At 32.2% G+C, this 288,358-nt stretch overlaps 8 protein-coding genes and 1 long non-coding RNA gene across 10 annotated transcripts; 4 read left to right on the top strand and 5 right to left on the bottom strand.

Moving 5' to 3' along the window:
• Nucleotides 1–18,301: 18,301 nt before the first annotated feature.
• On the top strand, nt 18,302–70,727 carry LOC134685070 (sodium/hydrogen exchanger 10-like). The gene is made up of 28 exons (XM_063544455.1): nt 18,302–18,434; nt 23,565–23,681; nt 25,318–25,332; nt 27,629–27,790; nt 29,486–29,594; nt 30,804–30,947; nt 31,516–31,687; nt 32,713–32,794; nt 33,416–33,518; nt 34,073–34,151; nt 35,828–35,968; nt 36,203–36,256; nt 39,996–40,093; nt 42,110–42,170; nt 42,500–42,754; nt 44,634–44,828; nt 47,629–47,830; nt 49,543–49,691; nt 50,492–50,617; nt 51,166–51,264; nt 52,566–52,745; nt 53,513–53,653; nt 55,298–55,412; nt 56,021–56,103; nt 56,884–57,066; nt 57,985–58,026; nt 59,947–60,050; nt 70,172–70,727. The coding sequence occupies exons 1-28, from the start codon at nt 18,368–18,370 to the stop codon at nt 70,665–70,667; spliced, it is 3,774 nt and encodes a 1,257-aa protein (XP_063400525.1). The 5' UTR covers nt 18,302–18,367; the 3' UTR covers nt 70,668–70,727.
• Nucleotides 70,728–104,052: 33,325 nt separating this feature from the next.
• On the top strand, nt 104,053–119,655 carry LOC134685068 (CD82 antigen-like). The gene is made up of 9 exons (XM_063544453.1): nt 104,053–104,185; nt 106,092–106,174; nt 107,298–107,489; nt 108,441–108,515; nt 111,367–111,477; nt 111,784–111,856; nt 112,609–112,772; nt 114,821–114,904; nt 115,855–119,655. Exons 2-9 carry the CDS (start codon nt 106,118–106,120, stop codon nt 115,933–115,935), a joined length of 837 nt encoding a protein of 278 aa, XP_063400523.1. The 5' UTR covers nt 104,053–104,185; nt 106,092–106,117; the 3' UTR covers nt 115,936–119,655.
• A 518-nt stretch (nt 119,656–120,173) lies between these two features.
• LOC134685066 (NAD-dependent protein deacylase sirtuin-5, mitochondrial-like) lies at nt 120,174–149,586 on the bottom strand. Its single transcript, XM_063544450.1, has 9 exons — nt 149,334–149,586; nt 144,926–145,081; nt 141,602–141,700; nt 134,326–134,452; nt 132,500–132,587; nt 131,899–131,952; nt 126,573–126,696; nt 123,052–123,167; nt 120,174–122,592 (listed from the first exon to the last, which is right to left on the bottom strand). Exons 1-9 carry the CDS (start codon nt 149,427–149,429, stop codon nt 122,520–122,522), a joined length of 933 nt encoding a protein of 310 aa, XP_063400520.1. The 5' UTR covers nt 149,430–149,586; the 3' UTR covers nt 120,174–122,519.
• Nucleotides 149,587–152,554: 2,968 nt separating this feature from the next.
• LOC134685067 (NAD-dependent protein deacylase sirtuin-5, mitochondrial-like) lies at nt 152,555–179,001 on the bottom strand. 2 transcript variants are annotated; one of them, XM_063544451.1, is made up of 9 exons: nt 178,864–179,001; nt 166,452–166,607; nt 165,658–165,756; nt 164,947–165,073; nt 164,519–164,606; nt 163,416–163,469; nt 161,826–161,949; nt 156,815–156,930; nt 152,555–155,324 (listed from the first exon to the last, which is right to left on the bottom strand). In XM_063544451.1, the coding sequence occupies exons 1-9, from the start codon at nt 178,939–178,941 to the stop codon at nt 155,252–155,254; spliced, it is 915 nt and encodes a 304-aa protein (XP_063400521.1). In that variant the 5' UTR covers nt 178,942–179,001; the 3' UTR covers nt 152,555–155,251. The 2 variants fall into 2 exon arrangements, with proteins under 2 accessions (XP_063400521.1, XP_063400522.1); XM_063544452.1 differs by lacking the exon at nt 178,864–179,001 and adding an exon at nt 167,429–167,568.
• Nucleotides 178,968–183,365, top strand: LOC134685069 (small ribosomal subunit protein uS15). Its single transcript, XM_063544454.1, has 6 exons — nt 178,968–179,063; nt 180,187–180,235; nt 180,539–180,617; nt 181,256–181,425; nt 182,683–182,783; nt 183,300–183,365. The coding sequence occupies exons 1-6, from the start codon at nt 179,041–179,043 to the stop codon at nt 183,331–183,333; spliced, it is 456 nt and encodes a 151-aa protein (XP_063400524.1). The 5' UTR covers nt 178,968–179,040; the 3' UTR covers nt 183,334–183,365.
• A 5,782-nt stretch (nt 183,366–189,147) lies between these two features.
• LOC134684287 (uncharacterized) lies at nt 189,148–197,661 on the top strand. The gene is made up of 2 exons (XM_063543572.1): nt 189,148–189,228; nt 195,963–197,661. Exon 2 carries the CDS (start codon nt 195,967–195,969, stop codon nt 197,659–197,661), a length of 1,695 nt encoding a protein of 564 aa, XP_063399642.1. The 5' UTR covers nt 189,148–189,228; nt 195,963–195,966.
• Nucleotides 193,246–195,017, bottom strand: LOC134683552 (uncharacterized). Its single transcript, XR_010101051.1, has 3 exons — nt 194,811–195,017; nt 194,196–194,314; nt 193,246–193,670 (listed from the first exon to the last, which is right to left on the bottom strand). It is a non-coding gene; the product is annotated as an uncharacterized LOC134683552 (long non-coding RNA).
• Nucleotides 197,662–205,533: 7,872 nt separating the features above from the next.
• Nucleotides 205,534–218,234, bottom strand: LOC134685065 (fatty acyl-CoA reductase 1-like). Its single transcript, XM_063544448.1, has 14 exons — nt 218,178–218,234; nt 217,207–217,417; nt 215,736–215,911; nt 215,235–215,307; nt 214,019–214,125; nt 213,241–213,418; nt 212,292–212,336; nt 211,070–211,188; nt 210,360–210,427; nt 210,019–210,100; nt 209,144–209,233; nt 206,893–207,022; nt 206,332–206,459; nt 205,534–205,867 (listed from the first exon to the last, which is right to left on the bottom strand). The coding sequence occupies exons 2-14, from the start codon at nt 217,405–217,407 to the stop codon at nt 205,708–205,710; spliced, it is 1,557 nt and encodes a 518-aa protein (XP_063400518.1). The 5' UTR covers nt 217,408–217,417; nt 218,178–218,234; the 3' UTR covers nt 205,534–205,707.
• Nucleotides 218,235–220,150: 1,916 nt separating this feature from the next.
• Nucleotides 220,151–227,002, bottom strand: LOC134683551 (galactoside alpha-(1,2)-fucosyltransferase 1-like). The gene is made up of 3 exons (XM_063542862.1): nt 226,910–227,002; nt 222,161–222,200; nt 220,151–221,530 (listed from the first exon to the last, which is right to left on the bottom strand). Exons 1-3 carry the CDS (start codon nt 226,913–226,915, stop codon nt 220,617–220,619), a joined length of 960 nt encoding a protein of 319 aa, XP_063398932.1. The 5' UTR covers nt 226,916–227,002; the 3' UTR covers nt 220,151–220,616.
• Nucleotides 227,003–288,358: the final 61,356 nt, after the last annotated feature.

Raw genomic sequence — 288,358 nt, 5'->3', positions numbered from 1 at the left:
TATCAAACCTTGAATTTACCTCCCAACACGTATTGTTCGTATTAAAACAAACATATGACTTTCTTCGCAGGCGTAACTAAAAAAAAAGGGTAAAAATATCTAACATTATTTTTTTGCTGTAATGCATCCTAAGAATCCTAAGTTCACGAAGTTTTTTTTTATCTTGTCGTGTACATCTAGGCTCAGTCTAACAATAATCACTCGTGATTGGTGTTTTACAGACATGTTGATTATATTAATCTATTAACAACGAATATGTCGATTTTATCTACTTTACATGTAAAACACAGTCTAATTATACTCTATCAGCTGTGGGTAATTTTCTACAACACGTTTAAAAATATCGTTGAAGTGTTTATTGTTTGATGGCAGGTTATTACGAGAAGAACGTACCAACAATAGCTGTAATACTAAGATTGAACCAGTTGTGGTTGTTGTTAATGGAATGGTCGCTAAGGCCAACGTTGTTGTGATTTCCTAATTTTGTGCCCGTATTCTTGTAAATTTTATGTGTATGTTTTTATTTTGGCTGGCTGGTAGGTGTTAAAATTTTTAATTGACTCAACATTTTACTAAAAAAAAAACAGACATGGACGTATCTTATTGCTCCGTCCATGTATAATCCAATCTCAAAATATTAATTTTCTTGATATCTATCTACATGAAGAAGTGGTATTTTTAAACGTGGAGTAGTAATTGCTAAAAATAGATATCATAACTGCTGGCTGAATGATCTCTGTGGTTAATCTTTAACGTGCATTTTCTTCTATTATTTGTAGAGTGTGTGGTTATTAGTATACATATAAGTTGAACGTACATACATATACCTGCAAGCTACAATAGATTTTTACTCCATCACAAATCATTCCTGATTTATAACATAATCATTATGACTTTGATTTGCACCAGCAACACAATTGTATAAAACAAAGGAGATGTGTGACTCAGCAACAAGACAGTCAAACCCAGTTTTATTGGTATTGAAAAAAACGTTGCAATTCATTCATAAATTTCCATAATTAACATATAAAGTATCAGACCCTCGTCCTGTGTTACTTTTTTTAAGTATTTTTCTGTCCCCCCCCCTTTTAAACATTTTGTGGCCTCTCTTGATCCCCTCTTTTTGAAAATTTTTCTGAAACCGACACTGACTATTGTTCGATTTGTTTATCGAAATTTAATTGCATATTTCGAAAGAAAAACTTAAGGTTAAATTCGATATTGCTTTTGAAATGATTGATAACACTCCTGTTTAATCATTGGATTGTATATTATCTGATTAATAATGTTAATTTTGATGGAGAAGATTTTCCATACTACTGCGTCGAAGGCACGATCCTTTTAATGTCTTGCAGGATGTAACTTTTACATATCAACGCAATTATCTAATAAAGATCAATAAGGTCAAAAAATGGGGCGGGACACTTTGGGAAGCCGCAATAAATTTTCACCTCGTTGAATTCGGTATTGTAAGTTTATGGAAAGTTGTACGACACAAAGGCGCAAATCCTTTTTAAATTATTTAAAAAATCTATGCGTAAATGTAAATAAGTTTTTAAATTTATTTACGATATTCGTTGCCGTTCAGTGTTCATTTCTTACTCTAGGTCTCCGTCTGGTTTTTTTTTCTGCTTTCTTTTTGTTCGTATATTTATACCTTCAAGACATTAAAATTATATTAAATTCACATTAAAATTATATTAAATTAAATTTTACAAGCAAGGTAGATACTTTAGTGTCCTCAGTCTTTTTGTTTATTGTCGTGCTTTTGTTGATTTGATTAGTCGAGTCTTTTTTCAACTGGTGAGTACAGTATATGCATGTGTTGTGCAGTTACACCACTTTCCTATGTGAGGTGAGAGTTTTGGGCCCTCAAAGATGTTTAATCAAAATTAAGACAAATTATGTATATATGTGGCCTGTTCCAATAGAGAAAAAGAAACGCCTATTGTTCAGTGGTTTGTCGTTTGGTTATGTATATCATATTTTGTTTTTTGTTTTATTGATTTTTAAATAAATAAGGCGTTAGTTTTATTATTTGGATTATTTTACATTTGTCATGTCGTAAACCTTTTTTAAAAAATAAAGCGTTACACGTTTTATTGTTTGAATTGTTGTACATTTGTCATGTCGGGAACCTTAGTTTATAACTTGCTATTCGGTGTCGGTTTTGTTCAGTGTTGAAGGCCTTATATTACGATGATCTACCGTGCTTTCTATTATACGGCAGTAAGACCCCCTTTAAATCAGCCTCTGCATGCCACTATTTATTTTCATATATCCTTTGTATTTATTTCTTTTTTTTTTCTCTACTGATATTGGACATGTGATATAAATATATCATAAATATATATTGAGAATGTTTTATATGTTATGCATATTGTGCTTAACTGTCAGGTGGTAAAATTACGTATTCAAATACACAACAGCCGTGTTACAAAATCTTACAACACTGAAACATCTGACAAACAATCGATTCAATGTAACAATATGATTTTGTTAGTACTGAAGAGATACAAACAAATACTTTTGTTTTTCTTGAATTTTGAGATAGACTTCATATTTAGATCAATGGTAAGTTTCTTTTTTCGTCATCATACTTAATACGGGTCTGGATTAGGGACCGTTCATCTCTTTAGACAACGTTTCTATATTTGTTATCCTTTTTCGACCTAATTTTCTTCTAGTTCATAACTTTTCCAGCCCATTATATTTTATTTTATTATTTTTGCCCTTTCTTCTCTATTTCAAAAACCTGTCCAGAAAGGGGGAGATTCAGTAATTTTTAACAGGTGATCCACCAAATTTCCGCAATCCGCAAAAGCATTAATCGTAACAGGGGGGTTCCGGGCCGCCGCCCCTTGTTTTGATCTGCCACTGCTAGAACCTGCATTAATATTGCCTGCAAATGTTAATACCACAATGAAAACAAACCTTTTGCAGATTAATGTGCACTGTTGTTGTATTGTTGATACGTAAGTTTTTTATAATGATTTGTGGACTCATCGCTCCGCAGTTCTGTTTTGTTTTGTTTCATTATTGTTTTCGCTGTTTGTCATGTGTAAATGCGAAGGTTGAAGAGTGTGTGATTTCAAAATCGTCAGGTTCAGACAAAGTTAAAGTATTGTAGTTTCGCGGTAGAACTTCGGTAACTATATATAGACTGCATGTTAAGGAAGCTGGCTTGTCATGTTTAGGATTTTTTGTCAGATTTTCAGAACACTCTGGTTTTATCCATTTGAATGCCTTGAAAAAATTTGCCCGGTGACCCCCATTTTTCTTTTTGTAAATCTTTTACATGTATAATGATAAGCCATATGTTAAATAAAATTGAGAATGGAAATGGGGAATGTGTCAAAGAGACAACAACCCGACCAAAATAAAAAAACACAACAGCAGAAGGTCACCAACAGGTCTTCAATGTAGCGAGAAATTCCCGCACCCGGAGGCGTCCTTCAGCTGGCCCCTAAACAAATATATACTAGTTCAGTGATAATGAACGTCTTATAAAATTTAGATTACTTTTTAACAGTTTTTGAGAACGTCAACCTGTTAATGATAAAGCTATGAACAATCAAGAGAGAATATTTTCCCGCCAAAATTTCAATGGCTTATATCTCGAAAACAAGCACGGTGACCTATATTTTTTTTTTGCTCTGAGGATTCTTTTATAAATTCCCTATCAATATAAACTAGTGTTTTGAAAAGTTACTTACTTTGAAACCGAGAAGCGAACTCCCTTGAATATCATATTTTATGATTTACTTATAAATTTGTTTTGTAATATTCATAAAATTGGAAATAAATATCCTGATAAAATCAAAATCTTACAGTTCTAAGTGAATCTATAGCGCCGGTCAGTGTCCACTTCTATGTGATATATAGACAATGGACCACACGTATTCTTAAATTAAAAGAAACATTTTTCTCTTTTATTATTTTTTTTACCATAATTCTCTATTTTGTAAACCCCATCCAGACCCTCGTTCATGACTCAAGCGGCTGTGTTGCCCAAATACCAACTTCCGAAGCAAGGTTGTCCGCTCTCCGTACACGACGTCCTGCGTTCAACACTACCAAATTGAAAACTATTTCTTTACTCAAATTGAGTGCTTTTAAAAAATAATGTCCATTGTTCGATTATTCTGTAACAAAGAAGAACATAGTCAACAAATAAATTTATTTCGTACATCACTGAAAACGTCAAATATCAGGGCTATCATGACGTCACACGTAATTTTTAATGGCCGAACTTCCTGCGTAAACAATGCACTGAAAGAAAACCGGCAAAGTACTTGCTGACGACATCTTGATAATGTCAAATATGTTATTCTAGCAAACAGCCCTATGAATTTAACCAATTGTACCGGAGGGCAATGTGGCCTTAATGTCATTATTCCTCACTATGATCATTCAGGAGAACATGAGTCTGCTGTCATTCTTTTCATAACCGTATCATTAGCGGTTGGTGGTAAGCAATAATAATATATGTATTTCATGCTTTAATTTCAGACTATGGAATATCAACTAATAGTTAAATGAAAAACGTTTAGCAGAATGGAACTATAACATTTATATATCTTAATGGAATAAAAGTGCACCATGGTGAATTTGACAACTGTCTCTCCAAATACAACGGAAGTCGCTAAGCATCATGTTGAGGAAAAACAATCGGCTATTTTATTTTTCATATTTTGTTGTTGTGCTGTTGGAGGTAAGATATATCCAGTGCTACCATGTCAGACCTTCTTTAACTTTAGGGGTCCCTTAGTAAATATAATTGAGGGTCCATATTAGTCCGAGATTACTCTGACGTCCGACGGCTGTTTTGCCAGACAAGCTGGGGCCATGGGACACACGCCCCCAGCTTGTCTGGCAAAACAGCCGCAAGAGTAATCTCGGACTAGGTCCATATCTACTTTAATTTTAGGGTTAAGGTTCATTGGCCAATAATGGTTAGGACTCGGGGAGGGGGCACTGCTTATATAAAAAATTATTGATGTTGTAATGTTTATGCCCTTTGGGGCCCATACTTGGAAATAAAATATCTTATCTTATCTTATCTATCTTATACAAGGTGATAGGACGTGCAGCTTGAATAGGTCACATTTTAAAGCTTGAACAAAATATGTGAATAGTTCAGGGAAAACTATTAGTATCAGAAATATATGATAAGGTCAATAAAGTCCCCATAACTTCTTCGAACCCATTTTTCTCTTTTCACTTTTGGCACTTGGGTATAATCCCACTGATATATCACAGACCATACACACACCACGTGAAACCCAAACAATATGGGAAAAGGTAACATTTTTATCTACGCAATATATGAAAAGTATATATTATTAAAATCTAAATGATATGAAAAGGGCGGGGTAACACTAACAGAACCGTAACGGCACCCCTATCAATTAAATATTGAAGTAGTCCCCCCCCCAGTTAGGACTAGAATAGGAGAGGGGATGTTCTATGTTAGGGTTAGGCCTAGTTTGAAGGTTAGGTTAAGGATTCAGAAAATGAATAGTTTACCATTGATATATTTTGGTTGGGAGAAGGTCCCATGTCATATATCATGATAACATTTATCATGTATGACCAGCGAAAATAAATTCACCTGAATCTGTATATAGTTGCAACTGACTTGCAGCTAGAACACTGTTCTATATTTGCTGTAATGATCAATGTACAGTAATCAAAGTAGCCGAAAGATTTTTTAAAGTCAGTATACCTACAACAAAATGTGTCATTTATATGAAGCAATTTTCCAGACATGTGCAGCACTGATCTGTATACTCTGCCTTGGTCCTTGATTCTTGTGTAGAAATGTTCTTTTCTTGAAAAAAAAACACCCTTAAAACATATCTAAGGGTTTTTATCATCTAGTTGCAAAATGTCTCTATAAAAGATATGGTCAAACAATAACAATTGACTTCAACGGTTTGTTCGTTGTTATTTAGATGCAGCCAAAGTTGCAATTCCATCGATCTCGAAAAAGCTAGTTGATCATTGACGGTTTTTTTTTTACATTTTGAGCTGTAACACGTTAAAGCTCTCCGCACTCACCAAGTTTATTATAGAAACAAAAGAAAATTTAAGAAATGTAGTATTTATCAATCCACATCAAGACGACGCAAGCACTAGTAACTTTTACAACGGACTGGACATGTGCAATGTTTTCTGCCGTTTGGAAATTATACCGTGACAAATTAGTTTGTAGGATATTAAGTATGACTGAGACACCATAACGAGGTCGAACAAACTGACGTGCGGTGTTGAATAACCTTTTTGGATTATTCTTCGTCGTTCATAAAGGTTATGTTCTTTCCGTTTATATTATACGGTCTTTGTAAATAGTCAAGTGTTTGTGGATAATGATGATAAATTCGTATGGTTTTAATTCTAAATATAAAACATTTGGTGACATTTGTTTGATTTTTATTTGCACAAAAATAACAATCCTAATCTTTTAGGTCAAATGAAAATGTGTAGGCTAATGTGTTTGTTTATCCGGCACTGTACCAATTATGAAATATTTTCGGTCTAAGGTTAAATCATTTGTTGAATAAGTTTCAATGAAAACTGTTTTATGTTCCTTTATTCGACCTCTGATCGACATTAGGTAGCAATACACAGTTAGGAGTTTAGTTTCGCATTATGGCCCCTGTGGATTTTTCAAATAGGAAAGTTATTGTGTAATAAAATTCATTTTTAGACAGATGAGTGCTAATTTAGCCTTCAAAGGTGGTTTATAAGAGCATCAAGATTATGTTTGACATGTTTTATGGGCTGTTTTCTGTTTTTCAGTCCGTATTTTCATAGCTGGACCGGCCATCGGTCCAGAAATTAATGTACTGTTTACAAACACTCTTTTTCTACACGAAGTTTTTGACGCAATTTTACAAAAAAATGAGACGAAAGACATATGATTTTCATTGGATTTGCTGAATGATATATGTACACAGTTTCAGAAAAGGTATTACTTCAAGCGATTGAAATTCGACTTTTAGCCAAATTTTGGGGAAATATGTGACATCTTTCCCCCCCTTTTTGCAATATTTTATAACAAATAAATGCAGATTGTTGCCATGGATACACCAAAAAGAAATTATATTTTGCAATTTTATATACTGGAAATAAAATCTATGGAGGATTCTGATTACATACATATGCCCATATATGACACAAACAGTAAGCTTGATATTGCAAGAAAGCAATGAAAAGGGAATGGTAAAATTCATAAGGGCAAATTTTAGTATTTTTTCCTAACTGTTTATTGCTACCTTAAAGAGAGCAGGGTTAAGAACGACAACGCCATACGCTCAATTACGTGCCTGGCACAAGTCAAAAAGCTCGTCAGCAGTGGCTGTTGTTTTGTAGTTGATTTCAAATCCGTTTGCGTCTCGGGCCGATTTACAGCTTTATTTTTTATACTAAGTGTAGACACCCATGTCTATTGGTCAAGACTGTTTGTTGACCTGTAGCTGTCTGTACCGACTGTTTGTTGACCTGTAGCTGTTTTGGATTGACTGTTTGTTGACCTGTAGCTGTTTGGACCGACTGTTTGTTGACCTGTAGCTGTTTGTACCGACTGTTTGTTGACCTGTAGCTGTTTGGACCGACTGTTTGTTGATCTGTAACTGTTTGGACTGACTGTTTGTTGACCTGTAGCTGTTTGGACCGACTGTTTGTTGACCTGTAGCTGTTTGGACCATCGGACCGTTTGTTGACCTGTAGCTGTTTGGACCGACCGTTTGTTGACCTGTAGCTGTTTGTACCGACTGTTTGGACCGACTGTTTGTTGACCTATAGCTGTTTGTACCGACTGTTTGTTGACCTGTAGCTGTTTGGATTGACTGTTTGTTGATCTGTAGCTGTTTGTACCGACTGTTTGTTGACATGTAGCTGTTTGTATTGACTGTTTGTTGACCTCTAGCTGTTTGGACCGACTGTTTGTTGACATGTAGCTGTTTGGATTGACTGTTTGTTGACCTGTAGCTGTCTGTACCGACTGTTTGTTGACTTGTAGCTGTTTGGACCGACTGTTGGTTGACCTGTAGTTGTTTGGACCGACTATTTGTTGACCTGTAGCTGTTTGGACCGACTGTTTGTTGTCAGACCTGTACTTAGCTGTTTGGACCGACTGTTTAACTGTTGACATGTAGCTGCTTAGACCGATTGTCCCGACCTGTAGATTTCATTTTGTTAATTGTGTCATTTATTTGCTGTTTATATGGGCGTTAATACATCTCTCGGTTATTATAGCATGTATGGAGGACTCGGAAAAGAATTATTTATTGCATTTAATCATTCGACTACTATTGCAGTGGTTTTACCCTAGTCTTTCTAATGATGTGTCGAGTGATATACACTTTGAGAACCCAATTGAGAGTGACGTTGTTTGTTGTTTTTTTAAAACTATACTTGTGTATTAGTTGAACATTTTCCTTTTAATATCTGAACGGAGGAAACAAATATGACTCTGCAACGCTGATGTCTTTAGTATATCATTAGCGATAACAACGATCATTCACCCTGAATAGAATAGAATAGAATAGAATATTTTTATTTCCCAAATTACAGGGCCCATAAAGGGCATAAAATCAGATACAATTGATTTACATATTAATTAGTAACAACAGCAATAATAGAGGCATATACATATATAATTGGAATATAGGCATTCAGGTCAGAATCAAGCTAAAAACCACATATATATTGTGAATAAAAGAATAATAAAATTACATTATACATGCATATTTCCATATTTATAAAAATATGTATTTATTTTCAAATTATTTACTTGACTAAATGTCAGTGTTCATGCCTGATCTCCTTAATTCAAAACAGTCACAAATATAACAACCCAGTTTTTCCATAAGAGTAACATTTTCTTGGGTCAAGAGCCATAAAAATTTTGAAGATTTATTTAAGTTTATAAAATTATAACAATTGTTAGAAATGTCTTGAAAAAAATCGTCCCTTTGAATATCATAAAGAGTGCATTCTAATAAAAAATGAAGCTCATCTTCAACTTTACCAAGTGAGCAATTAGTACAAAGACGCTCAGATCTTTCTATATGCTTTTTTGAATATCTGTCTGTCTCAATTTTTAAAGAGTGAGCACTTATTCTTAATTTACAAATTGACTGCCTTTTTTTGAAGTCCTGCAATTCTAAATATTTTTCTTTTTTAAAACAATTTTTTATGGAAAAATAAGTACCAAGCTTCCCTTTTTCAGAGTTAATTGTTTGATACTTAAGTTTATTCCAAAAAGTGACATAACTTTTACATAGTTTATTTTTAACATACTGACATAAAGAACCAATTGATTGGTCAAAATTTGGTAATTCAATTTCTCTCTGAATATAATCTATAATACTAGAATACCATGTATTTACATTAGAGCTATGTAACTGTTTACAACATATAAACGCATCATAAAATAGTCCTTCTGTCAAATCAGAGACATATATACACATATATATGTCTCTGGTCAAATGTTCCAGTCTATGACAATATTTTAACATTGATAAAATTATAGTAAAATACATAGGAAATCTACCAAGCTCTGATATTACAGCTATATTACTTGACTTTCTGTTTACACCAAGAATGTATTTCATAAATTTGGTGTGAGATTTTTCAGAAGAATCCTGACCAAAGACTTTCTCTAATATATAATCATTATCTTTTTTACAAGCAGCTGAATCTGTTCTAAACATTCCCCATATTGCACTGCCATATAATAGTATGGTTTAATTGTATGATCATAAAGTTGTAAAAAAGTGGCAATACTTAAGGGTTAGATGATGACAAGCATCTCTGTAGCTTAAAACAAGCTTTTAAAGATTTGTTGTATAATTCATCTTTACACTGCTTAAATAAACCACTAGATGTAAATGTGATTCCAAGATATCTATATAATTTTGCACTTTCAATCTCTTTACCTCCAAAACGTAAACAGCATTTTAAAAATTTTCCTGGCTTGATAAAAATTATACTTTTTGTCTTTTTTAAATTTACATCAAAACACCATTCTACACAATATTCATGTAACATATTAATTCTCTTTTGCAAGCCTTCCTGTGTTTCTGAAAAAATTACTACATCATCAGCATACATAAGACAGTCTATTCTACGGTTATTAATATTTACTGGATCAGGACAAGATAAAAACTTGTCAGGTAGATCATTGATAAATATTTTGAAAATATTTGGGCTTAAAACATCACCTTGTCTAACCCCTATAAATGATTTAAAACATGGAGTCATTTCATTATCAATTTTAACACAGAGGTCACTTTTACTATACATGTCTTTAATGATAGAATAAAACTTTCCAGTAATATTGTTAACACTATTCTATATGGTATCTGGATGATTCGTTCCAACTCCGATTCGTCCCAACAAATTCGTCCCAAGTTGCTTGGACAATTCGTTCCAACTTTTTCCAAAACTTGTCATTTCGTTCCAACTTATTCAAGAACAGTATTAAACAATAATAACCATTTGCATAGCCTTATTATTTCAATTTATAATGCTGTACTTATATATATAATGTAAATAAATACTTAGCTTTAAAAGAAATCTATGATTTATTAATTGGGAAGAAAGGTATGTTGGGTATGATATATTGGTAATAATTAATTATTTAGCATTTCATGACAATTTAATATTTTACAAAATGAACATCATTTCGTTCCAACTTATTCAAGAACAGTATTAAACAATAATAACCATTTGCATAGCCTTATTATTTCAATTTATAATGCTGTACTTATATATATAATGTAAATAAATACTTAGCTTTAAAAGAAATCTATGATTTATTAATTGGGAAGAAAGGTATGTTGGGTATGATATATTGGTAATAATTAATTATTTAGCATTTCATGACAATTTAATATTTTACAAAATGAACAAAGTACTAACTAGTGTTATTTTCAAAGAATTCGTTATCATTATAATTGATTATTGTATTCCAATGATGTGCGCATAATAGTTGTTTATAAATGCAGATTCAGATTATCCCGAAATATGATATAAGCTGACAAGAAAAGGGAAAAAACAAAGACAACCCAAAAAAACTATGTCTAAATAAACAAATATTGTACATATAAATCTGCGTTTTTCAACATAAATATTTGTTAAAATCGAACCATAAAAGCCTTCAAAGATATTGCTGAAAAACGATCTTTTAATATGAAAATATAAAATATGATACATAACAATTGACAAGAAATTGATGATTTTTGCCGTGAACTATAGGTTGATTTACACAAAAACAGTGATATACGGACACAATCAGTGAAAGAAAGTTGGAACAAATTGTTTAGACTGATTGAAAAACGATCTATTATATGAAATAAACATAAAAAAAATGACAAGGAATTGACAACTAATTGTGCCATGAACAGTAGGTTGCTTTACACAAATTCAGTGATTTACGGACACAAACATTATAATAAAGTTGGAACAAATTGTTAACTCTGATTAATAATGAACTAAATCAGTTGAAACAAATTGTTAAGTCTGATTAATAATAAAATAAATCAGTTGGTACGAATTGACAATTGACTTGGTACGAATTGTCCAAATCTGGAACGAACTGGTTTGGAACGAATCGGACTTGGAACGAATTGACTAGCATTCTTCTATATATGTGAATATATGTCTCTGTAGTGATACTAGACGCCAACATATTTGAAAATTCTGGCATCTGACATTATATTTTTTACGATTTTGAAAAATTGCCCTTCCCACATAAACTGACTCCTTTCATTACCCTTTTGCTTTGAGAGGAAACTTTTTGGCACTAACTACCTTCGGAAAGACTATGCCATCACTTACGACTCACTGAATGTCATTGAATAGATAAAGTGGAAAAGGATTACGGTAATATAAGTTGCAATAACTTGTTTCCCAATCAAGTCTAAATAAATATGTTTAAGATAAAAGATACAGAAATAGTGAACACCTATGCGACATTGCGAGTCAAGTGACAGTAAACCGTTTGGCAGTCTTCCCGCAACACCGCGTACATGCTCACCAGCCCAGGATGGGGCTTGTAAAATTGCTCAAGGACCTGTCTTGGAGGCCTGAATCCTCTCTACAGGCCAACAGAACTTGATACAACTAAAATTTTCCGCGTAAAATTGAGCTTCGGACCTTTCAAACGACAACTGGAAACAATTGATTGCTTGATCTCCCCTTGAGCTCTCTCCCGTTTACTACCTCTAGAGACTTGTATATGAGTCTATACTTAACAACAAAACAAACAACGCATATATCTGATTCGTATAAAAACGTATGATCGTTTGATCGTTTGGTACTTCACATATTACACAGATTTAGTAACTATTTGTTATTCTGTGATTTCAGTACGACTACATTAGTGTGAAATTTTAAAATTCCATGTGTTAGAGTTTTTTTTACGGAAATTTGTTTGTAAAAGTATATATAAATGAAACCCAAGTTGACCTCTTTCATGACAACAAAATAATATGATTGCAAATCAATTAATATTCAGTACGGTTACGCTTATAAGGGCGGGATTCTGTGAATTTTTTTTTTTTAGTATACTTTTCCAGTTATCAAAAGCAGTTACAAAATGTAGAGTTCAACTTCTTTTTTGTTTTTATTTTTGTTTTCATTTTTGTTTTTTGCCGATTTGCAATTAAGTAGACTTAAACACAATAATTAGACTAATTTTCTGTTTGCCATTTCTCAGGCCACGTCACGGTGCACTTGTCTCAGAAAAAAAATCCTATATGGGGGGTGGGGGGAGGAGGGGTCCTGATGTTAAAAACAGGAAATCCCGAGGTCCCGAATCTAAATAAAGTTAAATCCCGGATCCCTAAATTTGAAAAAAAAGAATTCCCGGTCCTATTCCCTCTCCTATATTGAACTTGATATAACACAGGTATATTTATATATAGCCTTTATATTACTTTTTTCTTAGACAAGTGCCGCTGTGTTATTTGAGTCTCCCTATTTAGAGTTCTCTACGTCTTGATCCGCATAATACTGGCTGTATCCGTTTACGTATCAAATTTAGACACATAAAAACCGCGGGAACCTAGGAAAGGGTTTTGTCGAAGTAATTTTGCCTGTTAATCACCTGTAAATTAGCATAACCAATCAGGTGTCACTCTTTTTTATATGTATATTTTTTTGGTTCAAATTTAATTTTATTTAATCTTTCAGGATCCTGTGTACCATTTGGTTTAATCGGGTTTGTTTACACTTCAAAATTTTCTCTTTAAGGTTCATCATAAATGAATTTAAAAATAGGCACCTTAAAAATACGAGTATAGACAAACAGGTACATCTAGGAAAGTTTAAGCCATGGCAGGAACTAGATATTTATAAGTTGTATGAAGTATACGTTTCAGAAAATTAAAAACCTACCTTCTTCTTTGCTGCAGAAGATAGCAAAATAAACAATAAACAAACATAAAATGCATTTAAAATTTATATATCTAGTTCCTGCCATCCCCTAAAACTTTTGCAGGTGAAAAGGTTTGTCTGTACTCAGAGTAAAATGTGTGGTGTAAATACGGTATATATGTATATAGGAAAAAAAAATTCTGAGACAATTAAGTGCCTGGGGGGGGGATGTCTATGTATATTTTTTATATATTTATTTATATTTTTGTACATGACTCTCTTGGGCAAGTAAATGAATTTTTGTCTAAGGCAGCAACCATTTGATTTTCTGGGGGGGGGGGCTATGTTTTTTTTGAAGAAAAAAGTTTGTTTCCAATTTTTGGTGAAAAAATAATTTGTTTTGGACCCTGAGCTAAAAAAATGTTTGTTTCACCCTCAGCTGCCACAATATGTAATGCTAAAATTGAAAGGAAAAAAATGTTTTCGGTTTGTTGCTAAACAAAATGGATTGTTCTTCGCCGAAGGCGAAAAAAAAAGTTTGCACAGAAAAAAAAAACATAGCCCCCCCCCCCCCCCCGAAAATCAAATGGTTGCTGCCTAACTTTTGATTTTTTTCAGAAAAAATTGCAAAGTTTTATCTGAGAGTCAGACTCACCTATTAAACTATATATGCATTTGTCAACCTGTCGAAGGACAACAACTTATAAATTGTTCTAATTCCTGCAATTATGGCTTGATAATTTGAGGATTATTATAAGAAATTAACAATTTAAAAAGACAATTATTTGTCTTGAAATCCTTTAACCAAAGTTGATAATATTCCACATTTCTTTATTCTTAAGGGAGTTATAGGACTAACAGACATGACAGAGGTCATTTAATGTAATTGAATTCCCAAAAGAATAAGAAAAATGATGCATGGGATAATAATAAAAAAAATACAGACTGAAAACATTGATATTATTGATTAGTTATGATTTTAGATTACATGCATAAACAAAAATGTAATCAGAAGTATTTTAAAGGAGAGCTACATGTAGTTATATTTATTTAAACATGCTAATGCACCTTTGATATTTTCACTGAAACTTGTAAAATCCAAAATGAAATTATTTTTTTTAACTATATAATAAAAAAATAAATCTCATTTGATGAGTGGTCCCAACCTATTGAAATCTGGGACTCTGTCACTCAATTTATTGACCATAGTAAATATTTCCCAGGAATAAATAGATTTTGTGTTTCAACAAATATTATTTTTTTGGTTAAGATAAACCTCAAGATTAGGGGACAAGTTAGCAATTTCATATTAAAAGCCTTTCATCCAATATCTTATATTAATTGCTATTTTGTGCAATTTTTCTTTGAATCTTTTTTTAGTGTTAATTTTTCGTATCATGCTACTTGCTTGAGAATGAAAATTATCACTAGAAACTAAGGAGGCATGTGGCGTTGCTAATGAAATTGATATGTCAGAAATTGACAACGGTGTCATAGGTAAAATAGCGATAAACAGATTATCATTGATCGGCTTCACTCGATTGCTTTTCTCCCTTTTGTGTACTGGCTCAAGAGAGAAAATCAATCTCGTTCAGATGATCAAAGATAATCTATAGATATCCTAATAGATAACTATGATCACTAAATATAGCTAATTTTGTTTATGCTTTTGACCTCTTGTGACAATATTTATTTAGTTTTGATTAAAATGAACATGTCCAGTGTATAATGTTCAAATGTATTCCATATTTCTTCGTCCCCCAAACAGTCAGGATTCTACTTCGTCAAAATTATCTTCCCATTATGCCAGTTCATTTTTCAATCATAGAAATGGAAGCCATTGTAGGGATGACACCCTGCCAATTTAGCTCTTGAAAACTGATAAATTTATCCACATAGCACCACTACGATCCTTATATATATGTCAGTTGTATTCTTAAAGACAAATGTATCTACTAGCTAATGAGCTTTAGTTAATGTTCTTGTCTGCATTGAGTCAACTTAAAACTATTTTCTAATCGGTTGTCAGGTGGAATTTTTCGAAAATTCATAAACATTTAATTAAATATTTCATGGAAGGGCATACTTAAAAATTTCAGTGGTTGAACACTATAAATTATAAAACCTTATTATCACACAATTTATTTATTTTTTTCAAAGATATTTTTAGCATCCAACTTGAAAGACTGTCATCAAGTACTTTTAGTAAAAATATAGCTATTTGAACACACCTACTCTTTTTTTTTGTGATTCATTAGTAAGTATTTCACTTGACCAATATATTTCATTTTTTTTTTTATGTTATAAAGTAAATAAGTAGCTTTGATATATAAAAGTGATAGAATCTGAAGAGAGATGGTTTATACCTTTTCAAGACAAAATATTCAACTCAAACATACCCTAACGTAAAAAGGTGCACTTGATTTTATCTTTTTGATACAATTCTTACCCACATTTTTTGGAATTTTTTCTCAAGTCAAGACACGAAAATTACTGAACTAATAGATTGATATGTTCTTCGTCTGTGGTAAATTTTGTTTAAAAATCGGAGGTTATGCAATATTATTCTACATCCAACTTAATAGATACCCATGTCGTTGACTTGATATTTAATTGTTCTGCTTAACTATTGAAAACTTATATAAATGGTGTTTTAAAATAAAACACTTGGTAATTGTTCAAAAAATTGTCATTTTATTTTTTCTATCGACTTTTAAATTTTTGGTACTACATGTATAACATTACAGTAAGCATTTATCGTCTTCTCTAAGAAAGAGCTTTGATTCTTTTGTTCTATTTTAACCAGGTTTCTGCCTGCAAAATTTATGAATAAAGACTTATTCCCCCCTTTCAAATATTCTGTATCTTTGCCTTGTTAAAGTATGTTCCAGTATGGAATTGCTTGTCTAACTACAAAACAACAAACTTCATTGTACGAATGTACTGCAAGTCTGTAGTGTGTTTGAAAGCATCAAAATTTAAACATTACTGAAAAATCTGAGATTTAAGAATAAAACATGTGAAGGCACCATGAAATGAGTCATGAAATCTGAAGAACTAAACCATAAATTTGGAGTGGCTTTAGAAGAACATTTATTCAAGTAAATTATTTCAGCAGCAAGACATGCAATTGCCAAGAAGAAAGCATACATAATTAAACAAACTTATATTCAATTATTACATAATCCCAATTATTTACATGTATGTACATTTACTGTGAAATTGAATGGCTGCTGTTACAGACATTATATTCATGCATTACATGTACTTTGAGTAACTGCTGGTAATTAATATGAAGTATAATTTCTTGTCTAATGAATAACTAAGAAAGTAATTACATGTACTTTTGTAGTATATGGTACAGGTTGATTGTAGTTATTAACTTTAATAAATTGTTACTACATGCACATGTAACTACAAAATTCTATATCCTGGCCAGTAACTAGTCAATATATAAATATCTGCAACATCTTGTGTCAATGAAACCTTATGTTAAATCATTAATTTATTGGGAGATGATTATAAACTTGTAAATAACTCTTTCAAAGAATTTCTTTGATCATAGGTGAGATGCCAATCAATTAGTTTAAATCTTTTACAAAAGACATGTGCAAATGAACAGCATTAAACAAATACACATGTGAACACAATAACTCCAAAGATGGCTTTTTTTTTGCCCTATATAGCTTGCTGTTTGGTGTGAGCCAAGGCTCTGTGTTGAAGGCCATACCTTGACCTATGATGGTTTACTTTTATAAATTGTTATCTTGATGCAGAGTTGTCTCATTGGCACTCATACCACATCTTCCTATATTCATGTCTCACAAGAGCTAAGCCATGTAAGCAGTACTTCTATATTATGTCTTAAGTAAAGAAATACATACAATTTAAGTGTTTCTTCCAAATTTCACTTCGCATATATACTGCCTTAATTCTGGACTGACAGATTTAGGGCCCACACTGAGGCCTGGTCCCCTTTGGAGCTACATTTATGGTTAATGCAGACTTTTTACCTGGACCACTTTAAACATTCCTAACTTTTATGCCTAAACTATAGGCATTATATTTTCTGGTCTGTTCGTCAGTTTGTCCGTCCGTCAGGCGTGTGTGTTAGATTATCTATATTAATACTGTTAAAGGATAAAAGAAATAAATTTGCATTTTCTTTTTCAGCTTTAGTGAGAAGACTCCTAAAAGGATTTAAGATCCGTTTGCCATACACAGTTGTTCTCCTTGTACTTGGGATTTTATTTGGACTACTTTCCGGACAGTATGAAGAGATCCATATTTATGCCAAAGTGGTGGACTCAGATCCCCATCTTATACTCCACATCTTTTTGCCAGTCCTTATTTTTGAATCAGCCTTTGCCATGGATTTTCATACCTTTGTTAAAACATTTGTACAAGTTGTTGTCCTGGCTATCCCTGGTCTTGGTGAGTAATTATAAAAGAGAGGAACAATAGAAAGACTACAATAATGTGTACATTTTTCAAATGCTTCAATTTGTATAATAAAAAAGTAAACTGTAAGTTGTGCATAACTTGAAGGGTCTGAAAAGGTGAACTTGTCTGTCAGACTTTAAAGATTTCACCAGCTGTGTATACTGTAAATACTTCTTTGTCTTTAATAATGTTTTAACAATGAGATTAGCAAAGTTTTTTTTGGAAAACTTCCATTTTTACTGAAACTTTTTTATCTTTTTCATTTAAGCCTTAAGTAAACATCCATTGGTGAATCTGAATTATATTAAGCTAAGAAAAAAAGTACCAAAAATTTATTTTCGACCAATTTGAAAAGGAAAAATTATGGAAATAATGTTTTTTTTTATTAAAGGTTATAACTTTGTCCTATTTTCATTATAATGGGGAAAAAGATATCTGTTTACATATGGAAGTCTTTTTTTCAGCTTTGGCATCCGTTTTCACGTGTTTGTTGGCCAGATATCTGTTTACATATGGATGGAATTGGAATGAAGGAATGATGTTTGGTTCTATACTCAGTGCCACTGATCCTGTGGCAGTTGTGGCATTACTTAGTGATCTAGGTATAGTGACGTATATATAGAAAATTTTTAAATTCCTGTGTAGGCTGTACATTTTCTAGAAGATATTTTTACCACCCATTATCACTATTATGACATTGAGTGTTATTGAAATCAGTCCCTCTTCTGTTATTGTGTGTAAGGGGAGCCACCTGACAGATATTTTTTCATAGTCATGATAGGGAACTAATAAAGCAGGAAAATGTTCTATCATTTTCATCCATTTTAATCTTGAATATATAATTAAAACCCTATGGAAATTTGGAAAAATATCTGGCTGGGTGAATTTCTTATTGAGTTCAGATATCATCATAATATCTCATTTCCTTCCATCATTCAATAGATTAGGGCATTTGTTTTCCCAAACACACATTTTTGAAATCTATGTTGAAAAATTCCCAGTATTTATTATTCATGATCAGGTTGCTTGCTGTGCAAGTTGAAAAAAAAAAAGAAAAAAGTGTACCTTTAAACTGACCCATATTAGCATTTGCTTTTGCATATTCATTGATTATATAACTATATTGATAATTACAAGATGTAGTAGAATTGTATAAATGCCATCTTTTTAATATTTCAGTAACAGTTACATACATTTTTCATTTTATGCATACCGGTACTTTTTACTCATAAATGAATTCACATCCATTTTTGGTCAAACATTAAAAAAATATGGAGTTTAAATCCTAATCCACTAGACTTAAGTCTGCCACCATATATCATTCTTATTTTAAGCATTCTCTAATAGTTCGGTTGTTTGCATAACATTCACGTATTAGGTTATATAAAGTTATCATATTTTCACAGGAAAATGAATTGAACATGATATTTTACATGTAAATTAAGGCGGAAAGGATTTATTCAAAAAAGTGCATGTGGCTTAATTTTTTTTACACATGGATAAAATCTGTTGATGGTTATTTTGATATTTATGCCAGCATGCCTATACGTTAAGAAAGATGATTAAAGTTGTTATTCTTTTTTACCAAAAGATACATTAACAGATTAAAATCATGTATTTTTTGTGAAAATGCATGTTTTTAGAGTTTTACTGACGAACATCCTGAACTGAAAATTTATTTCTCACATACTCTTAGATTAAAAGTTTTATGAAATTCAAAATAAAATGGAGATACAAGTATGTTGATGTGTCACTTTTGTGTCACTTTTGTAAAGAAAATATGATATAAGAAAGTTTAAGTAGTACAGAAGAGTTGAAAAGTTTATAATCTTTTACACAAATTAGCATAGATGAATTTACATAATTACATCTGTTACACTTAATATAAATTATTATAACTCTAAATATATATATATTATCATTATTATGTATTGTTATTATTAAATGGTTTGAAAAGAATTTTATTAAAAATAACACCTCACTCTCAGGCCAAAACAGGGTCAACTAAATAAAAGAATCTATGAGGCCACCACACAAATATAGTGGCAAAAGTGATAAAGATAGTTTCAACTCTCAAAGCTCACTTTTCACTTTAACCCTTTCCTCCATAATGACGCCTTTTGACGCCACCCCCTTTACTACATAATGACGCCTTTTGACGCCACCCCCTTTACTACATAATGACGCCTTTTGACGCCACCCCCTTTACTACATAATGACGCCTTTTGACGCCTGTTTTGTACCTCGGTTGAAATGCTTTAACTACAAAATGTCAGTATCTGACCTAATAAAATTTGTATCCAATATGAAAAGGATATTCATAAGAATATCTGACTTCAATTTATTTGATGAAATATTTGTTTTTTGAAATGCATTAAAGGGAAACTTCGCAAAAAAATCAGAAATTGATATTATGTCCATTCTGTATAAAAATGCTCAAATTTATAAATATTAAAGTTTTATTCTGCTAGATAAGAGATCACCATCGATTTTAAATTTTGAGTATCAGTTCTTTGCGTTCCGCCATTTTGTTATCTTGTCCAAATAAAAATCACGATATGTCTATAAACCACAAAGAAACAAAACTACAGTAACCGATGTAGTCGTAATTACGTGTCGATATCTTGTCAATCGTACGGTTGTTTTATCTGACTAACTAACTTGATTCGGAAAATGTTCTTATTTTTTTAATAACCATATAGTCTGTTATTTTTAAACTGTTAATATTGGAATTAGTTAAAAAGTCAAAGTTCAAATCATAAATAAGTGTTCCGTGAAAATTGTTTTCGAAAATCTAATTCGTTCATAATTCTTTAAAGTAATATACTTTATTCAAATAAATTAGGATATTCGCTCCACTGATCACCCGCATGGCTTAAGGTATTACTCCCAAAGGTATTGTGAGGGGTGTAAGGTGACACGTCCAGGTATTCAAGCGATTTCCTGTCGGGCTTGCAAGTTTATGCATCGTTTCACTTCTGTAGGTATTGATCAGTGTACATGGCCGATAACTTATAACTTTCCATTTTGAACTATCAGGTGCATGTATAATATACATCTCTGTCTTGCGTGTCCGAAAGTGATATACTATACTTGTCATTACTTAACTCATACCCTTGTTTATAAATAAAATTTCTGATGTAAAGAATATTATTTATAAAAAAAAAAAATGATACAAAAAAATTTTTAAAAATCAGAGACTATTATATGTCTCTGGGAAAATGTAATATTTACTCGTTGTCAATAGTAAAGGACATAGTTGGATCATTCCAGAAATGTTGATTAAAAAAATGTGCGCACTTGTCGACGATTCGTTTATACGCCTGGATAGAAAGTTACGGAACTACAGCGCAATTTAAAATATATACATATAAGAAAGAAACATGCATTTTGTGCAAACAGTATGTAATCATCCAATTCGATAGACTATTATATACCAAAAGAAGAAGAAGAAGAGGACTAATTTGATTTAAATACAGGTCGATCTATAACTTGCTTTGGTTCATCGAAGTTATGAACATAGTAAAATCACAGATTTATATATCTATTAGATTGTTCTCGAATAAAGAAAGAAATTCGTCATCTCCACAATTGTTCCGACATATGCAACTGGACGTACACTAATAATACCCGAGGGATGTGAATATTTTCTAGGAAAGCTATTGATCGAGTATTAAAGTTTCAAATCATTTTCGGGATTTATTTCTTTCTTGATATTCAATGACAGCAAATTTAAAGAATAAACTGCTTGTCAGATATTTGTCCGCTTTAGGGGTATTCTTGCCAGTTGAACAGACTTATAATTACATTAAAAAATAGGGAAAGATGACATTAAATTCGTTGTCTTTTGTTTTTAAACATCTTTGGTCAAATAGTTATTTAAAAGTATTATACGTTGTGAGACGAAGACTATTTTAATAAGGACGTCCCCGATTATGATTAAATTTGGTTGACGTTTTTCCCACTTGATAAAGAATATCTATTCGTAATTTTTCGATTCCATACCAAGAAGACCTTAAATTTGCTGTCATTTTTTTTTTAAACTTCTCAAGTACAAAAGTATTTTTTCTTTAATCGTTCATATTATAATCCGCTTCGGTAGAGTTATCTTCAGTGAGTTCCAGTTATTACTTTGTACGTGGCTTTTAAAAAGTCTAAATCTAAGTGTTCTCATTTATTTATTTGCCTAATAAAGACAAATAAAAATACTTTGGTAAAGCTATTTTTAATTTCTAAGTTCTCCTTTTTATTAGACATCAATCAAGGACAAAAGATGTAAATCATTTCAATCGGACATATGAATTAAGTTTCCCGTCTTTAACCGAAAATTGTGTATTTCTTAGTAAATTAACTTATTTGAATTCAAATAAATAATAGCACCAAACATAATTAAATAATTCCACGGCTATCAATTTTTATTTGTCACCAACTTGAATATATATTTTAAATATGTGTATTGAATGCTCCCTTGTCTTATAATTCACTGATCCGAATAGACAGTCACACCTGGCAATGTGTGCCCGAGAGGCGTGGTTAAATACAGATGTGCAAATAACAATTTACCTTTCAACAAGCCATCTACGAGTATTGCCACAGAACCGTGAATACACACATCGTATCAACCAAGTCATAGCAGAGATAGTAAAAGGTCAATAGGAGGACACCAACATATTGTCTTTACAGATTATTGTACTTTACTTTATTCACCTTATCAGTCCGAAAATACATTAATTAAATATAAATTTATAACTTTTTGTGTTGTCTACAAAAATAATTTGAATATATACGTTTAACATAGAAAATTTATCTCATGAATATGTACAATTGAACGTATGTGCGTTTTATCTTCTTTTTATCGAATGGTTATTAGATAAAGCATAAGTCATCGGCGCGCTTACGATTACGTTAAAATATGATTAAAAACTAAGACTTTTAATGATTGTATTTTAAATCCTGGCATGCAAAAACCAGGAGAAAACGTCACGACCTACAGGAAGTAGTTAATATTTTTTCATTAAATATTGAATTTCTCCTTTATTACTGCACATATAGCGATAAAACTTTGTGAATATATATATTATGTCATAATGAACATATTTAAACCATAAGTAAAAAATCGTGAATTTTCCCTTTAATAATTTAAACATGAGTATTTTATTTTTAAAGAAAAAATCCTATGCGAATCCAGCATGTAAAAAAAATATTCCATGGAGGAAAGGGTTAATCAAAAGTACAGATTTATTTGCTGTATACTAAGGTTTAAGTGCACAAATGCACTTTATCAGATACTTTTGAATAGGTTAGGTATATATAAACAAATTACAGTATATATTTTAAATATGAATATATATGCTAACAGATTTAGAAACAGGCATCACAATGTGTTATTCCCTGCTTTCAAAAAGTGGTGGTATACTGTTTTTCCTCTGTTAAACTTTAGTTTCAATCTGGGCTGTTCCATTAAAACATTCATGGTACCCTGGGACAGAAAAGACATTTAAAAAATGGGTTACCACCTAAAGAGGCAATCTAAAATTTCTGAATTTGGCCAGTATTTAGACGAACTCCCTTGTCCAAATTATGACTTTATGTGCATATTAAAAGAGTACTTTGTCTAGAATTGAACATAAAGAAGGTAATGGGTGGTCAGAAATTGAATTAATCATAGTTTATATGATATTTAAGCTATGATGTGAACATTAAAAGAAATAAATTATGACTTATATGATCAGGTGCCTCAAAGAAACTAGCAATGGTGATTGAGGGAGAGTCTCTTCTCAACGATGGTGCAGCAATCGTGTTCTTTAATGTGTTCCTCAAGCTGACCACAGAAGATTCTGGAATTTCAGGTAAATAATATAAAGAACATGTATAATTGTTATAGATTGTTATAGAGAGATATTATAGGAGATCATGTTATATCTTTAGAAACAATAAATATTGATTTCATCACCTCAACTAATGTTTTTCAATGCATTTTTTTCTGTTTGAACTTTTCATGCAAAATTAGATAGTAAGAAATTTAATTTTTGTTCTATGATTCAGATTGTAAGTCCATGGGAATTTTATAGGCTTATCAATGATAGAGGTTCAATGTGTTATTTTTGGCCTTCAGTCTGAAGACCTATTATTGTGTCAAAAATATGAGATAAAAAATGAGCAATGGTACCAGAAGTAATTGATTATACTGTATAAAAGAAACTAAGTCATTTAAGCATTTCTCCAATTATTACAATGAAAAGAAGTCCATTTTAGATAGCTGAATTGATATTGCTTGCATAAGAAATTATTATCACATATTTTTAACTTGCCATCAAACCAGCTTTTGCCATGTTACCATGTTACAGTTACACTTCCCTCCTTATTTAGCTTTTAACTTGCTTTTACATTTATATGATCTTTTATATAATATTTTTGAGCCTTATTTGGTCTATATCCCTATGATAAGGTTTGTAATGGATTATGCTCAATTCTCTGGACTTTTTACTGATGAGGTCTGCAATGTAAACAATACCTCAAGGCTTACCATACTTGGCAAAGCAATTTGACCAAGATAACTTGGCAAGCTAGTAACAATGCTGCTCAGCTCATTTAAATGGTTCTCAAAAGCATTTAGTTGAAAAAAAATCACCTGATTTTAATACGTTTTCAAAGTTTAGTTTTTAGTGTGGTTATAACATGCATAATGATTTTTTCGTAAAATCACACATTTTTGTTGATTTTGATTTTAATAGCAAAATGTACATTGTTAAAAGAATGCATAATTGTATGCTTGAAGGTAAAATTGATTAAAAAAAAATGAAGATAATGGTGTTATAACATTATAGAGTTAGAGTTTTCTATTACATTGCCATTAATTTTAAACAAAGAAATGCTGTCATACACAGAGCTATGGATAAGGGACTAAATTTTGTTACCAAAAAATAAGGGTTGTCACTCACTTCTTGACCATGTTGTCTTGACCTTTAAGAAATTTAAATGGTTAGTTCAGTCTGATTTAAACTTATTTCTGCATTACAATGTTACTAAAGGGCAAACAGATTTACCCTTGTCCGTCTATATCATACATCATATAAGTCCTTTGAAGTTCCTCCATAGGTAAAACTAATTCACAATATCATACAGTTTGGGCCAATACCAGCTTTATATATATTTCCAATTCAGATTAAATATGTTTAGGGAAAAAAACTGGACAGCTCAAATTCAAATTTGATAGAAATTTAACAATTGTGACTTCATATTAGGAATTTATATATTTAATACTTCTATAAATTTCTTGATAATTTCATACTTCCTTTGAACACTATTCTAAGTTCTATTATATTCTATTCTATAGTATCATATAAATAAAAAAAAGTTTAAATGACTATTAGATATAAAGAAGAAAGTCGGTTGCATGAGATTTGAAAGAGATTTATAAGATTTTCAAATCTAATATCTTTGATCTACCATATATACATATCTTTTCTTTGTCCTCTTTTACAGATATTCAATCTAAAGGTATAAACAATTTGATGTTTTGTTTAAATTTCTGTTGAAAATGAAATTTAGGTTAAAAATTTATGTTAAAAGTTTTAAGTTTTTTCATGTCTGTGTGTACATCTGTTAGTTCTGTATTGGGTAAAAGATTTTGCTTAATGTAGATGATGAACATATTAACTGTAAAACTTACTACATGATATAAACTGTTTGATATGTATGCCAAATAAGGTTTCAACCCAGACTTCACATTTTACTGGGGAAAATGTTTATGAAATGTTTAATAAATATGTCATATTATGAAAACAAGCAGTAAAGGAGATATTTGGTAAAGTCCTGAACCAATTTACATACACTAAGTAATTGGACCCAGGATTTGGTAAAGTCCTGAACCAATTTACATACACTCAGTAATTGGACCCAGGATTCAGTGTTTTCTTAGACATGTTGAAGCTTTTAATGTTTACATACTAAGGACTTGATTTGTAGATTTTCAGTAGTCCAGCTCAAAATGAAAAGGACCTTCTGTTTCCTTGTACTGTCTAGCTGTTCCTTTTTTGTTATCTTATATTTATATTTTAGCACTGATCTTTATTATTTATGTTCTTGAAACTTTTACTTATATAGAAATAGGTAAGATTTTTTTCTATGAGATTTTAGCTGAAAACATTGCTTGCTTATTTGATGGGTAGAATGGGTATTTTTTGGTAGATATCAAAGCATTAGCATTGGAAATAGCTGTGTTTTAAGACAGACTTAATTATAACCAGAAAGCTATTTGTTTGCTCGATAATATTATTTGTATAGAGTTGCTTGTAATAATGTATGAAAATGACTGAGGGTTGTAGTTCAGACTTCAGGATTGAATTTTCTAAAGTTTGTTGCAAATTATCTAATGCATGACTTTTCTTTGACTAAAAAGGTGTAGAGCATGATGCATCAATTGATATATAGACGTTATAATTATTTTTAAGCTGCACAGCATGTTTTGCCTTTCATTATTTGAATTTTAAATGTTATGGGAGGTAACATAAACATAATTTTAAAAATATTTATCTTGAAAAGGTCAGTCGTGAAAGAAACAGTTATTTCTCTAATAATCCTTTTAAAAAATCAATTCATATGCAGAACATTGTACGTATGATTTGTTTTTACATTTTTTATATAATGATCAGGGATTAATTTTTGTTATTATATTGTAATACATAAATACAAGATTTTGTGCAGTCATACACATGATGATGCATAAATCTGTTTACTTCCTAATACAACATGCAGGCATTAATACAGTTTTAAAAGATTGTATAAATTCTTCAAAAGTCCAAGCTGTGAAAATTGATTTTGTATTTACTACAGACATAGTGAAGAGCTTGCAGTATAATTACCACGATTTACTAGCATCTGTCAAAAAGTTTTCCCTGACCTAAAATGAAATTTTATAGTTATATTATTTTTGCATGAATAAGCAAATCTATAATTAGTGCAGCGACAAGGTGATCTGTGAATGTATAATTTATTAGGGTAGTTTTGTGTACTGCATGTTCGTAGAAATTTGATTAACTTTTTAATTCTATTCTTACTTATAAAATACTATTACTAGAGACTCGTGAAAGAAAAAATAAAATACTATTACTAGACACTCATGAAAGAAAAATGTGTCACATGTTGTTTATTTATGTTGTTTTTTTGGTTTTAAAACGATAAAGTTGTCTCATTTTATACAATTTCTATTATATAATGCTTTATAATTATCAGTTTATGTCCTGCAGCAAATATTTCATACAGATTCAGGACAAAAGAGTATCTAAAATACATTAGTTCATTAAATGACTAACAGCAAAGTCATGAGTCTTTCAAATCTGATGAAAAAGCATATCTTTTAAAGATCGAAAATGTAATGTAAATATGTATATTTTATTTTGATATTTGATTTGACAATAATAATAATTTTAATAATAATGAAAAAGACAGACACTCAACAAAGCAAAGTTATCCATATAAACTTAAAAGTTAATATGAATATCATGATTTGTCTAATTCAATCAACTTGAGTCAGTGCATAAAATTTAAACATTAAAAGAAGAAATTACCAAAGATTGAATTTTAAACACCAATTATTATAAATAAGATATGTTACAGAACTACAATAACTGTCTGTGAACAGATAGATTGACAATATTTGTTCAACCAGGATGAGATATATATTTCACACCTGTTCCCTTATTTTTAAGAAAGACTAAGCAAAATTTTTTTTTTACTGCTTTTCAATGAAGTTTTATAAAATGAATACATGTATCAACTTTCTTCTTTTTTGTAGGTGGAGAAATAGTGCTTTACTTCTTACAAGTAGCTCTCTTAGGACCTCTATGGGGCTACGTCATGGCAAAATGTACTTTATTTTTCCTGTCCAGAGTTTTCAACGATGCTTTAATAGAAATCACAATCACATTAGCTTCCACATACCTAACATACTATATTGGTAAGATAAATTTAGAATAGAAATAAAAGATGTGGGGTATAACTTTTTGTAATAGGTCAAAACCAGAGATTAAGTGACCTTGAAATATATTGGGAACATGTATGAATTTCTCTTTAAATCAATCTTCAATTGTTTATTTTATTTTTTTAGCATTTCATCAAAAATGTTCATCAACATCAGTTGTTGAAACAGAAGACAGAATATCCATATATTGAAAATATGAGATGCATAGATAGTTGGGTGGCTGTTAAATATACAGGGGAAATTTAAATGCATATTTGGGACAAGAACATGTGAATTTAATATGTTTATTAGTTTTGCTGTCTACTCAACCAACACTTTGAACTGTACTTTTAACATACTAGTTCTCAAATAGAAGAATTATAACTCCAAAATTACCAGCCATTATTTTTAAATCTTAAATGCTGCATGCGTAAGAAAGTAGCAGGAAATACAAAATTATAAACTAATAAGAAAATAGAGGGGTAAAATATAATCTCGGAAAAAGTGTGAGAAATAGCTATAAATTTGAATGCCCATATTTAGGTATTAGATAAAGTATGAAAATTGTCTGTCATGTTTCCTGCAGTTTTGAAACAACCTGCTTGATGATTGGGTGGCAATTGTTTCATGAGCACTGCCATTCAATTTACTTGTATCAATACCCTCATTAGTTATATAAGTCATGCATGACTGCAAGGATTATGATCCTTGAAATGGCTAAATTGCTATTTATTTGGCATAATGTATTAGGAGATATAAACTAGGGCATCTGCCATCACATTAAAATCACTTTGAAAATTTAGCAGTTTCCGGAGTATGTCATTACAAATTAAGTTGCCTTTTCCTCAATACAGTTCAATTGTCATGATGGTACTGGTATTAAGTGCCATTCTGCCTAAGAATACGGCAGTGGTAAAAACATGACAAAAAAAACCCACCCAATTTGACATTGATTTTAGTTTATAATATGTAGTTATGCACAAAAATAACATTTATTTCTGTTCTCTGTTCTGGTAATAGAAGATACAATTTGGTTAAATTGCACTAGAAATTAATGAATAAGGGGAGATAACTCTGTAATTTGCTATCATTCTAACCAATTTTCTAACTAAGTTATTTGATATTACCAGACACACACGAACAAATACTGTAAATTCAGAAATTAATGCGAGGTTTTTATTATTGCGAAAAATGCGACTGAGTTGTAAACGCAATAATTTAAAATCGCAATTTGAAATATTTTTTATGAAATTAGGATTTTTCTCAAAATCGTAAAAGTTAAAATCGCATTTAAGTCTAAAATGACAAAATCGCAATAATAAATGCACGCAATAATTTCTGAATTTACAGTAACTAATAATTTTTAACTCAGGATGATGGTTAGTATTAATTAACATGATAAGCTCAGTGGGTTTTTTCTGATCATGTTTTGATTTTTACCTAAATTACCTGATTATTACAAAGACTGGCACTTAAGTAAATGATGTATGAGCGTGATAAGAATTAATACACCCTCAAATGTTTTAATGGAATGATGTGGTTTTCCTCAGTTTAATTGATAAATCAGTGTTTATGCTTTGTGAGAAAATAACCTTGATATTTAATAATTGGAATTAATGAAGAAAAACCAAGCGACACCAAAATCTGACATTTTAAATAGCCTTGATATTTCTTGTATTTATTTTATTTTAGGAGAAGAATTTTTGAAAGTGTCTGGAGTGTTGGCAGTTGTGGTACTTGGCGTCAGAATGTCTGCAGAGAAAACAATGATCAGTCCAGAGGTGGAGAAATTCTTACACAGGTGAAATACCAGATGTATCACTCTGCATCTATTGCAAAACATGCAAAATACTTGAAACTTTAAGAAAATATCATAACTTTTTATGTCATGTAAATTAAATATCACCCATGCCATGTAAACATGCTGTCCTTGAACCCTAAATAACCTTTTCATCAAAGAGTTTTGTTCTTTTTAGAAATTGATTATTTTCGACAGGTTTGGTATTTTATGTAATTAAATTTCTTCAGTGATTAAAAGCTGACAAGGAGTCTGTTTCACATGTCAGTAATTTCAAAAATTTAATTACAATGAAAAAAAAACTTAATTAAATGAGGTGAATATTTTAGATTTGAAATTTTTGGAAAGATTGCAAATTGAACTAAGTAATTTTTGAATTCAATATCATGAAACAAATTTTGAAATGCTCTATGTTGATTCAAGACTGCAGCTAACCATGAAAAATTATTCTACACATTAAGTTTTCAAAATTTGTGCTTTTATAAGGTTTACCTTTTGGTCAATTATATCCAAATAGAAGAGGGACATTGGGATGCAAATTTTCATAATATCAGTTTAATAGTTTTAAATATTAATATGAATAAGTTTTCAAATTTGAAATAGGTTGATTAGTCAGGTGGAAAAAACTTAATGTTGAACATAAAATTTACTTTTCGGTTGAATCTACCCTGAAAGAGTGGAACATTGAGATTCCAGCATTCCTTTATTATCAATTTTCGATAATTTATGATGAATTGAAAACACTTTTAAAACTGGAAAAGATTGATTAATCAGTTGGAAAAGAAATTTGAATATCAAACAATTGATTTTATGGTCAATTTTATCAAATAAAGATCCAAGCGTTCCCAAATTACATTTTTACATTTAGGGATTTATGATTCTCCAAAAAGAGACATGCAGTTTTTAAGCTGTCTATGCTTGTAGAATTAACTTTGCTTCAGATGAGAGAAAAAGATATTTTTCTAAGTGATCATTCCCTTCCTAATAAATTGAATTTGCAAAATGTGCTGTAGAATTTTATTTAATTCTGGTTTACAAAAATTTCATAATTTCCTGGGCCCTTTATAATATATATATTGAAGGGAGAGGGGGTTTTGAGAAGCTGAAGTTGAAATTTGCCTGATTATGAAAAAATTGCACTTTCGCTCAATCTTACAAACAACTAGACCTAATTCAAATAAATTTCATAACATTTTGCTTTGTATATTTTAGATTTTGGGAAACCCTAGCCTATATAGCTAACACGTTGATCTTCATCATAGTTGGCATGGTGATATCAGAGAAGGCCATATTTGAAATTCATGGATTAGATTGGTTTTACATGTTCTCGCTGTATTTTGGAGTTTTTGTTATCAGGTAATATTAATTTGAAATATAGGAATTATTGGTAGAATTATAAGTGTTAGTCCCTTCTGTGACACAGTAATGAAAATGAACCTTATTTGTCCTCTGGTGTTGACGTTGAAGTGCTTCAAACATTTGTTAAAAAAGTTTGTAATGAGGTCAGTTAAGAAAAGAATTAATGATTACCGGTAGTTATAATGGTATTTTTATCATGTCATTTGAATCTTATTTCCATCATTTCAACTTTTGCATTATACAACAAACTATCAAAATTAAAAACAGGCAAGTCATATTTCTGTGTCAACAGTTTTAGTTGTAAGTTATTGCATTGTAGAACTACAAGCAACTCCAAATGTGCATAGTTTATCCTAAATCCAAGAAAAATTGATTCACTCTAATGACAATTGTCATATCTGTTTAAAAACTAGCAATATATTGTATAGCGCCTGAATGCCCACAATTGCTTCAGTTATTCCCTTTATAATCAACCCACCAATTTTTCCCACCAGGAGGAGTGGCAGCCCTACCCCCACCTTGATGCACCTATGTGTAGTGATAAACTATTCTTTTTACATTGCAGAGGTCTTGTGATAGCTATATTTAGTCCTATATTACGCCACACTGGATATGGTATGTCATGGAAGGAAGGTATAGTGATGACATGGGGAGGATTACGGGGTGCTGTAAGTCTGGCGCTAGCATTACAAGTGGCACACCATGATACAATTGACCAGGAGAGAGTAGGAGTCAGGGTAAATAGTTTCCAAGTTTTATGTAGGTAACCAAGAGAGGTAGTTAATTTTTTCATTTTGCAGTCTTAGTGATTAACTCAATTCCTACTTTCTTGAAAGTCATGCTCAGAATTGGCATAATTCACCACTACTGTAATTTTTACATTAATACAAGGAAGAAAACAATAATAAAAGTCAACTTTTCCTTGCTGGGTATAAGCTATGTTTCAATAAAATAACCCATCTAAATCTGCTTAAGCTTGTTAAGGGCATACGATACAGTTACAGGGAAGGTGATGACGTTGCTAACGTAATTAGTTATTTTCGCGACGTCAAACTGTGACATATCGGGAAAAGATGCATTTTTCGACTAATTTTTATCATTCAAAGTGATTTAATTTGAAAACGAGTTCATGGACCCCTATTTTTCAAAACGGCATTTTGTTTCATTTTGCAGGGAGATTATGTGACCCAAATTTTATAAAACTGTAAATAGAGGATTTTTTTTAATTTTGATAAACATGCAGTAAAAAATGACGTTTTTTCCTCAATTCATGAACATTTGATTAATATGAGTTATTTCTGAATAAAAAATTGTATATTTTTTTAGGATATTTATGAAATACAGAAATTACCGATTATTTAACAAAACACAATTTGTGTTTATCTTTTATAACAAAAAAGTTATGATTTTCTTTTGAAAAAGAAATTACGGCCACAAATCTGAATTTTGAGCAAATCTACAAAATTTCGACCTCCTTTTACTCAAAAAGTAGCACATGAAGGTATATTTTTTATTACATATTTGATTTAATCAGGTAAAGAATAGCCTATATGCAAATTTTCATGAACTTGTAAATACAGGATCAAAACTGTATCGTATGCCCTTAACTTCAGAGGTGTTCTATCATGTGATTGTTCCAATCACTAACCTCTAGTTTTGTCCCAAAATAAGCTTTTTTTGGAATAAATAAAATGGGAAAATTCTATTTTTTTTGGAAATTCATACTCCAAAAATGTTAAAATAAATACGTTTTACATTTTAGGTACTAGTACATGTATCAGGTATTGTGTTTCTAACTTTACTGATAAATTCTACAACAGTTGTTGGACTACTCAAGTTATTAGGTAAGTTTTATAGTTGGTATTCTTAATTGGTAAATAGTGTGTACATTTAAATTTTGAAAAATTTCACCTCAAAACTTTTCATACTAAAAATTTCATTCTACTGGTTACTTAAATCATTAAAGATGAAATTGGCAATGGATAGAGTTCATATTAACAAGATTTATTTTTTTATGATTTTTCATGAAACTTCAGGTTGCAAACATTTTTTTAATTTTTTTTCTAATGAATTTTAAGCATACTTTGTGCTCATGAAATAGATATATAAGAGAAGGTACATGGGGTTGAACATGCAAGTATGTCTTACTCAAACAATCCAAGTATGAATACTGATACACATGCATGTCAACCATGTGTGTCCAAGTAATGCTGATGTGCATTGTTCAAGTCTTAATAATCAGAATGTACTTATGATATCTCATTGACAAAAAAAACCCAACATTTGAAAGAAAAAAAAATTTGGAAGAAATAGATTGTAGAATTGTGAGCTCAATTCATGTTTATCTAGCTTTATGGCATAAAAAGAGTAAGAAATATTCAAAATAGAGACATCTTAATTTTTTAAAAGATGTTGATTGTATGATCTTGTATAGTAAATTAAATATTTTGTATAATAATTTTCAGGTATGAGTGACACATCACCTGCCAAAAGAATGGCCATGGCAAACTCTCTGAGATTTCTACAAGATGTTAGAGATAAAACTCTCAATATGTTAAAAACAGACAGGTAAACTATAAAAACTCTCTGAGATTTCTACAAGATGTCAGAGATAAAACTCTCAATATGTTGAAAACAGACAGTGAGGTAAATAAACTAGGCAAAATCTTTTAAAGGATATGCAAAATAAAACTATCAGTTTACTACAACAGACCCATTTTAAGTTTTACATATTTACTTCTGTAAGATGTTAGTATGTATAAACAGAAAGGTATACATGGCAAAAATAATTCAGATGTGAGCTGATGAGAGATTCAACTTTTAATACAAATGTTTCTAAGAACAAACTGAAATGTTTCAAAATTGTTAACTGATTCAGTCGTTAGATAAAATGTTTGGAAAGTGACAACATAAAACAATAAACTTAGGTATATTTTTATTGAGTGCTGCCAAAAGTACCCACTAGAGAACTAAGCAAACAAACATCAGAGTAATTTTCAGAAATGATAATGACACCTAATAAGTATTTTTTGGTAAAAAGGAGTGTATAAAAAAAATTCACATTGCAAATAGCTTATATGTTATTTCTTATAGTAATGAACTGTCACCTTTTCTGCCTTTAGATTTTTAGCTGATGCTGACTGGGATACAGTTGAAAAGTCCAGTGAGATTGTAGATCCTTATAAAACTACAGATGAAGAGGTATCTTATGAAAGTTTCTTGATCTTATCTTAATGACCCTTTAAAAGTGGCAATCAGGGGTGGTACTTTGACAATGCTAGATCTATGCTTTATGCTTGGTTTCTTCTGTGAAAATCAAATAAAACAAGTAAATGAGTCAATGCATAGCTAAATCTAAAATTGTCTAGTTTAAGTTCAATTACAAAATACTTTGATTAAACAGGATTGTAAGTTCTATGAAATATATTTAACCAAGGTTTTTAGGAAAGGGGATGTAATTGTGTGTTATATTATTGTCTCTCAAAGCAAAGCAGATTGAAATTTTAACACTTTTATCCATGCTTTTATTTAATATATTCTTTGTGGTTATCATGTAACAAGAAATATTGAAGATAACATTGCTGCAGTCTCAGTTGCATTTTATAAACATGAGTTTAATGAAATATATTTGACCTATCTGCACTAGTAGATCCAAGTTTTTTAGGAAAGGGGAAGTAATTGCAAGTAATAGAGTAATTGCCCCTCAATACGCCAAATTTTAACAATTATCAATATCTTTCATTTTGATAAGTTCTTTTTGATTATTATGTAACAAGGCATATTGAAAAATACATTATTATTTCAGTTTGAGATGCATTTTATAAACAAAAGTTTAATGACATATATTTGACTGATCTTCACTGGCATTTTCAGGGTTTAAGGAAAGTGGGTGTAATTGTGTGTAATAATATTGTCCCTCAAGACAAGGCAGGTTCAAATTTTACACTTTTAATTATGTCTTTGGTTGAAATGATTCTTTACGATTATTATGTAACAAGAAATATAGAACATAACAGTATTACCATGATTATTGCAGTTTCAGTACATTAGTTTAATGAGATATATTTGACCGTTCGGCACTGACAGATCCATGATTTAGAAAAGGGGTGTAATTGCATGAAATATTATAATAATGTTCCTCAAAGCAATGCCAGTTGAAATTTTAATACTTTTGTCAATGTCTTTAATATAACTCATATAATGGATAGTAAATGGTTATTATGTAACAAGAAATATAGATTAGCACATTATTGTTGCAGTTTGAATTTTATTAAAATAATCAAATATGGTTTACAGATAAAGTTATTGATGGTTATTGAATGTAATCTCTTTATTTTGTTAGGGAGTACAGAGGTACTGTTTGTTTGTGCTTTTCTAATGATATCAGGCTTCCATTTGCGTCTGCTGTCCCCCAGTCTGCCCATTTATCTGTAAGACAAAAAAAATCAGCATCTCCTCAGAAACTGTAAGGAAAATTAGAACCAAAGTTTTTTTGGAAAAAGATATGTGGATGTTTCCCTAATAAAGTTAATCTGTTTGTTACAAATGGATAAAAAGATAGCTGCTGCTCCAAAGATACAATTTTAATCTTATAAGGTGATATTTAGTGGTCTCTGAAAGTACAAGACAAAAATTTTGTAATCCATCTCCAAAGAAACCTCTTCAATGGTGATGGGGTGGCAAACACTGGTATTGGTGGCACATAACTCCCATCAATATCCTAAGGAAATATAACATTCCATCATCTTTTTAAAAACTAATGCAAAGTAAAATGCAATGATATAGGTAATGCCACTAAAGAAAAGTGTGTTTTTAACTTCCCAACCCCCATATTCTTTTTTTCTGGAATAGCCCTTACACTAATTATATATTTCCAGGCACAAATAGATGATTCATTAGACATTCGACCTAATGCCATATGTCCTGACTGTGATGCTAAGTTACCATGCATGTATACTAGGAAGGAAATGAAAGATATGACTGACGAGGCTGTACTTAGAATGCTGAAGGCAGAAAAAGTAAGTTATGGTCATTCTTTGACATGAAATTGATTGTACTTAAAATAGATATGAATGAACTAAATACTGTGGATTCATTATTATTCTTGGTATACCAATTTATGTTCATTTTGGGGGTAATTTTGAACCACCAACTGAAATGTCAAATGAAGAAAAAAATTCTGTAATCTTGAAATTAGACTTTGACCAAACCTTTAAGTCAAATATCAACAAAAATACAATTTTTCCTCGAAGGAATTGGAAGATATAACTAATGAAGCTATACTTAGAATGCTGACAGCAGAAAAAGTAAGTTATTCCCTTTCTTTGGAATAAAGTTTTTGAACGTTAAGAGATTTGATTTAACCAATTACTGTGGATTCGTTAATATTCGTGGAATACCAATTTATATTGATTTTGTGGGTATATGTTAACCGCTCAATTTTAAGGAGTAGGTCCGGTTAGGACCGATTTTGGCCTCAAATTTCAGGTTCATCTGACAAAAGATTTTGACCACTTTTTAAACACTTAAATGTCTATTTTATTTGGATCAATTCGTTTCTGTGAAAGATTTGAACTGATTTAGTCCTTAAAAACGACCTGATTCAAGCTCAAATATGAAAAAATCAACCAAATATACCGAAAAATGTCACTTTTCGGATGGTTTTTGTCAAAAATGAAAGTGGCCACATCTGTGTTCATCCCCAACCTTTATATATGTTATGTATTATCATAAAATACAACTTCCATTTCAATATTAAGGATGAACACAAATGCTGCCACTTTCATTTTACACGAAAACCGTCTAAAATTTAACTAAAATGCTAGAGTTTTGAAGAATTCAGTAATTTAACATGACTTTAATGTGCTAGTACCCGATATATGTTCATTGTATAGTCAAAAATATCCCATATTTATGTAGCAGAAGCACTCTACTGTTCAATAAATAACTAAAAGTTTACATTTTATCAATTTTGTAAAACTGCTATATTTTGAGGCCAAAAAGGGCTCTTACCGGACCTACTCCTTTCCAATGAAGTACAAATTTTTGATAAATGTAAACTTTGGCCAATAATGAAATCAAATACTATGGATTCATTGCTATTCCTTGAAAACCAGTTTTCATGGTTTTCTTAGGTACTGGTGAACCACAAACTCAAATGTTCAACGAATTATAAAATTTCTATCCAGACTAGTTGTATCCAGCATTTGTAAAACTACCAAATCAAATATCCATGAAAATGCAAGTTTTCCTCAATCCACTTGAATTGTTACCCACAAAAAATAATGAATCCACAGTATCCATAGAAATACAATTTTTTCCTGAATCCACACACTAAATGAATCCTTGGTATTCTCTTACGAAAGTAGGGGCATTATGTTTTCCAGTTTGTGCATGTGTCTGTCCTTCTTATCTTTATCTTTATCAAGTTAAAGTTTCGGTTCAAGGTAGTTAAATATTTAAAATTTGTGATGAGAACATTTAAAATAAATGCAAAATTAAGGTTATTCAGATTCCAGTTCACTGTAAAAGGGCAGAGAGGGCATGGTGCTTATGGTCAGGTACTCTTGTTTTATACTTTATTATACCTATGCACCAAAGAGGGAGGGGTATACTGGTTTATCCTTCTCTAAAAGGGGGAGGGATATGCTGGTTTTATCCCTGTTTTTAAAACATTTTTTGTAAAAGGTAATTAAGTTAAGCTTTTAACTGTAGCTTCTTTATTTATTGCACTAAAAAGTTCTCCGTTTTTTCTAGGCTACAGTACTGTGAGACATGTTTTCAGTGCCTTCAATTTTTTCTTCCTGTTTTTTTAGCTCACCTGACCTGAAAGGTCAAGTGAGCTTTTCTCATCACTTGGCGTCCGTCGTCCGTCGTCTGTCGTCCGTCGTCCGTAAACTTTTACAAAAATCTTCTCCTCTGAAACTGCTGGGCCAAATTTACCCAAACTTGGCCACAATCATCCTTGGGGTATCTTGTTTTAAAAATGTGTCCGGTGACCTGGCCATCCAACCAAGATGTCTGCCATGGCTAAAAATAGAACACAGGGGTAAAATGTATATTTTGGCTTATATCTTTGAAACCAAAACATTTAGAGCAAATCTGACATGGGGTAAAATTGTTGATCAGGTCAAGATCTATCTGCCCTGAAATTTTCAGACGAATGGGACAACTTGTTGTTGGGTTGCTGCCCCTGAATTGGTTATTTTAAGGAAATTTTGCATTTTTTGGCTATTATCTTGAATACTATTATAGATAGAGATAAACTGTAAACAGCAATAATGTTCAGCAAAGTAAGACCTACAAATAAGTCAACATGACCAAAATTGTCAGTCAACCCCTAAAGGAGTTATTGCCCTTTATAATCAATTTTTAACAACTTTTCGTCATTTTTTGTAACTTGTACAAAAATCTTCTTCTCTGAAACTACATGGCCAAATTTAACCAAACTTGGCCACAATTATCATTGTGGTATACAGTTTAAAAAATGTGTCCGATGACCCTGCCTACCAAACAAAATGGCCGACATGGCTAAAATTAGAACATAGCGGTAAAATGCAGTTTTTGAATTATATCTTTGAAACTAAGACATTTCTAGGGCAAATCTTTCAAAATTCAAATGTCCATCAGAATAAGATCTTTCCCCTCACAAATTTTCAGATGAATCCGACACTTGTTGTTGGGTTGCTGCCCTAAAATTGTTAATTTTAAGGAAATTTTGCAGTTTTTGGTTATTATCTTGAATACTATTATAGATAGAGATAAACTGTAAATCGCAATACTGTTCAGCAAAGTAAGATCTACAAATAAGTCAGCATGATCAAAATTGTTAGAGGACCCTTTTAGGAGTTATTTCCCTTTATAGTCAGTATTGAACAACTTTTCGTCATTTTTGTAACTTGTACAAAAATCTTCTTTTCTGAAACTATGGGCCAAATTTAAACAAACTTGGCCACAATCATTACTAGGGTATCTATTTAAAAAAAAGTGTCTAATGACCTCAGTAAATACAGTAACAGTTGAGCGACACAGGCTCTTGAGAGCCTCTAGTTATTGAAAACTTATTTATCTATAAGATATAATACACATATGTAATTTATATTACATTTTCAGCAAATAATAGATGCAGCATAAGAATTGAATTAAGGCTGTGCTATGCTATACCCTGTAACATGTTTTCAATACTTCTTTATTCTTTTTTCTGTTTGTATAAGGCTTATATTTGAAAATAAGAAGATAAGAAGTGGTATGATTTTTTGCTAATGTTTATTTTTAAAATAGAGTCAACAATACTGAACAGGATTATAACTTATGAACAATAGGTTACAGTGAATCTGGTTTCTCCTGTAGAGTTTGTCAAAGTTAACATTCAAAACTTTTGAGGATGAAAAGGGAAATTCATTCCTGAAAAGATTGTTCTTTGTAAAGTAATTGCTGGATAATGTGTGTTTCAATAAAATCTATAACATCATTTTCTTGTTTTCAACCAAAAGTTCTCATGAAATCAGTAGTTTTACTTCCCACAATTGAAGGTTCTCTCTCGGGGCACTCACTCTCATGCTTCCACCTGAAATAAAATTTGACATCCAAGGAATAGCACAATAGTGCTGAAAGAGACTGAAAAAAGGTCAATAAGTCCATTATTAAGAGTTAATTGTTTTGACCAACATAATTAATGAATTATAGTCTGTGCAAGGAGATATTTAAGGGCATCTCATATGCAGTGAATAAAAACTCCACAGAGAACAATATCTATTGGATTTTACAATAGGACAGGTGAACTTGCAGAAATATAAAAAGCCTGATAAAGAAATACTCATTCTATAGAAAGGTTTCATTTCTCCTGTAATAAAATGCATTAATGATCCAGCATTAACAAACTGTTTACATTAGCAAGACTGCACAGATTATGGATATCTTTCCAGACAGAATCATTTTGACTATAATATAAATGGCATTCCATGTGTCACAATATTAATGTATTTGTAGAACAAAACATTTTCCTGCCTATAAAACTTTAAATTAAAAATGTGTTTTGTTTAATAGATGAGTTATTGGAGACAGTTTGAACAAGGAATGATATCCAGGGAAGGAGTTAGAAAATTACAGGAATGTACCGACATAGCTGCTGATAAAAAGGGCAGGTTAGTAAAATTACAGGAATGTACTGACATAGCTGCTGATGAAAAGGGCAGGTTAGTAAAATTACAGGAATGTACCGACATACCTGCTGATAAAAAGGGCAGCTAGGTTAGTAAAATTACAGGAATGTACCAACATAGCTGCTGATAAAAAGGGCAGGTTAGTAAAATTACAGGAATGTACCGACAGCTGCTGATAAAAAGGGCAGGTTAGTAAAATTACAGGAATGTACCGACATAGCTGCTGATAAAAAGGGCAGGTTAGTAAAATTACAGGAATGTACCGAAATAGCTGCTGACAAAAAGGGCAGGTTAGTAAAATTACAAGAATGTACCGACATAGCTGCTGATAAAAAGGGCAGGTTAGTAAAATTACAGGAATGTACTGACATAGCTGCTGATAAAAAGGGCAGGTTAGTAAAATAACAGGAATGTAGGGACATAGCTGCTGATAAAAAGGGAAGGTTAGTAAAATTACAGGTATGTACGGACATAGCTGCTGATAAAAAGGGCAGGTTAGTAAAATTACAGGAATGTACCGACATAGCTGCTGATAAAAAGGGTAGGTTAGCAAAATTACAGGAATGTACTGACATAGCTGCTGATAAAAAGGGCAGGTTAGTAATATTACAGGAATGTAAGGACATAGCTAATGATAAAAAGGGAAGGTTAGTAAAATTACAGGAATGTACGGACATAGCTGCTGATATAAGGGGAAGGTTAGTAAAATTACAGGAATGTACCGACATAGGTGCTGATAAAAAGGGAAGGTTAGTAAAATTACAGGAATGAACGGACATAGCTGCTGATAAAAAGTGCAGGTTAGTAAAATTACAGGAATGTACCGACATAGCTGCTGATAAAAAGGGCAGGTTAGTAAAATTACAGGAATGTACGGACATAGCTGCTGATAAAAAGGGCAGGTTAGTAAAATTACAGGAATGTACGGACATAGCTGCTGATAAAAAGGTAAGGTTAGTAAAATTACAGGAATGTACAGACATAGCTGCTGATAAAAAGGGCAGGTTAGTAAAATTACAGGAATGTTCCAACATAGCTGCTGATAAAAAGGGCAGGTTAGTAAAATTACAGGAATGTACCGACATAGCTGCTGATAAAAAGTGCAGGTTAGTACGGACATCACATCTATCCTTCGTCCCATCAATATTTTACTCGCATTTTTCTCAGATACAATACTAGGAATTCTGAAATTTAGTAAAAGTTTAATATAAGTCAGCTATACTGTGTGATAAGTTTTCAGATTCATCACTCAACAACTTCCTGTTACCAAACACTTGTATTATTTTACGTGTGTTCTCGAAGTTGTAAATTTTTGTCCCATTTTTCTCAGGAACTACAATACAAGGATTTCTGAAATTAGGTTTCAGGGTTTATATAAGTCAGCTATACCCTGTGATACGTTTTCAGATCACTCCACAAATACCTTTTTAACCCTTTCCTCCATTGAAATTTTTTTTTTGCCTACTTGATTCGCATAGGATTTTTTGGATAAAATGCTGAACTTATGATTTGAAGTATTAAAGCATTGTGAAAAACAACTATTTCATTAAATAAATTTAAGTCAGATATTCCTATGATATTCCTTTTCATATTGGATACAAACTTTATTTAGTCAACTGCAGACACTTTGTAGTCGAAGTGTTTCAACTGAGGTAATACACAGGCGTCAAAAGGCGTCATTATGGAGTAAAGGGGGTGGAGTCAAAAGGCGTCATTATGGAGGAAAGGGTTAACAAACATTTATATATCTTTAAACTATTAACATTATCCACTTGTAGTGGGGATATCATCAGTGAGCATGAGTAACTTGCAGTTTCACTTGTTTCAATTTTATTTGTAAAGAACAATCAAGGAAACAATAAGAACATGTCAATGTTGAAGTTAATGATTAAGAAAAGAGACTGCTAGTTAGCTTTCCTTTCTTAGGAAATGATGAGGTTATTTATTTCATTATTTTATATGTTTAATGCATATATGCTAGTTTAAATTTAATTCCAGGTTTGTTGATGTCGAAGATGTGAAGAAAAGCTGGGAAATACCCAAAATCTACATCAAATTGGTGAATAATATTACTTTGTTTGATTTTAATTTAAAAGAAGATTGGCTCTTGATTGTAAATTGATTTGTCTTACTTGACAAAACTTTTGAGGAACAAAGAATGCATTAAAGCCATTATATGGGAAAAGTGCAAAAATATACATTTGTACTCTGAAACAAATTTCTATCAAAAGCCTAAATATTAAATGGAAATTAATTAATAAAAAAAAATCAAATTTATATTTCTGTGCATATCAATTTCATTAAACATGTCAAATACCTTTTATTACTTTAACACTGTGTCTGTGAAATAAGTATATTTCAAAGGATATGTGTTACTTGTCTTTTCAGAAAAAGTTCTTCAAAAGATTTATAGTAGAACTGATACCTGAACCACCAAAGTCACCATGTCTTACAGTTCTGTACAAAATCTTCAAACACCCAGCATTCAGTATATTTCTTTACTGTGTAATTGCCTTGGATATGGCTAATGTGACATTGTCTGTGATTAGCGAGTATTTAGACGCCATTCATGATCATAAGGAGATCTTCAGGTCATTAAATGTTGTATTTGTGTCGTTTTATATAGTGGAAGCAGTAGCTAAGGTAAGAAACAATAATCACTATGGAATAGTCTTATAGGACAGATTTTTCATGACTTGAGTTTGCATTTACCAAATGTTTTGAAAGTTATACACAATGCTTATTACCACAAAACACAGGTCAAGTCATGTCCCCTTTAAAACGAAAAAAAATGTGTGATTTTGGTTTGTTTTCTCTAATTCTCTAAATTTTTTGAAACTTATACACAATGCTACTCCCACAAAACACAGGTCAAGCTGGAATTTTGGTGGTGTCACATTTACTGTTCTAGATTCATGTCCCTTTTTAAACAGAAAAAAATTGTGTGTTTTTGGTTTGTGTCCTCTGATTCTCCCAATTTTTTAAAACTTATACACAATGCTTTATTTATCACTACAAAACTCAAATCTATTTCAAATTTGGGAAGTGTCTTTTTTATCGGTTTTTGAGTTGTGTCCCTATAACATTTTATGCAAGCAGGAGCATATGGGACACATTCTGCATTTTCTGTTTTTAAACTTGGGTATTATGCATCAAAGGCAACAAAATGGTTTGTGTAGAGTTGCTGCAGTGTTTTGAAAATGAAATTTATTTATCGCTATTATCTGTATTTTTCCTTTGATGTTTTTTTGTGATAATTTTCATATCGCTCGTGTAGAGTGAGAATGAAAATTAACGCTAGTTTCTAAGGTCCTTAGCAACACCGTATTAATCTAATTCATGCGCTAGAGTGTCAGCCAATCAGAAAAGATTAGCCGGAACTATACAAAAAAATGTTATCGGATGACTGCGCGCTGAAATGTCAACAACAGAAGATGATTTCTCGTTTTAATATTTTACCGTGAAATTCGCCCTTAAATAATTTATTGGAAGTTAATAAAAGTAATCAAATTATGTTTTTAACAAATAGAAAATGTCCTTTTTTACATATGTCTACTTCAATTAGACAAATCATCGTAGGTCTGTCTGCATGTACATTTCTTCATACATGTATATTTCTTCGTCTGCTTTGAAAATACATTATATATTCAACCGTTCACTTCATTTTGATACGTAGAAACACCAAATTACAGCTTATCAACAGTGAAAATGATCTTCGCCATATTTAAACACGCTGGATGGTCAGATCTTTTTTCAAATGAATGAACTACCTGAGCGACTACATATTTATATCAAATAAGCCTCCGCCAAAAAAAAATAGTACCACAAAAGAAAATGCATTATCATCGTATAAGATACTTTTTTTTTACTGAAATTTAAATTAATTGATATTCAAAAATACAAATAATAGCGATAAATAGATTATTTATGTTTTTTTAAACTCGAATGCATCTCGTTTAAAAAAACATAAATCTATAATTATCACTATTTTTTTTTTTTTTTTTTTTTTTTTTTAAATTTTCAAAATTTTGGATTGTCCTCTAAAGGATTGTTTCTACACATGTTAGATAATGTATCTATTATTGTTACTGTTCCTTGTTGGATTTGAAATTTTGAGACTTGTGGATGTTTCGCAGCTACGGTCTTATCTGAGGGTTGTTATCCCGAGATAAGATTATAGCTGAGATACACCTTTGAAGTACCATCGAAAATCTATAATTATTGGCAGAAGTAAGAAGTCATGAACGATGATTAAATACGTAACACAAGCCTTTTTGACAAAATTATGGGAAGATAAACAGTTTTAAAAAATGCAAGGAAACATGGCGACTAGACTATTGGTGTTTTTTACCTTCTTACTCATGATTGAAATCAAATCATTTAATTGATCTGATAAAAAAACTAAAATATATACTGCATAAACAATAAGATATTTGTATGAATAATAATTTATAATAATTTGTATTTGGCAATCATTTATCAATCAATATGAATAATACAAATATTTTTTTTCCTTTTCCAGATAGTCCTTGTAAAGAAGTATTACTTCACAGTTTGTTGGAACAATTTGTGTTTGGCAATCATATTTATTGGGATTGTGGACGTGTGTCTCAGTTTTTCATTACCATCTGTCTATGGAAATAATCATCACATTGTACACATAGTACTGGTGGTCTTTATCTTACTGAGAGTCATCAGATTGTTCAGGCTACTAGAGGTTTGTATAGGCACTTGCTCACTAGCTCACTAGAGTCATCAAATTTTTCAGGCTACTAGAGGTTTGTATAGGCACTTGCTCACTAGAGTGATCAAATTGTTCAGGCTACTAGAGGTTTGTATAGGCACTAGAGTCATCAGATTGTTCAGGCTACTAGAGGTTTGTATAGGCACTTGCTCACTAGAGTCATCAAATTGTTCCGTCTACTAGAGGTTTGTATAGGCACTTGCTCACTAGAGTCATCAAATTGTTCCGGCTACTAGAGGTTTGTATAGGCACTTGCTCACTAGAGTCATCAAATTGTTCAGGCTACTAGAGGTATGTATAGGCACTTGCTCACTAGAGTCATCAGATTGTTCAGGCTACTAGAGGTTTGTATAGGCACTTGCTCACTAGAGTAATCAGATTGTTCAGGCTACTAGAGGTTTGCATAGGCACTTGCTCACTAGAGTCATCAAATTGTTCAGGCTACTAGAGGTTTGTATAGGCACTTACTCACTAGAGTCATCAGATTGTTCAGGCTACTAGAGGTTTGTATAGGCACTTGCTCACTAGAGACATCAAATTGTTCAGGCTACTAGAGGTTTGTATAGGCACTTACTCACTAGAGTCATCAGATTGTTCAGGCTACTAGAGGTTTGTATAGGTACTTGCTCACTAGAGTCATCAGATTGTCCAAGCAACTAGAGGTTTGTATAGGCACTTACTCACTAGAGTCATCAGATTGTTCAGGCTACTAGAGGTTTGTATAGGCACTTGCTCACTAGAGTAATCAATTTGTTCAAGCAACTAGAGGTTTGTATAGGCACTTGCTCACTAGAGTCATCAGATTGTTCAGGCTACTAGAGGTTTGTATAGGCACTTACTCACTAGAGTCATCAGATTGTTCAGGCTACTAGAGGTTTGTATAGGCACTTGCTCACTAGAGTCATCAAATTGTTCAGGCTACTAGAGGTTTGTATAGGCACTTGCTCACTAGAGTCATCAGATTGTTCAGGCTACCAGAGGTTTGTATAGGCACTTACTCACTAGAGTAATCAGATTGTTCAGGCTACTAGAGGTTTGCATAGGCACTTGCTCACTAGAGTCATCAAATTGTTCAGGCTACTAGAGGTTTTTATAGGCACTTGCTCACTAGAGTCGTCAAATTGTTCAGGCTACTAGAGGTTTGTAAAGGCACTTACTCACTAGAGTAATCAGATTGTTCAGGCTACTAGAGGTTTGTATAGGCACTTGCTCACTAGAGTAATCAGATTGTTCAGGCTACTAAAGGTTTGTATAGGCACTTGCTCACTAGAGTAATCAGATTGTTCAGGCTACTAAAGGTTTGTATAGGCACTTGCTCACTAGTGTAATCAGATTGTTCAGGCTACTAGAGGTTTGTATAGGCACTTACTCACTAGAGTAATTAGATTGTTCAGGCTACTAGAGGTTTGTAAAGGCACTTGCTCACCAGAGTCATCAGATTGTTCAGGCTACAAGAGGTTTGTATAGGCACTTACTCACTAGAGTAATCAGATTGTTCAGGCTACTAGAGGTTTGTAAAGGCACTTGCTCACTAGAGTAATCAGATTGTTCAGGTTACTAGAGGTTTGCATAGGCACTTGCTCACTAGAGTCATCAAATTGTTCAGGCTACTAGAGGTTTGTATAGGCACTTGCTCACTAGAGTAATCAGATTGTTCAGGCTACTAGAGGTTTGTAAAGGCACTTGCTCACTAGAGTCATCAAATTGTTCAGGCTACTAGAGGTTTGTATAGGCACTTGCTCACTAGAGTAATCAGATTGTTCAGGCTACTAGAGGTTTGTATAGGCACTTACTCACTAGAGTAATCAGATTGTTCAGGCTACTAAAGGTTTGTATAGGCACTTGCTCACTAGAGTCATCAAATTGTTCAGGCAACTAGAGGTTTGTATAGGCACTTGCTCACTAGAGTCATCAAATTGTTCAGGCTACTAGAGGTTTGTAAAGGCACTTGCTCACTAGAGTAATCAGATTGTTCAAGCAACTAGAGGTTTGTATAGGCACTTGCTCACTAGAGTCATCAGATTGTTCAGGCTACTAGAGGTTTGTATAGGCACTTACTCACTAGAGTCATCAAATTGTTCAGGCTACTAGAGGTTTGTATAGGCACTTGCTCACTAGAGTCATCAAATTATTCAGGCTACTAGAGGTTTGTAAAGGCACTTGCTCACTAGAGTAATCAGATTGTTCAAGCAACTAGAGGTTTGTATAGGCACTTGCTCACTAGAGTAATCAAATTGTTCAGGCTACTAGAGGTTTGTATAGGCACTTGCTCACTAGTCATCAAATTGTTCAGGCTACTAGAGGTTTGTTTAGGCACTGGTTTGTTTATTTTAAATGAATCTGAATATGGGCTGGGGGTATGTTTGAGTTTTTAAATCTTTGTCTGTAAAATAATTTGATTAAACAACAATTATTTTAAAGAAAAATTAACTCCTATTGGAGTATTTGTACTGACCATTTCCTTCTCTGTACAATTTGAGTTGTCAAACACATTCCAATTACCTGACTTAATTACTTGATAGTAGGCATACTGACTTTACTACTTCTTCATAAAGACAAAACCTATACAAAATTTCATTAAGCAGGACAAAAAAATAAACATCTAGTAACACAAGTCATGTCTTCTATTGTAAAACTCTTTTGGAATTTAACTTTTCCATTTATTTTTATAAAACGCCATTCAAGGAAATTCAAATCATGTTATATATCCTAATTTGTTTGTTAACTTTCTATGAATTTTTTTATATTGTTAACTTTCTATGAATTCTTTCAGCCATTGGTGCCATTGTTACTGGGTCTGATGAAGTTACTGATAAGTCAACAGCTGAGTTATGGGTATGATGTTGGGCGTGGTTACGTAGCAGGGGAGGAGGAAGTTAGAAAGTTGATAGATCACATGGTCGACCAGAGGGAGATAGCTAAATCACTAAAACAAGCCAGCGACAATGGAAGACTTGATGTTATCAGATGTCTAGGTAAATGTTAACATATTGTTTAAACCCTGAGTTATCAACTTATGAAGACTGTATCTTGCCCTCTTGATATCTTTTAGTAATTTTTATGGGCTTTATGCTTTTGGTCTGTGCTGTGCATCAGTTTGTCTGTCTGTCCTGCTCAAGGCTTCCAAAACGGTCATATATTCCGGTCATTTGTATAATGTCCGGTAAAAGACCGGCTGGGCAAAGCATGAAACGGTCATCTACTTTTTAGTTTCAAAGGCTTTTTCGGTCATTTTAACATACAAATTCAGGATTTTTTTGACCCAACATTTTGCCTTTAACAGCCATACATTTCCGGTCATAAAAGTGACATGATGATTAATTACTATCAAAACAACCCCTACTTCAATACTTTCTAATTTTAATCAAGGCTAATTAGTTGTTGGACAGCTGAAAACTACCTGTTCAGGTGACAGGTAAACTATTTTCAGTACCGGACATCGTATAAATTAATCGGTCCATTCCCAATTATTTTCATACATTTCAGCAGCTTGTTTCTAATTGATTTAAAATATATAATAAATACATTTATAAACATGATTTGATAAATCATTTAAAAAGGTTTTAAAAGAAAAATCGTTAGAACTACGTTGTATGAACAAGAACACGTGTGCGCATGTGCACAGGTGGGAAATTCAATTATGCATCCTACATATCTTCAAAAATGCTAAAACTATCATTAATACATGTATCTAACGTTCATTTCAAGTATTTTGTTGAAGAAATAACGTGGAAAGAGCTTCTTCACTCAGTAGTTCTATGTTACGTACACGGATTTTACATATCCGTTTATGGTCCATGTTTTACCATTGTCAAGTCAACATCCGGTTTTGAAAAATGTGACTTTAAAAAAGAAAAAAAAGTTCTAGACAACTTCATTTTGCACAAATAAAGAGTCTAATGCAGATATGAGCATGCTGATGTGCACACTTTGAATGATGCAATGCCAATTTTATCAGTTTATGTCAGAACATCAAATTCATATCAAAGTAAAGTTTAATATCGATTTTAATTTAATGTCAATCATATGGATGGCCATCTGATTACCATAATTGCCTTTTGTGACTTTGTCTTAGGGATTAAAATTCGGATCAGATATAAAATGTCCGGCTGGCTCAGAAAAATTTTGGCCCTGGTCCTGCTTCAGGTTAAAGTTTTTGGTCAAGGTTGTTTTTGATGAAGTTGAGTTCCAATCAAAATTGAAACTTAGTACACATGTCCCCTATGGTATGAGCTTTCCAATTTTAATGCTAAATTAGAGTTTTGACCCCAATGTCACACTTTACCCAATAGAAAATGATAGTGCAGGACAGCCATCTGTGTACTTAGTATTGACACATTATTATTGTTGTTGGCTTGCTGTCTCATTAAGTGTATATTAGACTCCTTTTTAAGCATATTAACTTGTATCTCTAAAATCAGTATTTACCTTTAAAAAAAACTTCTCACTCATAAACAAGGTGTTGGTGTCATGAAAGCAAATGTCAATAAGAAGGCAACCCAAAACACAAAAAAAACACCCTACTTCTTGATATATGATTATTGGTAAAATAAGGTATCACCAATGATATTAACAAAAGAATTAATATATCCATTGTCAGAATAATTTTGATGTTTTTATCTATTAAAAAACTACCCACCAGTTCAAAAAAATTACAACAGTAAAATATTTGCATAATATCTTGTAGGTATGTTGCAGAAACAACATCCAGATATTGCTCTATCCATTAAGACAAGACAAGCCATTAGAAGTGTTCTAAACAGTTTACGAGATGGTATACATGAACTATTAATGGATGGTATTCTGGAAGAAGCTGATGGGCACAAGTTAGAAAAGGTAAGAGGGATCTGTTGAGATAAATGTTTCTTCTACATTAATTCAAAAGTAAACTGCAAAGTTTTGGTACAGTCAGGGGTTAAAGCTACAGTTAGGGCTATGCCCAATGATTTGTGGAAGGCATTTAGTAATAAGCTGGTATGTCCATCACAAATTCTTTCAGCTCTCTGATAGCAATCCCCTTTTGGAGTTCAGCAATGAAACCTGGCTTGATTATTCACCTCTACTGGTGTGTCTGGTAGAATGAAGCAAACACTATATTGAATGTCATGGTAAAAAAGTTTACTGTAAATTCAGAAATTATTGCGAGGTTTTTATTATTGCGAATAATGCGACAGAATTGTAAACGCAATTATTTAAACTCGCATTTTGAAATACATTACATGATTTAAACAGGATCTTTCTCAAAATCGTAAATATCAAAATCGCATTGAAGTTTAAAATGACAAAATCGCAATAATAAATGCACACAATAATTTCTGAATTTACAGTGTTCAAATAAATCTATTCATGTGTACAAAATCATTTCCACACTTAATTTTATAACACAGACGAATTTAGAACAACAATTGACAGGACTGCAAGCTAGAAGGTGTGTTTTGTACATGGAAGAAAACTGTTAATTGAAGGTCATGGTCAAAATTTTTGATTGAACTTATGGTAGTCAGTATTATGCATTTGTGCCAAAAGTATAAACTTTTAGTTGAATACGTTTTCGCATCAGTAAATGTTTGGTATTTGTGGGTAGAAGTTGGACCAATATTATTTGAGATTTCATGCATTATATTTTATATTTGTAGATGGTTGAAGAGATGATGAAGAGACTAATAAATGCACCACCTAGCTTACCCCTGCCACCACCAGATAAAATGTTAAACAATGTCTTCTGGTTAAGGCATGAACCTACTCTTATAGAGTACATAAAGGTAGGACTATACCTCAAGATAAAATGTTAAACAACGTCTTCTGGTTAAGGCATGAACCTACTCTCATAGAATACATTAAGGTATGAATATTCCTGCAGATTGTATTTTGTAAAATAAAGAAAAAGATCTCACAAGAAATCATGTTATATTATGATGTGGAACAAACTCTTCTGTAATAATGCACATAAATGTCTTCCAAATTAGAAACTTGAAGAAATATTTGCTTACAGAAAAAAGTTTTACACTTCATACATTTTAATCTTGCTTTGATCAAATTCTTTAAGAATTATTCACCATTTTGAAGAGTCTCTGAAATACTATTTTGGAATCCATTATAAAAAAAAGTCATAATTTGCACAAAATATGTTATAACAGCATAATGTTTTTTTCAGAATATCTAAACCAATAATGCTAAAAATTTGTTTTAATTTGATTGTAAGTATTATGAAAGAAAAATATCATAACTAAAGAGCTAGGAATTATGATATCATTGAATTATTTTTATTTTTTAGAGTGTAATGTTTAATGGATTTGAATTTTGTTTGCAGGAGAAAGCCAAATTAATATCATATAACTATGAAGATGTGATCATACATGAAGGTGACCCACCTGGTGGAATCTACATTATTGTATCTGGTATGGTTAGGGTAAGTGATAAGGCATAAGGGCTATCTAAGAGTATACATGTTTATACCCTTTTTCATCATTGTATTTCCATTTTAGGAATAGGGTTTGGTACTGCATTCTTATGGCGGTTAGTTTGTTTCTCTAACAAATAATTATACCCCCGCTTTAAAAAATTATACCCCCGCTTTAAAAAAGGGGGGTATACTGTTTTACCTCTGTCTTTCCTGTCAGTCCGTCCATCCGTCAGTCCGTCCGTCAGTCCGTCCGTCCCATGAAACTTTCGTCACATTTTTCTCAGGAACTACAATACAAGGATTTCTGAAATTTGTTTTCAGGGTTTATCTAAGTCAGTTATACCGTGTGATGCGTTTTCAGATTGATCACTTGACAACTTCCTGTTTACCGAACACTTGTATGATTTTACAGATGATAGCCAAGTTGAAAATTTTCGTCACATTTTTCTAAGGAACTACAATACAAGGATTTCTGAAATTTGGTTTCAGAGTTTATCTAAGTCAGCTATACCGTGTGATGCGTTTTCAGATTGATCACTTTACCACTTCCTGTTTGCCGAACACTTGTATGATTTTACACATGATAGCCAAGTTGAAAATTTTCGTCACATTTTTCTCAGGAACTACAATACAAGGATTTCTGAAATTTTGTTTCAGAGTTTATCTAAGTCAGCTATACCGTGTGATGCGTTTTCAGATTGATCACTTTACCACTTCCTGTTTGCCGAACACTTGTATGATTTTACAGATGATAGCCAAGTTGAAAATTTTCTTCACATTTTTCTCAGGAACTACAATACAATGATTTCTGAAATTTGGTGTCAGGGTTTATCTAAGTCACCTATACCGTGTGATGAGTTTTCAGATTCATCACTCGACAACTTCCTGTTTACCGAACCCTTGCATATTTTTACACTATTAATATTATCCACTTGCGGCGGGGGTATCATCAGTGAGCAGTAGCTCGCAGTTTCACTTGTTTGTTCACATTTTCCTGTTTGTGGATACTTTGTCAGAATTTCAATGAAAGCAAATATTTTCATCACACTTTTCTTAGGAACTAGTAAATAGAGTAACTTTAAATTACAGGCTAAAATATGCAAAGCACCTCCATGGGTGAATCTTTTTGTTGAATCAGGATAGTTAGGAAAATCAAGCTGAAGTTTATATGTTTATACCTTTCTAGTGGAATGTGCGCTATTTGTATCAAATAGATGGTAAAGGGAAGAAATTAAATTTATACATATGTTATTTCTTCTATAAATATTATGTGTAAATAATTCATAATTTGTACATTTTCTTTTTAGTTAGAGTCCACTACTCAGCCAGGTAAACCCATCATACTAGAAGACAAACCTTCAGGATCCCAGCTGACTATAAAGTCTCACTTGATAGATTTTCTTACTTCTGGTAACATTATAGGAGAGATGGGTCTGCTTACCAAAAATCCAAGATCAGCTACAGTCATTTGTGAAACTGCTGTACAGGTATATTTGATATTTGTGTAAATTCAGAATTGCATTCAGGTATTATTACAATACATGTATTTTAAGGAAGGATAAAAATGCAAAATTATTACTGAGATTTCCAGAAAATCTGCCTACAGATATATGTATCAAATATCAGAATGAGAGTTCTTTGTAAGGGGTTACTCATCCAATAGCATTAATCAAAATAATAGAAATGTCACAATTATAATTTCTGAATTCACAGTAGTGAGGTATTATTTATTTTTCCTAATTTCATTTCAACATAAACAGCCATAGAGATCAAAAGTTTCAAGTTCTAACAATAAACTAGAAGATGCCATTAATATATTATTGTTTATTTAGCAGTGGTAGCTTATGTAATTTTTTCATTATGCATGCCATGCTCTACACCTACATGAGCAAAGCAGAAATTAAATAGTTGAATCTGCATTATGGGGTGCCAGTAACAAACAAATCTAGCTCCATATGATAAGTTGTATAAAGTGAAATATCAAAAATATTGAACTCTGATGAAAATTCTAAACAGAAAGTCCCTAAGCAAATGGCAAAATCCAAAGCTCAAACACATCAAACAAATGGATAATAACCTTGGTACAGGCATTTCCATATGTAGAAAATGGTGGATTGAACCTGGTTTTACGGCTAGCTAAACCTCTCATTACAATGACATTGTGAACAAAACAAACAGACAGGATAGGTAAATATGTCAAAAATAACGATACAGCAGTCAACATTGTTATTTATAATTATATTTCCCTCTGTAGTTGCTGTTTATCAGTCTAGATGATATGGAACATGCTATCCACCACTTCAGTGACATTGATCCACCATTGGAGTACAGGTTGTGGCATGTCTGTGCCAATAGAGTGGCTACAAATGTTCTTATGAAACAACCATCATACCAGGTACGTTACAGTGAAATACAAAATTAGCATGGGACCAACAGGACATGTGCTTTAAAAATATATTTGGTCCTGTTGATTTTGTAATACCTTTTTAAGAAAAATTTAATGAACCTTCAATTTGGTCCTGTAAATACCCAAATCCCTATTTCTTTGAAATTTGGAAAATATCCCTTATTCAATGAGAGTCGTTTGAAAACTTAACATATTTGAAAACTTTGACATATTTTGACTTTTTGTTATGTTGAGCAAGGGGTTAATTGAGGGCTGGTTCATTCAACATTTTTAAATATTAGGATTATTTGTATAGAATGATGAATTGAACCTAACAGCGATAAGTTTATATATTTCTATTACAAAGCGTTTTACGTAAACAAGAGATTTTATATCATTTGAAAGTCTATTTGAGAGCTTATCTAGGAGAAAGCAAATTTAGCTTCCAATAAATATTACATCTTGGCAGTTGTGCTTGTGATTTCATTTAAAAACTTCAAATAAATATTACATCTTGGCAGTTGTGCTTGTGATTTCATTTTAAAAAATATATATTTAAGCAGCTACTTGTGAGTAAAAAGAATCATTCAATAAACATAGCATTGATTGTTACAAACAGTAGAGTAATTTAAGAACATATGTTTTATTGTCAAAAAATGAACTTTCATGAATTTCTCTGGCCAATACTTTTTTGCAACCCCAGTTTCCCTTGGGGAAAATAAGAAAGTTACAGGAGAAAAGTCATGACCTTTATTTCCATTTAGATCAACTTTGTTAAATAAAAACAGCAGTCAGTAAAAAACATCAAACATTCCATAAAGATATATAAAAATAAAACAAAATACCTTCAGTTAAGATATAAAACATAACAGTCCATAAAGATATAAACAAATACAAGTCAGAAAAGATAGGAAACATGTGTTCTTTAAAAATCTACTGGTTAGTTGATTTTGTTATAATAATAATTGTTGAAAAAAGTTATATTATTTCATTGTTATGCTATGTACTTAATTGTTATCAACTAAGTTTTATTTTACTATTTTTATTCAAGACTTTGTACTTGTATGATTTGTGTATTGGTAATATTAATAAACTTTGGTAATAAGGAAACCATATGTACAAATAAACTCATCATAGATACCAGGAATGAAATTTTGTATTTGCTTCAGATGCACGTTTCTTAAAAATCTGATATAGAAGTTATAATATTTTATCCTATTTGTTGATGGTCAAACTCTGGTCTGGCAATAATTAAATTATTATTGTAATTCAAATACATCCTCATCTATAATAGCACTTATTGCATATGATGAAGGCATTGATTCAAGTAAGAGGGGAAAAGTATCATTGTTAAACGTGATGTTTATGATAATATTTTCCATATGCATTCTGTGAATATAAATGATTAGTATCATTTCCTCTGCAGTGCAAATTTTTACTTAAAATAAAAAAAAATCTCAAACATAATTTACTAATCTAAGTATTATTAAACAGGACAATGGTTTTGTATGCCATAACTACATAAAATATACTGCAATGCTAAAAAAAACCTACACCTTGTAATATTTCTGTATCCTTATTTTTACCAGTTAAAATGTACATTATTGGACAAATAGTAATGTTAAAATGATGTTATATTATAAACTGTTACAGGGATGGACCAAAGAAAAGATAAAGATTCGATTAGAAAACTCTTATCTTCTGAGTAACCTAGACGACAACATGTTTACCGTTGACTCTTCTATGTGCGATGTTGTCTTAGTTAATGGTAAGTCTCATATTTGTGAATTTAGCAATTTTTAAAACATTATTATTTAGGTATGGCAAAAAGATGTTGCTCGTTATAGGACAACTATATTTGGTTTATGGGTTGCTTGAAAGGTCTACATGTTTGTCAGATAGGGTTCACCTGACCTTGACCTCATTTTATAGAACAATGATCATGGTTAAAGTTTTGTGGTCAAGGTGATATCTCAGACATTATAAGCAGTAGGTCAACTATTTTTGGTGTTGTTATTTTGTGGTTTGATCTGTTTTTCAGGAACATGTACTAATTAAAAAAAGGACAGCTATGATTGTAAGGTGTACATGTCTGTCTGGCATGGTTCATCTAACCTGGGAACAGTATATCTAACATATATGTTCCTGATCTAACTGTGACATCAATTTCATGGTTCATTGATAAAGTTAATTTTATGTGATACTAATGTAATAAAACCTTCATATTATAGACTTATAACATAAATTTAATCATAAGTAAAACAGGGGAGACATTTCAGCATGTGCACTCTTTTTATTATTCCATGACAGACTAACAAACTATGTTTATGCATTTGAAAAAGGCTTATTTTTATAAATAAATTTATATTATTTCAGGCTTTGCACAAAATGCTTTCACCAGAGAACAGTTTATTGGTCCTTGTTATGTACCATGGACAGTACTTAAATTACAGTTGATGGTCAGTATACAAATTTAAAAAAAATGATAACAAAGAAATAGTACATTTGGTTTACAGGTGGACTATTTTAGTAATGTCGGCACTTAGTGCATACAGTTTGTGTTTGCAAGTTTGTAGTAAGCCATGAGTACTAATAAGAAACAAAACTTTGAAAACAGGGTACCCACTGGTCATGTCTTATAATTAGAGGCATATACTTTGCACAACATCACATGTAACTCCTTGTGGATTTTATGGTTCAATTTGTAAATGAAAAAATGTAACTTCATTGTAAAATAAGGAGATAATATGATTGACAATGAGACAACTTGAATAGAGTCCACTTGACATAGATTAAAGCAACTATTATAGTCACAGTACAGCCTTCAACAATGAAAAAAAACTTGTACTACATCTTGTGCTGTAAAAATGCCCACACGACACAATGAAAAACATTTCAAATGAAAAATCTAATGGCCTTTATAATGATGAAAAAGAAACAAGAAAAATATGACAGACAGCAACCAACATCAAACACACCTACAGGGACAAGAAGATTGTGTCTTTTCAGACACTCAAGTATTATATGGTGTAAAATAGAGAATAAGGAGAAGTGGTGGGATTGCCAATGAGAAAACTATTCAACAGAGTTGAAAATGAAGAGGATGTAAGTAACTTTAAATTCCTCTAAGGTTTCAATAGTGAACAAACTCCATAGAAAACTCTCTCAAAGATAATCAGTTCTGTAATACTTATTTACATGTTTTACTTGAGTCTTGAATAATACTCTTCATTTTACAGCCAGAGAAAGGTCCAAAACCAGTACTATTAGTAGTACCATCAGAGGCAGGTCAACCTGCACACGCAGCCCACAAATCTGGCCATGACCTTAGACATGGTCACGGAGCATTCAGTAACTCCATCAGCCAACTCTGTCTCAATCATGCATCAAAACATCGCCAATCAGTTGAATCAAAATGGAAGGTATGTACAACAAAAAGCAACTGCGGGAAAATATGTGAGAATTCCTTGGTGTCAGAATTCATCTTCGTTCATGCTTTTTAGCTTAAAATTAAGTTATAACATCATGTGTTTAATATAGTTTAAAAACAATTAGGCATAACCAAAAAAATACTTGCACCTTTAAAAAAACTCTTTAATATCTGAAAAAAGTAAAGCATTTTAAATTCATCAATTATATCACTTAATTTATATTCATAGGTTGTTTCCTACGTGTGGTTTGAATCAAATTTTTCAGTCCTAATTTCCAAAATAAAATTGTTGTCCATTTTCTTTAATTTTGACTTGCATAGAAAAATATGTCAACTACCAGTTGAAATATTGAAATTTTATAGTATTCTCAAAATCTAATTCCCTCACAAGAATTCCTGGAAATTAAGGTTTATTTTGTTACTTCATTTCATTCTATATACATGTATTTGACCATAAAATAAAAGCAATGTGTATGAATTTTTTCAATCTGGATTCTGGAAAAGACTGAAAGTGAAATATCTCTGTGAATGTGAATGTTAAACATAAAGAACTTAAACTATATGTAAGTTGCCCTTAAAATGTTTCTGTGATTTTGTATGATTACAGAACATATCTTAATTAGTATCCAGTTTTAATTTGTTTTTTGCTTTTCTTTATTTTAATTATAAAAAGTCTGAGCCAGAATAGAAGATTTCATTATATTTACAGGTATGTGCCAGAAATTCCCCAACCTTTAACTTCATTAGGATATCAAGAAATGATCCATGATTATTTCTTAAAATTATAGATATATGTATCAAAGATAAATATGTAAACAAGATTAATGACTAATTTAAAGTTTAGCTATGCTAATATCTTCACATCACTGTAAATACTTGGTAATAAGATTTTGTCATCAAATTCTTACAGAAAAAACGCCAAAAGAAAACAAATTTAGGTTTTATTGGTGATGTAAGTTAAGTTGAGAGTTCAATTTTAATTGTTTCATTATTTTGTTTGTTAAAGTTTGTCAAAAGATTTTAGGTGTAATACCACCAAAAATGTTCTATTCTTTGTTAAATCAATCATTTTCAAAAAATTATTACCAGTTTAGCTAAAGTCTCTCTCTCTGTATGCATGAATTCCTACCCCTTCTTGTACCACTGTTAAAACATTTCATTGCATATATATGTATAAATAACCCAAAAGCAGAGTGAACCAAAATTTATCTTTCAAGTACGGAGACGAAATTGGTCAGTTCATTTCAAGTCTCATTATTTGATCTTAGATTTATACAATATAAAAATAAATATGTTCTTTGTCTGAAATATCTATGTGCATATAAAATTTTATTTTGCAATGAAATGTAGAATCTATTTTCACAACACTGCATGTGTAGTAATGTTTTGTTCAACATACGACCATAAGCAACATCGTTGTTTATGCGGTATTACACCTCAATTAAAAGGATACACTGTGTGCCTTTACTTTGCAGCCAACACACATGGCTTTTTAAAGTATGAAGAAGCAAAAAAACAACATTAAAATACATTTGAAGACCCCCCCCCCCCCCCCTTGGTGTTTTGTTTTAAGACTATAAGAGCCCTCTTGCACGTAAACACCATGAGCATTTTAAAAAGTTGGCAGGTATGGTAATCCTTAAAAAAAATATACAATTCCCCCTAAACATGCCAAATGTACTAGAATGTAATTTCCAAGGTGAAAAGTCTAAAATAGACAGATGATAATTCTTTAAGCCATGGCTGTTTGAAGGTTTACTTTCTATAAGACTTTGCTTTGATTTCCATTCAAATTAGGACTAATGATGGGAGTATTTTATACCCCAAATCCAGGAGATTGGAATGAATACTCTAGGATTCATTTATTTTCATGGATTTAGGAACAATTTTACTTGTGGATATTTGATTTCATAGCTTCGCCACAGTTAAGATACAAGTCTAAAGCAAAATTTGTACTTTATTAAACTTTTTAATGGTTGATTCCCATTCAGTGTTCTCCTAAGATATTTCATTCAGTATTCTAGTAAACGGGAAATTGAAATACCATCTACTTTCAAAAAAATTATAGCATCACATCCATTACATTATCTTTATCAAAACCACTTCAAATAGCATCACATTTAAGATTATAGCATCACATTACCATGATTCTAATATGTCCCTGGGAGAACGATGCCATTTACCCATGAAATCTACAAAAATTGGTATCCCATGAATAGTAATGAACCCATAACTAGTACATGAGCTTGTCTTTGTGTTCATCAGTCCAACCAATATATTTGTCATGCTTTTGTGTGGCACAACTGAGGAGAGTTGTCATTACCAAGTTGGAACAAGTCTCTTTATAAAATATTTCAAATTTTATTTTGTATATACTGTTTGTTTGTTTGAAATATTTTGTTTGTTTGTTTACATTGTATGACACTATTTTATGCATATTTGGACAAGTTATAGGTTCATAATTTAATATTGATCCAAACCATAAAAAACCACACAATTACTTAAAAGACAAGGCGGTCTATCAGTATGATCTTTCAAATAATGTCCTATATATATCTTTAAAATCATGATTCATTTTCTAGAACTTTGTCTAACATATGATTTGCTTTAGGGATTCATTTTTCTTGCATTTGAATTTATATGATGTTTTCTGTTACATCTTGTTGTCAGATCAAAATTTTATTAGTATTTCCTGTCTGATCATACAACATAAACAGGATGTTGAAGAATTTTTTTAAAAATCCAAAAAATACATATTATGTTTAAAAAATATTCTGAAAATTATACCAAATAGAACTGGCTGAACTTATATACTGGCATGTGAGAAAAACTGATATAAAACAAGTATTAATCTTTATATTTCCAATTTTAGAAAGTCCAGGCAGCAAGATCCCTTGGAATTTTGTTATCAAAAGGTGCTAAAGTAGAAAATCGATCAACACCAAAACCAGAAATGATGAACGGAAATCTTAACAGGCAAGTTATCGAGGAAGAAGTTACTGAAGACACTGTAATGTAGTGACTGTACACTCAAGATATATTATTTATGCACGTTATTTTGTTTATTTCACTCTTTTTACTTATTTTAGGATAGAAATTTATTTTATTTTATACAAAATTGGATTTTAATAGTTTAAAAGTTACATATGCCACTGATTGCCAGGTTTTGAAGTTTTTTAAGCAATTTTTTATCTGATTAAAAGGTTTTTTGAGCTATTTATATCATATAGATGAATTTCTATCCTTGTTTTTTTCTCATAAAATAATTCTGGTTTTGGCCAAAAGGCTAAAAAATTATATTACTCAGGAGGCAATTCCAGAATTATTATCTTTTTTTGTATTAAATTATATCACATATGCACAGCTTAATTCTGTAAGTTTCTGAAGTTTGAACACACAAAAATTTCTAAACTTGATTGATGTAACTTTAAGCTTATACTTTGCATGGGCAGTAGCCCACTTGCCTATTCTTTAACCTGTCCACTATTGACAATGGATAACAATAACTTACAATATTAAAAGTGTGTAATAACAGAATCAAATTGGTAATTGACTAATAAACTTTTAATACAGTTTTAATTAACGACTATAAATGAGAAATGACTTAAAGAAATGTAAAATATCGTGTAATAAAAAAAAGAAACTATTTTTGAATCTTTTTTTTTTTAAATATGAATCTAGTGATAGTTTAATTTTTTTTCCAATACAGAAGAGTTTAATAATAACAGTTTTAACTGAAATGCCTTTTTTATGTCACAATTATGGACTTTGATATTTTAGATTTAGATTCTGATTTATGAGCAAAACAATATTAGAGAAAAAAAATCTGTCTATATTGTTTTTAAAACGTTACGATTGTCTGCCTATGTTCAACTGTAACAATACATTTTATTCACTTGTGTCTTTTGTTTGTATAACATGCACTTTATTAATCAGCAACTTTTGAAAACAGCTTTACAAAATTTTAACCAAACTTGCATAGATACTTTCACAGAATATATAGCTGTGCACATGCTATTTTGATAATTGATGTGAATGATATTTGGGGTTTCCCTAACAAAACAAGGACTTTTCCATTTTTGCTTGTATTATTTGGAGAGGGCAGACAAGACACATTTTCATTGGAAGGCTCACATATTTCATTTTCATGCATTTTCTTCTATTTGGCTGTTTTATATTGCAACTTGTATGCAATTATATATTTTTAGGACATTTATAATAAGTGAGAAAAAATAACCTCAGACTGTGGCCCCTCAAGAAGGAGATATAATGTTGAGGTACCCAAGTCATACAGATAAACTTGATAGCATACTTTCTACAACCTTCAATGCGGAACACTTGTGAGAACAAATTCTTTCTTATTTTTTTATGAAATTGTCATCCATCAATACATTTTGTCTTAAGTTGTGAAACATTTGCCACTGAACATGATGCAAGCTACAATCAATCATTCTCTTATACATTGTACCTACAACTACTGACACAAAAATGTGTTGCAATATTAAAAAAATACTTAAATGGGATGAAATCTTTGAAAATTCGTGGACATTTCTCCTCAATATGATTTAAAGTATGAAATTATTTTTTTCCTGTTTAAAATTTGCTTTAAACCTAGTTCAAGTAAAATTCAAACCTTTAAATTGGAATCTTAAGTCAAAAGTGCTAAAACTGAGTTATACATTGTAATTTCATTGTGTATTAGATTATTTGTAAATGAGATTTGGGTACCTGACATTATACTGGTATATGTATTTGATTGTAATAACTGTGTTCTGTTTTTCCTGTCTAAATGATCCAAACTGTTCCTATCAAAAGAATTTAAATGAAAACAAATCCTGTGAAAATGAATGAAAATGTTTGTATTACAGTTCTGCAACTATTAAAAAGAAGTTCTTGTCATATAAAACTTATTTAAAAGGAAAGGGTAGATTAGAAAAATCATTTGAAGAAAGGCTGTCTTTTCACAATGAGCATACCTATATAAACTCTTTAAGCCAGGGTACATGTATGAAGTATTGCATGTTTTATTTGTACTTTGCATGTAATATTTATTGTTTATTTCATATATATATAAACATTCATTTTATTTTATTTTGATTGAATTTTGATATTTAAAACAGACTTTTTGTTCCTTTTTTTGTGTATTAAACATTTTTAGCATGTGTGTTTATTTTTCCTATGTTTTCAAACCAACTATTTTTCTTCTGAAAGTTTGTTCACCAACTATTGTACTTCTGAAAGTTTTTCTCACTCTCAAAATTTAAACTTTTTTGTTTCTTGAAAATTTGATTGTTCTTTTACTTTAAAGAACTTTCAATGAATATATTATGAGTAGTCATACTTGACTATGTTTCCGTTACCTCGATAAGAAAGTTTTATTGAAAAGTAAACTTCCAGTTTTGTTCCATAATTCTAGTGATATAAACCCCTGCACTGTCTATCATTATAATCTGCTATCTTGATCTATCTGAAGGTCAAACAGTAACATAGGGGGATCCAGGGGGGCCTGATGGGCCTGGGCCCAGAACCCCACTTTCCTGGGAAAAAATTGGTTTATTATACAGGGAACTAATAAAGCGTGACTGGAGCCTGGCCCCCCTTTTAGGTCAATCACTGGGCCCCCTCACAAAAAGTTCTGGATCTGCCACTGAGTAAAGGTCATCACAGATCAACTACACTTCTGTGAAGGCATTGATTGTCTTTGTAGCTGATTTTAACTGTTTCTACAAACAAAAACAAAAAAAAACAATTAACAAGAATAAGTTTTTGTGAAAGATTTTAACTGATTTACTCATTAAAAATGCTCTGATTCTAGCTTTGTTTATGAAAAATCTTTCAAATATGCCTAAAAAATGCACTTTTCAGATGGTTTTTGTCAAAAATGAAAGTGGCCGCATCCATGTTCATCCTCAACCTTTATATATGTTATGTATTATTATAAAATACAACTTACATATCAATGTTAAAAATGAAAACTGATGCGGCCAATTTCATTTAAGACGGAAACCGTCTAAAATTACACTAAAATGCTTAAATTGTGAAGATTTCATTAATTTAGCATGACTTAATGATGCTAGTACCCAATATATGTTCATTGTATTGTCAAAAACAGCCCATATTTATGTAGCAGAAGAGTTTTACTTTCCAATGAATAACTTAAAGTATACATTTTAACAATTTTGTAAAACTGCTATATTTTGGGGTGAAAATGGGGCCTTACGGAACCTACTCCTTTTATTGAACCTGCATTTAATGTTTGAAAGAGAACAGTATTGCACTTCTCTGAATTTATATCAGTTATAGTCACTTTTATATATGAAAATAGCTTTATATGATCTTATATACACTTTACACAATATTATAAAATTTATTATTTGTATTTATAATTTCATCTTTTTATAAAGCTTGCTGTATCTTATATGCATGGTTATTTCTATACTCTTACTTTTTTGGTGCACTGCAAATGCCTTGAACTATGAGTCTCTTGTACAGTGTACTACTTGTACTCAAAAGGGTTTTTTTCTTGATGAATTATTATTTTTGCGTTAAAATGATTTATTTTTTCAACCAGGACAACTCTTCCCATGTTAAATTGTTATCTGATATATAGTTCAACTTAATCGTGGAAGAAATAAAGGTCTTTTTTGCATGTGGAAAATTCATACATTTTAAAAAAAAATTATTATTATAATATATATAATTTTCTACCATAATTATGCATGAAGTTTACATAGTAAAGGATGAAGGATTTTTAAAGACCTTATTAAGGGCATTATTATTTTATTTTGTTTTGTATGAGAGTTTTATGTTATGATATTTTATAGATTTTATTAGTTATTTTGAAACACTATACTTTGTTATATTTGTAGATTCTTTTTATTTTTATCTTGCATGAAATTATATATGTTTATTTCTTTCTTTCTTACAAGATAAACCATCATTAAAGATGCAGAAGCTCCATAGATTTCTCTTTGTTTGTCACAATTTTTCTTTTAGCTAAAGTCCAGCATGCTTCTTATGTTCACCTGACCTTGACCTCATTTCAAGGTGAAGTTTTAGTTATCATAAAGCAATAGGTCAACTATATTTGGTGTGTGCAATGATTGTAAGGTGAACATGTCTGTTTTGCAGGTTCTTCTAACCTTGACCTTATTTTCATGGTTCATTGCTCAGTCTGTTTCTGAGGTTTTATATGCATTAGATTGCTGTTATTTATATGTAGTTTATGGAAAGATGTACATTTCAGTACAGCAGGGTTTTTATGGCCTTGGCCTCATTTACATGGTTCTTTAATTATTTTAAATATAAAGGCTTGTATAAACATGAATTTAGTCATGAACGGTAAAGATATTTGGTATAATGTCTGGTTACAAATTGGACATAAAGTTACAATTTTAAAAGCTGATTTCCTCTTTCAACCTTGCAAAAGATACCTGTACTTGTCTTCTAAGTCCACTTCCGTTTGATAGTAACTGGTCATCATTTGACAGATGTCTTTTAAGTCCACTGCCATTTGATAGTAACTGGTCATCATTTGACAGATGTCTTTTAAGTCCACTGCCATTTGATAGTAACTGGTCATCATTTGACAGATAGTCCACTGCCATTTGATAGTAACTGGTCATCATTTGACAGATAGTCCACTGCCATTTGATAGTAACTGGTCATCATTTGACAGATGTCTTTTAAGTCCACTGCCATTTGATAGTAACTGGTCATCATTTGACAGATGTCTTTTAAGTCCACTGCCATTTGATAGTAACTGGTCATCATTTGACAGATGTCTTTTAAGTCCACTGCCATTTGATAGTAACTGGTCATCATTTGACAGATAGTCCACTGCCATTTGATAGTAACTGGTCATCATTTGACAGATAGTCCACTGCCATTTGATAGTAACTGGTCATCATTTGACAGATGTCTTTTAAGTCCACTGCCATTTGATAGTAACTGGTCATCATTTGACAGATAGTCCACTACCATTTGATAGTAACTGGTCATCATTTGACAGATAGTCCACTGCCATTTGATAGTAACTGGTCATCATTTGACAGATAGTCCACTGCCATTTGATAGTAACTGGTCATCATTTGACAGATGTCTTTTAAGTCCACTGCCATTTGATAGTAACTGGTCATCATTTGACAGATGTCTTTTAAGTCCACTGCCATTTGATAGTAACTGGTCATCATTTGACAGATAGTCCACTGCCATTTGATAGTAACTGGTCATCATTTGACAGATAGTCCACTGCCATTTGATAGTAACTGGTCATCATTTGACAGATGTCTTTTAAGTCCACTGCCATTTGATAGCAACTGGTCATCATTTGACAGATAGTCCACTGCCATTTGATAGTAACTGGTCATCATTTGACAGATAGTCCACTGCCATTTGATAGTAACTGGTCATCATTTGACAGATGTCTTTTAAGTCCACTGCCATTTGATAGTAACTGGTCATCATTTGACAGATGTCTTTTAAGTCCACTGCCGTTTGATAGTATCTGGTCATCATTTGACAGATCATATACAATAAAGTTTTAGGCATATATTTTCATTATAATCCATGCATTTCAACTGTATGTGAAATCAACTTTTTCTTTCTCAAATGGTTTTGAAATCTAAAACTTTCTGAGTTGGTTGTATTTATGAAGTAGTCACTGACGTCACAGACATTATTGATATTTGGTTGTAAACTGCTTTATTGCTAATTGGATGCAGAATATGCATGATGCCCTAGCTACTCCCTCAGTCATACTAAGAAGCTAATCATTTAAGTTTTAAGTCCTATTTAAGGTGCCTTCTTAAATTGGCTTTGAACTTTTTAACATTCCTTAAGTGCAAAGTTTTCTAATTTGTTTTTTTTAAAGACATGCATGTGGCCAGTATGCATTTTTACATTTAAATGTTCTAATAAGATCTGCATATGAAGATAACTTTTGATATAAAGACTGTGGATTCCAATTGCAACAAACTCGGCGTCAAATCTGTTTTGTCTCATAAAATCTGATACCTCAAGACCAATTGCAACCAAACTTGGCTATTATTATTCATCGAGTATCATCTTAAAACGTTTGTCATATGAACCCAATAGCCAACCAACATGGCTACACCATTTCAACAATAAGAGTTTTAGTGTTCTACTTTTTGTCCTATTTAATATTAGCAGATTTTGTAACTAAATGTTATATTTTTGTCACCTACATAATGCATTGCGGGGAAAATGGAAGTTCCCGGCATCTGTGTGTTCGACAGTCTAGTCTTGTTAGCAATCTAAGAGTGCATGTACATTGACAGATTTTTATAAAACTTATACTATGGGTTAATATCAGCAATATATCGGACAAGTTCTATAATGGTGGATGATCAACTTTTTAAAAAGAGTTATGCTCCTTGGAAACATAAAATAAGTGCAATTCAGGTACTGTTATTTTATTCAAACAGTTTCAACAAATAGCTAATTTTAACTCTGATACAAAGCAGACATAGGTATAACTTTTCAGACCACAGTGTTAACAATTTGCACATGACAACATTATAACATATCACAAATGTAGATGTGGGTCCTACTAAAAAGTGCCCAGGTGAAGAAAAAGCGCCCCGGGAAAAGTAAAAGCGCCCTTGGAAAATATATAGAAATTGAATTGGCATGAGACAACTTTGTGCCGATGAAATAAATTATGCACATTGATATTTTTTTTAGATTTTAGACAAGTATTTTGCAAATTCAGGTAAAAGACATTTGTAATAAAGCACAAAAATATGTATGAATGTTTCAATTTCAACATGATATATGAATACTATATTTCGAAAGACAGATAATAATGGATCACAGCTTATGCTGAAGATTTATAAAATGTTAGACATCAAAAGACATATGTTTTTCAAAAACGATATCAAAATGAAAATTGCCAAAACAACTTAAATTTCACAGATAAATATTAATTTTAATATAAAATTTAAAGAGTTACACATTATTTAAGAACGATAAAAGTGACACGCATGGGTATATCTGCATTAGAAATTAAACAATTATACTATGCATGTTAAAAGCAGGTGTTTGGTATAAAACAAAAAACATTGAATCACCAATAAACAGCCGTGGTTTTGGTTTATAAAAAAAATAATATAATTATAACAATTTTTATGGCATATTCCACAAGGCCAGAAAATCATATTTGCTTTAGCAGTGGGGTTAACTTTTCTTAGTGACAGACATGTTAAAACCCTTCCACGATCTTCCAATGTCAATTAATTGTGTTCAATCTGGGAACACTATGTCAATATATATATATATATATATGTTCCTGGTTTAATAAAATACAAAACTTTCAAGAATGTTCACCATGCATAATAATGAAATATAAGTTTTGATTGAGGACAATATAGTTCATGATTCTTCTATTTCCTCATGTTTATATTTACCGTTTACTTACTTGTATACAATTTTGAAATCTGAAATTAAAGTGCAACAACACTATCTAGACAATTTTGACAAAACTTTAAGCAATGTTTTTTTTTTAATCAGGAAAACATTATTGGTATGAAATATTTTTATTTTATTTTCCCGGGTGCTTTATTTTCTTTCCCGGGCGCTTTTTGTTTAATCTGGGCACTTTTTCCTTTCACGGGCGCTCCCAGGCACTATTTAGTAGGACCGGTAGATTAACTCTACAAATTATCTAATCCTAAAATTCTTTTGGGATCACAATGATTTTAATGAAGTAATTCATGATGAGACCTTGTCAGGTAGTCATTCCACCTGATCTTGACCTCAATTGCATGCTCCAGTATCTGTTTGTTACACAGTGCAGGATCAGATCATGGATATATATGCAGTCTGGTTATGTTTTCAAAATAAGTCTCTTCCTCAATGACAATTTATTCATAGTTCAACAATATTTGGTACATGGGAGTGTTGTGAGACAGTGAGAAGTATGGGTTTGTTCAACACATATATAACTTTAACCTTTTATAATCTTGTGTTGAAAGGTGAAATCTGAAAGAGATAGGTTGCAATTTGCAAGGAGTATATGTATATCTGAAGTGTCATATGGGTTAGCTTTGCTGTAATTTCACACTCATATGACCTTGTTAAGTATTCTATATGGGTATAAAAAAGAAGATTAGGTATGATTGCCAATTAGACAACTCTCCTAAAGAGCTAGACCAAATAACACAGAAATTAACAACTATAGGTCACTGTCCAACCTTCAACAATGAGAAAAGCTCATCCCACATAGTCCGCTATAAAAGGCCCTGAAATGACAATGTAAAATAATTCAACTAACAGCCTTATTTATGTAAAAAAAAATGAATGAAAAAACTAAAAATATGTAACACATAAACAAACCACAACCACTCAATTATAGGCTCTTGACTTGGGACAGGTACATACATACAGAAATGTGATGGGGTTAAACAAGTCAGTGGGATCCCAACCCTCCCCCTGACCTGGGACAGGGAGGTCTGTTCCTCAGTTACTATAAACAATATTGGATTGGTTGCAAAGAGTTCAGATGTCAGGGCCTTGCCCTCATTTCCAGTGGATTAATTTGCTCCGTGATTATGGGTAAAATAGACAATTTTTATATTTACAAATAAGAAACTTATTATTTTTTACCAGGGATAGGGATCAGTGGGGGTGTGGGAGAGTCAAAATGTAGGAAGGATCAACTTTTCCAAGTGGAAAAAAGGGTTTCCATTTTTTGGTATAAATTCAAAGTGGAAGGGGATAATTTTAACCCTAATGAAACATACGTGAACTTTTGAATCTTGAAGACTGAAGTATATCTTGCATATAATGTGTGTCAAATGTAAGTGCTTTACATGTTAAAATTTTGGCTGATTTTAAAGGGGATAAAATAATTTTTTTGAAATATTATGGGGGGGGGGGGTGAAAAAAAATTGTGTTTGAATTTAAAATGACCAGACCCCCAATTCTCAGTCCTCCAATTCCCAGGTAAAAAAAAATATAAGTTCTTAATTTTCAGGTAAATTGACTTAATAAAAGATTCATTTTAAGATCACTATATTCCAGTGATTCATTTTAAGATCACTATCTTCCAGTGATTCATTTTAAGATCACTATATTCCAGTGATTCATTTTAAGATCACTATATATTCCAGTGATTCATTTTAAGATCACTATCTTCCAGTGATTCATTTTAAGATCACTATATTCCAGTGATTCATTTTAAGATCACTATATATTCCAGTGATTCATTTTAAGATCACTATATTCAAGTCGTAGTATAGTCAAAGATACTAATTAGAACCAAAAAAGGTTTCTATAATATGATAACTCCTTTAACCTTACATGGGATTTCAAGGAAACATAAATATATGGTCAGCATGACAGGAATGTTCTAATCAATTTTGAGATTGATGCTTCCAAAGGTCAATGTTATAAATACTAAATTAGATTGAAATGAGTGCAAAGGGGTTTCCAGACCTCACATGAAATTGGAAACAAACATGGATATATGGTAACATCTGAGGGGAAGGAAATGGTTGTTAAAGAATTATTATACCCCACTGAGGTGTCATCTGACCTTGACCTCATTTTCATGTTTCGGTTGTTATGTGTTTTTTGTTCTTTTTTTAAACTCTATAAAGCAATGGGTCAACTATTTGTTGTATGGAAGGATTGAAAGCAGTACATGTCTGCTTGTCATGGTACATCTGACCTTTATAGAAACTTGTTTGTATGGTTCATTGGTAAATGTTTAGTTTTCTTGGTTAAGTCTGTTTCTTAGAACCTATAATAATAAGCAATAGATCAACTTTATTTAGTTTATTGCATGATTGTAAGGTTTACATGTATTTCTCGTTGGGTTTATTATGACTTTGCTCGGGCCCCTTTGATTTCATTTTCTTGGATCATGTTAAGTAAATGAAGAGATTTCAGCATGTGCACTCTTGTTATTTTTCTTCATTTATATATTACAATTATTGGCATTGTATTGGAGTGTCCCCAAGACTTCTAAATGTTCTATTTTACTTATTTTATTGCCAACACCTCAAAAAAAAAAGAAATACATTCAGAAATTGAAATCTTTTGTAAATTTTGTAATATTTTCTAATTCATTTTAGGGAAATGTTCAAGAATCCAATCTGTGGGGCCCTCTCCACACCAGGAATGTTAGAAGGTCGTGAAAAGGTAAATTTTAAACCTGAAAAATCAATACAAGAAGAACCAGAAAGAGGCTCTTCTGTAGGAGGAAGTGGTAGCAGTATGTCAAATTTGTCATCTGTCGTTTCATTGGATAAACTTAATGCACAGTTACATGCACGGAAATATTCTGATGATGATGATGATGATGATGATGATGATGATGATGATGACCATGAGGTGGAAGATGGAAATAGATTAAAAGTGAAATCACCAGTAGCACAGACTGTTTCTGCTCCACATGATAAAAAAAATGCTAAACAAAACCTGAAGGTGACAGTTTCTGACCCTCTTGGAGCATCAAAGCTGAAGGATGGATCTAACAACTCAATTTCAAAAGTTAACCATCAAGATTCAAAAACAGTTGATACTTCAGAACAGAATGTTTCTGATACAACACAGGACACTAGACTGTAAATTTGTTGATTTAATGTTTTTATATTAAAAATTAGTAATAAATAATATGTTTTAGAAAAACTTGCTAGATTTATTATACATAAATCAATCAGTATAAGAAAATTACAATGGGAAATGCTATATTCTTGAGAAAATACTATGCAATGGGGCATTGCATCAAAGTTGTGGAAGCCCTTTTGCTTTCATATTGTCTGTCTGTGTCAGTAATTATTAAGACAAAGGCAAAAAAAAATCAGTATGGGTAGGAGGATAATTGAAAATTTCCAGAGGCAGGAATAGGTTAAGAAACAATTCTCTCAGTCAAAAAAAATAAAGATTTCAACCTCATGTCTTTGTCCACATTTTTTTCTTCAAATAATTCTATGTTGCTCACATTTCAAACAAATTGTAATGAAATTTTCTCAGGACCTGGTTATAAAATTGAGAAAGGATTGGGAATGTGTCAACACACAAAAGCCCTGAACATAAAAGCAGACAACAGCCGAAGGCCACCAATGGGTCTTCAATGTAGAGAGAAACTCACGTACCCGTAGGTGTCCTTCAGCTGGCCCCTTAAAAAATATGTATATTTCTCCATTTTTTAATTTAAGTCGTTTTGTTCACTGGAAGAGATAGTGTCTAGTAATTGTCATTCTTAACTCTAGCTGCGAATACATAGCTTTTAATGTCCTTTAGATGATTTTGATATTTGCGGCAATGGAGCTACATTTTTCGCAGCTATCTTAACTCCACAGTTATTCAACATTGTTTAAATGTTGCTCAGTGATTGAACAAATAGATGATTAATTGTTGGTTGCTTAATGGCCAGTGGCAAATATTTCATGCATGTTCAACAGGATTTTGAAACACATTTGAATAATTTTTTCCCAAGTTTCTCATGTGTTGAACTTAAGTCTTGTGTTGTGAGTTATAGAGAGGGCAGTCTGTTTGTGTCATATGTTCCTCCGACAGTATTGTGTTGTGAGTTATAGAGAGGGTAGTCTGTTTGTGTCATATGTTCCTCCGACAGTATTGTGTTGTGAGTTATAGAGAGGGCAGTCTGTTTGTGTCATATGTTCCTCCGACAGTATTGTGTTGTGAGTTATAGAGAGGGTAGTCTGTTTGTGTCATATGTTCCTCCGACAGTATTGTGTTGTGAGTTATAGAGAGGGTGGTCTGTTTGTGTCATATGTTCCTCCGACAGTCTTGTGTTGTGAGTTATAGAGAGGGCAGTCTGTTTGTGTCATATGTTCCTCCGACAGTATTGTGTTGTGAGTTATAGAGAGGGTGGTCTGTTTGTGTCATATGTTCCTCCGACAGTCTTGTGTTGTGAGTTATAGAGAGGGTAGTCTGTTTGTGTCATATGTTCCTCCGACAGTATTGTGTTGTGAGTTATAGAGAGGGTGGTCTGTTTGTGTCATATGTTCCTCCGACAGTCTTGTGTTGTGAGTTATAGAGAGGGTGGTCTGTTTGTGTCATATGTTCCTCCGACAGTATTGTGTTGTGAGTTATAGAGAGGGTAGTCTCTTTGTGTCATATGTTCCTCCGACAGTATTGTGTTGTGAGTTATAGAGAGGGTAGTCTGTTTGTGTCATATGTTCCTCCGACAGTATTGTGTTGTGAGTTATAGAGAGGGTTGTCTGTTTGTTTCATATGTTCCTCCGACAGTATTGTGTTGTGAGTTATAGAGAGGGCAGTCTGTTTGTGTCATATGTTCCTCCGACAGTATTGTGTTGTGAGTTATAGAGAGGGTAGTCTGTTTGTGTCATATGTTCCTCCGACAGTCTTGTGTTGTGAGTTATAGAGAGGGCAGTCTGTTTGTGTCATATGTTCCTCCGACAGTATTGTGTTGTGAGTTATAGAGAGGTCATATGTTCCTCCGACAGTATTGTGTTGTGAGTTATAGAGAGGGTAGTCTGTTTGTGTCATATGTTCCTCCGACAGTATTGTGTTGTGAGTTATAGAGAGGGTAGTCTGTTTGTGTCATATGTTCCTCCGACAGTATTGTGTTGTGAGTTATAGAGAGGGTGGTCTGTTTGTGTCATATGTTCCTCCGACAGTCTTGTGTTGTGAGTTATAGAGAGGGCAGTCTGTTTGTGTCATATGTTCCTCCGACAGTATTGTGTTGTGAGTTATAGAGAGGGTGGTCTGTTTGTGTCATATGTTCCTCCGACAGTCTTGTGTTGTGAGTTATAGAGAGGGTAGTCTGTTTGTGTCATATGTTCCTCCGACAGTATTGTGTTGTGAGTTATAGAGAGGGTGGTCTGTTTGTGTCATATGTTCCTCCGACAGTCTTGTGTTGTGAGTTATAGAGAGGGTGGTCTGTTTGTGTCATATGTTCCTCCGACAGTCTTGTGTTGTGAGTTATAGAGAGGGTGGTCTGTTTGTGTCATATGTTCCTCCGACAGTATTGTGTTGTGAGTTATAGAGAGGGTAGTCTCTTTGTGTCATATGTTCCTCCGACAGTATTGTGTTGTGAGTTATAGAGAGGGTAGTCTGTTTGTGTCATATGTTCCTCCGACAGTATTGTGTTGTGAGTTATAGAGAGGGTAGTCTGTTTGTTTCATATGTTCCTCCGACAGTATTGTGTTGTGAGTTATAGAGAGGGCAGTCTGTTTGTGTCATATGTTCCTCCGACAGTATTGTGTTGTGAGTTATAGAGAGGGTAGTCTGTTTGTGTCATATGTTCCTCCGACAGTCTTGTGTTGTGAGTTATAGAGAGGGCAGTCTGTTTGTGTCATATGTTCCTCCGACAGTATTGTGTTGTGAGTTATAGAGAGGTCATATGTTCCTCCGACAGTATTGTGTTGTGAGTTATAGAGAGGGTAGTCTGTTTGTGTCATATGTTCCTCCGACAGTATTGTGTTGTGAGTTATAGAGAGGGTAGTCTGTTTGTGTCTTATGTTCCTCCGACAGTATTGTGTTGTGAGTTATAGAGAGGGTAGTCTGTTTGTGTCTTATGTTCCTCCGACAGTATTGTGTTGTGAGTTATAGAGAGGGTAGTCTGTTTGTGTCATATGTTCCTCCGACAGTATTGTGTTGTGAGTTATAGAGAGGGTAGTCTGTTTGTGTCTTATGTTCCTCCGACAGTATTGTGTTGTGAGTTATAGAGAGGGTAGTCTGTTTGTGTCTTATGTTCCTCCGACAGTATTGTGTTGTGAGTTATAGAGAGGGTAGTCTGTTTGTGTCATATGTTCCTCCGACAGTATTGTGTTGTGAGTTATAGAGAGGGTAGTCTGTGTCATATGTTCCTCCGACAGTATTGTGTTGTGAGATATAGAGAGGGTAGTCTCTTTGTGTCATATGTTCCTCCGACAGTATTGTGTTGTGAGATATAGAGAGGGTAGTCTGTTTGTGTCATATGTTCCTCCGACAGTATTGTGTTGTGAGTTATAGAGAGGGTAGTCTGTTTGTGTCATATGTTCCTCCGACAGTATTGTGTTGTGAGTTATAGAGAGGGTGGTCTGTTTGTGTCATATGTTCCTCCGACAGTATTGTGTTGTGAGTTATAGAGAGGGTGGTCTGTTTGTGTCATATGTTCCTCCGACAGTATTGTGTTGTGAGTTATAGAGAGGGTGGTCTGTTTGTGTCATATGTTCCTCCCACAGTATTGTGTTGTGAGTTATAGAGAGGGTGGTCTGTTTGTGTCATATGTTCCTCCGACAGTATTGTGTTGTGAGTTATAGAGAGGGTAGTCTGTTTGTGTCATATGTTCCTCCGACAGTATTGTGTTGTGAGTTATAGAGAGGGTGGTCTGTTTGTGTCATATGTTCCTCCGACAGTATTGTGTTGTGAGTTATAGAGAGGGTAGTCTGTTTGTGTCATATGTTCCTCCGACAGTATTGTGTTGTGAGTTATAGAGAGGGTAGTCTGTTTGTGTCATATGTTCCTCCGACAGTATTGTGTTGTGAGTTATAGAGAGGGTGGTCTGTTTGTGTCATATGTTCCTCCGACAGTCTTGTGTTGTGAGTTATAGAGAGGGCAGTCTGTTTGTGTCATATGTTCCTCCGACAGTATTGTGTTGTGAGTTATAGAGAGGGTGGTCTGTTTGTGTCATATGTTCCTCCGACAGTCTTGTGTTGTGAGTTATAGAGAGGGTAGTCTGTTTGTGTCATATGTTCCTCCGACAGTATTGTGTTGTGAGTTATAGAGAGGGTGGTCTGTTTGTGTCATATGTTCCTCCGACAGTCTTGTGTTGTGAGTTATAGAGAGGGTGGTCTGTTTGTGTCATATGTTCCTCCGACAGTATTGTGTTGTGAGTTATAGAGAGGGTAGTCTCTTTGTGTCATATGTTCCTCCGACAGTATTGTGTTGTGAGTTATAGAGAGGGTAGTCTGTTTGTGTCATATGTTCCTCCGACAGTATTGTGTTGTGAGTTATAGAGAGGGTAGTCTGTTTGTTTCATATGTTCCTCCGACAGTATTGTGTTGTGAGTTATAGAGAGGGCAGTCTGTTTGTGTCATATGTTCCTCCGACAGTATTGTGTTGTGAGTTATAGAGAGGGTAGTCTGTTTGTGTCATATGTTCCTCCGACAGTCTTGTGTTGTGAGTTATAGAGAGGGCAGTCTGTTTGTGTCATATGTTCCTCCGACAGTATTGTGTTGTGAGTTATAGAGAGGTCATATGTTCCTCCGACAGTATTGTGTTGTGAGTTATAGAGAGGGTAGTCTGTTTGTGTCATATGTTCCTCCGACAGTATTGTGTTGTGAGTTATAGAGAGGGTAGTCTGTTTGTGTCTTATGTTCCTCCGACAGTATTGTGTTGTGAGTTATAGAGAGGGTAGTCTGTTTGTGTCTTATGTTCCTCCGACAGTATTGTGTTGTGAGTTATAGAGAGGGTAGTCTGTTTGTGTCATATGTTCCTCCGACAGTATTGTGTTGTGAGTTATAGAGAGGGTAGTCTGTTTGTGTCTTATGTTCCTCCGACAGTATTGTGTTGTGAGTTATAGAGAGGGTAGTCTGTTTGTTTCATATGTTCCTCCGACAGTATTGTGTTGTGAGTTATAGAGAGGGCAGTCTGTTTGTGTCATATGTTCCTCCGACAGTATTGTGTTGTGAGTTATAGAGAGGGTAGTCTGTTTGTGTCATATGTTCCTCCGACAGTATTGTGTTGTGAGTTATAGAGAGGGTAGTCTGTTTGTGTCATATGTTCCTCCGACAGTATTGTGTTGTGAGTTATAGAGAGGGTAGTCTGTTTGTGTCATATGTTCCTCCGACAGTATTGTGTTGTGAGTTATAGAGAGGGTAGTCTGTTTGTGTCATATGTTCCTCCGACAGTATTGTGTTGTGAGTTATAGAGAGGGTAGTCTGTTTGTGTCTTATGTTCCTCCGACAGTATTGTGTTGTGAGTTATAGAGAGGGTAGTCTGTTTGTGTCATATGTTCCTCCGACAGTATTGTGTTGTGAGTTATAGAGAGGGTAGTCTGTTTGTGTCATATGTTCCTCCGACAGTATTGTGTTGTGAGATATAGAGAGGGTAGTCTGTTTGTGTCATATGTTCCTCCGACAGTATTGTGTTGTGAGATATAGAGAGGGTAGTCTGTTTGTGTCATATGTTCCTCCGACAGTATTGTGTTGTGAGTTATAGAGAGGGTAGTCTGTTTGTGTCATATGTTCCTCCGACAGTATTGTGTTGTGAGTTATAGAGAGGGTGGTCTGTTTGTGTCATATGTTCCTCCGACAGTATTGTGTTGTGAGTTATAGAGAGGGTGGTCTGTTTGTGTCATATGTTCCTCCCACAGTATTGTGTTGTGAGTTATAGAGAGGGTGGTCTGTTTGTGTCATATGTTCCTCCGACAGTATTGTGTTGTGAGTTATAGAGAGGGTAGTCTGTTTGTGTCATATGTTCCTCCGACAGTATTGTGTTGTGAGTTATAGAGAGGGTGGTCTGTTTGTGTCATATGTTCCTCCGACAGTATTGTGTTGTGAGTTATAGAGAGGGTAGTCTGTTTGTGTCATATGTTCCTCCGACAGTATTGTGTTGTGAGTTATAGAGAGGGTAGTCTGTTTGTGTCATATGTTCCTCCGACAGTATTGTGTTGTGAGTTATAGAGAGGGTAGTCTGTTTGTGTCATATGTTCCTCCCACAGTATTGTGTTGTGAGTTATAGAGAGGGTAGTCTGTTTGTGTCATATGTTCCTCCCACAGTATTGTGTTGTGAGTTATAGAGAGGGTAGTCTGTTTGTGTCATATGTTCCTCCGACAGTCTTGTGTTGTGAGTTATAGAGAGGGTAGTCTGTTTGTGTCATATGTTCCTCCGACAGTCTTGTGTTGTGAGTTATAGAGAGGGTAGTCTGTTTGTGTCATATGTTCCTCCGACAGTCTTGTGTTGTGAGTTATAGAGAGGGTAGTCTGTTTGTGTCATATGTTCCTCCGACAGTATTGTGTTGTGAGTTATAGAGAGGGTGGTCTGTTTGTGTCATATGTTCCTCCGACAGTATTGTGTTGTGAGTTATAGAGAGGGTAGTCTGTTTGTGTCATATGTTCCTCCGACAGTCTTGTGTTGTGAGTTATAGAGAGGGCAGTCTGTTTGTGTCATATGTTCCTCCGACAGTATTGTGTTGTGAGTTATAGAGAGGGTAGTCTGTTTGTGTCATATGTTCCTCCGACAGTCTTGTGTTGTGAGTTATAGAGAGGGCAGTCTGTTTGTGTCATATGTTCCTCCGACAGTATTGTGTTGTGAGTTATAGAGAGGGTAGTCTGTTTGTGTCATATGTTCCTCCGACAGTCTTGTGTTGTGAGTTATAGAGAGGGCAGTCTGTTTGTGTCATATGTTCCTCCGACAGTATTGTGTTGTGAGTTATAGAGAGGGCAGTCTGTTTGTGTCATATGTTCCTCCGACAGTATTGTGTTGTGAGTTATAGAGAGGGTAGTCTGTTTGTGTCATATGTTCCTCCGACAGTCTTGTGTTGTGAGTTATAGAGAGGGTGGTCTGTTTGTGTCATATGTTCCTCCGACAGTATTGTGTTGTGAGTTATAGAGAGGGTAGTCTGTTTGTGTCATATGTTCCTCCGACAGTATTGTGTTGTGAGTTATAGAGAGGGTAGTCTGTTTGTGTCATATGTTCCTCCGACAGTATTGTGTTGTGAGTTATAGAGAGGGTAGTCTGTTTGTGTCATATGTTCCTCCGACAGTATTGTGTTGTGAGTTATAGAGAGGGTAGTCTGTTTGTGTCATATGTTCCTCCGACAGTATTGTGTTGTGAGTTATAGAGAGGGTAGTCTGTTTGTGTCATATGTTCCTCCGACAGTCTTGTGTTGTGAGTTATAGAGAGGGTGGTCTGTTTGTGTCATATGTTCCTCCGACAGTCTTGTGTTGTGAGTTATAGAGAGGGTAGTCTGTTTGTGTCATATGTTCCTCCGACAGTCTTGTGTTGTGAGTTATAGAGAGGGTAGTCTGTTTGTGTCATATGTTCCTCCGACAGTATTGTGTTGTGAGTTATAGAGAGGGTAGTCTGTTTGTGTCATATGTTCCTCCGACAGTCTTGTGTTGTGAGTTATAGAGAGGGTGGTCTGTTTGTGTCATATGTTCCTCCGACAGTATTGTGTTGTGAGTTATAGAGAGGGTAGTCTGTTTGTGTCATATGTTCCTCCGACAGTCTTGTGTTGTGAGTTATAGAGAGGGTAGTCTGTTTGTGTCATATGTTCCTCCGACAGTATTGTGTTGTGAGTTATAGAGAGGGTAGTCTGTTTGTGTCATATGTTCCTCCGACAGTTTTGTGTTGTGAGTTATAGAGAGGGTAGTCTGTTTGTGTCATATGTTCCTCCGACAGTATTGTGTTGTAAGTTATAGAGAGGGTAGTCTGTTTGTGTCATATGTTCCTCCGACAGTATTGTGTTGTGAGTTATAGAGAGGGTAGTCTGTTTGTGTCATATGTTCCTCCGACAGTATTGTGTTGTGAGTTATAGAGAGGGTAGTCTGTTTGTGTCATATGTTCCTCCGACAGTATTGTGTTGTGAGTTATAGAGAGGGTAGTCTGTTTGTGTCATATGTTCCTCCGACAGTATTGTGTTGTAAGTTATAGAGAGGGTAGTCTGTTTGTGTCATATGTTCCTCCGACAGTATTGTGTTGTGAGTTATAGAGAGGGTAGTCTGTTTGTGTCATATGTTCCTCCCACAGTATTGTGTTGTGAGTTATAGAGAGGGTGGTCTGTTTGTGTCATATGTTCCTCCGACAGTATTGTGTTGTAAGTTATAGAGAGGGTAGTCTGTTTGTGTCATATGTTCCTCCGACAGTATTGTGTTGTAAGTTATAGAGAGGGTAGTCTGTTTGTGTCATATGTTCCTCCGACAGTATTGTGTTGTGAGTTATAGAGAGGGTAGTCTGTTTGTGTCATATGTTCCTCCGACAGTATTGTGTTGTAAGTTATAGAGAGGGTAGTCTGTTTGTGTCATATGTTCCTCCGACAGTATTGTGTTGTAAGTTATAGAGAGGGTAGTCTGTTTGTGTCATATGTTCCTCCGACAGTATTGTGTTGTGAGTTATAGAGAGGGTAGTCTGTTTGTGTCATATGTTCCTCCGACAGTATTGTGTTGTAAGTTATAGAGAGGGTAGTCTGTTTGTGTCATATGTTCCTCCCACAGTCTTGTGTTGTGAGTTATAGAGAGGGTAGTCTGTTTGTGTCATATGTTTGTGTCATATGTTTGTGTCATATGTTTGTGTCATATGTTCCTCCGACAGTAATCACACAATATCAATCAAACTTTGCATTTGTAACAAAATGGAGATTTATTTTTCAAAATTTATGGAATAGTTTCACAGACTTGATAATTGCACTGAATTTTTTTGATGATTGAAGAATTAAAATGATCTTTTAGTTTTTCCATTGTATTGAAATAAGAAGATGTGGTATGAGTGCCAATGCTCTCCATCCAAGTCATAATATGTAAAAAAATATTATAGGTTGAAGTTCAATCTTGTTTTCTTAAGGCATAGGTAAACATCTGTGTATTGCATATAACCTTAATTAATGTAATATATTAAGCAAATTCCTACATGTCAAACAAATCATGAAATAGTTGTTAAATCTTGGCACAGTGCTATGAAGAGTATAGTACCATGTAAAAGTCTTAGGACTCATAGTGTATTAATTGTGTATAACTATGACAATTGAAGAAATTTTTAAACTAGAGAATTGTACAATCTTCAAGTTCATCATGCACTGAAAACAGAAAGCTGTGTGCAACAGTGTTCAACAAATGACTGTTGTATGTATATCTGTTAAAAAGCAGAGGATTTTTTCTAATTGACAAAATAGTTATTTCATTGTTTTTGCCAAAATCAGTATTGCACCATTATAAATAATGAACCTACAATATATAGTTTTTGTGCCTATGGTCAATGTCATTATTACTAAAAATTGGCAAATATTTGTAAAAAAATGCAGTTTTCTGATGCTAAATCAAATACTATATAGGGGATTGCAATCTTTCAATATTGTGAGGTCAAATATGATTAGAACAATAACCCTATCGATTTTGAGGTCAAGGTCAATATTACTTAAAATAGACATGTAAACCCTAAAATCATTCCATACATTAAATAATTATATGACCTTTTGCATATAGTATCAAAGAAATAACCAAAACTAAAAACTTAACATTGACCAATAAATCATAAAAAATGAGGTCAAGTTCAAATGATACATGACAGACAGACATATAAAACTTACATTCCTTCCCTGCACCATATATAGTTTTTATACGACCGCAAAATTTGAAAAAAAATTTGTCGTATATTGCTATCACGTTGGCGTCGTCGTCGTCGTCGTCGTCCGAATACTTTTAGTTTTCGAACACTAACTTTAGTAAAAGTGAATAGAAATCTATGAAATTTTAACACAAGGTTTATGACCACATAAGGAAGGTTGGGATTGATTTTGGGAGTTTTGGTCCCAACATTTTAAGAATTAGGGGCCAAAAAGGACCCAAATAAGCATTTTCTTGGTTTTCGCACTATAACTTTAGTTTAAGTTAATAGAAATCTATGAAATGTTGACACAAGGTTTATGACCACAAAAGAAAGCTAGGGATTGATTTTGGGAGTTTTGGTTCCAACAGTTTAGGAATTAGGGGCTAAAAAAGGGCCCAAATAAGCATTATTCTTGGTTTTCGCACAATAACTTTAGTTTAAGTAAATAGAAATCAATAAAATTTAAACACAATGTTTATGACCACAAAAGGAAGGTTGGTATTGATTTTGGGAGTTAAGGTCCCAACAGTTTAGGAATTAGGGGCCAAAAAGGGACCCAAATAAGCATTTTTCTTGGTTTTCGCACCATAACTTTAGTATTTATAAATAGAAATCTATGAAATTTAAACATAAGGGTTATGACCATAAAAGGAAGGTTGGTATTGATTTTGGTAGTTTTGGTCCCAACAGTTTAGGAATAAAGGGCTCAAAGGGTCCAAAATTAAACTTTGTTTGATTTCATCAAAAATTGAATAATTGGGGTTCTTTGATATGCCGAATCTAACTGTGTATGTAGGTTCTTAATTTTTGGTCCCGTTTTCAAATTGGTCTACATTAAGGTCCAAAGGGTCCAAAATTAAACTTAGTTTGATTTTAACAAAAATTGAATCCTTGGGGTTCTTTGATATGCTGAATCTAAAAATGTACTTAGATTTTTTATTATTGGCCCAGTTTTCAAGTTGGCCCAAATCGGGGTCCAAATTAAACTTTGTTTGATTTCATCAAAAATTTAATAATTGGGGTTCTTTGATATGCCAAATCTAACTGTGTATGTAGATTCTTAATTTTTGGTCCCGTTTTAAAATTGGTCTACATTAAAGTCCAAAGGGTCCAAAATTACTAAGTTATAAAATAAAATTCTTGGGCCTCTTTGATATGCTGAATCTAAACATGTACTTAGATTTTTAATTATGGGCCAAGTTTTCAAGTTGGTCCAAATCAGGATCCAAAATTATTATATTAAGTATTGTGCAATAGCAAGAAATTTTCAATTGCACAGTTATAAATTCAGCAATAGCAAGAAATCTTCAATTGCACAGTATTGTGCAATAGCAAATATTTTAATTGCACAGTATTGCACAATAGCAAGAAATATCTAATTGCACAATATTGTGCAATAGCAAGAAATTCCAATTGGATTTCAATTGGAGTTATCTTTCTTTGTCCAGAATAGTAGTTTAATCAACTTAAATCATTGTTTTATACAATATACAATGTATATTCACTTTCACTACCAACTGATAGATTAAAACAATCTTTACCATTCAGTCATTGTCAGTAATAACAAGCACTTTTTTACATTTGAATATTTTATGATGTATTTAAATGAGTATTTATTGTTGCAAACTTCATTAGAAATTTGAATTGAGATCAGTTTTGAAATAAGGGAAAGGGGGATGTGAAAAAAAATTGGGGGGGGGGGGGGGGGTCAATTGTTTTCATTTCAGATTTCATAAATAAAAAGAAAATTTCTTCAAACATTTTTTTGAGAGGATTAATATTCAACAGCATAGTGAATTCCTCAAAGGCAAATTTTTTTTTTAAGTTCATTAGACCACATTCATTCTGTGTCAGAAACCTATGCTGTTTCAACTATTTAATCACAATCCAAATTTAGAGCTGAATTCAGCTTGAATGTTGTGTCCATACTTGCCCCAACTGTTCAGGGTTCAACCTCTGCAGTCGTATAAAGCTGCGCCCTGTGGAGCATCTGGTTATATCTTATAACATCTAATTAGAGATATGCATATCCAGAAAAAAAATCTAATTTTTAACAATGAACCCCGAAAATGAGGTCAAGGTCAAATGATACATGACAGACAGATGTACTTCAACTTACAATCATTCCATTCACCACACATAGTTCATGAAACTTATTATATCTAAGAAACGGGCTTATCCAGAAAAAAAATCAAATTTTGACTAAAAAATTTAACACTGGACACTTTTAATTTGCAAAACACTCATTTGCAAATCCGCCGCCGCCTCAAACAAAAGCTACAATATCATGTATATGACCAAAATGTGCAGAATTACATGGGATTCAATAATTTCATTGGTTTTCTACTGTTTCTTTCATATTTATTTTGCAATTAGAATTATAAAAACATGGGATTTTCAATATCCCATGGGACAGGGCAAAATCCCATGGGATTGACCATTATCCCATGGGATTTTGGTTAAATCCCATGGGATTTTTTTTGGTCCCATGGGATAATTGTAGTCCCATGGGATATTTGTTGTCCCATGGGATTTTTATTATCCCATGGGATTTTTAATATCCCATGGGACAAATTAAAATCCTATGGGATTCTAATTGTAAATATATAGATATAAATATACAGTTATGTGTATGTTACAATGTAATCTCTTTTGTAGTAAATTATTAAAATATGAATCTTTTTAATTGAATATCTTTTTTTCTTGGGAAATGTTAATTTAGCATATTGTTCTATAACTGTTCAAAACTAAACTTTTAAACAACAAAGCAGATAATGTAAGTATCAATATATGTTTATTCATGAATTATAGAATACTTTCTTGAAACACAATTATTTCCCATTTGAAATCAATAAAAACTCTATTGTTAGGCTTAAAATACTACATGTACTAGTAGCTATTTAAGTAAATCTATTTTTTTTTCACAATATCCCTCAACACAAAACATTAATAGTTTCTTATCATCCAGCATTGTTTGATGGTATAGTCCACTTTTTGGTCATTCAGCACAGAACTTTGACATTATTGTGGTTTCAATATTTTTTTGTATTTAAAAGAACTTCAAATCATTGACTGAGTGATGAAAATAATAACTGATCCAACTTTTGTCTTTGAATTTATTTTGGTCTTGTTTTTATGTCTTCTCCATTTATTCTAGGTGGTGAATTTCAATCCTTCTGAAAAAGAACCAATAAAATCTAAAGTAATGTATTATACAAAACTGTTTGCATACATGTAGCAATAATATGATTTTCAATAAAAATAGCTATGCGGTATGGATTTTACTGATTGTTAAAGGTTGTCCAGTGTGATCAGTTGCTAATGGTCTACATCCTTTGGTCTTTGATGGAGAGTTGTCAAATTAGCAATATACCACATCTTCCTATTCTAATACCATAAAACAATCAATTAATTTGTTCTTCTTGTTTTTCCCAAGTTATATACATAATATATATACTGTAAATTCAGAATTAATGCGAGTTTTTTTTTATTGCGGAAAATGCAACAGAGTTGTAAACGCAATAATTTAAACTTGCATTATGAAATATTTTATATGGATTAAACAGGATTTTTCTCAAAATCGTAAAATTTTAAATCGCATTTAAGTCTAAAATGACAGAATCGCAATAATAAATGCACGCAATAATTTATGAATTTACAGTATAAAGATCAATGTTAAAACTGACAACTATAATAACATTCCATTATTCACAAGAATTTGCAATATATTATACAAAATGTAGACAACAGAAACAATATTTCTTTAAGCTTTTGAAGTTCTGACAGATTTCAATTTGTGTTTTATTTCAATGAAAAAATACCTTGAACTCTTCGAACATATTGGAAATTATAACATTGATACAAAAAAATTGTGTATGTTTCATCCTTATTTTTTGTGTTGTTGGCTTGCTGTCTCATTTTAATTTACATTTATACATACATCAATAATCTTCTTCTTTATTAAAAGTAAAAATGGGATATTTTTGATTTTGATATCTCAAAACATTATAGTTCTATCAAATAACTTATTACATTGTATTACCAAGTTCAAAAACACCAATGTGTTTGATATTAATTTTAAGACATGTATAAATGTTTCAGACCATATCAGTATTTGGATCTTACGTTTATGGTCCAAAACTTACAGTCCCACCATATGTGTACAGTCAGACCATTTAAGTATACTTGTACTGTCTGGTACCAGCTCGACCAAACCTGTGTTTTTATTTTAATTGCAATTAAACTTTTTGTATTAATCTATTAAAGTCAAAAATTTCAGTTATGTTGATCTGTACTGTACATTTGTTTCTTATAAACTTGACCAACTTCTTAAAATTGGGCAGACTGTATGCGTACAGTCCAAATACTTGTATGTTCTAGAACATAAACATGATTAACAAGCATTTGGCAGGATGTCATGCTAAAATCCCATTAATATTAGTACTAAATTTTGAGTATATACATGTAAATCCACAAGTTACTTACTGAAATTCATGGCGAACACTCACCAAAAACTTAAAGAGGATACAATTTAGAGGAAAGACTGGACAGATGAATGCACTAACACTATCAAAACAGAGCATAAAACTTACCGAAAAACAAGATGTTTTACATTTATCCAGGAGCAGGATACTTGAAAAGTTGTTTTTTTCTTTCTCTGCCGTCCATCATATAACCTTTGAATTCATTCATGCAAAATATGAAAATCTACAAAGGTAGGACCTTGAACCTCAGCTTATCCACATTTTGAATTTTGAACTGCATACTTGTCCTTTTCATCTTGCTGACAACCTAAACATAAAAAAATAATAAAAACATATTTCTAGATTGACTTTGCGTTTTCATTTTTGTTGGTACAAACAATTTTCTCAACTTTAAAACGAAAATATCATCACCAAAAAGGAGGTCATACTAACCTCCAAAATATTTAAACAAACCGAAATTATTACTTGATTAAAAATCTTGTCGTAAATTAATGGCATAGATACTCTTATTTTTGAAAACTTGATGTCTATTGCATACTTATATTCCTTTGTACGAGAGTATGCATATTTAGATGGACTCCATGGACTTTAATGTTAAATAAGCATGATTAATTTTACAGTTTTTCAGCTCTATGTGTACATTTTGAGAGAATCTTGCAATACTGTATATAATGATATTCAGAACTTATTGTGAGTTTTTTTTTAATACAACTGAAAGCTGTATCTCATTTTCATTTCTGATGCATATTTATGAGCTGAAGACCAGTGCCGAAATCTTCTCACTGCATTGAAGACCCATAGGTGACCTTCGGCCGTTGTCTGCTCTTTGATTGGGTTGTTGTCTCTTTGTCAAATTACCAGTTTCCACTTCCCATTTTATAACATGTATGCTGATTTTTCTTAAATTACAATATTCAATCATGCAATTTTGTCCATTATTGAAAATACGGGAAGCAAAAATAAATGCACAAAAAATTTAACCTTGTTATATATATGTAAAAGGCTTTTTTTTCAAATTCAAAACAGTTGCCTACACTGTTAATTTCCTTGTTTGATTTCATATTTTTAAAGCCTTTATAGCTAGCTAGATGGTATGCCAGGGCGGATCCAACCATTTTAAAAAGCAGGGGTTCCCGACCCAAGACAAAGGGGATGGTCCTATATTTATTTGATTTGTTTTATTGTCTCATACAAGAATATATATGGTTTGAGGGTGGGGATCAGGGATCCTGAAATTTTTTCACCTAACCACTGGGGATCTCAACCATTTAATAGTTTCTCAAACATGTTGGGGTGGGGGTGACCCCCATGGACTCTCCCTATATTTCATTTGATTTGTTTTATTGTTCTATACAAGAATATATATATATGGTTAAGGGGTGGGGATCTTGACCGTTTACAACTTTTCAAACTAGAGGGTGTGGGACTTCCCTTTTATTTTATTTCATTAATTTTATTGTCCCCAACAAGACTATATATGGTTTAGAGGTGGGGATCTCGTTCGTTCACAAGATAATAGCACATTCTCAAATTGAACAGGGTGGGGTAACCCCCAAAGACCTCCTTTTAATTTCATTTCATTTCTTTTATCCTCCCATTCAAGAATTTATATGATTTAGGGGTGGGGATCTGTACCGTTTACAAGATAATAGCATATTGTCAAATTGAAGGGGGTGGGGTTTGGATAACCTCCCATGGACTCACCCTCCCTTCTTTCTTCCCCCCCCCCCCCCAATTTTTTTTTTAAAGATAATACAACTGAAGACCATGCATGCACAGTCAGTCAGGGGTACTACTTGTACAAGTGTATTTTATTTACTTGAAGAAGTAAAAAAATATATACATATATAAGTAAATAAATAATGTTTAAATAATCTCCCCTTCATTTTCTCAAAATTTACTTGTATAAGTAAATTTTTCTTACAATCCAACAAAAATCCTCAAGTTTTGAGATGTAAAATCATGCCTTTAATGATTTTTCCCAGGTTTGCTCAAATTTTTTAATTAAAGTTCAATGTTTCATCTCATTAGTTCAACAAAGAAACTGATTGCGCAAAGATCTTAAGTATTTGCGCAAGGCCTTCAAAAATTGCTCCTTGGGGGCTTGTAAATGAGCAGTGTTGTGAAGATAACAGACAAATGAGATTTTCATTGTCCATGAAATTGCACTGAAATGATTAGTAAAGACATCTGCAAAGAGCAGATAATTTAAAATTCTATTAGAGCAATGAAATCCAAAGATTTCAATAAAAGAAGATAGGATGACTTTTTTACTTCTACAAGTAAAAAAATCTGAATGTCTAAGGGACATAACTCAGCCAATATTTTTTTTTACCTATACAAGTAAATAAAATTTACTTGTATAAGTAGCGTACAAATTTACTTATATGTGTATATTTATTTTTACTTCTTCAAGTAAATAAAATACACTTGTACAAGTAGTACCCCTGACTGACAGTAGTGGATCCAGAATTTTTCATAAGTGGGGGCCCACCGACTGCCTAAGAGGGGCCTGCTCCTGCCATGCCACAGTGATTCCATATATAATCAACCAATTTTTTTCCCAAACAGGTGGCCCTGAACTCCTGATCCACCCCCCCCCCCTTTTTTTTCCCTCATTTCAATCACCCTGATATAAATTTAGTTTTATCACTTACAATAGGAATGGTTTGAATTCCCCAATCATTCTTATACATGTATACCATTAATATCAATATATTTCATTTTTGATAAATGAAAGGCAAAAGTTTTGGTAGAAATGGATAGTGGGAAGCTTTCAGATTCACACCATGCCGGTGGCTGTGTTCAAAGTGCTGGGTTTTTATGACCCTCGTTGTTTGCGGACTAACTATTTAGGCCAGTGGTGGATAATAGTGTGCATGCATTAATCTTCTATACCTTCTTAATCAATATATTCAAATAATGACGGCAAGTGTTGTAATAAATGTATCAATGTCTTATTTGAAATCACCGTGCTATTTACATGTGGGATCGAAAGTGCAGGGGAAGGAAACTTGTCAATTATGATTATTTCTAAGCCAAAATCAAATGAGCCGCCGTAAAATTAACCTTGGGTAATCCTCAAATTGGTGCAAGAGGCTTTACGGGCTGACTACTAATACATGTCTTAATCTCAAAATAACTCGGCAGCGTCAAAAAACAGTGCATGTAAGGCTCGTCTCGGCGGGGGTGTCTTTTTTTCTGTCTTTTTTTTTTAGTTATATTTTTAATAACTTACACTTTTTTCCATTATTCTCTTTCTTTCACTATTCTTTATTCCTTTTTTTCTTTGTCCTTTGTTCTCTATTCTGTTAATTCACATCTATACCCTCTTATGTGGACTTACGGTAGTTTATTTTTTAGTTCTGGCAGAGATATTAGATACAATATATATGTCTCTGGTTCTGGTATTATGCGATAAGTCAATTTCTTTTTCATGCAGTGTCATGAAATATAATGGTTTTATGCATATCAGCCAAGATTGTGCGTCACATTTTAATAAACAATTCAACACTATATACACGTTATGTGAATTTCATTAAATCGATGAAGAACATGAATTTGGCAGCTAGTGCCCCTTAAACAGGTAAAGTTCAATTAATAAATTCTGATCTACTGGCATTCAACACCAAATTACTTACTTGTTGTATATTGATAAATTTGATTGTATATTGTCAATACCTCAACATCGGATATACGTCATGTGAGGTGTTGGTCGCTATGTTTGATACGGGGTCACAGGTTGCGGCTTCGAGACAGAGAAAAAAATCCAGGTAAAAAGTGTAGAATTTTGTTTTTGAAAATTTGAGTTGTAAATTTTCCTAAAAAAGTACCTAATTCATTTCTTCTAGTTGTAAATTTTCCTAAAAAAATACTTCATCTATTATGGGTATAAACAAAAACTTAAGAAGAAAAGTATAAGTAAACAGACAGAAAGTCGTTGAATTAATTATTTTACAATTGTTTAAATATATGAGAGAATGTTTTAGGCGAATTTTTCTTTAATTACAGTTAAATGTATTTTAGGTTCAGGAAATGATTTATTCTTCGGGTACGTCTTAACAACCGCTCAGGACCTCCTGAGTGCACTCAGGACATACAAAGTGCACTCAGGACCCATTACCGTCATCGTATCTGCACACATGATGAATGTTTATATTCGTTATACGCTTCTTATTTTAGCGTTAAATTTTGGTAGAATTTGAAATCGCAGGGGCGATTCCAGTCATTTTACAAAGGGGGGTCCTAACCCAGGACAAAATCGGGGGGGGGGGGGGGGTCAACTTCATGTCCCCATTCATATGCATTGATTGTCCAAAAAAAGGGGGGTTCCAACCCCCGGAACCCCCCCCTCTGGATCCCCGCCTGAATCGAACTTAGATAGATATGTTAATTCTTATAAAATAATGAGGGCACGTGTCACTGCACAACTACTGAGCCATGAATGTTTTTAGAAATTGTATTGTTAGTTCAGTTTTACCTTTAACATGAATTTGCATATATAGAAAAAATAAAATATCTCATTCGATGTACTTTTTCAGTTTATTTTTCATGATGCAGTTCACGAATAAAGAAAATTATTTTATAGTTGCGTTTTTTTCTGTAACAAGTTCGATCTTTGCTCCTCTCTCTCTCTCTCTCTCTCTCTCTCTCTCTCGCTCGCGCTCTCGTTCGCGCTCTCGCTCTCTCTCTCTCTCTCTCTCTCTCTCTCTCTCTCTCTCTCTCAACAAACAAACAAACAAACAAACAAACAAACAAACCATTATACAAGAGAAGACAATTATGTACAATATTCAGTTTAACCTTAACGGAAATCTGTGCACGAAGACTTAGTTGTGGTTTGAACGAATTTCGTGTCAATAGACTGTCTTCGAAAAAGTCTTTCTCGCTGTAACAAAAATCATTTTTTTAAATTAAGTTAAGAATCTTACTACAATCTAACTTACATATTGTTTAGAAATAATTATACCCATTATATCATAATTTTCCCAAAAAGGAGACGAAAACGGAGACAAGTTCATTTTCAGAATTTATGTTCAAATTGAAATTCGTTTCAGGCTTGTGAAACTGGACAAAACGACTTTAATTAGAAAAAAACCCTTAATAAATGCGGATTTCTTAAAACATTCGTATAACTCAAAAATAAAATTCCTGGACAAGTTCGATAAAAATGAGAAATAACATCTAACTACATGTATATTAGTTTGATTGTTTGAAAAGTACGGCTTTTACAGTTAAGAACGGATTCCATATACAAAACTTTAATTAATATAAATTCTTTCAAAGTATGAACATTTATTTCCCTTTTCAAAATCGTACAAAGAATTAATTACTGGTCCAGGACAGTATAATTAAATTAAGAATTAAACTTAAAAATTTATGGAACGAAATTTTAATAAAATACGAAAATCTTAAAACATCGTGATATTCATTTTAAACGTCACAATATTACTTCCCGCATGGTCACATTGTACTAACAACACAATCTATAAACAACAATAAAGATAATCAAATCAATTTGGTTGATTGGATAGTTCATGGCTCAGTAGTTGTGTAATCAGTGACACGTGCCCTTATTATTTTATAAGAATTAACATAACTATCTAAGTTCGATTTCAAGTTTTACCAAATTTAACTCTAAAATAAGAAGCGTATAACGAATATATACATCCATCATGTGTGCGATGGCTATAAAGGGTCCTGAGTGCACTTCGTATATATGTCATTAGTGCAATCAGGAGGTCCTTCAAGCGGTGTTTAGGCGTACCGTTATTCTTCTGGCGGCTTCGAATTTTTTTTTTATCAATAACTTATACACAAGGAGACATTTTTGGTTTTTGACAGCATGAACCCCAGTTAATGAGTAAACACAAATTAAGAAAGAAAATCGTTTACAATTAAATTTAATAAAAGGAAAAGGGGGGGGGGATAAGAAACAAATTTTATTAACGCTCACATACTTCTAAAAAGATTTGCATATGTAAGCTCTCTATAGATAATGTTAAATTATTTCAGGAGTTTTGAAAAAAGAATATATACAGTTTGATTTAATATTCTAAAATAGATTTGGTACCTCAGTTTCGACTCAACATTTCTTTTTGAATTGTTAGATGGCAAACTCTTGAGTACAATATTGTATCTGTTCTTTATGTAATTATGGTGATATTGGCGATGAGATTCATTATAGTATAACAAGGCCTTGTACAAATCCTTGATTATAGAATATTTAGCATATTCATATATTTTCATATTTTTTTTTAAGGAAACCCTTTTTTGGCAAAGTTTACTTCTATATGTTTTTAACCATCACCAGCAACATATTCTCTGCCATCACCAATTAGTCCTAATTATTAAAGATCAATTGACCAAATTCAAATGATGATTGGTATATCGTATTGAATATGACCATCGGTCATCCGTGACGTATGCCAAATAACGGCGCATGCCGATAGATAGATAGTTTATTAATTAGCGTCTCGCAATTTAAATTTCATCAAGGGGACTTAATTAAACCAGTTACTATACAAATCTGGAAAAAACGATGTACATGTACTTTTTAATATTTTTAAAACAAATAACAAAAAGGTTGAGTGTAAAAATCACCGAATATAAATGTTTCTTTCTGCCTAAAATATATTTGCAGGTTTTGGCATTTGTAAATAACATTAACGTTTTGGGAATCCTAATGCAAAAGACAGTCGATTCAAACTGAAATAACTTCTTTAAAGATGGTTTGATTTTTTAAGAGACACATGTATTATATGTACGTGTATTATATATGTCTCAATACATGTATTATATGTCTCTGATTTTACCAAAACAAAAATTACAAAATTATAAAATAAGTTATCAATCGAATGTATACCCTGAACTCTCCCTATTATATATACATGTCCTAAGTTTCTTAATGTCCTGTGTGCAACCACGAGATCCTGAACGGTTTTTAGACGTACCATTATTTTATATGCATATATTTAAAGCTGTTCTTAATCATATGCATACTAGGTATTAGTGGCGGATCCAGGGGGAGGGTTTCGGGGGTTGGAACCACTCCTTTTTTTTGAACGATCAATGCATTTGAATGGGGACATATGGTTGGAACCACCCCCTCCCCCTTTTGTCCTGGGTTGGGACCCCCCCTTTTTTTCACATGGCTGGATCCGCCACAGAGGTATATTTATATATATGTGTGTATCAGACCAAATGACTTCCCAATTAGCAGAGGCGGATTTTTTCCAGCCCCCCCCCCCCTAAATCTTGGGAAACAAATGGTAGATTATATAGGGAATCACGGAAGCATGACTGGACGTGACCATTCTAAGGCAGTCATTGAGTCCCCACTCAACCTTTAAACATTACTTAGTTCTAGTTATCTTAGGTCCTAGTGTGAAATAAAGCCAATGGGTCTTTTTAAACACATCTTAATGCATACATGTATACGTTTTCTCACGGATTTGTTCATGCAATATTGAAATTATGTTTACTCAATGCGTAATTACTGAGGTTTATATATATTTGCTACTTTTCTTCTTAATTTCATATAAATATTTTTTTTATTTTTTCTCGTCGAAAAATTAGTGGTGTTGAAATAGGGAATGGACACAGATACCTTATCTCATTTAACAAAAGAAATGTTGTATAATGTCATCAATCTGTATTACACGTAGACAGGATGTTCTCTAGAAAACTATACGTTATACACACCCGAGAATACACGCACTGTCGTAATGGAAAATTACTGTGTTATAGTTACCTGTAATCAGCTTTGCAACACCATGGCATAACAGTTCAAAAAGGTTTTCTTCAAATCAAAATGGAATATTCATTTTTTCTTTAAAATTTAAAACTTTAAAAAGTAGACTTTGACAAAATTATGAAATAGAAAGAATTGAACAATTTAAAATCGTATTTTAACAAAGATTTACTTAAAACTGCGTAGGTTCAATCATATCGTTTGATTCAACGTTTGTTTGGTTATTTTTTAAGGATCGTTGTAAAATTATATATCAAAATACTGACACACACCAGTTTGCCATCTCAGTATGCAAGGCAAGGGTGCTTGGTGAGGTGCTGGAACTTGATGTACATGTATCATTAAGTTACAGTTCTGTTAGGATTTGACTGCATGCCTTTTTACAGAGACTTTCTATTCTTACTGTTATCAGTTAGTATAGACTGTTCCTGGCTTAGAATGATTCTCTGCTCAGCAAATGGTGCGTAATTAGCATTTGAATCAAATTTCTTGTAGAAGTAAAAAAAACACAAATTAATGTATTTGACAACTTTATTCAGGAGCAGTCTATATTATCCGGCATAAATAGCTTCGAGATTTATGTGGAAGTTTACTTTTCTGCTCGATCTATGCTAATCGATGTTCCAGTATATTTCATATTTATATTTATTCGTGAGGCCCTCATTTATATTCATTAAAAGCACAGTCGCCTAAAAATTTAATAATTATAGCGAAAAAATTGCGAAAATTGGGGGAAATAATAAATTTTTGGTAGCATTATTATTTTTAAATCTTTTAAGAGGTTCCCCGGCCGTTACTTGCAAATTTAACCCTAAAATGAGAAGTGTCTAACGATCTATAATGAATATATACATCCATCATGTGTGCAGATTCGACGACTATATAGGGTCTGTCATGAGTGCACTTTGTATGCCCTGCATGCGTGCACTCAGGAGGTCCTCCTGAGGGGTACACGACAACTCGTACTTTCGTCATGGGTACACGACAACTCGTACTTTCGGCAAGTCGTACTCAACCAACTCGTACCCTATTTTTACCAACTCGTAACCATGTTTTATTTGATATTATTTATCTAGTTTATATGCATAATTAGTTATTGCAAATTTCTTTCGTATATCATTATATATAGCAAAATACAAATAAAAAAACAACTTTCATTGTTAATAAAATGCAATCAAAATTGCCGAAGTATTACTGTTATTTTATATATATATCCTTTTAGAAATGTAGTCAAATATATAACAGAAAAAAGTATTATGTTGTATTCCACATGTTCCATGCAGAATTTCGATATATAAATTGTGTATCTCAATAATATTTTCCCTAATCCTGTTATTGGGTCCATGTTTTGGGGCCAATAAGAGTATTTATCACATATTTGTTATGAATACCTTAGGTTTTGCATATACAATAACCTCAAAATTGCCCGGGGCAAAAAAGAGATATCCATATTGTGCCCTGTACCTAATGACGTGACGTCATTGCATCCTGAACGACACGGTTTGTAATAAATTATTTAAGATTTTACCTTTTATGTATCATTAAATTGTTATAATTGACCTTTTTTCTCTTTTCTGCAGAACTTAAATATGTGATAAAAAGATTATAACATGTCTTTTCCATATTGCCCCGGGTATCATCCCTCGACCCATATCGGCCCTCGGCTAAAGCCTCGATGCCGATATGGGAGTCCCGGGATGATACCAGGGCCAATATGGAAAAAGGCATGTTATAATCTATACTTATTTCAAAAAGCTGTATTTGTAGGACCCATATTACTAGCAATAAAGCCTTGTAAAATTGTTTTATGATTAAACTCTTACAATGTGTGTGTAAATATTTATAGTGATACTAGTTGGTTTTTTTAATACGTCTCTCGTAATTCTTCTAAATATTGGCTTAATTTTTATTTCAACTTTTATACTTTTACAATCCAAATGTGCTACTGTATAATTGATGTCAATACGTATATAAATGATAGTAGTATTGTGATGAAATATACATTTTAAAATATTGTGCAAACGTACATGCAGAAAGATTAGATCAGGTGTGAAGTTGTTTTGATAACAGTTAATTAATGGCACGCTTCGTGTGTGAATAAGGGCTGATTTACTGGTAATCGACATGCTTCAGGTGTGAAACAATGATCAATGAACAACTATAGGTAATCGTACAATCTTCATAAGTCTTCAACCATGAGCAAAGCCCACCCATACCACATAGTCAGCTATAAAATGACCATGTATAATAATTCAAAGGAGAAAACGAACTGACTGCCATACTTATATAAAAAAGAACAAAAAACAAAGAGTTTATCGCAATATTCAGTAAAAAATCTCTTCAAATATTCTAAGGATCGAGCACACTTTGACACTTGAGGATTTTTTTAGATATAAATCCTATCAGTAGATAAATCAGTAGGTAAATAATAAAATATGAAGCATTATAATGTTAAAAATATTTTCTACTAACTCGAAAAAACTAAGACATGTTCAACACAATATTCACTAAAAATATCCTTTTCATATTCTATGGATCTACCTCAGGTGCACTGGGATACTTCAGGGAGTCAAAATATCCATATCTACGGATATAAACGTTGAAAACTTATATCATAATGCTAAAAAAATATTGGGTACGACTTAGTAGAAGTACGAGTTGGTAGAAGTACGAGTTGCCGAAAGTACGAGTTGGCTGAGTACGAGTTGCCGAAAGTACGAGTTGACATGTATCCCTCCTGAGCGGTGTTTAGACGTACCGGGAAAATCTTATCTGATTCTGGATCAATTCATCGGTTACACTCCCCCTGTCTCCAGTGATCCCTTTTTGCTGACATTCTGAAAAAGTATTGTGTAGTCCCTGTGTAAGTGTTGACTCTTAATTTGCACATGTGATTTTTTTTAAAAAGCGTTTAACATTCCCCGGACTTCTGCAAAAAAACAATTATTCAGTTCACTGATTAAGATGGAAGGTAAACAAACAGAAAGTCACAGGACATTCCGACAAAAAGTCACAGGACAAAAAGTCAGACACATGTCAGACTCAGACATATTAAAGTAACAAAGTTGATAGGACAAAAAGTCACAAACAATTTGTTGACAATTGTTTGAATGTAAATGAAAAAAGATTTTGAAATATCTTCTTTTTATTACATATATTCATTTTTAATTTAAGGAAACTGTTCATAATATAAAAAAAGAAGATGTGGTATGATTGCCAATGAGACAACTGTCCACAAGAGACCAAAATACACAGACATTTTAAACAACTATAGGTCTTTACGGCCTTCAACAATGAGCCAATATAAAAAAGATGTGGTATGATTGCCAATGAGACAACTGTCCACAAGAGACCAAAATGACACAGACATTAACAACCACAGGTAACCATACAGCCTTCAACAATGAGCAAAGCCGAGGTAAAGCCCATACCGCATAGTCAGCTGTAAAAGGCAATCATAACATATTTTTTTTTTTATTTACATGTAAAAAAATGCGTGCAAATGTAATCAAAAGCTGCACACATTGTACGTAATGATTTTTGTGTGCAAATGTAATGGTAATGTGAGCAAACCTAAAGCACTGATTTATTTTTTTTAATCAATTTTAATAACAAAGTTGCTACATTATGTTCATGTATAAAACTTCAAGAAAAATAATCTCAAAACTAAATTGTGACTTTTTGTCCTGTGACAGTGTGTGACTTTTTAAATGTGACTTTCTGTCCTACATTCAGATAGAATAGGGGAGTTTGGTTGACCCTGTCTCCCTCTATCTGAGACTACTATCTCAGTGATGAGCTTTATGTTTCATGTACAAATGTATTGTGCTTGTCATGTATGTATGTCAGATAAAAGCTCTACAGAGCATAAATGTTGTATTGTTATATGTATAACCGACAATAAATAAAAAGCCCCTAACAAGTAAGAATTAGGTTACTTCTTTTTGATTTGACATCTTGCAAGGGTTTTTATACCCCCGTATTAAAATTATACCCCCACTTTAAAAAAGGGTGTATACTGTTTTACCCCTGCCTGTCCATCCATCCTTGCGTCAGTCAGTCGGTCCAATAAATATTTTTCGTCCCATTTTCCTCTGGAACTACAATAGAAGGATTTCTGAAATTTGGTTTCAGGGTTTAATAAATAAGTCAGCTATACCGTGTGATGCATTTTCAGATTCATCACTCCACAACTTCCTGTTTTCCGAACACTTGTATGAATTTACACATGATAGCCAAGTTGAAAGTTGAAAACTAACAACCTAATTTATGTACAAAAAAAATAAAAAACAGATATGTTTCACATAAACAAACGACAATCACTGAATTATAGGATCCTGACTTGGAACAGGCACATCCATAACAAAATGGCAGGGTATAAGGAACTTTGAAAATGTTTAGTTTTTGTGCTTTGGTCTTTTTTCCGGATACTGTAAGCAATAAGGCCCCTTGTGCATGTCTGAATGGCAGATTCATATATAAACCATGACCGCATTTTATTGTTCTTTGGTCAATGATAAGTTTTCTTGGTTTTGTCATTTTATCAGTTTTTCTAAGCATAGGTCTACTTGTTGTTGTATGGAATGACTACAAGGTATCATATAAAAAAGATGTCTGCCTGCCAAGGTTAATTTTACTGTGACCTCTGATTCATAGTTTAATGATAATATTCATGATATTGAACAGCAAGAATGATGAGTAAGTTGATGTTATATACAAATAAGGCAAAATTTTCAGTTACCTACTAATTATGATATAGTAGTTATTTTTGTCATTAAATGATGTTTACCCTTTTATGTGTAGGGCAAGAACATTAAAGATAAAGTGGAAACTATAAACAGAAGAAAAATTATCAACAAAATAAGATTTACAGAGGTCAACAAAGCCTAAATGGTAAGTCCACTGTTATAAAAGTTTTTGTACGTGAATAATGATTAAATATTTATTAAAATAAGATGTGGTATGATGAATGAGAAAACTATCCATCAGAGTTTAATTTAGTGGATGTAACCATTGTAATTACTTATTAGAGGCCATTGATGAGAACTCATACCCTATACATGTTATAGTAATCTATAAAAGACAACACTAACCAAATTTGAAACAGAGCATCAATTCAAACGTCAAATATACCAGACTAATTTATAAAAACATGACGGATATGAACCAACATCAACCACTGAACTATGTACAAGCTCCTGATATTGGTCAGGTATAATATGGCTGGGTTGAAATAAAAATAAGAAACACTTAGCAGTCTGATTTCCAATGAGACATTTCTCCAATAGAGATCAAATGACATTTAAGGAGGCTCTAGGGTATAACAATTTCAGAAAAATATTTAATATTTTTTTTTCATAACTCATTTTATTTATAACTTTATCATATGGTACACCAAATCATTCAAAACAATCAGTTCGGTTTGGCCCCAGATGACTTTTAAAATGTATATATCATTGAAAAAGCTCCAAATTATCTCCCTTTGGTGCAAAAATGCCATTTTTTGGCATTTGAAATGTAATATCTTTTTTAACTCATCAGTGGCCTTTAATTTTATGCCCCACCTACTATAGTAGAGGGGCGTTATGTTTTCTGGTCTGTGCATCCATTCGTCCGTCTGTTCGTTCGTCTGTCTGTTCGTCCATCTGTCCCGCTTCAGGTTAAAGTTTTTGGTAAAGGTAGTTTTTGATGAAGACGAAGTCCAATCAACTTGAAACTTAGTACACATGTTCCTTATGATATTATCTTTCTAATTTTTAAACCAAATTAAACTTTTTACCCCAATTTCACGGTCCACTGAATATAGAAAATGAAAGTGCATGTTTCAGGTTAAAGTTTTTGGTCAAGGTAGTTTTTGATGAAGTTGAAGTCCAATCAACTTGAAACTTAGTACACATGTTCCTTATGATATTATCTTTCTGATTTTAATGCCTTATTATATTTTTTATCCAATTTCATGGTTCATTGAACATGGAAAATGATAGTGCGAGTGGGACATTCATGTACTTTGGACGAATTCTTGTTTATTATAATTTTTAATAAAGCTGTACTTTAACTAAACTTTTATAAAAGTTAAGCTATTTCTGTAATTTAGTACTTGAATATTCAAATGAAAGTTGATCATAGTAATCATAAACATGATAAAATAGCCATTTTATTGATCTCTTCACTGATAATTTTTGAGTTTGTGTATTTGTAGGTCAGACATCTTGATTTTCATGGTCATCATTCACAGATCAATACTGAACAGAAAACTTAAAGCTGATATTTTTTTCCATGGTGCGACTTTTTTATTAATTTGAAATGGAACGTGTTTTTTCCTACATTTATTTGAAAGAGGAAATTTCAACATGATGACTATAAACAAAAAGGAGTCATATCATCACGATCATTGATGCACAAGAACTTGATCATATAAATACAACATTGTAATTATCAATTGAAAGATGGAACGAATGAACAAAATATTAGAATGTTGTTGTCCAAATAAACTTGCTTAGTTTTCTCATTTGAATCTCTCCATTCAATAAAGATGTACAGAGGAAGATCTTTGAAGAACAGATTGAAAAAATCTTTTGTCTAAGAATTGCAGGAATATTCTAGTGAATGAAATTATTTATTGACTTCACTCTTATATAGTGGACTGAATAGTTGTACATAGAAAGTTGTGAATAAAGAAAACAACAACTTTAACAAAAAGTGTTTATATTATAAATTTGCAAATATAAGCATACTAAATGTACACCACAAAGGTGTATATAATTCAAATTGTTTGCATACACAAGTATTGCAATGAAAGTATAACAAAGAAAATCTTACCTCATAAAAAGAGTAAACTATTCAGTCAGAATATAAAATATTTTTTCAGTTCTATTTTTCATAATAGAATAAACAAGACAAAGATTTCAAAACAATATTTTTTCATTTATTTAGACATTTCATCATTTTGTTTCAGTGAAAGGACTTTATTTTTTGACTGTAAATATTATTATACTTTCCAAAATAAGAATAATCTTTATTGTCATATAAACAAATAAAAAACATGTATGTGACAAAATTAGAAAAAAAATAATATATATGTATATATAAAAAATATATTAAACTTGTATACATTTAAAACATTTTACTACCAAACAGCATTCATTGTAACATACAGATAACTTTATATTTATATATATATATTTATAATTTTAATCCCATAGGATTTTATTTTGTCCCATGGGATATTGAAAATCCCATGGGATAATAAAAATCCCATGGGATTTATTTTGTCCCATGGGACAACAAATATCCCATGGGACTACAATTATCCCATGGGACCAAAAAAAATCCCATGGGATTTAACCAAAATCCCATGGGATAATGGCCAATCCCATGGGATTTTGCCCTGTCCCATGGGATATTGAAAATCCCATGTTTTTATAATTCAAATTGCAAAATAAATATGAATGAAACAGTAGAAAACCAATGAAATTATTGAATCCCATGTAATTCCGCACATTTTGGTTATATACATGATATTGTAGCATTTGTTTGAGGCGGCGGCGGATTTGCAAATGAGTGTTTTGCAAATTAAAAGTGTCCAGTGTTTTAATGAATCATAAAAATGAGGTAAGATGAAACCTATCAGACAGACATGTAAACTCTACAATCATTCCATTCACCAAATATAGTTTACCTATTACTCAAGTATTAGAGATGAAGTCAAACTTTATAAACTTTACATTGACCAATGAACTGAGCAGAGATGAATACAAACTTCAGAAACTTGACATTGACCTATGAACTGTGAGCACGATGTCAAGGACAAATGATATATGTCAGACAGACATGTACACCAAAGATAGTTAACTGATTGCTTATATTATTTGAGATGAAGACCAAACTTGAGAAGCTTTACATTGACCAATAAACTATGAGAATGATGTCAAGGACAAATAATAACTATCAAACCGACATGTACACATGTACACCAGGCACCAAATACAGTTATACTACTGCTTAAAGCATTTGGGGGAAAAACAGACCATAACACAAATCTTACCATTGCCCAGGAAAATGTGGTAAAGGTCAGATGAAACCTGCGAGACTGACATGACCTATAACAACTGTCTATACAACACTTACAGGTCACCTTCTTATAGCATCTGAAATACAGACCTAATCACGTATTTTAGCCTTGATCACTGATCTCTGAAACAGAGGTCGAGGTCAGATGAAACCTGCCTGACGGACATGTCGAAGTTACAGTGGACCTATATATCATTTATAGTTATCTTATTTCTAATGATAAGTGAGAAATTCACATTAAAACTATAATTTCTTCAAGCAGTCGCCGGAACAGGAAACTGAGGTCAAGGACCAGGGACATTTGATAAACGTAAACTTAGTTATATAAGGTATCTCCATACAAGGTTTGAGCGTAAACTTTGTTATATAAATATCTTCATACAAGGTTTGAAAGTAAACTTTGTTATATAAATATCTTCATACAAGGTTTGAACGTAAACTTTGTTATATAAATATCTTCATACAAGGTTTGAATGTAAACTTTGTTATATAAATATCTTCATACAAGGTTTGAACGTAAACTTAGTTATATAAGGTATCTCCATACAAGGTTTGAACGTAAACTTTGTTATATAAATATCTTCATACAAGGTTTGAACGTAAACTTTGTTATATAAATATCTCCATACAAGGTTTGAGCGTAAACTTTGTTATATAAATATCTCCATACAAGGTTTGAGCGTAAACTTTATTATATAAATATCTCCATACAAGGTTTGAGCGTAAACTTTGTTATATAAATATCTCCATACAAGGTTTGAGCGTAAATGTTATATAAGGTATCTTCATACAAGGTTTGAGCGTAAACTTTGTTATATAAGGTATCTCCATACAAGGGTTGAACGTAAACTTTGTTATATAAGGTATCTCCATACAAGGTTTGAGCGTAAACTTTGTTATATAAGGTATCTCCATACAAGGTTTGAACGTAAACTTTGCTATATAAGGTATCTCCATACAAGGTTTGAAAGTAAACTTTGTTATATAAATATCTTCATACAAGGTTTGAAAGTAAACTTTGTTATATATAAGGTATCTCCATACAAGGTTTTAAGCTTCCAGGTCTTCAGCTTCATACAAAAATATATCACCCTACAACTTTTCATTTTCGGTCTCATTTTATTGCTCATTATAAATTAATAAGTAACCATTTGATGAGAATAAAGGTACATGTTTATGTTTCATGACCCCAAAACAACCTTTTCATGTTGTCTTTGGGAGAATTTTTTTTACTTTCAAGTTTATCTATTGGCCCAATTTCTACAATGATAAAATGATAAATAATAAACTCTAAAGGAGAACCTTTTTTCTAATTTCTATTGTTTCAAAAATAAAATTATAATTTATATGATTTTTTCATGCAAACAGAGACTCAGTGTCATCAATTCACAACTTCGCGGCAACTTATGTCATTCACTGGTATACAAATTATCCTTTTTTAAGAACTGCTATAACGATAATTCCAATTGTCTGCAATAATATTATAATATTTAGAGAGGTACTATGCTAAACAGACTCGGACTATAGTATATAAAGGAAAATTACAACACCAAATCAAAATATGATTTGAAATTATTCAAACTATTCTACTTATCTTTTCGTCAGTGGTTTCGCTCACTTTGATTGTGCTGTGCTTCCTATCGATCTATTGGGTCAGCAATTTTAACTTAAATGCCTATCTTAAATTGGTTGGACGGATTCAAAGCTATGTACCAGTATAAATGATGTGAAATTTGATAGTAAAAATTAAACATGGAAAAATTCTCGTTTTTTGTATTGAAAGGGAGCTACCATTTGATTTTTATGGGGGGGGGGGGGGGGGGGCTAGGATGAAATTTGAAAAAAATAGACAGGACAGGAGTTTTGAGTAAAAAAAAAAGGCAGGATGAGACACTTGCAAAAAAAATTAGTCAGGACGACAATTTAGGTAAAAAAAAGTCAGGATAAACTATAAAAAAAAAAAGGCAGGACCGACCAGAGTGAAAAATAACAGGACAGAGATCATTACAGCTTAGATATACGGCATTCAATAAAAACAATATGACTGACACGAAGAATTACAAAATTAACAGCATTTTTTTATCCAAAATTTTAATGTATGGTTGAAATGTTTCTCCCAACAAGGGAAGTGAGGGGTTCCAAATCAACCAAAGGCTACGAATGCATGATGTTTTTTCGCGAACTGGTCAACTCCACGGTAGCCGGAATCGCGAGATTTTGATCTAAGCAATAAGATATTACATGTAAATACAAGCGAATAATATCTTTATGAGTACGGAATTGTTGCATAGAAATTAAATATACGGGAAATGGCAAAGTTGATGAACTCAAGTCTGATTAATAATTTTACGGTCTAAATGAAAATAAAAATCAAAGAAAATGGGGGTGATGAGAGTACGTCCTCTACATACTACGCCCCCCTCTGGATCCCCCACTGGCTTATCTATTGGAAAGCTATATCCAGTCGGATTAGTTTGTATTGCTCAACCACTGGATATACCTTCATATTTATATAGCGTGATCGAATTAATTTGACCAATTCATCATAGTGGAATTTTGTTTATTTCTACCTTTTTCACAGACATGTTTCCCGAAGGTTACATCACATTAGTGACCACGCGTCTGGCTCTCTCTCTTCTTCACATCTCAGTGGAGGATCCAGAAATTTTCACAAAATTTATACAAAGGGGGAAGGGACACTGGCTGACTAAAAGTGATTCCATATAATCAGCCAATGTGTTTAAATTCCCCACAAAAAAAGAGACGGGCAACTTGGTCTCCCTCTACATGTTCTATGTATTATCAGAAGTCCATTACTAGACTTACTAGTCTAGCTAGTAATGGACTTCTAGAAAAACTATGTATAAATTTATCAAAGTTATAAATGTGAAAGTCAGTCCTCCAAGTTAATTTCATTGTATTGTTCACACATGCTTGTAAAAATTGTACCTTATAGTTATATTTATGTATGTTCTTTATAGCTATGTAATTGTAGTTTTATGAGAAATAAAGTAGTATTTGGTATTATATATTCTTAAATATAAAGTTCAACTTGAGTCAGTATAGGTAGATAAATTGAATCCGCTTGTATTACGCTACACTCAAACTATATGATCTCTATGAACAAGTTGAAGAAATCAACAGAGAACCAGCTTAATTTTTTAAGTTCAGAGCTCAGTTTAACCCACTTGTTTTAACTGACATATGAGACATTTTTAACAATACAACATTTATAACTGCAATACATATGTATAAGTTATTTTGAAATAAGATTTTTTTAATTTTTTTCAATTCCCTCTTTTCAATATAAAACTTAATGTGAAACCTAAGTACTGACACCATTTAAGACTCATCTTAAATCGTTAATCCCATTCTAGATTTACTAATGAATAATGAAACGAGACCGGGATCTGCATACCTATAGTATCGAACTTTTTTTACCTATTCAGGTGATACTTCCGGTTTCGAAAATAAACCTAAATTCAAAATATAATTGTAAATTGCTTAATTGCAACTGAAAACCACCTGTAAATTTGAAAGAAGTAAGTACAAAAGAAGTATATGAATGACTTAAAACTGATAAACGTGTTTTAATGATTATTTAACTCTCAAAAGTAAACGGCCTTTAACAGGTAATTTTTACAGATTTTATAAAAGTGACTCAGTTATAAACTGGAAAATAGCATTTTATATAACATTTCAATCTGTTGTGTTTGAGACTCTTGAGAGAACTTTAAAAGAACAGACAAGAATATATTACAATCTTTAAAGATAAAAAAAACTTAAAATAATGTAGGTGTCAATAAAGTTGTCATAATGATAAAATTATTATTATTATAACTGTATAATGAATTTACACAACACTCCTGATGAGAGCATGTTTCAAAAATAACTAAATGACTCATTGAATAATCTTTAATGTTTTATTCCATATTAACAATCCCAAAAGATATGGTGGTATATTTAAGAGGGCTCCAGGATCTAAACCATTTTTTTTTAATTTGATATAGGATTTCTTTATATTTTTCTATAAATAAACTTTGTCTTATACTTAAATTCATAAGAAACCTCAAATACAAAAAATAATGCATATGATTTTTATAACTCAATGGATAGTTTTCATTATAAAACTTATGTACATATACTTTTTTCTGAAGAAAATTCTTTAATTTATTCATCTTTAGAAGAAGTTTACTTTATTTGAATAGCTTCCTTCCAGCAAGCAATTCCCCCGACATATTTTCCGTATGCAAGTTGACCTGAGTGTGACTCATCTTGTAAAAATCCAGTGACCACAATACACATGGATGTCCTTAAAATAAGCTATTATCTGAATTCACATGTTAAACACGTGCTCAATTTCCATGCTTTTTTGTTTATTTTTCGTCAATTGTTGACAAACAGGTGACAATCGTTAAACTTCGGCTTCAAAACATGAACTTTAATTACCTGCCATATTTTCACAACAACACTGATCGAAAGAAAAAAAAATTGACAATTATACGAAATTTACACGAAAAAAAGGATAAATTCGAGCACAGAAGACTAAGTTTATGATGTTTGTATGCATTGGTTCAAGAATTGGAAGAACATTATTTTTCACCGGTCACTCGTTTCTTATGACTTTAATAGAAAAATGAAATAAAAAAAATGGGTTCATGCGTGCACCCCCTAAAATGTAGATATAATTTATAAATAGATATCTGAGTGAGACTCATGCATTTGGATTTTCCTAGGTCAGTAGGTCTGTTTAAAATGATTAATTTCATATTACGAATGAATAAAATATATGTCAATCATCGTTTTTTAGGATTTTTTGTGTATCAAATCAGTACATCAAATGATATTGTATAAATACCTTTGTTTCACTTTCATTGTTGACATTCTTTACCTTTAAATAATTGAACACACATGCAGATCATTACTAACAGCTTGCATTATAAGATTACTTCCAGAAACGGATTACTTACTTCAATGTAAATGTAGGCTGATCACTCGTACATGTACAATCTTTTCCAGTTGCTGACTAAAAGTTGTTGTCTTTAGACCAAGGATTTATTTGGAGACAGTAGTGACACTATTCAAAGCCTTGTTCAGACTAAATAATTGCTATTTTCAAATTTAACTTCAAAATCAAATACAGATAGCTTCAAAAGGTTCTCACAAATGTAAAATAATTTAAATGAAATACTAACAGCCTGGTTTACAAAATGTATGATTAAAAGATAAACCCTTGTTTTCAAAATTCCAATAGGGAACATACTTTATATAATTGTATAAATCAACCAATTTTTCAAGACGTTTCAGCCATTGGCCTTCTTCAGTTCTATATTTTTCCTCTCAACTACATGGCTGACATTACAAACAATAAAAAACTTTGACAGACAGTAACCAATCATAACAACTTTGTTATTAGAATAAACTTTTATGTATAGAATACCTTTGTAGATTGAAGCACTACATGAACCAGCAGAATGTTTTCCAGACAAACATTGAAGATTTTTATGACAATTACCAATGTTCTATTCTTTGTAAGTAGATTTAAGTCATGTAGTACCATGAAGTTAATACCAGTTATAAGTAAATTAAATAAACATCACAATTCACAAAACCTATTTAGGATCTATCTGTATTTACTGGACACATGTACTGAAAAAATTAAACTATTTGATTCAACATGTTCAATGAACATATTTTTTTTATACTCACATAATATAGTGTAGTTAGATACATGTACACTAATATACATTATTTAGATCCTATCAATGCCATATATTGCAATTTATCAACTGTACATTTTGTATAATGCTTACATGTAGATGTCCAATTTATGTGATTTACAAAATGATGTGTGTATATAAAAAAGATAATGTGATATGAATGCCAATGAGACAACTCTCTACATGAGACCAAATGACACAGAAATTAACAACTATAGGTCACCGTATGTGGCCTTCAACAATGAACAAAGCCCATACCGCATTGTCAGCTATAAAAAGCCCTGAAATGATAAATGTAAAACACTTAACAGCCTAATTTATGTATAATAATGAATAAAAAACAAACAACAAACGATGATCACTGAATAACAGGCTTCTGATTTGGGACAGACACATACATACAATTGTGTACCTATTACCACATTAATTAGTCAAGAAAAAAATTGTTAAAAATTACGTGTATAACAGAAATTAACTTAAATAACCATAACCAAAATTATAACACGGCTTAGTATGATTCTTTCCTTGACAAATGTTTTGTAATTTCACAATTTCAATGGGAAAACAATCTTTTCATCTTTGTGATCACAAGCACTTTAATTTAATTATCTTAATTTGTGGTACATTTGTATTTAATAAAAATAACATTACAATGACAAACTGTCACTACTCCGGTTAAAGGTCTGACTTAATTTGCCAGTATTAAGTCCATCCTTCTCCAATAGAAAATCATGGAAATAATTCAGGACAAGTCTTAACACAAAGTAAACTGTTTGACTCATTGTTATTAAAACTTGCTGAATATTTTTAAAGGTCCATTAGACCTTCAATATTACAAAGTAAAATGAAGAGTTTTTAAAAAAGAAGTCATAACCAGACACAATATGAACACCAGAATATCTGCATTGTAACATTAGCACTTCTTTTTTTTCAGATTATAGGGGGAGTTATGTTAGGCATAGGAATATGGATAGCAGTAGACAAGATCTTCATATCAGATATAATTGGTACAGACCTGTTTAATGCTGGGGCATATCTAATGATAATATGTGGTGCCGTCCTCATACTGATATCTATATGGGGATGTCTTAGTACTGTACAAATGAAGAGAATGTATATAATGATTGTAAGTTATCTCCCATTGTAGAACTTTTGTATGATTGTAAGTTATTTCCCCTTATATACCTTTGTATGATTGCACATTTGTTAAACTGGACCCCTGTTGTGTTCATTTATCACTACACTGACAACAGGTATGGCCTAAATCCCGTGGTCAGAATTCTGACCACGCGATTTGATAATTCGAAGAGACTAGTGCATCATTTGCTATGTTTATTGTGTGTTATATTGATAGGAAATCAAACAAGAAATTAGCACATTTATAACCCTACTGAGTTTTTAAGGGAATAAAAGATACTGGCTCAGTTTGTCAAGAACATGTTAACACGCTCCTTGGTCATTTATCTGCGCTACCACCATGGGGTTAATTAACAGATACTTATTTATTTTGCGGTATCACAGTGTTAACCTTTGAGGTCAATTTTCTACCACTATAATTGGTCAATTTTATTAGCGAATCGTTGAATTTGTAAAACTCGTCCAATTAATGCAAATGTGACAATGGCACCAACTGTTCCTTGGGTGCAAAGCTATAGAAGGAACGGAGGACCAGTTTAAACATTTGTATGATTGTAAGTTATCTCCCCTTGTAGAACTTTGTATGATTTCCAGTTAATGTTATAGTACAGCTGGTATCAAATTTGTTTCAGGAAAAAATGTGAAATATTCGTGATATTAGAGAAGGCACATGATTGGATACATTTCTTTTTTGTTGGGACTAAATAACAAGAATGGAGAAAAATAATATTTCATTGATTTATAATTAAAAATAATAAGATGTGGTATGAGTACCAATGAGATAACTCCCCATCTAAGATACAATGTATTAAACACAAACCGTTATAGGTCAAAATACAGCCTTGATTTGCATAAAAGCCTATAGAAATTGTAGTTTGTTGAACAATGAACATTCAAACTATCTAATGTTTATAAATAAACCATTTATCTTCTGTTTTAGTATTTTGTAGCTGTTCTAGTCTCATTAATAATGTTATTTGGTGCAGGAATTATGGCAGCAGCTTTTCAAGGAGAAGTAAGTAACACGACTAGCCTGTCATTAAAGGGAAGTATTTAAAGGAATGGATACTCATCATTAAGAGTGTTCTAACTAGGATTGAAGAGCAGATGTGCATACTTTTAAGATAAAGGGCAAGTTAATGCAGTTTCTTGTTGGAAAAAGGACAACTTGATAATGTTTATAAATAAATATATGAAACAATTAGATTAATCTTTATTTTTTTGTTGGATTTATAGTATTTTTTGTTGTAAAGATTGTTTCCATATATAAATTACTTTTAATGTTGACAACAAAAATGTGTAGGACATGATTACAAAGACAAGTGCTGCACAGAAAACGGGGGATGGTCACTCTATTTAAGGTCAAGGAACAGTAAATGGGATATGTCGCAGATTTTGCTAAAAATTTGCATACAACCTTGGCTCATTGAACCACGCCTGAAAATCGAAAAAAATAATACATTTATCTCTTTTATTATCTGAAAAATTGCAGATTAATTTCTTTTCATATGGGTGAATACTTGTATAGAAAGCACATTTAATCGGCAAAAAAACATCTAAAATTTGTATTAAAATCGCCAAATCTCTAATTCCACTCCATAGATTTTTCTTAAAACACTAAATATTGTTGACACATAAATTTCTGTTTTAATGATATAAAATAATCATAGGGTCACCGACTTCGTTTTTTGTCTAATAATCAATTTGTTACCTTGTTGGTAGTGAAAAACGTCAAAAATCTACGTTTTACGGCCTGCAACGCAATAACGTTACGATTATTTCCACGTTTTGTTGGATTTTTTCACAAAGAAGGCAACTTTAAATGAAGTATACCGTAAAAACGAAGTCGGTGATCCTATCTTTATTTAACATCATTATAACGAAAATTTATGTATCACCAACATATAGTTTTTGGAAAGATTAGAACTTGTTCTAAATCTTTACTTAGGCACCACCCTTCCTAACAACAGGACAGGTTAGCTACTGTTACTAAATATATTCACACTAAAATATAGTTCCCTATGGTTCTCATGAATGTGCCCATAATACACAACTAAACTGAAAAAACTGGTTATATTATTGGAGCAGTTCATTCAAGAATGTACATGTATGTAATTAAGGTGTGTTGATGTGTAGTCTTTTTTTTAAAACATTTTGATTAGGTAAGTGAGTATTGATTCCACTAGTATGATTGACAACTGTCATTATCACTAAACAATCACAGACAAGGTGGACCTTTAATTACAATGCCCCACCTCCTAAACTGCCAATTAAATTGACAACATTACATAATTATACAGATCACTCCAAAATGCATCTAATTCTTAATACATAAGTATTTGACCTCATAATTGAATACACAAATGTGTATATTAGATGTTTGATATTTATAAGGATGATAGATTTATTTATTGCCAATTACTTTTGATCTACATTACATAAAGTGATTCTGTAAATTATATCTGAAAGATAAATGATTGATGAATTAACAAGATCTTAAAAAAATGAAATATGAATATAAATATGAATATATAAAAGGTATTCAAGTATGGCCTATAATTTACTTGATAAATTTCCAATAATCATCTGTAATTAATCAACAATTTAGAGTAGTTCACTTTTTTTTTTTATCAGGAATTGGCTTGAAACAGTTTTGAAATTTATAAACTTTTAATTATAACAAACCATTGTTTATCAGTTTATTTCCCATCAATCATTATGTCTATTTTAGTCATTTGAATTTTTATTAGAAGTAAATATATATTTTTGCAATCAAGAAAGAATCCACATTTCAATAAAATAAGTTTTTTATGTTGAAAAATAAAATTGAAAATGCCCTGTGTTGAAAATTACTTAAAAATTTGATCAAAAGGCACTCTAAAACTTTTATTTTTCAATGCCATATAACCTCCGTTTCAACTTACAAAATGCCCCAAAACAACATTTTTAGATTTAATATTTTTATTGGCACTTAAAAGCTTTTAGCTGTTGGTCTAAATTTATGTCTTACAATGATAGTTGATAACATTTACTAGAAGAATTTTTGCATTTTTTTGTTTTTTTAAAACATGTTCTGACCCGGCAACATAATTTCGATTAGTCGATATAAAGTTTAAATAAAATTGTGCAAATTTAGAGACTCATACTTTTTAATTTGAGCTCATTTTATCCTCATACTCGAAAAGCAAGTTTCCTTCTAAAGACCTGCTGTAATGCAATTTTCAGCAATAGCGCTCTATACCTTAATATGAAATAATTCAAACTACTCTTCTAATCTTTCCATGAGTGATATCCATCACTTTGATTTAAGAAAAATCTATGGAGTAGAATTAGAGATTTGGCGATTTTAAGACAAATTTTAGAAGGGTTTTGCCGATTTTATGTGCTTTCTATACAAATGTTCACCCATTTTGTTAGAAATCAATCAGTAATATCTCAAATGATAATTGAGATAAATGCATTATGTTTTCGATTTTCAGTTGAAGTTCATCGAGCCAGAGTTGTATGCAAAATTTTACTGAAATCTGTGACATAGCCCATTTACTGTAACTTGACCTTAAGAAGAAGAACATAAAAACTTGGCTTTTCTACAATGCATAAATTTTAAGATAAGCCTGGCTAATACATTTTTTAATAATTATTTGGTTACACAATGTGGAATTTCAAAACTACCTGACTAGATTGGCTTGAATGTTGGTTGAGATAAATGAATATTTGTAATTCAATTCAACTTAAAAGATGAATTGTGAAAGTAGGTACTATATCATTTTTATGACATCATTCCCTGCAGAAATATGTGCCTTGGAGATTAAAAATATGATTCTTTTTTGTTAACAGTTATTAACTTTTTGACTTGACCTTTTCAGATAAAATCCACCATGTTAACTTCTATGAGAGCAACATTACAAACATATTATGGCGCAGATGGAGCTAGGGCAAATACAATAACACGCTCTTGGGATGAAACCCAGACGTTGGTAAGTTGGGTCAGCTAGAATAATATTTGTTTTCTTATATCCTTATATCAAAACTTCTATATCATTTGATCTCTGGGGGAGAATGGTTTATTGTTGTTTTGTTATGGCGACCAGGTCAAACCTAAGACTTGCTGCCTCTGCATGAATCACAGTCAATTAGGGACTGGTCAGCTAGGAATTAGAATTATTTTTTCATGTACATTTGTATACATGTGTATTTTAACATATTATTGTCAAGTAAATGCATGTATTATTTGCAACTAGATGTTTGGACAACCATCAATCAATCTGTATTTTATATTTCAGCTACGATGTTGTGCAGTAGAAGATCGTGATTACAGATTGTATAGAGAATCATGGTATTATAAAACACAAATAGGTCAGTCAGTTGGGTTATTATTTAAATGTCCATTGTTATAAATATTTTTTTATAATTGTCTTGGCAGTGATCGTCTGTCAGACACTGTAGATATTAAATTTTTTTATTGCTTCCCGATAAATAAGAGTGTTTTACACAAATAATGGTCTAGCTTATTTCAGTACCTTCAGAAAAAAATGTGTTTGTTTAAATGTATTGTCAATGTTTTAATATTTTGGATATAATGAAGATATTTGAGTATCATTGTGGTTATTGAATTAATATGAAATTATAATGATGTATTTTTGAAAGCAGTTATAGGCAAACATATGGCCTTCAACAATGAGAGAAATCCATACTGTATGGTCAGCTATAAAAGGCCCTGACATTTAATAATATAAAACAATTCAATTGAGAAAACTAAATACTGTAGTCTAGTTGTGATTAAAGGAATTTATCACATTTAAATTGATTTAAAACAGGGAAGAACATTAAATTAAAGCATGTTTGAAAAATAAGTACTTTGGTGATATAGTTCTATTTTTGAATGTAAAAACAAATACTTCTGCACAAATGATGTTTTAGAAAGTAGTTTATGAAGAATTGTTCTGGTCAGGTATACAAAATCAGGAATAGAACTTTAAACAAATACAAAATTTATTTTTTAATTTAAAAATTAATTAAACAAATAGAAGCTTTATATATCAAGAATGCTTTATGATTTTGATTATAAGAGATTGAATGTAATTATTGTAAATTAAATTTGATGACAGAGCAAGGTGTACAGAGAGGAGAGTTAAAGTATGTACCAGCATCTTGTTGTGTGTATACAGAGAGGTATCAACAGTATGTTAACCTACATACATGCCAGACAGCTTCACATATGGCTCCAGGGTCCGATACAGATAGGGGAAATAATCCGGCTTTATATTACACAGTGAGTAATACAATTAAGACAAAGGAATTGATACTGGTCTATATTACACAGTGAGAAATACAATTAAGACAAAGGAATTGATACTGGTCTATATTACACAGTGAGTAATACATTTATAAGACAAAGGAATTGATACTGGTCTATATTACACAGTGAGTAATACATTTATAAGACAAAGGAATTGATACTGGTCTATATTACACAGTGAGTAATACATTTATAAGACAAAGGAATTGATACTGGTCTATATTACACAGTGAATAATACATTTATAAGACAAAGGAATTGATACTGGTCTATATTACACAGTGAGTAATACATTTATAAGACAAAGGAATTGATACTGGTCTATATTACACAGTGAGTAATACATTTATAAGACAAAGGAATTGATACTGGTCTATATTACACAGGAATAAAAACTTGAAGATAGTGGAAGTAATCCTTGTCTTTAAAACATAGATAACATAATCAACCCTTCCATGTGATGTTTTCAGGATAATTATTAAGAACAACTCTTTAACATGTATTTTTTTTTTTATAAAAAAGATTGTCTAGTCTCATTTAAGATTTCAAAATCATTTCTTAGAGCAAGGACATGTACTTAATTCATGGTCTTTATTTCACTGACAGTAATACTTAAAGACTGGAAACAAAATCGTATTCTTAATAAAAGTGAAAAATTCAAACAGATGCTGAAATATATGAGTAATACAATGTATAAATAAAAGATCATTTTATGGGAAAATAATTGTCTTATAAAATTTTACCTATTGATCATATCCAAGAAAGACCGTAGAGAACCCCTAAAATAAACAGAAGCATAAAAATTTAATTTGAAATGCTTGTAACATATATACAAAGACTTGAGTGATTTTTTTTCAATATCCCTAGTATTTACTAGGAAATAGTGGCTTAGAAATTACTCAATATCTCAGTGTTCCTATGTATTTTTGATTGACGAACATGAATTACATGCAAGAACCATGAAATTATATATCGGTATATTTTGTTGTTAAGATTCACCAGGAATTGTGGTAAATGTAGATAAAAGAGTGATACTGTTTACATCGAGATGACCGTGAGGTCATTCCAATGTATTACTATTGCCTAAATTTCCATTATGCAAATTAGTTTTGGGTTTTCAACCGATCTATAAAAATTATAGATCGGCCAACTTTATCTAGTGCAAAATAACATTACTTATCCTTTGTTTTATATTTATTCTTTCTATGGATACTCCTAAAATCATTTTTTTATAACACATTTTAATAATATGAAAATGTTTTGTCCTTAGATAAATATATATATAAGTAAAAAATCATTGATAATATCTATGCACACGTACAGAAAAATCGTGTAACAGCTTGTGGAATACCTCAAGCCGTTAACGATAATATTTTGCCATATTCCCAGCAAGGACCAGTTTCTCTGTATTTGTTTTGCGGGAAAATTTGAATGGCTTCATATATCCAATCTTTTTGAAAAATTAATTTTTTACAGAAGAGTGTCAACCATGCACTTGCACCGCACTATTATTAGAATAGTAGAATGTAGAATGATATACAAATGGATGAAAATTATATATACATTTGTACATGCAACTGTTATATTAATATAATATATAACAACAAACCAGTGTATACTTTGGCCTCTTGGAATTTTATTATATTAGTATAATAATCCCAGGTATACTGATTTGTATCACTACAATATAAAAGTTATTACAGTGCAGTTGAATTTCATGTCATCTATTCATCATCCACCCACAAACTTGTCTCAGAAAAAATATATCTCAGTACATTAATCTCAGTTTCAGGTATAGAAATGTGATCTTTTTTCTGTGACATGTGCTTTTGACCATCCATAAGAACTTGCGGTCATCTAGTGTTCAGTATTTCAGTACTTTGATTGTATTTCTATTCTGCATGAATTTTAAAGGATTGAAAAGATGAGAAAAGAAAAAGACTAAGTTATCTTAGATTGACATTAATTTTTGTTTATTTTTCTTCAGAAGTGTAATATTTTTAAAAATGCTTTTTTTACAGGGTTGTTACAGTAAAGCTGTAAATTTTGTATCAGGAAACGCAGAGGTATTGATTGGAATGGGCTTTGGATTTTCTTTTATATTGGTATGTACTAATATATGGTAGGGTGAAGTTGTAATTTTTTATGAAACTTATATAAAGTATAACGTGACGGTACCCAAATTGCACCTATTTTGACAGTTTTTTCACCTACGTTTTTTTATGATCAAGAAATAAATGTCATTAATGTGTCTATTTTGTAGCCCTATCCTTCTTTATTGTATAGCTACACCAATTTAATTTTTAATCCAAGTTTGAGTCATAAAAAATGGGTTTGAATTAACCTCCAAACTGTCCATGATTCTGTAATGAGGAGTACCCAAATTGCATCCATGCTTAAATTCACATCGTTCAGTCTAATAATCGTGCTTCTGTTTAATTTCTTCAAATGTTTTGAACAATTGGATATTAGTCCATGCTTACTCTTCATATTTTACGAAATAGATACTTATAATATATTGTATTTGCTAGTTTTAACAAGATGACGTTTTGATGACGTCGCATGATGACGTTTTCGTACATTTTGTTTTTTCAGTAAACAGTCCATCTGTTGATAAATACTGTGAACGTTTTGTGTATATCTAAATATGTTCACCTATGTTAAAAGACGTGCATAGTATCAATTCATAAAAATACAAATTGTTAAGTATCTAGGAAATCTTGTAAGATTTCCGTTGCTATTTTTTCTAAATAGGTGCAATTTGGGTACTCGGTGCAATTTGGGTACCCTTACGTTAGGTATTTATCGTCAATGTAAATTTTGGTGAATCAGTCCCAATCTTAATTTTTGAAAGAGTTATGCAGTGAAAATATTGATTATAAGGAAAATTGCATTGTTGCCTTCAATGTGTACAATTTCTATGAAATTTATATTATATGGTCAAATAATTACCAATATGTTTACAATTTTTTTTTATAATTTTGCCTTTATGACCTTTGACCCTTATGTGGTATTGATCTTTATAACCAATTCACAATGTTTTTATTTCTTTCAGATATGTGGAATGGTATTTTCTATCCTGTTATACAGAAGAATAACTTATGACTTTACACCAGTCAGCACAAGAGAGCGATGAACATAGCTATAAATAGAAGTCTGTATATTGAATGCATTCCATAGTTGTTACTCATAGTAATATGTTCCTGATAATACCAAATAACTAATTGGAAAAGTGTGTAATCATTTCATTCTCAGTGACCAAACATTAATCCATATTATTGAAGTTTGATCCATGTGTTTTGTGACTAGTTATTTTTGAAATTCATATGAAAACTAAATTTATTTTCATAATTAATATTTACAAATATTACTTATTCATTCCTAAAAAGTCTCTCTGTTTAAATAAGGGCTTTTAATGAATTTTATTTAGAGGGATTCCATCAGACACCTACAATTTATACATACACATTGAAGAAATAAATATCATATTGTCTATAGGCACCACAAATGCATGTTACAATGTTTAGGATTTTCAAATTTATATTTTATATCTTATTGTTTCGAATAATTTTACATCAGATGAAATTCATGTAATTATAAGTGTGTGTATGGTTGAAATTGTGCTTCAATGTCAATTTTTCAAGCCACTAAATCATTTTGTACAAACAGCATAGATTCTGATATGTGTATTAGTTATGTCATGATCAGTTTCAGTTAAAGATAAAATAACTTATTGTTTCAACATATTCAGATTGTGTATCAACTTTTTACTTGTTCAAACAATTTCATAAAATGAAATATTTCCCACAGGGAGTTGAAATATTCCCCATAGGGAGTTGAAATATTCCCCATAGGGAGTGTATCTTTGTTTATATGGGATGAATCAAATACCCAACTTCTACTGATAGAGTGTAACGTTCCTTGCATGAAAACAGATCCATTCAGCATTATTTTGAAAGAGAAGTTTCATATAGGGCCAATCCTTAGGTTAATGATTCTTTGCTAATGAAAATTATTACCAGATTTATAATTTTCAAGAAAAAACAAAATAGCCTCAGAATTTTTATTCAAGTTCTTAGATCAAATTCAAACTAAATGATTTCAAAACTTGTCTTAAAGAAATTATTGTTTAAAATATTTTATTAGATCAGCTTAACCAGTTACCAGTTCATGAATATAGAAAACCATTAATTTTTTATTCTACAATGATTTTTATATGATTTTTCATGTAAAAGAACAAGTCTGATTTTATGTATTTTCTTCTACTATCTTGTCCATGTGTTGTTCATTGCTGTTTGTCTTTGTCTGTATGGTTGTTCAGAGAAGTCAGGTGCTGGTTGTTGCTGCAGTCTGTTGTACTGTCTGTAGTATTGTAGTATTTTTGTCATTTCCTTTTCTCCCTTTATGCAGTATAGTTCAGTCTTTTGTCTATTTTATGTTTATTTTATGTGCAGCCAGTGTGTTTTGTCTATTAGGTATTTTAGTGCTATATTTATCTCTTACTTTTTTTATCATGTGCCATCATTCTGTGGACTATTCAACAGACAATTTAAAAAATATTTTTTTCTGGATCTCATTTCACATATATGATAAAACAATACATTTATAGTTTATGGTACAGGGGAGACATCTTTTGGTACTTTTTTTTTAACAATTTTCTTTTGGTTGTTGTGAAGAAAATAATGCATTGTATTATTGTTCGTAGGATATTTTGTGTACCCATATAATTTAGTAAAAACAAAACTATGGAATTAACAATTAATCATTATAACAAAAGTTTGATTACTTTGATTACAAAATATAATACATGTATGATTGACATTTATTGAAAAAAGTATTTTGAGATTTATGCTAGAATTATATGCCTGGCATGTAATATTAATAACAATTAATGTAACATTATATTGGGAAAAAAGAGGTGAAAGTTCTTTAGATAATGTAAAAAAGAAAAGAAATCATATTAAATCTTTTTTTTAACTATGTAAGGTAGAATGTTCATTCTATAATCTATTGTATCCCTAAACAACAAGAAAATATATACAGGAATAAGTATTTCACTTTGTGAGTTACTGTTATAAACAGTAATTGTTAACTTGTTTAAAACGAGCAGTCATTAAGCACAAAATTCACCCTCATGATTTTAAACACACACTATTTCTCAGATATCAGTCACTGCATGTGGAATGGTAGTTCAACCTTCATGTTGTGTCTAAATTGCAAAAATATTTTATTTAACAGTTTAACCACTACAATGAAGATATATTTAGTTTTCTTTTCACTGTATAACTTCTAAACAAGATTTTAAGCAGAAAGTGATGTACGCCAGAGCTTTAAAAAATACACTACAAGAAAATTGTCATGGTGGACATTTTTTATGTATCATTCTCAACATATCATTTAGCCAAAATCCATTTTTTTTTTTCCATTTTTGTTAACATTAATATGATCTTTGACCTTTTAATGTCTAAACTGATCCTTTTAAACTTCAGTAGAGATAGAGTTATTTTCCAAATGCATGTAGTTTAAAGGTTTTGTTGGCTTGCTTGCTTTGTTTGTATGAATATTTGCTCAAGCATCGAAAAGCATTATACAAGCTGTCGCACCATCTATCTATTGATTGCAATTGTAAAACTTAATTATGCTGCTTGAGAGTACAGTAATTCAAACGAATCAAGCAAGCCACTCAAACCTTAAAACTACATGCAATAGGAAAATTGCTCTAAGCAATTCAATCCCTTTACATTTTTTTCTTAGAATTTGCTAGATAATGCTTGTATAATAATCGTAATTCTAGTGGCAAATTGTGCATCTAATATTTTTAATTTTAAATTATTATTGTTTTGAATGATAACGATTCATGTATAAGAAATGCAAGTCAATATTCCTAGCAATTTTTGTTGTTTTTAATTCTCTAAGCTTGATGCTTATTTTCAGTGGTTGTGCCAGTATTGTAGATTATTAGGTTTGTAATCATTAAAATATTTGTATAAATGTTGAATATTTGTACTTAGATAATACTATACATTTTTATGATTGTTATTCAATTTGTAACATTCCTTATTTGATTTGTAAAATATTATATTTATACACTTTGTAATGAATTTAATTTGCATCTGAAAATTATAATAAATTTATTCATTTAAATCATTCCACAAAGGGAAAAATCTGGATTTTTATTGTTGTATCTTTTTATATCAAATATGTGTTGTGCCGGATATATTTGCAGCATTCATGACATGCTCTACGCATATCATAATACTCAAAGAAATATTATCATAAATATTATCAGGATTATGTATTATTTACAACATATCATATGTACCTGTTGTGCATAGTGTTTGTGAGACAATTTCTTACAAACTTGTATATTTTTTAATATGTACATCTTCCAATGGTTTGGTTTAATTTAAAAAAAAAAATGTTTTTGAGTACATTTTTCAGGGTCAATGTGTCGTTTTCAGGTTGTGAATGATTTTTATCGATTAAAAAAAATATATGTTGTTTCTATATGCCTGAGCAACATTGAAAGTATTTTGAATACCGTTGATTCAAATCTTTTATTTCGTCAAAATATTTGGTTTCAGACCAGTTTCTTTTGGTCATCAATGTGATTGTTAAAAAACTATAATCCAATTCATATAGATAGAGTTGAATAATGGACATAAGAATACGCAGATTTTGAAGCTGTCATAAAGGCCTGGAAAAATGTGCCTATGAAATACATAAGTGACATAGAAAAATCAGGGTATAGTTAACATAGTTTTTCTTGTAAATTTGAATTTGAAAGATTAGGCATCTTAAAAGAACAGTACTATCATAAGATTGAAATTTTAAAGATTGCGCAACTTGAAAGAATAATTGATTTTTTTTATAACAAAATGTCAAATATTCCCCCCCCCCCCTTTCCCCCTCATCATCTAAAAAATACTTGTTTTTTCAGTATTTATTGTTTTTTCGTAATTTTGTTTTTGGTCAATTGTTTTTGCAGAAACTTGTGGTATTATATAACAAACATATTGTAAAGTTTTTCCAAGAAGTTGGATGGCAACTCAATATTTTTTTCTAGTCTACTTGATTAAATAAATATGTTAATCACAAGCACATCATACAAATATATAGTTGTGATGTGTCTCTTCTTCTGTATTCTGTATTATATTCTTTGTTCTCATCTAAACTAGGTCATTGTAATCACTTATTATCACTGTAAAATATTCACATTCCAGACATTCCAATTCTATATTGATTAAGTATATGATTACCACCAAGCAATTTTTTTATAAAATGTATGTATTTACTCTTGCCTTTTTATGAACAACATTGTAAGGTTTTATATAAATATATTTTTATTGTAAATAAAACAATGCTTCAATACTTGTGCATTATTCATGAATGAACTTGAAATACAATGTAGTCTAGATGATAGATGCATATTGACATTAACAAATAAAAACTAGATGTGTCAAAGCGACACGGTTGGGCCGTCCTTAAAAACTGTAAAATCTGCAATTTCAATATAAATAGATGTGGACACAAACATGATGGTAGTCTCACATATAAAAAATCAGGCCAATATCTGAAGGAGTTTAGAAAAAAAGTTGGTATAACTGTGATTTCAATAAAGTCCAAAACCCGTAGTTTCTGCAAAAATAAGTGGAGCGGAACAAAACTTATTATTATACCTTACATATATTTTAAACAATTCAATTGGGTGAAACGTTATCATGTGACATGGAATAATTCAGTTGTTTTTCGTTTAATTGCAAGGAAGGACAAATAACCCTAAAATTTTCCTCCAGCGGTGAATAACCCTATTATGATTATTCACCGGCGAATAACCTTTTGAGATTGTTAATTTGTACTTGAGTTATCTCCCATGAAAATGACGTCACAGACGTAAATATAGAAAATGGCTACATTCACGATACACTAGAAGCCCACCGAGAGACAAGGCATTAGACATGAATAAAGTGCCAGCAGCTGATGATAGCTCGTATAACGTAAGGGTACTCAAATTGCACCGAGTACCCAAATTGCACCTATTTAGTAAAAATAGCAACGGAAATCTTACAAAAGTCTTCCTAGAGTCTAAACAATTTGTAATTTTATGATTTGATACTATGTACGTCTTTCAACATAGGTAAACATATTTAGATATACACAAAACGTTCACAGTATTTATCAACAGATGGACTGTTTACTGAAAAAGCAAAATGTCCGAAAACGTCATCATGCGACGTCATCAAAACGTCATCTTTTTAAAATTGGCAAATACAATTTATTATAAGTATCCATTTCGTAAAATATGAAGAGTAAGCATGGACTAATATCTAATTGTTCAAAAAATTTGAAGAAATTAAACAAAGGCTCGGTTATTCGACTTTTGACGATGAGATTTTAAGCATGGATGCAATTTGGGTACTCCTCATTACAGAATCATGGAGTTTGGAGGTTGATTCAAACCCATTTTTTTATGACTCCATATGGATTGAAAATGAAATTGGTGTACCTATACAATAAAGAAGGATAGGGCTACAAAATAAACACACTAAGGACATTTATTTCTAGATCATAAAAAACGCAGGTGAAAAAACTGTCAAAATAGGTGCAATTTGGGTACCGTCATGTTAGAGTAATATTTTACAAAAAGATTCTACCTTTGTTGTACATTCTAGAAATTCTAGAACACAAATGTATTTCCAAACGTCAGCTTGTCTTTGACTTAGTTATATTAAGTTTAAAAAATATAGAAAGTGTTCAAAAGACTTCTACACTGTTAGTTTGGTAAAACAATTGTGGTCCCTTAGAATCGCCCTCATTGAAATAACCTTCTCGTGTTGACAATTTTGGATGTTCAGCTTATCAACGGGTCATAATTAAAGAAGGCCTGTTACTCACATGGTTAACTCGCATATCAAAAATCAGCCCAATATCTGAAGGCGTTTAGGAAAAAAGTTGGTATAATTGTGAGTTTCAACAATTTCCATAAAGTCCAAAGCCCGTATTTCTGCAAAAATAAGTGGAGCAGAATGAAACATTTGATCTGTAACCCATCATTGTTAACTCGCATACCAAAAATCAGCCCAATATCTGAAGGCGTTTAGAAGAAACTCTGTATAATGGTTTGTTGCGGAAAGACAGAATCACAGAATTACGCAATTTTGGAATTTCTAAATTTCAGAATTACGGAATAATGGGTAAAGCTGTATGGCACTGACAACTTGTTGCAGGGCCATTAACAAAAATTAGTTATCTCCCTTACCCATCTGATCAAAAAAGTTATCTCTATTTGAAACTTTTTATTAATGATAGCAATTTGGCCAAATGACTTGAAAGTGTTAACAATGTGAAATATGAAGGTTGCCTTAAAAAAAAATATCACAACTTTTCTGTTGTAGGAAAAACAGTATATAAAATTTGTAAACTATATAAAAATATTCATATTCATTGTGCTATAATATCAAATTAAATATTGATAAAGCTTCAATATCAAAATACATATATTCATAATAATAAACAAATTTCCAAAAAAAATAGTGCTTCTCATAATACAAAATAGAACAGGTTTGTTCGATGCATCTAGTTCTCACTGATATCTCCAGTTATAGCTTTCAAATGTATACAATGTATTAATATAGTATTGTTTATCCATCTAGTTCAGAGCCAGACTCTTTTCTGGCAGGAACTTTTAGTATATCTTAGTATTATCAAAGTTGTGTTTTATCACACTGGTTCAGATTCATGTTTGGCAAGAGCTTCTGGTATAAGCATGCAAGCTGGTCCTTGAAAGTGGTATCTAAAAAAAATCAAAATTATTATATGAAAAGATATCAAATATACTCCTGTTCTGTGTTAGACTCTTATTCTGATTTGGCAATAGACACTAATGCTTATCTAAATGCTGACATTACATGTGTCTCATCAGCATTATACATGTTATCATGTTTGGTTCAGAGAAAGCAATTTTAACCCCTTCTTAAGACATAACATTTAACATCACATTCTCACATGGCTGCATACTTAAGCACCCCAAATAACCAAACGTCTACCAATCAGCATTTGTCCAGGTGATAGTAATTTTCTAACCCCATTCAACTCCTGAGGATCTTGCAATAGTGATGCTGTTAGTTTTGTACTTTTACAGTGTTGTATTTAATTAAACGTTTATATTCAGTGTTAATCTTTGTAACTGATTAACTAGAACAAGTAATCACTATGAAGAGTAAATAATATCCTGACGAAAACTAAAATTTACCCTAATGATTTTGTTACTGGAGTCTCTTCAGTGTTAAACTCTGCTACCGGGGTACCAAGGATAGATAATCGTGGTCCAAATAATGAAACTGGTTTTACAACAGAGGAGGTTCCTATCTATTAGAATAAGTTCAACATTTTTCAGATACATAAAAGGCAAAGAAAACATCAACATTATTAATATCAATATAAGGTGAACATGTCTGTCAGGAAGGGTTCATATGACCTTGCATTCTTTGTCATTGTTTCAGTTTGCTAGTATTAGTTAAATATTTCAAGATTATGTTTGCATCTTTAGATACTGACTAAAACAACAGTCAAATATATTTGGTGCATTGAATGTTTGTATGGTGTACATGTCCTTCTGACAGGGTTCAATTGGCCTTGATCTCATTCCATGGATCATTAATATGATAATGTTAAATTTATGTGATATCTGTAGCAATACCTTTACCTTATAAAGACTTTCAATATAGTTTAATAATGATCATTTAAAAAGGCTAGATATTTCAGCCTCAACTTGTGAAATCATGTTTTTGAGTTTTTTTGTTTTGCAATATATATATTGAAGATAGGCAAAAGGGGAAGTTTGTGCACATGTTAAATTCTCTGGTTAAAGTTTAACCGTCAAACCCAACCACATTTGATACCTAAAACTGGTTAAAGTTAAACCGTCAAACCCAACCACATTTAATACCTAAAACTGGTTAAAGTTAAACTGTCAAACCCAACCACATTTGATACCTAAAACTGGTTTAAGTTAAACCGTCTAACCCAACCACATTTGATACCTAAAACTGGTTAAAGTTAAACCGTCAAACCCAACCACATTTGATACCTAAAACTGGTTAAAGTTAAACCGTCAAACCCAACCACATTTGATACCTAAAACTGGTAAAAATTAAACCGTCAAACCCAACCACATTTAATACCTAAAACTGGTTAAAGTTAAACCGTCAAACCCAACCACATTTGATACCTGAAACTGGTTAAAGTTAAACCGTCAAACCCAACCACATTTGATACCGAAAACTGGTTAAAGTTAAACCGTCAAACCCAACCACATTAGGTATAAAACTGGTTAAAGTTAAACCTTCAAACCCAACCACATTTGATACCTAAAACTGGTTAAAGTTAAACCGTCAAACCCAACCACATTTGATACCTAAAACTGGTTAAAGTTAAACCATCAAACCCAACCACATTTGATACCTAAAACTGGTTAAAGTTAAACCGTCAAACCCAACCACATCTGATACCTAAAACTGGTTAAAGTTAAACCGTCAAACCCAACCACATCTGATACCTAAAACTGTTTAAAGTTAAACCATCAAACCCAACCAAATTTGATACCTAAAACTGGTTAAAGTTTAACCATCAAACCCAACCACATTCGATACCTAAAACTGGTTAATGTTTAACCATCAAACCCAACCACATTCGATACCTAAAACTTGTTAAAGTTAAACCGTCAAACCCAACCACATTTGAAACCTAAAACTGGTTAAAGTTAAACCGTCAAACCCAACCACATTTGATACCTAAAACTGGTTAAAGTTTAACCATCAAACCCAACCACATTTGATACCTAAAACTGGTTAAAGTTAAACCGTCAAACCCAACCACATTTGATACCTAAAACTGGTTAAAGTTAAACCGTCAAACCCAACCACATTTGATACCTAAAACTGGTTAAAGTTAAACCGTCAAACCCAACCACATTTGATACCTAAAACTGGTTAAAGTTAAACCGTCAAACCCAACCACATTTGATACCTAAAACTGGTTAAAGTTAAACCGTCAAACCCAACCACATTTGATACCTAAAACTGGTTAAAGTTAAACCGTCAAACCCAACCACATTTGATACCTAAAACTGGTTAAAGTTAAACCATCAAACCCAACCACATTTGATACCTAAAACTGGTTAAAGTTAAACCGTCAAACCCAACCACATCTGATACCTAAAACTGGTTAAAGTTAAACCGTCAAACCCAACCACATTTGATACCTAAAACTGTTTAAAGTTAAACCATCAAACCCAACCAAATTTGATACCTAAAACTGGTTAAAGTTTAACCATCAAACCCAACCACATTCGATACCTAAAACTGGTTAATGTTTAACCATCAAACCCAACCACATTCGATACCTAAAACTTGTTAAAGTTAAACCGTCAAACCCAACCACATTTGAAACCTAAAACTGGTTAAAGTTAAACCGTCAAACCCAACCACATTTGATACCTAAAACTGGTTAAAGTTTAACCGTCAAACCCAACCACATTTGATACCTAAAACTGGTTAAAGTTAAACCGTCAAACCCAACCACATTTGATACCTAAAACTGGTTAAAGTTAAACCGTCAAACCCAACCACATTTGATACCTAAAACTGGTTAAAGTTAAACCGTCAAACCCAACCACATTTGAAACCTAAAACTGGTTAAAGTTAAACCGTCAAACCCAACCACATTTGATACCTAAAACTGGTTAAAGTTAAACCGTCAAACCCAACCACATTTGATACCTAGTTAAAACAATTCACAGCCTGTCTGGTTGTATTGGCTGCTGGTTTTTTTTTCCATTTTTTTTGTTGGAATTGTTAGTGATTGATATGGTTTATTGAACAATTCCTGGTTCCTTTATATAAGTGTTTTTCTTCAATCAACCTGTTTATTTTGATAAAACCTCAAATGATTTCAAACATACGAAAGGAGTAGGTCCATTAAGACCCCTTTTTGGCCCCAAAATAAAGCAGTTTTACAAAATTGTTAACCAGTGAACTTTTAGTTTTTTTTATTGGACTGTAGAATGCTTCTGCTACATAAATATAGAGTGTTTTTGACAATACAGTGCACATATACTGACACCATTAAATCATGCTAAATCACTGAAATATTTACAATTCTAGCATTTTAGTTAAATTTTAGACGATTTTTGTGTAAAACATAAGTGGCTGCATTCCTGTTCATCCTTAATATTAAAATGTAAGTTGTATTTGATGATAATACATAACATATATAAAGGTTGAGGATGAACACGGATGCAGCCACTTTCATTTTTGACAAAAAACATCTGAAAAGTGACATTTTTGGCATATTTTGTAGATTTTTCATATTTGAGCTTAAATCGGATCGTTCTTAATGACAATATCAGTTAAAATCTTTAACATAAACTCATAGAATTAAATAAAATAGACACTTAAGTGTTTAATAAGTGGTCAAAATCTTTCGTTAGATGAAACTGAAATTTGAGGCCAAAATCGGTCCTTACCAGACCTACTCCTTTGACTTCATTTACAAATTTTGAAATTTGAACCCCATCTTTACTTTAATAAATTCTCAATGCTCCAAAATACCAGATTCAGATTAAGTAAGAGAAAACAAAGAATATATAGTCTCAATATAATGTTTTATACAAATTGGTCATTCATTTTTTTGTTTTGTCAAGCAGTTTTTCTTAACTTGTTGTTACATTTTTGCAAAGACAAATTTAAGTATTTAAAGACATCTTATTCTTACTAAAAGACACAGATCACATTTTTCCATTTCCGCTTCTGCTTTTGCTAAAATAGATGGATCCAGAGCTTCACCAAACCATACAACATGAGGTCTCATAAGGCCTCCACAACCGGCTTTCTTACATCTATTAAATACAGAAAAGATATTATACCTAAGGCATATTTCTTTATAACAAATCACTTTTTCTTTTTAAATCATATAGATTAAATTATTGGTTGATTTATTTGTCTTTTTAGCATCACTTTGCGTCCAGCGTCCGTCTGTCGTCTGTTGTCGTCCGGCGTCCTTAACTTTTATAAAAATCTTCTCCTCTGAAACTACTGGGCCAAATGAAACCAAACTTGGCCACAATTATCAAAAATGTGTCCGATGACCAAGCCAACTTACCAAGATGGCCGCCATTGCTAAAAATAGAACATAGGGTTAAAATGCAGTTTTTGGCTTATAACTCAAAAACCGAAGCATTTAGAGCAAATCTGACAATTGATAAAATTGTTTATCAGGTCAAAATTTATGTGCCCTGAAATTTTCAGATGCATCAGACAACCCGTTGTTGGGTTGCTGCCACTGAATTGGTTTATTTAAGGAATTTTTTTGCTGTTTTTGGTTATTATCTTGAATATTATAATAGATACAGATAAACTGTAAACAGCAATAATGTTCAGCAAAGTAAGATCTACAAATAAGTCAACATGACCAAAATGGTCAAGTGACCGCTTTAGAAGTTATTGCCCTTTATAGTAAATTTTCAACCATTTTACGTAAATCTTAGTAATCTTTTACAAATCTTCTCCTCTGAAACTACTGGGCTAAATTAAACCAAACTTGGCCACAATCATCATTGGGTTATCTAGTTTAAGAAATGTGTCCGATGACCCGGCCAACCAACCAAAATGGCCGTCACAGCTAAAAAAAGAACATAGGGTAAAATGCAGTTTTTGGCTTATAACTCGAAAACTAAAGCATTTATGGCATTCTGACATGAAGTAAAATTTATCATAAGGTCAAGATCTATCTGCCCTGAAATTTTCAGATGAATCAGACAACCTGTTGTTGGGTTGCTGCCCCTGAATTGGTTAATTTAAGGAATTTTTGTTGTTTTTGGTTATTATCTTGATTTAACCCTTTCCTCCATAATGACGCCTTTTGACGCCACCCCCCTTACTCCATAATGACGCCTTTTGACGCCTGTGTAGTACCTCAGTTGAAACACTTTGACTACAAAGTGTCTGCAGTTGACTTAATAAAGTTTGTATCCAATATGAAAAGGAATATCATAGGAATATCCGACTTAAATTTATTTGATGAAATAGTTGTTTTTCGCGATGCTTTAATACTTTAAAGAATAAGTTCAGCATTTTATCAAAAAAATTCTATGCGAATCAAGTATGCAAAAAAAAAATTTCAATGGAGGAAAGGGTTAAAGCTAATCTGACATGTAGTTAAATTGTTTATCAGGTCAAGATCTATCTGCCCTGAAATTTTCAGAGGAATCAGACAATCCGTTGTTGGTTGCTGCCCCTGAATTTGTAATTTTAAGGAAATTTTGCAGTTTTTGGTTATTATCTTGAATATTATTATAGATAATGATAAACTGTAAAGAGTAATAAATGTTGGCAAAGTAAGATTTACAAATAAGTCAACATAACCGAAATGGTTGACCACTTTAGGAGTTATTGCCCTTTATAGTCAATTTTTAACAATTTTTGGTAAATCTAAGTAATCTTTTACAAAAAATTTCTCCTCTGAAACTACTGGGCCAAGTTCATTATAGATAGAGATAATTGTAAGCAACAAGAATGTTCAGTAAAGTAAGATGTACAAACACATCATCACACAATTTTGTCATGAATCCATCTGCATCCTTTGTTTAATATTCACATAGACCAAGGTGAGCGACAAAGGCTTTTTAGAGCCTTTAAGTGCTTTATATCTTTTGAAACTAAGACATTTAGGGCAAATCTTTCAAGATTTAAATGTCCCTCAGAATAAGATCTATCCCCTCACATATTTTCAGATGAATCCGACAATCTTGTTGGGTTGTTGCCCTTAAATTGGTAATTTTGCAGTTTCTGGTTATTATCTTGAATACTATTATAGATAGAGATAAACTGTAAACAGCAATTATGTTCAGCAGAGTAAGATCTACAAATAAGGAGTTATTGCTCTTTAAAATCAATATTGAACAACTTTTTGTCATTTTTGTAACTTTTACAAAAATCTTCTATTCTGAAACTATGGGCCAAATTGAACCAAACTTGGTCACAATCATTACTAGGGTATGTATTTAAATAAAGGGCTGCGCTTTAGTGCATGATACGCCCGTTGCTCTTTTAACTTGTCTTTTAATGAATTTATATGATCAACTAGAAATAGTGTGAGCCCTGTCAAATACCCCCCCCCCCCCCCCCCCCAAAAAAAAAATAATAAATAAAAATGCACAAAAAAATTGGCACTATTAAGGCTACCTCAAATTTAACTAAGATTGTTGTCTTAATTTTTCATCCATACATTCTATCTTGTTCACAACACACTTTCTGAGTACCAAGTACCTTTTATATTTATAAAATGGAAAGGAAGCTTATGTGAGTTATTGTCTGAAGTGTGGGCGGACAGACGGACGGACAATAGTATACCATAATATGTCCCGTCTGAAAGACGACAGGCGTATAAAAATGGCAAAAAAGACTACAATGACAATGAGGAGCAGCAAGAAGATAACAGGGAAAGTGAAGATGGTGAAAGTGACTCTACTGAAAGTTATGATCTAAATGAGGAAGTAGGTGATGAAAGTAAGGATTTCATTGATGATGAAGATAAAGATTACATTGATGATGGAGATGAGGATTTCATTGATGATGAGGATGAGGATTTCATTGATGATGAGGAGGCCTCTTCTGAGAATGAAAATGAGGATTTTTCTGATGTTGAGGACAGTGATTACAGTGAAGAAGACACTGATGATTAAACCTAGTTCAGTTTTTCAATATTTAGCATAAAAAACAAATATCATTAACATTGGCATATAACATAGAAGTCTTCAATGCAATATAAGGAAAGTGATATATGATTATGGGTTTTAGTAATTCTATGGCTGATTTTCAAATTTTATAGTAGTTTGAAAGAAGGTAATTTTCTTGGGGTATATTGATTGAACCTTTTTATTGTTTAGAATATTCACAAGATGATCATATTGATAAATGTTTAGGAGACTTGATTTCCTTATTTTTTTCATAAAATGACACCTTTTAACATTTAAGGAATATTTAGTCACATGTTAGGATTTTTATGTTGTCACTTGTTCGCTTATTATGTGCTATTGTAGACTAGTTATGTATTATAACATTTTTTATTGCGCTCAACCCTTCCACCGAAACCTAACTCTATAAAAAAGCTGTTATGCTAAGGTATCATTTGTGATTTCAATTGCAACCAATTTTAACAAGAGTAAAACATCCTATATGCAAAAGCAGTATTTGATTTTTATCCATAGCTTAAATAGTAAAAATGTAATCATAAAATGATATATGCCTCAGGGAACAGTTAGTATCTCAGGGACTGCTAATGTGCTTTCATCCTTGCAACCATTCAATAATAGTACAAACGTATGACATTCATGGAACCTATTTTTTTACAAGAAATTTAATGTTTTAAATTGAACTAAAGATTTTACAAATTTTATGTTTTCATCAGATTTTATCAAGTATTATTTGTTACATCAATAGATATTAACAATTCACAAAAGTTTCATGGACATTGGTGAAAGCCTTATTGAGTTATTGTCCGAAGTGTTAAAAGTCCCCCTTTTTTATGAATAAAGCCACATAAATCCCAAACTTAAAATCTTAAATTTATAAAAATTGAAAGGGAGCTTACATCAATAGATATAAACAATTCACTTAAGTTTCATGGAAATTGGTGAAATTGTTTTTGAGTTATTGTCCGAAGTGTGGACGACGGACAGTCGGACGGACAGACAGACGGACAACAGTATACCATACTACGTCCCGTCCTGGACGTATAAAAAGTGTCTAATTACCCCGCCTACCAACCAAATTATTTTTTTCTCCAAAAACTTGAAACAAACTTTTTTTTCCAGAAAAAAATCCATAGCCCCCCCCCTCGAAAATCAAATGGTTGCTGCCTAATCTATTTGTCCTTGAAGATTTTTACATCAAATCGAGAATGGATATTCATGTATTTTTAATTACAGCTAAGTACATTATTTGTTATTTGTTCCAACCCCAAAGTTTATAAGCTCAAAACGTTTATAGGTATTGGGTTCCTAAAATGTTTTCTACAAATGTCTTACATGTCTCTGTTTAGCTTTGTACTGATCAAGATAAGAACAAATATCAAATCAAAATAAGGGGATAAGTGAGAACAAATTAAAACAAGTGAACATGCATAACTTGTATGTGATATTATTTCAAAAGATCATATAAAAACTAGAGGCTCTAAGGAGCCTGTGTGGCTCACCTTGGTCTATGTGAATATCAAACAAAGGAAGCAGATGGATTCATGACAAAATTGTGTTTTGTTGATATATATAGTGATATGTTTGTACATCTTACTTTACTGAAAATTCTTGCTGCTTACAATTATCACTATCTATAATGAACTTGGCCCAGTAGTTTCTGTGGAAAATGTTACTGATAGTAAAAATTTACAAATTTTATGAAAATTGTTTAAAACTGACTATAAAGATTAATAACTCCTTAGGGGGTCAATTGACCATTTTGGTCATGTTGACTTATTTGTAAATCTTACTTTGCTGAAAAAACAGCAAAATTTCCTTAATATAACCTATTCAGGGACAGCAACCCAACAACAGGTTCTCTGATTCATCTGAAAATTTCAGGGCAGATAGATCTTGACGTGATAAACAATTTTACATCCTGTCAAATTTGCTCTAAATGCTTTGGTTTTTGAGTTATAAGCCAAAAGCTGCGTTTTACCCCTATGTTCTATTTTTAGCCATGGCGGCCATCTTGGTTGGTTTGGCAGGTCACACCACACATTTTTTAAACTAGAAACCCCAATGATGATTGTGGCCAAGTTCGGGTTAATTTGGCCCAGTAGTTTCAGAGGAGAAGATTTTTATAAAAGTTAACGACGACGACGGACGCCAAGTGATGACAAAAGCTCACTTGGCCCTTCGGGCCAGGTGAGCTAATAAGTATATGTGACATGAGACCACTCTCACCTAGAGACTATAAATTATAGGATGTAACAATGACAGGATGGTGCTTTTTTATGTGAAGTTGCCATAAAGGTTTAAAAATTACCACTCCAACACTTCAAAATGAACATAAAATCAGCTTACCTCGGTAATTTATCCAATGGTATATTGTCCTCATCTGTTTCCAGATCTGGTGCTCTAAATGAACAAAAGTAAAAATTGACTTAAATTCTAGGGCATATAATTCCAGTTTTTTTTTAATTACATAGAGTAAAATACTTTTATCTCTGTTAAAAAGAGTAAACTATTTTGCATCAACTTTTTAGACAAACTAATAAAATAGACAAACTAATAAAAATAAAATAAAGAAATTAATTTATAAGTGAATGAGAATTTATAATTATTGCAGATTCAGATTATGATTCAATTGTGCCTAAAATTATTATAGTTTCGCCATGTACATACAGGTATAAACACAATATGACAAATAATGCATAATATAAAATTTAGAATGCATGTGCCTTTCTTATAAGGACTATGAGAGACTGGTATATTCAATTTTAACATAGTTCTGTTATTTATATATACACATAACATAAAAGTGCAAATTCAAGGATAAACATTTATACAATTTTTTTTTTTATTTAATTTAACTATTGGTATTACCAACCGCACGACAACCACTTCAGGTGTTGGTTCACCATTTTTTAAGTATTGGTATTACTGTGCAATATTAAAACTGTACCCTTTGCCAGCCAATGCAGGACATATAGGACTATCTGTGTTTGCTGTTACATCCTGACATTTGGTACACCTAATCTTAAATAAACTTCCTGAAAAAGTTCAAATTATGTCAGAAATCATTAGAAATGGGATTAGAAATAAGAAAAAGTTGCCTCTTTAGGTGTCAGACCACCAATTACTCCCTCCATTTTAGAACTTATGTAAAAGTAGTCCTACTCTGACACAAAATAGTGCTTTTGATGTAATTGTTTTACTTAAACTAACCAACAAATTTGCAGAACTTTTGGTGAAAGGGAGATATATTTAGACCATTTTGAGCTAAAATTCACTTGTCTATGAATTTGCATGAAAAATTCAGGATTAATGTACTACATAGTACTATAATTTAAGACTTCCAGAAAACGGGAGTTATTTTGGTAGTACCTGTCTTTTTAAGATCAATAATTTGTTACAAGACTTTATAAACATTGGTTGAAAATTGGCATGTAGAAAGGTGATACATGTACAATTCAGGATATACCTGGTTTCCCTGAAGTTAAACTTAAGGTAAAATATTTAGAAAGCTGTGAAAATTGCAAAATTTGGTTGAACAGATAGGGATTTTTAATTGGTGGTCTGACACCTTTAAAAAAAGGATAGGTTTTGTCATACAATAACACATTGAGGAATCTCTTAGTTACTACAATTAGGTTTTGTCATACAATAACACATTGAGGAATCTCTTAGTTACTACAATTAGGTTTTGTCATACAATAACACATTGAGGAATCTCTTAGTTACTACAATAAGGTTTTTTTTCTATAGAGATAATGTGACCCTCTCCTGCACTACATTATTAGTCACTATATACATGTATGACATGTATGACTTCTTTTTTACTGAGTTTAACTATGCATATTGCTATGTGTTTGCATGTTTATTCTACATTGGCTAGAGGAAAAGGGAAAAGAGATCTCACAAAACATGTTTAACCCCACTTTGTTCCATCTGTACCAAGTCAGGAGACTCTGACCCTATTGCCTTTGTATGTTTTTCAAATTTCATTTGATTCATATGTTTTGACATCCATTTATATTGAACTAGTACACATTTTGTTAAGGGGCCAGCTGAATACTCCCACAATAAGGGGGATTTTCTAGCTGTGTTAGTGACCTTGACTGTCTTCTGCTCTTTGGTCGGTTGTTGTCTCTTTGAGATATTCCCCATTTCCGTTCTTAATTTCATAACATATTTCCATCTCCTGTATGACAATATTAGTTACACAGTGTGTAATTGACCTAATACGAGAATTTATTGACCCGATAAATTCTGTATTAGGACAATTGAACACTGTGTAACGAATTTATCCTGATTTTGTTATATTACATATTATTATATTTGAATTCAATATAATGACAACATCAACCAAATATATTTTAGATATTTAATCTAAAACTGTGAAAAATTAAAATATTAGGACTATGAAGCAACTCATTTAAAAAAAAAAATATTAGGTCAATGGTAGAAGGGAGATAATCCCGATTGACATAATAAATAAGGGAGATAATTCCTATAGACGTAATAAAAAATTGTACTGAAATTTATTAGGACAATATCAGCCAATCAAATTGCGAGAAATTACTCTAAATCAGGATAATTTATATATGTAGTATTATAACTATGGTTCAGGTATATAAAACAGACACTGTATTGTAATTTTGAAACTTTTAAAATAAGAATAGCTAGTTATCAAAGTGTACATGAAAATTAATATATTGACCTGGTAGTCAATACATGACCCTAATCACCATTTCTAAAGTACAAATGTACTCATTTTTTATGTTTTACCATGCATCTCCAAAATATTTTCTGACCCAGCTCTCTTGTGAAGTTCGTCTGTATTCTGTGTTATTACTACAACTCTTCTTCCTTGAGATTTCAGCCTCTTTTCACATTCAGATATTGCAATATGAGCCTATTGATATAATAATGATCAATTTAAAATTTTAATAAATTCAGTGCACACAATGAAAGAAATATTTTTCTGAATTTTTTATCCAAGATGCGTTAAAATTGACAATTCACAAAATATCACTTTTCTGCTAAATTTGGTATTTTTATGCATTGGCAGAAAAGGTGGGAGGCATTTTCTCCTGTCATACTTCGGTGATTTCCTATTAAAGCAACACAATTTTTTATAATAAAAAGGGGGCCCAGGCTAACACTCCCATCCACTTAATCAGGCCATGATTACAATACAAAGTAATATAGCTGCAGTATAAATAGACTACAATTGTCCTGTTGGTGGACCAGCCGACCGTGCAAGGGCTGTATAGCCAGTCAAGGTCGTTAAAAACTTCCATTTGTGTTTGTTGGTGGACCATGTTTCATAACTTTCGTGTCAAATTCTGTCGCAATGATTAAAACTGGCATTTTGAAATTCATTATATGAATCAAACAAGTTTTTGGAATTCCCCCAAAAATCTAAATCGCATTTAAGTCTAAAAAAGGCATTAATAAATGCACACAATAATTTCTGAATTTGTACAATATAGTTGATTCCTTGAGTTGGAGTGTCCAAATTGCTACATCGTTAGGCTACTGGTACTTTTCATAATTTCAGGCTTTGTGTATAGCTATAGATGTTCTTTATTATCAATCTACCATAAAAGGTAGACTAATTTTAGGAAAAATGATCTACATTTAAGTTTACATCAGCCTATATAGGTAAAATTGCCTTTCTCTTTTATGTCTCAATAAACAATTCAATGGTATACTATATTTAACGAACAAACAAAATTTTCAATTATATCATTTGTAATAGTATTGGATGGATATACAGCTAATACGATTTATTTTTGTTTCTAGCCTTCTGATTACAATTTATTTTTATTATACATTTGAATAAAAAACAATGGAATAATTTAAACAGCTGATTTTAGGGGAGGTAACCAAAACTTTATTGAGTAGATGCATATCTAGTGTTTTAAACCTTTAAAGAAAGCTTTTAAAAAAGGTCAATTTTTAAGACAATTAGTCAATAGACAATAGACAATATTTTATTCGCACAAACGCATTTACTTTAAATGGTTATGGCATACAAAATTAAGACAATAAACTGACAATAGTTAAATTGATTATAATTATATTAGAGTGACTGGTATTCACAGCGAAGAAGAAAAAGGCTAAAATACCAACAGTTAACACATTATAATAATGTTCATGAACAATTAAAAAAAGAACACAAACAAAATTAGGTTGCATAGTAAAAGAAATAGAAGTTATACAGATGTTCTCAATAAAAGACAATCATTAATATACTTTATGGTGATTTTTATAGTGACTGCCTGGTAGACTGCTATTTAAAAGTACAGTCAAATGCTTCAGAGTTATACATAGTGGACTGCAATTTAATAAAATTGAAATTAAGATTTTATTACTATTTTGTATATAGGAATCCCTCAGTGATGTATAGCATGGACAGATTGAGAAGAAATTAGTATTCATTCTCAATTCCTTGTCTGTTACAGGATAATAGTGCATATTCTCAGTAATAAATCCATGAGCTTTTCTCCATCATGTGGAACCTCAAATTGATCTGCGTTGACCACTTTTCCCATACTTCAAATGGAATGTTGCATTACAATAATAAAATTTGACTTGTCTTTGTTATGATGAGAAACTTTTTTTAATATTGTATCCAGGGGCAGATCCAGCCATTTTCAAAAGGGGAGGGGGCACCCAGAATAAAGGGGGAGTTTCAACCAAATGACCTCATACAAATGCATTCATTTCCAAAAAAAAGGGGGGGTTCAACCTCCAGACCCCCCCTTTTCTGGATTGCACTAGTATTTACGATAAAAATTGTCTTTCATAAGACATTTATGGTTACTGTCATATCAAAATAATCATTTATAAAGATCTTGTTTTCTAATTATCTTGTTGAAATTTTATAAATATTTGTTTTATTTTTAGGATTGAGGGCAAAAAACTTGTAAATTAGTAGAAAATCTTCATTTTCTGGCAATTACTCTGAAAAGTGGTCAGTATGTATAAGACATATAAAGTTCTATAGGACTAAGGTTACATGTATTGTTGATCCTTTTTGCTGTTTGCAGATTTTAACTTTCTATTATAGTTTTCAAGATACTAGGCAAAAACTTAAAAATCAGTCAAACAATAAAGGTATATTCATTCAATATTCTTTTAGAAAAGTAACATTATCTGAGTTATCTCCCATGTATGACAAAGTTGAAAGAAATTGAATTAATCAAATAGTATAATATATATCTGGCGTGTAAAAAACAGTCATAAACAAGTGAAACTGCGAGCTACTGCTCACTAATGATACCCCTGCCGCAAGTGGATGATATAAATAGTGTAAAAATATGCAAGTGTTCGGTAAACAGGAAGTTGTCGAGTGATGAATCTGAAAACGCATCACACGGTATAGCTGACTTATATAAATCCTGAAACGAAATTTCAGAAATCCTTGTATTGTAGTTCCTGAGAAAAATGTGACGAAAATTTTCAACTTTGCTATCATGTGTAAAACCATACAAGTGTTCGGTAAACAGGAAGTTGTCAAGTGATCAATCTGAAAACGCATCACACGGTTACGCTGATTAAGATAAACCCTGAAACCAAATTTCAGAAATCCTTGTATTGCAGTTCCTGAGGAAAATGCGATGAAAAATATTCATGGGACAGACGGACTGACTGACTTGACTGACGGAAGAACAGACAGAGGTAAAACAGTATACCCCCCTTTTTTTAAAGCAGGGGTATAAAAAACAGTTGTAAAACTATGACACAACATATAATTGATCTATTTTCAACTTGTTTTTGGTTATGCAAATAATGAAAACTAGAGGCTCTAAAGAGCCTGTGTTGCTCACCTTGTTCTATGTGAATATTAAACAAAGGACACAGATGGATTCATGACAAAATTGTGTTTTGTTGATGGTGATGTGTTTGTACATCTTACTTTACTGAACATTCTTGCTGCTTACAATCTTTCTATCTGTAATGAACTTGGTCTAGAAGTTTCAGTAGAAAATGTTAGTAAAAAGTTACAAATTTTAATGAAAATTGTTAAAAATTGACTATAAAGGACAATAACTCCTTAGGTGTCAGTTGACCATTTTGGTCATGTTGACTTATTTTTAAGTCTTATTTTGCTTAACTTTATTGCTGTTTACAGTTAAACTCTATCTATAATAATACTTAAGATAATAACCAAAAACAGCAAAATTTCCTAAAAAATTACCAATTCAGGGGTAGCAACCCAGCAACCGGTTGTAGGATTCACCTGAAAATTTCAAGGCAGATGGATCTTGACCTGATAAACAATTTTACCTCGTGTCAGATTTGCTCCAAATGCTTTGGTTATTGAGTTATAAGCCAAAAACTGAATTTTACCCCTATGTTCTATTTTTAGCCATAGCGGCCATCTTGGATGGTTGGCCGGGTCATCCGACACATTTTTACAACTAGATACCCAAATAATGATTGTGGCAAAGTTTGGTTAAATTTGGCCCAGTAGTTTCAGAGAAGATTTTCTAAAAGATTACTATGATCTATGAAAAATGGTTAAAAATTGGCTATACAGGGCAATAACTCCTAAAAGGGTCAACTGACCATTTCGGTCATGTTGACTCATTTGTAAATCTTACTTTGCTAAACATTATTGCTGTTTACAGTTTATCTCTATCTATAACTAGAGGCTCCAAAGAGCTTGTGTCCCTCACCTTGGTCTATGTGAATATTAAACAAAGAACGCATTTGAATTCATGACAAAATTGTGTTTTGGTGATGGTGATGTGTTTGTACATCTGAACTGAACATTCTTGCTGCTTACAATTATTTCTATCTATATTGAACTTGGCCTAAAAGTTTCAGTAGAAAATGTAAGTTAAAATTTACAAATTTTATGAAAATTGTTAAAAATTTACTATAAAGGACAATAACTCCTTATGGGGTCAATTGACCATTTTGGTCATGTTGACTTATTTTTAGGTCTTACTTTGCTGTCCATTGTTGCTGTTTACAGTCTATCTCTATCTATAATAATATTCAAGATAATAACAAAAAACGGCAAAATTTCCTTAAAATGACTAATTCAGGGGCAGCAACCTAACAGTAGAATGTCCGATCAACCTGAAAATATCATGGCAGATAGATCTTGACCTGATAAACAATTTTAATCCCTGTCAGATTTGCTCTAAATGCTTTGGTTTTTGAGTTATAAGCCAAAAACTGCATTTTAACCCTATGTTCTATTTTAAGCCATGGCGGCCATCTTGGTTGATTGGCCAGGTCACGCACACATTTTTAAATCTAAATACCACAATGATGATTGTGGCCAAGTTTGTTTAAATTGAGCCTGGTAGTTTCAGAGGAGAAGATTTTTGTAAAAGATTACAAAGATTTACGAAAAATGGTTAAAATTGACTATAAAAGGCAATAACTGCTAAAGGGGTCAACTGACAATTTTGGTCATGTGACTTATTTGTAGATCTTACTTTGCTGAACATTACTGCTGTTTACAGTTTATCTCTATCTATAATAATATTCAAGATATTAACCAAAAACAGCAAAATTTCCTTAAAATTACCAATTCAAGGGCAGCAACCTAACAACAGGTTGTCCGATTCATCTGAAAATTTAGAGCAGGTAGATCTTGACCTGAATAACTATTTTACCCATGTCAGATTTTCTCTAAATGTTTTGGTTTTTGAGTTATAAGCCAAAACTACATTTTACCCATATGTTCTATTTTTAGCCATGGCGGCCATCTTGGATGGTTGGACGGGTCATCGGACACATTTTTACAACTAGATACCCAAATGATGATTGTGGCAAAGTTTGGTTAAATTTGGCCCAGTAGTTTCAGAGGAGAAGATTTTTCTAAAAGATTACTATGATCTATGAAAAATGGTTAAAAATTGACTATAAAGGGCAATAACTCCTAAAAGAGTCAACTGACCATTTCGGTCATATTGACTCATTTGTAAATCTTACTTTGCTAACATTATTGCTGTTTACAGTTTATCTCTATCTATAACTAGAGGCTCCAAAGAGCTTGTGTCCCTCACCTTGGTCTATGTGAATATTAAACAAAGGACACATTTGAATTCATGACAAAATTGTGTTTTGGTGATGGTGATGTGTTTGTACATCTGAACTGAACATTCTTGCTGATTACAATTATCTATACTGAACTTGGCCTAAAAGTTTCAGTCGAAAATGTAAGTTAAAATTTACAAATTTTATGAAAATTGTTAAAAATTTACTATAAAGGACAATAACTCCTTATGGGGTCAATTGACCATTTTGGTCATGTTGACTTATTTTCAGGTCTTACTTTGCTGTACATTGTTGCTGTTTACAGTCTATCTCTATCTATAATAATATTCAAGATAATAACAGAAAACGTCAAAATTTCCTTAAAATGTCTAATTCAGGGGCAGCAACCTAACAGTAGAATGTCCGATCCACCTGAAAATATCATGGCAGATAGATCTTAACCTGATAATTTTTTTTACTACCTGTCAGATTTGCTCTATAAGCTTTGGTTTTTGAGTTATAAGCCAAAACTGCATTTTACCCATATGTTCTATTTTAAGCCATGGCGGCCATCTTGGTTGATTGGCCAGGTCACGCCACACATTTTTAAAACTAAATACCACAATGATAATTGTGGCCAAGTTTGTTTAAATTTGGCCAGGTAGTTTCAGAGGAGAAGATTTTTGTAAAAGATTACAAAGATTTACGAAAAATGGTTAAAATTGACTATAAAAGGCAATAACTGCTAAAGGGGTCAACTGACCATTTTGGTCATGATGACTTATTTGTAGATCTTACTTTGCTGAACATTATTGCTGTTTACAGTTTATCTCTATCTATAATAATATTCCAAAAAATAACCCAAAACAGCAAAATTTCCCTAAAATTACCAATTCAGGGGCAGCAACCCAACAACAGGTTGTCAGATTCATCTAAAAATTTCAGGGCAAATAGATCTTGACCTAATAAACAATATTAACTCATGTCAGATTTGCTCTAAATGCTTTGGTTTTTGAGTTATAAGCCAAAAACTGCTTTTTTCCCCTATGTTTTATTTTTAGCAATGGAGGTATCTTGGTTGGTTGGCCGGGTCATGCCACACATTTTTTAAACAAGGTACCTCATTGATGATTGTGGCCAAGTTTGGTTTAGTTTGGCCTGGTAGTTTCAGAGGAGAAGATTTTTGTAAAAGTTAACGAGGACGGAGGACGACGACGACGGACGATGGACGCCAAGTGCTGGGAAAAGCTCATTTGGCCTTTTAGGCCAGGTTAGCTAAAAAAGGTGAAAAGACAGTCATAAACAAGTCTTTGACATATGTTGTTCCTATAATGTAAAATAAAGAAGATGCATTATCAGTGGAAGATCCAGTGGGGGTGTTGTAACCCCTTATTTTGGACAATCAAGGCATTTGAATGGGGTCATGTGGTTGGAACCCACCCAGGAGCGGATCCAGACATTGTAAAAAGGGGTGGTTATGATTTTTGGATTGGTTATCAGATAAGATGAGATAAATTTTATTTTCCAAATTAGGTCCTCAGGGGGGCATATGCACATAATATATATAATTGAGACAAAATACAGTATTTTGCATAATATTCATAAATTAAACTATTGAAATAAATGCATACAGGTATTATTTGTTAAATAAAAAAGTGATTAGGAGTTGCTACTCCAGAGATGTGGTTAACTTATTTTTTTTAATTTTTAATTTTTTTTTTCTGGAATGTATAAATAATGAATGTTTAGCTGCAACAGACATCAAGGGACAATGCTCTTGGATTGTGAGCTTAAAAGCGTATCAGACTGATGCGGAAAAACAAACACAAATGTATAAAGTTATACCATCAACCTAAAAACTAGACATCATATAAGAATAAAAATTATCGTATCTCCAGATTTTTACCTTAATAAACAAAAATTTGAGTTAATTCAATTGACTGAAAACTAAATAAAAATAAATTAGAGATTGAAAACAACTTGTAGAATTGTGGATGGAAATGTGGTAGACAACAATCTGACCAAAGAGCAGAACACATATATTGTATAAACAAACCTTGTTAGGAAGTTTATTGACCATGCCTTCTCTTCTATAATGGTAAAACTGCCACAACTTTGATGGGTTCTTCTCAAACTGTTCAACTGTAGCCAATTCCTATCAAAAAAAGATTATGTTGTGAAATAAAAAAGTTAAAACAGAAAATCAATGTAAAGAAAAAAATGAGAGTTGAAAATTTGAATACTAGTATGAGGTTCTAAATGGGGCTGTGTCTCATTTATATGTAAAAGTTTCATTCTAATCAAGCAAAGGATAGCTGTTTTTTCATACTTTATTTGAACTATCATCCTGAACTCTTCAGACACAGAGATATATAGAAGGATGAAAAGCTGGACAGATAGACAATGCAATAACTAAATGATCCCGAAAAATAAATCTTTTTGGGTAACATAAAAACAATAAAGTCTCCCCTCTTGAAAAAAAAATCTTATTCCCCCCAAAAAAACTAATAAAAGAAACCATTTTTTTTTATTACCAGTGGATTTTCTAGATGGATGTTCTGACCTGTTAGTATTATAACTGGAAAAGAATAATTTGCACCAGACAGGAAATAAATAAGACCCCTAACCAATGCACCAGACAGGAAATAAATAAGACCCCTAACCAATGCACCAGACAGGAAATAAATAAGACCCCTTACCAATGCACCAGACAGGAAATAAATAAGACCCCTTACCAATGCACCAGACAGGAAATAAATAAGACCCCTAACCAATGCACCAGACAGGAAATAAATAAGACCCCTTACCAATGCACCAGACAGGAAATAAATAAGACCCCTTACCAATGCACCAGACAGGAAATAAATAAGACCCCTTACCAATGCACCAGACAGGAAATAAATAAGACCCCTTACCAATGCACCAGACAGGAAATAAATAAGACCCCTTACCAATGCACCAGACAGGAAATAAATAAGACCCCTTACCAATGCACCAGACAGGAAATAAATAAGACCCCTTACCAATGCACCAGACAGGAAATAAATAAGACCCCTTACCAATGCACCAGACAGGAAATAAATAAGACCCCTAACCAATGCACCAGACAGGAAATAAATAAGACCCCTAACCAATGCACCAGACAGGAAATAAATAAGACCCCTTACCAATGCACCAGACAGGAAATAAATAAGACCCCTTACCAATGCACCAGACAGGAAATAAATAAGACCCCTAACCAATGCACCAGACAGGAAATAAATAAGACCCCTTACCAATGCACCAGACAGGAAATAAATAAGACCCCTTACCAATGCACCAGACAGGAAATAAATAAGACCCCTTACCAATGCACCAGACAGGAAATAAATAAGACCCCTTACCAATGCACCAGACAGGAAATAAATAAGACCCCTTACCAATGCACCAGACAGGAAATAAATAAGACCCCTTACCAATGCACCAGACAGGAAATAAATAAGACCCCTGACCAATGCACCAGACAGGAAATAAATAAGACCCCTGACCAATGCACCAGACAGGAAATAAATAAGACCCCTTACCAATGCACCAGACAGGAAATAAATAAGACCCCTTTAATACCAATGCACCAGACAGGAAATAAATAAGACCCCTTACCAATGCACCAGACAGGAAATAAATAAGACCCCTTACCAATGCACCAGACAGGAAATAAATAAGACCCCTTACCAATGCACCAGACAGGAAATAAATAAGACCCCTTACCAATGCACCAGACAGGAAATAAATAAGACCCCTTACCAATGCACCAGACAGGAAATAAATAAGACCCCTGACCAATGCACCAGACAGGAAATAAATAAGACCCCTTACCAATGCACCAGACAGGAAATAAATAAGACCCCTTTAATACCAATGCACCAGACAGGAAATAAATAAGACCCCTTACCAATGCACCAGACAGGAAATAAATAAGACCCCTTACCAATGCACCAGACAGGAAATAAATAAGACCCCTTACCAATGCACCAGACAGGAAATAAATAAGACCCCTTACCAATGCACCAGACAGGAAATAAATAAGACCCCTGACCAATGCACCAGACAGGAAATAAATAAGACCCCTTACCAATGCACCAGACAGGAAATAAATAAGACCCCTTTAATACCAATGCACCAGACAGGAAATAAATAAGACCCCTTACCAATGCACCAGACAGGAAATAAATAAGACCCCTTACCAATGCACCAGACAGGAAATAAATAAGACCCCTTACTAATGCACCAGACAGGAAATAAATAAGACCCCTTACCAAAAGGTGCTAACATGATGCACATGAAATGCTCACGTTAGAAACTAACATGATTGCGCATGAGGTTTTTAACATGTGAATTAGGTGAGCATTTTATGAGCAAAAATATAAATACTAATGTTTGTACTCCTGGCTTGTTACTTTTGTAACCTATCTCGCTTGTTTTGTACATATTGTAAATATTTATTGTTGTATTTGTTATCTCTGTACCGATGTAATGCATTGGCTTTATGAAAATAAAGACATAGCAAAAAAGTGCACATATAAAACTAACCTAATTTGCATGTTAAAAACCTCAAGTGCAAATGCTCACATGAGCCTTTGTTTCACATGTGCATTTTTTTATCAAATTGCTCATATGAGCAGCTGCTAACATGTTGCACACGTGAAAATTAGTTCCAGATGATGATGATTAAATTGAATCTATAGATTAAAACAAAATGGCTGCTCCATAATAGGATAACTTTTTAAATTTAAATGAAGATATTAAATTATAGAAAATAAAATGAAATAGAAATGATAACTTACAAATAATTAACCACAGTCACACTGGTTTTTATCAGATTCCAAAAATTCCTTAAAGTTCAAATAGCACAAAATTTGGCTTAATTGTTTCATCTCCATCTCCCTCCAAAATGATGCTTTGAGTTTGAATTTACAGGAAGTACATGATTGGGCATGTCATTTTGAAAAATCTCATATGAGCAGTTATCTATGTTAGTTTTAAATGGTTAGAAGAATGGAAATTTTTTTCAAAGTACAAAACTAACATAAAACTAACATAGATGATAAAAGCTAGCTCACCTGAGGTTTGAAATGCACATATGAGCATTATGTTAGATTTTTTTGTGCACATATAAACTACCAAACTGCACATGTGAGCAATCTGATTTGCATACAATTCTTACATGCATCTCATGTGCTTCACATGTGAAACTCATGTGCTTTTGCTGCAATTTTTGTACGGGAGGCCATTTGCAAAGCCGTTCTTTGGGTGAAATTGAATATACCATCCACAACCCCTATCAGAAATCCAATATTTGTCGGATGTCCCATAAGCTAACTTTTAAATAATATGTAGATACCTGTACTCTCTTATTCCTCCAATAACCATCCTGCCCCCTAAATGTTGGAACACCACTCTCTTGACTCACTCCTGCTCCTGTTATGACCACTATGTGTTTTGCCTTGGCAAATTCTTCTCTGAACTTACAAATACTGGTACTTGGAGGAAAAGTGGCCTGAAAAATCATTCCATATCTTAATAACAGATGACAGCAGATTACTGGTTTTCTAAACTCATTTACCATTTTGGAATAAATCAACAAATAATGAAGTCTAATGGAATCCAATGACTCCAAAAAGTTTGCAACCACTTGTACCAACAGTTTAAACTTGTACATGTGCATGAATATATCAACTACCATGCAGACTAACAGTAAAAAACCTTGACAGATAAATCATTTAAGGGTACATGCTAAATTTGAATGATCAAAAAAATCCCCAAAGAATAAAATACTTTAACAAAAATACATGCATTTTTGTAAGGCAGATTGTGAGATTAAAAAGTGGTGATCCCATATTTTTATTTTATTTTTCTATTAAAGTCATAAGAAACCTCAAATCAAAAAAAAATAATGCATATGTTTTTTATAACTCAATGGATAGTTTTCATTATAAAACTTATGTACATATACTTTTTTCTGAAGAAAATTCTTTAATTTATTCATATTTAGAAGAAGTTTACTTTATCTGAATTGCTTCCTTCCAGCAAGCAATTCCCCCGACATATTTTTCGTATGCAAGGTGACCTCAGTGTGACCCATCTCGTAAAAATCCGGTGACCACAATACGCATGGATGTCCTTAAAATAAACAAGTATCTAAATTTACATGTTAAACACGTGCTCAATTTCCATGCTTTTGTGTTTATTTTTCGTCAATTGTTGATAAACAGGTGATAATCGTTAAACTTCGGCTTCAAAACACGAACTTTAATTACCTGCCATATTTTCACAACAACACTGACGGATTGAAAAAAAAAATTGACGATTATACGAAATTTACACGAAAAAAATGATTAATTCGAGCACAAAAGACTAAGTTTATGATGTTTGTATGCATTGGTTCAAGAATTAGAAGAACATTATTTTCACCGGTCACTCGTTTCTTATGACTTAAAGCTTTTCCAAAAAGTTTATTTTTAGAAAAAAATAGCCAAATCCTGTTTAAAAAAATACCTACAAGTCCCCTTAAATCTTAATATGCAGTAATGGTTTGGATATTGTTGAAGGTCATTTGGTGACCAATAGTTGTTAATTTCTATGTAATTTGGTCTCTGGTCATTGGAAATCATACCACATCTTCTTATTTTCCTATTTAGTAAACCTGAAGAGTTTGGATAGGGTTTACAAAATAGAGAACAATGCCATAAACTGGCAGAATAAAAGGTGGTAAATAAAGATTTGATAAACTAGGCCCCCAAAAAATCAAAGATTAGAGAATAATTAGGTGCTAAAATGTAAAAAAAAAAAAAAAGAAAAGTTATAAATCTTTATGAAATTGGCACCCTTTCCCCATCCAGACCTTTAATAGGACTGTTAACAAGAAATTAATTTTAAATACCTTGGAATTATAATCCTTTTAATAAAGACTAGGAGGTTCTTAAGGTTTATATTTAGGTCTAACCATTAAATTGCAAATCTGTTTCCAATTTTGCTGATTTGAGCAAATAATTAGACCAATTTTGTACTGTGATTGTACAATTTTTTTTTATTTACATTTTTGCATTCACAATTTCTCTCATTCTTCTGCAAAGTGCAAAAAAAATAGTCTATCAAGGGAAATAACTCTTTTAAGAATTGACAAATAATCTTATTTTGCTGAACACTTTTGCTTTTTATCTGTTTATAGTTTCTGCAAATCAGTAAAATTAGTCTTCCAAGGGCAATAACTCATTTAAGGTGTCAATTGACAACTCCTCCATATTCACTTATAAAAATCTCTCTGTTCTGGCCGTTCTTACTGTTTAAAATGTCACGCAATCAGTTCTTTCTTTTTCAAAAATACTAATAAAATCTGGCCTTTGTTAGTCTTGTATGATTTTTAATCTTAGTTTCTTGTGTATATTTCAGAGTTTAGTATGACGTCCATTATCACTTTACTAGTATGCATATTTTAGGGGCCAGCTGAAGGACACCTACGGGTCCGGGAATTCTCGCTACATTGAAGACCCATTGGTTGCCTTGGACTGTTGTCTGCTCATGGTCGGGTGGTTGTTGCTTTGACACATTCACCATTTCTTTTCTCACTTTTATTTATAATAAAACCATTCATTTAACATTGTTATGTATATTTATGAAAGTATGTATGAGGGTCTAGAAACATGATCTATATTTCTTTCTTCTTTATTTATTTTGCCCTTTTTCAGCATTCTTTTATTTTATTTTGCCCATTTTTCTATATTCTCTATCTATTTTGCCAATTTTTCTCTATTTTCCATATATTTTGCCAATTTTTCTGTATCTTTTTAATATTTCTTTTACCTAATTTTCTCTTTTTATGTTGTATCTTTTGCGCTTTATTCAGTCTCTGAGGCAGGAGGATTTTGAAAATAAATAACTCAGCCTTGATAATCACAAAAATAAATGGTTTGTTCTGTGGTAGTTTGAAAATAAATAACCTGACTTGCACTGTATTGAAAATAAATAACTCAGCAGGTATATAGCTTCTTGGGCCTTCTGCGGTTCCAAAACCCTTAAAAAATTTGGCAAAATATATTTGACAATACTTTTGAATGAGGCTAAGTAAAACCAAACTAAATTAACTTTAATACTTATTGCTTGGGAATATAAATGATTCATTTCGTGACGAAAATTATAAAATACTTAATCTAATTATACCAATTGTCTTTTATAATATACTTATTACTTTGGATTTGTGTTTCCTTTGTCCTGTATCGCTATGTATTATCTTAAAATGTTTGTATATTATATTGTCCTCTTTTACACAAGTACAATGTATGTGACTGAGGTTATTAATGAAATCTTAAAATTTCTGCAGGGGATAATGATCTTTTCTGATTAAATGGTACATAATGACTTGACTATACATTGTTCATGTATTATTCATAATTAACAAATATTTAAAAAATTGTATGTTTTCGAATATCATCAATAAAGTTGTGAAAATGAATAATCAGTCCCCTGCTTTAATGAAAATGAAAAATTCTTGCTTCAATAGTGCAGAAAATAAATAATCTGTCCTCTCAGTTTACAAAAATAAATAACCGATCAAAAACAAATCCTCCTGGCCTCCCCCAGAATATCAAATGGTCGTCCCCTTATCCATTTTTAGATGGTGACGTTCCCTTGTCACCATCTTACGGTGTTTATATATCTCAACTTGTACGATTCGCTCATGTATGTAACAATGTTTTAGATTTTAACGAGAGAAATTTATGTATTACTGAAAAATTATTACACCAGGATTTTCGATATCACAAACTAGTCAAAACATTTACTAAATTTTATCATCGGTATAAAGACATCATTCGTAAATATAGCTCAACATGCAGACTTCTTATACGTTCAGGTATTTCACATCCAATTTTTTATGGAAATATTCCTTATAAAGCACAAAGGTGTCAATATTCACAATATAATTACAATACTGTTGTCAAGTCATTAAAGATTGCATATTTTGGCGTTAATATTGAGTCACTGATATGGTCTTTGTGTCGGAACTAAAAACATTTATTCTAAAAACAGTTGTTGGCATGACACGGGTTATGTTCTTCTCATATATATGTTATGATGGTATGATACTAAACCCCTAACGGGAAGGATTGTGCCTGATGTTCATATGATGAAATCATAATCTTTCAGTCAGTTAAATTGAAATCTGGAGCTGGCATGTCAGTTAACTGCTAGTAGTCTGTTGTTATTTATGTATTATTGTCATTTTGTTTATTTTCTTTGGTTACATCTTCTGACATCAGACTCGGACTTCTCTTGAACTGAATTTTAATGTGCGTATTGTTATGCGTTTACTTTTCTACATTGGTTAGAGGTATAGGGGGAGGGTTGAGATCTCACAAACATGTTTAACCCCGCCGCATTTTGCGCCTGTCCCAAGTCAGGAGCCTCTGGCCTTTGTTAGTCTTGTATTATTTTAATTTTAGTCTCTTGTGTACAATTTGGAAATTAGTATGGCGTTCATTATCACTGAACTAGTATATATTTGTTTAGGAGCCAGCTGAAGGACGCTTCCAGGTGCGGGAATTTCTCGCTACATTGAAGACCTGTTGGTGACCTTCTGCTGATGTTTTTTTATTTGGTCGGGTTGTTGTCTCTTTGACACATTCCCCATTTCCATTCTCAATTTTATTACTGAGATTCTAAACTATATCATTACTGTAACAAAGGTGAAGTGAAAAAATTAAGAACTTTAAAAGCATCTATTATTTTACAAAACATTATTTTATAAAACTTACAGTAGGTATTGATCCAAGAAACATTAACCCAAACATATCAAATTTTTGCCAGTTATCTAGGCTGTCCCAATTTTTGATTGCCATATTCTTATCCATATTTGCTTATAATCACTCTTTTTATCTTTTGAAATCTATTTCAATGTGTAGGTCCATCATGTTATTTAAGTCTTTTAATGTTGCGTACATAAATGGTACTTCCCCAATAAACAATTTATTGATTTGAAACATAAAATAGAAGTAAACAAATGTCATTTCTTTAAATAGATTTGGATTTAAATTTTCACAATAAAAAAAGCCCAAGAGTTATCTCCCTTGAACTAATGCTTGATATTAAATAAAAAAATATATGGTGTTATGGCAGGACAAATCCATGAAGAAATAAAGGAGATTTCCTTTCTTAAGCATTTTTAAAATCCATATTTTATATATTTAAAGTTATTGCTTTTTGTGGCATTGTGCTATGGTAATTTTTTGTACTTTTTTCTTTCATTTTTGCCTCTGTCCTTTGATTATATGCCATTTTGTTAAATGAAAGTGATGAAGATTATAACACAATGATGACTGCTTTATCCATATTTTGACATTTTTTCCTATTACTTCAGTTTTGTTCACACATTGTTGTCAATATAATGGAATCATATGTAAATGTCATCATAGGCGGATCAGGGGGGAAAAATGTGGTTGCCTATATAGGAAATCACTGAATCTTGACAGGAGCAGGCCCCCCTTAGGTCAGTCAGAGGGCCCCCCCATTAAGAAAAGTTCTGGATCCGCCACTGGTCATATACAAGTTAGGGTTCAAGTGAACTATAAAACCAGGTTTAATCCAATATAGTCTACACAAGGAAATTACTGTGCCAAGTCAGGAATATGTTTTCCATAAGTTTGATGTGTATAAGCTTTTGAATTTGCAATTTGATACTTGACTTTCCGTTTTAAATTTTCCTGGCAGTTTGGTATTTTTGCACTTTAACATATTGTTTTTTCATGACGTTGCATGCAAATTTCCCTAATGGATGATGTCCCAGTAAACTTGTCTTGTGTCAAACTATCTTGTTATTGATATGGTTATATTCAAATTTTGGAATTTTTTGAAATACTAAGGCTTTTCTACCTCAGGCATAGATAACCTAAGATATATTTGGCAAAACTTTTAGTAATTTTGGTTCTCAATGCTCTTCAACTTCAGTGGTGGATCCAGAAATTTTCTCAGTTGGTGCCCACTGACTGACCTAAGAGGGGGCCCACTCCAGTCACGCTTCAGTGATTCCTTATATAAGCAACTAATTTTTTTCCCAAAAAGGGGGGGGGAGCCTGGGCCCCCTGCCCCCCCCCCCCCCTCAATCCGCCTCTGAACTTTGTAATTTATTTGGCCTTTTTCACTTTTCGGATTTGAGTGTCACTGATGAGTCTTTTGTAGATGAAAAGTGCGTCTGGCGTATATACTAAATTTTGTCCTGGTATCTATGATGAGTTTATTCAGTCTCGCCTACTTTTGCTGTAAATCGCAGGCTCAACAAAAATGAGGAAAAAATCAACAAAAATATTTCTCTTGATACTATCTTATGATTGAAGGAAGCTTCTGTCCAAGTTTGGTAAAAATTTTGGATAGTTAATGAATCTAATAAATGTTTTGAAAAAGGAGTTAGTTCGGTAAGTGCCATATTTGGCCCCAATTAAAAAGTTCATGGTTACAAGACAATAATTGTTTTAAGTTGCCTTAAAGACATGTGAGAAAGTTAAACAGAGCTGTTCTTGTCAAAGTTTAATTCAGACATGTTGATTTTTACATCCCAAAAAGGTCAAGACAAGGGATTTTGGTAAAATTTGACAAATCAGCTGGATTTCAACCAAATAAAGGACCAGGAAACATAGAGCGCAGGCGTAGACAAGCTTAATATTCAAATAAGACATGTTAAATGTCTTCACAAACATTATTTTAAAAGATTTTTGTTGTCGACGTATGCCCTCTATGTTTCCTGTCAAAAATTCTTTGTAAATTTACCCATTTTCATTGATTTTTCTCGTGAAAAATCAATATGAGTACAACTTGTGACGTAATAATGAAACGCAAAAACGTAAAATTTCAAGAAAATGGCTTATATCTTATCTAGTCAAGGTATTAGCTATAATTTATCGTGATATTGGTCAATAAATCTGAATTTGAAATTTACGCTAAGAAAGGGGGCCATTTTAGGACCTTATCCACTATACTCCTTTAACTGCAGACTGTATGTAATGTTAACAGGAAGAAAATCTAAGTCCATTTAAAAGTAAAATACAGAAAAAATGGAGTTATCTTTTTACAAAATTTACTTTTGGATACTATCTTATGATCATAAATAAGCTTCTGTCCAAGTTTGCTACAAACCCAGGATAGTTTAAGAAAGTTATTAAAATTTTAAAAACTTTAACCACAGAGTGAATGTAATGTTTCCCCGCAGAAAAAATAAGTCCATTTAAAAGTAAAAAACAGAAAAAAATGGATTTAGTTTTTTACAAAATTAACTTCAGGATACTATCTTATGATCATAAACAAGCTTCTGTCCAAGTTTGGTACAAACCAAGGATAGTTTAAGAAAGTTATTAAAACTTTAAAAACTTTAACCACAGAGTGAATGTAATGTTTGCCAGCAGAAAAAGTCCATTTATACATGTTATAAGTAAAATACGGGGAAAAAATGGAATTTTATTTTTACAAAATTTACTTCTGGATACTAACTTATGATCATATAAAACAAGCTTCTGTCCAAGTTTGGTAGAAATCCAGTATAGTTTTAGAAATTTATAAAAATTCAAAAACTTTAACCAGAGTGAATATTTGTGGATGCTGCCGACGACGACAACACAATGTAGGATTGCTTAGTCTCGCTTTTTCGACTAAAGTCGAAGGCTCGACAAAAAATCTAGTGAAGTAAGTGTTTGTTATTATTATTTTTACCGGGTAATTATTTGGAAAATCCTGGTCAGTGACTCAGTGGTCACAATGATCTGTTTTGTTTATGCATATGCTGTAAAGGTATAATACCACCAAATCATAATTTAGTACATATCTATTTATTTTTATTTTCAAATGTAAATGCAACTAAAAACAATACCGACAGTAAATCAAGAATTAAATAACTGTCATATAATGTATAAGTATAGAAAAATATATTATGTTTTATTGTATGTAATCTTATCCATCACAGAAAGGGAAAAAAATAGGTCAGATCTTTCAAAAATGTCTGGGTTGCAATATATGTGACTAACCAATGTTACCAAGACTGTATTTACTAAATTACTTCCACAGCAAATGTATACAAAATGCACATATGAAAAACAATAGTTGTAAAATAAGTTTCAACTGAGTTGAAAAAAATCCAAATTCCAAAGTATAACCAAGAGCAAGCCTTTTGAGAGTATCGCATGGCAAAATATAGTCCCTTTCATACCAATTAAAATTAATTGTACTGGAACAAAACGCTAACTGGGCCTATAACTTGATATGATGTAAACTTTTTAACAAATATCAAATAAACATCTTCAACTATGACAATAAACAAGAGGCTCCAAAGAGCCTGTGTTGCTCGCCATGGTCTATGTGAATATTAAACAAAGGACACATTTGAATTCATGACAAAATTGTGTTTTGGTGATGGTGATGTGTTTGTACATCTTACTTAACTGAACATTCTTGCTGCTTACAATTATTTCTATCTATATTGAACTTGGCCTAAAAGTTTCAGTCGAAAATGTTAGTTAAAATTTACAAATTTTATGAAAATTGTTAAAAATTGACTATGAATGACAATAACTCCTTATGGGGTCAATTGACCATTTTGGTCATGTCGGCTTATTTCTAGGTCTTACTTTGCTGTACATTGTTGCTGTTTACAGTTTATCTCTATCTATAATAATATTCAAGATAATAACAAAATAAATTCCTTAAAATGACTAATTCAGGGGCAGCAACCATTACAGGGGGTTGTCTGATCCATCTGAAAATGGCAGATAGATCTTGACCTAATTAACAAATTTGACCCACATCAGATTTGCTCTAAATGCTTTGGTTTTTGAGTTACAAGCCAAAAACTGCATTTTACCCCTATGTTCTATTTTTAGCCATGGCGGCCATCTTGGTTGGTTGGCAGGGTCACGCCACATTTTTTAAACAAGATACCCCTATGATGATTGTGGCCAAGTTTGGTTTAGTTTGGCCAGGTAGTTTCAGAGGAGAAGATTTTTGTAAAAGATTACTAAGATTTACAAAAAATGGTTAAAAATTGACTATAAAGGGCAATAACTACTAAAGGGGTCAACTGACTATTTTTGTCATATTGACTTATTTGTAAATCTTACTTTGCTGAACATTATTGCTGTTTACAGTTTATCTCTTTCTATAATAATATTCAAGATAAAAACCAAAAACAGAAAAATTTCCCTAAAATTACCAATTCAGGGGCAGCAACTCAATAACGGGTTGTCTGATTCATCTGAAAATTTCATGTCAGATAGATCTTGACCTGATAAACAATTTGCCCCACATCAGATTTGCTCTAAATGCTTTGGTTTTTGAGTTAAAAGCCAAACACTGAATTTTTACCTCTTTGTTCTATTTTTAGCCATGGCGGCCATCTTGGTAGGTTGGCCGGGTCACGCCACACAGTTTTTAAACAAGATACCCCTATGATGATTGTGGCCAAGTTTGGTTTAGTTTGGCCAGGTAGTTTCAGAGGAGAAGATTTTTGTAAAAGATTACTAAGATTTACGAAAAATGGTTAAAAATTTACTATTAAGGGCAATAACTACTAAAGGGGTCAACTGACTATTTTGGTCATGTTGACTTATTTGTAAATCTTACTTTGCTGAACATTATTGCTGTTTACAGTTTATCTCTATCAATAATAATATTCAAGATAATAACCAAAAACAGCAAAATTTTCCTAAAATTACCAATTCAGGGGCAGCAACCCAACACGTTGTCTGATTCATCTGAAAATTTCAGAGCAGATAGATCTTGACCTGATAAACAAATAAACAATTTCCCCCCCCCCCCCCCCATGTCAGATTTTCTCTAAATGCTTTGGTTTTTGAGTTATAAGTCAAAAACTGCATTTAACCCCTATGTTCTTTTTTTAGCCATGGCGGCCATCTTGGTTGGTTGGCCGTGTCACGCCACACATTTTTTAAACTAGATACCCCAATGATGATTGTGGCGAAGTTTGGTTTAGTTTGGCCTGGTAGTTTCAGAGGAGAAGATTTGGTAAAAGTTAACGACAACAGACGCGGGACGCCAGACGCCAAGTGATTAGAAAAGCTCACTTGGCCCTTTGGACCAGGTGAGCTAAAAAGGTGTGGAAAACTGATTATTTGAGTGAATTTACTAAGTCCAAGGACAATAACTCTGCAAGAAAAATCATTTGGACTTGAAAGAAATTCAAAATTGATCTGTAACTTGTCATGATAAAGCAATGTACCAATTATCAAATCAATTTATTCCAGTATGACAAAAAAAATTGCAGAAAACTGAAATTGAATATTTGGGTCAATTTTCAAATTCCAAGTATCATAACTCTGCATAGAATTATCAGACTGAAGCAATTCTTTAAATTAATAATTTGATCAGTAACTTTTCATGATAAAATAATATATCAAATATCAAATCAATATCTCCCAAAAACATAAAATTCTTAAACAAATATCATATATACTGTTATATTTGTCAAATTAATTGAAAATGCATATATACAATGTTCTATTAATAAACAAACAATTAATCTCCTTTTTTTGTTCAAGAGAAAAAAGTATTACATATACACTTTCAGATGATGAGTGTAACTTTGAAATGTAATAATTAATGATGATGAATCTGGAACTCAATGGAGATAAAACTTGTCTATTATCTATCACAGATGATGGTCTTTTATAATGCGTTGTTATTCAGGTTCTGATGGGTGTCTACCTAATGCTTCTGGGAGAAATGAGCCTGCCGGTCCATGGAAATGATATCTGAAAAGTAAAACATTATATATATTTATATATAAAGTTTCTGAATGATTAAATTATAAAACTATAACATAAATTTCCATACGTTTCGGCCATTACAATGTAATATATCCAAGTGATGTAATTGTTGTTTCAATGTTGTGATTTATTCCAATGAAGAAGGTCGTAATGGCCGAAACGTATGAGAATTTGTGTTATGGTTTTTATTATATAAGAAATGACTGTAATATTTTTTCTGTCTATGAAGAAATAAAACATAAAAAAAATTGATGCACACTGAATAACGCGCGTAGTGGGTTATTTAATAGTGGGGAACCACATTTTTTATGTTATTCAAATAGACAGAAAAAATATTAAAGTCATTTCTTTTAATTTAATTCTAAATTCCATTTAATACCCGTAGAAAACCATGAAAAAAACGTTCATGACGTCACGGTCACATGACTAAATTATGTCTATGGGCTCATTAAAAATAATGTCAGCCAATCAGAAGACGCGTTACATCAAAAAATAAATTATATATTATACAAATATAGCCTTTGTATGAGGTCGATACACATATATATTGACCTGAAAGAAGTATATTGACTGAGGACGAAGTCCGAGGTCGATATATCCTGTAATGACCTCATACAAAGGCTATATTTGTTATATTATTAATAACAGACCATTATGCATATTTGTATCAAAATCGTCATTTTATTTTGTTTGAATTTTATAGATATCATATTGTCTCCTTGACAATTACAACATTTAAATTGTTATTTAATTTACTTTTTTTGTTTGTTTGACATCTTATGTATTTTAAGATTTTTTGTCGTCAAATAATCGATCACAAATTTCATTTGTTTCAAAACGTTTAACGATATCCTGAAATTCATTACATGACGTCACAAAGTAAATCGGTTTTAGATATTCTAAAAATAACCGTGCAATATGCTCTGTGCAATATGCTTTTTGCTATCTGCTGTTTTTCTCTACCTTCGAAAATATAGTTTAACATGTGACTATCCCTAAACGAATAAAATTTGTTAAAATATACGAATTAATAATCTATATGTATATACATATATAGATCAGTGAATCAAGCACAAATATAGCTGTGGAACATAAGTTCTTATGGACTTAAAAGAGGAAAAAATAACAACAGTATTAGAACAATTACCAAAAGAGTAGCACAAAAGCTAAGCCTCAAAGTACTTGAAATATAAATTATATTAATTTGTCATTATGAATTTTCTCATTTTTTGGAAAATAATGAATTATAAACAAGAACAATGTCTTATTTTAAACTTAAACTACCAAAAAAATTATTAAATTCATAAATGTCTATATGACATTTCAACATATTTGCACTTATATCTGAAATAAAAGAAGATTTTTGTTAACTTTTGATACATTGTGACTTGGATGAAGAGTTGTCTCATTGGCACTAAAGCCACATCTTCTTATGAAACTGTTTTAGTTAGATTAAAGTTACAATAAATTCTTACCCCAACGAATTTGTGACATCAGTTTTTTCTGGATTAAACTCAGCTACTGGTACTCCTCGAGAAGCTACCTTGGGTGCAAACATTGCTGCTGGATACACAACAGAAGAGGTTCCAACCTTTAACGATAAAATGTTTAACCAATAAAGTCTGGATACACAACAGAAGACGTTCCAACCTTTAACAATCAAATGTTTATAACCAATAAAGTCTGGATACACAACAGAAGACGTTCCAACCTTTAACAATCAAATGTTTAACCAATAAAGTCTGGATACACAACAGAAGACGTTCCAACCTTTAACAATCAAATGTTTAACCAATAAAGTCTGGATACACAACAGAAGACGTTCCAACCTTTAACAATCAAATGTTTAACCCATAAAGTCTGGATACACAACAGAAGACGTTCCAACCTTTAACAATAAAATGTTTAACCCATAAAGTCTGGATACACAACAGAAGACGTTCCAACCTTTAACAATCAAATGTTTAACCAATAAAGTCTGGATACACAACAGAAGACGTTCCAACCTTTAACAATCAAATGTTTAACCCATAAAGTCTGGATACACAACAGAAGACGTTCCAACCTTTAACAATCAAATGTTTAACCCATAAAGTCTGGATACACAACAGAAGAGGTTCCAACCTTTAACAATCAAATGTTTAACCCATAAAGTCTGGATACACAACAGAAGAGGTTCCAACCTTTAACAATCAAATGTTTAACCCATAAAGTCTGGATACACAACAGAAGAGGTTCCAACCTTTAACAATCAAATGTTTAACCAATAAAGTCTGGATACACAACAGAAGACGTTCCAACCTTTAACAATCAAATGTTTATAACCCATAAAGTCTGGATACACAACAGAAGAGGTTCCAACCTTTAACAATCAAATGTTTAACCCATAAAGTCTGGATACACAACAGAAGAGGTTCCAACCTTTAACAATCAAATGTTTAACCAATAAAGTCTGGATACACAACAGAAGACGTTCCAACCTTAAACAATCAAATGTTTAACCCATAAAGTCTGGATACACAACAGAAGACGTTCCAACCTTAAACAATCAAATGTTTAACCCATAAAGTCTGGATACACAACAGAAGACGTTCCAACCTTTAACAATCAAATGTTTAACCAATAAAGTCTGGATACACAACAGAAGACGTTCCAACCTTAAACAATCAAATGTTTAACCCATAAAGTCTGGATACACAACAGAAGAGGTTCCAACCTTTAACAATCAAATGTTTAACCCATAAAGTCTGGATACACAACAGAAGAGGTTCCAACCTTTAACAATAAAATGTTTAACCCATAAAGTCTGGGTACACAACAGAAGACGTTCCAACCTTAAACAATCAAATGTTTAACCCATAAAGTCTGGATACACAACAGAAGACGTTCCAACCTTAAACAATCAAATGTTTAACCCATAAAGTCTGGGTACACAACAGAAGACGTTCCAACCTTAAACAATCAAATGTTTAACCCATAAAGTCTGGATACACAACAGAAGAGGTTCCAACCTTTAACAATCAAATGTTTATAACCCATAAAGTCTGGATACACAACAGAAGAGGTTCCAACCTTTAACAATCAAATGTTTAACCAATAAAGTCTGGATACACAACAGAAGACGTTCCAACCTTTAACAATCAAATGTTTAACCCATAAAGTCTGGATACACAACAGAAGACGTTCCAACCTTTAACAATCAAATGTTTAACCCATAAAGTCTGGATACACAACAGAAGACGTTCCAACCTTTAACAATCAAATGTTTATAACCCATAAAGTCTGGATACACAACAGAAGAGGTTCCAACCTTTAACAATCAAATGTTTATAACCCATAAAGTCTGGATACACAACAGAAGAGGTTCCAACCTTTAACAATCAAATGTTTAACCAATAAAGTCTGGATACACAACAGAAGACGTTCCAACCTTTAACAATCAAATGTTTAACCCATAAAGTCTGGATACACAACAGAAGACGTTCCAACCTTTAACAATCAAATGTTTAACCCATAAAGTCTGGATACACAACAGAAGACGTTCCAACCTTTACCAATCAAATGTTTAACCCATAAAGTCTGGATACACAACAGAAGAGGTTCCAACCTTTAACAATCAAATGTTTAACCCATAAAGTCTGGGTACACAACAGAAGACGTTCCAACCTTTAACAATCAAATGTTTAACCCATAAAGTCTGGATACACAACAGAAGACGTTCCAACCTTTAACAATCAAATGTTTAAAAAGTCTAATGGTTTACATTAAATATGCCTCTAAAAGATCTTTTTCCAAATTTTACAACATCGCTGTATATATATACTGAGTGCCAATGAAAACGCAACACTTGGTTTATCAAAAAAAATAATTTTATTAGTAATGATAATCTTTCAAAATAAATTGCTCTTGAAAACTAACAATTCTAACAATAGATCGATATCAAACAAAAATGTTGCATTATCATCTTTCAGACGCTATAGGTAAACGAAACATCCAATGTCGAATCATTAACTCACAGTCCTAACAAAAAATGTTACAACCCCGTGGTGCAGCGCAATCTCGACAGTGCCATGGAATTGATCATCCCGGACGTTTAATGTGATCTCTAGGAATGTTGTTCCACTTGTCCCGCATATCAAACTCAAGCTGACTTTATGATATTGGTGGTGGTTTTCATCGTCTAAACCATGTCCAATCTGATGCAAAATTTGCTCGATCAGACCAAAATCGGACGAAACACATAACTTTTGGCCAAGATGGGTGCCAAATGTCTATGTAACCACCACTGACGGTTTTTGGTACACAATAAATGATTTTTGGTCTACAGAATTCGATATTCACGCCTTACGGCCGTTTAGATGTCACTAAGGAAAGACTTTGGTGCTCTTTAACAATTTCTGCGCAAATGGTGCTTTACTGAAATTGCTCCAACGGATCTACCGTGACCTCCATTGAACTCTCGTGACATTTGTACACCATTAGAGTCAATATCGAATATGTTTAAGACCAAATGTATCAGTCTGGCTGAGCGTTTCTTGCTTTTTGTACCCCGGGAAGTCGCTTATCATTAAATGATCCATTTTGGTTGAATTTGTGGATGATTTGGGTTATTGTAGAGGCTACAACTTCAGTCTTCTCGTAATTGTATGCAGTAAAAGGCAGGCGCGTAGCTCCCTATACGCTAAAACGCAGTTGCGTGCACATCGATTCGACAAGCCAAAAAAAAATGCCAAAATAAAAATTTATAAATTAATTATGGTTAAAGGAAACACATATGTTGTCACTTTTTATTTGATGAACTGTCATTAAATAACGGCATTTCAAAATAAACGTTTTATAGGAGATCATGTAAAAATCAGACAGTCTTTTGTAGACGAAACGCGCGTCTGGCGTATATACAAAATTTAGTCCTGGTATCTATGATGAGTTTATTAACAGTAACTTGTATCTTTTACCAGATTTGAATTTATTATACTCAGTCTAAGATGTGTAGTTTCGGAGCACATCTAACAGAGTACGGCTTATCTGTTTGCGATGCGATGTACCAATCGACCATTAGATTTATCGAAACCCTTTGATATTATTGAAAATATGCCGAGGCGATGTATTCAACAGACTACCAGAGCCAATCACCCTGAAAACACGCCAAAACAGCATTGGAAAGTCTCATTATACGCGTTCACACACGTAGACCATATGATAATGGAATTGGAGAGTAGAGGGTGTCTGGTATTATCAGAAAATGGCTTCTTTGTGTCATATCTGTTTCCTCGTGTTGTATGAAATATAACCAACTAATAATTCTCAACATTGCCTGAGACATACAAAATGACCTGGCATGTATTTGGTGGACAATTTCAATCGGGAGGTCGCTCGATGGAGAACACATACGCTGGTTTATAACATCTCGCGAGTGCTACCATGCAGATCTATCAGTGTATTAACTCTGTTGAAAACAAATGAACGATCAACAATGAACAACGACAGGTTATCATAGCTAGCATTACTGCATATTGATCGGGATTTCAGTGTGAATGTTGACAAAGTAATAGAGAAGTTCGTTTCTGCTTAGACCCGAAGAGCAGATTTTGGTCAATGTTGAGTAAATTCTGTAATTCAAAAATGTGTTGTTTATGTATTAAATTAACCATGATTTACTCTATTCAGAAGATTCAAGTTTTAATAGTTTTACGTTCATAAATTGTTTATAAGTCCTATCTACATGTAGCTCTTCTTTAAACCGTCCTATGATCGAAAACCGAAAAAAAAACATTTTTCTGCATTAAAGGGTCTCAAAAAAATTTCGCCTCGCTCCGCTCGGCAGTAAATGCTTGCACATCGTTTTCTTCTAGCTACGCCCCTGAAAGGCTTCATTGGATCATGACCAAAACTGCATGTCGCTGGTTGTCAGACAGTCCTGGCATTTACTCAGATGTTTATTGCAGTTTTCTTACAATAAGGGCGGGAAAATTCATGACACTAGCCAAGCTTCAAATGACAAAGTCGTGGAAATGTTGCGTATGTTGAAAAGTGGTGAACTCGGTTTAAGTCCGTTCAAAATAACCCTTACTTCGCATTTGTTCCAAAAATCACCCAACCGTAAAGTTATCGTCAATTGTCTTAAAAGTCATTTTAAACCAACTATACAAAGTTCTAATATAAATAAAATAAGAATTATAAGATTTTTTTGAAAAACAAAAGTGTTGCGTTTTCATTGGCACTCAGTATAGAAGATATTGAAAAAATGTTTGCAATGATATTGATTACAAAATTTATATATTCATTCTACCACATTCACAGGATAAAAGAAATTGGGGGATATTTAAATACATTCCTTACATTGGTTGCAAATAATAACCATGATTTACCAGTGATATAAAAACCGATAACTTCACATGAACTTGTTCATTTCACTTATTTTTTTATATTGAACATAAGTGCTGACTAGTAGTTTTGTACTGAAGAAAATCTAAAAACCATTCTTACCACTAAACACAGATCACAATGATCTAGCTCATTCTGAGCTGAATCCATAACTGCTGGGTCTAAACTTTCACCAAACCATACAACATGGGGCCTCAAAAGTCCTCCACAACTTTCTTTTTTACACCTGTATATTTAAAAAATTTAAAATAATGATTTAAGGTAAGACTGAAACTGTAAATTTTAAAACACATCTAAGCACAGGGGTTTATTGCCGGGTTAACTATCCATACGAACCCCTAAAAAACATGTTTTTTAGGGGTTTGTATGGATAGTAAACCCGGCAATTGTAACAAGCCCCTGTGATCTAAGCATCTAAAGAACTAACTGATATAAAGGCTGTAAAAGTTTGAAAACAAAAAGATTAAAAGAAGGCAATCTTATTTTGCTTAAAATTACATGTAATTAAAAAAGTAACAAAATTATTGCCCTCCTTTTTCAATAAATAGAAACAAATCGACCATTTTGGTCATGTTGACTTATATTTAGGTCTTATTTTTCTATTCATTATTATACAGTAATACCTAACAACGGGTTGTCTGATTCATCTGAAAAGATAGATCTTGACCTGTTAAAAACTTTTACCCCATGTCAGATTTGCTCTTAATGCTTTGGTTTTTGAGTTATATTTCAAAAACTGCATTTTACCCCTATGTTCTATTTTAAGCCATGGCGGCCATCTTGGTTGGTTGGCCGGGTCAGGCCACACATTTTTTTAACTAGATACCCCAATGATGATTGTGGCCAAGTTTGGTTTAGTTTGGCCAGGTAGTTTCAGATGAGAAGATTTTTGTAAAAGATTACTAAGATTTACGAAAAATGGTAAAAAATTTACTATAAAGGGCAATAACTACTAAAAGGGGTTAATTGACCATTTTGGTCATGTTGACTTATTTGTAGATCTTACTTTGCTGAACATTTTTGCTGTTTACAGTTTATCTCTATCTATAATAATATTCAAGATAATAACCCAAAACAGCAAAATTTCCTTAAAATTACCAATTCAGGGGCAGCAACACGCGTCTGGGGTATTGGGTTATAATCCTGGTACCTTTGATAACTTACTACTAACAACAGGTTGTCTGATTCATCTGACAATTTCAGGGCAGATAGATCATGACCTGATAAACACTATTACCCTGTCAGATTTGCTCTAAATGCTTTGGTTGTTGAGTTATAAGCCAAAAACTGCATTTTACCCCTATGTTCTATTTTTAGCTATGGTGGCCATCTTGGTTGGTATGCCAGGTCACTGGACACAATTTTCAAACAAGATACCTCTAAATTTGGCCCAGTAGTTTCAGAGGAGAAGATTTTTGTAAAAGTTTACGGACGACGGACAACGACGGACGCCAAGTGATAAGAAAAGATCACTTGGCCCTTTGGGCCAGGTGAGCTAAAAATACCGTGTTTAGCAAAATTTTAATACCTGAGTCAAAACTATATTTTGTTTGAAAAGTTAGTCTTCCAAATTTTTATAAAAATTTGCCTGGTATAGCAAAAACACCTTAGTTAAATCAATTTTTTTTTATATAGTTATTCTGAATAAATGAAAGTTGTGAATCGGAGCAACTTGTTTAAAAATACACATACCTTGGTAATTGGTTCACTGGAATTTTGGCATCTTTTGATTCTGGGTCTGGAGCTCTAAAACATGAATGTGAGATGCATATATAAGAAAATTCATCTTTTTAATGACAGCTCTGCAACACTGATTACATTACCATCACAGTTTGAAACTTTGTACTTCTCCCTGAAATTCATGGCAATTCATACAGTTCTATAACTCCTGCAATAATCATCAAATGACTGGTTTAGTCAACTGCATGTATGACAAACACTCACTATAAAAACTTTCTGGATAAAGGACTTAGTCAAGTTGCTTTCACAAACAGTTTGTTTTTGAATGATCAAAATTCTATAACTCTGAGAAGATTTGACAAACTAAAATGACGTTTATAATGTATGACAACTAGTCTTAACCTAGTGAGGCAGAGGCGGATTTAGGGGGGGGGGGCCCTTTTTGGGAAAAAATTTGGTTGCTTATATAGGGAATCACTGAAGCGTGACTGGAATGGGCCCCCTCTTAGGTCAGTCAATGGGCCCCCACTTATGAAAATTCCTGGATCCGCCACTGTGAGGTACTGTATAGCAGGTTAATTTTCAAAGGTGTAAAATTTCGTGATTTCCATTGAATAATGTATATGAAATATTTTGGCAGATTCAAAACTTTTATCACCACTTTAGCATGTTATCTTTTAATTAGGCGGAATTTTTTGGCCATTTTATTCTTGCCGCGAAAATAAGTGAAAATTTACATGCCGTGAAAACAACCTGCAATACGGTACCTTATACTACAAGTGTATGTGCAGCATCCCCATCAGAACACAACAAGGTCATTTGGGTATAAAACCTCTAATTCGTAGCTCCATGGATTTCTATGTTACATTCTGGAATTTCAAGCATTAATGGCTACGTTGTTTTAAGTTCAAATAAAGTGGCAGTCATTTCATGTCAAAATTTACTTACTTGTGCTGAAAAATACAGGTTTATCTATGCCTTTATATATTGTTTGAAGATGTCAATTTTAATTACAAAGCTTGAGTAAAGGTTTATACAAACAAAGCAAGCAAGTCAACCAAAGTTTTACTCAACAAGCATTAGGAAGTTAGGTGTAACTATTATGATTTGCCTACCCTTTATCAGCCAATGCAGGACAGATAGGACTGAGTCTGTTTTCTATAACTTCTTCACATTTAGTACATCTGGTCTTAAATAAACTACCTAAAAACCAGAAATCAACATGGTATTAAAGATCAAACAAATAGTGTCATCCATCCAGTGGCAAGTATTTTAGTACTTGAATTATACTTGATAAAAATTTAGTGAAGAACTTTTCACAAATATATGTTTCCTCTACTTTAATTGCATGCAAAAATACAGAGTAAAATCTTTGGGAGGTGTAGCAAGGCAAATTATTTTTTGTTTTTGTTTTTAAATTTTATGATTTTTTGGTTTTTTTATATATCTATTGAAGATAAAGGGGACCCCTGGTTATGACCTTGACTCTTTGACAGTTCATATAACCAAAGACTTTTTTGAGACCTATATATTAAGGACTTACCATGCAATTCTAGAATATTTTCTGACCCAGCTCTCTTGTGAAGTTCGTCTATATTCTGTGTGATTACTACAACTCTTCTTCCTTGTGATTTCAGCCTCTTTTCACATTCAGATATTGCAATATGAGCCTTAAAAATAAGTATACATTTCAAATTTACAGTTAAGATAGAATATTTAAATTATAAATGACTTTTTTTTCCTAAAAGTTGGATTGCTGTATCATCAGAGTCTTCATATATTTTCATATATGTTGCAAGTGTGTAGTAGGTATATCAAAGATACAAAATTCTCAAACAATTTGGATTCTTTAAAGTTTAGTACATATATTATTAATTTTTGATTGAACTTTTCTTTTCAATAGAAAGCTAGTCAATTTAAAAAAAAAAGTGGAAGTATAAGAAAAGAACTTTGTAATACATTAGTTCAGCAGTGAAAAAAAAATTGGTAAAAGATTCAGTTTTTTTTTTTCAAAAGACACAGTACAAAAACAAGTCTCAAATCATTAGGTAATCAAACAAGCACTTTAGAACGAATGATGAGTCTAGGCTGAAAACTATAAGCAGAGTTGATTGCATATAATTGAATTTGTGAATACCAAAGATGACACCATTTGAAAATAATACAATTACCTTCAAGAACCATTTTACAATAAAATGTGGCAACCAAAAATAGTAAGGGGATCTGATGCTGCTATTCCTATTTTAAAAAATACCTTATTTGGATCTTTTGTACCCATGACTTCTCTTCTATAGTGGTAAAATTCCCACACTAATGATGGATTGTCTTCAAATGCCTCTGGTGTTGCTAATTGCTGTAAAAGAAATAACAAATGACAATTATATGACGAGGTAATTTTTTACGACCTTTACTACCAATGTGGCTCTTGCAAGGTCAATGAGTATAACAGTATTTACAGTTGGTGTTCAATAAATACAAATGCTGATCTTTCATTGACTGTAAGTCTAATTACTTGATTCCATTATATGCTTTCATTTTGCATGAAAATAACATGTGCTGTACAAAAACAATGCAAAATGATACATTCATCTCCACTTACCTTACTAATCAACATTTTTGTTTGCACTGTTTGTGTGTAATGTGTGCAAATGATTATGCTTAATAGAAACAAAGCAGCAAATTTATTCATTTGAAAAAATATTTGACAATTTATCTTGAAATTTTTCCAGCTATCTAACTTTTAAAATCCTCATCTTCATATGCATATTTTTTTATTTTTAAAATCTGTAAGAATTTCATGCTTTATTTTTCAAGTGAGCAAAATAAAGTTTTTTTTTAGCAAGGTGGAGTAAGATGGAGTGTCTGGCGAGAAGTATAGTACCTCCAGTAGGAAAACTGACAATCCTAATCAATTAAGATTAGATTCACTTGCCACATGGGGGGTTCAAACTCGCAATCTCAGAGTTGTTGGACTAATTACATGAATTAGACCACTCAGCAACCAAGTCCCTGTCAATATCAAGATCCATAGTATTGTATTATTTTTACCTGTGCTTGCCATTTTCTCCAGTAACCACCAGCTCCTCTAAATGTAGGCACACCACTTTCAGCACTGACTCCAGCACCTGTTAAGACCACAATATGCTTAGCTTTGGCAAAATCTTCCCTGAACTGTGCCATACTAGAGCTGGGAGCTTTCATATCCTATAAATGAAATTAAAATATACTATAATTCTAGTTTGGATTGTTTTACATTTGTCAGTTCCAGGCCTTTTATTTATACTTACTATGCAATATGGATTTGCTCATTATTGAAGGCTATACAGTGACCTACTGTATATACATGTAAACCTCTGCATCATTTGATCTCTGGTGGAGAGTTGTTTCATTGGCAATCATATCACATCTTCTTGATTTTTATGTAAGTTTAGAAATCACTGCATACATACATTTATTAATGCTATTTTTGTAGAACAGACTGAGGATATGTAAATCCTTGAACAGACAAGCATGCGTAATTTCAGGAAAAACCTGCATACAGATATATATGTGTCAGATATCAGAATTCGATTTCTTATTACAAGGTTTTAAGATATTCAACCAGTTACATTATTCACATTCATTATAACCTAACAATAACTTCTGAATTTACAGTATTCTTTGAAGTAAAACAACTTAATGGATGGTCTTGTCAAACATGACTGGAATTTGTAATCTAAAGAGACAACATCATAATACATATACTTGAACAATTTTAAACAGCTTCAGTTATTCCAATGAAATAAAAGATTAATGTCAACTATTTAAGCAATTTGATATAAAGCTGCAATCTCTTGTAAATATTTGATTTGACCCACATCTCACATCAATATGAACTAAATTGTATTTAAAAGGCCACCATTATTCACCTATAGCTTCTACTAACATATAATTTTAAATTCTGTTATGAATATTTACTTTTTGTAACATCATCAGAATTATAAAAATAAAACTTCACAATGTTTATGTAAAGCGAATAAACTTACAGAGGGTGTGTGAATTACAATTCCTGACATCCTATTTATGTTAAGAGAACCGATGTACAATCAACTAAACAATAGAGATAAGTTTGAAGGAACACTTCCTAGTTATCAAATTTCCAACAATAAAGATATTGGTTGAGTAAAAAAACTTTTTTAGTCATTTCTAAAAATAAACTGGGCTTTTAAAGTTTTCTAAGACATGTTAGAGTTATCTCCCATTTCATAACATTTTATTATAATTTATCCAATGATTTGTTGTATAGTATTACTATACAAATCCTGATTTTCCAAATAAATCAGTTGTTATATTCCGCTGATTTATGAGGGCAACATTAAAATTGTTCAAGGGGGAGAGTCTATCAATGGGAGGGAATAAGTTATTTGGGTAGAATAATCAAGAAATGTTTTGGAGATAAAAAAAAAAGAAGGACAACTTATAGTTCAAATTTGCCTTATCATTGCTTGCTAGTAAATTAAGTTTTTTCTTTTTTTTTCTCAAAAGAACACATTCCTTTATATCGAAAATGATGAAGGGAATAAAATAAAGTTTTATTTTCAGTATTATATGGTTCTAATATATGAATGTTTTCAATCAAATCAATTATTTTCTGGTGAAAAGGTCAGAATGTATGTGAAACAACCTCTTACAAGATGTTTAATGGTTATTTGTATTGTTAGGTTGCTCAGCTGTCTCAAAACTTACATCCATATCTTATAACAAGAAATTGTGTCCTGCCAAACTTATTTAATAATGTAGATGCAATCAATTAAAAATTGTGTACAACCTCCTTTGAAGGGTACCTGCTCCATTTCACTTTTATAAATACATATGACGGGGTACAATGTAATAAATACATATATATGACGGGGTACAATGTAATAAATACATATGACGGGGTACAATGTAATAAATACATATATATGACGGGGTACAATGTAATAAATACATGACGGGGTACAATGTAATAAATACATGACGGGGTACAATGTAATAAATATATATGACGGGTACAATGTAATAAATACATGATGGGGTACAATGTAATAAATACATGACGGGGTACAATGTAATAAAAACATATATATGACGGGGTACAATGTAATAAATACATATGACGGGGTACAATGTAATAAATACATATGATGGGGTTCAATGTAATAAATACATATGACGGGGTACAATGTAATAAATACATATGACGGGGTTCAATGTAATAAATACATATGACGGGGTACAATGTAATAAATACATATAACGGGGTACAATGTAATAAATACATATGACGGGGTTCAATGTAATAAATACATATGACGGGGTACAATGTAATAAATACATATGACGGGGTACAATGTAATAAATACATATGACGGGGTTCAATGTAATAAATACATATGAAGGGGTACAATGTAATAAATACATATGACGGGGTACAATGTAATAAATACATATGACGGGGTACAATGTAATAAATACATATGACGGGGTTCAATGTAATAAATACATATGACGGGGTACAATGTAATAAATACATATGACGGGGTACAATGTAATAAATACATATGACGGGGTACAAAGTAATAAATACATATGACAGGGTACAATGTAATTGAAATTACTGATTTAGGTAATACAATGCATTGATATGTTTTAAATGAGCAAAATTTAAAAAAAAACCAGTTCATATATACTAAGTTCTATTTGATTTATTGGTTGTTGTTCGCTTAACATCGGTCATCCAGTGTCAATTATTTCATGCATATATTGGACAAGAAACTTTTAAGAACCAAAGACAGGTGGGACAATAAGTAATATTAAATAGGAGTAAACAATGAAAGCAAATGAGGAACAAAACTTTAAAGGAGAGAGCTATATATAACTAAAATTGACCTAAAAGAATATCCAAATTAACCTATAATAACTATTTGCTCTACAGGAGTTCAAACCTATGTTACGTATCCAACTTTTATTTAATTTACCAATGGTGAAATGAAGGATGATATGTTATAAACCATGTCATTATTGAAACACTGAAATTAATATTCAGCTGAAACAAACCAGATTTTACAATTGACATTTTCTTAAAATTGGTCAAAAGCTGAATAGACCTGCTTCAAGAATAGTCAAACCCCAAAATTTGAAGCTGTTAAATGTATGTTGGGGACACCACTTCTATTGCATTGGTTTTTTTTAACACTAAACCACTAAAATTCATAATAAAGGGTGGAGATATATAACAGATGCATCCTTTCACCCTTTGTTTTAGTAAAAATTTATTGTCACTGGTTTTTTTTATCATTTTAACAGAAAACCATGTTTTGTCTACTGAAAGCCTATGAAGAGGAAGGCTGTTCTTGTTCAATTGTGTATTGTTTGTGTTCAAAACTGGTAAGAAAACTTAAAAAAAAGAGTACATAGTTCCTGTAGCTACTAGTCTTAATCTATTTTTCATTGAATTATTTTTCAGCAATCATAGGCAGATCAAGCCCCTCTCCCAATCCCCCCCCCTCATTTTTATACACCCGTCAAAATTTTGACGGGACGTATTATGGAATACAAATGTCCAGTGTCCGTCCGTCCGTCTGTCCGTCCGTCCGTCTGTCTGTCTGTTCGGCGTAAACATGTTGCACCGTAACTTGAGAACAACTTATCTAAATTTCATGAAACTCAATATACTGTAAATTCAGAAATTATTGCGTGCATTTAATTTTGCGATTTTGTAATTTTAGACTTAAATGCGATTTTTATTTTTACGACTTGAGAAGAATCCCGTTAAATTCATATAAAATATTTCAAAATGCGAGTTTAAATTATTGCGTTTACAACTAGTCGCATTTTTTCGCAATAATAAAAACCTCACAATAATTTCTGAATTTACAGTAGTTGTTTTTTATGATGGTCAAATGATCTGTATACTTGGTGAAAATAAGATTTAAACTTTTTGAGTTACGGCACTGTAACTAAAACAGGGGTGTGATTTTTTTCACATGTCGCACTGTATCTCAGAAACGATTCTTGATTATTGCTTAAAACTTTACACACTTTTTAGTTATATTAATCTTAATATCTGTATACTTTTTGGTGAGGATTCAAAATTTCATTTTTGAGTTATTGAGTATTTTGTAAAAAAGGGGGAGGTTTTTATACATGTCGCGCCGTATCTCAAAAACGATTTATGACTATTGCTTAAAACTTTACACACTTCTTTATTATATTAATCTAAAGATCTGTATACTTTTTGGTGATGACTCAAAATTTTATTTTTGAGTTATTGAGTATTTTGTAAATAAGGGGAGGTTGGTTTTTTTTTCTTCATGTCGCGCTGTATCTCAAAAACAATTTATGATTATTGATTGAAACTGTACACACTTCTTTGTTATATTAATCTAAAGATCTGTATACTTTTTAGTTTGATTCAAAATTTTATTTTAGTGATATTTGTAAAAAAAACAGGATGGGGGGGTTTTACATGTCACGCCGTGTCTCAAAAGCAATAAATGGTAATTGCTTAAAACTTTCTTAGAAACTATTTATGATTATGCATAAAACTTCCACACAAGACGTTGGGCGTATCATGCGCTCATGGCGCAGCTGTTTATTGTCCTTTTCAGGGGAAAAATTTTGGTAATTGTGTAGGGATTCACTACAGGAGTGAAGCATGACTGTAGCAAACCCCCTCATATGGCAATCAGTGATCATCATCCAAAAAAGATTATATCTTTAAATTCTGAAAACATAAAGTTTCTTTAAAATAAATGGTTTAACTGGATGTGCTTGCCATTCAAAAGCATGTCAGTCATGTCAGTGGACAATATTTCATATGGAATTTTGTCCAACAGACAATATTTTATGGGGGACAATATTTTATGTTACAATAACATAACTTAACTACTATAAAAAATATAAAATAGTCATCACTTTGTTACATTAATCAGTTTTTCTTATCAGCTTGGCTTTTCACATATATATGTATATATATTCTCTTTTTCAGATATTTCTTGTTTTCTGAAACACAATATTTATTTAACTGTTAAATGTAGTAGTTTGATTCTAGTACTTTTTAGCTCACCTGGCCCAAAGGGCCAAGTGAGCTTTTCTCATCACTTGGCGTCCGGCGTCGTCCGTCGTCGGCGTCCGTCGTAGTCCTGCGTCCGGCGTTAACTTTTACAAAAATCTTCTCCTCTAAAACTACTAGGCCAAATTTAACCAAACTTGGCCTAAATCATCTTTGGGGTATCTAGTTTCAAAATTGTGTCCGGTGACCCCGCCAACTAACCAAGATGGCCGCCATGGCTATAAATAGAACATAGGGGTAAAATGCAGTTTTTGGCTTATAACTCAAAAACCAAAGCATTTAGGGTAAATCTGACATGGGGTAATATTGTTAATCAGGTTAAGATCTATCTGCCCTGAAATTTTCAGATGAATCTGACATTCCGTTGTTAGGTTGCTGCCCCTGAATTGGTAATTTTAAGGAAATTTTGTTGTTTTTGGTTAGTATCTTGAATATTATTTCAGATAGAGATAAACTGTAAAAGCAATAATGTTCAGCAAAGTAAGATCTACAAATAAGTCAACATGACCAAAATGATCAGTTGACCACTTTAGGAGTTATTGCCCTTTATAGTCAATTTTTAACCATTTTTCGTAAATCTTAGTAATCTTTTAGAAAAATCTTCTCCTCTGAAACTGCTGGGCCAAATTATTTGAAACTTGGCCACAATCATCATTGGGGTATCTAGTTTAAAAATTGTGTCCGGTGACCCCGCCAACTAACCAAGATGACCGCCATGGCTATAAATAGAACATAGGGGTAAAATGCAGTTTTTGGCTTATAACTCAAAAACCAAAGCATTTAGAGCAAATCTGACATTGGGTAAAATTGTTAATCAGGTGAAGATTTATCTGCCCTGAAATTTTCAGATGAATTGGACAACCTGTTTTTGGGTTGCGGCCCCTGAATTGGTAATTTTAAGGAAATTTTGCTGTTTTTGGTTATTATATTGAATATTATTATAGATATAGGAAAACTGTAAACAGCAATAATGTTCAGCAAGGTCAGATTTACAAATAAGTCAACATGACCAAAATGGTCAGTTGACCTCTTTAGGAGTTATTGCCCTTTAAAGTCAATTTTTAACCATTTTTCGTAAATTTTATATATCTTTTACTAAAATCTTCTTCTCTGAAACTGCTGTGCCAAATTGATCCAAACTTGGCCACAATCATCTTTGGGGTTTCTTGTTTAAAAAATGTGTCCGGTGACCTGGCCATCAAACCAAGATGGCCGCCACGGCTAAAAATAGAACATAGGGGTAAAATGCAGTTTTTGGCTTATAACTCAAAAACCAAATAATTTAGAGAAAATCTGACATGAAGTAAAATTGTTAATCAGGTCAAGATCTATCTGCCCTGAAATTTTCAGATGAATTGGACAACCTGTTTTTGGGTTGCGGCCCCTGAATTGGTAATTTTAAGGAAATTTTGCTGTTTTTGGTTATTATATTGAATATTATTATAGATATAGGTAAACTGTAAAACGCAATAATGTTCAGCAAAGTAAGATCTACAAATAAGTCAACATGAACAAAATGGTCAATTGACCCCTGTAGGAGTTATTGACCTTTGTAGTCAATTTTCAATCTGCTTCCTTTGTTTAATATTCACATAGACCAAGGTGAGCGACACAGGCTCTTTAGAGCCTCAAGCTTTAGCTCACCTGGCCCGAAGGGCCAAGTGAGCTTTTCTCATCACTTGGCGTCTGGCGTCCGGTGGCGTCCGTCGTCGTCCGTCGTCCTGCGTCCGTTGTCGTTAACTTTTACAAAAATCTTCTCCTCTGAAACTGCTGGGCCAAATTAATCCAAACTTGGCCATAATCATCATTGGGGTATCTAGTTAAAAACTTGTGTGGCGTGACCCCGACAACCAACCAAGATGGCCGCCACGGCTAAAAATAGAACATAGGGGTAAAATGCAGTTTTTGGCTTATAGCTCAAAAACCAAAGCATTTAGAGCAAATCTGACATGAGGTAAAAATGTTCATCAGGTCAAGATCTATCTGCCCTGAAATTTTCAGATGAATCAGACAACCTGTTGTTGGGTTGCTGCCCCTGAATTGGTAATTTTAGGGAAATTTTTTTGTTTTTGGTTTTTATCTTGAATATTATTATAGATAGAGATAAACTGTTTACAACAATAATGTTCAGCAAAGTAAGATCTACAAATAAGTCAACATAATCAAAGTGGTTAGTTGACCCCTGAAATTTTCAGATGAATCTGACATTCCGTTGTTAGGTTGCTGCCCCTGAATTGGTAATTTTAAGGAAATTTTGTTGTTTTTGGTTAGTATCTTGAATATTATTTCAGATAGAGATAAACTGTAAAAGCAATAATGTTCAGCAAAGTAAGATCTACAAATAAGTCAACATGACCAAAATGATCAGTTGACCCCTTTAGGAGTTACTGCCCTTTATAGTCAATTTTTAACCATTTTTCGTAAATCTTAGTTATCTTTTACAAAAATTTTCTTCTCTGAAACTACCGGGCCAAATTTAAACAAACTTGGCTGCAATCATCATTGGGTTATCTAGTATAAAAAATGTGTGGCGTGACCCGGCCAACCAACCAAGATGGCCGCCATGGCTAAAAATAGAACATAGGGGTAAAATGCAGTTTTTGGCTTATAACTCAAAGCATTTAGAGCAAATCTAAAAGGGAGTAAAATTGTTTATCAGGTCAAGATCTATCTGCAATGAAATTTTCAGATGGATCGGACAAACCGCTGTTTGGTTGATACCCCTGAATTAGTAATTTTAAGGAAATTTTGTAGTTTTTTGTTATTATCTTGAATATTATTATAGATAGAGATAAACTGTAAAGAGCAACAATGTACAGCAAAGTAAGACTTAAAAATAAGTCAACATGACCTAAATGGTCAATTGACCCCATAAGGAGTTATTGCCCTTTAAAGTCAATTTTTAACAATTTTCATAAAATTTGTAAATTTTAATTAACATTTTCGACTGAAACTCTTAGGCCAAGTTCAATATAGATAGAATGTTTGTAAGCAGCAAGAATGTTCAGTAAAGTAAGATGTACAAACACATCACCATCACCAAAACACAATTTTGTCATGAATTCAAATGCGTCCTTTGTTTAATATTCACATAGACCAAGGTGAGCGACACAGGCTCTTTGGAGCCTCTAGTTTATAACTGCAGTGCAATTTGTCTGTGTAACATAAAATATTGTCCCCCATAAAATATTGTCTGTCGGACAAAATTCCATATGAAATATTGTCCACTGACAGTGTTTCATAATGAAATATTGTCTTGGACAATATTTCATTATGAAATAGTGTCCTTGTCCATGAAATTTTGTCAGTTCCATGAACTTCCATCTGGACAATATTTCACTAAAAATCACTATGAAATTCTGTTCATGACAATACTTCACTATGACATTCTGGCTTTGAAAATATCTTTAATCGAATTATAGAACAATTAGAAATAGTACACTGAAGCATGCAGCATGCACATTTTTAGATTTATAATTGAAACTGTTTTGTAAAGTAAGGAATTTAAATTATTACTAATAGTGAGTTTCAAATTTGCATAGATATAATACAAATGGTTAATTATAAATTAAAGAATTGTCTAACTTATGTTTCATTTTATAACACAAAATTATACTGTACAAATATAAGTAATGTAATGACAATTGTTTATTTTGTAAATATATACATGATACACACAGGCATGAGTGGAAGGAAAAACTAGAGGCTCCAAAGAGCCTGTGTCGCTCACCTTGGTCTATGTGAATATTAAACAAAGGAAGCAGATGGATTCATGACAAAATTGTGTTTTGGTGATGGTGATGTGTTTGTAAATCTTACTTTACTAGTCTTGCTGCTTACATTTATCTCTATCTATAATGAACTTGGCCCAGTAGTTTCAGTGGAAAATGTTAATAAAAATTTACAAATTTTATGAAAATTGTTAAAAATTGACTATAAAGGACAATAACTCCTTAGGGGGTCAATTGACAATTTCGGTCATGTTGACTTATTTGTAAATCTTACTTTGCTGAACATAATTGCTGTTTACAGTTTATCTCTATCTACAATAAAATTTAAGATAATAACCAAAAACAGCAAAATTTCCTTAAAATTACCGATTCAGGGGCAGCAACCCAACAATGGGTTGTCAGATTCATCTGAAAATTATAGGGCAGATAGATCTTGATCTGATTAATAATTTTACCCCGCGTTGGATTTGCTCTAAATGCTTTGGTTTTTGAGTTATAAGCCAAAAACTGCATTTTACCCCTATGTTCTATTTTTAGCTGTGGCGGCCATCTTGATTTGATAGTCGGGTCACCAGACACATTTTTAAAACTAGATACCCCAAAGATGATGATTGCCAAGTCTGGATTAATTTGGCCTGGTAGTTTCAGAGGAGAAGATTTTTGTAAAAGATAACTAAGATTTACGAAAAATGGTTAAAAAATGACTATAAAGGGCAATAACTCCTAAACGGGTCAACTGACCATTTCGGTCATGTTGACTTATTTGTAAATCCTACTTTACTAAACATTATTGCTGTTTACAGTTTATCTCTATCTATAATAATATTCAAGATAATAATCAAAAACTGCAAAATTTCCACAAAATTACCAATTCAGGGGCAGCAACCCAACAACGGGTTGACCGATTCATCTGAAAATTTCAGGGCAGATAGATCTTGACCTGATAAACATTTTTACCCAATGTCAGATTTCCTCTAAATGCTTTGGTTTTTGAGTTATAAGCAAAAAACTGCATTTTACCCCTATGTTCTATTTTTAGCCGTGGCGGCCATCTTGGTTGGATGACCGGGTCACGCCACACATTTTTTTAACTAGATACCACAATGATGATTGTGGCCAAGTTTGGTTCAATTTGGCCCAGTAGTTTCAGAGGAGAAGATTTTTGTAAAAGATAACTAAGATTTACGAAAAATGGTTAAAAATTGACTATAAAGGGCAATAACTCCTAAACGGGTCAACTGACCATTTCGGTCATGTTGACTTATTTGTAAATCCTACTTTACTTAACATTATTGCTGTTTACAGTTTATCTCTATCTATAATAATATTCAAGATAATAACCAAAAACTACAAAATTTCCACAAAATTACCAATTCAGGGGCAGCAACCCAACAACGGGTTGACCGATTCATCTGAAAATTTCAGGGCAGATAGATCTTGACCTGATAAACATTTTTACCCAATGTCAGATTTCCTCTAAATGCTTTGGTTTTTGAGTTATAAGCCAAAAACTGCATTTTACCCCTATGTTCAATTTTTAGCCGTGGCGGCCATCTTGGTTGGTTGACCGGGTCACGCCACACATTTTTTAAACTAGATACCCAAATGATGATTGTGGCCAAGTTTGGTTCAATTTGGCCCAGTAGTTTCAGAGGAGAAGATTTTTGTAAAAGTTAACAACGATGACGGACGACGGACGCAAAGTGATGGGAAAAGCTCACTTGGCCCTTCGGGCCAGGTGAGCTAAAAACAGCAAAATTTCCTTAAAATTACCGATTCAGGGGCAGCAACCCAACAATGGGTTGTCAGATTCATCTGAAAATTATAGGGCAGATAGATCTTGATCTGATTAATAATTTTACCCCGTGTTGGATTTGCTCTAAATGCTTTGGTTTTTGAGTTATAAGCCAAAAACTGCATTTTACCCCTATGTTCTATTTCTAGCTGTGGCGGCCATCTTGATTTGATAGTCGGGTCATCGGACACATTTTTAAAACAAGATACCCCAAAGATGATGATTGCCAAGTCTGGATTAATTTAGCCCAGTAGTTTCAGAGGAGAAGATTTTTGTAAAAGATAACTAAGATTTACGAAAAATGGTTAAAAATTGACTATAAAGGGCAATAACTCCTAAACGGGTCAACTGACCATTTCGGTCATGTTGACTTATTTGTAAATCCTACTTTACTAAACATTATTGCTGTTTACAGTTTATCTCTATCTATAATAATATTCAAGATAATAACCAAAAACTGCAAAATTTCCACAAAATTACCAATTCAGGGGCAGCAAACCAACAACGGGTTGACCGATTCATCTGAAAATTTCAGGGCAGATAGATCTTGACCTGATAAACATTTTTAACCAGTCAGATTTCCTCTAAATGCTTTGGTTTTTGAGTTATAAGCCAAAAACTGCATTTTACCCCTACATTGTATGTTCTATTTTTAGCCGTGGCGGCCATCTTGGTTGGTTGACCGGGTCACGCCACACATTTTTTAAACTAGATACCCCAATGATGATTGTGGCCAAGTTTGGTTCAATTTGGCCCAGTAGTTTCAGAGGAGAAGATTTTTGTAAAAGTTAACAACGACGACGGACGCCGGACGCAAAGTGATGGGAAAAGCTCACTTGGCCCTTCGGGCCAGGTGAGCTAAAAATCTTATATACCTTCGTTAACATGAATATATGTTGATAACCTCCCAATCATGAAAGTGGCCACATTCGTGTTTATCCTTAATATTGAAATTAAAGTTGTATTTTATAATAATACATAACATATATAAAGGCACGGATGCGGCCACTTTCATTTTTGACAAAAAAACATCCGGAGAGTGACATAATTCAGCATATTTGGTTGATTTTTCATATTTGAGCTTGAATCGGATCAATTTTAATGACTAAATCAGTTCAAATCTTTCACATAAACTAATTGATTTAAATGAAATAGACACTTAAGTGTTTGAAAAGTGGTCAAAATCTTATGTCAGATGAACCTGAAATTTGAGGCCAAAATCGGTCCTTACCAGACCTACTCCTTTCGCTGTGAAAATTTTTCCTTCTCTGGACATTTTTCCATAGACAAGAATTTCATGATACAAATACAAGGTTATGAAATATGGTCTTATAGTACAATATTTCATAGGACACTATTTTGCTTTACACTATATTTTAAATCAATTGCATTATCAATTTATGAATATTGAGGGGGGATAGGACCTTTATCCAGACTCAGGGATTGTGGTTTTTAAACTCAGGATTTTGGGATGGACCCTTTTGGGATTCTGGAATTCGTTTTTCCAATTTCAGGATGACCGAGTTTAAATTTATTTAAATTAGTGACCTCAGGATTTGGTTTTAAAGCCCGGGATTTCAGGATCAGGACCCCTCCTAATCCCCCCCCCCCCCCCCCATCAATATTGTACTTTCAAATTTGTAAAAGTATCACCTCATCCAAAACATCTTTATATAGTCTTTTAGAAAATGAATATTGTTTAAATTTAAATACTGTATGTTTGTAAATATTGTCATGTTTGTCTTGCCTCTTCAAGAGTATTTGGATTTTAAACCAATAAAATGATTTGATTTGATTTGATTTATACTAATAGATATTAATTTTTCATAATCTATTTACTTTTGCTGTCATCTTAATAATGGATGAAGTTATAACCGGTGAATTAAATAGAGATCTTGATATCAAAAGCCTAATCATGAGTTTGCCTTGTGTGTGGAGAAAATGAAAGTAGACTAGAGTTATCTCTCTTGTACAACTTCCTCCTTCATCCGGGTCTTTTACAACCACGCTGCCATCATGGGTCGCATGCACAATCCTGGGTATATGAAAAACTAGAATAAATAATTAATTATCAGACGGTATCAGAAATAGTAAAGAACAAAATGTTTAATTTAAACTAGTCTTTAATTAATATCAAACTGCTTTTCTTATTTTTATGTAAAGAAACGTTTATTTGAAGAAAAGGAAGTCGTCACGGAAAGACTACGGTCTCTCTATTAAGTACCTTTGAGACAAATTTTAACACCTGATAAATGAAAATGTCACATCAAACTTATTTATATTGTAATTGTATTGTAAGTGTAAATATATTTTAGACCGTGGTGCAGCCTTTGTTCAGTTTCGAAAAAAGGGGGGATGGATCAATCATGGAAACATTTTTATTGGGATACGATGAAGCAATCTGTAGACTTATACCGGTGGCTCAGGGCATTGCCCTCACGTCAATTGTTTTATTCTTAACATTAAGGAACATCTCAGATTCTTATGATTGTCCTGCTTTAAAAGTTAAAAAAAAAAATCAAAGGGATTGAACTTGAACAACTTTCCTATAATATTCTTTTCATAATCTTCATGGTTGATAATTTCCTCGACTTATATGCATGTTTTTAACAACACAGAAAATTATAATTAAGCAGTATTTATAAATTTCGAAACACGTCAGAGGGAATTCCCAGTTTTGATAAAATGCGAAAAGGCCAAAGGCTAGTTAAATTAGATATGACATGTTGCAGGCTTTTATACTTGGTTGGATTTTGAGAAGGAAATTTGATTCAAAAGTTCTGAGACCCAATTTAGACTTAATTTTCATTCAGTGATATTGTTTGCCTTAAATTAGTGGAGTATAAAGGCTTTTCCCCTGGAGAAGAATCCCAATTTGAAAAAAAATGGCTTAAAATTATTCCCCAAAAGACAAACTTTTTTCCCAAACAGTGCAGTCTCTGTAGTAATTGTGCATGAATACAAACTGAAAAACACTCATTTGAACAATTTTCTTGCCTACAAAAATGACTTATTGTGCACATTTGAGGGTCTATTTATGTATCATCACTCGCAAAATGAAGTCTTATTTTCTTTATCAATTTAAAGCATCTAGTGTTTAAAATCCAGTAAACAGTCTGGAAATATTTGAAAACTTTGACACATTTATGTTTCTTTTTACAGTAAGGGTATTTCCCAGTCAGCACTTCCATACAGAAGATCAGTTCCAACAGTAAGTAATTTATAACTTTTAATCACCCTAGTAAGGTTAACGTGTAAGTTCAAGAATAAAAATATAAAAAAAATATGTTCTATTCTGACACACACATGAATAAAAAGAAAACTCAATCAGGTCAAAATACATTTTGCAGATCAGCATCATGGCTCAGAGAATAAGTCTAGTTTGCTTTTTTGTCTTTATATTCATTCACCAAAAAATAACCAAACAGAAATATAAGCAATAGGTTTTGAAGGAGTTGCAAATTATGAATAATTATGATTTCATCCTGATCAAATAATATTTTGTTGATTTTAGTGGTTGAAACTGACATCAGAAGATGTTCAAGAACAGATATTCAAGCTGGCAAAGAAAGGATTGACACCATCTCAGATAGGTTTGTTCTTTAAGAACATGTATTGTCAGATGCAGTAAAAAAAATGATGAGTAAACCACATCTATGGAGCGATACAATGTTATAAATTGCTTTTCTAGCATGCATTTATATTTGTTAAATTTACACACTTGTAGTTTCAAATGAGTGAAAGACAAGTTGGATTAACATTATACAAAAATTCCAATGATCATAAAAACATTAGAAAAGATAAAAATGAAATAACTCCATTATAAGCTATTTCTAACTTTATCAATGTTTACAGTGTTTAAGGGATGTTCCATTTAAACACAAGGGTACCCAGGGAAGGGATTTTGAATATGGGCTAATCAATCACCTATAGAAGTAAATTAAAATGTGTTGAAGTCATAAATTATAATACTCAATGTTAGTTTTATATTCATTTACATGCATTATGGGATATCACCAAAATAGTAAAAAAATTACAGTTTTGCACACAAAAAACTACTAGTCAAAATTTAGAAAATAATTACTAGTTCTAATAAAGTTTATGTCGAGGACATCAGATTTGCGATGCAGACTAATTATACAGTTGATATATGAACTGATAAAAAGCCACGGTAGTGGTCAGACGTGTCCCACCAATGACCTTTTTGTCTATACTATTCATTTCATTATAGGTGTTATTCTGAGAGATTCACATGGCGTTGCACAGGTCAGATTTGTCACTGGTAACAAAATTTTGAGAATTCTTAAAGCTAAAGGTTTAGCTCCAGACCTTCCAGAAGATCTGTATCATCTCATCAAGAAAGCTGTCAACATTAGAAAACACATGGAGAGAAACAGGAAGGTATGAACACAACTGTAATGGACTACTGCACATGAACTTAAACAAATGAAGTGTTCTTTTCACCAGATGATATTGGCCACAGACCTATCATTATCCCAAAATTTTGCTTCATTGGAGTGTTCTGTAATATTGTATGAAAAATGTGTTGTTATGTCGATTCAGTTTTCATACATGTACAAATCACTAATTTAATAAATTAGACTGTAAATACTCTAAAGCCACATGCTCAAGTCTTCAACATGTTCAAACATGTACTGTAAGTTCAGAAATGATTGCATACATTTGTTATTGCGATTTTATTTTTACTATTTTGAGAAAAAAACCTGTTTAATTCATATTCATATTTCAAAATGTGTGTTTGAATTATTGTGTTTAAACTCTGTCACATTTTTCGCAATAATAAAAACCTTACAATAGGTTCTGAATTAACAGTATCATGTGAAATTTGACTAGTTCAAAAAATGTTTATAAACATTGAAAGTTTCAGATCAGATCTTATTTCTAAATTAAAGTGTTCAATGGGTTCAATTTAAAGAACCTTCTTCAATAGACTACTTTCAAGTTCAGTGCATTTCCTTCAAAAACTCTGATTTCAGTGAATGTCATTTGTGCGTTTAGGGGCGTCATCACTTCAATTCCAATTTTAAGCAAGTGGTTTGGAAACTATAATTCATTGTAAGAACGGCAAATTGAATTCTCAAAATTGACAATCAGCATTGCTGTCATTAGGGAATTGTCATTAGGTACCTACAGAACAACCATTATTTCTAGTTTATCATGCACAATGAAGATCACTAAGACGCTTGATAAACGTTAACAGTGTAGGGATAGAGGTGGCCCCTCAATCTGGTAAATGACGTCATAAAGGCACGCATAATTGACGAGTTTTTTCGGTGACGAATGAACTCGAAAGTGGTCTATTGGTCTGCACTAAAAAAAAAAGGCAAACAAGAAATTTTTATTATCAACAACTTTGATATAACAATACTTAACAGAACTTTCAATACTTTCAAATAATCAAATAGTGGCAAAGTCGTAAATCTGCTACTAGCCGTATACTGAATTAATCCCTGCCTCCCTACTTACCTAATAATGAATATACTCAGTCTTTGCTGATGCTTTTAACCAATCATATCCCTAGAAATGTATAGGAGGTAAGATAACTTGCCATGTAGTAAACCATCTATAAAACAAGTATATCAAATGTTATAGAAGATCTCTCTTCTTTGCAAATTCACTAAATAATGTATATTTCAGGATAGGGACTCCAAGTTCAGACTGATTCTGGTAGAAGCTAGAATCCACAGATTGGCTAGATATTACAAGACAAAGAAGGTTTTACCTCCAAACTGGAAATAGTACGTATTCATTGAATTTATAGATAAATGATATAATTTTAAAAATACAATTGTAGGAATTGGTTGTTCTCTAGAAACATCCTAGAATTGTGAAGAATGTTAAAGCTAGAAGCAATGATGAAAAGAGCTTTTGTCTTTTTGGTGTTGTTGGAAAAATTGGAATACATTTATAAATTCATGCAAGAAAGACCAGTATTTATAAATCCCAACATAATTTAAAATCATTGTGTCCAAATTAATCATGTTAAATTTGTTCATGGTATTGTTTGCAAGTTGATAAAAAATTTTGCAAGATTAATTTATATAATCCATCTGTAATTATGACTTTTGATGTAACCCAACCACTCAAATAAAAAATGCATATGTCTTCACCCAATACTTGATTCTGTTATCAGTTTCTGTGTGTATTGTTGCATACTAAAAAGTAAAGGGAGTCCTAAGGTTTTACTTCAAACCATAAAATTATATTCTTTTGTTGTGATAACAAGATTTAATAATATCTTCCTTTCTTTACAGTGAGTCCTCCACAGCAGCTGCTATGGTTCAATAGACATTTAAATAAAATTCTAGCCAACCCGTAAACCTTATATTATTGTATTTTGCTTAGGATGTGTCCACCAGTTCAGACAGAATTCTTATGTATTTCCTGTTATCCTTTGAAGACCAAAAAACCCAACTTGTTATATAGATTTAAGAAGATGTGTAATGAGTGTCAATGCGACACATCTTCAATGTGCAAAAGTGAACCATTATAGGTCAAAGTACAGTCTTCATGTAAAATAAGATGTGATAGGATTGCCAATGAGACAAGTACCCACCCTAGATGAAATGACAATGATAAATCAATTACACGTTACAGAACGAGAAAACCCATACGGTCAGTCAACTATTATAGCCCCTGACATGAAAAATCTGAAACCAGAAAAATTAGAGCCCCATTTATACAATAAAATTGCAAAAAACTTGACAGATATGAATCAATGATGACCACTCAATTACAGGCTCTTGCTTGGGAATAGGCACACAATGTATTAGGGATTAGCAGGTGTGAGCACTTATCCCTCCCCTGAACTGGGAAAGTTGTTTCAACTAAACTTGATGACAAACAATAAAAGTCAGTTGCAGATGGCTTAATTCAATAAATTGATACAAAGCACACACAAACCAACTATTAACTATGAAAACACATGACAAAAAAACATGGATCTAAGAATACTCAGTGTTACTGAAAGCAAGTTCAAGCTAGTAAAAGCTAATAAAATTTGTTTTGCCGGTCGGAAGTATCAATATGTGTACATCAAACAGGGTAAGTGTACCAATATCATAAACAACATGAGTTCTCATTTTCTAGCTATAATTTTTATAATCATTCGACTCTGCTGAGAAAGAAAACTATCAGTTGCAAGATAAAAGGAAAATTTCATAAAATATCGATAAAATATTTTATTATGAATTATGAAATTCAGAAGAATAATTATATACTTTATTGGGAACTTCCTCTGACATGGTTATAAATGCTTTATGCTGCCTTATCGGTGGAGTTTTTGTGAGACCAGGATCACTGTGCAGCTCAAGCTATTAGTTTGAAGCTTAATATCTCTCAGACTAGTAGATTTGCTTGCAGGTACTGTATGTTACGAGGGATTGAGTATAAGTTTTGTCCATCTGTGTCCCAAATTGGTTTCTTTTCTCTAACTAGAGTTTGCTTTAACCAAATGTTCTGAAACTTAAATGCAATGCTTATTGCACAAAAAAAAAAACACCAAGAGGGAATTTTGGTGGTGTCACTTGTACTGTTTTAAAGTTGTGCCCCTTTACAAATGGAAAATTTGCTAAATTTTTCTCATTTCAGATTTCATAAATGAAAAGAAAATTTCTTTGAGAGGATTAATATTCAACAGCATAGTGAATTGCTCAAAGGCAAAAAAAAAATTTAAGTTCATTAGACCACATTCATTCTGTGTCAGAAACCTATGCTGTGTCAACTATTTAATCACAATCCAAATTTAGAGCTGAATCCAGCTTGAATATTGTATACATACTTGCCCCAACCGTTCAGGGTTCAACCTCTGTGGTCGTATAAAGCTGCGTCCTGCGGAGAAATCTGGTTTTATATAAATTTGCCTGAACCAAATGTTGATGTCCACAAAACGCAGATCAAGTTTGAATTTTGGTGGTTTCACATTTACCATGTTGAGTAATACCCCTTGACAAATGGAAAAAAAGCTAGTTTTCATTCTCTATGATTAAACAATAGAACAGAAGCTTGGGGAATAACCGAGCATTCGTTAAGATTAGTACAAACTGAACTTCTAATCGAACGTTTTATGACTAATAAAATATATAATATCTATTGATATTATGTCCCAGGTAATTTCAAAAGTATATTGATTTTAAAATAGTAGAGGGTATTGAGGTTTAAGTGTGCCTAAAAAAACGCATATACAGAGTCAGTAAATTTGAATGAATGGCAAGTTAAAAAGGGCAGACCTTACAGTTTGATTAGTCCTATAATATAAGACTCTGGAAGTTCATATCATTTACATTCAACGTTTTTTATCGGATATGAACTTCCAGAGTCTTATATTATAGGACTAACAGTTTGATGTACCTGATGCACATTTCCAAAAATAAACTGTTCATTGATCATGAGGCAAATAAAATGAGGGAATCGAAGTTCTATAGTGAATTGTTTACCTACTTTCAACCAGAAAAATGGTTATCAATTCATACTTGAACATTTCTGAACAGGAAAAAAAAAAGAAATATTTTAAGAATATAAACTCAGAAACATGAAAGCAAGGGCTTAAAAGATTGATTTCATGTCCAGCAAACGTGTGACAATCAAGATGTTACTATAGACATTTTCAAGGCAATAAATATTCGTGTGGTTAAGTCACAATTCGTAATTTTCCCGAAACTTATGATTTTAGTATTAACAAACTGGTTCAAGGAGACATTTTCATTCAAATTTCAATTTTTCCTGGATCATCCTGAACCTATTATAAGGCTTAGGAAACTTGATGTGTTGTTATCTTAGAAACAATTAAATCTAAAGAAACATATTGAACGCCCTTTCATCTACATCTATTATAATTTTATTATTTCTAATCTACCCCAAAACATAAACAGTTTAGAATGTAAAATACAAACGGCCAACAGTTAACACCAAGAGTACACACGCTGAAATTTCTCGCCTGGCATTTTGTTTATCCGGAAAGAACAGAACACCGATAAATTATTATTTTGTTATCAAGTTTTCGAATTTTAATTGTAAACCACATCAGGGGCGGATCCAGCGATTTTAAAAGGGGGGTTCCCACTATAAGATAAGATAAGATAAGATAAATTTTATTTTCCAAATTAGGTCCCCAGGGGGGCATATACACATAACATATATGATTGATACAACATACAGTATTTTACATAACATTGTAAAATAAACTATTGAAATAGTCATACAGGTATTATGTGTTAAATAAAAAAAGTATTTGAGAGTTGCTACTCCAGAGATGTGGCAAACCCCATTTATTTATTTTTTTATTTTTTTTATTTTTTTTCTCACTTGATTTTATAATATTTTGCTGAAAATGTATAAATATAAAATATAAAATAAATGATTGTTTAGCTGCAACAGACACCAAGGGACGATGCTCTAGGATTGTGATCTTAAAAGCTCTAACAATCCTCGTCGTATCTGATGCAGAAAAACAAACACAAATGAAAAAAGTATGTATATTCACAGCAAATAACATATACTGCAGTAAACAGGTATTGAGAAGGTTTCCCTACTGCAACAGACACCAAGGGCGGTACTCAAGGAGCTGTGGTATTTACACAGTCCTCCTCGTGTCTGAAGCAGACAAGAAGGCCACATAATTAACAATTTTTCGAAATAAATTTACATGCAGCAGTGAGAATAGACTTATCTTCTGTGTTCATAAGCCATATCAGTTTATCTCTTGCGTTAAGAGTTAAAAAGTTGGGGCGACTTTTAGTTATCTCTTGAAATAGATGATTGCGGTCATCATTAAATTTAACACATTGGAATAAAAAATGATATTCATCCTCCACATCTCCGGAGTTACAACGAGTACAAGTTCTGTCATTTAGGAGAGTACCCTGATACCTTCCAGACTCAATTCTTAAGTGGTGTGATGAAATTCTAAGCTTTGTTAAGCTTCGTCTCTGTTCAAAATTCCCAATAATGGAAAGATATTTTTCTCTTCCAAAAACTGATTTAAATGTAACATAAGTTCTAAGTTTACCATCTGAATGCTTTACCAATTCAGTGTTCCACAAGTCTATAAAATATGATTTTAATATTTTTTTCATATTAGCTTTGAAGCTATTAATTTTTGGTAATGGTGAAGATAGATGATTGATGTCTGGGATCATTTCAAGAATCGACTTCATAGAGCCATACCAAGATGTTTTTTTTGAGTGAGAAAGATTCTGTGATGTTACATAAGCATCTTTAAGAAGAGAAAATTGGGAATCAAGATTTTCCAAGCGATACCAGTAATATAACATGGATTTAATCACATCATAATATAGTGGGAATCGTCCTAGCTCGGATAAAATTCCAAAATTCATGGATTTTTTATGAACACCTAAAACCAGTTTACAAAATTTTATATGTAGTCGCTCACATTTTAAACTGGAATAGATTTTTTCAAATGGTAAAGTTCCATTTCTGAATCTATGACCCCATCAGTCCAAATGCATTGATTGGCCAACACATATGTGGGGGAGGGTTTTAACCCCCGGGATCCGACAATGCACATTCGAAAACACTGCTTACAGAGAACACGCATAGCCATTCTAAGATGACTTATAATCTAAAATGTATGTTGGTTATCAATGGATTTGCAGTTTATAATAAATATTTGCTGCTGTTATGTCATTTAGACAGCAAACACCATCCGTTTCAATAACCATAAAAATCAATTTATTTTTGACCATTTTGTAGAGCATATCCAGCATTTTCAGTTTCTTTACGACGCGAGAATGTTTTTTAAATTCCCATCACCCCAAATGGTGACTGATGTGTGGAAATATGTTCCCTTAGGTCATTTTGTGACCGTCATACTTTGTTCTTCATAGGTCCTTTTTGAATAACAATATTTTATCTTATTTGTATAAATGCGGTCACGTTCGGTCAGAAGTGAAACATTAAATCTGGTATATAGAAAATGCAACTCTCCCTGCATGAGCATTAACCAATGCAACAACTCTAATGGGTCCGGTAGTATTATGTTTCAAGCTAAATGCCTGTCCATCTCCGATATACCCTTATTTTTAAATTGCAGTCAAAATTTTACTCCCTTTAACCCTGTAGATTCCATACTACACGCATGTAACAGTTTATCACACTGATTGTTACCACGTTCTCAACCCGACCATGCATGAAATATTTGCAACTGAACGTAAACGAAACAGTAATTAAATAATCGAATTCCCCTTGAGTGGAGTGTTTTTTTAGGGAAATAAGATCAGTATATATAACATACCACATGAGACATTATGTTTTATCATCCATTTCTTTATACTCAAAAGAGAGAGTAGACAGTCTCCCTATATATGAATTAGATTTTCAATTACGATGTTTTCTTTTCTTTATACGCAAAAGACACTCTCTTAAATAAAACGTCTATATACTAATTCTATAAATTAAATGTTCAATTACGAAATTCTATAAATTAAATGTACAATTACGACCCTTTTATTTTCTTTATTCTCCAAAAAGAAAGTAGACACTCTCTTAAATACATAGTCTAAATTAAATGTTCAATTACGACCCTTTTCTTTTCTTTATTCTCAAAAGAGAGAGTAGACACTAACTCAAATACAACACCTAGCAATGCTACGAATTAGATTTACAATTACAAGTCGACCTTGTTTAGCTTATACAATATTAGGATGTAGGACCAATGGGGTGTATAGGAATAGCTGTGCGACCCCGAAAGGAGATCATTGTATATTCACAAGAAAAATATTTAACAATAGGAATAAAAAGGTCACATTGTCTCGTTTTATTAAGTGTCGAATACATATTTCGGTTAGAAAAGTAAGTTTTTTTAACTTGACAAACTATATTTGCCTATAGAAAACAAAATGGTATAGCGTCTCAGTATAGCGTGCGGGATTTGACACTTAGTCTATTTGTTTCTGAAATGTGTTAATTTATCGTAAAATGGAATTGTAAAATTCGTAATAGGAACATGAACAGAGATTTGTGACTTTGGACCTGGGCCTTGGACTCTGAGCTTGGACTACTGGACTAGTATAGTCTATTTATAGTCCAAGGTTATACTATACAATTCATTGACTAATCAAATTAGCCCGGTCATATGACAATTCACCTTCCTGTTTAGTCAGTAGTAGATATTTATATTTTATATTACACACTCGAAAGAAATCCAAGACAAGTCAACTATTTAAGGTAAGGAAGTAATAAAGTTAGCAAAAACTGAATTAAAAATTGACAATTTGAATAATAGACTAATTCAGCTGGACTAGTTGATCACAATTACACCTGTGTTCTATAGCTTAATTTTTTATTGCAATTTGCTTTCACTTTCGTTTTCAAGGAAAAAATCCATCTTGATCTGACAATAATCAGAACTAAGTTAGAATAAGAGCTTGGTTAACATATTATTATTCAAATTCAAGGGTAAGTAAATTAAGGCGCTCATGGCACGGGGGGGGGGGGGGGGGGGGTGAATAACTTCCTATTATTGGGTCATAATTTTGCGAGATTTTAAATTAGAATGACCCTCCTTTTTTAATGACATCCTATATTAAAATGCATTTACGTTTGATAACTGTATATTGATTTGGGATATATTATTACATATATCATATAAATATGCTATTGAGAATCTTACATTATTAATGGTAAATTATTAAGTTCACCTTTCAAATAAGTTCCCAAATGAACCCCGGAAATTTGTCTCCTGATTTGATCTTCAATAGCGTTTTGACGTCATATTTTAAATATTGTATATAAGTATAGGTCATTCTTTCTTAAATATTTATATAACTATATTATATTGAAATGGGTACGTTTTTTGAGGCAAAAATGGCACACCCCTATCAAAAAGTATCGTGGCCCATGGAGGATCATGGAGAGAAAAGGTATGTTAATGGTAAGTATATAAAATTGAAGAACAGCCCTAGATGGATTAAGTTAGAGTATTAGATCTTTCAGGATTGATAGGACATGCAGCTTTCCCTTTCGGCTTTCCTCAATGGGTGGTCTTCGATAAGGAACAGTGTATATGGGTGTTTGAACCCCGTTCCTCACAGTTTTCGAATACAGTAGGAAATGAAGCTCAAACCTCCTATTTCATGTGTCACCTCCCATAACCCCTTTCCCTGAGAGAGAGAGAAAAGTCGTAAAAAGTCATCTTGGTATTTCCTGCAACCCTTTCTACCTTTTTTTATGGTAAGTTAAAGATATGAGTATTAAACTACACATATGAAGCATGTTGAATTTGAATTCTACAGAAAAGTAACAGAATAATTTTAGCTTACCTAGCCAAAAGTGATCTTAAGTGTCAGTTTATATTCATAAGATCTGACAGTATATATTACATACCAGATGGTAAGTGCTGATACCTTTCCATTCCTTTACACTTTTAAAAAATGTTAAAAGAGAGAGTAGATACTATCGCAAAAACAACGTCTAACAGTTATATATGAATTAGATTTCAATTAAAACCTGTTTTCTTTATACTCAAAAGAGAGAATAGAAACTATCTCAAATACAACGTCTACCAATTTCATGAATTATAATTGATTTTCAATTACGACCTGTGTCGAACATATACATTGCTGTTCCATCTCATAGATGACACTATGGAATTTCTTTAAATAATTACTAGTATTATCATGCCGGTTCCTTGTAAACAAACCTTTGAATGTTAATTAGGTACAAATGTCAAAATGATGAGATTTATAGCATCTATAACTAGCATCAGTGCAAATACCCCATTCTCAGACCCCATTGGATTAAATAAGAGTTTAATTGGTTTGACAAATAGCTGGTGCATTTACGACTGTGGTTTAACCCCATCACAAGAAAATAAGGACATCTGATTAGTTTCAGATCATGACTTATGATATAATCAAGCAAGTGAAAATATCAACCTATTGATATATTTAATCTGAATTTCTCATCCTTTTCATATATCATAGAGCATGAAAAAGTGACCTATTCCAACGGCTCATCCCTAACACTCATTACATAGTAAGTGCCCCCGAGATTTGATAAAGCTATTTTCCATATGTTTGGTTGTAAAATTATCAGATGAACATGGCCTTTTGAAATAGTGTTTGGTTGTAAAATAAACAGATCTGTTACGTTTTTAGTTAGCTTTGTTGCTTTCTGTTAAAAAATGTTGCATTTTAGCTATGGAGGATACTTCATATGGAAGTTCAGATGACAAAAGTCTTGTGAATTTAACTATTAGTCCCCTACTGACGAAGACAAAGGGAAATTAAGGTTTGAACTATGTCTGACCATCCGGCAATCCCGCATTGTTTTGCTATCAGTATTCACTTTGAAAACAATGATAGGTGGAGAAAAATTGTTTTTGGCAAAAATGCTCAGCAAAGAAAGATCTCACATTTAAGTGCAAAATGAGCAAAATATTTAGTCGTTTTTTGTCTCGCTTGCGACGAAAATCCATATGTACACAGTTTATTTCTACACGGCGATGGCGGCTGTGGAGTAATATATAGTAATATTTCTATAAAGATTTAACTTTCAGAAGGTAAAAGACCTCGACGCAGTCGGCAATATAATTTTACAAGTATAAACGGTTTTCACATACGTAATACTTACATATGATACTTTTGTATTATTTCGGTCTTTGAGCTCTATCAGGACATGAACCTTTCGGGAGTTGCGTTATGTCAAATTTTTTTTTTTTCTTTTTTTTTTTGGTAAAGTGTTGAAAGACGATATTTGGCATTTACAGTTAATATATTAAAAACTTTGGTCGGCTCGGAGCTATATTTAAAGCTTTACCTGATTTATAACAAACATTTCTAAAATTGTAAGATAAGAAAAGAAATTATACACTAACTAAGATCCCTATAATCCATCAGGCGATCTTATAAATGGCTTAGCTATTTTTAGGTCTTTTTGAGGTCAGAAAGCTCTTCAGCGGTTTCTGTATATTACACCCTTGACTTTCAAATATTCGGCTTTTAGTTTCTTCGTCAGGTTGATCCTCATTGACGTATTCTAAATTTGTAAAGCAATCAGTTCACATCCAACGGATTAAGTTAAAGTGCAAGAAAAGCATGACAATGTGCAAAATGTATGTATCGATATGATGTAGTGGTCATAATTGTATGTTATGAATAGATACAATTTGAACGATACAGGCTCCGTATTGGCCTCCAGTTACGTATTTGTTTCATTATTAACAGACGATTTTTTTTTTCTATAAAGCTGATGGAGAATGTTTTAAAAGTCATATTCTATATTAAAGGACTAGGTTAATCCATGCAAAGTATATTTCATTACTTAAATAATAATGGTCAATTTGTTTATCCATATGCCGTTTTCAATTTATTACAAACCGAACAGCACCTTTCTTGATAATTTCCGTTAGAACTTATGAATGAACGTGTTATACGAGTCCTGAATTAAAGTTAAAATTAATATATATATATTTATCTATAAATACGTTTTTAAAATATATTTTCAATAATTAAGGAGCTTGACTCATCTGCATTAAGTACAAGTAGGGACTCCCCTTTACACTGTAAATAAAAGTGTTAAGAATCTGAACACTTTTTGAACACCCTTTTGTAACACTTCTGGAACGCGTAACAGTGTTCTAAATATTAACATTGGTGTTCCAGTTTTTAATAGTATGTGTGCATCTTTCGAACGCTATGTGTGTTATTCTTGAACGAATAGTGTGTACTCCTTGAACGCCGAGTGTTCGAATCTGGAACGCGTAACAGTGTTCTAAATATTAACTTTGGTGTTCCAGTTTTTAACATCATGTGTGCATCCTTCGAACGCTATGTGTGTAATTCTTGATCGGATAGTGTGTACTCCTTGAACGCCTAGTGTTTGAATCTGGAACACGACCTTGTGAGCAAATTTGTATGCCGTTACGCGTTCCAAGCCTTGTAACACTTCTGGAACGCTCGGACTGTGTTCCAGAAGTATGTGTTAATATCCAGAACACATAGTGTATATTAGTGGAACACAATTTTACATGTTCCAGAAAAAAGTGTTCTATTCTCTGAAACATTATTGTGGTCTTGTAAAACAAATAATTAAATTGATTAAAAACATCTTTAATTGATTAAAAGAGGCAAAATTAAAAAAAAAAAGTACAATACAATATGAAATATTGAAGCAACTTTAAAATGACAAGTTAAACAAGTTAAAAATATAACATTTGTAATTTGCAAAAATTAATGTGTCCAAATATTTAACCATAAACAAAATGTTCGTCATATTTAAAATTAGTATGTAACAACAAAGTTTAGTGACTTATGAACACAGTTTAACTCATCGTTTGCAACTTCCCAAGTCAAGCACTGTCCTGAATTACAAAATACTTATGTCAATGACTCGTTTATCACCAATATTTTCGATGATCCACAGCTTTCATAGCACTCAGATAGTCAATATCAAACATAAAATACCCTGTGTATATGCTGCTACTAGTCGAGTCGGTGTTCATGTAACACTGCTACCTTAGGTACTTTTTAACATGATTTTAGTCGTCTACAACTGATTTTGAGCTGCCATTTTTTAGAACATTCGTCTTTTGAACTTCCATTTTTTAGAACATTCGTCTCCTTGGGTTATAACTACTCTTTAACCTTGTTATCCATCAACTGTGAGTTCTAAAATATAAAATATAAAGTGTATGAGTAAACAAATTATGGATCATGTCGATATTCCTTAAGAATTAGAATTAAACTCTTATTTTGTTTTTGTAATTCCATTATACTTGTCAGCATTATTAGATAAGATAAATTTGTTAAAGAGTAGTATACTTGCATTTTCAAGTATATGGGCTCTCGTGTTCTATAGCTTTTTAAAAAAGATGGTAGGAAGTGTCCAGCAAATGCTCATAGGTGTTTTAGGCAAAACTTTGTCTTTAGACTTGTCACTAAACTAACTGCTCACATTTCTAGAAACTAACTACCTTTTGCCTCTTTTTTTTTTTAAGATATGTAGTGATTTCACTTATGATCTGTATACGATAATTCCAATTTAAATTGATGTTATTATATCGAATTTAGCTCATTGACAAATAGTTTTCGGATTATCATGTACTCCAGTGAATGGTGCACATTTTATTGATAAATCTGCAATAACAAAACTTGTAAGAAGTCAATGGGCACTCCTAAAATTCTTAAACTTACACAAAGTACTTTTATGGTGCAGGATAAGTAGTCATCTCTTGAACTGCGAAATTTTCTCTTCATTCTCGGCGAGGTATGCACGAACAATTACCCCTCAGTACTGAAGTTGTGTTTGTACCCTATAAAAGTAACATAAGAATACATAACAATACATGTATGAACGGTGGATATTTGCTAAAATGAAATACTAAGATTTAAAAGTATTTAAGAATGAGAAAGCTATTAATATAACATATACATAAGAAATTTAAAATTAGTGTTGCAGTATGCCTTTTTACAAACTTCTGTCTTGACATTGGAACACATGGTGTTCAGAGAAAACGATTAGCTGGAACGTTTCATGTTCGAGACTAGAACACATTTACAATAGCAACGATATCACTAAACATTTACGTATAAATTTACATTGGTTATTTTTTTTATAGCATAATCATCTAAATATATTCTCTCAACGAACCTCCTACTTTTTAAATCGAATTATTGCATAACAGCACCGTTATGTGTTGACACAAAATGTTCTACTTCCATTTATACTTCAGTGTGTCCTGTGAAAGTAGAAATTTGTTGATTTAATACTAAAAAAAATGTGTGATAAATATAGATAATTAAACATACCTATTAAATCAAGTTTTGCTGTAATTTTCTTCAGTGAAGCTTCTTCAATCACGATCAAAAACCAAACTTCCGGTGCATTAAATACGTCACGCGCTGTTATGTACGCGGGTATGTTTGGAACACATGGCGTTCGGGGGGAAATGGTAAATTTGAACGCATCATGTTCGACGCCAGAACGCTTTTACAATAGCAACGTTTTCATGAGCATTTACACATTTACATTGTAAAAAAATATACACAAAGAACTTAAGTCCTTTAGAAAGAAGATTTATACTAAAAATCAATCATTTGCACGCTTATATATAAATACGCTCTTTCATTTTTTTTTACCAAACTATAATTTGCTTATGTTGATACAGCTAAAATACATTTATCGTCAAATTATAGTGCGATTCACCCTTATTCATCGTCTGTTTGACTCTGAAGCGATGAAATATTTTTTCACTCCCCATTACAATATTAGAACATTTCTAGTGTTCAATTTAGAACACTTGTCTTGAACATGTGCGTTCAAAGACTGAACACCATGTGTTATATTCTTTAACGCTGGCGTTCAATGTGGAACACGAATGTTAATAACTGAACATATTGTGTTTAAAAATGGAACGCGTCTAGGCGCGTCAGGCGTCCGCAATATTTGCAGTGTAAGCACCGACTCTTGGTGCTTTCTGCAGATAAGTCATATTAAATATCCTTTATTAAATAAACTTTGTTATTTGCAGTATACCTCATAGTCAAATGTGGGCTTAATTGCTTTGTTTTTTATTGAGTTCTTTTTGTATTTTTTTTTTTTTCATATATTGACATTTCTCCGCACAAACTACTAATGCCTCATATTTGTCTTCTCAAAGTGAAGATACACTTACCGGGTGCACTTGAGTCATTTTCAACATAGTATTCATTGAATAATAATACATTGCTACTATTTTGTTGAGTGTATTTTCTGTGGTATATTATTTTATTTTATTATTTTTTTAACACTTGTTACATATCTTTTACTGTGTGTGTATTGCATATGTTATTGTTTATAATAATATTGTCTGTATCATATGCCCTCCTGGGGCCCTAATTTGGTAAATAAAAATATTCTATTCTATTCTATTCCATTCTATATGTATTGTTTTGAATCATTTTTTGATGTTTTGTTTGCAGAATAATGGCAAGTAGCTGGAGTGTTTGTGGAGTCTGTGATTATCGCCACATTACCAAACCATCAGTTGTCTGGTGCACTGAATGTGATGAAGGGCTTTGTGGAGAATGTAAAGACCATCATAGTATTTCAAAAGGAACAAGAAATCACGACACTGTATCTATTACCGAGTATCAGAAACTTCCAAGCGAAGTTTTACAATTGGCAAATTCTTGTGATAAGCACAACGAGAAATATGTGCTATTCTGTAAAAAGCATGATTGTCCGTGCTGCAAGAAATGTGTCGTTAAATCACACATGGAATGTAAAGAATTGACCGATATCGATGATATAACACGAAACATCAAATCTTCAAATGCTTTTGCAGACATCGAACAGACCTTGTCAGAAATTGCAGAGAATATCAAAAGACTTCGAATTGACCGGGAAGACAATATGACATCAATCGGAAACAAGAGTAGAGAAATTGAAAAAGAGGTTCTAGAAACTCGTGCCAGGATCAATCTTCATCTGGATAAACTTCAGGATGCCATATTGAAAGATCTAAAAACAAGAGAAGAAGAAGAAAGTAACAAAATACGACAACTACTGAAGTCAATGTCAGACAAGGAAAAAGCGATCGCAGAACTCCAAACAAATATTGGCAATATAAAGCAGTATGCATCAGATCTGCAAACCTTCCTTGCTTTGAAACATATAGAAAAAGATGTCGTAGCAGAAGAAAAGTACATTCAATTAATGGTCAAAAGTGATGGTGGAAACCAAATAGACTTTTTGTGCAAGACTAATCCCTCTTTGCAAGGTTTGATATCTGCCATTCAGAAATTTGGAGATGTCGTGGTGACTTCGGAGCCATGTAAAATACCAATCCTTAAACAAAAGGACACACAAGCTCAGATGATGGTTGCTACAACATCTATGACTATCGATAGCCTGACACCTTCATTACAACAGACACTAAATACAAAATTGTCATTTGTAACCGGGTGCACGTTTCTGTCTGATCACAGAATGGTAATATCATGCTTAGCCAAAGGCATGATTAAAGTTTTTAGGCCAGATGCATCTCTGGATTTTGAGATTGGAAACTTAAGTAGAGTATTTGATTTGGCAAACATAGGAGATAAGTCAGTCGCTGTGACTTCTGGTTATCATGAGGACTGCCGTCAAATTAATGTAATTGACTTAAAGGAAAGGAAAGTAAAGAAAACATTAAACGTGAATTCAGTAAACTCTGGAGTAGCATACTTTGAAGACAGGTTGATTTATTGTGCTGAAAAGGATGGGATACAAATGATCAATCTTAATGATGAATCTATTATCAATATTACTAAAACCGTAGTAACAAGTTTTACGTATGTTACAGAATTCAGAGACAATATATTCTTTACAAACTGTAACAATAACAGTGTAACTTGCGTTGACTTTAAAGGGAACACACGATGGGTGTTCAAAAAGAAAACACTAAGTGTTCTTAAAACCCCTTTTGGTATATCTGTAGATGGAGGTGGAAATGTTTATGTAGTAGGAGGAGGTTCGAATAATGTAGTGGTTATCTCTTCCAACGGACAAAACTATAGAGTGATTTTAACAAGTGCGAACGGACTGAAGGAACCAGCAGCTATACACGTTGATAGATCAAATTTCAAGATGTTAGTTGCAAATAGAAATGGAACTGTGTTCCTATATAATCTTAAATGAAATGTAATTATAAATATTAGTGCCAGTAAAGTACATGAAGTAAGAGGCCTTGTGTCTGGATCTTAAAAAAATATTTTAGATATGAATGAAAAAGTTTTATTTCAGAAATCTATGATTATACTTGTCTGACATCTGGGATTGAAATGTTGATTTATTGTGATAAGAGTTCAATATATTAAAGACATAATATAACAATAAGAGTTATTTTCTGAGGGTGCTATTGAACAGAATAATTATGATTATCCTGTACTTTCCCATACGTGTGGACCTCCTCATAAATTCTTTATCTACCTGTGTGACGTTAACATGTTTCAAGTGATTTACGTCAAACGCGCGATTCTTTATCAGGCTTTATGAGAACCTAATCATGCGCCTGCCAGGGTAATTATTAATGTCAAAGTACTTAAAAAAAACTGTTCAATCCTTTATGAGTGGTTTTAACATTGATAAATAAAAAGCATCGAATGATGTTGTTAAAGATATATGACTGTTTGAGCTTCTTTGTTAATATTTGTTTGTTTATATAGTGATTAAGATTATAACACTGCTGTATCCCTATTTTTGACCTTTCGATCTGTTATCTCTGTTTGTTTTTTATGCAACTGTCATACAAGTGAGAAGTTAAGCTAGCTATAAAATAAGGTTAAATCCACCATTTTCTACATAAGAAAATGCCTGTACCAAGTCAGGAATTTGACCGCTGTTATCCATTCATATTATATGTTTGAGTTTTTGATTTTACTATCTGATTAGGGACTGTCCGTTTGAATTTCCCTCTGAGTCAAGTATTTTTGTGATTTTACTCTTTGCCAATTTTCAAGAATTATAACCGCAAATCCCAATTAAATTACAACCGCCGACGAAAGACAGACATACGAAGATCAACAAAAAGCGTTAACTTTCAATTCTGTTGACCATTTTACAATTATCAAATTTGCTTCTAAATCTCGTTCTTAAATAACGCATTTGTTTTAGCAGAGGTAAATTAACTATAGAAGGACAAAATACCCAATATATTTAAAAGAGAAGAGAAAGATACCAGAAGGATAGTCAAACTCAATGATCGAAAAATAAACGGAATACGCCATGGCTAAAATAAAGTAGAACGAGCATGATACATTGTGCTGGGTATGACCCTACTGAACTTTTTATGTGTCAAAAGAATTCATACATGCGTATGCGTATATGGGATTGCAAAGGTCAATATTGAAAATGAATACATTTAAAACAGACCGCCACATTCGAGTTCATTTCTAATGACTATGTGATCAGTCATATGACTATCATCTTCCTGATCGCCAAATGGGGTCTTTATTTATATACGAAGTAAACATGAAAACTATATAAGAGAAGGTATTGGAAGATTTTAAGTTTTATTATAATATAAAACACAGATTTTATTTCAGAATTTAATCACAACTACCATCATCATCATCATCTTATAATTTATCTTCGATTGAGGCAATTGTTTTTGCAAAACTAAAGTTAAACATATTCTTCTTTATATATGTTAAGTGCTAAACAATTATTGTCCATTCGGAATGGCATTCCTCTCCTGATCATAGATGGTGACGTTACAACATGACATTACCGCAAACTGTAAAAAAAAAACCAGTTGTAAATGGCTTGATTCATTAGTTCGACACGGCGCAAAAAAAAGGAAAGCAAGTTCATAGCCAAGTTCGTCTTATAAGCATAAATAATGTTTCCACAGATCTAATTATCCCCAACGGATAAAGTATTTACTTCATGAACTGAGTGAACAAAACATGACATTGTGCAATTACAAAATATACTTATCGATAGGATAAAAGACATACGGGTTCATAACGTAAATTATGTTAATACAAGGTAAACAATTTAGATTTAAGTACAGTTTTAGATATAGAAATGATATATTTAGTATGATTGACAATGAAAGAAATCTCAATCAGTGACCAACAAAAGTAGAAGTTAGCTACTATAGTTAACAATACAGCCTTCAAAAGTGAGCAAAACCAAGACCGCAGTCGTCTTATAAAAGGTCCTAGAAAGGATACATTTCATACCATTCAAACGAGAAAAGTAAACGACAACCTCTAAATTATTGGCTCCTTACTTTAAACAGGCGCATACAGAATGGAGCGGGGTAAACCATGTTTTGATATTTTCTTTGTTAAATAATGGCAAGTAACCTGAGAGTTTGCAGGGTGTGTGATTATCGCTATATTACCAAACCATCAGATGTCTGGTGTTCTGAATGTGATGAAAAGCTTTGTGAAGAATGTAAAGAGCATCATAGAACTTCTAAAGGATCTGGAAGCCATGACACTGTATCCATAACCGATTACCAGAAACTTCCAAACGAAGTTTTACAAATGGCACGTTCTTGTGACAAGCACAATGAGAAATATGTGCTATTATGTAAAAATCATGACTGTCCGTGCTGCAAGAAATGTGTTGTTGAATCACGCATGAAATGTAAATATCTGACCGATATAAATTATATAACACGAAACGTAAAGTCTTCAAATGCTTTTACAGATGTCGAACAGACCTTGTCAGAAATTGTAGAGAATATTGCAAGACTTCGAATCAACCAGTAAGACAATTTGGCGTAAATCGGGAAAAAGGGTAGAGAAAATGAAACAGAGATTCTAGAAACCCGTGCTAGGATCAATTATCATCTTGCTAAACTTCAGAATTCTGTAATGAAAGAACTAAAAACGAGGGAAGAAAAAAGTTACAAAATTCGTCGGCAGCTTTAGTCATTGTTAGACAAGAAAAAAAAGATCGTAGGACACCAAACAAATATTGGCAATATAAAGCAGTACGCTTCGTACCTGCATACTTTCCTCTCTTTGAAACACATAAAAAAAATGTTGTAACAGAAGAACAATGTATTCAATCTGTATGGTCAAAAGTAATTGTGCGAACCCAGTTGACTTTTCGTGTAAGATCAATCCCTCCTTGCAAGATTTAATATCTACCATTCAAAAATTTGGAGATGTCGTGGTGACAGCAGATCCATGCAAAATACCCATCCTGAAACAGACGGATAGACAAGCTCAGATGATGGTAGCTGTAACACTCGTGTCAACTGATAACCTGAGACCTGTATTGGTGCAGACACTTGACGAATATCATGGGGTGTACGCTTTTGTCTGATGGTAGAATGGTACGTACATGCCAAACAAAAATAACTATTCAAGTTTTTAAGCCAGATGGATCCCTGGATTCTGATATTAAAAACTTCGGTCCTGTATTCGATCTGACATGTATACATGGGGGAGATAAGGCAAATTGATTTATTGTTCTGGAAAGGATGGCATACAAATGATCAATTTAGAGATACAAATCGCAACGACGATAGTGTAACCTGCATTTACTTTTAAGGGAGCATACAATGAGTATTTAAAAATCAAAGTGATGGAAATCACTCATGGAAAGATAAGAAGAGTAGTTTGAATTATTTCATATTAAGGTATGGTGGGGAAAAATGAACATTTATAAAGTACTATTGCTGAAAATTGCAATAATTGATTTTTTTTAGAAGGAACTTGCTTTTCCAGTATGAGGATGAAATGAGCTCAAATTAAATAATATGGGTCTCTTAATTTGCACAATTTTATTTAAACTGCAGTGTATATCTTATCGAAATTATGCTGCCTGTTCTGAACATGTTTAAAAAAAACCAAAAAAGTGCAAATCAAAAATTCTTCTTGTAAATCTTACCAACTATCCTTGTAAGACATAAATGTAGACCAACAGCTAAAAACTTTTGGGGCATTTTGTAAGTTGAAACAGAGGTAATATGACATTGCAGATTAAAGTTTTATAGTGCCTTTTGATCAATTTTTTAAGTATTTTTCAACACAGGGCATTGCAAAGGTACTTTTTCACTGTAAACCAATTAAAAAACTTATTTTATTGAAATGTGGATTCTTCCTTGATTACAAAAATATATATTCACTTCTAACATGTCTAATAACAATTCAAATGACTAAAATAGACATAATGATTGATGGGAAATAAACTAATAAACGAAGGTTTGTTATAATTAAAAGTTTTAAAATTTTATAACTGTTTCAAGCAAATTCCTGATAAAAAAAGTGAACCAATCAAAATAAATCTATCATCCTTATAAATATCTAATATACACATTTGTGTATTCAATTATGAGGTCAAATACTTGTGTAGAAGTAGATGTATATTGAATGGTCTGTTAAATTATGTCAGACTGAGGTTGATAGGTAATGTGGTCAATTTGATTGACAGTTTAGGAGGTGGGGCATTGTAATTGTCTCTAATTGTTTAGTGATAATGACAGTTGTCAATCATACTAGTATTGAATCAATACCCACTTAAAAAAAGCCTGCACATCAACACATTGTATTGTTAAAACTTGTGACACAAGAAGAAGGCCATTTGTTGAGCCGAAATATTTGTCAACACGATTTTATAACAACATTTTCGTTTAATAACACCTTATATCAGTACCGTTGTGCAAATCTTTAGACTGATATAATTTTTTCCTTATCTGCATAGTATCGCCTATTCTAGACGATCCGTTACATAGTAAATTTGCTGGTTGGTCCTTTTTATAGACTTTTATATACATTTTATGTATATTCTAAATGTTTTGAATACAATAAACAGTTTTGAAATCGACATGGTGGTGTAAAGTTCATCAGTCCTTATGTCTTCGGTGAGTAAATTGTCTCACAGCAATAGTATTAAAGATGTTGTTTTCTTATATGTCTCTAATTTATGCCTAATATTATGTACTTTCATGTAATGTGATGAAAGCTCTTTATAATCAAACTTGATCATGCACTATATTTATGTCTATTTATTTAACTTTAAACTTTTTTTCCAGTTGATAAACTTCTATATGGCTATAGAATAAGCAAATTTGTTTTTAAACAGTGCTTTCAAAATTTTTGTGAGTGCGCATCCATACCCAAACCTGAGACAGTGGTGTCATAGAAAAAAGGACAACCTGTAAAAATCAGTTTGAAATGTGTTGACTCATCAATTGCCATGAAACAAAAAAAATCAAATAACATAAAGACAGAAGCAGCAAAGCACCATCCAATGCGATTGGCAGTTTGTAAGAGCTGGTTTATAGCCGACTTCAACAAACAGGTAAATAATGTTCTCCCAATCTTATGTGTCGAGTTTCCGATAGCATTTAAATAAAAAAAAATCCCTTTCAAAGTTTTTAAGGAATAAACGGAAATTAATTTGATTTAAATAAGTCCGAGAAAAATTAATAAAGACATAACTTCACACATTGCTTCTATTATTCTTTTTTCTTTACTCTAAAATACTGTTTCTAGCAGGATTCATTATATCAACAAAGAAGGCTGAAATTGTTTACAATTATATCATGCACTAGTATTAGACCTTATTTTTGGGTAGATAGTCTTTCCTGTATTGATGTTCTGCTAGTTTGGAAGTGTAAACTATTTGTACAACGCTTTGTATTTCAAAAGGCATAATATCGGTTTAGTTTAGTTAAGTTTAAACATATTTATTTATAGTGGATTGGGAAACAAGTTTTGCAACTTATATTAATCCCTTTCCACTTTGCGGGTGCGAGTGCTGCCTTGTAGCGGCATTAGCCTACTCTTTTTCGAAATCTACAAGGGTGTCTTTAACGTGCAAGAGATATGGCTCTCTCTTAACACGGGTCAGCCATTTATCGTCCCCGTCCGACGGACTATCATCGTTTCCTCAAGACCATACTCGCAAATGGTGTCAAGGGAGAGCCGAAAATTGAGTTCCTGAAATTTTCATCCCAAACGGGAATCGAACCAGGAACCTTTGTGTTAGTAGTCCGATGCACTAACCACTACACCACGGTATACAACTTATAGCTGTGATTGGAAACATTATGTTGCTATGTTATATCTGCAATTTGAACGTTGTCTTTTTCATTTTTTTATGGTTCAGAGTCTGCTTAATAATTTTTTCGGTATGACAATTTATCATATAATAGTCATCGAGGTTAGAATTACACGAATAAGTTCTTTTCTTAGATATCATAAGTAGCAGTTTATTTTCTTTTGGTGTTTGAAATGATTTTAAAGTCTACATGTTTGTCTGGAAAGTAATCTGAACCCTGAACCCCTGTGGTTCTCCCGAGACTCCGGTTTCCTCCACCAATAACAATTTACCACAAAGATATAACACAGTAGTGTTGGAATTGGTGTTAAACGCCAACCAATCAATCATCATTTTGATTGTTTCCTTTGCCAGTGTTAGATGTGGTTTGGTCTAGGTTTTTTTTTGGCAATTCTATTTCAACTGTATTAGGTGAGCCGAAAGTAGTTAAAGAACCATGTCTGAATAGCAGGTATCATCTCACCATCTGACCGTAACTTTATTATTATGGTTCATTGGTCATGGTAATGTTTTATGGCACAGTCTGCTTTTCAGACACTATGAGCAAAAGGTTTTCTATCTGTGATGTATAACTGATTCAACTGCTTATCTGACATCAACCTAATTTAATAAGGGAATGATGGTGTTCAACTTGTTTGTGAGCAAACCAACCAAAGTCATCTACTATGAATCTTGTTGACAATAAAATCAAAACAAGGCCTCCATAATCTGTTGGCGTCTACTTATTGTGTTATGAAAGAAAATGGACCAACATATTGTCAATATTTAAAAAAAAAAAGAATATGGGGTTGATGACCCTTACCAGCTTGAAATGGACATCTACTTAAACTAAAAAAAGAAACATTTACCAGAAACGTATGTTTTATATAGTCTTTTGAAGTTTCTATACATTATGTGTTGTGTTCCTTGTTAAAGGCTGTATGATGACACTAGTCATAAATCGACTTCACTTGGAGTCTGTCAAATAGTTGTTATTGACAATCATACTACATCATCTTATTCTGTAATTGTATATACTTGAGATGAGATCTTGCTGGCACAGAAAATTTCTTTTTTTAAATAAATATTGATATCAATGTCAAATAAATAAAATTATAGCATCACACAAACTAGAACATATTTCTATCTTTATTGTTCTATCATGGTCTTTGTACTATATATTATCTCTTGATAAATAACAATGTTTTTTCTTAATTTCAGTGCAAACATTCTCATAATTATAAAGCCCAACAGAAACTTATTCATGATCTTGGGTACACTTTAGAACGTTAAATAAAAGCATCAAACAGTACAACCATGAAATACATTTGTTTTCTAACATGTATTGTATCAGGACTATCAAGCAACTAAGTCATGTGACCAAACAAGAAACAGTTTTTTAGAAGTTGGATAATAGGAACCTAACAACAACAAGTAATGCCAATATCTTATGCCCTTCAGTTTTCAGATAATATGGTACATGTAAACCAATTATTTATAGTAAAATTCTGGTCATGTATTCTATTGATGTCATGCCAATGAAAAGCATGAACTTAAGACAAAATATAACCACACTTACCAGACATGACTATAGTTATACTTGCAAAATAATTATAAAAGTATCAAAAAAGCTACATGGGAAAATAAATATCAATGAAAAAAATAGGTATTCTTAAATTAACATTCAAATACAAAACAATAACTAATGAGTTTGATCTAGACATCAACAAACAAAAAGTACTAAGACATTACTCTTAACCACACATGATTAAAGATACAATTACAGTGTAACAACCACACTAAACATAAGAGTAACATTTAACTGGTACTTTGTCATTATTTAAAACTGATTTGTAATTTTGTAATCAAAGTCCTGTTACTCAAATAAAAAGTCATGCTGATTCTGGTAGTTCATCCATGAACAATGATGTACTGTTGTTAAGAAACAGAAAAAAACAACCTTCTCATCAGCTTAACACATACCATGTTGCAAAAATTTCTTACTTTATATTTATATAAACAATATTATAACTTTATCAAAAGGTTATTTTCAAATCTAGTTCTTTTTCCACAGATGTTAATTTTGAAATGATCTGTAAAGTGAAACCTACAATGTTAAAGTTCACAACATTATCACAGAATTATTTAATTTGTCCTGTCTAAAACGTATCATGATTATTATTTGGCTTTCATAAGTGTTGGCAGACTTTTGAATATCTTCACTGCCCATCCCATTAAGAAGTTCCACAGTGACTTGGCCATAGTGAATCTGTTCATCAACAATCTCCAAAGAATAATTAAACCAAACACATTGATACATAGGTTGATTCTCTGCAATCTGAAAAAGAAAGGCATATTTCAGTTATTGTTTGTTAAATTTATTCATTTTTATTTGTATAGAGCTGAGACAATTGAGAGATATTGAAAAGATTTTTTGTTAGGGTCTGTTTGTTGGTCTTTAGATGTCTATTGGTTATGAACCCTTATTTGTGCTCGACAGACAGATTGATCAAGATTTTCAATCAGGTAAATCATATGATATCACATGAGAGGCAGACATGTACTTTCTGAAGATATTCTTCTGACTCCACCAAAACAATTATTTGCTATTACTCTTAAATGGGGCTTTTTTTTTATTAGATTAGTAGCAAGTACAAATTTTCAACGCTTTATCTTGAAATTCACCTCATTATATCAGAAAAAAAAATATGAATTTTAGTTGTTTTTTTTATACCTTATACGTCTCAGTACCTGGTTTACTGTTTAAACTATGAAATTCAATGAAAAACTAGTATTACAAACCGTTGGAGGGTTTTCCTTGCTCTTGGTAACTCTGACAACTCTTCTTTCAGTACAAATTGTTTTGTTCCTAAACAGTAACGCTCCATATACTTAGACCAGTCTATTAACTTAGGGTCAAAGTTGAATGTCTAAAAATAAAACAAACAATTAATAATCATGATTACAGATTGGGATCACTACTATGAATAATTGTCAAAATTGTGTTCAATGAAAAACATTTTTTTCAGATTTACAAAGTGATGTAATATTGTTATTATTTAAGTGTGTTCCTTAGTTTTAGAAATTATTAATGAAACCTTTTTTAAGTAATGTTGTTTCTCAAAGACATGTTATGCATATTATTTTTACAGAAAACTATTTAAAAGATTTTTTTTCTCCAAAAATCATCCTAATATTTTGACAGCATTAAAATATACTTAAGCTTCCAAAGGATAAAATCAACAGCTCTTAAAATTTATCATATTATCATACATAAACATTTCAACCCCCCATCCCCCCCCCCCCCAAAAAAAAAAACCCAAACCCAAAACCAGGGAAAATTTTATGCAAAGAAGAATTTACCTTTTGGTCTTCAGTTGTCATTTTGTTAAGCAACATATACAAATTGCCATTAGCGAATTCCCATTCATTAGAGGTAAAGAAATCTAAACTGCCGACCGATCTACGTAGTCTGTCTTGTATCTTAACAAATCTGTAATATTACATATTATGCAAGTAGTTTTTTTACAATTTGTTACACACATATATATGGAATAAGAGTGCACACACTGAAATGTCTCGCCTTCTTTACTAATCATTGATGTTATGTTGATAGTCCTAAGTATATATAAAGCTTTATTACAACTGTCACATAAACATTACATTAACCAAGATAACTAAACAAAGACCAATGAACCATGAAAATGAGGTCAAGGTCAGATGAACCATGCCAGGCTGACATGTACAGCTAACAATGCTTCCATAAAACAAATATAGTTGACCTAATACTTATAGTTAAAGAAAAATAGACCAAAACACAAAAACTTAACACTGAGCAATGAACCGTGAAAATGAGGTCAAGGTCAAATAAAACCTGTGCGACTAATATATAGATCATAAAACATTTCCATACACTTTATATAGTGACCTATTGCGTATAGTATCAGATAAAAAGACCAAAACTGAAAAACTTAGACCACTGAACCATGAAATTGAGGTCAAGGTCAGATAACATCTGTCCGCTAGACATGTTCACCTTACAATAATTCCATACAACAAATATAGTAGACCTATTGCATAAAGCATGAGAAAAACAGACAAAACACAAAAAGTTAACTATAACCACTGAACCATGAAAATGAGGTCAAGGTCAGATGACACCTGCCAGTTGGACATGTACTCCTTAGTTCTTCCATACACCAAATATACTAGCCCTATTGCTTATAGTATCTGAGATATGGACTTGACCACCAAAACTTAACCTTGTTCACTGAGCCATGAAATGAGGTTGAGGTCAAGTGAAAACTGTCTGACGGGCATAAGGACCTTGCAAGGTACGCACATACCAAATATAGTAATCCTTTAACTTATAATAAGAGAGAATTCAACATTACAAAAAATCTTAACTTTTTTTTCAAGTGGTCATTGAACCATGAAAATGAGGTCAAGGACACATGTGACTGACGGAAACTTCGTAACATGAGGCATCTATATACAAAGTATGAAGCATCCAGGTCTTCCACCTTCTAAAACATAAAGCTTTTAAGAAGTAAGCTAACACCACCGCCGCCGCCGGATCACTATCCCTATGTCAAACTTTCTGCAACAAAAGTTGCAGGCTCGACAAAAAATCAAAGATAGATTCATAGAATGAATGAACCATTGAAAATTAAAATCTGAACATCTTGTTAAAACCCTGCCAAACTTGAAATCATGTGTCATGATGTATAATTCACTCTCTCTAAATAACCAGTATAACTGAAATCCATGTATAATCCCAAAATATGATTTTGCTGCACAGGCAGGCTAACATTGTGTACCCTTACATATCTGCAGAAGGCACTGAAATTCCATTTTTTGGTTCATGCTGTTATTATCATGTTATTAAACCATCAGAACACTTTCAGTATATTAAACAGTTCTGCAAAAGAGAGACAATTGATACCAAAAGGACATTCAAACTCAATAGTTGAAAATAAACTGACAACACCATGTGAAAAAGGGGGAAATAAGAAACAGACACACAACAGTACATTAAACACAACAAAGAAAACTAATGACTGAGCATCACAACCCCATCAAAAACTAGGAGTAATCTTAGCCATTTCAGAAGGGTAAACAGAATCTGCTCCACATGTGGCACCTGTTGAGTTGGTTATGATAGTACAAACCCAGTGATAAGTCACCTATTAATAAGAATCAACAAAATACAACAAATAATTCATTAGAGTCTCACCCCTATTAATATGATACTTAATTAGAGACATCTAAAAAATAGGTATCTACATCATTAATTTTCTGGAGAAATCTCAAGATTTACTAGTTTCTACTAGATTTTTCTTTTTGAGTCGATAAATCAAACTTATCATTTATTTTAATAGAAAAGAAAATGAAAATAGGGAACATGTCAAAGAGACTACATCCCAACCAAAGAGCATGAAACAGCTTTGAGGGCCAACAATATTTCAATGCAGCAAGGAAATTATACATCTTTAGTGACGCTTAAACTGGCCCCATTACATTTATATACAATGTTTTCTAATTTTAAGCGAAATGGAAGCCCCAAATCATTTTCTTATTTGACAAATAATTAAATTGCTGCTTATTTACTTACATAGTCCGTTTTCCTTGTATCCATAAGAAAAAGTCCATGATATAAGCTGGTAACATGTGGTCAAATAACATTAAAATCTCATGGTAAATCCTACAAAAAAGATATACATCAAATCATTGACATCGATTACTAAGGTATAAGATGGTGACATGCATATATATGTGGTGGTCAAACAAAATTAGTATCTCATGGTAAATCCTACGAAATATATATACATTCAATTATTGATATCTTTAACCATGATATTAGTACTATCATAATCTGAAGTGAGTTATGTAAGAGGCTGAGCTTAAATATTAAACAGGTGAAATTTCCCTCAAAATTATGAATTGAGTTACTCAACCAAACCATATATACAAAACTGTAAGTTCAAAGTTGTTTGGAATTATTTTGGATTGGTTTTGTATAACACATATTTTTGCCTGATTATTGAAAATAAAATTGAGAATGGAAATGGGGAATGTGTCAAAAAGAAAACAACCCGACTGTATGTTTATGTGTCTATCCAAAAATTGGAATCTCATAGATATTCTTGCTGCTTTGTATCAAGCCTGAGACATTTATTTAGGGAAAGCAAGACATAGCGATCATAAATTCTGTTGTCTGCAGCAGCATCAAAATTATGAATTTTTTTTAGACATCATCGGGATCAAAACCTTTGGTAACCTAGAAGCTTTTTGATGACCAAAGAACCATTTTCAGGTTAATTTTGAAATAATTGTTTTCATTTTTCCATATATCACTTACAAATGAGAGTGTTTTTACATTGAACATTAAGATACAGTCTATAAAGGTTAAAGTGTTTCAGTCATCAAAAGTGTTGTCACATCTCCATTGAATTTTATTTTCAGAAAAATGTTTTAATGTAAACTTACACATTTTTTGTGAATCTAGGATTAGGTATTCTGGTGACTGTGTTTACTGGGTTTTTCATGAAATACTTATAACTATCTTTCTCTGTAAAACACAAAAGAAGAGACTTTAGTAATTACATTGTATAAAACATCATTTTATGGCAATAAATCTATATAAAATATGAATGCTCTCTATTAATCTATACACAAATAATCATAAATTGGGTAAAATTTGTCCTTCTTGAGCCATAATATCCATAAGTGGTCAATTTACACTTTCAGCCATGTTGTCTTACTTGTAGAAATTCTTTGCTGGTCATTACTACTTACCAACCATTCCCCAGGTTAATTTGTTTACTTACCAACCATTCCCCAGGTTAATTTGTTTAACTGGCCTGTAGTACAGTGATAAACATTCCCTATAGTTGATCTAAAAATAGACAAAAACAAAAATCAGTTTTTTTTAACTGAGGTGGAGAATAAAACACTTACTAATGTTTGGATAAAAGAAATATTCCTTGCATTTCAATACTGGTTTAATCTCGCTAACATGTTTAACCCCGCCACATTATTTATGTATGTGCCTGTCCCAAGTCAGGAGCCTGTAATTCAGTGGTTGTCGTTTGTTTATGTGTTACATATTTGCTTTTCGTTCATTTTTTTACATAAATAAGGCCGTTAGTTTTCTCATTTGAATTGTTTTACATTGTCTTATCGGGGCCTTTTATAGCTGACTATTTGCGGTACGGGCTTTGCTCATTGTTGAAGGCCGTACGGTGACCTTTAATTGTTAATGTTTTTGTCATTTTGGTCTTTTGTGGATAGTTGTCTCATTGGCAATCATACCACATCTTCTTTTTTTATATTTAAAGTAATTCAATAGTAGTTTATAGATTTTTGAATCACTTAAAACGATTAATAAGAGGCTAATCAATTAAAAAAAATAAAAAAAATAAAGGAATCTCATAAAAATCGTCTTTTTCAATGCTGTAACCCTGCATTTCACAAACAGCAAAATAGAAATTCAACAGGAAAACATGAATCAGCTGAGAATTTAAAGAAATTTACATACCTATTTACAGCTGTGATCCATGAACAGGCTATCATCATGTTAGAGGCTGTATCAACAGGTATAATATCAGCTGTTTTACTGGGGTCACCCATCATGTTACGTAACAAACCATTGCCTATCTAAATAATTATTATAAGATATAAAACAAGATTGTTCATAAATGTATTTTGTTTAAGCAGATTATCCTACTTTTGAGATAGTTATAATGTACGTAATGGTAATACAAATATAATAAGTGTCTACCTTCCCTTTTTTCTTCAAGGTCAAGTTGTCAAAATTGAATGAATTTTTCTGTTGAAAATTATAGATACAGTAAAAACACTAATACTCAATACAATTTTTGTTGGTAGTCTGCTTGTGTAACTAATTTCCCATTAGCAGGTGTTATAGATATGATTTAATAGTACTATTATTTTTAAGTGAAAAACACACCATCTTCGCCATGTTTACCCTTTGCATATGATAGATTCAAAAATTATTGCGTGCATTTATTATTGCGATTTTGTCAATTTAGACTGAAATGTGATTTTAATTTGAACTATTTTGAGAAAAGTCCTGTTTAGTTCATATGAAATATTTCAAAATGTGAGCTTAAATTATTGCATGCACAAGTTTCTCTCATTTTTCGCAATAATAAAAACCTCACAATAATTTTTGAATTTAAGGTATTGTACAAATTCCCAACATTTAACTCAAATAAAGTATTAATGATCAGTGATACACATTATTAAATTCATTAAAACTTAAAATTTGGAATTCAGAAACAATGTAAGTGTACACTGTTCACAACAATGTTTAAATGATGATTCTCCCGAAAGTTTTTGGTTACATCTGGTACTTGTACATTTTATTTTATTTACAAAATATTTCAGTTGCTTCTGTTTCAAGCACTGTGGATTCATTGTTTTTCGTTGGATACCAATTTTTGAGGGTTTTTGTAGGTAGTACTAGGTACAAGTGAACCACAAATTCAAATATTCAATGAATTATCAATTTTTTTTAGCTTTGTTTGAAAAGATTGGTAAAACAACAAAATCAAATATCCAAGATAATGCAAGTTTTCCTCAATCCACCAAAACTGATTCTCATGCAAAATAATTGAATCCACAGTATGCCAATTTTACACCATTCAGTGTATGATTTCTCAATATAACTTTAACGACAATATTTATCTGATACATGTACATATCTATAACAAAGACAATATGTAATTATAACTTACTGCAGCCAGGAGTCCTGTTGGTCCATTGAAGTTGTCAACCCAACCCTAAAAGCAAAAAGAAATGAACATTTCAAACTTTTCAACCATTTTAAACACTGTTATATTTTTTTTTAAATAAGTTTCAGGTGTTTCCATTATAGTTTTAAAATTTTAAGGAACATTTCATTCATGGTGTTTGATTCAGGAAATCATTTATTTAAGTTTTAATTTTTTTAATTTCTGGAGGTGCAAGGGAGATAACCTCTTTAAAAAAAAAAAAAATTCCAAAAGATTTTTTTTTCAAACACCACAATAACTATTGTATTTGTATTATTACAGTTCTTTTAAAGGATAAATTATCTCTTGAGGTCATACATATTTAATCATGCTCCTCTGCCTGTAGTCTTAATATGATGTCACATTTTAGTGTATTTTTTTCAGTATCAATGATCACCCTATTGAAAAGGCTAACTTTCCTCTCTCTGACTAATATTTTTTTCAGATTGCAGTTCAAATTTAAGGCTCTTAATCCCAGTAGATTCAATTGCAGAAATTATCCAATTGATTTATTGTTGCAAAACTGAATATGTATGAAATACTTGACACTAGCTGATTAGTTTACATCAATAAAACCATACTCCATGTCAATTTTACTTGAGAAACAATTTTCATTTGGATCATTTAAAGCTTCATAACTGTTATATATGTTTCTATATATTAATAACACAACTCATTCCTAAAATAACTTTCAATTGATGTGCTGGAAATTTTGAAGGCAAAATATTGAAAACATTCCTAAATATCAAAAGCAATAGAGACTAAAATAATAGAACAGTACACTCAAGTAATGTCAACTTTGCATGAGAGATTTTTGGCCAGAGTTATTATATAGTTCCATATATTTTTAAAAACAATATACAATGTACATGTACATGTAACACACATATTCTTCATGTTTTGAGATACATACAGGTACAGGCTCCTCCCATGATGCACCAACAATGGATGGTCTAAATATAGCTACAGGTAATTCCCCTCTAGCTTCATGTACTAAGTACTCTGCTATAGACTTTGTATATGTGTATGTATTTGGTCTGTCTTTGATCATCTTTGGTGTCAGCATATTTAATATCTCAGTTCCCATCCATCTGTTAAAAAATATAAAATATTAAAAAAAAATATATACAGGAAAGATAAGATAAGATTTACCCTTTATGAAAATTAAAATATTGTTATTTTAAGGGAAAAAAACTTAGTCTGTATGCATGTATCTATGCTTCATTATTTCAATCATCCGTAGATCTGAGTATAGTTTTTGATTGAAGAAAATTTTCTTTTTCTGAGAGAGAACAAAATTTCACATGTATGCTTTATTTTATCAATTTTTGTAAACGAATTAGGTAATTGTATGAATGTATGCTGTTCAATTATCATTCAGGGTTAACAACTAACATACACATGTGCCATAACATTTCTGAAATTCAGAAGTCACTTCTCCCTGGCAGTCAAACAGAACTTGAGAGAAGAAAAGACCCAGGAGACTTTAGGGAGAAACAAAGAATGTCAATAATGATCTTTTTAGTAATTTACAAGCACCTTTGCAGTCTTTTAAAAAAAAATTAATAAGCCTATTATTGTTAACAGTTATTCAAGAATTTCTAGAAAGAGAACACAAGGTCTAACCAGGAAGTAATACAAGGGCTTATATTAGGTCAACAGGCCAGGACATCTAGAAATTTGATACATACCCAGTAGCATCCAATATTTTACTAGGATGAAGAGGTGGTTCATACACTTTCTCTTCTATCGTCTTTACATTACAATTGGCATAGGCAGTGGAAACATGTAGGAAAGACTGAAAAAAAGAAATTGTTTAAAGATTGTCACCACACAGCTGAACATACAAGTAAAAGTTACAGTAACTCCCAACTCCAGTCCCAAAACAAAATTTGCAATAAACAGAATACATGTATATTCTGTACATTCAGAAATTATTTAGTTGTTTTTATCAATTGGAAAATGCAACAGTATTAGCTTTGTAATTATAAAATGTCGCACTTTGTACTATACAAATATATGTGATCAGATAACATAAAGTGGTAAACAAAGTCAGTCTTCTGGTATCCTGCTCCTGTTGTGAGTGAAAAGTTATATTCAAATTACTGTTTAGGTAACAGTTTATATTGAAGTCTTCATTGTGGTCAACATTTAAGTAATGTTAATAAATATTGATTTCATTCATTAACAAATTTAAAAACAACTTTCACTTCCAAAGTAAATGTTAAATTGCAATTTTAAATAAGATAACTTATGGAACTTTGTTTCACAGATGATAGTGATATGTTTTTAAAGTCATAACCACAATACCATACTCTTTTCCCCAAATGTGACCTACCCAATTAAACTTATCAAAAGGGTTTGTACTAACATGAGCAACACAATGGTTCCACATGTGGAGCAGGATCTTCTTACCCTTACGGAGTACATGAGATAACCCCAGTTTTTGTTTGGGTTCATGTTGCTCAGTCTTTAGTTTTCTATGTTGTGTTTTGTCAACTATTGTGTGCCATTGTTTGGTCTTTTTGTATTTTAACCATGGTGTGGTCAGTTTTTGAAGTTTATTTTGGAGTTCTGAGTTTGAATGTTCCTTTTGGCATTTTTTATCTTTGCTTTTATTTCAAATTTCTGAAACTTCTTATATCATGTATATATAATTAGGAGTCTTACAAATAAATTCTATATTTTCCTACAAAGTACAAATATTGTTTATATGGCAATGCCTTGTAAGTCTTGATTTTGAAATAGTTTCTAAGCTTTGTACAAATTAATTTTATATTCTAAGCCAATATTCACTTTTGGTTATTCCATATATTATGTATATTATTTTTATCATTAAATATAAAATCAAAAATTGTGGTTTTTAAAATGACTACATCCCTCCGTCTATATTTTTCAAGTACTTACTTCAATGTGGACTAGTTTTTTACAGAACTGTAGGACTCTATTGGTACCATGGACATTCATTTCAACTGACAATCTGTAATCAAAGAATATGTTGTGTTATAGATAATTTATACATGTAGTTGAAGTTGATAAGAACACAAATTTATGTTAAGATTCCTTGACCAAGAACTGTATACAAGATGGACAGACACAACAACAAGAACAAATAATGCCCCATACTATTGTGGGCATAACTTAAAACCTGATAACAAACAATTTTAATAATATCAGCTGTGTTGTCAAAATATCTTCAACCTTTGACCATGGTTACTTAAGAATGTAGAGGGGGTAGGACCTTTATCAGGACTCCGGGGTCTGACAGGTGTTAAAGCTCAGGATTTAGGGATTGGTCATTCTTTTTTGAAAACTTGGGATGTTGGGATTTCATGTTTTTAAGCATAGGATTTCAGGATTAGGACCCTCCTACCCCCTCTAGAAAACTTGATATATATGTAAACTCACTTCATTTCTTCATCAAATCGGACAGTAGCAGCTGAATGGAAGACAATCTGTACATTGTCAATCATTTTCTGTTCATCAGTCTGACACACCCCTAAGTTGTCATGTAATATATCTCCACATACAGGTATTAACTTTTTATGGAATTCAGGATACTCTTCTCTCAGGGTGTTAAACAGCTGTAAGAATACATGTACATATATACGTTTATAAATAATATCATTAATTTATAAATATGTAAATATGAATAATTATAGTTTAACTAATTGCCGTATCTGAATATAAAAAAATAAGACAATGTGTGACAAAACGACGCATGGATTAAACGAGTGAGCAGCACGAGTTTAATCCATAGCGGCGTTCGGTCACAAGTTGTCTTATTTTTGATATTCAAATACGGTGATTAGTAATACTTTATATTACATTGTCAAATTGCTTTTTTTTTAATGAAATTAATGTAGAAAATGTAAGGAACTTTATGTTTTTCCTACGCATATTTTGTTTCGACGTTATCGAAGTCTTGACAACGCCTATTGTTGTATAACGTCAGAGGGTGAAATAACCACGTTTATTTCACATGTGAAATTATCGTTTTTTATCTAACTGGGAAATCAATGTAATTCATTGCAACCAATGTAATAAAACTCTTTATAAATTTCATGTGTCTGAAGTGCGTTTATGGATTTACCTTCACATTCTGAATGCTGTATAACACAGGTATATATAAGAACCAAGATAATTTCCATACATACATGTACATGTATTGTGTCAACATCACTATCCAACATTTATAATTTTTGTTTTAATTTTCTATGTAAATAACAGTCTGTTTTCAATTTAAATACAGTATATTATAATAACTCTTTATTTATAATGACAGTGGTATGGGAGTCTAAATTAAAATTGATAGTATTTTTTCGTACTTTGCCAAAATGTAGAATATATTGATATATGTTAAAAAATATAATAAGAAAATGACAGGTCACCACACATTTTCTCAAGCTATAAGTAGTGACAAATTTTGTATGGATTATCCAGGAAAAAACATCATTATGTGATTAGAAACTAAACTAAATGATAGAATTTAAAAATGAAATACAAGAAGATAGCTTTTTGAAAATGCTTTGAGAATATCAAAAGAAAAGATAGGGTCACTGTACGTTTTCTGCGGCTAAAATTCAAAATAGGAAAATTTCATATAGATTCCTTCAAAAAATGCACTATAGTATTACAGAGTCACCACCACTTAAAGTGCCAATTTAATAACATCAACTATCAAACTAAAATAATCTACAATTCAATTATGATTTTAATACCCAAATATTGCAAATACATATGAAGAAGAAGAAGATGCTTTATTTCCATAAAATGAGCTCACAAGGAGCATAATTTAATATCATTGTAATATTATTCTTTTACATCTATGTATTCCTTGTTAAAGCAGCATATTGATACAACTGTTATTTAGTTATACCTTACTGCTGACGATTTCTTCAATTCTCTGAACAGGTTCCTTCCCTTTCTTAGGTCTTACAAGAAGGTACAAAGTCTTCACATCTGGACAAGATCGTAATATCTTTTCCACTAAAACTTTACCCATGAACCCAGTGGCACCAGTGATAAAAACACCTTTATCCCTGTAAAACTCTGGTATGGAAGGAACTGAAGACTCCATTGTTCAGGTTCTAAAATCATAAAAAATATATGTACTGTCATGACTTATACAAACAATATTCTGCAGTGTAATATAAAATCAAGTGAACAATTTTGTTTGATAAGGTTCATCGTAACAAATGGACAACAATGGCTGTTTTTTCACCTGAAAACTACTTGGAGTACAGACTAACCTGTGCAGTTTGAATAATTTTAAGGCCTTGTATCCACTAATAAATAAAAGTTGAATGGATTCTGTGTTGAAGTAAGTTATAAAAAAAAAAAGTAAAAAAGAGAAGGATTTTTTTTTTTTTTTTTATTTCTTCTGTCAAAAAAGACAAATCGGCACCTGACAAGGAGGTACAAAGTCTTTAAATCTGGACAAGATCGCAATATCTTTTCCACTTTAACTTTACCCATGAACACCTTTATCCCGGTAAAACTCTGGTATGGAACCTAAATCGATTTGACTAGAATTCACAGATTTCATCTTTCTGAAAAACATCGCAAATAACTTTTATATATCTAGTGGATGCCAGGTCATAGATCTTACAAGTCAGTACTGAGAACAGTTTTTGAGGTGTAAACACAGTCATGCATGGTATTTGTCTATTTGTGGTGATAAACCAGAAGTGTCAAAATATAGGTTGTTTGAACACCTGTATATTTTGTTTATGTTGAAATGTATAAATTATAAACAAAAATCCAATTTTAAATAGATGCAGAGATAAGTTTTAGTTGTTCAGTATAAACACTTTAAAAGGCATATTTAAAGAGTAATTACTAAAATACCTGACTAGCGATATCCAAGTCGGACCACTTTCAACAGGAAGTGACGTAAAAAGGAAATATATCAGGTCAGATTGTTCATACATAGAATTACAAGAGAAACAACAGTGGCCACTAATTAATAATGTACAATAAAACGCCACAACGTACCAATACAGGAAACACGAGCTATCGGTGCCCCGATGATTATCGGCTGTATTGTTTTTGTGCAAGCATTTTTTTTTCTCTCCAGTAAACACAAATTCACAAAAGTCGTTGAATTGAAATGTTCGAGTTATCTATGAAGATATTCGACAAAAAGCACTTATTAAAAGAGCTTATGTTTAGTGGGTCTCATTGGGGTCTAATTAACTGCGGGATTGCCGATTTTTCTTAAGCGTGACGCTAGAAATTACGAAAAATGAGAATTGCTTACGTACATAGTATAAGCGGGACACGAGATCTGACAAAACAGTAAGCGGGATCCGGGATCAGAACCCAAAATGCAGGAGACCCCTGTTTACGATGAACCGAATCAAAATAAAGGCTTTCGTACTCGTATTAGAGACTGATTTTAAAACTTATATAATGTTGTATGATTTTGAAGGAACATTTTTATCAAACTGTAAAGATAAGAAAAAACATTTCCAGAACTATTACAAAGTTACATGTACTTCATTTGCTTTGTATTTTAAAATTAACCTTTATTTGGAACTAAATTATTTAAGTAACGGTCTTTCGATAAGAAGACCACAATTTGAACCAATTTGAGTTTAGAACAGCAGTTAATAAAAGGTAAACTGTGTATATGTATATGTGTTAATAGTGGATTTACTAAATCAAAACTGGGACTATTAAAAAAACTATGCTCAGTTCATAAGGATTTTAATTCTTATTGGAATAAAGGATAAATAAAATAGTTTCAGGAATAAGGACATTTCTTCATCATAGTATCAATCTTGATTCTGGTGCTTATTTGTCAGTTCTTTGAGTAGGCTTTTATGTGTATATTAGCTATCATAAATGTGTTGTACATGGGCGAATTCATACAGTTCATAGGCAAACTCGTCCGTATTAAACAAAATTATTATACATAAGGGTTTGAGTTATCTTCCTTTGCATACGTTTTCCTGTTTCCAAATGATATGTATGATTCCAATCAGTAAATAGAAAGCCCAAAGTGTGGAATAGTCATACGGTATTGTACAATACATCATCTATTACTTTTTTCCATGTCTTTTTTTTATATGTCTTTTTATTGAATTACGCCATTTCAATTGCTATTTTATAGTAGTGTGTCATTCTATGTTGTGATGTAACACTATTGTTTCGGGTTAGGACGAAGCTTGGTACCTATTAAACTTTAAAGTCTTTAAACCCGTTGCATTTTTTTGCACCTGTTCTAAGTCAGGAACCTGGTGTTCAGTAGTTGTCTGTTATTGATGTGGTTCATAACTGTTTATCTTTTCTATTTTTGAACAAAATTAGACTGTTGGTTTTCCCGTTTGAATGGTTTTACACTTGTCATTTTTGGAACCCTTTTAGACTTACTGTTCGGTGTGAGCCAATTAAGGCTCCGTGTTGAAGACAATATTTTAACCTTTATAATGGTTTTTGTTTTACAAATTGCAAATTTGACGGAAAGTTATCTCATTTGCACTCGTACCACATCTTCTTATATCTATGTGTATTGGATTTCAATTTTCTTTTAATTTTGTCATTAGTCAGTGATAATTCAGCACTGTGTATGTTTGAGGCTGAACAAATGTATTGAAGGTTTTTTTACCCTTTTGTAGGCCTGTATATAACGAAATATTGAAAGTGCTACAAAATCAAAACAGTTAGAAAACAGAATACAGAATAAAATTCATGTGCCATTTTGTACATATATTAAAGAAAAGAATTGTTCAAAGCAAAACTATTAAATATTTCATTGTATTTAATAGTGATTTAATCATTAAATTAATGTAAATAAATAGCGAAGATTGTTTGCCACTCCCTAAGTTATAAAATTGTAAATGCTGATTTATCACTTGTTTTTATATTTTTGTGAAGTGCTTACGTTTATTTTTAACAAAAAAAAACCTTAGTTAATGATATATGCATGCATTGGTTCAAGAATTGGCTCATCATTTTTTTCACCATTCACTCGTTTCATATGACTTTTTAAAAACAACCTTTACAATCCACAAAACATTAAGCTGAGCACAAAGTCAAGCGCATCCCAGAGGTCAATTTCTATGCGTACTTTAATCAGTTTTATACTTTATTTACTTGTTTTAGGGAAGTATTTGATAACACTACATACATTCACCCTCTATTTATAATGCACACTAATGTCACATAAAGGATAAAAGAAAAATCCGTTTTAAAAATGCCGACACGTCCATATGCAGTTTTCTATTTTTACTGAAAACGCTTCATTAAAACTGTTTCGGACTCAAAAATATTCCCATACGTTAATCAAGGTATTCCAATCCAATGGGAATAGAAGTGATCACGCAGGTTAATTCTCTTGTCCCACCAAGTACCCTTTACTGTCGGCCTACTGAAGTATACCACTTCTCCTCCTGTCAACCAGGCACACCACCAACCAAATGTACCAACCGTCATAATAGTGTGATCACAGGAAGACACTGTGGCCTTGTCAATGGTTCTTTTTTCGTTAACATAATATACATGTATATTTCCAGGCATGTTTTGTTTTGCCCATTCTAACCCGTTCGAGGCTACAATGAATATAACATTTTTGTACTTGTTTAAATAATAATTAACTGCTTTCGATAAATATTCGGGCGTAGCTACAGCAAAACCTTGTCTATTATTTACCATATCACCTCGCCTAATATGAACGCCAACTAAAGTCACGTTGGCTCTAGCTATAGAGTACTTTGTCAAGATTTGTTTTATTATGTTATTCGCTGTTTTGATTATGTGATCACGAAAAGTCAGATGGTTTCTAAGAGCGTTCTCGTATCCATGAAAATACTTCCATGACTGAAGATACGTTCTTAATCGGAAACTATCAGACGAGTTGAACTGTCTTAAACTAGGATCATAAGTAGCAGGATATTTTTCGTTACGTGATTTCTGTTGTTTGCAGAATTTTTCATTTTTGCTAAATGTTACATTGATTTTAAATATTTTACTGAGAAAAGAACCACTTTTCATTATAACAGTAATATTTTTGGATTTTGCTATTCCGAACGTCGATGCAAATTGGAATATATGGTTGCCAACACCACCAACAAACTCTGCACAAAGCACACCTTCGTTAAATTTTTCTCTCAGAGAGTTGTCCGTCGTGATCGTCCAATGTAAAGTTTTTTTAACGGGACCAAACGATACCCAGAAAACGATTGCACAACATATTGAATCTGAAAAAAAATAAATAAGTACTAGTGTAAGAAGTAAAATATTAAAATAAAAATGTTTAACTATGCAAACAAGACTTGAATTAAATAGTTTTTCCCTTATAGTCGAGTCGAAATATACTGCAGAAGAATGATACTGAAAGTATATAGGATGAATTCTCAATATCAATTGGAAAATCATGAAACATCAGTGAAAAAATGCACTTTTATAATTACATCCCCCTCTTCATTTTGAGTAAATTAATGCAAATAACCACGCAACAATAAAAAAAAATATTTTGAAAAAAATCAGAAATGTAATGCCTGTTGCGTATTCCTACATAAAAATAAGTTGATTATGTATCATTGCAAACGAAACAACTATCAACCAGAAACCATAATGTTTTAGATGGAAGCGAATATATATACATGTATATGCAATCGTATGGTCGTCAAAATTAAGCAAAACCAACATTGTATAGTTAAGTAACTATAAAAGGCCCCTACTTGACATCAGTTCGAATATATAGGGGATGATAAGTGTGTGTTTTCATACATTTAGGGATTATCTTGTCTAATTTAATGCAACATGTCAAAAAATAAAAAAAATAAGAGATGCTTGTAAATCGTAAGAATTTTCTAAATATATCTTACATATTGTTATCTCCTTTCTTCGACTCTTTCCATAGGTGAACTACAATTAAAATAAGGCGTTATAGTAATCAAACATACAGAAATACCGATAAATACATGTACTTGTGGTCGTATTAAAATTTTAGAAACTGTGCGGGTAAAAAGTAGTTCCCCTCAGCTAATTTTATACCGCGGATTATATCATGATCTGATCCCCCAATTGCTATAGTTCTATTTAGGTTTTGGTGACCTTCTGCTGTTGTCTGTTCTATGGTGGGGTTGTTGTCTTTTTGACACATTCCCCATTTCCATTCTCAATTCTATTTGACTTATCTAGGTACAGATGTTTAGCCTTGGTGGACAAGTGGTAATCACTAGTCTAAGGCTGCGAGTATCTATCTCGATCTTAATAGAGCAGGAATATCTGGGTTTTTTTTTATCTCTCTGGTTTCTTGGTCTTCTTCCACCAACAGATTGTGGGTATAATACAACCAAAAGTGCTGATTGATTATTGTTCGTTGTTTGATATATGTCCAGTGGAAGATATTTCATGCATGCTCAGAATGAAAACAAATTATTATTTTGACTGTCACTGAAAAATGGGTGTATGCTGCATTAACCAATTAAAACCCTTATGGTTAAAAGTTCCAATAGTGGCATTGAAACTCCAACAATAGTACAGACTATAAATATCAATCATTCAATACATGTTTGAACTATTGAATTTTCCTCGGAGTTTATTTATTTTGTTATTTTATACTTTTTATGCCATTCGGGTCATCTATTTTTAATGAAAATACTATAGGGTGTCGCTAAACATGTGTATCACTGTATTTGTATGCCATTTTAAGTTAACTGCTGCGAATGCCTAATGTTAAATAGAAATCCATCGGTAAAATACGAAAAAATATAAAAGAAATCCAAACTTTTTCTTCCGATGAAAAAAGCTTTTGACCAAGCATAATAACATTCCATAGAGGTTTCACAAAGTTGTTGATGTCTAAAATAAAACGAGGCATATACTATGTAGTCTTTATTCGGATCGGATGTGGCAGCGTATTTATACATCCACTTTAGGAAGAATGTTTCTGTCTTTATTCGGATCGGATGTGGCAGCGTATTTATACATCCACTTTAGGAAGAATGTTTCTGTCTTTATTCGGATCGGATGTGGCAGCGTATTTATACATCCACTTTAGGAAGAATGTTTCTGTCTTTATTCGGATCGGATGTGGCAGCGTATTTATACATCCACTTTAGGAAGAATGTTTCTGTCTTTATTCGGATCGGATGTGGCAGCGTATTCATACATCCACTTTAGGAAGAATTTTCTGTCTTTATTCGGATCGGATGTGGCAGCGTATTCATACATCCACATTAGGAAGAATGTTACTGTCTTTATTCGGATCGGATGTGGCAGCGTATTTATCTATTCACTTTAGGAAGAATGTTACTGTCTTTTCGGATCAGATGTGGCAGCGTATTCATACATCCACTTTAGGAAGAATGTTTCTGTCTTTATTCGGATCGGATGTGGCAGCGTATTCATACATCCACTTTAGGAAGAATGTTTCTGTCTTTATTCGGATCGGATGTGGCAGCGTATTCATACATCCACTTTAGGAAGAATTTTCTGTCTTTATTCGGATCGGATGTGTCAGCGTATTTATACATCCACTTTAGGAAGAATGTTTCTGTCTTTATTCGGATCGGATGTGGCAGCGTATTCATACATCCACTTTAGGAAGAATTTTCTGTCTTTATTCGGATCGGATGTGGCAGCGTATTCATACATCCACATTAGGAAGAATGTTACTGTCTTTATTCGGATCGGATGTGGCAGCGTATTTATCTATTCACTTTAGGAAGAATGTTACTGTCTTTTCGGATCAGATGTGGCAGCGTATTCATACATCCACTTTAGGAAGAATGTTTCTGTCTTTATTCGGATCGGATGTGGCAGCGTATTCATACATCCACTTTAGGAAGAATGTTACTGTCTTTTCGGATCAGATATGACAGCGTATTCATACATCCACTTTAGGAAGAATTTTCTGTCTTTATTCGGATCGGATGTGTCAGCGTATTTATACATCCACTTTAGGAAGAATGTTTCTGTCTTTATTCGGATCGGATGTGGCAGCGTATTCATACATCCACTTTAGGAAGAATTTTCTGTCTTTATTCGGATCGGATGTGGCAGCGTATTCATACATCCACATTAGGAAGAATGTTACTGTCTTTATTCGGATCGGATGTGGCAGCGTATTTATCTATTCACTTTAGGAAGAATGTTACTGTCTTTTCGGATCAGATGTGGCAGCGTATTCATACATCCACTTTAGGAAGAATGTTTCTGTCTTTATTCGGATCGGATGTGGCAGCGTATTCATACATCCACTTTAGGAAGAATGTTACTGTCTTTATTCGGATCGGATGTGGCAGCGTATTTATCTATTCACTTAAGGAAGAATGTTTCTGTCTTTATTCGGATCGGATGTGGCAGCGTATTCATACATCCACTTTAGGAAGAATGTTTCTGTCTTTATTCGGATCGGATGTGGCAGCGTATTCATACATCCACTTTAGGAAGAATGTTACTGTCTTTATTCGGATCAGATATGACAGCGTATTCATACATCCACTTTAGGAAGAATGTTTCTGTCTTTATTCGGATCCGATGTGGCAGCGTATTCATACATCCACTTAAGGAAGAATGTTTCTGTCTTTATTCGGGTCGGATGTGGCAGCGTATTCATACATCCACTTTAGGAAGAATGTTACTGTATTTATTCGGATCTGATGTGACAGCGTATTCATACATCCACTTTAGGAAGAATGTTACTGTCTTTTATTCAGATCGGATGTGGCAGCGTATTCATACATCCACTTTAGGAAGAATGTTTCTGTCTTTATTCGGATCGGATGTGGCAGCGTATTCATACATCCACTTTAGGAAGAATGTTACTGTCTTTATTCGGATCGGATGTGGCAGCGTATTTATCTATTCACTTTAGGAAGAATGTTACTGTCTTTATTCGGATCAGATGTGGCAGCGTATTCATACATCCACTTTAGGAAGAATGTTTCTGTCTTTATTCGGATCAGATATGACAGCGTATTCATACATCCACTTTAGGAAGAATGTTTCTGTCTTTATTCGGATCCGATGTGGCAGCGTATTCATACATCCACTTAAGGAAGAATGTTTCTGTCTTTATTCGGGTCGGATGTGGCAGCGTATTCATACATCCACTTTAGGAAGAATGTTACTGTATTTATTCGGATCTGATGTGACAGCGTATTCATACATCCACTTTAGGAAGAATGTTACTGTCTTTTATTCAGATCGGATGTGGCAGCGTATTCATACATCCACTTTAGGAAGAATGTTTCTGTCTTTATTCGGATCGGATGTGGCAGCGTATTCATACATCCACTTTAGGAAGAATGTTACTGTCTTTATTCGGATCGGATGTGGCAGCGTATTTATCTATTCACTTTAGGAAGAATGTTACTGTCTTTATTCGGATCAGATGTGGCAGCGTATTCATACATCCACTTTAGGAAGAATGTTTCTGTCTTTATTCGGATCGGATGTGGCAGCGTATTCATACATCCACTTTAGGAAGAATGTTACTGTCTTTATTCGGATCGGATGTGGCAGCGTATTTATCTATTCACTTTAGGAAGAATGTTACTGTCTTTATTCGGATCAGATGTGGCAGCGTATTCATACATCCACTTTAGGAAGAATGTTTCTGTCTTTATTCGGATCAGATATGACAGCGTATTCATACATCCACTTTAGGAAGAATGTTTCTGTCTTTATTCGGATCCGATGTGGCAGCGTATTCATACATCCACTTAAGGAAGAATGTTTCTGTCTTTATTCGGGTCGGATGTGGCAGCGTATTCATACATCCACTTTAGGAAGAATGTTACTGTATTTATTCGGATCTGATGTGACAGCGTATTCATACATCCACTTTAGGAAGAATGTTACTGTCTTTTATTCAGATCGGATGTGGCAGCGTATTCATACATCCACTTTAGGAAGAATGTTTCTGTCTTTATTCGGATCGGATGTGGCAGCGTATTCATACATCCACTTTAGGAAGAATGTTACTGTCTTTATTCGGATCGGATGTGGCAGCGTATTTATCTATTCACTTTAGGAAGAATGTTACTGTCTTTATTCGGATCAGATGTGGCAGCGTATTCATACATCCACTTTAGGAAGAATGTTTCTGTCTTTATTCGGATCGGATGTGGCAGCGTATTCATACATCCACTTTAGGAAGAATGTTACTGTCTTTATTCGGATCGGATGTGGCAGCGTGTTTATCTATTCACTTTAGGAAGAATGTTACTGTCTTTATTCGGATCGGATGTGGCAGCGTATTTATCTATTCACTTTAGGAAGAATTTTACTGCCTTTATTTGGATCGGATGTGGCAGCGTATTCATACATCCACTTTAAGAAGAATGTTACTGTCGAACGGGAGAGGTTAAAGAGATGACAATATTTTAAAGTTATATGAAATATAGCAAACATTTAATCTTGGAGGTTTACATTCTATTGACATGCATGAATGAATTTAAAAATAAACTACCGTATCAATATGTAATATGAAACCGAACATCCAACTAAACATTTCTATTCAAATACTAAGGTTTATAGAACAAAAATCCTTTAATTGAGCATACAATACAAATGGACACTGCTTAAAAATTGTAAATAAAAACGGTTAAATAAACCACACTTACCAACATAATACATCGGTACAGAAAATCTTATTTACCATGTTGTTTGTACCTGTACAAATAGTGTGCGTATTTTTAACTTTGTATGCTTTTTTTATGTGATTTATCGAACGGAAATTCAATACGGGTATATAAGTGTATATGTTATTTAGTTTCGCATTTATAATACCAATACCTCACTTTTTCACACTGTTCAAATATAATCACGCACTGCTGATGTCATATAGAACAATTGATATTTACAAGGATTTGTATAACTAAGGATTTGTATAGTTATACAAATCCTTGATATTTATAAGCAAATCATAAACTAAAATCGATGCAAAACAATATGCATATAAACATGTTGTACATGCAAACTGTGTTTTATTTGCCTCCACGAATACTATATTATATTATTGTGGTAGATCTAGTGATTATATTTATAATAAGCCAAACTAAAATTGAGAATGGAAATGGGGAATGTGTCAAAGAGACAACAACCCGACCAATTAAAAAAACAACAACAGAAGGTCACCAACAGGTCTTCAATGTAGCGAGAAATTCCCGCACCCGTAGGCGTCCTTCAGCTTGCCCCTTAACAAATATATACTAGTTCAGTGATAATGAACGCCATACTAATTTCCAAATTGTACACAAGAAACTAAAATTAAAATAATACAAGACTAACAAAGACCAGAGGCTCCTGACTTGGGACAGGCGCAAATATGCGGCGGGGTTAAACATGTTTGTGGGATCTCAACCCTCCCCCTATACATCTAACCAATGTAGAAAAGTAAAAGCATAACAATACGCACATTAAAATTCAGTTCAAGAGAAGTCCGAGTATGATGTCCGAAGATGTAACCAAAGAAAATAAACAAAATGACAATAATACATAACAACAGACTAATAGCAGTTAACTGACATGCCAGCTCCAGACTTCAATTAAAATGACTGAAAGATTATGATTTCATCATATGAACATCAGGCACAATCCTTCCCGTTAGGGGTTTAGTATCATACCATCATAACATATATGAGAAGAACATAACCCGTGTCATGCCAACAACTGTTTTTAGAATAAATGTGTTTAGTTCCGACGCAAAGACCTTATCAGTGATTCAATATTAACGCCAAAATATGCAATCTTTAATGACTTGTCAACAGTATCGTAATTATATCCCGTCTTAATAAGTCTATTCAAAGGGTTTGTAAGTTTATGAGGTGAATACTGACACCTTTGTGCTTTATAAAGAATATTTCCATAAAAAAATGGATGTGAAATACCTGAAGGTATAAGAAGTCTGCATGTTGAGCTATATTTACGAATGATGTCTTTATACCGATGAAGTTTAGTAAATGTTTTGACTAGTTTGTGATATCGAAAACCCTGGTGTAATAATTTTTCAGTAATACATAAATTTCCCTCGTTAAAATCTAAAACATTGTTACATACACGCGCGAATCGTACAAGTTGAGATATATAAACACCGTAAGATGGTGACAAGGGAACGTCACCATCTAAAAACGGATAATTAACGATAGGAAATGAAAAAGCATCCCTTTTATCATAAATTTTAGTATTCAGCTTTCCGTTAGTGATATAGATATCAAGATCGAGGAAAGGGCAGTGGTCATTGTTAGTATAAGCTTTATTTAAAGTAAGTTCACCAGGATAAATTTCATTAATATACATACTGAAGTCGTCATTATTGAGAGCCAAAATATCATCCAAATATCTAAAACTATTATTAAATTTGTTTATCAGATGTTGTTTTGATGGGTGTAACAAATGTTAATCTGGTTTTGCTTTAGAATGCTTGCCAAGTCATGACTTCAGTAGTTTGTTTTTCTATTGCTCAATTCACAGAAATGTATCAGAAAAATGGCAACCGTGGCCGTACGGTGTCCTTTTATAGTTGTTAATGTATGTGTTATTTTGGTCGCTTGTGGACAGTTGTTTCATTGGCAATCATACCACATCTTCTTTTTTATATCTGGCAACACTTCGGGAGACATTTTTCTTACTTTTTCATCAATTAAATAGGAATAAAATTATGGTCATAAGTTTTAAGAAAAATCGGTGACTATGCGTGCCGACCCGACCCCCTGTATGACAAACAAAATTGCTTTTAAATCAATGATAATATTTGACATGTTACGGAAAGGTATATATTTGATGCTGTGGTTGACAAATTATACGTTAAATGAGGGCCATGTGTGAAAGCGTTAATTTTTTATTCAGACTTGGAGTTCAATGCTCGAGTGCATACCATGGACACAAACCAGGTCTTATCCTGTTTTGAGTTCAATGCTCGAGTGCGTACCCTGGGAAACAGACCAGATGGTACCCTGTTAAGAGTTTAATGCTCAAGTGCATTTTGCACTATCGAAAGTTTAATAACACACAAAAAACAATGCATACGACAAAACTGTACCAAAATTGAAGCTATTACATCATATATATTGCACAGTTTAATATCACAAATACAAATTCCAATGTTCACGTATCTTATACTGTTACAACTTATAATAGCAGTTTGATCATCCGTGCTAAAATTAATAATCTATCATGTCCTTCTAATGAATGATGTAATGGCCTATAGACTAATTACTTAATGCTACTAAGTGATTTATTTTCTATATGTCTCGCTAGAAGGTCAATCATATAATTTACTTGACATAGTTTTTGAGATCATGTTTTTTTAAGTTGAAATTGACATTTCTGATGCGCCTTGAAATGATATATATGTTACAGCATGGAAGTATTATATTTAATACTTCCATGGTTACAGTAAATAGGTGAAATTAGGAATTACACGTAATTACTAAACATTTCAGTAAATACATGTAATTACTAGCCACTTTAGTAATTCAACATGTATTTACTAGTTGTTTCAGTCATTACTGGTAATCACTGATTTTTTTGGTCATTTTTACAGCTATTTACTAACTTGATGTTTTTGTTTTTAAAATTAAAAACATAATTCAAGGTATTAAATTAGAAAGTAAAGGGGTAGGAATTTTGAGAGCTTACTTAAGGATGTAGGAATATAAGGCACATCAAAAGTGCATACTCTTTATTGTTTGTGAATTGAAACTGGAAAATGGTTATTTATAGGTTTTGAAACTCCGTAAATATATACATGCAAGACCCTGATATCAATACAAAATTGATTTTCATCATTTTGTTAAACTAAAATCTCCATCATGAACTGTGGTTTAAAACTTTAAAATAACTTTCTCAAAATATCCTGGATTTCTACCAAACAAGGACAGAAGTTATTAAACTGTTTATAATCATAAGACAACATCCAAAAGAAAAGTTTGTAAAAAAAATCCTTTTTTTCCTATATATATAAATTGACTAGTTTTTTTCCTTGTTAACACTACATACACTCTGCAGATAAAGTTTTTAAAACATAAGATTTTATAAACCATCCTGGATTTTAACCCAATTTTGACAGAAGCTTCTCACAGTACTAGTCAAAAGATAGTATTTAGAGGAAAATTTAAATATTTTTTCCTCATTTTTGTTGCATGAGCCTGCGATTAACAGCAAAAGTAGGTGAGACTATTTGTTCTGCAAAACCCTAACAATTTTAATAGCTTAATACATCGATTACCCATCTCCAGCTAGGGGTTGAATTGAAGGTCACATGAATACGTGTATTGAATGAGGTCTAAATATTCACTTGCAAGTGCACAACTCATCAACCATGTTTCTCAGCTAATTTAACAAAATAGAACCAGATTAGCTATTAATAGTGACTTATAATTTTACTATATCGTTTTTATGCCCCACCTACGATAGTAGAGGGGCATTATTTTTTCTGGTCTGTGCGTCCGTCTGTGCGTGCGTCCGTCTGTGCGTGCGTCCGTCTGTCCGTCTGTCCGTCTGTCCGTCTGTCCGTCTGTCCGTCTGTCCGTCCTTCTGTCTGTTCGTTCGTCTGTCCCGCTTCAGGTTAAAATTTTTGGTCAATGTAGTTTTTGATGAAGTTGAAGTCCAATCGAATTCAAACTTAGAACACATGTTCCCTATGATATGATCTTTCTAATTGTAATGCCAAGTAAGAGTTTTTACCCCAATTTCACGGTCCAATGAACATGGAAAATGATGGTGCAGTGCGAGTGGGGCATTCGTGTACTGAGGACACATTCTTGTTATTAATGATTTAACCAAAAAACAAAAAGATATATTTTTTTTTTTATATCTCGAAACTAATTCACATAACAGTTCATTCCAGTTCTTTACCTACATAACCTTATCTTATCTTTATAAAGTAATAAGTCTAAATATTCTTCAAATTCCAAGTTTTCTTTAAAAAGTCAAAACATAATGCTTTGGGAGAATTTTCCATTTCTGATTTCCATGTCTGATGAAATTGGTCAAAAATTATCTGTATAATGCTCAACTTTAACCATTTTGGATTAAAACTAAAGTTACTCTGATTTAACCAAATATTTGAAAGTTTATATTTATTCAAGATATTTTTTATACAAATCAACCATTCAAAATTTTAAGAGTACTAACTGATCTTCTAGTTATTGTTACCATAACTTTTGATCATCTGACCATAATACAACATTGTTTTAGCAGTCAGTAAATAGGTGTAAAAAATCATTTTAAAATTAGTAATTACTGGTAATAACTGTGCAGTTTAAGGAATTACTTGTATTAACTAAGTGCATCGGGAATTACCTGTAATTCCTAAATTTTAGTAATTACATGTAATTCCTAATTTCCCATATTTACTGTAACATATACACCATGTAATAAAGGCAGGGGGCTCGCGGGTCTAAATCTTTTTTCTTTTTATTTAATTTAAGATTTCGCTATTTTTTTCTATAAATGAACTTCATCTTATACCTATTAGAAAAATAAAATAACAAAGAGTTGTCACCGATCATTTACGGCCACAATTTGCCTTCGAAAGAAGCATACATTTTTGTAAAGGTACTCTATTTCTTTTGAACTAATAGTAATAGAAGAAAAAGGGGTAATATCGAAATAAAAAAAACTTAATTACAGAAATAATTTAGTTTTTGTATAGCTTATTTGTAAACAATAATAAAAAATATAGAGTAAAAAAAAAAATCAATTTTGATGCCAAAAAATAGCATTTTTGCACCAAAGGACTATGAATAATGGACGTACTTCAGCGCGGTATTTAAAATTGAAAAGAATTGTCTGACTATTTTGAAAAAAGAGACAATTTGATGACTCATAAGAAAAAAACTTTGACTTTTTTAGAGAACATGGTTCAGAAAGCAAGTTATTTTTGTTAACGGAAACTTTGAAAAAAGAACTAATAGTGAACGACGGAACAATACCAGAATTGTTATCAAATATTAAAACCAAGACAATTTCTTTCAGCAGTTCACAAGCAGATTTATCAGCTGTAGCTAGTGTTTGTCTCGAAGAAGAACCCCTAAACATATCACATGAGATTGGCATTCTAAGCAGAGCTCAGATGGTTAAATCGACAATATCATTGAAAAAAGATGCATTCATAGACATTGGCTTTGATGAACCAACCCCCATCACAGGAATAGAAGTGACTGAAGACTAGAATATTACTCTGTTGCTGGTTAAACCAGTTAGTTTTAATTCTTGACAAAAATGGAAAGTTTATTTTGGAAGAAGATGTCTATGGAGATCCTTATGGTATATCTTTGATTCCACACAAATTCCAAGCTGTAATTTCAATGCCAGGGGTAAAAAGGGTGCACGTTCTTAACAGTTCGAATCTTAAATATATACGACACTTAAAAACAAGAAATAAGTGCTATGGGATAGTTGTCTTAGACAACAAAATTTACGCAGGTTCCTCCGATGTAATATCAGTTTTCAGAATTAACGGTCAATACATGAGATCAATTTCTTCACCAAATTGTAGTTCTATACGATACATTTATCCGATGGAAGATGGAAATCTATTCTGTACAAGCTTGCACAATATGTTTACCACTAGTGTTGATGGAGCCATTTTGTTTACGACTGGTGACTGTGACGAATCACGTGGTATAGCTATTGACAATAATGGGAATGTGTATGTTGCAGACAAGACCAGCCATAAAGTATATCGCTTCAATACTGATGGTACTAAAATTGACAATGTTTTACACAGAACTGGACAGTTTGAATCGCCTCTTTCTCTTAGATTTAATAGAGACCATAGTAAGCTGTATGTTGGTTTTCTCAAAAGTAATTTTTGGGAGTATTTAGTTGCATTTAGAACCGATACAATAATAAGCAAATAGCGGTTTGAAAATTTAACTTTGGGATAGTACTTGCTTCATCAGTCAGAACCGAAGCCTATTCTTGGACACTTTTCAAGACAACCTGAATAGTTACTTTGAATATATAAAAGGATATTTTGAATGTATTATTTAGTCAGCAGTGTATACCGTACATATTAGTTTAACTTTGAAATCTTCGTAGGGCCAATTAACCTTTTTCGTCACTTTGTGTCCGTCGTCGTCATCGTCCATTATCAAAAAAAAATTCCTCTGAAAATACTGGTTCAAATTTAACCAAAATTAGCCACATTTCATCAGGTTGTTTACTATTAAAAAGTTGTTCAATTAAAACGCCTGCCCACAAGGCCGACATGGCTAAAATAGAATATACTATGGGGTAAAATTAAAATTTGTGTCTATTATTTTGAAAATATCTATAAAAAGAGAAAATCATGACACGAACAGAATTTTTTTTATGCTATCATCTGGACCTTAACACAAATTTTAATCAGAATTAACAAAACGTGCGTAAAATATAATAGGTCGAGGCGACCAACTTTTTTCAAGGTCTATCTTAACCAGAACTAATTTAGGGTAAGATGACTCTTTTTTCATGGACAATCGTAACTATCCAATAAAGTAAATCATTCTTTTTTACTCAGTTTGTTTCAATCTCTAAATGAAGAACTTATAGATGCATGATTTGTTTTATTAGTTGTTAGTGGCTTTGAACTAGCAGTCAGTAACCGTGAGTACTCTCAGATCAGTACTTAGTGTTTTTGTTGTTGTTGGGATATACAAGTTCCCGGCCACGTCTACTCTGGTTTGTTTTTGTTAGATGTATGTGTATCCATCTGATGAGATAAGCCTTTTTCAACTGAATTTCATAGTTCGTTCTTATGTTGTTCTGTTACATCACTGTCCCAGGTTAGAGGGAGGGTTGGGATCCAGCTAACATGTTATAACCCGCCACATTCTGTACGTATGTGTCTATCCCAAGCCAGTAGCCTGTATTTCAGTGGTTGTCGATTGTTGATGTGTTTCATGTTTATATTTCTTTCGTTTGTTTGTAAGTAAATTAGGCCGTAAGTTTTCTCGTTTTGAATGTTTTACGTTTATCATTTTGGGGCCTTCTATATAGCTGACTATGCAGTGTGGGCTTGCTCATTGTTAAAGACCGTACTGTGAGCTATAGTTGTTAATTTGTGTGTCATTTGATCTCCTGTGGAAAGTTGTTTCATTGGCAAGCATGCCACTTTTTCATATATTAACCCTGTAGATTGCCGAATAAACTTAGTAAACGTTTTATTCACCCCTACAAACTCAAATTTCATAAGCGCTAATAACTTTAAATGAAAATGTTAAACAGGGTCTTGAAAGGGTATTTTTTTCTTGTGAAAGTTTATATCTCTATATAGGGCTGCTGCTCATATTTGGAAGACAAACTGCTTGACGTGCTAAAAAGCTTGTATTGGAATAATTGATGTAAAGTTATGTTAAACACCTACAATGAAATGTATTAATCTACATTTTCGATTTCGGTTAGATACTTAATCATGTAAGAATACCAAATTCTGAAAATCGATGTCAAATAATGACTCTTATCATGACATATTTAAGCTAGCGTAATATGGCACTTTGAATGTCTTATAGAAAGCTGACTATTTTATTTAAAATGTAATTCAGCTTTTTAAAACTGAGTTCTAACTATAAAGTGGCACCTTGCTAAAGTTCTTCAGTAGAAAATTAACTCCAGGTATATATCATACAAATTTTCCTTCAATATTTCGATAACTAAAATTTGCATTATTTTGCTTACATCATATATATGTCATGCGTATTTTTTACGACGAACAGAACTTGTTCATTCATTCACCCCTTAGTTTCATTTCTTCTTCAGAACTTCCAATAAATAATTAAAATAATGCCAATCCAATTGCAGAAAATAACAGGCGTTTTTTTTCTAAAATAGTTTTCAATCGAATTGCCTTAATAACATGTCTTCAACAACTGTTTCAATTTGTTTGAGGGACACTATCAATATGACTATTCGGTAATTTCCGATAAAAAAAAATCCGAAGCTGACCGGATCTGAACCATCAACATCACAAACATCAATCATCATCATCACCATCACTGTTCATCGCCTTCACCAACAAAAAAACGTATAATGTTGTGAACACTACATATGATGTTGTGAACACTACATATGATGTTGTGACCACTTCATATAATGTTGTGAACACTACATATGATGTTGTGAACACTACATATGATGTTGTGACCACTTCATATGATGTTGTGAACACTACATATAATGTTGTGAACACTACATATGATGTTGTGAACACTACATATGATGTTGTGAACACTGCATATGATGTTGTGACCACTTCATATTATGTTGTGACCACTACATATTATGTTGTGACCACTTCATATAATGTTGTGTCCACTGCATATAATGTTGTGACCACTTCATATAATGCTGTGAACACTTCATATAATGCTGTGAACACTTCATATAATGTTGTGACCACTTCATATAATGTTGTGATCACTTCATATAATGTTGTGAACACTTTATATTATGTTGTGAACACTTCCTATTATGTTGTGACCACTACATATAATGTTGTGACCACTTCATATGATGTTGTGAGCACTGCATATAATGTTGTGACCACTTCATATAGTGTTGTGACCACTTCATATAGTGTTGTGACCACTTCATATAGTGTTGTGTGACCACTTCATATAGTGTTGTGACCACTTCATATGATGTTGTGATCACTTCATATAATGTTGTGAACACTTTATATTATGTTGTGAACACTTCCTATTATGTTGTGAGCACTTCATATAGTGTTGTGACCACTTCATATGATGTTGTTAACACTTCATAATTATGTTGTGACCACTTCATATTATGTTGTGACCACTACATATAATGTTGTGAACACTTAATATTATGTTGTGACCACTACATATAATGTTGTGAACACTTAATATTATGTTGTGACCACTGCATATAATGATGTGACCATTTCATATGATGTTGTGAGCACTGCATATAATGTTGTTAACACTTCATAATTATGTTCTGACCACTTCATATTATGTTGTGACCACTACATATAATGTTGTGAACACTTAATATTATGTTGTGACCACTACATATAATGTTGTGAACACTTAATATTATGTTGTGACCACTTCATATAATGTTGTGAACACTTCATACTTTATATAATGTTGTGACCATTTCATATGATGTTGTGACCACTGCATATAATGTTGTGACCATTTCATATGATGTTGTGACCACTGCATATAATGTTGTGACCACTTCATATAATGTTGTGAAAAGTAAAATCACAAAAATACTGAACTCAGAGGAAAATCAATACGGAAAGTCCATAATCACATGGCAAAATCAAATCAAATCAGATGTTGCGACCACTTCATATAATGTTGTGACCACCTCATATAATGTTGTGACCACTGCATATAATGTTGCGACCACTTCATATAATGTTGTGGACACTTCATATTATGTTGTGACCACTTCATATAATGTTGTGACCATTTCATATGATGTTGTGACCACTGCATATTATGTTGTGACCACTTCATATAATGTTGTGACTTCTGCATATAATGTTGTGAACACTTTATAAAATGTTGTGTCCACTGCATATAATGTTATGACCACCTCATATAATGTTGTGAACACTTCATATAATGCTGTGAACACTTCATATAATGCTGTGAACACTTCATATAATGTTGTGAACACTTCATATAATGCTGTGAACACTTCATATAATGTTGTGACCACTTCATATAATGTTATGACCACCTCATATAATGTTGTGACCACTTCATATAATGTTGCGACCACTTCATATAATGTTGCGACCACTTCATATGATGTTGTGTCCACTGCATATAATGTTATGACCACCTCATATAATGTTGTGAACACTTCATATAATGCTGTGAACACTTCATATAATGTTTTGACCACTTCATATAATGTTATGACCACCTCATATAATGTTGTGACCACTGCATATAATGTTGCGACCACTTCATATAATGTTGCGACCACTTCATATGATGTTGTGAACACTTCATATAATGCTGTGAACACTTCATATAATGTTGTGACCACTTCATATAATGTTATGACCACCTCATATAATGTTGTGACCACTGCATATAATGTCCCGACAACTGCATGAATGTGTAACATGTTGTGAGCACTTCATATAATGTTGTGAGCACTTCATATAATGTTATGACCACCTCATATAATGTTGTGACCACTGCATATAATGTTGCGACCACTTCATATGATGTTGTGAGCACTGCATATAATGTCCCGACAACTGCATGAATGTGTAACATGTTGTGAGCACTTCATATAATGTTGTGAGCACTTCATAAAATGTGAGCACTTCATAAAATGTGAGCACTGCATATAATGGTGTTAGCACTGCATATAATGCTGATCATTAACATTAGGCAGTCGTGACGTTCCATACAATACGTCATGAATCTTTTTGAAGCATATATACGATTTGCAATTACATTAGTTAGACACCAATACAGGGAGCTCATATAAAGACTAACAAACTCGCTATATCGCTATGACACATACCACATATAATATAAGCTAGGCAGAAACTAACCAAATTAACATTTCAAGACTAAAGCAAAATATTGATTTATCTTTTGAGAATGTGAACTGACTTAGTGGCAAAATTCGCTACTTGACAAAAACTCAAATGTACGACTTAAACAAGTAATATTGTTATTATTATTATGATGAATCTAAATGGCATTTCATACAAAAGAATGAAACAACACTTTCTAAATTCCGTGTACCAGAAATGCTTTTCTGGATTTAACGTCATCAGGAACGGTAAAATTTTGAAAGCCAAGTATAGAAACAGTTGAAGGGTTATATGAACATACAGTTCATAAAATCAAAATAAGACCAACTTTATCCGAGGGAGTTGAAACATTAATTTATTTATAATTACAAACAACGTTTCAAACGATTTTAAATCATTAAAGCAAGTCGTTCTCGACAAATATTGGTCCGGAGCGCGTAGGTGCTGTGTTTTTGGTGAGAGTATGGCGTTGTTTGCTTTCGTTATTCTTTATCTTTGCGATTTTTAAGTTGTATACATCAAATGAAAGGAATATAGCAAGGTAACTGTACCATTCTCGGATTTGTAGAAAATACGGAGAAGACATAAATAACGTGGGAGTCATATAATCGATGTCATATGCATGTGACAAATACAAATATTTTTTTAATCTTTCCTTAAATATAGAACGACCTTGAAATGAAATCAGAATTTGAATAAAAAGTGTAACCAGAATGAGGGCAATAACAAAATCCATAATGAAAACTCTGCAGATAGTTGTTTGAAATCCAATAACGTTAAAATACAAATATTAATTAAAGTTAAAGAAGTTTGAATGAACATACAATCTCCCATTTGATTTCTTTTTCTCAATACAGTCGACATAGCTAACGCAAAACGATTGAAGTTTCTTATTCATTTGGCAAAGAAACATATCATTTTCGCATCATTTCCGTTTCAAAAAGTCACTCTCAAACATCCTCCCAAAAAAATAAAAAATAAACTTTGTTGAACGCTCAAAATTTATAGTAATAATTTCATTTTTATGTTACTTTCCAGAGGCGGAATTAGGAACAAAATTTGTTGATTATATATATAGGGAAATACCGAATCATTGAAGCATGACTGGAGCGGGCCCTCTTAGGCAGACAGTGGGCCCACTTATGAAAATTTCTAGATCCGCCACTGGTTTCTTACTGATAATTCATTCTTCAATGTTAAAGACAATTTAAGACAATGACATGCCTTGCTTTTATAATAAAAAAACCAGCTTATTGCACTTGATACATTGTAGATGAACCGTAGACGTCTTATCAAAAGCGTTTCTTTTTTCATATCGAACATCTTTGTATTGTTGCACACAAACTCCAAGTATACATTTTTACTTTCGACAATCTTCGGTGTTACCCCTTAACTTGAGTCGGATAACTTGATATGATATCAAATTGTCACAGACTATTTTAAGTTATAAGTCAATTTATAGGATACAATTATTGTGTTCAATATATGAACGTGGCATATGACAATTTCTTGAAACAAGTTCAATATATTTAAAAATTAACAGTCATTTATAAATATATGACATATGCTAGATAACCGTCACTATGCAATTTGTCTTATCAAACCTATTCTAAAACATTCAAATTGATAAATACAGTTATTTTTACTCATTTTAGCAGATGGTCTGCAAAAGGATAAATGAAATTCGAACGGTCGTTTAGGTCAATATTCTTTCATATATTAGGATTTTTTTTATCGAGTTCGAAGTAAAATAATTAGAAACCCGATTATGATTAGCGTTAAGCAAACCCGATCTAATTACAATATTGATCTGTGATTTAGTTTTCTCTTTGACTAAATAAGCCATTTACGATAGATCGGAATTTTATGTATACTGTAAACACACCTACAACCTATGTAACAAAAACAAAATTCTAGTTCCATTTGATAAATTAAATAAAACAAATTGCAATTGTTTGTCAACAACAATACCCATCTCCCTGTAAAAAAAGAGTAGCATTGCCCCTACATATTAACGCACAAATATTGATATTGACGTCTTCCATAATAAATCACGTTGAACAACGGGATATCTTTTACTAGTATTTTTTTTAAAAATATACCCATTTAATTTCCAATGTTCTTTCCATATTTTCGAATAATCACACAGGATAACGTGTTACTAATAAAACTAAAATTTAGAAAAAGTACTAGAAATCTCAACTTAATATTTTGAACTAAATTTCGGATTTTCAGCATGTTCTCAACAAGTTTAATTTGCAAACTAAAGATTAATGATATGTTATTTTTGTTCTGCTATTTCGGCTGTTTTGACATAATCTATAAGTTATCGGATGTCAAGACATCAACACATTTTGAAAATTTTGTAAAAATAAAAAATTGTTAAGACTTATTATTACATCTATTAGAAAGAGAACAAATTATATGTTTTCAGACTTGTGGAATAAAATCTGATCGATTTTTGGTTGATTAAAGTACAGTAGCAAATATTTCATGCATGTTCAGGACTAGAACAAAATTAACAATAAATAAAGAGGTCGTTTCGATAAAACCGGAGGAAACTTTGACCGCCACTGGAAAATAAAGTTACGTAAAAACATAAATATTCGCTTGCAACATGCCACCTTCAGAGCCCTCAAAGATTTAATAAAGTAATACTTGATTTCCATTCATGACAAAAATAAGCAAAGACCCATCAAAACAACATCTGATAATGCCCGCGTCACACTGTCCCGATTTTAACGCCGATGACGACACGATTATGGAAATTTTCAAAATCGGGACTGATCGTATCCAAATCGGGCTATTCGTAGTGCCATCTTTAATCATCGTAGAACCATCGGCCACTTTTTCTAGCCTTCGGGGACAATTTCGGGAAGGGTTCTAAATTTTTTAACATGTTAAAAAATCCCCGAAGGTACGTCCGATGTTGAGGTTTCGTATTGAGTTCGTATCAACATCCTCACCATCGTAAAGTCACCGGGAATGCATCTTTGAACATCGTATTGCATTCGTATTTCCATCGTTTCCATCGGACAGTTTTGACATTACGATGTCTACACGAATTAATCACGAAGCTACCCGAAGGTCTTGCGATGGCAACACGACTTCGTGAAGACCTCGTAATCCCGTCGTTTTGCCATCGAATAAAAGTACGAAGGCGACAAGATGGAACTACGACGGCAATAAATCCAGCTAAATATAAGTTAATTTTCGCGCTAAAATACATTTAAGGTGCTGTGCGATATGCACTGGTCAGTCTAATACGACAGTTAAGAAAGGCGTGCACAAAACATGGAGCTCATAGCATATGATTCTATGAGAACAAGAAAGGCAACAGCGTTGTTTCTATTAAGTCAAATGGAACAAGAAGAGCAGCTATCACAGGCTCAGGATTTACTTTTACAAGTAAAATATTTATTTTTTGTCAATTTATCATATCAAGTAACACAACGAAAATCATAAACGCGCCTCGTACACCAACACTGCAGGTACACGTATATAGGGAAACCAACTTTTTCTTCATTATTCTGATTTTTTATGTATCGAGTTGTTGTCACACGAATGTTTACTCCATAACCATTTTGTTTTCTATATGTCATATTTTGCCGCATTTGTTGCTTTCCCCACATCCTTCCTTTTGTCTATATTTTTTATGATATTCTCCTGGAAAGAGATCTTTTTGAATAAAAGGGATCAACGAACCCATTACCTTACCTTTAAGATAGATCAGTAAACATTGGCATACATATGGGTGATTATTCAGACTAATGCACACATTTTACAGTTCAAACAAGGCAATGCCGAGCGTGGCATCCCCTCGTATGTAACATATTGGGGACACATATGAACACTATATTTGTATATGACACATGCAGAAAATGGTAAATTGAAAATGCATATTTGATACATAAACTATTTTTTTAGAAATCAACCAAAAACATTCATTAACTGGAAATACCTTTAATATTGTCTTTAGAACCAGCAGGTAAAAAAATTAGCAACCATTTTCCTGTGTATTATGCTATTTCAAGGAGAAAAAAACAAGTCCATCTGCAAGACCTTGACCTTTGGCCTTGAACGTAAAAAACGTCAGATCATTTATACAAGGAGGAACAATATACCAAATGTGGTTAAAATCATTTAAAGCATATTGGTGTCCACAAGGGTGATATTGCCTTGTAATACAACTGCCACTGTGACTTTGACCTTTGAACTTTAAAGTCAATAGCGCTTAAGATATTCCTAACGAGTAACACCATACCAAGTTTTGAACATTTTGGTTCTAGAGTGTCCATAACAATTTTATCTACACGCAACTTACATATAGTAGGCAAGGGGATAATAAACTAAGTTTTATAAGAATTAGACAAAAAGATCGATTTCCCGAAATGCATGGCAGACTTGTACAAAAACGATATGTTGTCGAAATTCTGTTCATATCATAAAAAAGTTCAAAACAGTAGAACGCATTTTGAGATCGTTTGTATACTTGTATTATGTACATACATGTATTTTAACTTTATTCATCTTGTTTAAAACGCGTGATGCCTTCGGCATATAATTTAAATGCATCGTAAGCTGTACACGACGTCTTTTAGACATCGTATGGCCATCGCGCCATCATCGTAATCCATCGTGTAGCCTTCGTGATCCATCGTGTAGGCTTCGGCAGATATATGAAGCTTAAATACCCGTCTTCGGTTAACCTTTGCATGTCCATCTTTTGCTATCGTATATAATTTCGGCACCATCGTATAGACTTCGTTATTCATCGTACTTGCTTCGGCCACTTTTTGGTATTTTAACGAGATCGGGACCAACTTCGTACGAACTTACAATTTTCGCATTCGGGTGTTCATCGTATATCAAAATCGGGACAGTGTGACGCGGGCATAAACAAATTTAATAATACTTTTAGATATTTGGATGATATTTTGGCTCTCAATAATGACAACTTCAGTATGTATATTAATGAAATTTATCCTGGTGAACTTACTTTAAATAAAGCTAATACTAACAATGACCACCGCCCTTTCCTCGATCTTGATATCTATATCACTAACGGAAAGCTGAATACTAAAATGTATGATAAAAGGGATGATTTTTCATTTCCTATCGTTAATTATCCGTTTTTAGATGGTGACGTTCCCTTGTCACCATCTTACGGTGTTTATATATCTCAACTTGTACGATTCGCTCGTGTATGTAACAATATTTTAGATTTTAACGAGGGAAATTTATGTATTACTGAAAAATTATTACACCAGGGTTTTCGATATCACAAACTAGTCAAAACATTTACTAAATTTTATCATCGGTATAAAGACATCATTCGTAAATATAGCTCAACATGCAGACTTCTTATACGTTCAGGTATTTCACATCCAATTTTTTATGGAAATATTCTTTATAAAGCACAAAGGTGTCAGTATTTACCTCATAAACTTACAAAATCTTTGAATGACTTATAAAGAAGGGATATAATTACGATACTGTTGTCAAGTCATTAAAGATTGCATATTTTGGCGTTAATATTGAGTCACTGATAAGGTCTTTGCGTCGGAACTAAACACATTTATTCTAAAAACAGTTGTTGGCATGACACGGGTTATGTTCTTCTCATATATGTTATGATGGTATGACACTTAACCCCTAACGGGAAGGATTGTGCCTGATGTTCATATGATGAAATCATAATCTTTCAGTCAGTTTAATTGAAGTCTGGAGCTGGCATGTCAGTTAACTGCTAGCAGTCTGTTGTTATTTATGTATTATTGTCATTTTGTTTATTTTCTTTGGTTACATCTTCTGACATCAGACTCGGACTTATCTTGAACTGAATTTTAATGTGCGTATTGTTATGCTTTTACTTTTCTACATTGGTTAGAGGTATAGGGGGAGGGTTGAGATCTCACACACATGTTTAACCCCGCCGCATTTTTGCGCCTGTCCCAAGTCAGGAGCCTCTGGCCTTTGTTAGTCTTGTATTATTTAAATTTTAGTTTCTTGTGTAAAATTTGAAAATTAGTATGGCGTTTATTATCACTGAACGAGTATATATTTGTTTAGGGGCCAGCTGAAGGACGACTCCGGGTGCGGGAATTTCTCGCTACATTGAAGACCTGTTGGTGACCTTCTGCTGTTGTTTTTTTATTTGGTCGGGTTATTGTCTCTTTGACACATTCCCCATTTCCGTTCTCAATTTTATGATATATTAAATAAAGGCAACAGTAGTATACCACTGTTCGAACTTCATAAATCAATTGAGAAAAAAAATAAAATCCGGGTTACTAACCTCTATAACTGAGGGAAACACATAAAAAATAATAGATTAACAGAAACTCTTAAATGAAACGCACACAAAAAACTACAAATGTATGATATGTTTCTTTGTTTCTTGCTTGGTAGAGAACATTTCAAGAAAAAAAAATGGTGGATCCAACCTGGTTTCCTTGCTAGCCAAACCTCCCGCTTTTATGGGAATGTTAAATATAGTATTAAAATAACTACATTACATGACAGGACTAATAAACACATTGATAATAGCTATCAAAAGGTACCAGGCCTATAATTTAATACGTCAGACGCGCGTTTCGACTACATAAGACTCATTAGTGACACTCGGATAAAAAATGAAATACTGAAATTAAAATAGTATTGTTCAATCAAACCAAATAACTCTTTGATAAGGTACGTTGACCTATAATGATAATTACTCTTTGATAAGGTACGTTGATCTATAAAGATTTACTTTTAACAAATTTTAACTTGGATGGAGAGTTGCCTAATTGGCACTCATACCACATAGTGTATTGCTTTTTAGTTACACTCTAAAACAAACTACCACACCATCGTCTACAAGTAATATAGACATTTTTACTTCATGACTTACTAAAAGAATGAATATTCAACCCACATCGTGCTTATTTATTTGTACAAACTGAGAAACTGAATGATAATTTTTTGGTAATACTTTGAAATATGTCAATCGAAACTCCGTATTAATGGATCATTATTGAAACAATGGATTCAACTCATGTTATTCTAATTTAGTGCATTATATATGAACAGTAAAATTACCAATAAAAATCGGCAGTTTAACAGACATTCTGGTGCACTAAACTATGAGATTGGAAATCAGTTTGCTAATCATTATATTGCATGTAATTCTTGTCAACATTTGCACTGAGTTCGCAATCTTTAATTATTAAAACTTTCACTTCATTTAGTTGAATACAAGTACATTTTTTTCCTTCAAATTATGTAATCATACTAAAACTAAGATTGCAACTCCCACAGGCTACCTTCGGCTGCTATCTGCTCTTTGGTCGTGTTGTTGTCTCTTTGACATACATACCCTATTTCCATCCCCAATTTTAAGTTGAACTTGGACGACCGTTTTGTTCTGTCAAGAAAGACTCTTTTTAGCTTTGATGCTTTCAAACGTTTATTCATTTTTTACATAGATCAGGCCGTTAGTTGTCTCGTTTGAATTGTTTTACATTGTCTTACCGGGGCCTTTTATAGCTGATTATGCGGTCTGGGCTTTGTTCATTGTTGAAGGCCGTACGGTAACCTATAGTTGTTAATGTTTTTGTCATTTTGGTCTTTTGAGGATAGTTGTCTCATTGGCAATCATACCACATCTTCTTTTTTTATATATTCGATTTGACTTTCTTAAACATTTGATTTGGACCCCCGTTTGGACCGTACGTGCTAAAGTTTTCCACAGAAACACTTGTCGTGCAATCGCACTGGAATACGTACCATATTCGATAATATGTTTTCAATTTGGTAGGTTCAGTTGTTTGGGAATTACCAACTATATAATTCAAGATATTGATGATCATTGATGAAAATAAATCAATGTTTGTTCCATTCATATTTATTACGACCTTTTAATTTGTACAGACCTGGTAAGCTTCTTATATGTAAGTAGAATTAAGTTTGCTGTAAAAATAACTTCTATTATAATAAACACATACACTTTCATCTGTGTTCATGGTTTTAGAATGCTTCTTTTTTTTTATTTTACTTAATTCAAGAAAAATAGGTCGGTTGTATTAGAAAAGTATTGTTTCCTTTGAACGAAATCGATCCTCTTTGCCATACATACAAAAGTTCAAATAGTTGTATAATTCCAATATAAAAAGAACGATGATAAGTTATTGTCTTCAAATTCACCAATGCATCTATTCGTTGAACCTACAATAGAGATCGAAAAAAAAACTAAATGTAAAAAGTTTATAATTAAAGCAACATGCATTAAGTTTAAGTATGCTTTGTATTATATTCAATGTAAATGTATTTAAAAAAAATATGTGATGCGGATTATACTATGAGTATTTCTTTAAAATATAAGCTATAGGTTAGTCTATTAATATAAATAAAACAAACTGGATAACGGTACTAGAATAAAAGACGTATGGCATACCATATGCATTTTTCAACTGTATTTCTTAATTCAACATTCAACAAACAATGAAAAAAAAGCTTTTGAGTCGGACATACATGTTTACTCGTATTTATTGACTAAACCAGCGCTACTGAGTTGATACAAGACAAAGGTTATATATATCATAGATGAAGCATGACGTAATCACAAGTTATAATACAAAAAGCATACGTTTTAACTTAGAAAATAAAATAAAACCATTTGTCACAGTCATAAAACTACGCTACGCTAATTAAAATCAGCTTTATCAGAATAAGAGTTCCGGTTCCGATAAGCCGAACAAATGAGCAATTGGCAATCCTACCACATATTCTTTTTTTAAACATATAATACAAATCGGGAGGAACATCGCCATTTCCCCAAAAATTGAGTTCATAATAGGAAAATTGAAATTAGTTTTAATTGTTGTCTGTTTTGTTCGAACATAATTATGTTTTGAGTTTTGAAGATTTTCTCAAAAATATACCGTTGATTGTTTTTAATCAGTGGGTTTATTTATTGAAGACATAAAAGGTCACAGGCTAGAGTGTGGTAAAAGTTTTCATGTACTACTACATTGTAGCTTTGATTAAGTACAATATTGCGGTAATAAGTCATATCCTAATGTTGCCGGTTTGACAGACATTCACTGAATAATATATTAGAATAAAGTATGAAATATAGTCTATCTTTCTTTTCAGTTTCCTTATTCGTACATTTTATGGTAATTAACAAGTTTTTAAATCGTACGTTTACAAAACATTTATAAAATGTTTAGATTCAATATGCTATATTTGCCATGTGGTGACACAACATTTTTCATTTTGATGCAAATAATTACAGACTTATCTTTTTTCATAATTGAACGATACATATGAATAGAGAATTCCTACTACAATCATACCAATTATAATGTTTGGGATCCTATCCGGTTCTGATTTGATTATTCCGGACAATATCTACAATTCATCTTGATAGTACCAAGATTAAAATAATTCGATTCGTGTCAACATATTTACTAATATTATAGGGATTGGTTACATAGATTAGACAAGAGGACAAAGCGGAAGATTTCTTTTTACAGAAATTTGATTTAAAATACAACGACATTACTGCCCTCAATGACTATGCTGCGACGTAAACACTCCACTAAGGGTTCTTACAATTACAAACTTCCATTAATGTCTGCTTCATTTTATGAACATCTTCACGGTTTCTTTGAAAACACTTTACAGTAAGTTTCCCAGGATATTTCGTGGTGAATTGCGATTTTTTTTACGGTATTCCTTGAAAAGTCTACATATTCGTCAGGCAAAGTTCACCTAATCTCAACTTCATTTTATGGATCAGAGATCAAGGTTAAAGATACGTGATTATGTCTGTTTCTCAGATACTATAAGCAGTAGGTCAACTATATGTGGTGTATGGAATGACTGTAAACGTTTCATATCAGTCTGGCAGGTTTATTTGACCTTGACCTCATTTTCAAGGTTCATTGGAAAATGCTGTGTTCTTGTGTTTTGGTCTGTTTTTCAAGTCCACTACTTAAAAGAGGGAATGACATTGACCTCATTTTCATGGTTCATTGGTCAATGTTAGTTTTTTTGTTATTGTCTGATTTTTAATTATCATTTACAACAGGTCATTTATATTTTGTGTATAAAAAATGTAAGTTGTATATGTCTACCGGACAGCATTTTATCAAACACGAGTTAAATTGGTGTGTTTGTTAACCCATTATATTCAAAGCTTTCACCATAATGGCCAGTAAGACAGGCGAGACATTTCAGCGTGTATACTCTTGTACACTGAATAAATTATTTCTCATGTCGATTATTCTAAATTTCATTTAAATTGGAACAAATGAAATGGTGTTAGGCAAGATATATTTACATAAAACCATTTATTCATTGACTTCATTACAATAGCTATTTTTGTCACCTTTTAATTATTTCCTCTGATATTCTTTATCATATTATTTACACCGTTGGCCGAAAAATCTGAAGTTGTGTGCAATATTGTCTTTTGAATGCTTGCAAACACGACAACTTTGTTGATTTTTTTTTTATTTCAAGAGTTGTCAGTTCGTGCTTGCGAAGCAAACATAGCCAAACAGTCAATCGACCCATACCTTAGTTTAAAAGACATGAATGAGTTAGAACTTTACGTTCTAGAAAGTTAACATAGTTGCAGCAAATGTCAATTTTATGTGTTTACAGCAAAAGATCGAATAATGAATGACTAGAAAATCGTGATTTATTTTCATATAAATTGGTTTATGTTACAAATTGATTGACTTGAATTGAAAATAACAGACATGATATTAACAAACATAAATTTAAAAGGCACTGACTAGATGATAATACACTGTTGTAAATAACCTTCACTCGGCTAACCTCTTGGGACAAATGTTTCAACATTTCAAATTTAATTTTGAAAAGAAACTTAATAACGTATCAGGAATAAAATGAGTGCATCGATGCAAAATAAACAACGCAATCTTGTTGTAATAATAACTTCTTTTTTCAACAAACATTGAATCATGCGATTTTTTTCTGAGTGTTATGTTTTCTTACAATATATGTAATTATCAATGGTAGCTGATATCATTTTCTAAGGATTGTTCATATCAAAACCAGTACCAAACAACCTTTATTATAGTGCACATGTAATTTACACCAACCTTTCTGCTGGTACGATAAAAACAATATTGTAAATAAACTTGAAATTGTCACAAAAAAGCGTATTTATCATGTTTATATAACGCTTTAGTCTGGTTGTATATATAGATATACATTTAATTTTGTCTTTGAGAAATAAAATTGTTCTATGTCAACAAGCCGAGATGTTTTACTTGCTTTTTGCCAAGTCTGATGACTTTTAGCTATAGGTAATACACGAAAATGAAGATTCTAATGAACATAAAACAATCTTGAGTCTTGCATTTTGTGTAATGCATTATAAATTAGACAAGAAGTTTCTTGAATCCTTTATTTCATTGTGCGCAATCAGCAGATATGACTCTTTTACCTATTGTGATAGCGGTACCATGGTGGTCGTACGTAAAGCAGAAACGCGTCTGGAGTAAATACAAAATTTAATCCTGGTGTCTATGATAAGTTTATTTACAACCACTGGGTCGATGCCACTGCTGGTCGAGTTTTATCACAAGCCCAGTAGTCAGCGCTTTTATACTGACATGAATTACTATTGATATGGTCATATTTATAAATTAATAATTCACTAACTTTTGAATTTTTGCATTTCTAAAGCATGTCTACTTCAGGAAAAGATTACCTTAGCTGTATTTGGCAAAACTTTTAGGAATTTTGGTCCTCAATGCTCTTCAACTTTGTCCTTTATTTGACCTTTTTATTTTTTTTGAATTCAAGTGTCCTTGATGAGTCTTTTGTAGACAAAACGCTTGTCTGGCGTAAAAACAAAGTTCTATGATGAGTTTATTTACCCCAAACGAATAACATAATTCAATTCCCGAGTCAAAGTGGAACTAGTGTAGCTAATATATTAATTGGTATATCTTGCAGCCTTAGAGTAGTTTCCTGTTGTTTTTTGTTGTTGTTCATCTTGTCTGCTTTTTTCGATTTGTGGTTTTGGTTGCCACTTTAACGTTACAAATCAAATTTAAACCTTATCACCATTCCTGTCTTGGCATGGCTGGACCCTTCTCTGTTAACACAACAAAATGGCACCTTATGTTTTTGATGATTATCAGCTCTAACACTTCTTTTTGTACTGCAGATAATAAATCATACTGATTTTCGTAAAGACTGCATGTGTTTCTGGGAAATCCCTGGAATAACCGTCATCAGGTACGCTCGGGGAAAACGTGTCTTAAGCCAAACAAACGAATGTTTTAATAGTATTATAAAGGCCTATTAGAAACAGCCGTTACCTGTTTTTGAGCAATCAATTTGTATTGCATAATATCGCATGCATTGCCATTTTTCTTTTAAGAAATTGTTTTTAAATTTCAATTTTTTTTCTTAAATTAAGCAGTTATAGGTATGTTTTAAAAATTGTTCAAGGTAAAATTGAATTCAAATCTGGTGGTAAAAACTAAAACCATGTATACCTAAATTATTTAACCTTTTAAGAGGAAGTGTTAAATCAATTAAGACGATTTTTAACTGTCGTTTCACATGCAACTATTTAATGGAAATCTCAACAGGGAAGCACGTGTACGACCGTTTTCTAATGGCTATTGAATTATTAAACATAATTTTAAACAATTACGTAACGTTTGGTGTCCTGAACTCCTCGGATATTATGTTTAGATACAGGTCCGAATATAACTCTTTCCTAATACATTTTGATTGTATTAATGACATAAATAGCAACAGCAACAAACCCATTCCCTGCATTGTCATTAATTAACATCAGATGACCATGTTTTGTAATGAACATTGTCCATCTCTCCTGTGCAATCTCCATTAAAAGTTAAATCTACAAATCGGAAACGGTGAAGAAACGCCGGAAAGAAGGAATTAATCGCTAATTGATAGGCGATGTTCAGAGAATAAATTACATTGTTAAATACATGATTTGAATGTAGCATTTATTATAATCAAATGATCCTACGGCTTAACATTGATAGGAGTAGTATCTGACGTCGACACGGTCAAATTATTTATGGTATAAATTTACCAATTTACACGCTTGCAATCTTATTGACATATAGAGAGGAACTATAAGACAGTGCTTAAAACTGATACTGGGTTGAAATCAACCATTACATTCTGAATACGGGTACCAGGTTTATCTGTTGCTAACTGCCAGTGAGTTTGTGGGTATCCCAACTTCAAGGTGCCCGGACATATAATAATGAAACATAGATTTGTATTTATAGTCTTCTGTGCTGGACTTTGCTGCCTTGTGACCGGAGTACCGTTAAACTCGTTATTATCAAGGTAATTATTTTCTATTATTCTATTCAGTTTTAATAGTTATATGTAGTACATCAACTGTTGATTCTAAAGTAAAAAAAATGATGATTAAAAACAAAGATTTGTTTATTTGTCATTATGTGAAATAGCTCATTTTGTGAAGTTAATTTCAATGTGCTTGATTCGTTTTTCTGGAATATCATGCAAGTGTTCTAAGGTTTCAACAATAAACCATACAATTTTTTCGGTAGTTTCAATATACAAAAAAAGTCATGTTAATTTCCTATATTACTAGTATCGGGTACCTTCGCGTATTAAGTTTTTGGAAAACCAAGAACATAAAACGGGTCGAGCACCAAAACCACAAAGTTTGTTTAAGAGAAAACAGGAATATATATATTGACTAGAGCAGGGTTAACGAACATCAGTTGTTCGACTTGTTAGTCAAATGCGTTTTGTTTAAATATACCTTTTCTCTTTTTTGGTCTTTTGGAAAATGTTATTTGTGTTGTATTTATACCCTTCTACAACGAAATTGGTTTTACATGCACATGTAAAAAAAATGCGGTTTTTATCCAACGCAATCATAGGTTTGAACGTAGTTTTCAATTAAGACTTGTATATATTGACTAGACATACTCTTCCCAGTTGAAAATAATTATTAAGAATAACTAATATTGCTTTAAAAGTTTTCATTAGCAATACAAAGCAGGAGACAATGGATCAACACAACCATCTGAAAGCAAATAAGGGGAAAAATATTACACAAGCTATTTATTGTGATTGATTTATTTCCCCAAAATGATTATTTAATGTTTTGCAGGGCCAAAAAAAAAGTCTGTTGCTACGCTATTTTATATCATATATAATCCAAACATGTAGTCATCGAAAAGGCAACCAAAGGACAAAAAATGTTAATCATTAGACGTAATAAAATAACGAACAAGTGATTGTACACAATGTAAATTTGTAAAACGCAATGAGTCTAGAAAAGTTTTGAATACATTTGACAAGTCAATGGTGCTTTTATCTTCAGGGTTTATAGCCTCATTGCTATACGTTAAAAAAAATTATTTGCGTGAAAGGCAAGCAACAGAATAAGCAGCATAAGCGTAAACTTAAAAATAGTGATTACTATCCAATAACTTCACAAGTCAAGAGTTCTGATTTTTTTCTGCTGCGTTCCATAATATAAGTTCTTAAAAAATACTTATCTTCTGCTGTTGTCTTCAACATAAATTCTAAAAATCAAGTTCTTTTCTGCTGTGGTCTGTTATATCAGTTCTGTTAAAAAAAAATTATTTTGTTGGATTCTGAACAATGATTTCTTTTTCTGCTGTTGTCTGAAATACACAGATTTGGTATGATGTTGTCAATTTATTTTAAAACATGCATATATTTTTTATATTCGTCTGCAATTAAGTCCAAATATAAGATGTCATCTGCATTTTCGGAAATATTTCTTTGTTCTTCATTCAGAAGGAATTGGACCCATTCTGTGTGTCATCGTGGCAATACCACATACAATGTGTCCATCGACCGACATCAATCGCCTAACTAAGCTACATATGTTGAAAACGAATAGTTGCCCAGAATAGTTACAGTATAAAATGCCCTTTTTGATGGAATTCTTAAGTATTCACATAATTGCACGATTTTATTTAAACTCTGGTTTTATTGCAATAAATGTAACACTAAACACAATGGCGAATATTAACTTATTTAAAAAGTTCAAAGCCCCGAATAAATGGATTTTAAATAAATACCAAATCATACAAATTTACGAATGATTCCGGATTCACCATTAATAATACAATTATCGAAGATATATAAACGGGAAGAAACCGATAATTTTTATGTTTGTTTTCCGTGTACTGAAGGAACACACTGTGTTGTGCTGTTTTCTTAATGTAAAGAACTGTTGTGTTTACACAGTTATAAAGAAAGTATCATTTATCTTTGACATTAGAAAAGTCAGTTACGTCAGAATTGTCAAAACATCAAAATACTACCGTCATTTTTCAGTTTTGAAATCTTCAAAATTAAAAAGTCAATATGCTTTCGTAAATGTTAATGATTTCATTAGTCATGTTACACGACTAGGACTTTGTGTCAATGGTTACATCTTCAGTAAATATTCATTTATAAAATTAATTTGCCGCCTTTAATTGACATTTTGTTAAAATGTCATCTTCTTGAACTTTTTCTTTATACAAGAAAGGTGCTTTCTAAGAAATATGTCAGAGGATGCACATGGCATGGAATCATTGAAATACTAGATATTTAAGAACTGAATGACCTGAATGACAAGAGAAAGTTAATGAATTATTTTAAACAAGGAATAGAGGGTTGATACGACAACGACACAATAAGCGTCAAGTACTTACCTTACTATTGTTTTCATACTCTTTATTGGATGTTTGAGATAAATCATAATGATCTTTTCGATTCAGTTGCCATTAATGCCTTTTCTACTTTCTATACTACACTTCCATACAACTTTACTATTAGTAACATATTTGGGTAATGCTGCTTTAAATTCAATGACCATAAGCTTTGTTTAATCAAAAACAAATTTATATTTAGGAATTTCGTTAACACAAATTGCTTTAAAAAATGTCAAAAAATAAAGGCAGCAGTAGTATACCGCTGTTCAAAACTCATAAATCCATAGACAAAAAACAAAATCGGGGTAACAAACTAAAACCGAGGGAAACGCATTAAACATAAGAGGAGAACAACGACACAAAACTGAAATGTAACACACACAGAAACGGACCAAGCATCAGACAAAATCCCAGGAGAATAACAAATATAACATCAAAACCAAATACTTGAATTTAGGATAGACAAGTACCGTGACACGTCTTATCGCAATGTGAATTTACAATCAAACACAAACGATTTTAAATAACTGCTTCGTAGGGTGTTATACCAACATTTTGTCAGGAGCAAACTTTCATGCACTCACCCCCTCTCATCTTTCAAAAAAATAGAAAAGGGGTAACAAAAAAATTCCTCAATAGCGTTAAGCATATGGAAATTTAGAACTTAGGTAATTGCAATTTTTCAATCCAGATTTTAAAAGTTTTACTCTAAAAGACCATTTAAAACGAGATAAGACATCCAACTACCACACGTTTAGGCAGACAAACCAAAACCAATAATGAACCAGATGAACAGACGAACGTCAGTCCATGAAACACTGTACAGAATCATTTACTAACATGAAGCAATATTTATTTATCGTATTAAGTCACGACTATTTCAGGAAGTGTTAATTTGTTATGGGAAGCGTACACAATTGAGCATGTAACACACTAATGGACAAGAGTTGACGTTATTCGTGTGTTAAACAATTGCATGATCTACTATTTTGCTTTAATGTATACATAGTAATGGTCGACATCAAAAGTTCAATGTAGGATAAAAAAATAAATTCACATAGTTTTTTACTGCCCCCCTCTTAACTTAATTTGGGAAAAATTGATTTACCTATATGAATATATGTAAAATCGATTTTGGATTAAAAAAACTTGCAGCAATGTTGACCCCCACCCCAAACTATTTGATTTAAGTGTTTTTTTTTAATTTTCTATCCTGCATCGATCTTTTGATGTCGTCCCTAAACAAGGAATATGTGTGCAGTATCACGGAGCTGTTATTTAATAACAAAGATAGGTTTCAAACTTATTACTCAAACCTTTTCGTTCCCGTGTGTCGGAAATACTTTTTGAAAGGTTGCTGTGTAAATTATTTCATTCAGGAAGGTACACACTTCTTTCCTCTATAGATCTTTATTTCTCTGTTTTCTACAAATATGTGCGATTAATATATGTGTAACGTATTATTTAGATCAAGAGAAATGTTCCATTTTATTGTCGCCTTATGTATGCGTACTGCAATAGAAGACACTTTGATGGAAAAAAAGAGAAAAATAAGAGTCGCAATAAACAATATATAAAGTCAGCTGAGAGGGTGGTAGAGTAGATTGTTAACCCGAGTAAACATTGTTAACTCGGGCGAAGTCGAGGCCGAGGTTGACAATATACTTTCGTGGGGTATCAATCTGCTAGATATCACCCCTGAGTTATATATTATTTAATTTAGTATAGTGAATATTCTATCAAAATTGTCTTTATGTTTTATATTTCAAGTTATTAACCACGACGTAATAAATGTAACAAAATTATAAGAAAGAGCAGCACTAGTGGAGCAAAATATATATTTTTATTTGACAAACTATGAAAACAAAAATTTTTGAGGCCAACACGTAGAATTTGAACATTCAATTTACCTTTTATTCATCTATTATTACATAAGATGTATGTTTCATTATAAAACGTTATTCTGATTGGCTAACTGCACATCACGTGCTATTCCGTAAGCAATTGCATTACACAATAAAACTTATCATTCATGATGACACGAGGTCCCACAATAAAGTGCACAGGTAAATTAAATAAATATTGATGTAAATCGTGTTTTCATTTTCCTAGCTAAAAAGGTAATTATAAGTATTGAATGCTTCTTTTTGTAACTTCATAGGGTTGTAATAGCGTTGACTGTGCGCACATTTTTAGAATGAAGCGCTTCCGCGCTTCATACAAAATGTAATTCGGTCAACGCTTTTACAACCCAACAAAAAGAAGCATTCAATTCTTAAATGCAAATTTAAATCATTGTTCTTTAAATTATATTTCTTTTAAAAGGTCTGCACGTCAGGGTGACATTAAAATACATGTCTCCCGATGAGCCATGGGATAGAGTAAATTATCTTCCCCGTATAAGCCAATCAAAATCTGGCATTTTAACGTGAAGTATAATAATACAATTAAACTTCAGGGATACCACAACTAAGCTGTAATGCGACGAACATTTATTAGGGACCATTTATCACACACCTTCAACTGTTATGCCAATTAAAATTTAATCGATGTGTGGTACTTAATAGCAAAGGAAGAAACATTTTCCTATTTTGATTTATGGAAACATGAATTATATGATGTTTAAAGGCCACCTTAAGATTGAAGTCAAGCAAATATGTTGCTATAAAGCAATTAGTTATAATTTATTGTATCACTTATAACACAATCTGAGAATTATACAAATATAATCCGGAAGATATAATATTATTGAATTTAGAGCTATTTTAAAAAGCATGATACTTATTTACTGAACTGAAATATTGAAATGATATTTTTGAACAATAGTGTTCTAATCGTATACAGAGAGACGCGTTACCTATATTCTAGGCTTACATAATATATGAGTAATGGGAATATCATTTTCTTTGTTAAATATTAGAGACATTAGGCAGATAAGACAAGAGCATGACTTTAGAATGGAACTAACACTATGTTTTGTTTGTATTTGAAGCGCTTTTTTTTGAATATTTGAAAACACGTACGGAAGTAAGATCACATAAACATGTTAATAGCTACATGAGCAAATGACACCTAAAATTTTGTTTCTTTCTAAGGTTAACTTGCCTGATGAAAGCAAACCCTTAGAATGATAAGGTGATTTAATGTATTTTGTAAATCATGTCAGTTCCCTTCTTTTCAACAATTTATAAATGAAACACTCACTGACAACGTAGGTCACGTGTTTCAATGAACTGGGACACCTGGACTTTCATAATTTTGGTTTCTTTCCCAGTTTTTGAAAAAAGCAACGATTTCGTAATGGGCGATATCTTTATAAATAATCGAATGGAGTGTGAAGCAATTTTCCAGCATGCCAGGCAGTCCTCCATGTTTAACTTTTCTATGACATTTCATATATCCACTGAGTATGGAATTTTTCGTTTCATAAACGTCCGATACTATATTAATATGGTATCATGATTTGATATATGGATTTGAACTTTGTAATATTGGCGATACATTGTAAGTGATTTTAATATTTGACAGGCAGTCCCTTCCTACCTAATTAATAATAATGGGACACATAAAACGATAGAATGAAATTAAGAGGCATATGTGGAACATTATTTTTATTAGATTTATTCGCTTTCATTTTTACGAAACTATATAACTTTATGAATGTTGCCACCTTTATGTTCGCTAACGGTTTAGATGCATGAATCAAACTTATTTATTTTAACTATTTTCGGTGTGTAAGACGTTTTGTAAATTTTAATGCTATTTCGTTTCAACTACATGTATGTAATTACTGATTACTGATTTTTCACGATGAACTTACGATGAATAATAGGAAGGTTAAGCAATACGAATCCCACTCAAAATTGGGGTGATATCAGGTGCTCCGGTAGGATTAACAGGTCCTGCTTAACTAGTGGCAATTACGTATATTTTTTTTAATACACTTTGACCTATAAACGAAATAAATACAATAAAAAACTGACGAATTGGCAAATAACCTTCTCATACTAGTAGTTTGCATACCGGAATAGTTTTGAGTGACGCAAAAAACCTTTAGACAGAGATGATCAAAAGGCGTAAAAGATATTCAAAGACTGAAATATGCAACTTAACGAAAAATTGAAACACAAATGTAAGCCTACAATACAGAACAAATCCGATAAATTGTATTAAAATTTTACTTATTTAATTCATTTCTTAAATTTATAGTTATTTTAAGTAATTTCAATGCCTTTCTTTTCATTTAATTTGTCACCAAAAGCTCTCCATAAACACTTGACTTTCAAAGAAGAAAGTAACGCTAAGGCGTGTTGTTGAGTGGGAAGACAAGTTATTTTGTTGAAACAAGGCAAAGTATCTATTTGAATAAGTTGCACTTTACTGGCATACACGATTGTGACACACTGTCCTTTTGCGTTTTAAAGATAAATGTCACTGAAACAACGATCTATTAACACATGATTACCCCAAAAAGACTTAGATTTGGGAACCTGACATCGTAGCTCTTCAACTTTGTACTTGCTTGGCTTTATAAGTATTTTGATATGAGCGCCACTGATGAGTTTTATGTAGACGAAACGCGCGTCTGGTGTACAAAATTATAATCCTGGTACCTTTGATAACTACTTTTACCATACTAGCAGGCACTAGTTTAAGACATGTAACACTTGATGGACATGGTTTACTGACAGATAGTCAACATTCATATGGGAACTCACTTTACTCATATTCTATCTGACTGAACTTTTATTCGTTCCAGGGATTTCATAAGAAGACTTGTAAGCGCAAACATTCAAAATAGCATACACAGTCTGATATAAACATATTTTAAAATACAATTAAATAATGAAGTGGTTTTTCTTTAACTTGATGTTCCATCACAAAGATTTGGTACTTCCACAAGATAATATAGTTTAGCGACTACATGTCGCATCTTATCTTATCGCATGGCAGTGGTCAGTTTATTTTCGTTATTCATCTTTATTACAGTGTCCTTCACATGACATCGTTAACGCACCTTGTGTACCACATTTTAAGATTTGGTGATTTTTACAACAACTGTATCGATGCAAATGCTGGCGGACGTTTTGTCCACAAGGTTATCAAAATCTCAGTTGACCGATTAGATTTGTGGTGTATCAACTCACTACCAACATATTTTCGTGGTGTTATATCTTTAGATACCAGTAAGGAAGTCTGATCTGTAATTGTACTGATTGAGTAATAATCTCTGCAGTTGTTTCATTTTGACACAATGTACACCAGCATGATGGGCAAAACATGCAAAGCAGTACATGCTTACCATATCGACGCTCACGGCCTTGCGGTCATAAACATTTTGAGTCTGTTTTTTGTACTCGTACTCGAAAATCAACCAATCAAAATGTTGGATTTCATGTTTCGAGCATGATTTTTCTTCAAACACTGAGCAAGGTTTTATGACTTCATTCCCATTTAGATTCTCATAGTAGTGTTACCTTGATTTGTCTTTTTTGAATCGATTTACGAGGTTTGAACATAGGTTAACAACTGTCGCTTCAACCTGGCAGGTCTTTTCTTTATTTTCGTTCTATAGTTTTCCCTAATGAAGGGTTTCATTATGACCTTTAGATTGTTTTTATTCGGTCGCCCTTTAAGAGATATGTAGACGAATCTCGCGTCTGCTATATAGAATTTTAAGCATGGTACCTTTGATAACTTTTTAGTACACCACCAATTGCAACATACAATGTATTAACCGGCAATTTACTTAACAGACACCCCACTACTTGTAAAGTTAAAATACTAATCCGCCGCACTCGCGGTGAGGTAATCGTTGCTGAATTAAAATTTTCTATGTTTCTTTTTATGGACTGTTTGTGTGCTATGTCGTTTTTTGTCATATAATTGTTTGTCTGTTTTCTTGTTACAGATTGGTTTGCATTATTTTATTTCAGTTTATGCTTACTTATCACCTATGTATACATGAAATGTTGGCATACCGAACTATACTCTGTTTAGTATATTTCTAGAGACACAATATGTCAAACTTTGCATAAAGTTTTATTTGGGAACATTTTTTTTATGCATGAATTTAATTAGTTACAAATAACAAGTTACCACAACATTTATTCAATGACGGAAGTAATTTGTAAAACAACAGACGCGTCTATGGAAAAACATTTTGTTTGGAAACATAGCGGCATAGCTTTATGACGTACAAAATCTTTGGAAAACTAAAAGTTTTAAGAAAAATCCCAATACTAATAACCAGGATTATAATTTGATATGTCAGACGCGCGTTTCGTCTACATAAGACTCATAAGTGTCGCTCAGATAAAAAAAAAAACAAGTACAAAGTTGAAGAGCATTGAGGACCCAAAATTCCAAAATGTTGTGCCAAATATTGCTAATTTAAAATGTAATTTATGCCTGGGAAAAGAAAAGCCTTAGTTTTTCGAAAAATTCAGAGTTCTGTAAACAGGGAAATTTATAAAAGTTACCATATATTTGATATTAATGTCGAAAGTGCTGACTATATATCTACTGGGCTGGTGATACCTAGCAGTGGCAGCGACCCAGTGGTGTTAATTGTTATCAAAGGTACCAGGATTATAATTAAATACGTCAGACGCGCGTTTCGTCTTCATGAGACTAATCAATGACGCTCAGATCAAAAAAGTTATAAAGGCAAACAAGTACAAAATTGAAGAGCATTGACTCAAAATTCTAAAAAAAAGTTGTGTCAATACGGCTAAGGTAATCTATACTTGGGATAAGAAAATCCTTAGTTTTTTCAAAACAGTCAAAGTTTTGTAAACAGGAAAACAGTAAAACTTTGCTTAAGAATATACAAAAGTAAAACCACAAAAATACCGACTCTGAGGAAAATTCAAAACCGGAAGTGCCGTATCAAGTGGCAAAATCAAATGCTCAAAACACAATTGTCTTTCAATTTTGACTGATTTATAGTTTCAAATTTAAATTCCGTACGTCTCTTTCATACAGTTTAAGTGGTTGATTTCGAAAGACATAATTTTCACTTTCGTTACAAGAAAGAGATCATCCAAATTATTGGTCAGAATGGCGATATTTTGTTTTTGGTTCAATTGACACTCTTTCTCCAACTAGATGTAACTTCTATCTTTTAACAGAAATACTCTTTAGTGACGGTAACTGGTTATCGCCCCTCTCATATTTTCAACAGAATAGGCATATTAGTAGCACAATTTGTCGTTGTTTATAAAATGAACTATGTCCGACTATATGGTTGTAGATCGCCTAATAGTTGTTCAAATCAGTTGAGAAAACTGCCAATTTCTGGCAATTTCTGGTACTCGTACAGTAGTGTTTTCGTTTCGCACGACTAAACCGTTATCGTAAATTCGATTGTCTTGTCTGGTGTGAAGCAAATTATTCGACACTCGGACCTAATGTCAAACAGCTTAGTCGTACTGTGAAATATATCACAATTGACATGTCCAAATAAGAAATTTACATCTAACGTATCAGATTCTTTATTTAAAGGTTTTCCTAACCCAATCTGACAATTAAAACTAAACGCAGATCTATTGAATTTAAATGATTTAACACTAAATTCTGACGTTACATGAGGATTACAAAATAAATTTGTCATGAGCAGCAACTTTCAACAATTGAATTACTACTTTACATGTCTAAGCACTGGTTTAACAAGATTTTACATTTAACAATCGGTTTACAAATAATGAAATGTAGAAATGATCATAAAATAAGTAAATCGAATTTCAATTTGCATCTTTTGTAGAAAAAAAAACATCATTGTTTGTATTTCCAATAAACGTTGAAAAAGAAGTTGGAATTAGATTTTTTTTAAACTAATGGCCGTTTTAATCTTATGAAGATATTCGCATTACATATGTTTTCATTTTTAATAAAAATTAAGGAGACTATTGTCAGCTTTAGACCTTCTTCCCTTAAAACATTCAACATGTTCAAGGAATTAAAACAAAATGAATAATTTTTCTTCTTGTTTGATGCTAAAACAAAAAGTGATTATGGTATGTTTTCTCGTTTTTTGAATTTATAAAATGAATATGCCGACACTTTTGTGCTTTAATAATTATGTTCGAAATAGGAGCCATAAATTCTTTGAAAGTCATAAAATGAAACAGAGGCAGCAGTTATGTACTGGGGTTTAAAAGTCATTAGTCGATTGAGAGAAAACAAATCCGGATTACAGACTAAAACCGCGGGAAAAACTGATTTCTTAAATCATAGCTGATACATTTGTATACAGGGAATGTAATTAACTAGTAAGTTGTATTACATTCAATAATGACAATTGTCTCATGAATTAATCCCTAAACCAAATGTTTGGGAGCAAATGAGGAAAATAAAATGGAATACTCAATATAAAGGAAATGTTACTACACACGGATAATTAGATATACAATACAAGTACTGACATATTTACCACTCACGTACTAATCGATACTTTAATCTAAGAGAACATGATTTATTCTTTAGTTTTGATTTTTTATATATTTTCAGTAGTTACTCTTATTTCCAAGTTTTGTGTATGTTGGTCTTTTGTTAGTTGTTTATGTGTAACGGTCCGATCTTTTGAATTTAGCCAATTGCAACTAATGTTTTTAGTTTGTTCTTATGTTATTCTCTTGTCCATCTCTCAAAGTTAAGGGGGGAGTTGGAGCGCTCTCATTAAATTATCGTAGTATCAATAAACGATTATACAGTACAAGAGGTAAAATATAAAATATTTATGAACCGAAATATAAAACATATTTAATTCATTATATAAAAATGTTATCAAAAGAATTGTTCTGTTTAGATATTAAAAATGACTTACATGACAAAACACCCACGCTACAAAAGGAGACAAAAAGTAGTCATTATTTGTTCGTTCATTTGTAAATCTCAAAAACACCATGAGGCCGATTTTAAGTGGGATGCGGTAAACTGTCGATAAAATGCAGTAAACTGTCGAGGCATTCGGTATCTCTTCTTTTACAGTTCTTGCTTTTTTCAGTTTTTGTTTTTTTTTACTTTATTTTTATCTTCACAATGTATGTATGAGATATGAAGATCGGTCAAGTACTACTGCCTGTACTTTTGAAGATCGGTCAAGTACTACTGCCTGTACTTTCAATCGGTTCATACGAAATACAATACTATCGATATTATAGTTTGACCAATAATAAAACACTATAAATATATCAAAATATCCTTAATTTGTTTTTGTTCTGTTTTTATAAAGAACATGCTGTCATAACAATGAAGAAAACCTGGCAATAATGGAATTCACATATAAAATAAGAACGCATAGTATTTTCCATGAATTTGAATTCCCAAACGCGATGCATTCATTTGTCTGGTTAAAGAAGTATAATATTGTCTATATGATACTTCCCTCGCCTAGTATTGTGTTCTTTTAATCATGTTAACATATAGTTCATGGTTAAAAAAAAAAATACTACTATGTTGATGTTAAGGAATATTGTATTCTTCTTGTGTAAAATAAGTCACTTTGTTGATCAAATTGAAAAATACAACGGTGCTTTGTTACTCAACTCAGTTATTTTTCACAATAATTATGAAAACTTGCTTCTATAATGTTATTGTTATTTATACTTGAACAAAATTATATGTATACTTTAATGCGTAAAAATTAACCAGAACCGAACAAGAAACAGTATAACGCCGTAAAGAGAAATTTTCCTAATATTATTTGATACCAAACTCATTAATTTATTTTAAAATTGCAAATTGGAAAATCAAAAGCTCAAAGACAGCAAACGAATGGATAACAATTGTTACTTTCTTTACTTAGTACAGACATTTTCGTCAGTAGAAAAAAGTGGACGAAACCTTGTATTATAGGTAGCTAAATCTCTCACTTGTATGCCAGGCGTATAAAAATCCATTATATTGACAATGATGTGTGAACGGAACAAACAGACATAACAAAGACAACCAATAAGGAAATATCAAATAATTTGTCTTGCTCGAAAATCGAAGACAAACTGACAATGCCCCCTCGAAAAACGACAAAAGACAAATAATGGTCTACAAAATACAACAAAGAAATACAGATAAGTCGAATCGCATATGGCATTCCCCCTATTATATCATAATTGTGATTTTTGTTTTAAAGAAAATTACTCGAACTGTCAGCTTTATAAGTTATTCAAAAATTTATACAAAATTAATTTCTGTGCAAATTACACTATGTTTAACATCTTGCATTCAGAATAAACCAAACATATAACAGATATTCTGTATTTGCTTTAACAGGGTAATCAATTATCAATAAGAAGCAACAGTAACTGCAAGGATTTCCACAATGAGAGACAAAAACATGTATTTCAAGTAAACCTGATCTAGCTCATTGATCCAACAAGTTCGGGAAAAATATACAGGATCCTAGAAGGGGAAACTTTAATGTATATTCAAAATTGAAACTTATAATCAACGTGCATAATTTTATTAAAATTCGACAGCAAAATATAATGGTTAACATTGAGTAGTGAAATAAGGAATGTGTCAAAGAGACAATAACTTGACCAAAAACAGCCGATGGTTACCAAAAGGTCTTCAATACAGCGAAGATATCCCGCTCCGGAGACGTGTTTTAGCTGACAATTATTTATTTCAAGGAAAAATTTATCAAAGTTTAAATATTTTCACGTTAGTATTTAATATTTACTTTTAAGAACGTCATACGATTTATTAATACAACTGTGCGTAATATGGACTGATCAAAAGATGCAATTTATTTGTTTTAGGGAACGACGACATTTTGCAGAGTTCAAAACAACAGATTATGCCACAAGAATAGCACTAGAAAGACAGTTCAGTAAATGTCGGTTGATAGGTTGTGGATTGGTAGATATAGTTGCAAGGTAGGTGTAACTGTTGTACAGGTGGAGATTAGTTTAGGTTGTACATGAAACATGAAATCTTTAAATGTTCAGTAAAAGTTTTACAAAGGGAGTTCAATTTTGGCTGTTTAAATATTAGAAATTTGTATTGTCAGTATAAAAAAGGGACGAATGATATAAGAGGGACATTCAAACACATAGATCGAAAATAAACTGACAACTCCATGGCTAAAAAAAAGGATAGACAGACAAACAATAGTACACAAAACACAACATAGAAAACTAAACAACACGAATCCCACATATAAATTGATGTTGATATAATTTCAAAACCATTACGTAAGGGCCCATGAAGTCACTGTAATGGTGATTTTGCTGTAACTTTATGATAATGCAATTTTCAAGCGACAAAGTGTATAACACGGCTAATGCTGTTGAGCGTGTCGGTACTGATGGCTATCGGTACAACCAGCACTTATGTGTGCACAAAAAACCCATCGATTCGTTCCTTAAGGTAAATTGACTGTTTATACATTCTTTGGTATTTTGGAACACTATAATTGTTTTTGCCCGAGACACAGATGTCTTCATGCGTATGTGGTACAACCTACGATTTTTTTTTTAATCTTGCATTCCATTTAATTTGATCCGATTGTCACTGAGGAGTCTTTTTTAGAAACCCGTGCCAGGAATACCAACATATGGTGGTTTGATAGAAAATATAAAGAGTGTTAACAGATTTTTCAATCAAAAGTATATGAAAAAGCAACTTGCATTGTTTAGTCATTGTAAAATCAAAACTTTAAGTTAATCTGAAAACCAAAAATTGTATAAAATATTTTCAGTAAACAAGGCAGGTTGCTCTTAATTAAACTACGTTCTAGGGTCATAACATAATATTAATTAAACTATAATCTAGGGTCATAACATAAAAGTAAAATAGAAAAAAAAGTTCTGTATAGACTTTGTTTAAAAAAAAATCAACTACGGTTTATCATTTTTGCATTTTGATTTCATTCGCAATTGCAATAACTTGTTTCCTTGTTATAACACTGTACTTATATTATAAAAATAAAATTGAGAAAGGAAATGGTGAATATGTCAAAGCGACAACCACCCGACCATAGTGCAGACAACAGCCGAAGGCAACCAATGGGTCTTCAATGTAGCGAGAATTCCCGCACCCGTAGGTGTCCTTCAGCTGGCCCCTAAAAATATGCATAATAGTACAGTGATAATGAACGTCATACGAAACTCCGAATTATACACAAGAAACTAAAATTTAAAATTATACAAGACTAACAAAGGCCAGAGGCTCCTGACTTGGGACAGGCGCAAAATTGCGGCGGGGTTAAACATGTTTATGAGATCTCAACCCTAATTAATTAATTTAACTTTTTTCAAAAGTTTGCAACCTTGTTTATTTTTCAATTGCACATTTGGTATACTTGTCAATTTCTTTATAATTGAACTGATCCACTTAGATTATTTCAAAAAATAAATGATTTTGATAAAAAGGTTGTTTCTCTGTATCGTTAAAGTACCATATTACGTCACATACAATAAGTGTTGATAGATAAAATGAAAAGTAGATTAGTTCGTCAATATATATCAAGGCCATTTGTACTACGAAACACCTGGTTTTACGTCAAAGAACTTATCAGATTTTCTTAATCGTGCTTTTAAACCATTACTTACTATGTATGTGGTCCTATTAAGTTTTTTATTATCTGTTTAAATGTGTGAATTAACTACTTAATGTTGTCTGTCTGGTTCGATTAGATTATCCATCATCTCCTTTGTTTACAAGTTTAATCTTATACTTTGTACTAGTTTTCTGTGTAACAGTGCACACACAGACGTTTTGATATTGGATTCAGGCGTATTAATCTCTAATCCGACGTTATGACCTAAATTCTTAACAGGTGTATCGAAATTGTATCGCTGGATTACTGATAAAGAAAGATTATCGCGATAATAATTTACTCTAATCAAAAACACATTTGAAGGTTCCCCAGTGAATGTTAGAAGTATTTTGTAAAACAATATATATCAATAATAAATTAAAGGCGTCACAAACTAGTCAGGTTTTATTGTAATAAAAAAATATAGGTGACCTTATTTTATGCTTTAGCTTTCAAATTGTATCGATGGGGAAAAAAAAACAACCATATACATTACATAATGTACTCACATTTATACGTTTGAGCACACAAGGTCCATCTGGCTTTTGACGGGGTTTATGTTGCTTAAGTTTATTATATTATGATATGTGTGCTGATGTTTATCTTTTGGACGTATTTGACATGGCTTGTCATATAGTTTTCGACTTATGAGTTTGAATATACCATTGATAACTTACGTCCTCTTCTTTGCTATTGCGACTAATCAGCGTTTACCTCTCATGACCAACACGACAGTCGCCAGTAGTGTGGCAACACTTGACCCATATTTGTTGACTTAAATGCGTTATGAACTTGTAATACTCTCCTGAGGATCCCTAGTTCACAGTTGTTTTTGATAGAAAGTTTGTGTTGTTATCATTTGAATACTGCGTAGGGTTTGGTCGACTATTGATTGTTCTGTTGTCTACTTCATTTTAAGAATTGTTTGTCCTTAGTTGTTGTACATAATTTACTTATATATTCCCCGTTTTACTATTATTTATTTAGTTTCAATATATCAAATCATCTATCTTTGTATCAACATATGTGGCCTTAACTTTGTTTTATCTGATGAAATGTGTGAATTAGTTGTTTAACCTTGGCTTTCCTGTTTAGATTATGCATCTTTGGATTTTTCTTTGTTCTATTGGCTTGATTTATAGTGCACAAACAGACCATTTGACCTTGTTTTATGGGTTCAGTAATCTGGAAACCGATGTTATGACCTGATTTCCACGGGGCGTTAATCTCGTTCTTATCGATGGATTACTGATAACAGATTACTGCATGGATAAATTAACCCAATAAAGATCACAACAGGTATTGTTCTGTTTACATCTTGATCAAATTTTAAAAACGTTATATAATTATGACGTCAGTTTATAAGTAGGTGGAAAGCAACATATTAAAAGTAAGTCATTTCGTCCAACACACTTGATTTATTTTGATTCAAACAGAGCAAGAAACAAATATTAATATGAAGTAAAGCCCAATAGTCAGAACTTCTGTGTTGACAAGAATTATTATTTGTATGGTTATAATTATATATTAACTGTTCACAAAACTTTGAATTATTCAAATACTCAGGCTTTTCTACCTGAGGAATAGATAACCTTAGATGTATTTTGCAAAACTATTAGAAATGCTTGGTTCGCAATGCTCATCAACTTCGTACTTTATTTTGCCTTTTAACATTTTTTGATTCCGGCGTCACTGATGAGTAATTTATGTCGCAAATGCTAAATTTTAATCCTGGTATCTATGTTGAATTACTATACAGAATGATTATTTCTCAAATATTATATTACTTTATAATATCTAGTCTTAAAGAACTAAAACTGAACGCTTAAAAGAAAAACATTTGAATGAATAAGTTTCAATTAAAACATAAATAGACACCATAGTCACAAATATTGGCATCTACATTTAACTTTTTATAATTGACGATTAAAAGTGGATCAAATACAATCAATTGATTTCTACAAGAGACAGAAAGTTTAATCTGCTTTTTACTGAAAGTCATTTTCAGTTTTTTGTTTTATTATTAAACAAATAAACTGGGATTGGAAACACGTAAGAACTATGTATTACTATCTCGAGAATAGATTTATAATTAGTGCAAATACTAATAATTTGAATTTATTGTTGGTTTGCATAAGTAACGTTCTTAATGATAGTCTCCAAACATCATATACAAAAGATTAAGTAACATACAATTCCGGACAGGACATATAAGACCCCACCTTTGCTGAATTATAAAGATTTAATTGTAGTTGTCATGCAAAATTGTAATAAAGGCCATACAAATTCTATTTAAATTGATGTACTCATTTCAATTTCATGTATGAACTAAATCTATACCATTAGTAGCTACATATTAATTATGGGTCGAACAAGAGCAATTTGTAAATAAGTAAATTCCGTATGAATTATGTTGCGGTTCAATCAAATCGTTAAAGAAGCCGATTTGACGTTTCTGGACCTAATGAACTTGTGCAAATGCTTTGATCATATTCTTAGCTGAGATTAAAAGTCACATGAAGAATCGTTGCCTTTTATTGTTTCGAATTTAATAAAAATTACAGTGTGTAAATCGGAAATAATACACAGAATGCATAAGATTCTATAACAAAGAATTGCACCATCTCTGGCGCTCCAGAGAGTTATATTAATACCTAGTTTAAACTTAAAAGACCATGTAAAGCTCTGAAGATTAATATGAAAAAATATCATTATCGTAATAGAGGACAGTGCTCTTCAACTTTGTAATTGTTTGACTATATTTTTATTGGATATGAGCGCCACTGTTGAGTCTTATGTAGACGAAACGCGTGTCTGGCTTGCTAAATTATAATCCTGTTACCTTTGATAACTATTTAGACGATATGAGATTAAACAAAATCTACAAAAAGAACTAAATTGACTAAAAAGGACTTCACTGTTATAAAGGGTTACCAAGGATTAAAATAAAGTAATACCGGGACAGATCCATTCATTTTTAAAGGGTAGGGTTGGGTAGGGGGTTACATTTATTGCATTTAATTTTAAGAAAAAACCCATTTTGACACACTTCCCCTCAATACAATTCATTTCATTCATCCATTCAGTGCAATGATTTATAATCAATTTAGCAACATCGTTATATTTTATTATGATACACATATAATCACTCTATTATTATCGTTTTTGTTTGTGTTTCAGTGGGAAAAAGAAAAGAAATAGCCCTTTTGTTGGACAGTTTTCAGACGAAAAAAGACAGTATCTGATATCAAAAATTTTAGAAAAAACAAGAGAATGAAAAGAAAAACAAACAAAGAGTAAGTTTAATCGAGATTTAAAACTTAGGTCTCTACTGTTATGGCAAATAAATAGTTGAATAAATATACCTTACACGGTTATATTACTTTTCCAATAATATATCTTATTCAGGTAAATACTGCAATGCGTTTGATTCAAAAATATTTAACCATCATAAGCTACTTTCGAAATGTGGTTCAAATTGAATGAAAAATTAAAGAAAATAAACCTCTTTCTTATGTTTATATAATACTATAGAGGACGCTGTCGTCCCATTGATTTCGCACAAAGATACAATTACTAAATATTTAGATAAATGTCGTTTCTATATTTGTTTTATTTTTTTTTTATTTTGTTGCACTTCATCGTTCTGTTATTATCCTCTTATAAGTGATGTATTTATCTCGGTTTTAGCTAGTAACCCGGAATTGTTTCCTCTCAATCGATTTATGACTTTTGAAAAAGCGGTATACTACTGTTGCCTTTACGTATATTACCGTTTTATTGCAACACATACAAGACACGTGTTTTGAGAAACCGTATAACGAGAAAAAAAATGAACACTTATGTCATATGATGATGTAATAGGAAGGTTGTATTTTATTGTGTACTTGAATTTAAACATTTTGTGAAAAATATATGACCGAATTGAAAATCTTCACATGAACTTGTAAACATTGTTTAAATTACTGTTTCATTCTTATTTTCCAGGTAGGCATGCCGTCCAAGGAACTGTTTGGTTTCTGAAGATTGTTTTTCTTACATCTTTACAATTTCAATAATTATTACATCAAACATTTTGCAGTGTTATGAGTTATTTCACAATGTAGAAATATATATACAATCTGTAAAAAATAATAGTATATGTAAAATATTAAATGATCAGATGCCTTTCTTATACAGCTAAGCCTTAATTAATTTACAAATGTTACTTCAGTAAATTGATATATTATAAAGAAATTTCTGATTTAAAGATATTCATCAATTGCAAATGTACTTTAATCAAACGCTTATTGAGCAATATAGTCAATAATTTTCAGTTTGGACGAAACAAAATTTGAATGCAATAAACAACTATAAACTGTTAAAGTTTTTCTAGCATTTACTGTTGAAGAAAACTACATGTACTCTACAGGTACATTGCAAATTTTGTAAATGGACGTCTTGAAATTCTATTCATGAGGAAAAAAGTATTCCTCGTTATGCAGTGGTGGAAACTATAAATAGATTTAGCTATGAGTTATAAACAATTGGTTTTATATGTTAGGAACTTTTTACACCATTTTAATATAGAACAATTATTTGTTAATAAAGTTAAGTCTCTATTTTGGAGTAAAAAATTATATATAAAAATCCTTTTATTCATTTAGTTGACGAAATGGTTTGACATGTGTAACAATACGATAAAATCTATATAAGAAGATCTTTAGTTAATGTATGGGGACTATAATTGTATGTGTATACAAAAAATAAGATATATTGAAAAACAAAATTAAGATGACTGAAAATGTTTTTATTTTCTTATTCTATCTTTAACATAAACACGATCAGTAAACTGTATTGACGTCAGACGCGAGTTTCGTCTGCAAAAGACTCATCAGTGACGCTCGAATAGAAAAACGTCAAAAAGGCCAAATAGAGGACGAAGTTGAACAGCATTGGGACCAACAATTCCAAAAAGTTTTGCCAAATACAGCTAAGGTAAATAATACAGAAGCGAAAAATAATTTAAGTACAGCACAGAAGAAATCAAAAAGAAAATATCATTTTACACTCTTTACTTTGCTCACTCTCTGTACTTCATCAGAAACGCTCAATCCAAAGAATCGAAAGCCAATGATATCTGAATATTGAAACAAACGACGAACTATGTGAAAAAAGGCACATAAATTTATAATCAGTTTTGCATTACGAATTTGGAACCTTTAAAAATATTTTCTTAATCCATCAATGAAGAATTCAAGACAGAGCTGGTACAAGTCATGTCAGTACCGAAGACCTACTGAACTGGTGTCTCTCGAAGAATGATTGTCCGTTAGCAGCGAAATCGGCCCTTTGCTGAGAATAGAAAAATAACACAGAATTATGTTTAGGTTTCAGAATCACTTCGTTGGAAACGCTCAGGAGCGTTCATGCAAAAGCTATATGACCAAAAAGGAGCGTAAAATAATAGTCAAATTCATTTAAGGTCAAACTTATTGAAGAACATTTTCATGATAATTTCTAAATCTATTAACGAAGAGTTTATGAAAGTAATTATTCAAGTACCAAAACACTTGCTACTGAGCTGATGGGCCATATAGATAACCAACATTTGTATCGACCTGTAAATGACGTTCACGGTAATAGACATGCAGATGGGTTATTTCAATGATTTTTGTAAATGTTTAAAGCAGCTAGAGCACGAGGATGTCGGAAAAATAATTATATATTATTTATAAGTTACTTCAATACTTTCGGATATAAAGCAAGTTAAAAAAAATCCATTAAAGGAAGTTAAATTAATGATTGATTTAACTTTAAATTGGCCCAAAAAATCTTCCCCTCAAAATAATTTGGGATTCGTAACTTAATATCTGTGTTTGTTGTTGAGTATGTCATTAGGTTAAAAGCACCACACCAAGAGTTCAAAAGCCAAAACAGAAATCGGACTCTTGATGTGGTGCTGATAAACTGACGAATAGAGAAATATCTGAGTTTGCAAACAACTGGAGAGACATTTGACTGTTAAGTTTTACTTTTAAAAAAGGTCATACAGTGCAAAAATCAGAAACAGTCGATAATGTTTATTATTTTACATTCAGACGTTTTCATTTGTTAAAAAAGAATGATCATAGATGTTTGATATTCGTTATAATAGAATTAACGTAATGCCACCCATACATTTATAAATGTTGACATAATGTCAATCGGAGTGGGATTCTTAAATATTTTAAAGAACTTTTAACAGTAGAATATCTCTGTTCAAAAGTCATTAATAGATTGCGAGAAAACAAATCTAGGTAACTAACTAAACCCGAGACAACACGTTAATTATAAGACGAAAACAACAAAAAACAGAATACTGAAGTGCAACAAAAAAATTACAACGCAATTTACATAGAAACAAACTATATGGTAAAAACTGTTATATTCCTGACTTGGTACAGGACATTTTAAAATAAATGGTGGGTTGACCCTGCGTTTGTGGCTATACAAGCCCCGCGCTTTATGGCAATGTTAGATAAACCGCTAGAATGATAACATTACATTACGGGAATATAATACAAATGAATACAAGAACACTCAAAGCCAGAGAAGTACATAAATAAATAATAAAATATATCATTTTGATATGTTGACCACAGAATAACAACGAATAACTAAAAATTAATTAGAATTACGAAGTGTTTGTCTGTCACACGAATGTATCAACGCGATAAAAAGCAATGTTACAGGTAAATTCTAAACATTGGATACAAATCAAGGTTAGGTTTCCAATAATGTTATTTGGTGTATTGTATAACAATTACAAGAATGCAATATAGAATTGTGTTAGTAATGTGCAACTAACAATGTGGGCCTCCCTTCCAAAACAAATTGTGTAAAACAAAAAAACTCTGTGCACAAATGAAACTTCGTAACTAAATACATGAACGCTGGTTAAATAAACACCGCGACACGTCGTTTAGCATTGCGAATTCACATTCAGCAAAACAGTCATATTCGAAAATAGGTCACGTTCGGAAATTAAAAGACCAGACAACGTAAATGGTAAACCACCATCTCAGACGCGAAAAACGTGTCCTTGGGTATTTTAGACACAGACACATCGTATGTAACAACCATTTCGTGATGGTGATCATAAAATGTATTCAGTCACAATCTTAATAATTTTACAGTAACACAAATGTTCTTATATTTCTAAGCTTAATACTGATATCCCTAATGCTCAATCAAGGGATCAATTACATCGTTTAGTTAACAGAAATTACGCAAAAAAAAAAATCGAAAACTTTGATTTGGGTACTGAATAATCTTACTTTGTGATTAAACAAATTGATTCAAATAGCAATTGCACTGAATTTAAAATGATATGATATGATATAATAGTTGGAAGTTATCTCCACATATTTGTTGAGTTTGGTGAATCAATGATCAAGGAGACATTCAGTATTCCGATGGGTACTACTGTGCACCCTCCTGGTCGACTTGGTTTGTTCTACTATGACACAGAAATCACTCACAAACTTTTCAAAGACATGTTGAAAAAAAACATATTGCAAATTCCTTTTACATTACACTTTCTTGCACCGTAAATTAGGTTTAATGTTTGCTAAAATTGAGAATGGAAATGAGGAATGTGTCGAAGAGACAACAATCCTACCATAAAACAGACAACAGCAGAACGTCGCCAATATGTCTTCAACGCAGCGAGAAACCCCCGCATCTGGAGGCGTCCTTCAGATGGCCTCTAAACAAATATATGTACTAGTACAGTGATAATGGTTAAAATTGTTAGTTTATTTTGTCTCCAGTGAATGTGCCAAAATTGAACTCACGAAAATAAAGCAAACACGAAAAATTGTAACGCCATAATTGCTTACCGGTACGACAATAACGTAATGTAAATTGGAGGGGAAAATATTTTATGTTATTATATCTTCCGTATATTTCCTACATTATATATAAAGCCAAATCTGCAAATAAATACCTGGTATAATTTGGCAACAACACTATAACTTTTACTGAATAGTCAATTTTATGACATTGATAAGTACAAAAGCGCTTCATGAATTTTTGTGTTCACATATGTATTTAATATTTAAGGCTATTGCTGATTAGATGCAGTTATTGATTAGAATATCGAAACTCCTTGTAATCCGTTATCTTTAATTAATGAACATGTACAACGAGAGGCAAAAGAAATAAAATATAAATCTCTGATTGTCTATAGATTAGCATGTACACAACGTTCTGCAATAGAGATGATTAAAAAAGGAAGCTTTTCTATTCAAAAAGTGATTTGAAAGATTTACATTGTATTTCATATTTACTTTCAGGTTTTAAACACGATATACAGAACTATTTGCAATTGCAACCGTATCAGATTCCTTTATTAGGTTAATTTTTTCTTGTTTCTAGCTTGAGTTTCAATAAAATATTCCCAATGAATTGGTAAACTAAGGTAAATATGAATGAGCCTGATCACTACTGTTTGTTAAAAATAATAAACTTATCAATTTGATGAAGCAATAAAATTACACACAATAAAATAAATCACATGCCTTTCGAAAAAAACCCGCTAAAATATCCCGGTGCTATAATTTTCAAATTAACGGTATATTCTTGATGTCCGGTCAGTCAGTTATCACTATTTCAGTAAAGTGCTTGCATCTCATATATCCACGCGATCTTGAATAAAAGATATTCCCGAAACAAGAACGTTTAGTTTTCTGTAATAAGTAAATACTTCAGTTTCATTATGTATATCTCTTTCATGTTCATTTGATAAAATTTACTGTTTGCAATAGCATGAATTGTTCTAAATAATAAGAATGTATTTATCCCAAGCATAAAAAACAACGCCGTATTTGGCACAACCTTTTTTAACTTTTGATCTTCAGTGCTGTACAACTTTGTACTTTTTTCACTTTCGATCTTTTATATCTGGGCGTCACTGGTGAGTCTTGTGTGGACGAGGCGCGTTTTTGGCGTTTTTGAATTTTAAACCTGGTGCTTTTTGTTATTTATTATTCATGTGTTTCTTTGTCTAATATGTTCTCCTATTTATTTGTATTGTAGTCCTGTAATATTATGTTGTCATTTCAAAGTTATATTCAACTTTGCCATTAAAGTGCGAGGTTTGGCATGCCACAAAACCAGGTTCAACCCACCATTTTTTCCCCTTTTAAAATGTCCTGTACCAAGTCAGGAAGATGGCCATTGAAATATGATTGTTTGTTTCTGTGTGTGTTGCATTTTAACGTTGTGTCGTTTGTTTTCTCTTAATTTTGAGATATTAAGATAATACGTGGCACGGTACTTGTCTATTCCAAATTCATGTATTTGGTTTTGATGTTATATTTGTTATTCTCGTGGTATTTTGTCTGATGCTTGGTCCGTTTCTCTGTGTGTTGCGTTTCGGTGTTGTGTCGTTGTTCTCCTCTTATATTTAATGCGTTTCCCTCGGTTTTAGTTTGTTACCCCGAATTTGTTTTTTGTCCATGGATTTATGAGTTTTGAACAGCGGTATACTACTGTTGCCTTTATATATACCTGCAAAATAATCTTGTTTTCAATATTGACGCAGAATGACGACTTCAAACAAGAATAAAATGATTTGTTTAATGTGCTAAAAGTTTTGATTTGGCAAATTGATTAGGGACTTTACGTTTTTAAATTTTCCTTAGAGTTCAGGTTTTTTGTGAGTTAATTTTGTGAGTTAATTTTGTGTGTTTACTTTTTTTGTACGAAATTGTACAGGAACTTTAGTAGAAGTATCGCTTTTCATGTTCTTCATCTTTGTATTTTAATCGACCGTCATTTGTAAGTTGTATATAGATGAAGCGAGTCTAGTACACTAAATTATAATTGAAATAATACAGTTTCTACCAATCAAAAGGTATAATAAGAACATTGTGATACACCATCAAAATTATTATACAATTTAGAAACTAATTAATTCAATTTAAGAAAAGATAAAATATTGTATACTTTCAAAGGCTATGATTACCAAATAAAGCCAAACAAAATATACTTAAATCATATGTATATCATATTGTCAAATTATGTAATTTTTTATTAATCTGTTATTTGCATAATAGGATTTTCAAATCATTCAAATACGTTATGATCTTAGTATCATGAATAATTTGATGACGAAATGTTATTTCATACATTTCGTACGGGACAGCTGTCGCTTTATTGTTATCAATTTCAGTTGCATTCTACTGCTCTTCAGTTGTGTAAAATATTTGTTCGCCCAAATGTGTGATGCTGATACTACTGATGAGTCTTTTGTCTTTGTTAGGTACTGCCACCAAAATGTATCGTCTAAAACCAATCGACGAAAGACAATATGAAATGATACTTTAACGTGTTAAACAGATGAAATAAAAGTTTTTTTATTGCAACTTTCAATAGGCTATTAATTTTTATTGTTTTATAACAAACAAACAATATTATCAATTTTTATCAATATTCGTATTGATAATCAATATTCGTATTGATAATCAATAATCGTATTGATTATCAATAATCGTACTGATTATTAATAATAACTTAAGAGTGATAATTCAACGAGGAAAACAATAAATCCCGTCCGACAAAACTTCTTCAGTTGATACACAAGTGGATAAACTTTGAAATCTATTGAAATACACTAGCCTTAGTCTTATTTTATGCATTGTTAATAAACACGTATCCAGTTTTTCTAGCCTCAACCTTTTTTCACTCCAACCAAAATGTATCGTCTAAACCAATCGATGAAAGACAATATGAAATGATACTTTAACGTGTTAAAAAGATCAAATAAATGTTCTTTTATTTCAACTTTCAATAGGCTTTTATTTATTTTTTGTTCTATAACAGACAAACAATAAATACGATTATTGATAATAATTTAAGAGTGATGATTCAACGAGGAAACCAATAAATCCCGTCCGACAAAAATTCTTCAGTTGATACACAGTTGTATGTTGGTTATAAACTTTGAAATCTATTGAAATACACTAGCCTTAGTCTTATTTTATGCATTTTTGATAAACACGTATCCAGTTTTTCTAGCCCCAACCTTTTTTTTGCTGCTTTATTCTGATCTAAATGTAGGTTTTGGCGCTCATGCTGAGAGCATTAATTGATTTCGAAGTCTTAAAGCTAATGATCATACCACTTCTATAATACACTGAAATAAACTTGCTTTATTCTACTGTTCGATTGAAAGTACTGATAACTTCATTTATAAATATATCTTCATTCATAAAAGGAAAAACAAACCGTATAACAAATCATTTAACCTATCGACCTTTTGATAGTCTTTGTCTTTTAATTGACCAACAGTTGACTGTGATAGAATAAAACTACGTCATTAGCACATCGTTATAAAACTATTAATGAATAATATTAATATTAAACTGACCATATATCTTAGTGCTTTAAATATAGTTTTTCTTTTGACAATGACCTTTTCCCTCACTAAAAGCTATCAGACGTCTGCAACTGTGAAACATGTAGGTGGCTGTTTTGGTTTTACACGCAATTAACTATTTATTACAACATGTATATAGAATCTAATGGATATGTACTACCATTAGGAGTAGCATTCATTCATTGCGTGAATAAATACGGTGCATGTTGTTGTTCATTGGCTTCATAAGTGTAAATGACTCTTGTATAACTTTGATCATTAATACAAAGCATTGATTTGTACATTTTTTGTTATTTTACTTTTCGTTAAATCTAGATTTGTTTAAAACACTGAAATTTTTGTTACAACCAGGTCTATTTTCACTTAGCCCTATTTGTCGCAACCTTTCGGAATTATTTCTTGTAGATGCCGTTTTACTTGGTATTTGTTCTTGGACCGAGTCTTTTGTAGATGCATGACGCGTCGGGTGTACCACCTTATCAGCCTGCTATTTGAGTTTTTTTTTATACCGCATATTACATACAGATGTATAGTTAGCGCAATAATATAAATATATATACATCTGAGGTTTATATTTTAAATGACCGCGAAAAATATCAAAAGAATATTCGAATAAATAAGTCAAAATTTAAAACAAAATAAGACCAATAAACATACAATACTTTACACAACAAAACATAGATTACTGATGACCAAGCAACACGAACACAACCAAAATACCCGGATGAGTTAGATGAGTATATGATATTACACATACATAAAAGTGTTTTTGGTAAACAGTTTGGGTATCTATGATGAGTTTATTTCTCGATTAGTATTGTCATCATACGATAGATAGAATACAATGTAAAGTGACAAGGCAATAAACATGGTGCATTTTAAATTTATCTTCTGGGCCTCTTCAATCAATGCCTACGTGACATGCAGCCGTTTGTGCACTAACTGACTGTCTGGTGGTAGAATTCACTACAGTTCCATACACAAACAACTTTAGGGGTTACAACGTTAAATGTTGAAAATGAGTTATCAAACTTTGAAATTAAAAGATTGCCTAATTTGCATTTGCATCACGATTTGTAAAAAAAAAATTGCAGTGATTGACTTGAGTTGTGTGTGTTAATATTATTTTTATGTTTTAAAATACCAAAGTGATATAACAAAAGAAAAAGTAAAGAAATTCAGTATTGTTCATAAATGTATTCTATCCAAAACGTTATGGTCGTTTAGTTTTTTTTGTCTTCCTTTTAAAGGTGACAAAGGTTTTATTTTTTATCCATTTTGATGCTTTTTCGTAATTTCAATAGGGTTCCTGAATATTTTTATTGGAAATGGCCAAAAAATAATTAGAAATTCAGAGAAAAATCATGCATTACAAAGGTTTTCGTTTATTTAAATAATAACTTTTCAGCATTGCTATAGTTTATATTGCACGCAATACAGTACTACAAAGTTTGATTAACAACAGGAATCCGCTAAAAAAACCCTGTGAATAATTGAGTGTAAGTAGAAAGGACTGTTAGGAATTTTACTTTTTGCAGTAGATGGTACAAAAATGTATGTTCTATAATACAATTTGTCAGGACTTCCGAATTAACCCAGAATTAGGGTTAAATTATTCATCAAATAAAGAGACAAGGAAGACTATGTTAAGTTGTCTTGAACTAGTCCGATGTTATTACGGAAATAATCACTATCATTATACCTTACATATATTTTAAACAATTCTATTGGGTGAAACGTTATCACGTGACATGGAATAATTCAGTTGTTTTTTATTCAATTGCAAGGAAGGACGAATAAACCTAAAACTTTCCACCAGCGGTGAATAATCTTTTGAGATTGTTGATTTGTACTTGAGTTATCTCCCTTGCAAATGACGTCACGGACGTAAATAAACAAAATGACAACTGGTTGCATGAACTTTTGTTCCTGTGCTTGCCAAAATCATTGACAATGAAGCAAGTGTGTACCATCAACCGTTATTTTTAATTTTCGCAATATGGAAATTCTGAAAATCGACCTTAAAGAATAAGTGGGTCCCTTTGAAAAATTGAATACTTTCGATTAAAGTAACGAATTCCAATCATAGAACATCCTTGGTGACTGTTTTTAGTGATATTCAAATACTCTTTAAAATCACTGTGTTTTAGACTTTTAACGTTGTGTACCAAAATTCCAAATCATTTTTTTTTTAATATAAAAATCCCATTAAAATATATTCAAATATAACTGAAGATAAAGAAGATAAATTGTTGAAAGGCAGAGAGCACCATGGTCATAAGAAAAAAGACGGAATGTAAGCAAAACTGTACATAGCGAACACTAATTGGAGAACAGGATCCTCGTCACAATTTTCAGGATGAACACAGACTATTCGGGTTTACATTGCAGTATTATTGTAATTGTATTTATGAATTACAGTTGCACAATCATATTAAGCAGCGACAAAACTAACATATATAAATTAGATTAGTACCATCATTCATATTTTCCATTGACGTTTCACACCACAATGTATTCCCATAAGGTGCATACGTTTTTAATCCACAACAGTTGGGAAAAAACATTATTTTTTAAAATTTTAATTTGTGGAGGTTTAGAAGGTACATGATTGAATTATTATCCCACTAGTGTAGAATTTACATGATAATACACTATTATATTCTGATGAATTATAAATTGGTTATGAAATATAAGCAGCTTGTGAATAAACGGTTTTAATAAGTCAGTGATGTAAATTGTTTCAACAGTTGTTAATAGTTTATTAGCATGGCAATAATCATAATTCTCCCACGTTGTTGTTATAATCTTCAATAAATCATGGCGGTGTATCCGGCATACATATTCCAATACTAATGACTTGTGAGTGTGACATGTTATTGTATTCGTTTTCGTACTATGTTCATCCCCGGATTTGTATTTGTCATGAGCATCACAATAGGTGCAACTAGTGGAACAAATCCGACTTTTCTTCAAAATACTACTTCAAGATTTTTGAAGGGGTTGTGTTGGTAAACAATTAGATTAGCGTTCTCGTGACGTGAAGTGTTCTATGGAGCATTGTTTTTACGTAACTAGTTATATATTTTTTTAATAATTGTGTTATCTTTCTTTTTTTTTTAGAATGAAATTTTTATCTTTTTACCATGATTATTTATCCCTTATATTTTTCGGCACTGCTATATTTTTTCGATTTGAGACTTTGATGCTTCTTTGATATAAGTCGCGATCCCATTCATAAATTTTCCTCTTTATTTTGTCTTTTTAAATTACTATATTTTAAATTTTGATTATGGGTGAAAGTTTCAATGATAGATTTATTCATCAACCGGCACACAGATTTCACTCTATTATTTTTTTTTCATTACAATTTGTAAATTTTCAGAATATTCCAATTAAACAATTAAACTAGGAACAGACAAAGAATTGACTAAGAACAAAAAAAACCCAAACAAATGAACAATGAGCAACATTAACCGCAGTCAAACTTGGTTGAACTCGGTGTCCTCAGAAATGGCGTGCATTTTCTCCTTTACCAATTTCAGCCGGAGTTATATGTTTTTGAAAAACTCAATATGTTTACAAAATAAAACTGTGGCAATGTTGTAAATATCTGTTTCAAACCAGGACTCATTAACAATAGTTTAGAATATTTATAACTCGTTTTTGTTTTATTTGTTAAAGAGGCAATAAGTCAATGTATACAATACGATAATCCTTAATTAACAAAAGCAATTATGTCCTTCCCTTTTCATTGCATCGAGGAAAAAGAAACGAAGGGCAAGTTCCAAACTGTAAAGTCGAAAACAAACGAACAACATCAACAGAAAAGAAGCATGGTAAAACAACGAAAAAACAAACAAATACATTTAAAAACTAAATTGAAAACAAAATAATGAGTAAAAAACTCATAACATTCAGCTTTAACTTAAGGGCTCCTAGTATTGTTAGGGATTTTAAAAATAAACTTATAACAAACTGTATACATTTATGTCTTATTGAGTATTTTCTTCATTTGTTTCTGTTTATTTTCAAAGAGGTGTTAATATTAGTAAGATACATAGAAGATAGGCAGTAGTGACGTCATGTGTACTTATCACAGATGTTTAAGTCAGTTACGTCACATTGCAGCAACTCGTTGTACGAGATCAGATATATATTGATATCGTACTAATGCATAGATAAGATTAACGATGGCGTATCATCTGCAAAATCAAGGTCAGGCCAGATTATATCAATGAACCAAGATAACATACTTAAACGTGATATATGCACGGCCTTGAAATCTATCCTCATTGTGTAACATTGATAGCGAAATTTCATAATTTTTTTAAACGTTAAACCTTTGAAATTTTTTATAAACAAATGTTTGTGATGTTATCACTGATCTATAGTTTGGTAGCAAACTGATGACGTCTTTTCGATTTGTGTTATTGTGAAGATTGTTTTGATGACTGCATAATCAACAAAAATATATTTGTTATTCTCGTGATGTTTTGTCTGTTGCTTGGTCCGTTTCTGTGTGTGTTGCGTTTCGGTGTTGTGTCGTTGGTCTCCTCTTATATTTAATGCGTTTCCCTCGGTTTTAGTTTGTTACTCCGATTTTGTTTTTTGTCCATGGATTTATGAGTTTTATAACAGCGGTATACTACTGTTGCCTTTATATATAATCCTCACTCAAAACTTGGCACATGGTTTGGTTTCAGGACAATAAGATTACTTAAGGATGTTCTTGGTGACCTGCTTCCTTACGATTTACAAACTTACCTCACTATCAACCTTTGTTATTAGTTGTTTTTTTTTGCTTATATTCTCAAACAAATTAACTAATGAAACAAAGCAGCAAAACAGGAAACAGTGCAAAGTAAACATAACTCCTTGCACGAAATAAAATCCCCTTTTTTCATCAAAACAGTAAGAGGGAGTGAATAACGTAAATTAGTGCATTTTGAGGTTTAAGAAATATAGTTTATAATTTAATAGATTAAAACAAACTTGACATATTTTTCGTACAATGCCATACCGTCGACATTTAAAAATTATTTAAAAGTGGTACGTTATTCACCATTTCCTTTCTCAATTTTATTACTAACGTGAAGTTAATTTGACTAGCAAACTCCGACGCTGCTGCTGTTACAGATTATACGTTTTGTGTCAGACTGTGGTATTGTGGCTTGTATCACTGCACTAATGTTGCGAAACACCTCAGATTATTATAACACATATATACCCATGAGGAAAATACGCTTTTTAAAACAAATAACCAACCTGGAGACAAGTGACAGAAAAAATAACTGACACGATCATACCATTTCTACCGATGATGACACTCATATATCATAAAAATAGGCGTATGAAAGAGTGATTTTTTTTATCAATTAGTCTGACGATAAAGGTCAATGTCTAGAAAGTATAATTTCCAGATGAAGCACTGGATTGTTTAACCAGTTATTCTCTTAATCAAAAATCATAAATCATGAATGCATATTTTATTATTTTTATTAAAGTACACACAAAGCTTTGACGAAAGTAGACGACGTTACTATTGCTTCATCTTTTGAAAAAGTGAACAAAATGGATTAACATTCCATGTAGGTTACTAAATTTATTACAACATCTTGTTAAATTATTTTGCCAATAAACCGTCATTTTAAAAGAAATGGTTAATTAATAAAAACAAAAAATAAATCAGTTTGAAGTTATGGTTTTTTTTCGTTGTTAGCTGTCTTCGGTTAACCCTTTTCCTTTGTGGATTATTGTCTTAATGACAATCATACCTCATCTCGTTTATTATACGGTGATAAAAGCAGTTTGCAAACAATTTTTCAGTACCTAATTTAGGGATCCGCACCTCCGTCAGTAAACAGTAAAATAAAAAAATTCTGAACTTTAAGGAAAATTCAAAACGAAAATTCCCTAATCAAATTGCAAAATCAAAACCGCAAAAACATCAAACAAATGGATAACAACTGCAATAATCTTGACTTGGTACATCTTTTAAAATTAAATTCACCTCCTTTGTGATACAGTATAAAAGTTAGCATATGTGCATATTGTCTTAAATTTTTTTCGCTAGTTTTTTTTTATCATGGCGTATTAATTGCATGGTTTGTTTAGATTAAAAGACAATAACAATCAAAACCAAGAAGTAAAAAAAGACTCACAAAGCCAACGGACATTTACATCAATATTTATTATATTAATAATAAATAAGAAACAAACACGAACTCCACTAAAAACCGGGAGTGAAATCAGGTGCTCCGGAAGGATAAGTATATGTGCTTTAAAAATAAGGGTAAACATGTGCTTTCGTATTCACAAAACGGGTAAATAAACGATGCAAATAATTAAATGTAAAGGACAGGTGTAATTTGCTAGCGACATAAAAGACACCGTACAATTATTATAATCTAAGAAATACCTACATTATAGTCAGCTAGTGATTTTAGAATAAAATGTAAATTAAAATCTTTAAAAACCATGATCATTTATACTCAGTCATGGACGACAAGTGTGGTGCTTAGGTTGCAATATTTAACCATCTTACTCATTGTTTTATTTTGAAAAATAAAATGAATGAATTATCGATCAAATGACTCTTATTCTCCGCTAATAAATGTTGTTGACCCAGTTACATTGCACCTCTTTTGTTTACATTGGTGTCAATGACAGACTATTGAACTACCCATCCTTGCACGCAGACGATGCGGGAGATAATACATATAGGAAGTTTCTTTATTACTGAGTAGATAATTAACTCTGTCCACTGATGTCAATATTTGATTGCCTTGTCATGCATCTTTGTTGTTCAATTTATAAGCGTTATTTAATGGACCCAATTAATCGACTGACCACCAAACAGATGTTTCATTTGGATACAGAAGTATATTTACAGAATAAATTGATCCAGTTAATGGGTTCATTCAGATTATTCGATTTGCGTGTGAAGTTTGGTGTTCGTCGATATCACATGTTATTACAATGGACAACAAAGCAATATTTAACAGGTTAAATTAATGTATTTGACGTAAACACTTATCATGATAGTACCTATTCATATTCTTATTTCAAAATGAAAAGAAATTGATGATAACGTTTACTAATGAGATTTTATTAACCTAATAATTACATTAGATGTAAGTTTCATTATAATACGTTATTCTGATTGGCTAACATGTTATTCCGTAAACAATTGCATCAGACAATAACATTTATCCTGCATGATGACACGAGGTCCCACAAAAAAGTGCACAGGTGAATTAAATAAAACTGGATAAAAATCGTGTTTTTATGATTTTAGATAAAAAAAATGTAATTATATGTATTGAATACTTCTTTTTGAAACTTTATAGGGTTGTAAAAGCGTTGACCGTGCGTACATTTTTAGAATGAAGCGCTTCCGCGCTTCATACAAAATGTACTTCGATCAACGCTTTTACCACCCAATAAATTTACAAAAAGATGCATTCAATTCTTAAATAAATGTAAAGAACATTATATAGTTTTTGTCCTGGGTTTCTTTTCACGAAAAGCCTCCTTTTAAGTAGCTTATAGTTATGCAAAAAATAAATGAAATAGATGCATTTTCAATACAAGACTACAGTTTACATCTTTGTTCAACTAGGAATAAAATTTACAGTTGAAACAAAATGTCAACCTCAAAAAAGTTTCATTTTAATTATAAGACTAAAACGTAGGACATTATTTTAACTTCTGTTATCTTTCTTTAATTTTTTTTGTCACATTTAATCTTAAAACATCTAAGATAATGAGCGGGAATAAGTTAGCTATAAAAACATGTTTAATGCACCATTTTCGGCCTGAACTGTCTGTTCTAATCTAAACATATTTATTTATAGTGGATTTGGAAACAAGTTTTGCAACTTATATTAATCCCTTTCCACTTTGCGGGTGCGAGTGCTGCCTTGTAGCGGCATTAGCCTACTCTTTTTCGAAATCTACAAGGGTGTATTTAACGTGCAAGAGATATGGCTCTCTCTTAACACGGGTCAGCCATTTATCGTCCCCTTTCGACGGACTATCATCGTTTCCTCAAGACCATATTCGCAAATGGTGTCAAGGGAGAGCCGAAAATTGAGTTCCTGAAATTTTCATCCCAAACGGGAATCGAACCAGGAACCTTTGTGTTAGTAGTCCGATGCATTAACCACTACACTAAACCATGGCTCTCACTGTCTGTTCTGAGTAAAAAATATGGCAGTTGTGTTTCAGTTGTTACGTTGATTGATGGCGTTTGGTTTTGGCAATTTTCATTTTTTTTCTAATTTGCTTTGGGGTTTTTGATACTTTTGGGGAATTCATTAAATTCTTTAAAAAAAGCAACAACAAAAATTGACATGGTAACAGTGTTTTCTTTTTAAACTCATTGTTTTACAAGGGTGATTATTCCAAAAGCTTTAAACTACCTTAGGAAATGGAAACAAAAAAATAAGCACACACAAAAAAACCCCAGAACTAGCTGTTCTTTAACCACAGGTTTGATTTGAATTGTAGTAAAGTCTCAGTTATACATTTTGTGGTTTTCAATAATGTACAATGATTAATAAACTAATAAATAATTACATTATGGGCACCATTAGTTTTGCGATAAAAAAGCATTTCAACAGTACAGGTCTCTTCAGTAATGCAGGAGATCAAAACATTTTATAACGTGAAAAAAATAAGTGTTATATTAGTCTGAAAAAACAATGATATTTACTGCCAAGTGTTTTTTTTTACAAATTCAGTTGAACAGAAACAGACGACAGTAATTATTTTATACCGTATACGAGAGAGGAAATGTATTTAACGACATGGTATTAACCAACACAAATTTTATTTCAAACGATTTTACAATGAATATGCAAGTTAAGGAACCCAACGTTTTGCGCGATGAAAAATACTTTTTTTTCGAATAAAATGTTCATAAAAAAAGTAAAATCACAAAAATGCAGAACTCAGAGGAAAATTCAAAAATTAAAAAGTACCTAATCAAATGGCAAAATCAAAAGCCCGAACACATCAAAAGAAGGGACAACATTTCTGACTTGGTGTAGGCATTTTCTTAACTATAAAATCTTGTATCAATCCTGGTTTTATAGCTGGCTTAACATCTCACAATAAGGTTACGTATTTTCAGGCAAATCCCGAAGTACTGACTTCTTGGCTTGTGATATCAGTGGTGGCTTGCAGTCCACCAGCAGAGTTATTTGTCTACGCTATCCACATAATCAACAGTAAAACAAATACTTTTACACCGGGTACGCATTTCAACAATAGATGTCTCTTCAGTGATGATCGAGGCCAATTTGTTTGAAATTCAAAACGTATCAAAAATATAAAGGGCTCATGAAACATAAAAACAAAACAATGGGATAGCCTTATATATGGGAAGGAATAAGCGTTTGAATCGGGAATATACATTCCCCAATTTGAAATAATTTCCAAGTTTTATCACACCTCGAGGCAAAATGTTTTTTTTGAAGATCCATCATTTTTGTTACACAAGAAAGAACTTATAAACAAAAAAGGATAACAAACCAAAGGCTGGCAAGGATTTGGAGCAATGCATAAGGGAAATATATTCCTAAATTTAAAATTTAATTGCAGTCCTAGTTTTAAGTTGTCCGGAAGACATCTCTTTCAAGTTAAACATATAATATAGTTGAGAATCAGAACCTTGTGTCGTTTCCTTCATATCGTTACACACAATAAATTGCCATCCGATGTGATCACAGGGTACATAAGTAAAACAAGTATACTATTTTACAATCAAGTTGGTCTTTAATCAAATTTGAGTTCTTCAGAAATTAACCTTCCTTAAACGGAACATCAATGATGAAAAACTTTCATCTTAATAATGGATAACAAAAATGCACAGAAATGTTCGATTAAACATCTTTCTAAAGTTCTTACAACTATTCATTTTACATGTAAATTGCAGCCTTCGGAATTATTGTCATGAGGTTAAACAACTGAAGTCAAACAAACATAAGATACGTTAATTTTTTTAGAACTGTTAGTCCTAATAACTGGGAAATGCCAAAAAACCAATATCCTTGTTTAGCAGTTGTTATCAAATATTCCGTTTTTTATTGTTTGATGCCGTTTGTTTTTGTAACAATTCAGTGTTGCTGTTGTTTCGAAGTTTTTTCTCTTAAAGTTGATGTGTTTCCCTATATTTTGGTTTGTGATCCGTATTTGTTTCAGTTAAATTGATTTATGACTATTAAACAGCGGCATACTACTATTGCCCTTAATTAAGTACTGAAAAAATGTTGTGAAGACTCACACTGATTCCGACAACTAAGACACTGAATATGATATCATCAAATGCAAGACGTTTTGATTGACAACATATATATTGGTTTGGTTGATAGCTATTTATTTGTTGTACTAATTGTGCATCGTATGTTTGTACACACCTATAAAGAACATGTACATAGACAGAAGTAAAAAAAACATTTTTTTGTTAGATATATTGATGATATTCTGTAATTAGATAAACCATATTTCAACGAATGCTTGCGTCTCATATATCAAATTTGAATTGAAATCAAAGATAGTGCAAAATTTCTGCTTCATATCTTGATCCTATTCTGGATATTGACACAGATGAACAACTTATTTAAAACGGAATGATTTCAAATTCCAATTGTTAACTTCACATTCACATCAGTAAAATACCTTCTACTCAATCGTATGACACTAAATATCTTAGTTAATACGTTACTCTCGTGCATGTTTACATTACGTAAATACCCCGTAAATAGGGATATGCCCCATATACATAAACAAATCAATATGTTTTACGTGTACCTTTACAAGTTGTTCGATCAGAACGATTTGTCCATGGCTAAACATAATACC

This window comes from Mytilus trossulus, chromosome 9 (assembly GCF_036588685.1).
Source record: "Mytilus trossulus isolate FHL-02 chromosome 9, PNRI_Mtr1.1.1.hap1, whole genome shotgun sequence".
NCBI lineage: Eukaryota > Metazoa > Mollusca > Bivalvia > Mytilida > Mytilidae > Mytilus > Mytilus trossulus.
The sequence above is the reverse complement of the archived record's forward strand: the minus strand, read 5'-3'. Positions and strand labels throughout refer to the sequence as shown.

Excerpts from the sequence above, each read along its gene's own strand:
- LOC134685070 (XM_063544455.1), top strand. The coding sequence starts at position 18,368 with ATGATGTTTGGTTCTATACTCAGTGCCACTGATCCTGTGGCAGTTGTG. Across the intron at positions 33,519-34,072 it reads AATATGTTAAAAACAGACAG|ATTTTTAGCTGATGCTGACT; the intron begins GTAAACTATAAA and ends TTCTGCCTTTAG. Across the intron at positions 51,265-52,565 it reads TTGTATCTGGTATGGTTAGG|TTAGAGTCCACTACTCAGCC; the intron begins GTAAGTGATAAG and ends TTTTCTTTTTAG.
- LOC134685068 (XM_063544453.1), top strand. The coding sequence starts at position 106,118 with ATGTTTTCCAGACAAACATTGAAGATTTTTATGACAATTACCAATGTT. Across the intron at positions 108,516-111,366 it reads CAGCAGCTTTTCAAGGAGAA|ATAAAATCCACCATGTTAAC; the intron begins GTAAGTAACACG and ends TGACCTTTTCAG. Across the intron at positions 112,773-114,820 it reads ATCCGGCTTTATATTACACA|GGTTGTTACAGTAAAGCTGT; the intron begins GTGAGTAATACA and ends CTTTTTTTACAG.
- LOC134685066 (XM_063544450.1), bottom strand. The coding sequence starts at position 149,429 with ATGGATAAGAATATGGCAATCAAAAATTGGGACAGCCTAGATAACTGG. Across the intron at positions 123,168-126,572 it reads AATGTGATCTGTGTCTTTTA|ATAGGAACCTCCTCTGTTGT; the intron begins GTAAGAATAAGA and ends TTATTCTAATAG. Across the intron at positions 122,593-123,051 it reads CCAGTAACAAAATCATTAGG|ATACCACTTTCAAGGACCAG; the intron begins GTAAATTTTAGT and ends GATTTTTTTTAG.
- LOC134685067 (XM_063544451.1), bottom strand. The coding sequence starts at position 178,941 with ATGATTAGGCTTTTGATATCAAGATCTCTATTTAATTCACCGGTTATA. Across the intron at positions 166,608-178,863 it reads TTATTAAGATGACAGCAAAA|GATATGAAAGCTCCCAGCTC; the intron begins GTAAATAGATTA and ends TTTCATTTATAG. Across the intron at positions 163,470-164,518 it reads CCTGCATTGGCTGATAAAGG|AGCTCCAGACCCAGAATCAA; the intron begins GTAGGCAAATCA and ends TTCATGTTTTAG.
- LOC134685069 (XM_063544454.1), top strand. The coding sequence starts at position 179,041 with ATGGGTCGCATGCACAATCCTGG. Across the intron at positions 180,236-180,538 it reads ACAGAAGATCAGTTCCAACA|TGGTTGAAACTGACATCAGA; the intron begins GTAAGTAATTTA and ends TGTTGATTTTAG. Across the intron at positions 181,426-182,682 it reads ACATGGAGAGAAACAGGAAG|GATAGGGACTCCAAGTTCAG; the intron begins GTATGAACACAA and ends TGTATATTTCAG.
- LOC134684287 (XM_063543572.1), top strand. The coding sequence starts at position 195,967 with ATGGCAAGTAGCTGGAGTGTTTGTGGAGTCTGTGATTATCGCCACATT.
- LOC134685065 (XM_063544448.1), bottom strand. The coding sequence starts at position 217,407 with ATGGAGTCTTCAGTTCCTTCCATACCAGAGTTTTACAGGGATAAAGGT. Across the intron at positions 213,419-214,018 it reads AAAATATTGGATGCTACTGG|ATGGATGGGAACTGAGATAT; the intron begins GTATGTATCAAA and ends ATTTTTTAACAG. Across the intron at positions 209,234-210,018 it reads CCTAGATTCACAAAAAATGT|GATTTACCATGAGATTTTAA; the intron begins GTAAGTTTACAT and ends TCTTTTTTGTAG.
- LOC134683551 (XM_063542862.1), bottom strand. Across the intron at positions 221,531-222,160 it reads AAGAAAGGAGATAACAATAT|ATTCAATATGTTGTGCAATC; the intron begins GTAAGATATATT and ends ATTTTTTTTCAG.